This window comes from Neomonachus schauinslandi, chromosome 8 (genome assembly GCF_002201575.2).
Source record: "Neomonachus schauinslandi chromosome 8, ASM220157v2, whole genome shotgun sequence".
NCBI classification, from domain to species: domain Eukaryota; kingdom Metazoa; phylum Chordata; class Mammalia; order Carnivora; family Phocidae; genus Neomonachus; species Neomonachus schauinslandi.
This window is the reverse complement of record NC_058410.1, coordinates 18,734,739-19,023,096: the sequence shown is the minus strand read 5'-3', so window position 1 is coordinate 19,023,096 and position 288,358 is coordinate 18,734,739. Positions and strand designations below refer to the sequence as shown.

The 288,358-nt window shown below is 35.8% G+C and overlaps 1 protein-coding gene, 1 non-coding gene and 1 pseudogene across 6 annotated transcripts; all 3 read left to right on the top strand.

The window, feature by feature from the left end:
• Positions 1-84,432: 84,432 nt before the first annotated feature.
• STXBP5 (syntaxin binding protein 5) lies at positions 84,433-268,663 on the top strand. Of its 5 annotated transcripts, none has more exons than XM_021693536.2 (28): positions 84,433-85,007; positions 86,336-86,433; positions 109,890-109,971; positions 113,475-113,575; positions 138,663-138,797; positions 140,689-140,752; positions 145,454-145,537; positions 163,440-163,563; positions 174,124-174,202; positions 192,111-192,265; positions 193,433-193,505; positions 196,603-196,750; positions 196,964-197,031; positions 197,304-197,344; positions 198,205-198,425; positions 199,182-199,360; positions 205,065-205,190; positions 206,868-207,019; positions 213,508-213,570; positions 218,737-218,796; positions 218,899-218,946; positions 233,301-233,351; positions 239,591-239,830; positions 241,311-241,680; positions 242,901-243,066; positions 252,853-252,964; positions 260,081-260,301; positions 262,091-267,438. In XM_021693536.2, the coding sequence occupies exons 1-28, from the start codon at positions 84,855-84,857 to the stop codon at positions 262,130-262,132; spliced, it is 3,456 nt and encodes a 1,151-aa protein (XP_021549211.1). In that variant the 5' UTR covers positions 84,433-84,854; the 3' UTR covers positions 262,133-267,438. The 5 variants fall into 5 exon arrangements, with proteins under 5 accessions (XP_021549211.1, XP_021549210.1, XP_021549212.1 ...); XM_021693535.2 differs by having other exon boundaries at positions 84,435-85,007; positions 213,505-213,570; XM_021693537.2 differs by lacking the exon at positions 218,899-218,946 and having other exon boundaries at positions 84,435-85,007; positions 213,505-213,570; positions 262,091-268,663.
• LOC110583475 lies at positions 224,711-225,195 on the top strand (annotated as a pseudogene).
• Positions 244,936-245,071, top strand: LOC123325673. The gene has a single exon (XR_006540586.1). It is a non-coding gene; the product is annotated as a U4 spliceosomal RNA (small nuclear RNA).
• Positions 268,664-288,358: the final 19,695 nt, after the last annotated feature.

Genomic DNA, 288,358 nt, shown 5'->3' with positions numbered 1-288,358 from the left:
CAGAAAGGAAAGAAGAGAAATAACAACTGATAGCATAGAAATACAAAGGATTATAAGAGAATATCATGAAAAATTATATGCCAACAAATTGGACAACCTAGAAGAAATGGCTAAATTCTTAGAAACATATAACCTCCCAAAACCAAACAAGAAAGAAATAGAAAAATTTGAACAGACAGATAACAAGCAATGAAATTGAATCAGTAATCAAAAAACTCCCAACAAACAAAAGTCCAGGACCAAATAGCTTCACACATGAATTCTACCAAACGTTTAAAGAAGAGCTAATACCTAATCTAAAAAATAAAAGATGAAGGAAAGCTTCCAAATTCATTCTATGAGGCCACCATTACCCTGATACCAAAAGCATATAAAGACACCACTAAAAAAGAGAACTGCAGGCCAATATCTCTGATGAACATAGATGTAAAAATCGTCAACAAAATATTAGCAAACTGAATCCTAAAATAAATTTTAAAAATTCAGCAGGATCAAGTGGAATTTATTCCTGAGATGCAAGGTGGTTCAATATTCACAAATCTATCAACCTGATACACCCCATCAACAAAAGAAAGGATACAAACTGTATGATCATTTCAATAGATGCAGAAAAAGCATTTGACAAAGTACAGCATCCATTCATGATCAAAACCCTCAACAAAGTAGATTTAGAGAGAACATGCCTAAACATAATAAAGGCCATATATGAAAAAAACCATGCTAACATCATAATCAATGGTGAAAAACTGAAAGCTTTTCCCCTAAGGTCAGGAACAAGACAAGGATGTCCACGCTCACCACTTTTATTCAACATAGTATTGGAAGTCCCAGCCACAGCAGACAAGAAAAATGAATAAAAGACATCCAAATTGGAAAGAAAGAAGTAAAATTTTCACTATTTGCAGATGACATGATACTCTATATAAAAAACCCTAAAGACTCCACCAAAAAACTGCTAGAACTGATAAATGAATTCAGTAAGGATACAGGATACAAAATCAATATATAGAAATCCATTGCTTTTTTATACACTAATAATACAATAGCAGAAAGAGAAATTAATAAAACAGTCCCATTTACAACTGCACCAAAATTATTAAAATATCTAGGGATAAACTTAACCAAGGAGGTGAACGACCTATACTCCAAAAACTATAAAATATTGCTGAAAGAAATTGAAGATGACACAGCAAATGGAAATATTTCCCATGTTCATGGGTTGGAAGAACAAATACTGTCAAAATCTCCCTAATACCCAAAATAATCTATACATTTAATGCAATCCCTATCAAAATTCCAACAGCACTTTTCACAGAACTAGAACAAATATCCCTAAAATTTGTATGGAACCACAAAAAGACTCTGAATAGCCAAAGCAATCTTGATAAAGAAGAACAAAACTGGAAGTATGACAATCCCACATTTCAAGATATGCTACAAAGTTGTAGTAATTGGAACAATATGGTATTGGCACAAAAATAGACACATAGATTAACAGAACTCTGGAGAGTCTAGAAATAAACCCATGATTATATGGTCAATTAGTCTTTGACAGAGGAGGTAAGAATAATTAATGGGAAAAAGACAGTCTCTTCAACAAATTGTGTTGGGAAAACTGGACAGTTACATGCAAAAAAAAATGAAACTAGTCTACTTTCTTACTCCACACACAAAAATAAACTCAAAATGGATTAAAGACCTAAGTGTGAGACCTGAAACCATAAAAATCTAGTAGAAGAGAGCACAGGCAGTAACTTCTCTGACATCAGCAATAGCAGCATTTTTCTAGATATGTCTCCTGAGGCAAGGGAAACAAAAGCAAAAATTAACTATTGGGACTACATCAAAATAAAAAGCTTCTGCACAACAAAGGATTCAAAACAAAAAGACAACCTATGGATTGGGAAGCAACGTTTGAAAATGATATATCCGATAAAGGACTAGTATCCAAAATATATATAAAAACTTACACAACTCAACAACAACAAAAAGTTCAATTGAAAAATGGACAGAAATGGCACCTGGGTGGCTCAGTCAGTACAAATCAAATCACCATATGATCCAGTAATTCCACTACTGGATATTTACCCAAAGAACTCAAAAACACTAATTTGAAAAAATATATGTACCCCTATGTTTATTGCAGCATTATTTACAATAGCCAAATTTTGGAAGCAGCCCAGTGTCCATCAATAGATGAATGGATAAAGAATATTGCTCAGCCATAAAAAAGAATGAAATGTTGCATTTTGCAACAACATGGATGGATCTAGAAAGTGAAATGCTAAGTATAATAAGTCAGAGAATGATAAATACCATATAGTTTCACTCATATGCAGGACTTAAGAAACAAAACAAATAAACAAAGGAAAAAAAGACAACAAAAAACCAGACTCTGAAATACAGGGAACAAATTCATGGCTCCTGTGGGGGAGGGTGGTTAGGCATAGATGAAATAGGTGAAGGGGATGAAGAGAACATTTATCACGATGAGCACTGAGTAAGGAATAGAATTGTTGAATCACTATATTGTACACCTGAAACTGACAGAACACTGTAGGTTAACTATACTGGAATTAAATTTTTTTTAAAAAGACAAAGCTTGGACAGGATGCACAACCTAGTCACTGTTACAGTTAAGCTAGCCCCAGAGTCATAGCTATCCGTTTCTGTTTGTCTAGCTCTCTGTCGTTGCCTGGGTTCTGTCTGTCCCATTGACAACATCTCTTCAACTTTATTTCATTTCTTTGGGAAAAGGAAGGAGAGAGAAAAGAGAACATTTTCCTCTGACAGCCGCATCAGATTTTGATCCAGAAAACTTGAGATACCTAATCTTTTGAATCTGTCTCCAGATCTCTATTTTGTTTTCCTGCAGCTCCCATTCCTTCAGCTCTTGACCTTTTCACTCCTTCAATCTCGATGTGGAGGGAGAAGGACAATAAACATATATGGATCACATGCAATTTTTATTATTAATTCCAATCTAAGAAACTATGCAGAGATTCTGGCGTATCATTTTTAAAATAAACCCAGCTGCTTTGTGCTGAAACATGAAAAAAAAAATGACCATTCAGGGCGCCTGGGTGGCTCAGATGGTTAAGCGTCTGCCTTCGGCTCAGGTCATGATCCCAGGGTCCTGGGATCGAGTCCCATATCGGGCTCCCTGCTCCTTGGGAGCCTGCTTCTCCCTCTGCCTCTCTCTCTCTCTCTCTCTGTCTCTCATGAATAAATAAATAAAATCTTAAAAAAAAAATGACCATTCATTTCCTGAAAAAGGAGAAGTAAGTTGTTTTAAAATTCTTAATTTTTAATTTCTATTTTCTATATGAAATATCTAAAATGTAAAGATGCCATTTTAATAAAATAAAGAGGCAGAGATACAGTGGCTCTAAAGATTTGTTGTAAATATTTTGTAAGGAAATTGCTCTCACATTATTATTAAAATTTTAACTTTCATCATTAAAGCCACATTTAATCTTCTACAAAGACTCTGTTCCTCCTGCAAGCATAATCCACTGCCACCTCCTCCGTGCTCTTCTTGTGCATGTTTATCATAGGTGATGATATTAACATGTGATATCTTATATTTCAAATTTATACACATCTGCTTCCTCCATGTGATGGTAGAGCTTCTTGCTTACTTTGGGGATGTAAATTCAGTTTCTTGCAAAGAGTAGAGGCTCAATGAATATTGATTGGGCTTTATTTGAATTATTCTGTTTTGAACTTTGGAACTGATGAGATCACCTTTGCTTCCTCCACCCGTGGCCCATCCGTCACCCTCTTAATTAGCTGTTTATTGCTGTTTTCTGTATCCAACACCTCTTATACACCAATTCACAAGCTCTTGCCTCATGTGTATTTTGTTTCAACTGCTCCTGCAGTAACCAGCTCTGCATGGGTTAGGAATGATTTCATTCATGCAGAACTTGACAGTACCTTGCTTTAATGCCAAACCACGAGTTTCTTACCAACCCAGAATTTCTTTGTTGACACTGAGGTGTGAGTGGTCTTGTTTAGTGTCCACAGTTGCAGTCTGGACCCTCTGGGGAGTTAAGTCCCAGGACAGCAAACTTTTAACCAATGGTCAGCAACAACAGCAAAACAAATAAATCCTTCCTCTTCCTCAACTGTCTGTGGTCCTGAGATGCAGTTGATGTGGCCTTTCAGAGGACACCCCTACAATATGAAGCAGTCTACATCAGTGCTAATAGGTTAGCAGCACACCCCCCAGCTGGCTCTTTCTCCCACCCTACCTCAAAGTCTTTTACATTCACTCCTGCCTCTCTTAATAAAAACATTTGCATAAATTCTTACATCGGACTCTGCTTTCTGGGGTGCTTGGGCTAAAACACCTGCCCGCATCACAGCCCCCTGCCGAGGGGACATGGTCCAGTCTGCATCAAATAATCCTCTCTGCTTTTTAGGGGAGGATTTCACAGGAAGGCACACCTAACACAAAGGCTCCCTATCCACTAACTAAGCCAGCAAGCAAGCCTCGAGACCTGGTATGAAAAGAAGCTGAACAAGTTGAAATCCTCTCTAGGGAACTCAGAAATGGCAAAATAAGACATGAAGCTAGGAGCAGCAGATGATGATATAAAGACAGAAGATGGCAGGGCAGCCATGATGTTCTAACTGCTCAATTCGGTAGCAATTCTTACTGGCATGTTGCTTCCTTCTCTCTCTTTCAACTCCTTCTTAGATGCTACCAGTACTTAAGTCAGAGAATGGTGTTCATTGCCAGGCCCTAGTCCTCATCTTAATTCAGCCCTTTCGCCATCATATCTGATTAATTGAAAAAGGGCTTCTAACCTGGCTATTCTGAACTCAGGCTCTTCCTAACTCAGTTCATATTATTTATAATTGCCATCCTGTCCAATGGCTCTCATCATATCACTTTCTCTTCTAGGAGAAAAGATTGATAACTTTTACTTTTTGATAAATGTAACATTAAGTGCCTCTCCTCATTAATCCATCAACATTAAATTCAGCTTCATTTTTTCCTCTATTTTTCACTAGAATTCCACCCCTAAGCCTTATTCCTAAAATGTAGTTTAGGGACTTCTAATTAAAGAATACTACTTTAGGGCGCCTGGGTGGCTCAGTTGGTTAAGCGACTGCCTTCGGCTCAGGTCATGATCCTGGAGTCCCTGGATCGAGTCCCGCATCGGGCTCCCTGCTCGGCGGGGAGTCTGCTTCTCCCTCTCCCACTCCCCGTTTGTGTTCCCTCTCTCGCTGTGTCTTTCTCTGTCAAATAAATAATAAATAAAATCTTTAAAAAAAAAAAAAGAATACTACTTTATCTCATGTGTTCAACAACTCTGTATGCTAAAACTATTGAAATGACCAACAAACCTTAAAGCTAAAACATGTATCTATGTTAGAATATATAGAAGGTTTCCCTTAAAAGATGGAAAATTTAACAGTTTCTATAAAATATGGTGCATGACAGGTCATATTAAGGGATATACTGAGCACAATTCACAACAGCCAACAGAGGATTGAAGAAATTAGTATGTCCAGAGAGTTTGAATGACATGATACTAAGACTAAGAAAGAAAGAGGGAAAGAAGCATAGAAAAAAATGGACAAACAGAAAGCACAAATTACAATCATAGAAATAAGTAAATATACATCACTGATCACAATATTTATGTAACTGACAATATTTGTAACTGAACAAAAAGCAAAATATCAATATAGCTAAAACTTTGAAATGCAATGAAAGCAATAATTGGAAAAAAATGTTTACCCTTCAGTGCTTATAATAGAAGAAATGTTAGAACTTAATGATTTGAACATCCAACTTAAGAATTTGGTAGAGGGGGAAACGATAGACTATAAACAAAGAAAACAGAAGGAAGAAACAAAGAAAAGAATAGATTATTGAGGGTGCCTGGGTGGCTCAGTCGGTTAAGCACGGACTCTGGATTTGGGCTCCGATCATGATCTCAGGGTCATGAGATCAAACCCCATGGTGGGCTCCACACTCAGCAGGGAGTCTGCTTGAGATTCTCTCTCTTTATCTCCTTCTACCCCTCCCTCCCGCATGTGCACACTCTCTCTCTCTAAAATAAGTACGTAAATCTTTAAAAATAAAAACTAGATTGTTGAAATAGAAGACTAAAATACAACACTGGATCAATGCAATGGAATAAAGATAGCTCCAATTCTTTGACACTCATTCCTTTGATAGGAGGGATCCATTTCTCCTTCCCCTTGAATCTTTGTTCTGTGACTGCTCTAAGAGTATGGCAGAAGTGATGTTTTGCCGGTTCTAGGTCTAGACTTTAAGAAAACTTGCAATTTCTACTGCCTGTTTCTGTGTACATTTTCAGAGTTCTGAACTGCAATGTAAGAAGTCTCAATAACTCTATTGAAGAGGCCATGTGGAAAGGCCCTGTGCCACATGGACAGAGGGATAAACCTATCTGAGCTTAGGCTCCTCAGTTTCCTTGCCAAGGCATCAGGCACCTGAGTGAAGCAATCTTTTTTTTTTAAGATTTTATTTATTTATTTGACACAGAGAGAGAGAGCACAAGCAGGGAGGGCGGCAGACAGAGGGAGAGGGAGAAGCAGGCTCTCCACTGAGCAGAGAGCCCGGCATGCGGAACTGTATCCCAGGACCCTGGGATCATGATCTGAGCCAAAGGCAGACCCTTAACTGACTGAGCCACCCAGGCACCCCCTGAGTGAAGCAATATTAGACTCTCCAGACCACACCAACAACCGACAGAATACCACCACATAAACCTGGCCAAGACTGCAAGAAACAAAAGAATGACCCAGGCAAACTCTACCCGAATTCTTGACTCACAAAATCATGAGATAATGAAATGGTGGTTGTTTAAAACCAGTCTGTATTGAGGGTAGTTTGTTACATGGTAAAAGGTACATGACAGCAATAAACAAAGCCAAAGTTGGCTCTTTGAAAAGACTAATAAAATTTGTCGATAATCTCTAATGAGATTTTCTAAGGGAAAAAAATAAAACCAAGAAAACTAAGAAAAAATATATTAAGAAAAAAAGGACTGTGTATCAGACTATATAACAGGGAGATGATTGGATTCAAGCCTCCAGGCAGAATCAGGACAATTTGATGGAGCAGAACAAGTACTGGGTTGAGGTGTGTATTCTTCCACCAGCTAACTTTGGGCAAGTCATTTAAGTCTACTGGACCCCAGTTTGATTACAAAACAAAACAAAACAAAAAATGAAAGCTCCTTCCATAGGTTGATTCCTTGATGTGATCTCTCAGTGTATGTTTAGTCCCTGCTATTTAGCGGAGTTGTACTTAGAAAATGGTGGAATATAGAGCAAGGAACAAAGTAGAATTCAGAAGGGAACCAACCATCATGGCTTCCTTTCTTTGCTTAAGATGAAAAAAAAAAATAAGTGGAGAGTGACATGATTTTTTTTTTTTTTTTACAAAATTTTAGCATGCATATTCAGGACCGTCTCATGGTAATAAAGTCAATAAATATCTGTTGAATTAAATTCACACAAACACACAAAAAGTCTTTTTCCCAGTATAAAAAACAACCACATTAGCTAGTTTGATAAACATAATGCCTATAAGGAAAGAACTAATTTTTCTCTTATATGTTCTATAAAACATTGTATAGTAAACTCTAGTTTTTGAAAGATTTTGCAAGATTTTGGGACTCTTACAAATGACTTGTGATGTGATATGATGTGGAGTTCAAATGGAATTAAGTACTTATGAAAAACATGGCCCCAACTTCTACCTTGCTCTACATTTTTCAACAGTAACTTAAAATTTTCCTAAGATTTGAGCAATTATTTATGTCTTTCTGAGGGTTATTTAACATGGAATTTAGCTAATGAAGTTTTGCAGTGTGTTAAATCTTTGCTGATATTTTGGAATGATTTTGAAACATATGGATAGAGGGGGTGGGAAGGGCCATAGTCCTATCAGATTGTTCTAGCTTGTTACCTTAGATAAAATTAAAAGCTACATCATGTTATCACCTTAGTTTCTGGAGAGGAAGTTTATTAGTTTAAATGCCTTTTCAAATTCCAAAACAAACTCAATTCTGAAATTTACTGTATAATAAAAATCTAGACCAATTGACATAATGAACAGGTTATAGGCTCCAATGGAAAGATTAGGCCTGTCTAAAAAAGGGTGTCATTGAATTTTTTTAAATTTTATTTTAAATTAGCAAAGCCATTTCACTTATTCAGTTGTTTTTTTAATGAGGATAAGCATTTGCATGGTAAAATAAACATTTATGACTTAACGTACCCAGTATAAACATGAGAAGCATGCTACCCATCAATAGATACAGATTAATCTTTTTACTTCTCCACTCTGAAATATATAAAAACATCTTTAAATAGATATAGCTCTATAATATGACATATTTATATAGGAGTTCTCCACATTATTATTAAAATTAAGATTAGGACATCAATCATATCCTTTATCCATTACTATTTCAAAAAATAAAAAACCCTAGCTATATGCTTTTTTTAACTTCAAAGTGTTCTCTTCATCTTTGTGAGCTAGCTAGTTACCTACTACAAGGCATTAGTAATTCCTTTCTTTCCAAGTTATTTTTAGGGTGCTTTAGCTTTATTAAGATGTCCACCAAATGCTAAAACATTAAATACTGAGTTCCCTCTTCTATGTCTACCCCACAGAGAGGAGATTTCTTGCCTCAAACCTCAGTGCACACATGTAAACACAATTACTCAAAACAAGGCAACAAGTGAGAAGCAGGGTTAAAATAAGAACTCAGACAATCTGACTCACAATCCAGCATTCAACTCCCTATAACTTGCTGTTTTCCTTTGTCCTCTTTGCTGTGAACCAAGATACTTGTTCTTTAGCAGGGTGTTTCTGCTGCAAATCCAGTTGCTACTGCATTATGCAATGAAGTCAGAAGCCTGAGCTTGTGACATCAATATTGGTTGCTATGGTAACTCTTTCCATAAGTATTACAGGTTCATTGTAGGCTCAAAAAAGAGGACTTCAGCACAGTAGCAAAATAGCTGGCATTAGTCGGCCTAAATTACAACAATAATTGATCCAAAAAATGTTTTATACTACCTAGAATAAATACAGATTTTTATATTTATGTTTTGTGTCATTATCAAAAGTCATTTTTCAAATACATTAGTTTTTAAAAATTAAATTCTCCATAAAAATAGCATTGCTACTGACCTTCTGATGTAACAGATCCAAAGATCCAGGAAGAAGAGAGTCTCACTGCAACACAGCTTATTATTCCATGCCTTGTGTCATTCCAGAAGTCAAGTAATGTTATGCATCATCTGTTTGGAATTAATTCACAATAGCATGATTTAAGTAGTTGTCAGATTACAGAAATTATAAAAAGGTTCTAGGGAGTTGCACATATGAAAGCAATTTTAGGTGAGAAGTTTTCCCAGGTAATGTGTCCATTTTTAATATAACAATAGTAAAGATCACTTTTTATTGCATCTGTACACCCTTATTTCCCTGAAATGTTTTCTGCCAATGCCTCAGTTCAAATGATTAAATCCACCTCACTGTGTACGGGATACTCAGAAAGATTCTTTTGCCATTACATTTTTTAAATCTAAATTCGAAGCACATGGCCGAATAATTACAAAGCCTGAATTCCTTTCTTCCATAGCTCTTTTTTGTTTGCTTATCACCTACCATCAGCAGCATGAGGATCTTAGTTCAATTCTGTAATCCTGCCTAGGCTAGGCATTGCAGTTACATGTGCTGGGCTTTAGGTATAAGATGTATAAGACACAGTCCCTTCCATGAAAAGCTCACACAGATAATAGCAACATCAATAACAAATAGTATTTACTGAGCACCTGCCGTGTGCCAGACATCATGATAAGCACTTTCCGTTCATTATCTTATTTAATCCTCACACTACAACGAGGGAGGGAGGTACTGTTCTCCCCATTACCCAGATAAAAGAACTGAAACTCTGAGGGATAGTCACTGGTCTGAAGTCACACCTGTAGTTAGGGACATGGCCGGCATTTGAATTTAGGATTAACAGACTCCAAATATTTATGTTCTAACAGAAATTAACTATAATTTCTTGTTACCATGGTAAAAATTGAAAAATGGATCATAATCCCACTGAGCAAGGACTGCTTGACATAGAATTAAAAAGCAGAAAGCAGATGATAGTCTGCAGGTGGATTTCATAAACACTTTCTATGACGGACTTTTCTGTTTTTGTAACACTCAGCAGTTCAGAAAGTGTTTGCCTGCAGACATTCTTATTCCTCCAGAGTTATAAATGAAAATATCTCTCAAAAACGTTGGTTCTATCACTTTTCTTAGACAGCTGTATTGATATTCTAATATGCTCCAAGATATTGTACTTTCTTGAGATCAGGTAAATATATTAGCACTTCAATGTGTATAGTGTGTTGCATCCTACCAAACATTCATCCATTCAGCACAAATGTATTGAGCCACTATTATGAGTCAGGCACTGTGCTAAAGTTAGATATGACCCTACAGCAAAAAGTTGAAATAGTCCCCAAAGGAAAGGAGCATGTAGTCTTAAAGGAGAGAAGGTCATTGATCAAATAACAATAGAAATAAATGTAAAATTGGAACTGTGTCCAAAGAGTGGAAAATAAGAAAGACTGAAAATGGATAACCTAAGAATTCAACCCTAAATGATAAAGAGAACGGAAGAAACACAAAGAAGCAGAGGGAAGAAAACAAGAAGAAAAAAAGTAAAGCCTAAGGAAATGTAATGCAACATACAACAGGAATATCAGCAAAACCAAACTGGCTCTTTGAGAAGATGAGTAAAATTGGCAAACCTCTGGCAAGATTGCTCAAGAAAACAGACAAGACAAAGGTAAACAACATTTGAAATGACATAAAGAACACACAGAGATACAACAGAGATTAAAAAAAGAAATAAGATAAAGTGAACTTTATGCCAGTACATTGGGAAGCATAGATAAAAAGGACAAATAAAATTGATCAAGAAGAAACAGAAACTTGGGTAGGCATAGACACTGAAGAAATTGAGTTAGTGTGGGTCTTACGTCAGTTCTCATTTTATCTTCTGAGGAGCCGCCATATTGTTTTTCATAGTGGTTGCACCAGTTTCCGTTCTCACCAGCAGGGCACAGGGTTACCTTTTCTCCACGTTCCCGATGGCACGTGTTACCTCTTGTCTTTTTGATAAGAGCAGTTCTAACAGGTGTGAAGTGATAGCTCATTGTGGTTTTGATTTGTAGTTCCCTGATGATTAATGACATTGAGCACCTTTTCACGTACTTGGCAGTTTGCGTGTCCTCTTTGGAAAAAGGTCAGACCTTTTCAGGTCCTTTGTCTATTTCTTTAGATTATTTGGTTTTGTTGTTGTTGTTGCTACTGCTGCTGCTGTTGTTAGAGAGCTATGAGCTCCTTATTATATATTTTGGATGTTAACCCTTTATCAGATAATGGCTCGCAAACATCTTCTTCCATAGGTTGCCTTTGCTGTGTAGAAACTTTTTAGTTTGACATAGTCCCACTTGTTGATTTTTGCTTTTGTTACTTGCGTTTTTGGTGTCATATACAAAAAAAAACAAAAAAAACACATTACTGAAACCAGGGTCAGTATGAGCTTTTCCCCATGTTTTCTTTTAGGAATTTTACAGTTTTAGGTCTTACATTTAAGCCTTTAATCCTTTTCAAGTTAATTTTTGTGAGTAGTATAAGATAGGAGCCCAATTTCCTTATTTTGCTTTTAAATATTCAGTTCCCCCAACACCACTTATTGATGAGACTATCTGTCCCCATTGAGCATTTTTGGCTATTTTCTCAAATATTAGTTGACAATATATGGATGGATGGATTTCTGGACTCTTGATTCTGTTGCATTGGCCTATGTGTCTGCTTTTTTATGTAAGTTTCATACTGTTTTGATTACTACAGCTTTGTTACGTAGTTTGAAATCAGGAAGTGTGATGCCTCCAGCTTTGTTCTTTCTCAAGTTTGCTTTGGCTATTTGGTTTTCTATGGTTTCACTCAGATTTTAGGATTATTTTTTCTCTTTCTGTGAAAAAATTGAAGTTTTGATAGGATTTGCACTGAATCTATTGATGGCTTTGGGGAGTATGGACATTTTTAACAGTATTAGCTCTTTGGATCCATAAACAAAGGATGTCTTTTTATTTATTTGTGTATTCTTCAATTTCTTTCATCAGTGTCTTTTTTTTTTTTTAAGATTTTATTTATTTATTTGAGACAGAGAGAATGAGAGACAGAGAGCATGAGAGGGAGGAGGGTCAGAGGGAGAAGCAGACTCCCTGCCGAGCAGGGAGCCCGATGCGGGACTCGATCCCGGGACTCCAGGATCATGACCTGAGCCGAAGGCAGTCGCTTAACCAACTGAGCCACCCAGGCGCCCTCTTTCATCAGTGTCTTAAGAGTTTTCAGTGTACAGAGCTTTTACCTCCTTGGTTAAATTGATTTCTAAGTACTTTAGTCTTTTTGATGCTACAATAAATGAGATTGTTTCTTTCTTTCTTAAGTAGTTTGTTGTTAGTGTATAAAAACACAACTGATTTGTGTATGTTGATTTTGCAACTTTATTGAATTGATTTATTAGTTCTATGTGTTTTTTTGGTGGAGTCTTTAAGGTTTTCTGTATATAAGATCATGTCATCCATGAACAAAAATAATTTTACCTCTTCCTTTTCAATTTGGATGCTTTTTATTTCATTACCTTGCCTGATTTTCTGGCAAAGACTTCAAGTACTATGTTGAATAGGAATGGTGAGGGTGGGCACACTTGCCTTGTTCCTGATCTTAGACCTTAGAGGAAAAGCTTTCAACCTTTCACCATTAAGTATAATGTGAGCTATGGGCATGTCATATATTGCCTTTATTATGTTGAAGTACATTCCTTCTATACCCACTTTATTGAGACATTTTATCATGAAAGGATGTTGAACTTTCTCAAATGCTTTTTTTCTGCTTCTTTTGAGATTATACTATTTTTATCATTCATTCTATTAATGTGGTGTATCACATTTATTGAATGGCATATGTTGAAACATCCTTATATCCCAGGAGTAAATGCCACTGGATTATGGTGTATAATCCTTTTAATGTGCTGTTGAATTTGACTTCTGAGTATTTTGTTGAGAATTTCTGCATCTTTATTCATCAGGGATATTAGTCTGTAGTTCTCTTTTCTCATGGTGTCCTTATCTGGCTTTGGTATCAGGGTAATGTTGGCCTCACAAAATGAGTTTGGAAGTGTTCCCTCCTCTTTTATTTTTTGTAAAAATTTAAGCAGGATTGGCATTAACTCTGTCTCAGCAGTTTCATAGGGCTGCTGACTTGCTTCCCTACTCTGTCAGCCACAGGATGTACTCCATAGACCCCCAGCATTTCTGGCCAGGCTTCCTGGTTTGGTGGGACTGCGCTCAGCCGTTGGGCAAGGCTGGTGAATTACTTCCCTGTTTCTGTGTAGATCTACAATGGGCTCTGAGATCAGAACAGATCTATAAGTTGGGGACCTAAAGTAGGCGGAACTGCTAACCAAGGTCCCCAACCAGACGGGGCCATCCATCTTTATCCTTAAAGCTTTGTTACTTGTCACATCTGCCCCAAATCGTGGTCTCTATATTCCATTTCTGTACCAAGCTTGATTTTAGAGTTATGCTTTTTTAACTCGATTCAGAAATTCAGGCAGTATTTTTAGAAGTTTCCTTTATTTTAAGTCTTCATTTTAATTCCAGCTAGTTAACATACAGTGTTATGTTAGTTTAAGGTGTACAATATAGTGATTCAACAATTCCATACAAAAACTGGTGCTCATCACAACAAGTGCACTCCTTAATCCCCATCAACTATTTAACCCATACCACCCACCTCTCCTCTGTTAACCATCACTTTGTCCTCTATATTTAAGAGTATGTTTCTTAATTCGTCTCCCTTTTTCCCTTCGCTCCTTTGTTTTGTTTCTTAAATTCCACATATGAGTGAAATCATTTGGTATTTGCCTTTTTCTTACTGACTTATTTCACTTAGCATTTACTCTCTAATTCCATCCATGTTATTGCAAATGGCAAGATTTTGTTCTTTTTTATGGCTGATATATGTAAATATATCACTTCTTGTTTGTCCATTTAACAATCAGTGGAAGCTTGCATTGCTTCCATATCTTGGCTATTGTAAATAATGTTGCTATAAACATAGTGATGCATGTATCCCTTTGAATTAGTGTTTTCATATTCTTTGGGTAAATATCAGTAGTGTAATTGCTGGATCATAGGGTAGATTCATTTTTAACTGTATTCCACAGTGACTGCACCAGTTCGCATTCCTACCAACAGTGCATGAGGACTCCTTTTGCTCCACATCCTCATCACCACCCCCGTTTCTTATGTTGTTGATTTCAGCCATTCTGACAGGTGTGAGGTGATATCTCATTGAGGTTTAGGATGATTTGATAGTTATCTAATCATATTCGTGGGATGAAGCCAGCCTACGGTCCATCTACTCTGCCACCATCTTCTCTCTGGGAGGTTCTTGTTTAGTGCCTGTGGAACATATCCATTTGGCTTCCATCATACTTACAATGCAAAATTCTCCTGAATTTCCTACTTCTGCTCTCCCAAAACTCTACCTTTCATCTCAAAACGTTGTGTTTTTGAAAACATTGCATCTTTCAGCTCAAAATCTATTGCCTCATCTCCCTTATCCAGTCTGGTTCTGGGTTCCTACCCATTCTTGCAAAATTGCCATTTCTCTCTCATGCATTTTCTTCCTCTCTTCTCTTTGCTGCTAACCACATCTGAGCCCTCATCACTTCGTGTGACAGATGTCTCAATAGCTTCCTGCAATGACTCTCTCCTTTAGCCTCTACCCTAAGAGTTCAAAGTGCAGATAACTATAGATTTACTTCCTGAAACATCTAAAAATTTAACTTAATCACATTGCAGCTCCTATACCACCCAAATACTTTTAGTCACTCCCCTTGCCAGAAATTTGAAATTTTAACTCTTTAACTTGATATTCCAGGCTTTTAAAAATCTGACTACAGTCTAACTGTTCAGTCTTTGGAGCCATCACTAGCCTTCAAGAATTATCACCCAAACCAAATGCATGAACTACCAGACTCTAAATATGCATTTTACTTTTCCATCTTTCTGCTTTGTCCATGCCATGTCACCACTAGAATGTCCCACCTCTCTCCCCGCTTCCCTTTACCTTTTAAAATTCTAAACATTCCCCTAACTTCAGTATGAATTATTGACTGGAGAGTTGTGCTGTCCTTTTGTTTGTTTGTGTGTGTGTCTGTGTATGTTTTATCTTCTCAGCTAGACTGTAAGTTAGATGGATATAGTTTCCTTCATCTGCTACAGTATGATACAAATAATGGCACTTAGTTATTACTAAGTTGATGTCACATCCCAGAACAACAAAAACTTATGCAGGTATTTGCTCAGGCAAATATTTGTGTCACTAATTGTGTGTCCATGGCTTCTTTGGAACATTGCAGATTCAGATTCTTCTGTTTGTTTTATTTAAAAGCCCTTATAATAGTAGAACATAGAATAAGATTTCCTGCTTGACTACATGGAGCAAGTAATTTACCTGATATATATATAATATATATATATATTATATATATATATAATATGACTTTGTATTAGTCAAGATTCTTCCAGTTGAAAATAAAAGATACCTAACTTAAAATTAACTTAAGCAAAAAGGATAATGTTGGCTCATGGAATTGAGAAATTCATGGGTAAAATCTGGTTTTATTAACAGTTAGATCCAGAAGATTCACTGGTATTAGTAAGTCTTGCTCTCCTTTTTCTGAGCGCTCACATTATTCTCTGCAGCTGCAGATAAGCCAACTGTATGTGGTAAAAGCAATGTTAACTACAATTTTGATTTCACATTATGCCAAATTGGCAACCCCAATTAAAGAAGAATCTCTCTCAATCTCTCTCTCTCCCATTCCATAACCACAGAGAAAGTTCAGGGACAACTGTTGAACCCTAAATATGTCATATACCTATCTTAGCAAAGTCACTGGGCCAGAAAGAACACCTGAGAATAATTCAGCCTGAGCATGAGTTCATGCCAGTGGCCAAGATGGTAGCCAAATATATTGACTGGCTGTGTCTCCAAGACCACATGGTGTTGAAGAAAGATAAGGATCAGCTGCTTTCCTTGAAAGAAAGAAAGAAAGAAAGAAAGAAAGAAAGAAAGAAAGAAAGAAAGAAAGAAAGAAGAAAGAGAAAGAAAGAAAGAAAGAAAGAAAGAAAGAAAGAAAGGAAGGAAGGAAGGAAGGAAGGAAGGAAGGAAGGAAGAAAGAAAGAAAGAAAGAAAGAAAGAAAGAAAGAAAGAAAGAAAGAAAGAAAGAAAGAAAGAAAGAAAAGAAAGAAAAAGGAAGGAAAGAAAAAAAGAAAGAATAATGAAAAGAAAGGATAGCAAAACTAATCATTTCTCCCTTTAAGTCAGGGAGATCCTTTGGGTCCTGAATCATCTAGATTGACTTTAAATTCTGAGGTATTAGTACATCCAATTATCCTCAAATATTTATTCTGTACCTACTATGTGTCAGTCACTCTCTTAGGCACCATTGAAGATAAAAGATTATTATCTTTGATTTATAAGAATGAGAAATGTAATATACTAATTCTGATCCAAAGTAGGATTTGGTATGTGTCATAAAAGTAGGGCTAAAGATAAAGATTTAGGAATCATACATATAGAAGCAACAATGTAAGCAGTGTAAATGGATGACACTGAAATTTTGAGGGAGAGAATAAAGATACAAGAGAAATGAAGACTGAAGAGAGAAAGAACTTAGAATAAACTTTCATACCCATGTTCAAGTTGTATGTGAGCTCCTTAAGAGTAAAACTTTAATCTCGGGGCGCCTGGGTGGCTCAATCAGTGAGCGTCCCACACTTGGTTTGGGCTCAGGTCATGATCTCAGGGTCATGAGATCAAGCCCTGCATCAGACTCTGCGTTCGGCGGGAGTCTGCTTGAGATTTTCTCTCTCCCTCTGCCCCTCCCGCACCTCTCTAAAATAAATAAATCTTTAAAAAAAAAAACTTTAACCTTGCTTTGAGCACCAAAAATATTAATAATAGAGAAATACAATTACAATGTTAATACTAAATAATATTTATTGAGTGTTTACCATGACAGAAATTGTGCTAATTTTCCCATTCAATCCTCAAAACAATCTTATGAATTAGATATTAATTTTAACATCCTCATTTTATGGATGAGAACACTGAGACTCTGCTTAAGCAAATGGTAGATGTGCATTTTTATCAAGTCCAAAGTGTGACCTCTTAATCAATATATTATAGTAAACATTTTCAAAGTTTGCATCTTCTCATGTGAGTCAAGGAACAGATTCAGTATAAATTACCCAGAAATGGTGTTCTTTGAGCTTTTAGTACCCTCATGTCATCTCAGCTTCTTGCCCAAAGTAAATCCCAACATCATTCTCTCCTTAGATTCATCCAGCAGACTAAAATCATTCAGGAACTCTGTTGTTTGAGAGGAGAATGAATGGGAAGACCAGAGGAAAAAAACATGGTTATAGCATGGTTGAGCTTTGCTTTGTACTAGCAAAATAAAACTCAGTGATACTGTTACGGATTGAATTAATATCACCCCAAAATTAATATGTTGAAGTCCTCACCTCAAGTATCTCAAGATATAACCTTGTTTGGAAATAGGGTCTTTACAGAGATCATCAAGTCAAAACAAACTCATTAGGATGGGCTCTAATCCAGTATAGCTGGTGTATGTAAACCAATGGGCAATTTGGACACATGTGCACTCACAGAGGAAAGACTACACGAAGAGATACGAAGGAGAACACCATGTGAATATGAAGGCAAATATTGAAGGTGATGTATCTGCAAAGCAAGAAATATCAAAGATTGCCAGAAAACCACCAGAAGCTAGGAGAGAGGCCTGGAACAGATTCTCCCTCACAGCTCCTAGGAGGAACCAAACCTGCCAACACCTTGGTCTTGAACTTCTACCTTCCAGAACTGTAAGACAATAAATTCCCATTGTTTCAACAACCCAGTTTGTGGTGCTTTGTTACAGCAGCCCTAGGAAATTAATATAAGTATCTTCAAGAACCCTTAGGACAAATCTAAGCCTCTTGCAAATGAAAAAAGCAATTCCCAGTACTTTCTTTCATGGGGGTGCCAATGTTAAGAGAGCCAGTTCATAATTAAAATAGCTGGATCGGGCGCCTGGGTGGCTCAGTTGGTTAAGCGACTGCCTTCGGCTCAGGTCATGATCCTGAGTCCTGGGATCGAGTCCCGCATCGGGCTCTCTGCTCGGCAGGGAGTCTGCTTCTCCCTCTGACCCTCCCCCTCTCATGCTCTCTCTCTCTCATTCTCTCTCTCAAATAAATAAATAAAATCTTTAAAAAAATAATAATAAAATAGCTGGATCAAACTTCTACCTTTGATTTTATAGCCTCATGGGGAATGTTTGCAAATAATTTTACATAAATATTACATTTTGTGTCTCCTAATTTGTTGCCATCATTTGCTAAAAGAAGGTTAATATTTTTTCTGAAGAGAATGCTTTTCTTTCTTCCAGAAACCTGACACCTGATTCATAAGTGATCAATTACATTTTTTATTCTGGCTTCTAGGACATATCTAGATACTCAGAACAGATTATTTATCCATCAGTTCATAGGTCAAATTCACATTAAAATTGTTCTCAAATGTCAAGAAAAAATTATTTTAATAACAATCAGCAACTCATCTAATTGCTAATTTTAAGGGGTCTTTTTGTAAGCATGGTGGAAGATCCTTATTTGAGGTTTTGTGAAGAAGATAAAACATGGCATGAATCATAATTGGAATCTATATTCATAGCCACATTACCAAAGAGTATACAGAACTAAAAGTTTAAACATTTACTATGTTCTTGAGTAAACTGAGAATGTGAGTAAAATGTATCAGTTGTTGAACACCACAGTCCCTTGAGGGAAAAAGTCATACAAAAATGTGCCCCTGTGGGCTTACTTTTCCAGACTGGTGGAACCTGATGGACATTCTAAGCCAACAGAATGGTCACTCATGTGCACCCTCAGGAAGAAGCATGGCTTTTAGCAAAATCTAACAGAGTCACTGATCCTGTTCCTTGACCTGATATGCTTGCTTTCCTCCCTTTCTGCCTTGCTTCTTCTTTCCTTCCTTCCTTTTCGGTATAAATATGTTTTTTCTATTATAAGATAATGCATGTTTGGAGTTGTAAAGAAGCCCCATTGTTCTGTGTTCAGGTCTATCAGAATGCAGGAGCATTGTGAAGCAGACATCCTGTCTCTAATTTTCTCAATTCTGAGTATGAATGTAGCAGCATCATATATTGGTTAGACACTGATTTCGAAGTCAAATAGCCCTTGTTTTAAACTGACAGGTCCTCTTATTAGCTGTATATAATTTTAGGGGTAGTCCTTAGCTATTCTAAGCTTCCTCACCTGTAAATTAAGGGTGATCATTGTACCTCCATCACATGGTCTGAGAACAAAAACAAAACAAAACAAATAAACAAACAAACAAATGTGGTACCTGAAGAGCAAATAGCATAGGGATAACCCACCTGGTGAATACTTCATGTAATGAAGCTAATGTAAGCTAATAATTATGCTAATCAAGTAAAGTAATTATATGACATTCCGGAAAAGTCAACACTATAGCAATGGTAAAAAAAAAAAAAAAAAAAAAGAGCAATGGTTGCCAGGGATTTGGGGGAGGAAGAGAGTTAGGTGAGCATTGAATACATGAAACACGTTTTGGAAGGTGATAAAACACAGTTCTGTATGATACTGCAATGGTGGATATATGACATTATATATGTCAAAATCCCTAGAACTTCCTAGCCATAAAGAGTGAAACTTTCTGTATGCAAATTAAAAAAAAACTATTTTGGAGGTCAGGGTATCACAGGATGGAATGCAGAATTTGATAAACTACCTACATTACAAATGTGTGAAACAAATCTGCCCATACTGCAGATATATGAAGCAACTTTACATGAAGGGGGTGGGGGTAAAAGGTAACCTAATTTTGGAAATGAATGGAATCTGTGAACTAAAGGCAAAATAAACAATATATAAGTACTGTGGTCATGTTGATAAAATTGTTTCTTTTGGGGATACGGTTAATTTTGATAGTGCCTAACATATACACTGGAATTGAACAATTAAGTAACTGGGTGCTGGATGTTGGGAGCCAGGCTTCTCAGTGTTGTGGTGGATTACAGAGAGCAAGGGAGGAGGCTAGAATGAGCCATGTGATAACGCATCAGAGTTGGAGACATCAGTATGAACTCATGGCTAGCTTAGGATAGACATAGATGATTACATATAGAAATAATTATAGGTATGCATATATGAACAGGCTGATATCCACACAGAGAACACCTTGCAGTGTTCTATGCACCTCAGTGGAGAGGGCCCGGGTACAGTGACACCTCAGGACCAAGAAGCACACCTACCACCCAGATCTTGTTTTCTATACCATTTTCCAATGAGAGGAATCAGGGGTCCTTGGAGAAAGGGCCAATTCTAGGACTGGGGCAGAAAATACATAAGATGAGCTCAGAGTATCTTGTAGATACTAGCCAGAAAGTAAGGAAATGCCTTTAAAAAATGATGGTGTAGGCAAAGGATATATTAGACAATTAAAAGAGCCCCCAATGGTCAAAGCTACAAAATTTGAACGATACAATAAACAAAGTAGTATTGGCTTATAACCCAAAATAAAAAATAAATGTTTGATTCCATACTGATAAATAATTGAACAAATAATAAATAAGGGAGAATAAACAAATCTTCCATGCAGATGAATTCTTAATAATTAGTGCAGGTACTCTGTCCTCAAGGAGGTGAAGCGGAAGTCCCCACTGACTTCCTTCCACAGAGTACAATATAGAAAAGGGAAAAAAAGGTAATCTTACAGTGGATAAACCTCACAAACGCTAACTCAGTCACTTGGTCAAGGTAAACATCAACAGTGCTAAGTCATGTTGATAGTATGTACTCTTGATATGATGTGATGAAAATGGCACTTTACCTGTATGGTCTTCCTCCCCAAATCCATAACCCCAGTCTAATCATGGGAGAAAAAATCAGACAAATACCAATTGAGGAACATTGTACAAGACTGTACAAAATCAACCAGTAATTTTCTAAACTGTCGAGGTCACCAAAACCAAGGAAAGTTTGATAAACTACCACAGCCAAGGGGAGCCTAAGGACACATGAGGACTAAATGTAATGTCATATCCTGGAGGGGGCCCTCAAACAGAAAAAAGATATTAGGTAAAAACCAAAGAAATCAAAATAAATTGTAGACTTTAGTTAAAGTAACATATCAGTATTGATTTAACAATTGCAAACAAATGTAATATAAATGTACAAATATAAGACATTAGTAACAGGAAAAATAGGTATAGGGTATATGGGAACTCTGTGCTATCTTAAACTGTTTTGAGATTTCAAATTTATTTTAAAAAGAAAAAATGTAAAGGTAGAACTATTATATTAAACCTAAAAACAAAATCATTAACCAGTAATACTAAATATTATTTTTTATTTGGTAAACAATTAGTACAAGAAATACCTGGCAACTACTAGAACTTTATTAAACTTAAATGTTTTTAATCATTGTTCCAACTAACCCTGGTCTAATTCTTATACTTTATTCAACTCATGTTGAATCTCTTCTTAAAATTAGACCCTCCTTGAACTTGATCTGGTACTTTCAACAGCTTTACCGCCCACTCCAATTTGCCTACGAGGAAATCTTCTGGATGTCAGTGACTTTTATATTCAATAGTCAGTTCCTAACACTCTAAATGCTCCATTATTCAGCACTCTTTGATTTATAGATTAAATGATAAATTGCCCGTTTTAATCAGTGGAAAACCACCCAAAAGTAAGAGGTTAGTCACAAATTACATTGACCCACTAGCCACACAAATCCCTCCTGTCTATTTTTCCTAATAAAAGTAGATTTCACATCATTTGTGTCTCCTGTGTTTAGTCCTTTGCTTTGAGAGTCAGAATTCACAGATTTAGCTTTTTTTTTTTTCAAGTAAATCCTCTTCTAACAAACTTCATCATGTGTAGTAGATTTTATGTGGCACTATTTTCTTTTAAAAGGCAGGTAGGTCCCCAGGCTACAACATACTTAAACAATATGAGTGGGGCGCCTGGGTTGCTCAGTCGGTTAATTGTCTGCCTTCCGCTCCGGTCATGATCTCCGGGTCCTAGATTCAAGCCCCACGTCAGACTTTCTGCTCAGCAGGAAGTCTGCCTCTCTCTCTCTCTCTCCCTCTGCCCCTCCGCACTGCTCATTCTCTCTCTCTCTCTCAAATAAATAAAGTCTTTAAAAAGAACATAAATAAGCAATGTGAGTTTTAAAATAATCGCATAATAATTTCCTGTATACTCCCAGGAAGTTTCCCCTTCCCTCCCTACTACAACATAGAAATGTACGTCTCCGAGTCGAAGTCTTTTATAAAGCCTGTGCTCTGGGGGCTTGAAGGTGAATAATAGAGCAGAGAGATTAAAAGAAACAATAGAGACAGGTACTTGAGCTCCCCCCATCACACAATGTCCCGCATAAATCTCCCAGTCAGCATTTTTGGGACTTGCATATCAATATCTGCTATGAGAATGACATAAGCATAATCTAGAATTTTACAGTTCTTCACAAGTTCCTAAAACATACAGTGACAATGGCCTTTGATGCAGATGGGGCAGCTGGAAATACACATGAAAGAAAATTAAGAAATCTTACCACTTCCCAAAGTGCTCAAAACCGTTAAGTTCAAAGCCAACTTATTTACTCTTGAGCTCAGGGGGCTTTCGCTCCACACCAAAAATCTCCGTGTACCTACCACTCTGAGCCAATCTTATCCTACATTTGGAGGATATGGACCATTATTTTATTCGGTATGAGCATTCCCTTTGCCCTTCATAGTAAAGTATAAAGTGATGTGGTAACTTGGTGGTTGGCTCAGTGCTCCTGCCTACAGAGTGTGGATTCTGAGAGAAATGGGAAAAACAAGTGCTGCCAATTTACATACCTTATAATTCCTTAATATATCTGGTAGATCGTAAGTCTCACAAAACTTTATGCACCTGAAAGTTTGGGGTTTATGCTGAATGTGTGTGTGTGTGTGTGTGTTGGGCTGGGTTGCCTTTTCATGCATCTAAAAGTCAGTTTCAGGGGAACCTGGCACAGTCTGCTAAGCTTCTGACTCTTGGTTTCAGCTCAGGTCATGATCTCAAGGTCAGGCTCGACGTTCAGCACAGAATCTGCTTAAGTTTCTTTCTCCCTCTCCCTCTGCTCCTCCCCACCCCTCTCGCGCATGCCCTCTTCCTCCCCCTCTTTCTGTCAAATGAATGAATGAATGAATGAATGAATGAATGAATGAATTAAAAGTCCGTTTCAGAGGAAGTTAAGCTATAATGTGGTACTCAAACTCTTTCGACTACTACTTGTGACAACAGCTACTGTGTATTTTATCAAATGACACGGACTTACATTGAGATATATTTTTAAGTTGCTGGGTCTTTTTGAGTCTAAACATAAAAACAAGGTTACACACATGGGAGCTGCTGGATCCCCACGGAAGCATAAGGCAATGTGGTATAGAAGATGGCGTATCTATTTAAGCCTTGCCTCACCTCCAATTCTGGAAGCTGGCGTCTGGTCTCAGGTACCTCATTCTATTCCATAGAGACCCTGTAAATCTTACTTCATCCCTGGTCATCTTCAATCTCTATAAGGGTGAGATTATCTTACAGTCAAACCTCAGAAATGTGTCTTCCCTGGGGCAGACTGAGCAACGCAAGCAATTTAACACCTCAACTTTCCAAGCCATACCAGACCTAACCTAAAATTAACCCTTACATACAAAATGATCCAAATCTGGTGTCTGAATACAGAAAGACCTGTGGAAGTTGTACGTATACATGACCATTCCTTTATAACGCAGTTCTGAGACTGGCTTTCCCACGGGGTAAATTTGAAATGGGTATTTATGGATATAGGTCTAACCTCCATACCTCTCTCTATGTATCTTTTTTATTTTCCCCAATCTTTTTTTTCCTCTGTCTCCCTATCTAATCTTCCTCTCTTTATAACCTCTCTGTTTACAGGTCACTCTCCTTTTTCTCTCTTCCCTTCCCCTTCTCCCTATATCTTCCATTTCACTCTCTTTCTACCTCTCCTCCACAGACCTATTGCAACCTCTCTGCAACGTTTTCCTTGACTTCTTAAAAATGTGTCTGTCTGGCCCACTGGTTCCACTCGAGTCTCTGCTCTGACACTTCTCTTATTTCTCTTCCTACCATAAAGCAAACGGAAGCAAAACTCTGTATTGTTTGCGAATTAAACAAATGAAGTCTTATATTTGCTTCTCTAAAGTAGTTATGTCATTCTTCACTTACTTTGGTCCCTGAGTTCTCTTTCGGTGGGTCTTACAAGGAAAAAAATTGAGTATGCCATGTTATACCACATAAATAATATGTAAATATTTGAAAATTTTTACTTATTTTAATTCTCTTGAATGCATGTGAATTTATTTTTTATTTTAATTTTTTTTTTTAGGGGGCGCCTTGGTGTCTCAGTTGGTTAAGCGACTGCCTTCGGCTCAGGTCATGATCCCGGAGTCCTGGGATCGAGTCCCACATCTGGCTCCCGGCTCAGCAGGGAGCCTGCTTCTCCCTCTGACCCTATCCCCTCTCATGCTGTTTCTCTCTCTCTCTCTCTCTCAAATAAATAAATAAATAAAATCTTTAAAAAAAAAATTTTTTTTTTTAGGGAGAGAGAGAGTGCATGCGTGAGGGTGGGGGAAGGGGCATGTGAACTTTAAAACAAAACACTGTATTTTGTATTTGGAGGAGGCATGTGGCCCAGTTAGAGATGAATTTTGACTCTGATATTTTCAGAAGCAACATTTTAGAATTTATACAAAATAGAAATGAACTTTCTTCATTGTATGCTTTTAACTGCAATCTCATTAATGTGTTTCAATTATTTTCTCTACAATAATAGTATGCAATTATCTATACTTATTATTAAAGCCATCTTAATAGAACTTTTATTAAAACTGGGAAGGCTTAGACATAATTATAAGACACACTGAAAATATTTATTTTCAGTGATAGCTTTATAAAGAGCATACTTTTCCTCAGAAAGGAACTCTGTACAGAATTATTTTGTATTAATTTCATTCTAATAAAATCAAGGTACATTTTACATTTTACAAATTAATACGTAAAGTAACACATTCTAGTGGATTATTTCTAAATTTAGTTTCGCTTTTCTTCAATGAAACCAGAAGTTTGAAACGATCCTCAAATTCAAAAAATGACTTGGAAAGGACTGAGTAAAGATGAGAAAGACCAATATTCTTTACCTAATTGCAAAAACATTTAAGCAATGTCCAATGAGACTCCCTGTAAAGGCATTTCCTGCCATTTCACTCTCATTTCAGAAATATGGCAAATACTTGCCTCTTTATCTGGGAAAGCATACAGTGACAAGACACATCCTCAAGCTGATGAAACTCCTCCTCATTTAGATGGTATTACTGCTGACATTATTCTTGAGCCAGAGACTTCCTTTCTATGCTCCTGCAGAGTGTTCGATCTTGCTGATAGGTTTGACCTATTGGAGGTTATATTTGACCTTGTAGCCTAAACAGAATTTTTGTTTTCCTTAAAAAGAAATGACCCTTTGCCTTCCGAATTTAAGGACATGCAGGTCCATTTTTCCAGAAAACGAATTATTGCAAAGAGGAAGCTCTAGGTGTGAGGGGACCACAGGTGAGACAGGGGCATCAGTGGAGTCCTTAGGATGGGACAGAGATCTGGGGCATCAAACACCGGGTATTTATTTCATTCCACACCAGGGCTTCAAGAAGTAATTTTTGGACAAACTGAAGTGTTAAACAGAAAAGACTGTTTTACCATGTTCTCAAGAAAAAAACCTACTGAGTCCTTTCCACTTGACGCTTCTGGCGTAACTTCTTCATGCCTCCATCTCCTTGGCTCAAAAATGGAAATAATAAGACCAAATTCAAAGGGTTGTTATGGGGATTGAATTACTAATTCAATTAAAGCACTTAAAATCATACCTGAAACACGTTGCTCATTCGGTTAATGCTAATTATTGTTACCACTGATGCTGTTAGAGTAGTCAACAGCACCAAACGCAGTTAGGACACTATGTACATAGTTGTGGGGCTTAATAGAACTGGTCAATCTGAAACCTATGGGCAACCGAGGTGCTAGAAACACGCAAGTTTGCCATCTTTTTCCTCAGAGCATCGTCAGATACGTTTCATAATTAAGCACATCTTCATCCCCTTCTAATTACCCAGAAAAAAAGCTTGTAAGTCTAGTCTCATTTAAGGTGACTATGTTTGAAAATGCTTTGAAGGTCAGAGAAGATAAACTCAAGCTGTGGTCCTAGTGTTAAGGAAATAACGAACATGAAAGAATATTATCACTCATGGGAGCATCCTTTAGAAACCATGGGATTTACCATATAGAACAGATTAAGGAAAACTTTGTCCATTTTGGTAAATTGGCTGACAATATGCTTCTCTGCACCATGAGTTGTCCCCTCCTCTGATGACTCTGGGTCTGGCTATGGGACTTGCTTTGGCCAGTGGAATAATAGCAAACATGATGTAAGTAGGAGAGTGAAAGGTGCTTCTATTAGGGTTCTTCAGAAGAACCGGACCAATAGGTTTTAGTATTATATAAAATCTATTAATATATAAAATTTATATCAATATATAATGTGTCTTAATATTATATTTAAAACACAATATGTTTAATATTAGAATAATAATATAAAATAATATGTAGGTATATATTTATAACTTAACATATTATAAAATAATATTTATATATGCAAAACCTATTAGTTCTGTTTATACCTATATAGATTATATATATAATTATTTAATATGTAATCTATATATAAGATATAATCTAGAACAAGAATGAGAGAGATTTATTACATGGAATTGACCCACATGATTATGGAGGCTGAGAAGTCTCATGATGTTCAGTCAGCAAGCTGGAGTCCCAGGAGTTGATGGTGTTAAGTTCCCGCCCAAGAGCAGAAGACTGATGTCCCAGCCTGAAAACAGGCAGAGAGAACTAATTCTCTTTTATCCCTCCTCTTGTTCTATTCAGGCATCCAATAAATTGGATGAGGCCCACCCACCTTGGGGAAGGCAATCTGCTTTGCTTAGTCTATTGACCCAAGTGTTAGTCTCATCCAGAACCAAATAGCTGGAAGCCTGTAGGCACATCAAGTTGACACATAAAAGTTGACACATAAAAGTAACATCACAGTGTTCATACAGTGGCTTCCCTTCTTGCTGCTGGACCCTTCCTCCATCATGTGAAGAAGCCCATGCTAGCCTGCTGCAGGCTGAGAGACCACATGGCAGAGGTGCCAGGTATTTGAATGAACTCTACCCCAGCCCAGCCAGGTTAAACCAAAAGAACCATTCAGCCTACCCATAGGAACATGAGAAATAATAATTTTTTGATGTTTAAATCACCATGTTTTGGAATGGTTTTCATATAGCAAAAGTAAACTGATTTGACAATTGAACACAACTTTAAAAGTTGATGTCACACCTAAAAGTGAGGCCATATTATAATCTGTGCTTAATAAATTTTAGCCTAAAACAGGAAATTATACCTATTGCTTACATATAGAAATTTTAAAATATATAAATAGCTTTGATTCTTTGTTATTATCATCAAAGGAATTATACAAATGGATTTTTAAAATAACAGATCAAACTTTAAATATTGTAGTTGAGTAGACACAAATATAAAGTGAATCTCAAGATCAAGTTTCAAAAAATGGCACAAAGCAGATTAAATATTATGTGAATATTGAAAATATTGGGGATGCCATTCCAATTCTAAAATGATGATCTAAACATTAATTTCAGACATCTTCAATATCCACTAGTAAAAATCTTTTGCAAAATAATTCACACACCATAAAATTCACTATTTTTAAATCATGCCATTCAATGGACTCTAGAATATTCAGAATTGTGCAACCATCACTACTACAAAATATCAGGATATTTTCATCACCCCCAAAAGAAACCCTGTATCTCTTAATAGTCACTCCCTGTTCTCCTTCTTCCCCTTTCCCTGACAACACTAATCTATTTTCTGCCATTCTGGATTTGTACATTTTGGACATTTTACATAAACAGTATTACACCATCTGTGGCCTTTTATGTCAGGCTTCCATCACTCATCCTAGTGTTCAAGTTCATCCGTGCTGTAGCATTTATCAGGACTTTGTTTCTTTTCATTACTAGATAATGTTGTATGGATAGACCACAGTTGGCTTATCCATTCATTAGTTGATGACCATTTATGGTTTTTCCATTTTTTTATTATTACAAGTAATACTGCTATAGAAACATCTGTGTACAACCTTGTGTATAAACCTATGTCTCAATTCTTGGATATACACCTAGAAGTGAAACTGTTGGGTCACGTGGAAACTCTATGTTCAACATTTTGAGGAACTGTCAAACTATTTTCCACAGTGCCTGGACTATTTTACATTCTCATCAGGAATGTATGAGAGTTCTAATTTCTTCTTATCCTCAACAACAATTGTTATTTTCCTTTTTTATAACTTTTTTTTGATTTTTAGAGAGAGTGTATGCAAGCAACAAGAGGGGCAGGGGTAGAGAGAGAAAGAGAATCTCAAACAGGCTCCATGCTCAGCATGGAGTCCAATGTGGGCCTCAATCTCACGACCCTGAGGTCATGACCTAAGCTGAAATCAAGAGTCCACGCTTAACCGACTGAGCCAGGTGCCTCCCCCTTTTTTAAATTTTATATAGCCATCCTTTTCGTGTGAGATAACAACTCATTTTGGTTTTGATTCACATTCCACTGATAACTCATGTGTTGAACATCTTTTTATATGCTAAGTTTTCATCTTCAAGATTGAGAAGTATCTGTTCAAATCTTTTGCCCATATTTTAATTGGGATTTTTGTCTTTTTATTGTTGAGTTGTAAGTGTTCTTTATACCTTTTAGATACAAAATCTTCACCAGATATATAATGTGTAAATGTTTTATCCCATTCTGTGGGTCATTTTTTTACTTTTTTGATAATATTATTTGAGGCACAAAAATTATAATAAAAAACAGTAAAAAATATTTTTAATTTTGATGGAGTACATTTATCTATTTTTTCTTGTGTTATTTATGCTTTTTGTGTCATATTTTAAAAGCTATTGCTTAAACTAAGGTTACAAATAGTTACTCCTGTGGTTTGCATCTAAGAGTTCTGTCATTTTTAGCTGTTTGCGTAAGTTTAATACATTTTTAGCTAATATGGTAGATGGTGGAGTCAGGGTCCAGCTTCGCTCTTCTGTGTATGAATATGCAGATGTCCCAGTGTCATTTGCTAAAAACACTGTTCTTTCCCCCATTGAATTGTCTTGGCACTCTTGTCAAAACTCAGTTGACAATAGATGTGTGGCTTTGTTTCTGGACTCTCGGGTTAAATATTATGTGATCTTTATGTCTGTCCTTATGCCAGCACCACACTGACTTGATTACTTTGTCAAGTCAGGAAGTGTGAGTCATCCAACTCTTTTATTTTTCCAAAATTGTTTTGACTATCCTGGGTCCCTTGCATTTCCTTGTGAATTTTAGGATTAGTTTACATAATTGCCAAAAAAGGAGTTGGAATTTTAACAACATTAAGTCTTCTGACCCTTGAGCATGGGATGTCTTCCCATTTGTTTAGGTCTTCTTTAATTTCTTTCAATAACTTTGTGATTTGCAGTGTACCAGGCTTGTCCTTCTCTAGATAAATTTATTCCTAAATACGTTATTCTTTCCGATACTATTGTAAATGGAATTGTTTTCTTAATTTCATTTTAGGACTTTTCACTGCTAGTGTACAAAAATATAATTGAGTTTTGTGTATTGATCTTGTTATCATGCAACTTTACTGAACTCTTATTAACTCCAGTACTCTGCATGTGTGTGTATACGTGTGTGTCTTCTTGGTGTTTTTATATATATCTGAAAATATAAAGATACTTTTACTTCTTCCTTTCTAATCTGAATGCCTTGTATGTCTCTTTCTTGCCTATGTCCTGGCTCAAATCTCCAAAACAATGGTGAACAGAAGTGGTGAGAGTTGACATCCTTGTCTTATTCTTGATCTTAGAGAGAAAGCATTCAATCTTTCATACTGACTATGATTTTAACTGTAGGTTTTTTTGTAGATACCCTGAATTAGGTTCAGAAATTTCCCTTCTATTTCTAGTTTGTTGAGTATTTTATTCTGAAATGGTGTAGGATTTTGTCAAATGTTTATTCTGTTTTTTGTCTATTGAGATGATCATTTTTTTTCTTTATTCTCTTAATATAGTATATTACATTGAATGATTTTCATGTGTTGAAACACTGTTGCAGGGGTGCCTGGGTGGCTCAGTCGTTAGGCGTTTGCCTTCGGCTCAGGTCATGGTCCCGGGGTCCTGGGATCGAGCCCCGCATCGGGCTCCCTGCTCAGCGGGAAGCCTGCTTCTCCCTCACCTGCTACCCCTGCTTGTGTTCCCTCTCTCGCTGTGTCCCTCTCTGTCATATAAATAAATAAAAAAAAAAGTCTTTGAAACACACTGTGAGCTGGAGAGTGAAAGACGGGAATTGCTGTTTTTACCAGCATTTGACAGTTTTTCTTAAATAAATACTTCCTGGGTTGCTACAAGTCTTCGGTTAATTTCCAGCGATCTGAAAATGTTGATTCTGACTATTTTGCTACTTTTCTGTTGTTGTCACTTTTATGGAGAGATACATTTTTGGATGTCATTTTCACTACACAAAACTATTAGCGGTAAATTAACCATACCAAAATTGAACTGATAGAGTAGAGTCAGTTCACCAGTACTGACCAGTAATTTTGTGACAACTCAATCTTCAATACTAACAGAGGAAAAAAATAAACTAAAATAAACAAATAAAATAGTAAAGTAAAATAGATAAATAAACAAATAAATAAGTAAATAAAATATACTGAAGCAAATCAAGCATTTCAATCTCTAAACTATGAAATATGACTGCAGGTAACAACACAAAAATATCTTCTCTAAAGATAAAGAACTGTGAAGTATATGCAGACAGGTGATATGTACTTGGGTTACTACTTAGTGAAACACTATCGAATGACAGCTCCAGGATCTAAAAGAATCCATTGCAAGGTTTTACATTAGGACAAGAAATTAGAAGATGCAGCTAATGAATTAGGAGTAAAGTCTACTTGTAAAGTGAACTCATCAAAATGAAAGCAAAGGCACTTATTAGGAAGAGGCTGTGTAAGAATATGAAACTCACTTTGCACTTAAACTCTCGTCAAGGATGATTGATGATACAAGAATAAACTAAGAGGAAACATATTTTTGTGGCTGTACTTTGATTTGCTGAGACTATAAAAAGCCAAATCTCTACTACACAAAGAATGAGTTCACAATGGAAAAACACCAAAGCACCTACATGTGCATCTATACAGTACTAAGACAAAAGCCAACTCAGAAAACGCTTTCTGTGAAAACCAAGTTGCCTTACTAAGTATTGTGTTGATATCTCCTCATCTGCTTTCATCTATCAAGCAGTTTTATTTTTAAATTCAGTCTTCTCTGACTGCAATGAGGTCTTTCAAATCATATCTTTCTTGTGTGTCCTCAGAGCAATCGATGGGGTAGATGAGATAAATAGAACTATTCTGGGAGACACAGAATTCTAAATTATATTATAAAGTATGTCTTAAAATGACATGGACTAAGTGCTCTTTTAGTTGGGTCATTCGGTGTTTAAAAGACCACTTTAATTTGGTACCTGTCGGGGCACAGGCAACAAAGACAGTTAGTTAATGATTGTGCATCATTAGAGAGGGCAATTTAGCAGTGTATACAGAGCCAAACCCTCCCCCGAGAGTCGTCACAAACCCCATGATTATACTTAGAGGACTACCATTGTCCTTTAGATGACACCACATGGCTTTAAAAAGCTAATGTTCCCTCTAAGAGTTTGCCTCTCTCTCGGGCTATGGGTTAATCCTTAATCACTCATTTATCTGACTTCCTATTGCAATCACAGTAATCTCTACACAAACAAACATTCTGTTGTCCACTACTAGCTTTATGTGCTTTAACCTTCTCTTTTATTTAGATACTCTACTGCTAGATTCTTGGATTTCTGTATCCCCCTTCTCCTTTCCTCTCCTCTCTTCTTTTATTCCTGGACTCCTCTCCTCATTCCATCTCATCTCGTCTCTTCGCTGCAGATGCTACAGCACCTCCCTCTACTGTAGCAATTCATCCAAACCGTCTTGAAACCATAAAGCCTTCCCCAATTGAAAGAAACTGTTCAACTTTACACTGCTTCTGCCCTGTGTAAAGATCACTTTGAGGGTTTCTCCCTATTTCTTATTTTTAAAAACTAATTGTTCGGTCTTGCATCTCTAGAAGGTCGTCTGTTTTGCTATCGCCACTCCTCATATCTAGTCACGGAAATAGAGATTCTATCCCAACTCTTCCATGGAAACAATGCACACTTTACAAACTTTGTCTTACTGGAAGTTTCTGTAGCACTTGAAATAGTTGACCAATCTGTACCTTGCACGGCAGTCCTTTCTCCCACAGACTGCAGACTCATCTCTTGTAACTCTCCATCTTGCACTTGCTTACTCCCGCCTTCCAGAATGTCTTCTAGTCCTTCGAGATCACCGTGCCCTGGGCTCCTCTGTGCCTTCTCATATGCTCTTCTGTCCTCTCCCACCCTAGTCCCTTCCCTATTGCTTGGACTGCACCTATTCATCTCAAATTAAAGTTTCTGTTTAGATATTCCTTCCTCAAGGAATTCTTACCTGATCTCCCAGATCTGGGTTTGAGACACATCCTGTGAGCCCTCAGAACACTCTTTACTTCCCTTACAACAGCACTTCTGTTACCATGTTGTAATTATCTCTTTGGGAGATCAGAAACCATGTCTACCTCATCTATCTCATGAATCCCTCCCATAATGCTTAGGACCACATTGTCATCATCATTATCATCATCTTCATCATCTCCGCTCCTCTTCAGCTAGCAAACAGACACTGAGCTAAGAGCTTTACATATTTAAACTTCTAACTACCATATTTGTCCATCAGAAAAATGAGGTTCAGAAGAGGGGTGAGCTAATAATAAGAAAGAAGGATTTGAACCTTCTCTAATCTTCCCTCTTGGGATAGCGGTGTAACAGCACCTACTTTTCCTCTAGAAAACCACTCCTTCTCCACCCATTCCCTACCTTCCTTCTCCCAAGATTTCACTTTTTATATTATACCCCCTCCCATGTACCTGTGGCCACACATTCTGTGGCCTGTGGGAACAGGTTGGATCACGATCTGCAGAGGTGAAAAGCCTACGGCTGGTACCATTCCCAGTTCACCCAGGTATCTCCCCACCATTCTCCGGAGAGACTATCCAGGGTCTTTTCATGGCACAGGCAAGAATGGGCATACATTAGAAAGAGAAGAGCTATCCTTTCTAAGGATTTAAGTGAGTATGCCTCCCTCTAAGTTCAGAAAACACTAGGTTTCAGAGTAAAGAGAAGTGTACGTGTACTCTTTAAATTTGATAAATTAACAAAGCTAATAGGAAAACAAAAAAAACTGATCTGAAATATAAAGAGGAGACATTCTGCTGTTCATAAACTATAAAGCCCGTCTCCGGGCCACTCCTGACACTTCCACACTCCTCTGCTGCTACACTAGTTACCACCCTGTCTGTCTCCTCAGTGCTTGACAAGCTCTATAACTCTTGAGCACGAGGACCGTTTTTCATCCCTGGAAGCCCAGCATCCAGAACAGTTCCCGGCATTACAGTGGTACTCAAAAAAAAAAAAAAGAGCATTTGTAATGTAATCCAATGAAGAAAATATATATTTCCATCCAAGGTTTTTGTTCCCTCTTGGCAAGATAGTTTAAAAAGAAATTTGATTGAATAATGTTAAAACTAAACTTGAATCTGCCTGACCAGATGTTATTGTGAGTCTTTCAGAACCAAAAGGGAAAAGTTAAGTTGTCCCCTGTTCTGTCACCTTCAATTCTCTGAAGCAGAGATTTATATAAACTGTCACCCTGCCCCATATTCCATCCAATTTCTTTTTGCTGCTGTTGTGACTCCTCTGCCCTTGGGGTGGCGCTCCCTTATGCCTCCATCAACTTCCTTCACTCTGGGACAGCCTGTATTCAGCCTCTCCTTTTACACACAGGCAGGCATCTTAACACCAGTCAGTATTTCCTAGGGACCCAGGGCACAAGCCCCCTCCTGCGATGGAGCAGAGGGAAAGGGTAAGGTGAAGGACAGCCCCCAGGGCCTATGTGCCATCACTCTCTCTCCTTCTTCATCCAGGCAGTGGGTGGCCCTGGAGAACGGCACACAGATGCTCGGCCCCCTACGGGAGCAATCTATTCTTGAGACGGATGAAGTTTTTTCTAGTCAGCACTGTGATACTATAATGAGTAGACTCCGGCCTCAAAATTAAAGCTTCCTGAGAAAAGAACATCCTGAAGATTGTTTGAACTATATTACTGAAATTCTTCTTAATGCATGGTGACTCAACCCTGTTTGTTCATTGCAAACATAAGCAGGGCTGATTTTGAAGGGTGTGCCTGGTTAAACACATTGTATACACCCTCTATATTAAGACCAACACCTGGTTAGAAGCTGCAATTTATTTTGTGTAGAGTGTTTAGTTTTCACATAGAATAGAAATGGAGAAAACAGTAATTAAATAAGGTTGGCAGATGTCACATCATGAATGTCCTCCTATATCCTGCATTTTTGCTATAAAGGACATTATTAGGACAATGGACAAAACTCAAATGGAGTCTGAAGATTAGAAGGCAGTTATGTATCATTGTTAATGTCCTGATTTTGGTGGCCGCATTGTAACTATATTGGGCACCGACCATATACAGGAACTATGAAGTACAGAAGAAAAAGTACAAGAATTAACCCCGGTTGCTTACAGTATAACAGGAAAGATATCAGGGACGTGGAAAAGATGATGAAAAAATGCAAAGCACAGTGTCATAACAACCAAAGACCAGACAAGAGTTTATAGTTCTCAGTATTTTCTCCACCAGTGACATTGACTCTAATGCTCATTCTTGGAAATTCATTGAGGTCTAGACCCAAGTCACTGGGAGATGGATATAATGCCATTCCTTTCTCCTCTGCTGAATGAACATTGGAAGAGGCAGGAGTAGCATTATTCTAATATTAGTTTTGAATTTATTCTACTTAAAATGTAAGTGATTGACCATCTTGGTGACATCATCTCTACCTAATTCATCTCAAAAACATTTCATTAAATCTCTCAGTATAACTCAAATTTAAAAATGTTGAGTAAGGGATGATTTTAAATGGGGCAATAAGCACTATCACCACCCCTCCCACTCTCTCCCCATTAAGAAGTATTTCCTGCCCACTCCACCGCAAAAAGCAACACACACAAACTTTACACTGGTAAATCCTACTATCTGCCACTTTCTCAGTAGTGCTTTCCATGTGTGCCAATAACACCGTGATAATAGATTCATGGACAATTCTCAAATTTAACATTCATTCCTCCACAGTTAAGGAGTGTGCTAAATGGTGAGAGAAAGCTCATTCCTCAAGATGCTTACAGTTTAGTGGAGGGAGATTATAAACACAGGCAAACTCTGAAATACATACACGCAAAATACATGCAAATCCCCTTCCCCTCCCCCTCACTGCAAGATTCAGAATGTCCCAGCTCGCCTTCTCTCTCCTCTGACTTGTAACAGAATCCCATTTGCCCCCAGCAACCCCACTGTATGGGAAAATCAACTTACAGGGGGTCAGGGAAATGCGTTTTATAGTAATAGCAAGTGTCCTGATTTCCCTGAGTCTACTTCCACATATATAAAGCTGGGACAAGCAAACCCAATACCTCAGTAGAGACTAGATTAAATGTGATCATGAACATAAAATACTACACTCGAAGTATTCCTCCCAACTCTCTTCTCTGCTTCTCTCAGGGTGGGTAGGTCTACATCCAGAAATGCAGTGTACAAATAGGAACAAGCTGATGACGAGGAGGGCAAATGGGATGGGGGTTGCTGGGGAAGGTTGAAGACCTCTCTCCTCCACCATGGCTTTTGATACTCCTAACTCCAACTGATCTCTCCATTTTTCACTCCTGGGGAGTAGAGAAAATCTTCTCTGCTTCCTGGTCTCTGTCTGCCCTCCCAGAATCAGAAGTAGAGAGGTACCTGTCCACCTGTTCAGGTCCTTTTCAGTTCCTTGATTATTAAAGAGAGCAGGCTCACTCAAGTTGGGTTGATACTGATCTTACCAAGGACCTATGGGTTTCTGAATTGGCATGTTCTCAGAATCCTCCCTATTTCTTCCCCCAGCACCCTCCAGGGCTGGACTCCAAACTGTGGTTCAGTGCAAAGAGGAGAGCCCTCTACATTTCCTGTCAAGCCACCCAAGGATCCTGGAGCCCCCTGACACCTCGACACCTGCCTGCCCCAGCCCCAACTGCAGCTGTGCTCAGGACAAGTGGATGGGCTGGATGTTGGAACTAGGTGGGAACAAGATGGTATAACCAAGCTGCCTCTTTTCAAACTCATCTGCAAACTCCAAAATTCTTGAATCTCCTTTTCCTCTTCCATCCACTTTCACCAAATCCAAGAACTACTCCTATGACGTTCCCAAACTGCTAAACCCTTGAGCCTGTCTCACATCACAAAAGCCAAATGAACCCTCCTTAGAGAAAGGCACGAAAGGCAAGGAGGGAGGGAGGGAAAAAGCAAGAGGAGGAAACCAGAAAGAGAGTGTAAGTTGGGAACCCTCATGCGATATCAGATTTCAACTAGCCACAAGTATCACTCTCCCCCTCCTCCAAATTCTGCCAGCATCATCCTCAGACCCCCACATAAGCACACACTAGTTAGTTCTCCACTGTGGCAGAATGTCCCACTCCCAGTGGGGCAACAGCAGGAATTCTTGCATAAGTACGCTAGAGTCATTTCAATAAAACAAGTTGAGAAGAAATTGATCAAGGACTTATCTCTGCCTTCTTCGGAAGTTTCCGGATGTCACCTCAGGTACCCCTGAGAAAAACTTGTCTATAGTTTTTGGAATCGGGTAATTTCTACAGTCCACCAGAATCTCTCTTCAGCTATTTTTAAACCTTGACTCTGATATTTTGTGCTATTTTAAGGTACTTATAGAGTTTGGTTTTTTACACTGGAAAAGAAAATCTTAGGTACTATTGCGTTTTAGTGGTATATTCCTCAAAGCCTATCAATTCTTCTTTTGGTTATTTTGATCCTCTAGAAGAAATGTATGGAATTAAAACAAAATAAAGGACCAGCCTGTATAACATTATTTCAGGGACCCCAAACTTGGACCCAAGGTACATGAGCTCCAATCCTTACTCTATTAATAAGTTACTTGTTATGCAAATTTGGGGGAGCATTGACCTGTCTCCTTCTTGAGGTTATCATGAAAAGAATATTAGATGATATGTAAAAGTAGGTTGACAAAATATAATGCGCAATATAAAAATAAGGTGTTATATTTAAAGAAATTACTAAAATAGAGAAGATCAATGCAAAGCCTATGAAAAAGAACCCATGAGACCTTTTGCCTAGAATTGCCTGTTTTTTTTCCAAATCTTTTTTTTTTTTAAGATTTTATTTATTTGACAGAGAGAGACACAGTGAGAGAGGGAACACAAGCAGGGGGAGTGGGAGAGGGAGAAGCAGGCTTCCCGCCGAGCAGGGAGCCCGATGTGGGGTTTGATCCCAGGACCTTGGGATCATGACCTGAGCCAAAGGCAGACGCATAATGACTGAGCCACCCAGGCGCCCCATTTTTCCAAATCTTTGAAGGACCTCAGAATGGGAAAGAGTCTCTGAATCATAAAGTCTTCCTTTAAAAGTATAAAAGGTTCCTCTTTTACCATGTAATATTTGAATTACGTCTATAAGTAAATCTAACCCAGTAGGTGTTAGATTGCATTTCTGATTATTTGGCATAAAGGTCCATACCACAATTGGAGTTGAAGCTATTCTCTGGATAATTTGATCAATTATTTCTTAAAACGACTTAGAAACAAGATATGATATAACCCAAAGACCAACTGGCTGGCTGACTGATAGACTAACATCATTGATGGAGAGAACCTAACTGGATAACTGGGGCTCAAAGTGGATATGAGGACATAGGCTCAATTTATTTTTTCTGTGCATAAAGCTTAGTTTATATGTTTCAGCCTTTCATATCACTGAAGTAACTCACAAGAGAATAAGGCCCTTACCAAAAGATACAGTACATTGTTCATGCAGCACACCATAACCATTTTAGTCTTACATTTAATGCATTATTTCCTTCAATTTCATACCATAATCCTTAGCTCTATTTTCTGAAAAACACCATACAACACCCTGTATTTGACATTGTTATCTTTTCTTATGTGATGCTTATATTCTCAATATTACCTCTTGTACCATATTTCACAAAATTTCTAAAGATTAAAAACCTTTGGTTTTGTGGGGTTTTTTTCTTTTGGTCTAAATATTGAAGACCAGTTTATTCAAGTAGCATAGGTTAGATGAGTTTTCTGAATGATTTATTTTTTTTCATGTTCTTTCTAGTCTAGCCAGGAAAATTTATAAATAATCCACCAAGTCACATTACAAGTCATTTGATTACTGGTAGTTGGCATGCAGAGCAATGAAAATGCAATTTAAAAAAATTAAATGCTGAGATGCTACTACCAAGACACCAGGCAAATATATACAAACAAGAATCCTGTGATTTTACCATAGGGAGGCTGTTTGTCTTATTTATTTCTGACTCTGATCATAGTAGCCACTCAAAAAATATTTGTTTAACATATGCTGGTAAAATAAATGTAAACATCCAGGGGGAAAAAAAATTAACTAAATCTGAGTGTGGACTGAAGTAAGTTTTCTTTTTTGCTGTTTTTCTTTTCTTTTCTAGAGGCCAGAAATGGTTTCTATATAGCTCATTCATTACAGCAAATTTCCAAATAACTATTAAGTCTCCTTAAAATGTTACTTGGAGAAAGTCACTGCTCACAGGGGTTAGAAAGCATTTTGATAAGGCAGACCACAGCTTTTTGAAAGGGATGTGAAGTAATTTGAACCCTGCACGATAGGCTCTTACCCAAGACTGTCCTGTACAGAATTGCTTCTTACAACACTCTCTTCAGAGATGAACAATCATCAAGGAAGACTAAAATAAACACGCCACCATTTTGCAAAGTGAGTTGTTTTTATATCCTGATAGGGTTTCTCTAACAAATACTTTATAATACTCTCTAACTTCACTATCGACACTGAAAAACGAACCCTTAAATATTTCTTTTTCTAGACAATATGTAAAATTGATGTTAAGAATCTATGTTGACTGTGGTTCCGAATTCATCTAATGATATGGTAAACTCTTTAATTTTCTTCCCATTTCCCCACAAAGTGTTATCAAACAAGAATAATTTTCAACTTGAACATCATTATAAATTTAGGGGACGTGGTAGAGACAAATGACAAATCTGAATTAAAATGCAAATGCAGACACAAGGTCTGGAAAACATTGTTTGTCTGTTTTTCATTTGTTTAGGTGGATGGTTGTAGGGTGTGAGGCTAGGAAGGAAACACAGTAAAAAATGTCATGATGATCCAGTTACAGCCAGAACCTGGAGAAATCCGAAGCCTTTACCCAGACAGGTGTGGACAGGAACCACCCAGAGGAAGGCTATTCCAAGCTTTGAAAATGCTGGTGCAAGAAGGATAAACCACAGAAAACAACTGAGGTAGAAAGACAGAGGATGATGTGTCTGAGAGACAGGAATATGAGGAGGGTATGAAAGAGACTGAGATACCCCCGTGCCACCCCCCCCAAAGAAAATAGAGGAGGAAAACACATAAAAATCAAAGATAAATATGTCCATTCCAAAAAGAAACTCCTGGGACCAAACACAATGATCTCACCTAGTACATGGCCAGGAGTGGCCCAAAGCCCTCCTAATTTATCTTTGAATTCCCAAGGGCTTACCTTCTCATGACCCTTTGTCCCCAACCCCTGCATCTATGCATGATGTGTTTATTTCATCCATGTCAGCCTAAACCCAAACCTTCCTATCAAGCATCATCATCAATTTTCATAAAAATAACACTCACCCTGAACATTTTTGCATTTAGTAGAAACTGACTGATGTTCTTAATCATCAGAGATGACTGATGAAGAGAATGAAATCCACATCACATCACACTCTGCCATTTTACTGGCCTCCACCTGTCTTCCTATCATCTCTTTCTTTTCAGGAGCAAAACACAAAATCCATTCTCTGTCTCACTCGGAACAACTTACCAATGCTTCTGAAACCTTTGTATCAACAATAATTAGGTCTCTGGATGTTGCAGAAAGGAGGGGAAAGTTGTAGGTGTCTACTTTCTATCAATAATTGTCAGTGCTTTCTTCCATAAAAAGTAGAATGGTCTGAATAACACATCATTTCATTACATGTATCAAACAATTCTTAGAGATCCTTTGCAGTCACTAAGATGTTATTTTCAAAGAATATTTATGACTATAAAATGCTTATGACATGGTAAGTGAGACATAGGTTATATATGTAATACAACATTTTTTACGGAAGTCGTATATATTTATATTCTTAAAAACGACTTCAGAAAAATATACTAAAATATTAAAATATCTCTGAATAGTGGCATTATGGATGATTATACCTTTCTCCTTTATAATCTTTCTATAAACGTTTTGTCATGGAAAGGAACTGTTCTTTAAATCAGAAAGAAAACCATATTTCTTATTCTTAAAGATGTCTTAGAGTCCTACTCAGTAAAATTGTTTTTAGATTAAAGTGATACCTGGTTAGTTTGAGCTACAGAAAGCAGGTGAGGGAATTGTGAGTCTCCTTTTAAAAATAAAATACACACTTCACTTGTCCTTGAATCCCAAGCAATTTGATTCTTTGAGAACCTGAATTTGATTTCTCCGTGGGGAACTCAATCCTTTTCAAAATTTAAGTCACACTTTTATGAAATTAATACATTAGTTTAAAGGAAAGAGAAAAAGAGAAAGAGATTATAAAAATAACATATGAACTAAAGGTACGGTAGTAGCATATATATTTTAAAGGCTTTCTTTCAATAAAAAAACATTTCTTAGGAAAGATTTAACCAAGTTATTTAGTTTTGGGACTTGCCTCTGATCTTCTAAAATTAGGTGCCTGAGGGCCATCTTTTTAAAGAGTTGCTTTTTAAGTGCATGCTGTATTATGATGGTCTTATATTGATATTTCCTGTCTCTTTAAATGATTTCGTGACTACAGGTGATGCAAAGCAACTACCACAGCTTCTCTTCCTATCTCTGAAATAGAGATCCATCATACTCTGCCTAAATCCCTTGCTAATAAATAAATGCCTGAGTATCTTTAATTTTTAAAATAAACATATTTAGGGTAAACTACTGCCATTGATTCATTTACTCACATATTCACATTAAATATATACCCATGTCTAATATATACCAGGCACTGTGTGAGGCTCTAACAATAATGAAGTGAATATGAAAACTCCCTGCCCATAAGTACTTCACATTCTATGGGAGACACTCAAGATACTGGTAAGAAACCAAAGCTACACAGTTGCTTGTTTGCCCTGACAATTAATGCTTACCTTTTACCTCTGAAAAAAATATTGTTACTGCTTTGATGGAATCATGCCCAGTTTTTTTCCTCTTTTTTTCTTTATCTCTCTTTATTCCTTCCCTTCTTCCTTCACTCCTTCTGCCCTTCCATCCTGCCTGCCTTCCTATAAACTCTACCAGCACTGTGCAGTAAAATAGCAACGAGTCATATGTGGTTATTGAGCATGTGAAATGTGGCTAACCCATATTGAGATGTATGGTAAGTGTAAAATACACACTTTGTTTAAAAAGTTTGGTATTTAAAAATGCAAAATATCTCACTGATAATTTTTTCACATTAATAACGTGTTGAAACCATAATATTTTACATATAGTGAGTTGGACAAAATGTGTCATTAAAATTAAATTCACCCTTTTTTTACTCATTTTAATAAATCTAGTTAAAAAATCTTAATTTTATATGTGGCTTAAATTATATCCTAGTGCATGTGAATTGCACTAAATGCACTCAGTTTCTTACTCTGGGAGGAAAATAGAGAAGCCTACCACTTCCTAAATCATATTTGTACAAAACATAATGATATGTACTTTAGTTTTAGTAGTCAATTATGAGGGTCAGCCCATGTGAACATACAAACATTCAGGAAAACAAAATCAAAAACAAAATCAAAAACACTAGTATATGAGCACTAATAGTTTTTGTGTATATTGTAGTCATTATAAAATACAGCAACATCTAGTAACCTACCTCTAGTTTTTATCTTTGGAGTGGAAAAGACCTTCTTTTCTACCTTGGTAATTTGTTTCATATTATTGAAAATAAGTACTTTATTTACAAAACAAGTTTATATAAGTACTACATAAACAGATCCATTTTTGTGGATTTTGTAATTTACACTTAGTAATAGGATTAATAGATATTTAATCTATTAATATGTAAGAGTCTACATACATCTAGACATGTACTTATATCAGAGAAGGCTCTCTTATTATATACCCAATGGCCCTGAAAACAATAAGAAGGAAATAGTATTTCTATTTTCTCCTTAAGAGTTGAATAAATCTAATTCCCTTCTTATTTGCTGTGATTCCATGTGTTTGTAGTCTCTAGGTGAAATGTGTGGAGCTCAATGAAATGTCACTAGAATTTTTCAAAAGCCTCATTATGCATAAAAAAAGATTTTAGTAAGATGATTACTAGAATAATGTCTTTTATTTAATGTTTTCTTTAATTTTCATAAAAGGGATAGTCAAAATTTTAAATTTAAGCTTAGTTTAAAAAATTTTAAATGGCTTGTACTGTGTTTTTCTCAATAACACAACTTACAGTGTCTATTTACAATGTATATCACATTACAAAATATCCCACATAGCTTTTCAATGATCATTTTTATAATGATATATCTGAAATATAATAAAGGTGTTTCTTAAATAATTTTGAATATATAAGAAAGTTTGAGGAAAACACTCCTAAGTGTATCTCACCAGAATCCACTCATTATGTCTCACCTTAAATTACTTTGCAATGCATCATAATAGCATGCAATATAGTACATAGCCACATCTCCAGTGTATAAAAGATACATGTAAAAGGAAAAATATATGCATACTTTTCTGTCTAATGGAATCATTGCCTTTAACACTAGATCACAATAAATATATTGGGGGTTTTTTGTGGTTTTTTTTTTTTTTAACACATCCTCTCATCTTTCTCTCTTCAGAAGTTCAAAACTCCTAAAATTTCCATCTCTATGATTTGGCCATTGAAAATTTGATTAAACTATTACTCTCAGTTGCATAAACATTGAACAGAAAAGGAACACCTTATTCACTTTTCCCATGCATTCATCCACTGAATAAATTTTTACTGAGCAGCTACTATGTGCCAGACACTGTGTTAGGCCCCCTGGATATGATGATAAGCAACATATTATTTCCCTTACATTCATAGAACTTAGAAATAGAAGGAGAATTAGACATTTTGCAAATAATCTCACAAATAAAAGCACAGCTATTCACCATGAAAAATACAATGAAAGAGAAGCATAGGTTTTATAAGAAAGCTTAGGGAACTGTATGTTCTTTCTTTGTTTCCTTTTGAATTTGAAACATGGGAATGTATTACCTGTTCAAATTTCAGTAATTAAAAAATAAAAACTAGGAGAGCCTGGGTGGCTCAGTCTGTTGAGCATCCCACTCTTGGTTTCAGCTCAGGTCATGATCTCAGGGTTGTGACATCAAGTCCTTCCTCAGGCTCTGTGCTCAGGAGGGAGTCTGCTTGATATTCTCTCTCTCCCTCTCCCTCTGCCCCTCCCTGAGTGCATGCTCTCTCTCTCTCTAAAATAAATAAATCTTTTATAAACAAATAAATAAATAAATATGTACTAAATTCAGCAAAAAAAAAAAGTTAAACTCTGAAGGAAACACAAGAAAATAAAAGTGGTTATTGGCATTGAGGGTGATGGTGAACTGGGAGGCTGAAAGACAGAATCAGAAAAATTTTTCATTATATCTCATTTATTTTTCTTTTGATTTTGAACTATGTTAATATATGTATTCAGAAGTTTAAATAAAATATATTAAAAATCTAAAATAAATAAATAATTTTTTTTTTTTAAAGAAAGCTTAGGGGGATTAATTTAAGTGAGAGAAGTTAAGGAAGGCCTTTCTGAGGTAGTGAATGGTTTTGGCTGGAAGAAGATCTAGGCTGCACTGAGACCATTGGAGGAATGTTTGAGGTAGAGGAAACTGTACATGCAAATACCTCAAGCAAAAGAACTGCTCGCCTCTGAGGTAGGGAAAGACAGCTGGGGAGTAGGAACCTCCTGAGCCAGGGGGATGATGGAAGATGAGGCTGGTGAGACTGGCAGACGTCAGGTCACACCTTGCCCCATGTGTTCTTTATTGAGACAATGGGCGCCATCTAAGTGGAGTCTGATGATTACAGAGTAGTAATGTTAATTTCATGGTTTTGATGGTTGTAGTTTGATTGTGTCAAACTACAAGGAAGAATGTCCTTGTTTGTAGGAAACATACACTAAAGTATTCAGGGTTGGTGAGGCATCATATGAACAATTTACACTCAAATAGTTCAGAGAAGAAAAAAGTTCTTTGTATGATATTTGCAACTTTTCAGTAAGCTTGACATTGTTTCCAATAAAGAAAAAAGAAACAAGATTGGATAGTGAAAATTCCTTTCTCCTAATCCTCTAATAGTTTTCCATTCCATTTTTGTTTTTTTAAAACAAAACAAAATATCTGAATGGAATAATTTGGATGTATTCAAGGAAATACAATTTGGGGGACAACTTATCTTTCTTATTAGATACAGATCCATACTGTATGTTTCCCATATAACCAGGAGTACGGGATTGGGAAGCAATCATTTTCAGTTTAGCTGTGGAAAGGCTACAGCTAGACTGCACTGTGTAGACAGGTGGTTTGGAACAGAGAAAAGGTAAAACAGGTGCTGCCTGAGTGAGTTACTGGTACAGCACCTTTCTTTGGCCTGAAAACTTCAGTCTCGCCTTCCCCCAGCCCAAGCTCTAGAACAGTGCAGGCACTATCAGGCCTGCCTTGATATTTTTGGAACAAATAGGGGTCCACATACCAAATGTTGAAATACTTTAAAATTATAAATCAAGCTAATAAACTGTTAAATGAAATATATTTTGTCCTTATCTTGATAGTACACCTTCATAGCCATCTAGAGGGTGAATTTAAAATTTATAAATAAAAATTCAAAATTCCAACTTCTTAGACTTCTTCCTGGAATATGCAGTTCAGGGGAGAGTGGCCCACTCCCCTTCTCTTCCCACATCAGGCTCCCACCCACCCACAAAGGCCTTCCCTCACACATGTATGGACATCTCCACAAAGAGCTGCTCCCTCTGCCACCACCCCTTGGGTCTAGGAATCAAGTGCAGGTCTGCACTTGTCTCAGTGATTTTCTTGAACTTTCCATCATGTGATATTTTTATATTGTTCCAGAACTTCCACTAAACATACATCCACATCTAGTATTTGCTAAACAATAGGTTCACTAAATATCTAGAGTATTGTTGGCGTAAGTTTTTCTTTTTACATGATATGAATAATAACAGTTGTATCCATTACCTTGTTTTGTTGCTTTGGAGTAAGTCTTAGAGATCTACCCAACTTTATCTATGAATTTGCTTTAAGAAATCATAGCCATCATTGTGTATGTGAGACTGAATGTACAGACAATGGACAGACCATATACAAAAATGGAACTCTGACACACAGTCTGCAGCAACCAGCTCAGGAAACCAACTCATTAGTTACAATATCCAGCCCAGAAAGCCAGCCTGCCATCTGTAAGTCAGACTTGAAGAATTCAGACCATTATCTCCTACAATCAGTCCAGGAAGACAAACAATAATCCCTGTAACACTGAAACCTAAATGCCCAGGACTTGACTAATAACTGTCAGCTTCCCTACCTTTTGTCCTCCTTCCATCTTAGGACCAACCAGAGAGAGCCAAATATGCATTCCTAACCTATCACATAGGATGCCCCACTTCTAGTTAGCCTACGTACAGCTAGCTTCCCATGCCAACAGCCCCCAATCAGGGCACACCTGAAGTCTCCCTTAATTCAGTATAAAGCTTTCCAGCTCCCGTGCCTGTCTTTGAGTCTCTGCCAAACACACGTAATGGTGGCTGACTCCTTTGAGATAGCAAGCTTGGGGTAAATAACTTTTGCTTGTTCTCATTGGTTAGTCTTTGTTTATTTCCACATGTAGCAGGCAATGATAGTTTCCATGCTTCACATCACTGATTGCAATGAAGGAACTGGCAAGTTTAATTGCCATATCTGTTTGGCCAATGTGTATTTATAATTTACTAAATTAAGTAAGTAATTTAATAAATAATTATTTATTATTTTATCATTAAAATTTCAGTTGGACTTGTTTCTTTTATAGAACTAGCTGTGGCTCTAGACTGATTAAGGAAAATATTCACAAGGCTTTATTCATTTCCTGAGTTAGCAGCAAGAGCAAATGTTTCATTAGTCATTTATGCAGTAAGTGGTAGATTCTTTGAGTTTTGCATATAAGGATGAGTCATCACCAAAGGGTATTTTATATGGTGAAAAACAATGCTCATATCTATAAAGTCTTTTTACACAATTTAGTTAACAAAAGGGTGTTAAATCTGAGAATATAATTGATTTTATTACTGCAAAAGCATTTGGTAAGAGGAAGAAAAAGGCGTGATACTTAGAGCAATAGAATTCCTAATCAACAGAGATTGAAAGTGGCATAAGTTCCCAGATATCTTCAATCCTTACAGTAGGCTGTTTCTGAGGTCTGTGATGTGAGGTCTGTGACGATACTTTAAAATTCAAACCATGAACCAGAAGTCATTTTGAAGACAGATAAAGGAGCTGGTAAATTCTAATTCCAGTGTTTTCTGTTTTCTGCAGATAGCAGGAGAAACTGGAGCTCTCCGTCCCTCTCTCCTCCATTGAGTACACATCTTCCTCCCGCCTTCTGGATCTCTCCCAAATTCATTTCTCCAACTTCTTCCTTGTCCCATCATGCCAGTAATTCCTCAAGGTGTAGATGTGGGCTATCTAGAGCAGAATCATCAAATGTTTCCTATCAAAATGCAGATTCCTGGGCCCCACCCAGACCTTCTGAATCAGAATCTCAGGGAGCGGAACCAGAAGAATGTGTATTTTCACAAGCTCTCCAGACGATCCCCATATACACCTGAAGTTGAGAATTACTGTTTAAAGCATTTATCTAACTCAAAAATCTCACCAAATCTCTTGGATTCAGAGAAGGCCTAACATGCTAATGACAAGATAATCTGTATTTTTAACCTTAGCTTCTCATTTGAAATTCAACTGGTTTCTCTAACTTCTGATAAGAACAATTTATCAGATGACTTACTGTCAATCCACGGCTCCGTTAGAATAAAACCAACCTTGTATATTTGCCACAAGAGAAGATCCTCCCCTTTCTTCTATCAGTGGTCCATCAGCCTCCTACTTATTGACAATTTAAAAATTTAAAAGCAAAAGTCATCTTTGACCTTTGTTTTCACATTGCAAATCCAATTGGTCACTAATCATGTAGCTTCATTTCTCATTAAGCATCTAACTATAGCTAAATCTATCTTCAATGCTGTCATTGTTACCTGAGTACCTACTATGTGCTAGGAAATAGTGATATGAAGATAATCAGACCTGATTCTTGCTTTGAGACACTTAAAGTCTAACGATCATGAGAGTCCAATAACTAAATCATCCTCTGTGCTAAGTGCTATGGTGTAACATGGCAAAGGAGCTGAGAGGACACAGGTAAGAAACCAACGGATGATTCCTATGCGGTCTGTGAAAAGTACAGAGAGGAGGCAACATTTAAGCCGGTGTCTACTGAAGGATAAGTAGCTTCCCAGGCAGCGAGGAAAGGACATTCAAGAGCAAAAACAGGGGCCCCTGGGTGGCTCAGTCTGTTAACTGTCTGCCTTCAGCTCGGGTCATGATCCCAGGGTCCTGGGATTGAGCCCCGAGTCAGGCTCCCTGCTCAGAGAGGAGTCTGCTTCTTCCTCTCCCTCTGCTGCTCCCCCTGCTTGTGCTCTCTCTTACTCTCCCGCCCTCTCTCTCTCTCAAATAAATAAATAAAATCTTAAGAAAAAAAAGAGCAAAAACTATAGGAGCAAGAACACCAGGATGTGAAAGTGAGTTGGACAGAATAGTTCTTTGCCTGATGTGGGCTGGGGAGTGATTGTGGTAAAGCCGGAAAGGTGGGTTATGCCCAAGTTATCGAATGTCTTGTGTGACATGCCAAATAGCTTGGACTTCTTCTGTAGGCATTGAGAGTCACCAAAGGGTTGTTTTCTTCTTAATTATTATATTTATAAAAATACATGTATAGGATTTTAAAATTCAAATATTACGAGGCTTAAAATAAAACCAGTACATTCTCTCTGTTCCACCCTTCCCTCCCCAGGCCCTGTTCCTTTCAGGCATCTACTTTCCATACTTAAAACTGTTACTTTTAGTATTTACCTCCCTATTTCAAAATAATGTGGGGCGTTGAAGAAATTTCATTGTGAAATCAACAAGTATCTGTGTCACTGAGTCTTTCCTCTCAGCTGATCTCTTCTGCAAAGAGGAATTTTCTGGTCTCCTGCCTGAGGGCACAAGGTCAGGTTGAGGAGGCTTCATTACAATCACCCTATGTTCTCATTATTTGACTTTTCCCTGGACAGTAGTCTTTGATGTCTAACACGTCCAGGCAATTGTCTTTGATCTGAGGTTATGTCAATTACCTCCTATCAAATAAATCATTACATTAATTTTAGCTTTATACTTTGAAGATGCCAAGCTGCCTAAATTTTTTTGTAGCAGTTGAACCTGGTTTCTGTCAGACAGATGAAGAAACTGAACAGACTGAAGTGAGGGTAAAAGTTGGTAAATACTGAAGTCTTCTAAAGCAGAGGTCAGCAATCTATAGTCCATTAACCAAATCCAGTCTCTCACCCATTTTTGTACTGCACACAAACTACAAATGGTTTATATTTTTTAAGTGGCTTAAAAAAAAAAAAAATCCAGAGGTGAATACTATTTTGTGATGCATGAAAATTATACGAAATTCTGATTTTAGAGTTTGTAAATAAAGTTTTATTGGAACCTTATCAGGATCAGTATTTATAATTTGTCTCCGACTCCTTTCGTGCAGGAGTAACCAGGCAATTGTGTAGTTGAGACAAAACCCACGTGGCTTGCAAAGCCTAAGATGTTTACTATCTGACTCTCTGCAGAAAAACTTTACTGACCCTTGTTCTAAAGCAATTAGCTGAGGCAATGCAAAGAGCATCAGGTAAGAGGATTAAGCCCCGGTAGTCTGGCCAAGGGAAACACAGAGATCCCTATTAGAGAAAGTGGGAGGAAAGAAAGCAAACGTGTTTTCTGCCTGTAAGACTTCCTTCAGTTCTGGGTAATGGAGGCCATAGAGCATTAAGCCTCAGCAAATTTCAACTGTAAATACTTCTCCATGGAGTTTCCCATTTCGGCTTCCTATCTTACACTCCTAAATCATTATTGTCTGTTGAAGATAATGACAGTCTGCCAGGCATTATCTACACTTTTCTTTCTCCAGAAAAAGAAAATAAATTCCTACAAAAATGTATTCCCACATTCAAGGAATTTTAACAGGATAGGCTGATGCAGCTTAAGCTATTAGATGAACACAGTCTGGGAATTTGGAATTCCCATAAAACACGTGTTCTTTGGTTGAACCCATCAGTTCAAAAAGAGACCTTTAGATCACTCTCAATTTCCTTATTTTGGGGACTCCACCTTCTCCAACACACACACTTGTACACACACCTCAAACATCCCATCCTGATATATTCAGAATCAGAGGATAAACCTCTTGCAGTGAAATAAAAGTAGAGAGGAGATGTCAGGTGAGCATGTGCTGAGCCATAGAGCGGAAAGAAAACAAAATCCAAAAATACTTCTAGCCAATGCAGTTTGTATCTCTAAATTTCACCCAGGGCTCTGGGGAAAGGGTGAACTGCAGGTTTCATTTAATTCAGTGAGACACCCATTCGCAGGGTTAACGTTTTCCCGTTTGTATCTTAGTTGATACAAATTGATTTCATTACGGCATTAATGGGCTTCTGTCTGGTAGTCTCAATTGTAACCTGTTGTAGGAGTTCAGTGAACAAGTGGTTGAGATGCTGTTAACTGTGGTTTAATGTTAGAAAAGAAAAAAAAAAAAAAAAAGGAAGCAGCCCTATAAATAATTGCTTAGAAGCTGTCTGAATAGAAATTCCAGAACCTTAAGAAATCTAAACAGAATCACAGATTACACACTTTTTTAATCCCAGATGAAAGAAGTGAAGATATTCTCGAACCTTACTCAGCGACATCATCTATGTATTGTATGAAGGAACCCTTGGTGTATTTGACTTTAAAACATTTCTCTAATGTGACCAAGTAAGGGTAAATTTGGAAGAAAGGGAAAAGAAGCATGGCACATGGGCTGAAGAATTCGCCAGACAGAACGCAACAGAATGCCAAAGGCTCTGAGACAGACTCTGAGGAATGAGAGGAGGGGAAGAACAAACTGGCAAATTTTCACAAAGAATAATAATGAGTACTTTCAAATATCATCTCTTCCCCTGCAGTGCCAGCAGACTGATGATGCAGAGATGCTAAGTGACTAGGGAGACACTTCTCCTAGCCACAAGCAGTGTGGAGAACAACATATATCTAGGATACTTGCTCCTTTGCTAGTAATTGTGGAACTCAAACGTGAGGCAATATTCCTTCGGTAATATCGGCAACCCCATGCAAACCACAAAATAGAGCAGCGAGCACATTGAGCATCCTCCATCTCCGTAATAATTTTGACTCTGCCTCATTGTTCCAAGTTTGTAAAATACAATAAGGAAGCTGAAGAGCTGGCATGGGCTAGGCACTCAGTACCTATCTTCGGGATGAACCAATAGCTAAATATCCGGAGGTTTGAGCTGCACAAATCCTGACGGTGCAGATAAAACAGAGCATAAAGGAGTTTGTATATATCATGGATAAAGGCAAACATTCCAAGGACTCAGTGAAAAGCAGACTTGGTTACAGAATTCTGTGCGGGAGAGTTCTTGGTGAACACATCTTCTATTCCAGAGAAGATCAAAATGTTAGCCAAATAAGCAGAAGAAAGTTTCCAAGGCAATATTGTAAATCCCTCTCTGAGAATGAAGTCATCGATCCTCCAGTGACTACATACCATGGTATAAAAATATTTCTTTTTGTCATTTTATCATGTAAATGGGATCCAGAATTTGGAAAATATGGTATTCTACATGAACGTTGGGGAACTTGCTCGAGGGCACACAGAAAATTAGGGAAGGGCCAGAATTATATGCCCCAAGGTTTCAATCTGCTCTTTAGTTCTTTAGCTCAGAATGATGCTCTGCATTCGTCATAACCTTGTAGATATGCACCAGAAATAAATACCCGTCTCACCTAAAAAGCCATCCTTCTGAAATTCCCTTTTACAAGTTTCAGTAATTGCTTTGTTTCCATTACTCTTTGGAAACAATATTTTTTGTTCAAATGTCACAAAGTCATATGTGTACAGAAGCCCAGGCAGGTAAAATACACAAAGGAAGTGGAATGTATGAGGTGTGGCAAATGGTAAGTGACCCTCAGCCCTGGTTTCTGGGGGATGCAGATGTTGAAGACTGTGGGAAATTCGAGACAAAAACCCAATGTAGAGGCTCCAATTTTCTGAGAAAGAGGAGAAATTCAGATTGGTATATAAGGCATTTAAATTTCATTGTGTTTATTTTGGTAACTAATTAAAATGTGAAACACTGGCCAGGTCAAAACCACAGACAAAACGAAGCACGTCTGTGGGCCTGCGTCTGGTCAAAACCACAGACAAAACCAAGCATGTCTGTGGGCCTGCGTCTAGCCAGAGGGACAGCTCACTTCCTTGCTATGTTGCCAGATGGAGCTACTGGGGGTATGTCACTCTGTTTGGATTGGTTTCTAATGTATCAGCAATCAGGCGCATTAAAGAAAGTCCAAGAACATTTTTAATAATGCCAACATAGATGGAACTGTACAGCCTCCCAGGATGGCTTATCAGTAGGACAATTAATTTAAGGTTGAGAGTTATGTTGTGTCCTACTTAAGAACAGAGGCTCTGGAACCAAGTTGCCTGGGTTTGAATTTCAGCTCTTTCACTTACCAGCTCTGTAACCTTGGACAAGGGATGTGATTTCTTCACTGCTCAGTTTCAAGACTGCGAAATGAAGATAATGACAGTTACATGAATATACGCCTATTATATATATACACATACACATATATATACACACATATGTATATATACAAACACTTAAAATAATATCTAAATTAGTGCTATCTAATTATTTGCTTTTATTATTCAGAAATCATAGCATTGGTTAAGACAACAAACTTTCCCCATCTATCTCACATTAGACAGCTACTGATTCCATGAGAGGCGTTGGGAAGCTTTCTTCTTTGTACAGAACAGGTGGGGAAATCAGGCTCCTTGTGGTAAGCTCCCACTCCTTTGGCCTGATGACTGATGCCATCACCTCTCGGAAACGGCATAATTGCATATTTCAATGAGATGAATATACATAGCAAATTTTTGAAATACTGAAAATACTAGCAGTTAATGTATGTCAATCTATCTTTTCATTTTTTTTTTCTTTTTTGGAGATCATCCATTCTAAAGTCAGGGACATTCTGTTCCAGAGTTGGAAGGCAGAAAAATCAAAGGACTTTTATTTTCCTCTTTTAAGGGTTAGTGAAGCATGAAACTTATTGGCAGATGCTTGGTCTAGATATAAGTTGCCATGCTATTTCATTCAAGTTTATTTTCACGTTAAATCATTCTGGAGGTTTTTGTATTTTTAAAAAAGGTACCCCATTTTTTTGAATGCCCAGAAATAGAGAAAACAGATGGTCACATGACATCTTATCTATTTTACTGAAATAACCATATGTTTGTGAATAGTCAGCGATGACACAAAATTCATTTTCTATGGCACGAGCATATTTTCTCACCGATGAAAATCGAGATACACTCTGCCCTTTAAAGGTTGCATAACTTTTCTTTTTCACTTCCAGTATTCTGACAAATAAATAAAAGGCCCACCATACTTTCATTCCACCAAATTCTTCCTTCCTAAGGCAGGAGAAAACAATAGTGAACTCTTAGGAATAATGCAGGTGGAATTTATTAAGATTGAAAGGAACATCAGCTTGTACTCTGATCTCATCAAGGGCTTTGTGCCCCTATGAAACCCAACCCAGGAGCTAAGAAAAGCCAAAGTGCAGAAGCACGGAATCACAAAAGATGTGAAGGCATTGTAGAAAGAATGTCGTCTACACACTACCACCACCATCCATTTAACAACAAAGGGTCAAAGCTCAAAGAGAGAATATACAAAATATGCAACTGGGTACAATAGGGGCCAGAAGCCAAACCTAAAATTGTCAATGAATTAAAATATCTTTGTATTCTGAACTCCGTGTCTATTAGCTTCGAGAAGTATTAAAATTAGAGATGTATCACACAACATTAACTGTTTTTCCTCTCATAACTATTTCAAAATTCTCAGTTTTTCTTAAATATGATGAAAGGATTACCTGCCTCAAAATCACCTGAGGTCTGTGCAAATGACAGATTCCCAAGCTCACCCCAGACCTACTGGGTGGGAAGGAGATTTAGAATTTGGGTACCAGCAGTTTTAATACACAACTCAGAGGATTGTTATAAACAATAGAGTTGGAAAACCACTAACATCTAGAATCTGGTATGTACATTAATACAAGTGGAATTATTGGAGTAGGGAAAAACTTTCCTACTTCATTTATTTAAGAAGTGGATATCCTTTAAAATCTCAAACTTGCAAGACTAATTTGCTGTAAAGAATCCTTGGGTTAGGGGCGCCTGGGTGGCTCAGCCATTAAGCGTCTGCCTTCCGCTCAGGTCACGATCCCAGGGTCCTGGGATCGAGCCCCGCATTGGGCTCCCTGCTCAGCGGGAAGCCTGCTTCTCTCTCTCCCACTCCCCCTGCTTGTGCTCACTCTCTTGCTGTCTCTCTCTCTCTCTGTCAAATAAATAAATAAAATCTTAATTAAAAAAAAGAATCCTTGGGTTATAAATTCCAAATGCACTTTCACATGTGTGCACTAAGTGATTTTTCATAAAGTCACTTTCTCGCCTGGCTTTGTATCCTCGGGACTGACCCTAGAATGAGTCTTATTCAATGTCAGTGAAAGCACTTGGCTTATATTAGGTGTGACAAGTTGTATTTTGCTGCCCAAGCACAGCTAGCATTTAGCCTTGATGTGTTCCTGAACAAAGACTGCATCTACAGGGCTAGGGCATTTCAAACCCAAAGAATGACATAGAAAATAATGTTTTTGTATCATACCATTTTCCTTTTAATTTATTCTTTAATCTAAAAAGAAAAATAACAATTAAAAATTAAACGTGAATATAGCTTAGAGTTTAAATTGTGTAACAGATTTAGAAACATGACAACTTTTAAAATGCATTAAGCCGGGAAATGGCATTTCAAATATAGAAGATCCACAGATAAGCTTCTAGAATTCTATCTTAAGTTTGGTGCTCTTCCTTGTCCTGTAGCCACTCTTTCCCGCCAGCATGGTTCAGTACAAACCTGGCACCCTATGTACGATGTGGGTGAATTGAGGCTTTTTCGAGATTCTATTTTAAGACCAAAAAAAAATCTGTTTTAATTTAAAACAGTAATGATGGTAAATCCCCAAGGATTCGTGCCCGTTTCATTACAAAGGCACTATTTCTCATTTTCTGATAATATTACATTGTTGTTTTATTACTATTATGGTGCAATAACTCTACTTATCACATTTTTAGTATGCATAGTTCATTATTATTATTGCCACATTAAATTGAGTTGTGTTCTCAATGGAAGCTACTTTTAGTCAACCAAATACCCTGTACTCTACTACTCCTGATACTTACATCTTATAGGAAATTATGAATGTCCTCCCAATAGTCAAAATTAATTTAGAAATAGTCTAGAAAAATGAAGAAAGTTAAAATTATCCTTCTGAACTATTGTCACCAGTCCATTTAAGATAATGAATATCTAGGAAGTAGTGTTCACTATCCACTAAGTTTTCATTACTTTTTCTATGCACTTCTTGTCCATTGTCATGTAAAACTAGATCGATATGGTCATACATTTCATTCTTCATCATATTAGGACACAGGTTAGGTTTCAATGATAGCTTTAGGCAAATATTTGTGGAAAGACTTTAAATAGACTATGTAGGGCTGGTTAAATGTTTCCTAAATTTGTACTAGATTGGTTCTACAATGATTCATCAAAACACTGGTTAAAAATCTTGTATCTAGGGGCGCCTGGGTGGCTCAGTCATTATGCGTCTGCCTTCGGCTCAGGTCATGATCCCAGGGTCCTGGGATCGAGCCCCGCATCAGGCTCCCTGCTCAGCAGGAAGCCTGCTTCTCCCTCTCCCACTCCCCCTGCTTGTGTTCCCTCTCTCGCTGTGTCTCTCTCTGTCAAATAAATAAATAAAATCTTTAAAAAAAAAAAAATCTTGTGTCTAAAATTTTGTAGAGAAAAAACAGGCAGAGAAATGCCATCTGATTGGCTGATATTTGACAGAAATTAATGACCAACAATAACCGACCCCCATGAGACAAATGCAAGGAAGCAGATCCTTTCATACCTCAACTGTCCTAGGAATGCAGAGATGACCTGCTGTGAAATGCTACACCTGGGACCACAGTTTTACACCTGGTCAGCTTCACACTTCTTATCAGTAATCTCTTTCTCCAAAGTCCATGCTGAGCTAAAGATCAGAGCTAACATTTACTTCTACATTTCACGTTCTTTGGGTCCTTATTTGGTGCCAGGAGTCGTGCTAACTTCTTTACAATTCTGTTTGCTTGTATAATTATTAAATCCCATTTTACAGTTGAGAAACTTAGGGCCTGTGCTTTTAATAACTTTAGCATATATTTGTAAGTATCTTTTTTTTTATTTTGGTAAATATTTTGATTTACTATTCTTTTACATTTAGTTGCAATTCTTTTTCTTTTGTTAAAAATATTTCCTAGGTGCATATGCATAGAAATATGCTACCATATTGTAGACAAATAATTTCATATGTCTCTCTTAGGTTCCAAATGTAGATATTTGTATCTTTCTGGGAATGGGAAGCATCCTTTCTTATGTAAACAAAACTAGTTTTGACTGAGAAATATTTCCAGTCAATCCTAGCCAATATTCTACTGTAGAATATTAATAAGGCCTTGTTGTATATAAACCCTTAACATTTTCAAAGTGAACATTTGATTATTACAACTCCAAAGTAAGCAGGAAAGAGATTATGATCCTTGCCTTAGAGACGAGATAATTGAAGGGAGGAGAACTCCAGTCAACTGATTTACCCAAGATTATGTAGTTAAATAATGGCAGAGTTTCGTCTTAGAACTTTGGCCTTCTGATGACTCACTCAGTGTTTTTCTAGTAGAATGTCCCTCAAATAACACTTAACTTTCTGGTCATTCAAGTCTTTATAGCTCATGACTTTTATGAATATATTCATTTTTTCCAGAAATAAACAACTCTATGTGGGATACAAAACTGAACTGAAAGGAAAAAGATACGGAGATTCAAAACAAAGATGTAATAAGTTCCAAACCATGTCATAAACAATCACAAAAATATTCCCTGGACCTGTACTTCTGAAACAAATAATACATTATATGGTAAAAAAAAAAAAAAGAGAGAGAGAGAGAGAAGATAGTAGGAAGGGAAAAATGAAGGGGGGGAAATCAGAGGGGGAGATGAACCATGAGAGACTGTGGACTCTGAGAAACAAACTGAGGGTTCTAGAGAGGAGGCGGGTGGGGGGATGGGTTAGCCTGGTGATGGGTATTAAAGAGGGCATGTACTGAATGGAGCACTGGGTGTTATATGCAAACAATAAATCATGGAACACTACATCAAAAACTAATGATGTAATGTATGGTGATTAACATAACATAATAAAATAAAATTTAAAAAAAATTCCCTGGAAAATTGGGCTTCAGTCCTCAAAAAATGTGTAAGACTGACCTTCAGAAGACAAATTCTTTAATTTATAATTTGTCTAATAACAACATTTGAAACACAGAATATCTTTGCAACTACTTGCTTTTATTATTCTATGCTAGCTGTGAAAAAAAAATTATTTGTGTATGACAACTAGTTTTTGGACGTTCCCATTCTGGACTGAATAACTATAAGAAGATCTTAGCCTCAGTCAAAAATGATATCAATTTCAGCTATCTTAAATATTTCAAGATGAATATGTATAAAAGACAGACCAGCATCAGAATTGCTGTGGAGTTATTTTATTAATCAGTGCCATTTGAGTTTTTATTATTTATTCTAAATTTCTACAGTTAAAAGGCAAATCAAAGTATTATGGGAACATGGTTCTTTTTTTCTGTCATTTACAGAGATTTTCTGTAAATGTAATTTACTGAAATTTTTGAATGAGTGAATCCAAGCTCTAATTCACAAGACAGCTGCTCTCTTGCTCAGTTGGATTGAATAGTCTCCTTTCCATTTCTTTCCAATCATCAATTCTATTCTCCTCTCTGAAGACCCACTTTCTCTGCTTATTCATTATCCCCATTTTTCCAAATTCTGTCTTTGGTTTTGTATCTGAATGGTCTTCTTTTTTTTCCTTTCTGAGGTAAGGCATGGACTCTGGTCCTACGTTTTCATGCTTTGCAAGTCTAGCATCCATATTAACCAGCCATAGTTTTGTCTCTTAATTCAAATTTTCAATACATAAAACAAACTGACTCAGCCCAATTTGGAGGCATGTTTCAATCAGATATGATAAATAAGGTGAAGACTCATATATAAATGATGCCACTAAAGCCTAACAAGTCAGGATGGAAAGCCCACCAAGAAAAGAGAGTGGGCCAGGAAAACACCCTAGTTTATTATTAAACTATTATCCTAGTTGGCTTAGTCGGGTGTTATAGATACACACAGACTGTGCACTTAGACTAGACCAGAAAGCATCATGGAAAGTTCCTAGAGGAGGTAATATGAGTTGAGATTTGAAGGATAAATGAATAAGAGTTAGGGAGAGACAATGAGGTAGAGTATTTAAAGGAATGGAATCAACATGTACAAAGATAAGAGGTATAAAAGAATTTGACCTCTTGAGGGAACTGTAGGTTTTTCGATGTGAATGAAGCACAGGGTTTGAAGGAAAGAACAACAACAAATAAATCTGGAGAGTTTGATTAGGGATCAGATTATGGGGTATTAATTAGGCTCACTGAGGAATGTGCTTTTATCCTAGAGGCAATTATAATCCTTTAAGGAATTTTAAGAAGAGTTTTGATATGAAAATGCTAATAATAGTATTAGCAACATATTTTTGAGTACTGCTCTCTTTTGGGAACCATAGACAATACTTGGAACGCGTTATCTCAACTAATTCTCACAAAAATTTAGTAAAGTAGGCACTGTTAGTACCTCTATTTTTCAAATGAGATCATTGAGCTTGTAAGTAATAGAGACAAAGCCAAGGATGACTTTGAGGTGAGCAAGATTAGAAACAGAAAAACCAGTTCTTAGATGATTGCATTAATTCTGTCTGAGATGGACTGGGACTTCATCTGAAGCAGACAAGAGGAAAGACAACGGTGAGGGTGTCAGAATCAAGTTGTGGTTCAGGTTGGATATGGGCAAAAAGGGAAGGAAGTGGCCAATAACAACTCCCAATTTTCTGTATTGGTCATCTGGGAAGGCAATCATTCCTGAAAGGAGAAGCAAAGTTGAAGAGAAACAGGTTGGATTCGAGGCATCTGTGAGATACAGAAGTAGAAATATCATCTAGTGAGCAGTTCAATAAATGAGTAGGGTGCTCAAGGGAGACACACACAAAAAAAATGTAATTGCATTTCTTACTTATGTAAAATTCCAGAATAGGTATTTCAGGTTGGTGGGTAGCTCTCCCTCAGAAAAAAAGAGTGGAAGTTTGAGGCCAGACATTTCCTCTTAGGCAAGTGAGGAGGAAGTTGCATGTATCACTTCTAATGCTAGAACTACCATGTGTCCATACCCACTATGGTGGGGCTAGGAAATGCAATCCCTAGCTTAACTGACATAAAACATTTAAAATTCTATTATTAAGGAAGAAGAAAAAGTTAAGGATAGTCGTTGGAGAGTTTAGAGTCATGGAAGTGGATTAGATTACCTAGGGAGAATGTTTAAAGTGAAAAGTAAAGAAGGCCAAGAATGAAACTGACATATTTATAGATCCTTTTCAGGCTACATCAGAGCCATCAGGGAGATTTCCTTGTCTTTTTGTATATCTTGAGTTACACTTCTTATCTTGCCTCCCCTCACCCGCCGCTTTTTTTTAAGCATTTGATAATCTGACTCATGATTGTCTACTTCATAACATAAAATACTGTGGTAGGAAATGACCCCATTTCCAGTTACAATTCCAGTGTTCCCCCACCACCAACAGCACGCTCTAGTCCCGACCTTCTGCTTTATCTGTGGAGATCAGCCAAAGCACATAGAAGGCATATTATAAAACTTTTTATAACAGATAACTTGTAGAGACAATTAGTATAAATAAACCAGGGTTAAAAGAGTTTGAAGGGAATGAATAATGGTCTAGTATTAACAAGATAAAATTTTACAGGAATATACACAGTAATGCTTCAAAAAACTAAATTCATGAGAAAAGAGGTAGTTTTACTCAACAACAGTTAATATGAATACTTTAACTTTTATTTGACCACTAGATCAATGTTCAGGAACACTGTCATACAGCTGCTAAAAAAGTAACGCAATCTTAGGTTATATTAATAGGCTTGGCACACACAACAAAAAATGTTGGTACACAAAAACATTTTATACTGAACTCTTGGGAATGCTATATTAGCATTTACAACTTACGGTCACCCGTGAGTTCCTCCTCTCCCTTTCCCCCACATCCAATTCATATCAAGTCCTATCTATTCTATGTTTTAAATATTTTGTGACCCTTGTGGTATTGAGTTGGAATTGGAGATATCAGTATGAACTCATTATATTTATAATATAATATGTATATTACATATAACATTTAATTATATAGCACACATATATTACATATATAATTTTACAGAAAAATTGTTTTTGTACAACTTTACAATTGTACAAAAATTACAAAAATTTTACAGAATTACACATATATACCCATGTGCGTGTGTGTGTGTATGTATACATTTCTTAGGTCTGTCAAATAGGTGAGCCTAAAAGGAAAGACACCAAAAGAGCAATCAGCACACGTAACACCCAGATCTTTATTTCTAAAAACCATTTTTCACTGAAAAGACCAGGGATCCTTAGAGAAATAGTTGAGCCCAGAGTTGGGACAGGCAAACTATAAAATGAGGCTAGAACTGTTTTGTTGTTCCAGAAAGTAAGAAAGTGCTAAAATAGGAACATCTCAAAAAAGACAAGATCCAGCTTAATGAATACTAAAATTAGTGGATGAAATTTTGTTGAACAAAAAATTTACATGATTTCAGAGTAATCACCAGAAATCACTTATTAATTACAAAGAGGGAAAAACTATCCTGGGGATCACTTCCTAATGTTTAAAAATATCAAATCACCTTGATATATACCTGAAACTAAATTGGATACTGCATGTCAATTATACTTCAATAAAAAAGAAGAAACCCAAGTAAAAATTTAAAAATAAAATATTCTCCCTAATATGATGGAAAAAAAGGTTCATATGTAGAAAATAGATCATTTAAATCTTAGCAACTTTTGTCTTAACCCAGGAGAAGGATCAAAATATATGTGTATATATAATATTGTATACATATACATATGTATTTGTACATATATATTTTATTTTACATATTACTGTCAGAAAATATTCATATGGCTAAAATACTTAACACTATGCTATATATATATATTTACTGTGCAAATGTTAACAGAACAAAAATAATTTTTTTTCTTATTTTCAGGGGTTATATTTGAAATACAATCTAATTTGTTTGTTGCATGCATATCTCAGAGGGAAATTGTACATAATTTTTAGAAAGGTTAAAACAAAAGAAAAATGAAAGTACTTAAAAATTTTAAAGGGGGGAAAATCAGTAACTTTATAGTAGATTAACCTAACAAACACAAATTTCTTTAAGTTATCAAGGTCAACATTGGTAATAATGAGGCAAATTGACATTATGTGCTTCCTGATATGATATGCCGAGGGCACGGCATTACTTTAATGTTATTACAATCAAAAATACACAAACGAAAGCTCATTGTGAGGAAACATCAAAGAAATCCAAACTGAAAGAGATTCTGCAAAGTTCCTGGCTTTACCCCTCCAAAATGTCAAGATCATGAAAAGAAAAGAAAGTGTGAAGAACTGTTTTTAGATGAAAGGAAACTAAAGAAACATGACAATTAATACAACCTGTGATCCTGAATTGTATCCTGGACAAGAAAGCAAGCTATATAATCTATTATTGGAACAATTTGTGAAACTTGGAGAAGAACTATGAATCAGATAATAATATTGTGCCAATGTTACATTTCCTGAGTTTGATAAAAATACTTTGGTTATGTAAGAGATAGTCCTTAGGAAATACATATTGAAGTATTTGTGCATAAAAAGGAGACAGAGAGAGAGAAGAAAGAACAAATGCGACACTAAATGGGGCAAAATGTTAAGAATTGCTTGGTAGAGGATAGAATAGAGTTCTTTGCAATATTTCTTGCAACTTTTAGGGAAGTAAGGAATTGCGTCAAAATTTGAAGCTAAAAAGAAAAACTTTCAAATCCGCCCCCGGTAGTTAACAATAGATAATTTCAAGAATCTAGTAAATAGGGGCGCCTGGGTGGCTCAGTCGTTAAGCGTCTGCCTTCGGCTCAGGTCATGATCCCAGGGTCCTGGGATCGAGCCCCACATCGGGCTCCCTGCTCGGCGGGAAGCCTGCTTCTCCCTCTCCCACTCCCCCTGCTTGTGTTCCCTCTCTCGCTGTGTCTCTCTGTCAAATAAATAAATAAAATCTTTAAAAAAAAAAAAAAAGAATCTAGTAAATACTTCTAATGCAAGAGGATACATTCTTAATCCACTAACCTAAGAGCTTCCATCTGCTGTGTACAAAAAAAAAAAAAAAAGGAAAAGGAAAGTCTTTTGTTTACATTAATGCTGTGCTCTTGTTTGAGATAACTTATGTTTTAATACACACCGTGGAGATCCTCTCCTTATCCACAGTCATCTGGAAGGTCAGTTTCAATAATGGAACTTCCGAGAGTAAGGAAAGCATAACACTAGATCTAAAAGATGTTTGAGGATGCTAAGTGTGATCTCAAATAAGCTAAAAATATGCCAAAGTGTCACAACATCTTGGGCAGTTTCATCCTTAGGATAAATCTGCCATAGCTAACAGCGAGTGCTAAAAAGAGAATTCTCAGCAGATCGCTCCAGACTTAGAGTTATAATTCAACTCCACCAGTCACTAGCTTAATTTAAAAAGATACCATTTATATATTTAGTATATTTGTATCCCTAACAAGAGCATTACAAATACTATTATCCCAGTTTTACAAATAAAGACACTAAAGCAAAGAGATGTTGAATAATTCTTCAAGTTCACACAGCCTGTAAGAATTTGAGCTAGGACTCAAACCCTATAGCCACCAAAGATAGTGCCTTTTCCCCTATCCCCTTTCTACTGCTGTGTGAATGACATAGAGACCCTTAAGACTGTGAACATTCTCAAGAGAGAATTTGCTCAGGCATGGTAGATTAAAAAAAAAAAAGAATATATAGAGTCAGTGTGGCTATCCTCACACCCAGGAATGCTTTTCTAGAAATCTACCTTTAAGAAATAATGAACATTTCAAATCAAAATTTATGTTAAAGAATGTATTCATTCTGGCAAATATATATATATATAAGCTTTAAATATCCACTAATTGGTTAAATAATTCATGGTAGATACAATAGTATAACTTAGTAAAGTATACAACCGTATAAATCATTAATGACTATATGAAAATGAATACCATATAATGTTCCATAAAAAAAGAGCAGAATACAAAATTATTTAGACAGTATGGTTCAAATATATATACCTATATAATATACTTAGTATATATGTCTATATATACATACATATGTAGGAAAAAGAAGGATGTAAATCAAAATTCTAACATGTTTATCAATGAGTATTGCAGGTGACTTAGGTTTACATTTGTATATCTTATCTTTATTTTCAAAACTTTCTAATATTAGTTTTAATCACTTTTATAATTTAAATTTAAAAAGGCCAATAAGCAGCATTTAAAAGAAGATTAAATGCAGCCTTTGAAAAGATAAGAAGGAAAATAAGAAAGAAAGTAGAAAGAAATCTGGTAAACTGGGTGCTTCCTTTTGCCTATATTCATCAAAAAACCATGAAGTAAATAGAGTCCCACCAGTAGGAGGCTCTATAAAGAAGAGATACGGTGAGGCCCTGATAAAAAGAGAGTGAACAATATGGGGGAATTGCCTATCTCACAATCACAGTCACACAGGTTGCCAATGCGCTCCTGGTGCCATCTTCTAGTAAGGGATGACAAAAAAAAAAAAAAAAAAAATTTTTCAGGAAAAGTATAATGCGCTCATGGTTCATAAAAATAATCAGGGAAGGGGCTCCCAGGTGGTGCTGTTGGTTGAGTGACAGACTCGGTTTCGGTTCAGGTCGTGATCTCAACGTGCTGGGATCCATGCCTGCGACAGGCTCCCTGCTCAGCGCCAAGTCTACCTAAGACTCTTTCTCCCTCTCCCTCTGCCCCGCCCCACAACCCTCCCTCTCTTTCTCAAATAAATAAATAAATAAATAAACCTTTAAAAAATAAAAATAAAAATATTCAGGGAAAAAAAATCAAAAGTAATAAGTCTTTGAATATAGAAATTAAAAAGAAATAAAAACAGCGCATGGAAACCATTCTGTACAGTATGATAATGGCAGATACATGTCAGTATGCATTTGTCAAAACCCACACAATGAACAACACCCAGAGTGAACCCTTAATGTAAACTATGGACTCTGGGGCATAATGATGTTGTAACAAATGTACCACTCTAAAGTCAATAAAAGGGGAAGTTGTGTGTGTGTGTGTGTGTATGTGTGTGTGTGTAGAAGCTGGGTATACTGGAACTCTCTGTACTTCCCTCTCAATTTTGCTGTGAACCTAAAATTGTTCTAAAAAATAAAGTTCATTAAGTAAAAAAATAAAATAAAAAAGAAATGAAAATGGAATTTTCTTTAAAATCTAGCACAATTCTCTAATCATTCCAACTTTAAGCTATGAGACCCTTGAAGGAAATTTAATTGGATTAATTTAATTTAAATTTATTTAATCCAAGTTGATTTAATTGAGTTTAAATTTTAATACAGGAGTCTCCTCTCATCCTCACACTATCACAAGAAGGGTAAGGATAGTACCATAAGATATTTTGAGAGAGAGACCACATTCACATAACTTTTATGACAGTACATTGTTATAATTGTTCTATTGCATTATTACATAGTAGTTATTGTTACTCTCTTACTGTGCCTAATTTACAAATGAAATTTTATCATAGATATGGATGTATCAGAAAAAAGCATGTTGTGGTTTCAGGCATCCACTGGGAGTCTTGGAACATATACCCTGAGGATAAGGAGGGGACTCCTGTATGTGCCCCCACATTTTATGCTTGTATTCCCTAGGAGGTGGGAAAATTAATTTTTTTAGGAAAGTGTGTGGGTGTGTGTGTGGGTGTATGTGTGTGGAAACATAGATAAATGATAGACGATAGATAGATGATAGGTCGATAAATAGATAAGATAGATAGATAATAAATAGTATGCATTTACAAAACACCTGGTTGGGCACTGGTACTAACTACTGGAGATAAAAACAATTAAAGGCAAATCCGTGCCCTTTAAGAGACTGTAGGCTAGCGGAGAGGCAGACATGCAAACAGGTAGGGCACCTCACCTCCCTACTGACATGCATGCTGTGTACTGCCTTAACCCCAGGGGGGGCCATCCTCATAGTAAACTAGGAAATGAATGATACAACTTGGAGTTGCTTGGCAGTCCTATAAAAAATTACAAAACGAAAAGGGGTGGGTCCTGGGGGCATAAGTGACCAGGCACCCAGTTTCTCTGTGGGAGTGATGGAGCTTTCATAGGTCAGACGACACAGTACTTGAGACTAATGGGATGCAAAGAAGGAGAGCTTGTTCTAAGCATGAGCAAAAGTAAGATTACAAAAGAGAAGATAGCGTTCCATGTGTCTGGAGAGTAAAGCCCAAGGTGAGTAGTGACAAAAGATAAGCCGGATAATTAGGCAGAGATCCCATGGGGAGGATACAGAGAGTAACAGTTTTCTACTGGAGCAGGGAGTGAAGAGACCTGAAGTGCTTTGAATAAGGACATGACATGATCAGATTTCTTTATTTGAAAAAAAATAATCCTTGGGTAACAAGGACAGACTCTATATTAAAGACAGGAGAACAGTGAACTCAATATTGCAAGAATCTAAGTGAAAACAATGAGGGCCCAAACTAGGGTCAGGGGTGGGATTGGGGTGGGGGCAGTGAAGGGGGAGGAGGTAAGAGACCAAGAGCTATTGAGAAGGTGGAATCCTGGGAGCTGGTGTCTAACCGAACATGGTGGTGAGAGAGAAGAAAAATTCTCCAGTGACTGCCCAGGCACAGGGCTTGGTTGCTGGATGAAATCTTTCTGAAAGAGAAAATGTAAGAAAGGGATCACGTTCCAAGGAAGAGATGAGAAGCTTCGTGTAAGACATGTTGAATTGGGAGGTGCCTGTGTTGGGCATCCACGTGGAAACGGTAAGATGACAGCTGGATGTTCAGATCGTTTCCTTTTCACTGACACAGAAAGATCCTTTCAGGATCTATAGCTCCCCTATATTTGTTATGTGGACACACATCAAAGGACCATTCAACCTGTGGAGGGAAGTGTGCCTGTCAGCTCGGCATCAGACTTCACCCACAGGGCAGGGAAGGACTGATGCTGGCCCTGAACTTAGGTGAGCAAAGTTTTCTCTCTTTAAGGCATCATCCCTTTGCTGTCAGCCTGCTTTTCTGGAGAATCCTGGCAGGAGAGGGCGGGTGTCTTATCCGATCAGGAGGGCGCTTAGCTGGTGTCTTCATGCATGCGAAGAACACGAATGAAGTGGAATATGCATGCATTCAACTAAAAACATCCAGTTAAGAAAAATAAAGCATTAGCTATCTTTCTATACTAGTATCAAAAAAATTTATTAATAATATGACTGGATAAATCTATCTGATAGGCATTCCATAAAAGTCATTAATGTCTCTCTATCATCCAAGAGATTTTAGAGAACAGAAGTTCAAATATCAAATGGCAAACAGACATAAACAACCACGCTAAGGCTTAACATGACTCAACATGGACAAATATATAAATACCAAAGTATGTAGTTTGAGGAAGGTGAGCTCAGAGAGTTGCACAGGGAGGCAAAAATACAGAAAAACAGTCACCTCCCTTTTAAACCATCAAGGAAACCTTCACTGTACACAATATTTTAGCTGTGTGTAGAATGATGAGCTTGGATTTCTGGGGATAGCAGAAGTTTCTACATGGAAGAAATAGCCTGGAATGATTTGTAGGAAGGAGTGGGATAATTTGGTGATAGGAGAACTGCATCTGTTTTCTTGGGGAGAGATAATACACTGGATCTTGGAGGTAGGGAGTCGAGATCACAGATGAAACTTTCCCTGGGAAGCCATTTGGTTACTGCTCCTGCCATAATGTGTGCACTCAGCAACAGCAACCACTACGTTGCACCACGTTAGGAGCAGGTGCAAAACCATCCCCTATCCTGGCTTATTAGATAGAAGTGAATTTTTTTTTAAGATTTTATTTATTTATTTGAGAGAGAGAATGAGACAGAGAGAGAGCACAGGAGAGGGGTTAGGGTCAGAGGGAGAAGCAGACTCCCCGCCGAGCAGGGAGCCCGATGTGGGACTCGATCCCGGGACTCCAGGATCATGACCTGAGCCGAAGGCAGTCGCTTAACCAACTGAGCCACCCAGGCGCCCTGAAGTGAATTTTGATCATAGTTTTATTATGCATTCTTCCCAGCCTTAAGTTGAGTGTTGTTATTCCTACTGTTGTAAGTTTCCAATTTTCAAGTATCATGACAATGTGCTTAAGCAAGCATATTTTAGGAATTAAAAATAGATTTCTATTTCAGGTGAGAGAAATAAACTGCATGGGAAGAGGAACTCCTAAACAGCAAGGAAATTATTTCCATCCAAATATCCTGAGTGTTTAAAAAATAAAAAGAGACTAAAAGGAATCCAGAACATTTGCAATACTACAGTATTTCTGCCACGAAATGTTGGTGCAATGAGCACTTTTTTAACTGCAACCAAACCACCGTTACCACAGGTAACTGAATGCAGAACAGGTTTTGCAAACTACAATTTATAAACAGAAATTTCCCAGGCTAGACTTCTTTTAATACTTGTAAATTTAATTATGATGTTTATTTTAAAACAATACCCCCAAAAAGGCAGTGATTTAAATTTTTTTAAAAGATTTTATTTATTTATTTGACAGAGAGAGACACAGCGAGAGAGGGAACACAACCGGGGGAGTGGGAGAGGGAGAAGCAGGCTTCCCACCGAGAAGGGAACCTGATGCGGGGCTCGATCCCAGAACGCTGGGATCATGACCTGAGCCAAAGCAGACGCTTAACGACTGAGCCACCAGGCGCGCCTGATTAAAATTTTTTAATGTACAAATCAGAAGGACAACATCAATCCCCATTTAGAATTGAGTACATTTTTAAGTCTTCCTCAGTCTGACGTGAGAGGGATTCATTTCTCATACTCCACTGTGTGCCAAATAATAATGAAAATAATAGCAATAACAAAACAATTGTTATTGAGCACATATTATGTGTAAGGCATTGTTCTTAAGTGTTTTTCATGTGCCGGTTATCTAAACCCCACAAGTGTCTGTGAGGAGGTACCTTCCATGATGGAAAAAGTCAGCACTATCTACAGTTTCAGACCCTGAAAATTTCCAGGAAAGATTATTTAATGTGTTTTGAGTATTAACAGGAAACAGGACACAGTCTAAAGAAACCAGTTCCATAATTCAGATATTCAAAAAGATTTTAAGAGTGTACTATAGGCTAGTCATATTAACTGGATTGTAAAAATATTTTAAGGAGGAGAGGAAAACTTGGCAGATGGAGAATAAGGAAATTTTACAGCTGAGTTAGAGTTGGCCTAGAAGAAGACTCCACAGGAAAAAGGATATTGAAGGGAATGGGGAAAATCTGGTAGAGGATCAGGACCAATTTTTAAAGTAAAGCCCAGACAAAACATGTTCTCATAATTCTGTGTTTTGTCATTTTATAACTCGGGCTATTCACAAAGGCAGTGTGGTGCAGAAGAAAAGATTCTGCACAGACAGAGGATCCAAGGGGCTGAATATTCACCTTTGTTCTGCCATTTATTTGGTGTGTGACTTTACAAGTCACTCTTCTTCCTTGAGCTTTATTCCCTCAATCCTAAACTAAGGGCAATGATATGTAGGTATTGTTGTGAATATTAAACAGATAATACGTTTTCAAATATGTAAAATGCTATACAAATGAACGATATTGGCTGTATTATTTTCAGGTTCAGTCACTGAACATTACTCTTCCTTTTTTTTTATCTTTTGTCTTGTTGACATAACAAGGTATCTTGGCATCAGCTTAGAATTCAGTTATGCTAAGCTTTTGAAATTCTTAAGTAGAAAGGCAGTTAGATGACAGAAAGAGAAGGTGGTTTTGAGCCTGAAGCAAAACTGAATTCCTGAACTCTCACTTCAACTTATACACCAAGGTCATCAAGTCCTAAATCAATAGAATTTTTCAGCCAACCCTGCCCATCAACCATCATGGAAATCTACCCTTGCATAGCCTTAGGCAAAGGATGAGTGTGAATTTGGACTCAAATACAACCTAACTGGGGATAATGCCAAAGACCAGCTTAATAAATCTATATTGTGGTAAGAGAGAGTTTATTTTCTGATCCCAATACATAAACCTTGCAGGAGTTTAGGTGTACTGGTTATTCTGGTTAACTGCAGTTTACTCTATAGAGCGATCATAGGTCAATCTTCCTTCTCACCATCATGTCAAGGGGAACTCAGCTGCAACGGTGTCTCTGAGGTTTGGTATGGTACGATGGCGAGTAGGGGAAGCAGAGGTGGCAGGTCTGGGTCTCCTACTTACAGCGCTGATAGCTGGAGTTGGTAGAAAAATATGGCAAGTTGTACCAAAGGGAATGTAAGGCCAGAGCTGGGGTAACAGTAGAGAATCATGCAATGTATCCATTGGGGGCAGAACAAATGCCTGAGCCAAGATCCAGAGGGAAATAGGACAGAGGAATGGAGCCAGTGAGGGTGGGACGTGACAGCCAGGAGGAAACCAGCCTAACAGAATTTGGGTTTGCTGTGCTGGCACTTAGAGTAGATTCATTAAAAGAGGCTACAATACAAAAGGGTGTAACTAGAGTGAATATATATACGCATATATATTCCTTTTTCTAACACTTTTAATAAATACCTCTCTATATAAACATTCCAAGAAATAATTAATTATGAAATTATTGATAATGGGGACATCAGCATTAGGCACTCACAAAAACATCCCTATAACCACTACTGCCAGCCAACAGATATGATGCTTAACCTTAGGACTCTTATGGTCAGTTGAGTTTTCTAGTTGTTTGGATCGTGACCAGTCAAGAGAAAAAGGAACATTTTCAAAACTACTGACTTAGAAAAGTCAGTCATCAAACAATAAATAAAATATCAGTTCCAACAAAGGAAAATCATAAAGGCAGAGACAATAAGATATTAGGAGGAATGGTATTTATTCCAGTACTTGGGTAGAAAATCAACTAAAAACTTTGACCAGTGAAATACAATGAAAATCTGAGAAAAAGATAACTGACCCCTGGAGAATGGTTTACTAAACCTAGGAGGAAAGACAAAGTCAAGGTGAATTAACAGAATATTTGCTATTGATGCACCTTATAAATTTGATTGAGAATCTTGAAATATTCATTGATAATTTGTATCCCTAAATTCTGATCATCTCCATAAGGTTACACACTAATGGAAAAATTTGACACTGTTTTAAAACAATACTTCCAACGATAGCTTTTTAAAAATGCAATGGGAGACAGAAATTGAAAAGTGGATAAAAAGAAATAATGCTCACTTTCATAAATCCTGAGACTTATTCCTACCTACCCCTAGCCTAGGTACAATGAAAGGGGAATGATGAAGGCCTAGCGAGGTGAATAAGTTAAATTCTCCAGGGGAGCATTGTTTGAGAGTTACTATGTGGAGGAGTTGGGCTCTCAGGCAGAAGTGACCACACTGTCAATGAAGGCGGAATCTTTCATTATTTATCTCAGAGGGTCTTGGTCTGTTACGGAAAAGGAATGGATGTTACATAGCTGACAGCAGCCCTTACCTGACCTTGAATCCATGACTTTGGATAATCTGGATCTCAATATTTTTCCTCCTAAAGGGAAAAAAACAGAGTGACACTTTTCAAAGTATGCAGGAGAAAACTATGCTGAATGTGGGTAACTCTTAGGATTTTTATGATAATATTGTAAAACAAAATTGATGACTTCCTTCTTCCTGGCGTCTGTAAAAACTTACACCAAAATAGTAATAATGATATTACAAGGATGTGGAAATCATGTAATATGGCAGGATAAGAAAACTCAGATATTTATCAGGATGATTTTTTTCTGGATATGGCATCGGCGCTAGAAATCTGTTGAGTCTACTGCTATATCTTGGCTGTCTCCTGCAGGAAGTCAAATTGGCTTCCCCAAACTATCTTTTTACATTTTGATGGATTGTGATTTACTACCTGGGTGGAGGATGTGGCAAGTCACACCAAGGAAAGAGGAGTGAGAAGTCCATACACAGTTTGCCACCATGACAGCAATGTAAGACGGGGACAGAAAGCAAACATCTTGAAAGGGCTGAGTTTAAAACCTGAAATGGCTTAAAAACAACAACAACAACAACAACTTTGGCTTACCTAATGTGATAAGATCAATTTTCTACAACAGGTTAAAAAAAAATTGAAGGTGAGTTTCAAGTCAGAAAATAATTTAGTCTTTCAAGATGAAGAAAGTTTCATTTCTTGCACACTGTGAACTTTGTGCCTGCTGTAACATTAATGTCTCAAATATGCTCTTTTGAGGATCTCTGTCCCTCTCTCAAATATGCTCCTGGATAATTATTTGGCTGCCACTAAAGCAGCAATCTGAGTTGTATGGCAGCCAAGAAAACCTCAGATCCTATGTTTGCTAATTGGATATAACAATTCATGCTCAGGGGCAGCAAACAAAATGGGCTTTACTCTGCCAGAATTGTTTTGGCTTCCATTTTTTTTGGTTAGCCCCAATCCTTCATTCCAAGTTTTCTGAGCCCTAAAACTGCTTTCCTGGTGAATAGCAATTCTCTGCCCAGGTATAAGAAATGCTCATTCCACTGTATCTGGAGAGGTTAAGTCTTTCTGTGTGAGAAGATGAGGGTTGGCAGTTGGATAGAACTTTATGCTTCTCTGAAACTTGATCACTTTAGAATTAATAAGAGCAAATATTGGAATTAATTCACAAGCAAGTAGAAGTCATAAACACTAGACAATAATATTCAGGCATATGACCTTTCCATTTTAGGTATCCTATAAATGTAAGTCATAAGTTGCAAATCAAATGACTAAGAGAAAAGTCAATGATTCTAGGTTTAAGTAATTAAAATTCAATGATATTTGGTTCTTAAATTATAAAAGAGAGACCCAAATGATGGTCTCTGCCTGATCTCTGCAGTGGATGCTCAGATTACTAAGAAATGTTTGGGAAAGGGGAAATCAATTAGATTGAATCTTTGTAAGATCTCTGATGATTTCAGTTTTTTTCCCCTCTATATGTAAAGTTTGAAGCAGAGAAAATGACCATGAAGCGGAAATTATTTTGGGCATTTAGAACTTTGCATAAGTCCAAGTTCTTGACTTGAAGAGTTCTTATACTTTTCTTAAAAGGCATTAGGGTACAACAACTAACAAACTCAACTTTTATTTCTATTACTTTTTACAGTTTTTGTTTTTGTTTTTTTTAATTTACCATTCGATTTGATCTCTACAGCATGCCTTATTTTTTCCCATTTTAGAAAAGGACGTTTATAATGTGAGTGGTTAAGTGAAATGCTAAAGTGTTATACTGACTTACTAGAAGCAAGAAGGGACTCCTGCCTTCTGGCCCAGAGCCCATTGATTCATTCTATTGCAAGCAACTGTTTCATGCCCCAGGGACACAGCAGGGAAGAAAACAAAATCCCTTACAAAGAAATGTAGTGTCAGTGGCCAGTGCTATAGAGAAAATAAGGCTAAGTAAGGGACCTGGGGTGGGGATGGGAAATGCCTGACTGTGTGTGTGGGAAGTGGGGGTAGAAAGGGTAAAATTGCTCCTATTTCATGGGAAAAAGTCAAAGAAGGCCACATTGTTAAGGTGACATTTGTGACAACTGGGCAGAGATATGAAGGTGTTGGGGAGCAAGAATTTCCTACCCCCTTCAAGGTCCTTCTAGTTAGACTAAGAATCAAATTGACATGAAACAGATTAATAGAAGAAAATCAAATTTATTTTTGTACATATGGGAAGCCACACAGACATGGAAATTCTAAAGATAGTCAGGCAAAATGAGGTATATGTGTCATTCTGAACTAAGGAGAAGTGGGTAGGGATCTGGGACTTCAATGGGAAGGAAGCAATTCACAGGAAGATGAGAATGAGTAAATGTTTGGTAAATAAATGTTTGCTGGATCACAGAAACACTGGGACACAGAAGACTTTTCATCAAAGAAGCCTTGGTAGGTTCTTCCCTGTCGACCATACCTAGTTCATAGAATTATGTAGTTATCTATGGTGATAACTCTCTTCCTGGAGCAGGTCCTCTATCTAAATCTTTAGGCAGTTGTGAAGGAGCTAAAGAGCTTTTCCTAAATCTGCTGGGTTTGATTGCTTTTCAACTCAAAATAATCTTCCTACTGGGCGCCTGGGTGGCTCAGATGGTTGGGCGTCTGCCTTCGGCTCAGGTCATGATCTCAGGGTCCTGGGATCGAGTCCCGCATCGGGCTCCCTGCTCCTTGGGAGCCTGCTTCTCCCTCTGCCTTTCTCTCTCACTCTGTCTCTCATGAATAAAAAAAAAAAAAAAAATCTTCCTAACCAAAGTGGCCCATCTTGGAGTGGCCTGCCTTGGGCCCCTACAAAGGAAATTTGGGAATGTATCACATGTGAAGATCAAATGTGGGGGAAGAGAAGTATTGGCCAGGGGTGGGCCAAAATCTATCCAATGAAGTTTTATTGGAACATATCCATGCTCAGTGGTTAACATATTGTCTATGGCTGCTCCTGTACTACATTGGCAGGGTTGAATAGTTGTGACTGAGGCCATATGTGGCCCATAAAACTGAAAATATTTGCTATCTGGCCCTTAGGAAAAGTTTGCTGACCACTGGTTTATGCAGAAGGAACAGCAAATACAAAGTCCTAAGGCACAAGTGTGCTTAGTGTATTCGAAGAGTAAAGAAAGCAAGTGTGGCTATGGTGGAGTCAACAAGAGAGAGAGACGACAAGAGGACAGAAGGAGAGTAGGGAGCAGATCTTGCAGGGCTTTTCTAGGCCTTTCTAAAGGATTTTGGGCTTTACTTAGAGAGGGACAGGAAACCACTGGAGGTGACTGAGTAGAGAACTGACATAAACTGATCTACCTTTTAAATTGTTCACTCTTTTTAGAATAGATGAGAGGAGATTAGTCTGGTATATAGTCCAATGATCCAGATGAAAAATGGTGCTAGCTTGGAATAAGGCACAAGAAATGGAAGTTGTGAGAATATGTCAAATTCTGAGTATATTATAAAGATTGAGCTGATGCAATTTGCTGATGAACTTGAAATAGAGGTGTGCATTTGTGTTGGGGGCTGGTGTGTGTGTGGGGGGAGACAGTAAGAGAGAGGGTGGTACAAGGTTACTTGTGTGGGCCTCAACATCTAGAGGATAGGAATGCCATTAACATATAAAAGGCAGATTGTGGGAGATGTAAGGTATAGTTTACTATGGGAAGTGAAGAATTCAGTATGGACATTAAATTTAAGTGTCCTTTGAATATCTAAGTGGAGATGTCAAAGAGGCACATACGCAGCACATCGGGGGTTCAGGAGAAAGGTTGGAAACAGACATATACATTTTGGAGTCATCAATGTTGAGATAACATTTAAGTCCCAAGAACAGAATAAAATCACCTAAAGAGTGGCTATTGACAACACAAGAGAATGATTTGAATAGCGACCATTTAATTTCAATATACATGACAGGTTTTGAGCTAGGAACTTTATACTCTTACAACACTTTACCTCGGTAGGTATCTGTACACCTATTTTACACATGTGAAAATGAAAACTGTAGTGTTAAATGACTTGTCTGATGCCGCTTAGCTAGTGGCCTGAGCCGTCCCTTTTCTGTCATGACATAAGAAATAGAAAAACAAAAGACTGAACATTGGCCCTGCATGTTTAAATAAAGAGGCAGTCGAATTACCCAAGTGGGTTGCACATGAACTCTGCTCAAAGTTTCAACTGCAGGAAGATGCCTCTTTAAGGAAACCACTAGACTGGTGAACCATGATAATAATATCATGGAACTTCCTCCTCAATTTCCTGAATTGAACAAACTCTCTCGTCATGAATAAGCAGAACATGTCTAGTTTATGAGCAGATTAAGAGGCAGCCACTGAAGAGGAATTCATGCATCGATGTCATGCACATTTTAAGGCAAAATAAGGATATGGAGGTTAGATGCTCGTACAGGACACTGGACAGATCCTTTATTAAATGAGAAGAAACAAACCTCCTGCCTGAAAACCAGGTATGAATTATGTGAAACAACACAGAGACAGAGAATATTACTTAGCAATAGATGTGACTCCTGCCCCGCATCCCAACGTCATTACATCCTTATAGTGTGGCATTTACCCTCACAAATGTATTAGCCCTAAGTGAAGGTGTTTTGGTTGACTGGTAGTCTCAAACTACTCTGTTTCCACTGGCTTCTCAAAAGTACAGTCACTCCGGCTGCTAGAAAACAATGCGGAGCCACAAAACACCTGGTATCCTTTTCTTCATACACGCCTGGGCTGAAAGAAATCATCACTTATTTTTCACTGCAAGAATCAAAAGAGGAACATCACATCATGCTGAAAAGTAAATAGGAACTAACCTGTCAGCAAATGTGAGAACCTCCACTTACCCCAATTATAAAGCCACACCTTGAAGTTACACCCTCATCGTGGTTATAAGGAAACAAAGGAAGGGAAGCTTCATTTGGGGCCTGTTGAACAAGAAATATTTGGGTCATGTTGGTCTGGATGAAACCTAGTGGGAGTAGCCAGAAGTATGGAAAGAATCACAGGGAATTGAGTAATCCCAGTGTCTTTTCTCCTCCACCCCATGTTTCCCAAACCCCAGCTTTGCTTCTAGGGAAGCCCATTCTCTGGGACAAGGTGCCACGAAGATGGGAGAGTGTTGCTATGGATAGTTTAAAATGATATATTGTGGTAAGCCTCAGGAGAATGAAAAGATGTGTTCAGCATTGGTTCATTAACCATTCTTTCTAGGGATTTTGCACCCTTATAACTATAATGCCATCTTATCGAGTGCCACAACCAAGTTTTACCATCTTTATATTCCCTGAAACACCCAGCAAAATACCTGTCACACTGTGGGCACGGAGCAATGTTTCTGGAAGGGAATAGTAATGATCACCCTGTTGGTAGATAAGCATAAGGGCCAGGATTCAGATTCTTGATCTTCTGTTTTGGAAATCACACCAATACTGCACTCTCCTTTTGGTATTTCCTTGCTTTATAGACTGTAGTCATTTTGTGTCCTCAGCATCTCCGGATGTATTTCTGGACCAGGAACAAACTGGAACTAAACTACTGAGGTATACACAGTCACATTCCTCGTCCCTCCCTTGCGAAGAATAGTCTGTGCTTCTGGGGTATTCACACCTTTTCTTTCTGAGTAGATGAGAATACTAGCCTCAGAGAGAAGAGGGTAGACAGTGCTACATAAGAAAGTATATGGAAAAGAACCATCTGGGAGGTTTCAGGAGGGAGAATTTGGAAGGACTGAGTAAGCCATCCAACAAAGGCTGGGCTTTCTAAGGAGCCCAGGACTCTTTCTAAGAATCAGGGTATTGGAAAAACTGTCCAGGGTATTGGAAAAACTGCCATGAGGTAGGGAAGAGTGAGATGGGTTGGGGGGGGGGAGGTTATAAATAGGTGAAGAGAATTTTGAGGAAGTTGTCTTATGCTAAGTGTTATATCTTCTTTCAGAAAATATCCAAATTATTATCCAATTCTTTGGGAGCTTGGTGTGTTATTTTGCTGAGAATAAAAAGGCTCCATTTTATTTGGGGTATAGTCAATATCTTTTACACTGACTTTACTAATGTTTTGGTTTACTAACATGTTAGTAGGTTACTGAATAGAGATATTTCATTAAAAATTGCATGCCCAAAGGAACTTAGTTTGTGCCATTGGTCTTAGGACCAGATAGAGTGCAGTGGCCACTGGAGGTAGATTTGAGACTGTGGGTGTGTGAAAATACAATAATAGAGTAATGTAAAAATAAGAGATGACCATGAGGCCATAGGTTACCTAAAAGTTGAAGATGGTTGGCCCAGAGCTGGGGGAAGCAGATACAGTAGTCCCCTTTACCCACAGGGGATGTGTTCTAAGACCCCCAGTGGGCGCCTGAAACCAGGGATATTACCAAACCCTATATATATATGTATATATATATATACTATGCTTTTTCCTATACAAAAAAACCTATAATAAAGTTTAATTTATAAAAAAGTCTCTTACAGTAAGAGACTAATAATAATAACTAACAATAAACTAGAACAATGGTAACAGTACACTATAATAAAACTTATGTGAATGTGGTCTCTCTATCAAAATTTCTTACTGTACTCTACTCACCCTTCTTCTTGTGATGATGTGGGATGATAAAATACTTGGGTGACGAGGTGAAGTGAGGTGAATGATGTAGGCATTGTGATGTATCCTTAGGCTACTATTGACCTTCCTATGCTAAGTCAGGAAGATCGTCTGCTTCATACTGTGGTTGACCATGGGTGACTGAAACCACTGATAAGGGGTGACTATTGTACTACAGCTGTAGGTTTGTGGACACATTGTTGTTTAGACTAAGTGTATGGTGTTGGCTAAAAACATAGTCAAGGAATCCATTCTGAGTTTAAATCTAGATACCTGGTCCTATTTTGAGGAACTCCATCCCGGGTTGAGACTGTGCTTACCCATCTAGATAAAACCTCTGAGAGTTAGTATCCTTGCATGTTTTCGCTGTTAGTACTATTCTCTTGACTCTGATAGGTCCTTGGAGAGAGGACTGCTTCTATTATCCTTACGTTAAGGTTTTTGTTTTGATTCTTTTTGATTTCTCAGGTGGTATTCCTTTTTTTTAAGATTTTATTTTGTTTATCTGAGAGAGGGAGAGAGGGAGAGTGTGAGAAAGAGAGTGAGCGAGCGAGTGAGAGAGAGAGCATAAGTATGGGGAGGGGCAGAGGGAGAGGGAGAGGGAGAGGGAGAAGCAGACCCCTCACTGATCTGGGAGCCCAACGCGGGGCTGGATCCCAGGACCCTGAGATCATGACCTGAGCCAAAGGCAGACATCCAACCGACTGAGCCACCCAGGTGCCCCGGGTGGTATTCTTTAAGGTTGACCAGAAAGAAAGGAAAGTCAGCATCTGAAAGTTCTATAGCCAAATACCTAAGAGATGTGACATGACTCTATGTCCAGCTCAGAGCCTGAGATGGAAGGCCCTGTTACGCCAGTCAGCTGCAGATGACACTGTCTCTTTGGGCTGCCAGGTCAAGCAACACTGTCTGAGGGAAAAAGTGTTCAGTTTTCTGTTGGTATGTAGCACTTAGTTATTGACTTGGTGCTGAGTAGTGTTTAATTGAAAAAAAAAAGTGTGGCTTGGCAATTCCCTCAGAATCACACTTGGTATGTATGCTTGATCTCTGCTAAGGGAATACTTTTTAGAAGTATTATGATATACAGTTTATTCTCTTTTTTTGTGTGCGTTGCAGGTATTGGAGGGGACATGGGGAGGATTCAAGCAAGGTGGAACAGAAGGAAGCAACGGGTTGGGGGAAGGAACAAAATACTAACTTTAACTGCTTTCCAAAGCTTATTCAGTCACTACAGTGTATTAACCATGAGTAATGGCATAAAGTAAAATGAAGTACAAACTTTGATGCTAGCTCTTCAGTCCACAAACCAAATTATAAGGAGTTATTTGAGAAGAAGAGCTGGACTTCTGGTAAAAGTTTAGCAAAATTCTCAAAATGTTTACAGTAGTATTTAAATCCTAAAATACTGAAATTGAAAATACTATGAGTATTATTCCTTATCTCAAATATTGTGCCATTATAGAAATAGCATTTGAAATATATGAGAATTTATTGAGGAACTCCTGATTGCCCAGTGTCTTGGTTTTAAGAATTTGACAATATTTTTCACTCATATTATAGTAATGCCTCATATTTTACACTTAAGAGTTCATTTGGTTTAATTAGTTTTGTTTTGCACTTCTGGAATTTTCTCTTCACTTGAACTTACTGGTCTTTATCTAGACATTTTTATATATAGTTTAATGATAGTCGTACAAATAATATTAAATAGTGATGGGGTTATCTATGGAAAAATGAAAGCTCACTAAAATCTGCCTAATTTGTTTTTCTAGAAAAGCCAGAGCTTGACAAAGAGCACAATGTAGTGGATTCTGCTTGTTCTCAGACATGGCTTGTTTATTTAGCAGATGATATTTGTCCAGTCTACTCAGGTACCAATGGTAATAAAATTATCCAGGATTCATAAATGTGGAAATTAAATTGCAACACCACTCTTTGAAGTGCTCAGGACAAAACTCCGAGCCATCATCCTTGTCTCTTCCTTTCCCCCCCATACTGTCAGCAAATCCTCTTGGCTCTAGCATTAAAATACAATCCAGGGTGATGCCTGGGTGGCTCAGTTGGTTAAGCATCTGCCTTCAGCTCAGGTCATGATCAAGTCCTGCATCAGGCTCCTTGCTCAGTGGGGAGCCTACTTCTCCCTCTGCCTGTTGCTCCCCCTGCTTGTGCTCTCTTTCTCTCTCTCTCTCTGACAAACACATAAATACAAATCTTAAGAAAAATACAATCCAGGATCTGACCCATTCTCACCACAGCCACTACTTTTAACCATTCCACTGTAAACCATCAACTCCTTGCTGGATTATTGTAGCATCTTCTTAACTACAGGGAGAACTGTGAGCAGAAGGTAAAGTTATCAGTGAAAGATGGCTAGAGTATGTCTACATTCCTTTATATTGGGGGCAGGCTGTGTCTAAATTTCTGTCAGAATATTTTGACTCTAAGAACCAGAAACCCATTCAAACTCATTTATACAAAGAAGGAAAGAAAGAGTAGCTAGATTTCATAAGGAATAAGGACTAGGAAAATGGAAGATCAGGAATGGGGCCTCTGCTCTCCACTTCTCTATAGAGTCACTTCTCTGTAGGCTGTGTGTCTGCTTTGTTCTACCATGTGCCATCTAAGTATGGGCGTACTTAGCTTCAGTCCTGCTCCACATGACTTCCTAGTCAGACTGATTAGCATTGTCTGATTCAACTCCAAATTCCCAGAAGAAGATGATCCCTTGGCTTGGCTTACTTCAGATGTCTGCCTCAATCTGTTTGGACCAGAATACATGATTATCTGGTCAAAACACCTGGCCCAGCAATTTAGCAGGACTTAGGGGACCCATTCAGAAAAGGGGGTCTGAACTAGGCAAGCTAACTAATTAATATCTCTCCTGCAATTTATGAATAATTTAAATTCAATATTCTGTTAAATGGTGTAGTGAATCAATTATTGTCACACATACATCCTTTGGGATTCAATAAATTGAAATGAAGTGGATATGAATAAATGCTAGCAGGTAAGGCAGATTTGGTCTACTTCCAGAAAGTTTTTGTTGGTAACATAATTTCTCATTAAAATATTTATTTTCAGTGTTTATTTTATTCCTCTTGATCAGCATCCAGCGGCCAATCACAGAGCTTTCATTAGCCTGGTAGCCTTTGAACAAGGCAATGAGGAGTGGCAGATTCTGGAATATTATGAATCTTTGGTCTTTGGCTTCCCATGCTGAGTAATTTAACGAGGTGCCTTTCTTTTTCCATGTCGATTTTTCTTTCTTTTTTTCTTTTTCTTTTCATTGTATCAGTTGAGTATTGTTTCGAGCTGTCTTGACTCAGCTAAATGTAATATAACTCTTTATAATTTGTCAGTGGTATATACTATTGTATCATCATCTCCTGGTCCATTTTTCCAGCAGGTAAGAAAGAATTCCATTTGAGGGAATGTTGCTTGCCCGAAGGCAGAAGCCACTGAATTGTTTGGAGTCAACACACTGATTCATTCATTAAAACAAACAAACAAAAATAAATCTTTGTTGAGAGATTATTAAGGTAAAACTTTCTCTGTGCTAAACTTTAAAATGCATAATATAAATTAAAATTTTAATCATTTTATTCTTCAGTTAAAATTTAATTAATTTTAATTTGATTCTTAAATTTCATATTTTATTTTCTTCTTTTTTCTATCTTAATTTTTTTTTAAAGATTTTATTTATTTATTTGACAGAGACAGAGACAGCGAGAGCAGGAACACAAGCGGGGGAGTGGGAGAGGGAGAAGCAGGCTTCCCGCTGAGCAGGGAGCCTGATGTGGGACTCGATTCCAGGACTCTGGGATCATGACCTGAGTCAAAGGCAGCTGCTTAATGACTGAGCCACCCAGGCGCCCTCTATCTTAATTTTAAAAGTCAATTGACCAATTGAAACTGACTTACAAGAAAAACTGTGAGTTTGAGGATCCGTTATTTTATTTTTGCTATCATAAGGTAAATATTTTGGGGCATTGTTGTTTTTTACCTAACAGAATTCTGGATATGTCCTGGTCTCCTTGAGCTTGGAGAGGATGGGTTGCAAGTTCACAAAACTAACCTCCACTAGCAGGTATGCTCCACATTCATCTTAAATGTTATGTGTCCTCTATGAACTGAAGTTTTAGGAATGCCAGGATGAATTCATAATCTGATGAGAGGGATGAGGCATGAAAATCAAAACAAAAATGATAAAGTAAAAAATGGGGGACTGGCTTAAATTGGTGATCACTTGAACTCCCTTTCACCTCAAGGACCCTGATAGTAGGATGGAAAAACTGACATTTTTGAGTATCAACACAGTGCAAACTTTACATTTGTTTCTAGTTTTTCCTCACAAAACCCTAAGAAGAAGGGAGTATGAATTTCATTTTACATATGAGGAATCTGACCCTTAGAAAAGTAAGGAATTTGCTCAACATTGAACCTTATCACCAAGCCCTGGATTGAAATCCATGTCTGGCAGACAGCAGAGCCTAGGATTTTTCCACTGCACCACAAGTCCTCTCCGCAAGAAGCTGTCCCTTCTCCGAAGAGTTTTATAAATTTATCTCCAACTTAGATGAAAGGGTGGATCAAAAAATTATGTGGGGAAATGATCTCTTTTGCAGTTTTCCTCTGTGAGAGGTTTTGGTATTTTTAAAAAGCTCTCCAGGTACTTTCGATAACCTCCCCACCTACCTTCCGATGCCCTTCCTCCTCTTCACCTGGTCAACTCCTATTCATCTGGTTTGAATGGTGTGTATCACCACATCTAGGTCTTCTCTGGCTGGTTAAATTACTCTCTTTAGTCCTTGTGAAAGATTCCATCACTGAAATCATCATATTGTTGTACGATTTCTTTTTACGTGAGGTTTGGCCCCTTTAGGCTGTGGTGAGCTTGTCGAAAGCAAGTGTTGCATTTTTGTGTCTTCGTTACCTAACACAATGACTCAAACTCAAAATGTGCTTCAGAGAACTAAATTAGCAAACACAAACTTCAGAGCCGTTTGGAAATAGCTTAAGAAAAACCCCAAACTTGTTTTACTGTCCGTTGTACCCAGTGAATTAACGGTTTCAATAAATATAAGCAACAAAACAATTTTACAGGTTCCAAGTGTCAGACACCGTCCCTAGATGCGGAAGCTCCAGAGAGAACTACATTTCCCCAAATCCCTAAGCACCTCTCGTAGTTGGTTTGCTGAATATTCTTAAAGGCCTGTCACATCAACTAATAGCGTGCCGAGAATTTCCCTGAACGGGGTAGGAAACAGCCAATCACAAAAAAAGGGGGCGGGCGCTTCTGATTTCGGTTCAGGAAACCCTTTGTATCTCTTCCTTGTCTCTTCGCAGGACGGTCAGAGACGAAGTTATTAACGTTACCGAGACAGTGTCCTCCCTTCCCACCCCCACCCCACGAATTAGAATTAGTCTTTATGCACTTACATCCTTCCTTACGTTTTCCCCAGTTTCCACATCCTTTCCAATCAAATGCCTCTTGCTTCCCATCTACCTATCTTTCTTGAACATACTCTCTGGGAGGGTACCCCTAAGCATGAATCTCTGCCGTTTCAAACTTGAGCCAGACATTTGTCTTTACCTCCAAGCGAGATTGTGCCAGTGAAGAACGTAAAAGTCTGAGCAAGCACTTCATCCATCCCTCTCCTCCCCTCGCAAGAGTGGAGAAGCTATTGGGGATTTACTTACTGGATAATCAGCATAATGAGGCGGATTGTAGGTTCTGAAAATGAGTGGCAGTGCTGTGTTTACTTCCACCTTTGCTCCCGCCTCCATCCCCACCCACCTTAGCGGGCGGACTGAATCCAGGGGTGGTGTGTCACTGGCCCGGGCAGACACCCAGCCTTCGACCGACTCCCCTCTGGCAGCCGATTCCATTCCAGCAGCTACCTGCCATGGCCACGCTTTAATCTGACCAACAGTAACAGATTTAGGAAATAATCCCCCCCACCGCCTCCCCCCGGCTTATCTCCTTTCTTTTTCTAGTACCTAAGTCTGTCATCCTTTTACCACAGACATAACCGTTGTCTAGAAGCTCTTTTTCAAAAATCAGATCTAAAACAATCCAAAACAAAGCCCATCAGTAAAGCAATATTGCAGCCAGCAGCCAGAACGTGTACCTCGGTAAAGGGTGAGAGCCTAAACCCCCGCTTTAATGATCGAATTTAAAATAAAGGCTTCCTGCTGCTCGTTAGTCAACATTTTTACTATCTCAGCTGCCAAAGAAGCAGCTGCATACTCTGTCCTGGCGACTGGGGTGGGAGAAATTTAGCCACGGTCTGGGATTTTCGCAGAGGGTAATTTAAGCCCCAGCTCCACTCCCGCGGAGGGGGCACGCGGAGGGGGGGGGTGAAATGCGAGGCGCATGCGCATGCTCAGCAGCCCCGCTCCGCGAAGGCCCAGCTGCCGCCACCACCGCGGCCGGCGCTGTAACCGCGGCTGCCGCTGCTGCTCGGGGCGGGCGTTGGTGTCGTGTGCCGAGGCGCCCTGTCAGGCGAGAGGGAGCGGCGGGGCGGGAGCCTGGGCGGCGGCGGCGGCGGCGCCTGAGGAAGGCAGCGGGGGCTCTGAAGGAGCGAGGGCGGGCTGGTCCAGAGGCAGAGGAGCGAGGCTGAGAGCGCGGGGACCCGCCCCGGGCGCCCTGCGTGCGATGCCGGGCGGGCAGCGGCGCTGAGCGGCGGGGAGGCCGAGCGGCGGCCGCGGACGGAGGGCCAGCGAACCCCGGGAGGAGGAGGAGGAGGCAGCGCAGGAGCGGGGGGAAGCGCCGAGGGACTGCGGGGCCGGGGCGGGCGGGCGGGGAGCGGCGGGGCCGCGGGCCATGGACGCGGCGGCGGCGGCGGGGGCGAGCCGGGGCGGCGGCGCGGCGCAGAGTCAGCCCGCGGCCAGGTGAGGCTGGGCAGTGCGCGCTCCGGGCGCCGCCGCCACTGCTGTGCCGCCGGGCCGCGGAGCGAGGCGGCGGCGGCGGTGGCTGAAGCGGCGCCACAGCAGCCGCGGCGAGCGGCGGCGGCCTCGGAAGAAGAGGGGTCGCCGCCCGGGGTTCTGGTGGCCGCTGCTCTCTCGTCGTCGCAGTATTTCCTGTTTGGATTGTCTTGTGCTTCTCCCCAGCTGCCTCCTTCCCCTCACACTCCCACCCTGTCCCACTCCTCCGTGTCCTCGGTGGAAGCTGCCCTCGGCCCGGGCTCGTTTCCCGCGCCGGGGGACGCCCCTTGCCTCCCCCTCGCGGGTTGCGGGGGAGCCCCGCCGAGACCATGAGGAAATTCAACATCAGGAAGGTGCTGGACGGCCTGACCGCCGGCTCGTCCTCGGCCTCGCAGCAGCAGCAGCAACAGCAGCACCCGGCTGGGAACCGGGAGCCCGAGATCCAGGAAACGCTCCAGTCCGAGCACTTTCAGCTCTGCAAGGTGAAGGGAGCGCGCAGTCCCGCGAAAATTGGGGTCGTTTTAGGGGGCGACTCGGGCTTTTCATGGGAGTGCGAGGGAATAGGACGCCACTAATAATTATATCTCGCTCGAATGAAGGGCTCGCTCCTCCTCAAGCAAACATTTGCTTAGTGGGTTATTTTGGAGATTGACATCATCTTACTCCTTTTGTTTTGTTTTTTTTTTTTTCCTTTTCACATGCAGCAGTCATTTCAAGGTTGCTTCTAACGTATTTTACCGTATTCTTAATTAGTATTCTTTAATTAGTATTCTTAATAACCTTAGCGCGTTTATATTCAAACATTTTAATGTAATTCACCAACTTCGAAGTTTCCTTTGGAAACCGTGTCCAATGAATATTATTCACCAAAAAGCCAAACCTGTTCAACTGGATATTTGCTTGTCACTTTTCCCTTAAACTGTGGTAAGAAGCTTAAAATACGAAATCACAGGGTCCTTTTTATCATTATGTTTGATTAAAAAGTTGGTACTGTGATTTTTGTCCATTAATGGCACCATTCCTATAGCGGTCTGTAATTCGGAAAGAATGATGCAGCGAATTAATTCACTGGCTGCTCAGTGAGAAATACAAACTTGTCTTGATATTAATACCTGCCATAAAATACCGTGTGTTCATATGTCAGCTTCTTAAAAATGTCTAAATACACATTTTTGTCTTAATGCCCTAAAATTAAGGGTTTAACAGCAAAATGCAAAAAATGTATGTTGTATCATTCTGTTACAATTGCAAAATTTGGGGATAGATGTTTGATAATTGCCTACTGAATCTTCAACAAAACTAATTGTAGGACAGCTTTTTTTTTTTTTTTTAAGCAGTACTTGGCATTTAGCATCCAAATAAAGTAACAAAGTTATCACACTTGGAATAAAGCATGAATTGCATTTTTACATTAATTTACAGAATTTTTGACTACCGCAAACTTTAGTATTTTGGTCTCAGACATGATAGTATAGAATGTTAATAAGAAATTTTCTTCTATAGAATATCAGTATTATGGAAAGACAAATTAAAGTGTAACATTGGGAGATAGATATGTATATATATCATTGGGAGATATATATGTATCTATATACACACACACTTGATTTCAGATTCTTTGTGAATAAGTTTTGTCAATGTAGATTTCATAGGTTTGTTTTGTTTTGTTTTGTTTTAAGGCAGTAAGTGCGTCTGTATGTGTTCTGTATCACTTATAATTGGTTCTAGATTCTAATGCCTCTATTGACTTTTCTGTTTTTAAATTCCGCTTGCTGCCTTGGTTGCTGTGATGTCATTTGCCCATCCCTAGACTGTTCGCCATGGATTTCCCTATCAACCTTCAGCCTTGGCCTTTGATCCTGTACAGAAGATCCTGGCAGTTGGAACTCAGACTGGTGCTTTAAGGCTGTATCCTTTCATTTAAGTTTTTTTTTTTTTTCCACTTTTACTGTATTTTCTCCATTCTTTCTATACCACTGATTAGTTGTTTTTTCTGTTTTAATTCCAAAGAAATGGTGTGATCAGGTATATATATTGTGAAATCATGTGGTGTTGGCTTTTCTCTTGATTATGCATCTATTCATGCTAAATGTTGCTGGGGTGTTTCTCATCTTTAGGTTTATAGTAGCTAAATATGTATCCACATACAGTTCTAAAGTTTTGCTGTAGTAACTACTGTCTTTGCAAGGAGCTAGAAGTTTCTAAGGGGTAATTATCTGCTTATATGTATACCAGGGGTATTTTGAATGGAATATGCTTTGGAATGAGGTTTAAAAGCAATTAGCATAGGACACACCTTAATTGCTTTTTAAAAATATTGTGCATTGGTAGATATTGAATTTATGATCTATCATTCTAATGAATTAGAGGTTGAATTTGATTTGGTTGTTTCTGACTTGACCATTGACAAAAAACATTAGAAGACAGATCCTGTAAATTAATTACATATGAATAGTTATGAAGGGTTAATAGTTCTAGAAGTTTTAGAGCCATTTTGTTAGTATAATGCAGATGGATAAGTATATTCTCTTGATGTTTTCTCTTTTGTAGCCTACATTTGTTATGTATATGTAAAAACTGTTAAGTTAGCTGTATTCTGAAGCATTAATATAAGGAGAATTATTTTTCCTGACTGCATGAACTGTAATAGTTTTGTCATAGCATAGCATAGTTTTTCCAAATACCTATTCATTTTTCAAGATCAGTTTTTTAGTCTGAACAGTGGAGACTACTTCTCACTTTTGTACTATTGAGCTTGAAATAAAATTGTTTGCTTTTATCATGAAATTTAACCATACTTAACTAAAATACCTTTATTTTTAAACTCAAACGTAAGACTTTTAAAAGCAAATGCTTTGTTCATCTTTAGGATATTTGCTTCTACCTATTAATGTGTTTGTAAATAAAAAAAAAAAACACTAGATGATCACAATAGAATTACTATTGTCAAAAAAATAAAGAGAAGGAAGGAACTTTATCCCTCACATTTTAAATTTATCTGGCTCCTGAGAAGAGAGGAGGGGAACCTGCATTTTCGCTAAACATGTGCCTTGATTTTTCTTATAATCTTTTAAAATCTTTATTTCAAAAAGTGCTGTGTATGGTATCAGGATATGCCTCAAGTTTCACTTATGATTAGTGTGTTATCTTTCAAAATACTTATAAAACTTTTCAGATGGGCCGTTGATATGTATTGAGGGAAGTCTACATTCAGGGTAAACACCAGTAGTGCACACATTCCTTTTAAAATGGTAAAATCTGACCAGGCTAGTTCGGAATCTGTGAATTTCTAAGAGTATGTCTAAAGGGCTCTTGCCCAAATATCTACATATTTGAGACTAGAATATTTTTGGCTGCAGGTGTTCAGTTGTTTTTATTCCTAAACCCAGTGATCATTACCTTCTAGTTTAGGGTTCCTATTTTAGTCTCATGAAGATGGGACAAAAGTTTAATTTTGTCAGTGTGGGTACTAGGTATTCAACAAAACTCCATGTAGTGACAAGAACAGTGCATTGTTGGATCTCGATGGACTGTTTGGAACTAAAAGCAGATTTTTGTTGTTGTTGTTGTTCCCCACAAAAAAAAATACCACTGGATTAAAAGAAAAGAAAAAAAAGAGTTAAATCAGTTATTTTTAGATTTTGCTTTTCTTTTAAATGGGTTCAACTTTTACTATTGTCTCAGTGTAGTCTCAATTTTCCAGTGGTATATTAACTTTTTTCTTTTAACAGCAAGTCTGCCCTTTTTATTTTTAATACGAGTGAGTACCACCAGTGAGTCCAATTTTATAAAACCAAATATGTTTCTTAGACAAGACTGTTACCCTTAATGCATTTGAGTAATTATGCAAGTTGACACAAAGGAGTTACAATATAGGCCTGATTCTAATTGCCAAGTAAAAGTAAGGATTGGGTGTCCAAAGTTCTCACTTGTACATGACTTGCTTATGCGTTGCTTATACGTTTTAGTAGCTAAACACTAAATGACAGTGAACCTGTAATTACAGTTTACAGTTATACTCAATTTTTTTTTTGAATTTTAGAATCTCTCTTACTGTATTTAAAATGAAGTCAGGAAAACTGTTTACCAAACATGTTTCTACTTTTTAATGAGATTTGTGTGAACATTCCAGAGTGATAAATTGGTTTGCCTACCCAGTAATACCAGCTAGTCATTTCTTCTGTTAGGTTTAGGTATCAGATAAGCTAATGAGCTTTATTTATTGCAGCTTTGATTTCTTGAAAATGACTAAGACCTTTTTATTTTTACTTAATTTCCACGTATGTAATTTAAGATCTATGTTTTTCTGTTTTGTTACTTTCAAAGCTAAATTAAAATTAATAATTTCTAATTTCAAAGCTCTGTATTGGCTTAACATGCAGACTTATTACAGGTATATTCTGTTGCTCTTGCTCTTTTATATTTTTTGCTATTTCAGTTGGTTTCTTTCAGTCCTTTTCTTTATTTTTCTTTATTTTCTTCTCATATTAAGCTCTTATAGCCTAAAAAAGTGTCTTTGGAGCAGAAATATACTTGTAGATAAAGTGTTTTCTTTCCTTTGATCGTGGAGCAGAAAGTAGATGTTTTCAGAAGTTAGCATTGGGCTATTTAGAATTTGCATTATTACATGTCTAATCTGACTAATAGAATGTCTTCCTGAATGTGAGACTATATTAAATCTACTTTGAGGTATTAAAAAAACTAGATGAGAAAGTTACATCTGATAGCTAATGTTTGCAGACAAGAATTAGTGAAAATCTGAATTTTTAAATAATCTGCTAACCAGTAATGAGGCAAGATAAATTTAATGTTTCCTTCATTAATGTATAGCAAGTGAATGATACTATAAAAATGCTTTATGTTCAATCTTCTTGGCTTCTGGAAAGAATGCGAGGTTGGAATGTATTTACTGATGGGAAGCAGGAAAACATAATTTTATATACTAAGTCATATAGCAGTGATGTGATTTAATTATCTTAATTCTCTTCTTTTTGTCATGTAGACATAGGTATAATTTGATTCTTATGATTAATCCCGGGTTGAAAATTATTGGGATAAAATATCTAATTATCTATTTTCATATCAATATCTAGAAAGGGAAAAAAGTTTTTAGCTGAAGAATGAAGGCATTTCTAGTAATGTTATTGTTGTCCTTATCTAGACTTCTGGTTTACTAGTATAATTTTGAATTACTGTAACCATGGACTACCCTGATCTTTGTAATGTATTTTGGTCTAAATACAACGAAGTCATTTTGTGTGTGACTATTTCAAGGACTAAGCAGAAAAATGAAACTTCAAATTTATTGAATTTAAAAAAAAATTGTATGAGTGTTTGTTATAAATTATCAACATTATTTAAAAACCATTTATTGTCTTCTTGACTTGTGGAAGATAGTAAAATAGGCGATCTCTGATAAGGCTTGGATTGTCTTTTTTATTTATTTGAAGGCATGGATTGTCTTTTAAACTGCAGTGTAATGTTGCTGAATGCAGGCTCACAAGTTGATTTTTGTATGTAGGAGTTCATTTAACCAACACTTATTAAGTGCTAACATTAGATTATAAACTGTGGCCTGAATTCTGGTTCTTTTCTTGCCACTAAGGAATTAGGTGTCTTTCAGTGGTTTTTCTCTTTCAAAATGAAGATGCCATATTAGATGATTTCTTCAAGAAATAATTACGTAATGTCAAGTGGCTATATATCGTTCTAGGTGAGTATTCAAAAGAAATGGTGAATGTGATTCTTCAGAAAGTTTCCAGTCCTAACTAAAGGACTAAACCAGTTAAACAATTGAATTTAGAGTATTATTTAGGACTCTACTGACATTCTTAAATGTCACATTGCAAGTAAAGTCATTGCATTTGATGACACATTAGTAGATAGAGATCACATAGAGTAACAGAGAAGAGGGACTGGGAAAATTATTCTAGGCAAGCAGCATGGGCAACAGTAGAGAAACAAATTAGGATAGTTAAGAGGAGTACTAAAGAGATAGTTTGGAATAGCGATCCTAACTGAGTTGGAGACAGAAATAGGAGCCAGTTGGTGGAGAACTTTGAATGTTAACCTGAGTTATCTGAGTGTTATTTGGTGAGGAATCATTGTAATTATCTATTTATTCTTGATCAGTGTCTCTCAATAGTGGTAGCATTTTGGACTAGATAATTCTGTGGGTTTGTTCAGCACATTGCAGGCTATTTAATATCCCTGGCTTCTACCTGCTAAATGCCAGGATTGCCCCTGCTGTCAATATGGCAGCTTAGCCTCACACAGTTCCAGGTGTTCCTGGACTTAGCCCAAGTTGTTCACCAATTAAATAGGATAATAATCCTACTGAGGTCATGAGGTTAGCATCAGGATTAAATGCAGTAATGCATGTGTGTAGCTTTTAAGGCCATGCAGAGACCGTTTTGGTGAATATTCAATATATGATTTTATGAAAGTTTTTCTGTAGTTTTAATATTCAGGTCCTTCATTACTTTATTTTAGCAAATACTTGTTGAGAGGCAACTAGGTGCCAGGCACTATTTAAGAAGGCCTTAATTTCATTTATTTTTGTAGCTAATGCAGTCTTTTAAAAAAATCTTGAAAAAGTACTGTTCTTTTTTCTTTAAGGGTCATTGAAATGGCTCTGTTCTCAATCACAAGGTTGCAAAATTGCTATTGAGATGTAATAGGATAATATATGTAAGTTTTTATGCATAGTAGGCAATAAATGTTTAGTGATTCTGCACTTGTAAGATAGCATTAGAATGTTTGACTTGCTCCTTATTAGTTGTATTTTGTAAAACAATTACAGTATTGGAAAAATTTAGAAATCTGATTTTTATTCAGATTAGTTAAAAGTGAAACAGTTAAAAGTGAAATTTAGCCCTAGAATTAAGCCAGATTTTTATCTCCTCTTCTCTCCTGCCATCCTTTTTGTCCATGGAAGAATTCTAGTCATTTGGAATTCTAGCTCCAGAGGAGAAACAGGACTTTGAAATACTTTTACTGCTCAACTCTTAGCTCTTTATTAAAGAGGACTTTGTATAAAAGGAAGAATGAGTACTGTGTCAGCAGTAGGTTGTGATTCTCAGCATGAACTACTGCAGCAGGAGGAATAGGCACTTTTACTTTAGAAACAACCAGAAACGATTCCTGCCTGGAAGCAGTTACTTTGCAGTGAATTTCTTTTTGAGGGAAACAAGGTATGATAGAATCTGAATGGGACTGAAAATTTGTAGGGAATCAAGTCTGCTTAGTAAGCCTTTCTGCCTTAAGTAGATGGGTTTTTATTTGTTTGGTATTGTTTTCCATTTGCTTTTTAGTATCATTTACTTTTAAAATTATAACCTGACTTTGCCCTCCTGAAGGGAAAAGGTAAAGGAATTTTTGAAGGATGACTTTATCTTTAGAAGATTTGTGTTCTAGTCTTCAGACTGATTTTGGTTAAGCCGGCTAAAATTTAGTCTGGGCTTCAGTCTCCTTTCCTGTAAAATGGGGAAATTGGGATGCATGATACCTGGAGTCTTTCCAGCTCTAGGATCTTAGAGTTTCTTTTTCTGTGGAGGATTTGGGAATGCTCTGAACCATTTCTGTGTAGAGCTGTCTTCTGATTGATTGTTCTGAGTACCTCTTAAAGAGGATAAAGTATTGGACTCCATCCCATTGTGGGGCCCTTACTTTGTATCCATTGATTGCATTCAAAATCCAAGTCAGAAGATGCACAAATGTAAACCTTTGTTTACAAAAGGAGCAGGAAAGAACATATGAAAAACATGCACTTTTTTTCATTGTTGAAACACAACTCACGGTGAATACTTAAGATACTAGGTTATTGCATTTTTATTGTATAACAGATAAGGTCTCATTATGAAATAGGAAACGTGGGTATTTTAAAAATACTGTTAACCAAGTTTGCTTACTTTCCTGTCTTGGGTGTAAATAGTAAGGATATAAAATTAAAATGGAATTACATAAAATTAATACTGGGTTGTGTTAACCCTAAAAGTAAAACTGTCAGTTTTTTACCAGTAACAGATGGGTTTATTAGAAAATAAAAGAGAATTGCAATCTGGAACAAACCAGCTGCTGAAAAATTGTAGGCAAGTGCAAGGAACAAAGGACAGGAACCCTTTTTTAAGGAGAAAAGTGGTAAGTTGGGAAGGCAGTTAGGAAGTACCAGTCCATTGGAGTAAACTGGGAGTTCAAAGTGTGGTGGCTTCTCATTGGTGGAGCTGTTGCCTGGAGGGGGCGGGGGGTGATGAGGAAAGTGTCTCCTCCTCTGGCTGGAGTAAGAGAGTAATATCCACTGCCTGGTCAAGTCCATCTCTTCCTGTTAGCTCTGCAACTAACCATAAGTGGTAGGGCATGAGAACTCCCCTGCCAAAACCTCCAAACTCCTATTTTAGTGAGGTTTCCCATTACTGATTTTCACAGTTCCTAATCACATGATTTTATTTTTATATAAGAGATTTAATAGACTGTTGAATTGCTGGTATGTAATTTGAGTGCTAAATTTGGTATTGTTTAGTAACTTGGAGTAGTAGTAACTAGTAACGTATGTGTAAATAATAGGACTGTAGGGGTGAGTATCACTAAATAAAAGGTAAGCTTTGGTTGTTTTTGTTTGGCTTTAATTTCATGCATTGGAAGTGACACATTATAAAGAAAATTAATAATGAGTATCAGTATTGTTTGTTTTGTAATGTTTAAATGAGAATTTCCTGCAGTGATATGGCATATTATCATCATCAGAAGGTATATAGTATCTTGGGATTACAGATAATGAAATGTTTTTGGTTTGACTTAAACAGACCTGTTGAGAATGTAACAATGATACATGGAAAAGGGCATTTTACTATGTATCACCTTTTATGTTTGAATGCCTTTTATTAATATAGATTTTAATCATAATAAAGTACTACGAAACTTCTTGGGAAGTAAAACAAGGTGATTATTGCCTTGATTTGCATGAAATAAACCAAGATTTCATGAAGGACTACCAAAAGGTACTTGATACATCTCTCTTCCCTTAGTCACATATGACCTAAATCATTCTAAGAAACAGTACCTTCTGACTTAATTACTCAGACTTCTTCCTATAAAGATGGTTATGTTTGTAATATAATTATCTTACACTTTAATTTGAACCTATTTCTAATTTTTATTTGCAACAATAGAGAAGATAACCAACTTATCTTCCATATATTAATGTTATAACTTTTAACATTTTTGAAGAATTTAAATACTTAGTAGTTACACAATTTTGGATTTAGTAATCCTAGTTGCTTTAATCTCTTACTCTCCTGTTTCATTTTAAAGAAATTTTGGACACTAGTTTTGTTTACTGCATAACTTTTTTCTTTCTTGGCTGTAGAAGGTAAGTAGGGGAAAGAATTGTTGACACAGTTTACTTCTTACTACTTACTGTTCCACAAAGGGCCATGTGTTTAGCGATTCCTTCAATCTAGAATATTTTTTCCCTGTTAAAATAATTCTTATCTTTATAGCTTAATGCCTTTGTCTTTGTGATTATATATTTGATTTAGTTCCATCCCCAGTTCCACCCATGTAGCCATCTTTTTCTTAGTTCAGCATTTAAAATCTGAATTTCCACATTACCCTTATTTATGAGTAATATGTAGACATTTTTAAATAGCTAAAATTAGACCTTTTTGACATTATAGCTATAATATTGAGTGGTATTTTCTTTTAAGACAAACTGTCAGAAACAATACCGCATATGAGAAGATGCAGTGGAGTTTAAAGCAATGCAAAACAGAATTAACCAGTGTCCTTTGTTTTATCACGAGTCCAGAAGCGGGACAGTAGTTGGTATACAATTCTAAAATCACAACAGAAGGAACACGGAGTCTTTTTTTTTTTTTTTTAAGATTTATCTATTCTAGAGGGGGGAGGAGGGGCAGAGGGAGAGAATCCTGAAGCAGACTCCCCACTGAGCATGGAGCCCCACAGGAGGCTTGATCTCAGGACCTAAGATCACCACCAGAGATCAGCTGCTCAACAGACTGAGCCACCCAGGCGCCCCAGGAACACAGATTCTTAAATGATCAACTTAATAGGTTCTCTACTAAATATCATATAGAAGATGGGTATGTGTGTGCGCTCTAAAACTTAATGAAGATCTAGATTCTTAGTTCAGGAGTCAGCAAACTTCTGTAAAGGGCTAGATTGTAGATATATTAGCTTTTTAGTTTCTGACACAACTACTCAACTCTGCCCATGTAGCACAAAAGCATCCATAGACAATATGTGAAGAAAGGAGTATAAATGTGTTTTAATAAAACCTTATTTATAAAAACAGGCAGTGGACTGGATTTGGCCCACAAGCTAATATTTGCCAATCCCTGTTTTAATTCATCAGGCTGCCTTGCTTTTAAATCGGTAGTGGTGAGGAATGCTCGGGAAGGAACTACTACAGGCATTTCTATAGTTAATGCAAGTATAATTTGTGAAACTTAACCAGTTTAAATTTAACCTTTTAGTCATAAGTAGAAAATGGTTTAAGAAAAAATTAGTAATTCTTAATGATATATAGTACAGAATTCTGTATGCCTATGAAAGAGGCTTTTTTTGGGTGGGGATTAATATGATAATGAAGATGCTTAATTAGGCATCTTTGGGGGCAGTTCAGTAATCAGTTCTATTAATGAAGTATTCAGCTTGCTTGAGACCTTTACTACCTAATTTTACTTAAAACTGTTTGCATTTGTAGCTTTTAATATTTTCATTAATATTATATAGAAATATAGATACGGGGGCGCCTGGGTGGCTCAGTCGTTAAGCGTCTGCCTTCAGCTCAGGTCATGATTTCAGGTCCTGGGATTGAGCCCCGCATCGGGCTCCCTGCTCGGCGGGAAGCCTGCTTCTCCCTCTCCCACTCCCCCTGCTTGTATTCCCTCTCTCGCTGTGTCTCTCTCTGTCAAATAAATAAATAAAATCTTTAAAAAAAAAAAAAAGAAATGTAGATACGTTTAGATGGGTACTTTTATTTTTTTAAAGATTTTATTTATTTGAGAGAGAGAGAGCGCACAAGCCGGAGGGGAGGGGCTGAGGGAGAGGGAGACGCAGGCTCCCTGCCAACCTGGGAGCCCAACGTGGAGCTCTCGATCCTAGGACCCTGGGATCATGACCTGAGCCCAAGGCAGACGCTTAACTGAGCCACGTAGACGCACATAGATAGAGAACTTTTAAAGATAAAAGTGAATGTAAGCATTTTACTAAAATATTGCAATTTTGTAGTAGTCTGCAAATTTTGATTAAAAAAATAACCAGTTTTCATTTGTGGGAGAAAACAACCTGAAAAATAATGTATTAAAAAGAAAACTCATGAAGTTCCTAGAAGCAAATTCAGGTGCATGGTTACCTTCTTTAGAGTTGGATATATTGCATGTCCCTTGGGAAAAATGTGTGATACTGTAATTGGAAACTGAAATTAGATCTGCTTTTTGGAAACTTTTTAGTTGCTCACTGCATCATTTTCAAGTAGCAATAAGTATAGATATTTTATTCAGTAAATAAGGCTAATTTCTACTTGATTCCGTTTCTCTAACTGGTGTTAATCCTTTTGGAAGTTGTTACATAAGACAAATAAATGAAGGCATGCTGAACATATTTCTTTACTGGTGCTGTGATTTAAAAATGAATGTTGAGGGGCTGCTGGCTGGCTCAGTCCGTAGAACATATGACTCTTGATCTCAGGGTTGTGAGTTCAAGCCCCACATTGGGTGTGGAGCCTACTTTAAATAGATAAATAATATTAAAAATGAATGCTGTTCTGGAGTAACTTAGATTCCCTTAAAATGGAAAATATAAAAGGTTTTAACTAAAAATAGCTAATATTTTTGGTTTTATAATTCTTCATTTGAAAATTAAGATTTGCTTAGCACATGTTATTTGTAAAATCTATAGTCTTAGCAATCATATGGTAGTTACTGTTTAAATAATGAGATTTGTTAAATTTTAAAATAGGGATTTTATATATCCCTAGTTTTAGTTTTGTTTCCCTTTCAGTAAGCGCTATCTAGAATTTTTGAAGTTTTCTTGGTGAGATTGTCTATTGAAAAGTGATTAATCCTACCCTTTCTTGAAAGTACATAATCTTTTCTTGTAATAGCAGTACCTCTGCTTTTTCACAGCAGTACTCTGCCAGAGGTGACTGTAAATCTAGTGGCATCAGCTGTTGCAGTACTTCCTGCTAAATTGCTTTCCTTTTGTGTATTTTTTTTCTTTTTGTCTTTTGAAAAGGAGAAGTGTTGGAGCAGACTTTTCCATCTATTCAGTCTCTGTACTATATTTTTCATAATGGGTTGTATTTTTCTTTTAAAATTCACTTTGCCATACTTGAGAAAAGAACTTAGCCATTAAGCATCTGAGAATGGATGCTGGGATAAAAGATTGTTTTTACCTGATATGTCAGAATGTACATTCTTTCTTGTTTCTCTAACCCAGACCACTCTTTATGCCTGTATTTCTTGTAGACTGAGCAAGTGGTTCATTTCAAAATATATTTATATATCAAAAGCTATTCTAAATAATTGCCTGTGATAATAAATATAATTCATTTTAACCCCTTTAGAGACAGTCCTAACTCCAAAACGGGGAATAATAAGAATGAATATTTTTCAACAACTCTGATTTGTTTACCAATAATAAAAAATTCTTACTCAAAATAATAGTGGAAGAGGTAACTAGAGGTCTATTTTAACCCAGTGAATACTATAAGTCTAGATGTTGCAGTTACTTTTTTGTTTTGATATTCCTTTCATTCACATGAAAGGAAAGCAGCTGACATAATTTTTCACATACCATTGGAAATTTATTGTAAAAAGTTATGTTGCATTAAGGAAGTTTTAAATGTTGATCTATGCATCTTTCACAGTTATTTTTTAACATTTTATTAAATTTTTACTGCAGAAATAGTACACATTATAGTTTTGCTTAAATAGCAGACTAGCAAAATGTTAAAATTGTGTCAGCAGTAAAATTTATGTCCATCCTTATAATCATGAGGATGTGGCTAACTTCATTTATTAATATATTAATTTTTAAAATAGACTATTTTTTGAGCAGTGTTTGGGCTCAGCAGAAGGTACAGAGATTTCCAACATTTCCCTGTCTGCACTCAGCCTAACCCCTCCATTATCAACGTCCCCCATCAGAGTGGGACATTTGTTATAATTGATGAACCTACACAGACACATTTTTATCCAAAGTGCATAGATTAGGGTTCACTCTTGCTGTTAAATGTACTACGGGTTTTGGCAAGTATATGACATGTATCCACCATTACAGTATCGTATAATATAGTTTCATTGCGTAAAAATCCTCTGTGCTCCACCTGTTCATCTCTTCCTGTCCCCCAACCCCCAACTCCTGGTAACCAATGATCTTTTTATTGTCTCCAGAATTTCGCCTTTTCCAGAATGTCCCTGTAGTTGGAATCATACAGTTGGTAGCCCTTTCACATTCACTTCTTTCACTTATTAACTTTAACTCTGTGTCTTTTCATGGTTGATAGTACATTTCTTTTCAGTGCTGAATAATGTTCCATTGCCTGGATGTACTACAGTTTAGTTATCCATTCACCTACTGAAGGGCAAATTGGTTCCTTCCAAATTTTGGCAATTGTGAGTGAAGCAGCTATAAATAACCCTGTGTGGGCTTTTGTATGGATATAAGCTTTCAGCTCCTTTAGGTAAATACCAACAAGTGCGATTACTAGATTGTATGTATGATAAGAGTATGTTTAGTTTTATAAGAAACTACCAAACTGTCATCCAAAGTAGCTGTACCATTTTGCATTCTCACCAGCAGTGAACAGGAGTTCTATTGATCTGCATTTTTATCAGCATTTGATGTTGTCAGTTCTGAATTTTGGCTATTTTGGTAAGTTTGTAGCAGTAACTCCTTGTTTTAGTTTGCATTTGTCTGGTGACATATGATACGGAGCATCTTTTCATATGCTTGTTTGCTATCTGTATGTGTTTGGTGAGGTGTCTGTTAACGCTTTTGGCCCATCTTTTAATTGGGTTGTTCATTTCCTTCTTGTTGAGTTTTAAGAGTTCCTTGTATATTTTGGATATCAGTCTTCTATCAGGTGCGTTTTATAAATATTTTCTCCAAGTCTATGGCCTGTGTTCTCATTCTCTTGACCTTGTGTTTTACAGAGCACAAGGCTTTAATTTTGAGGAAGTCCAGCTTATCATTTTTTTTTTCATGGATGGTGCTTTTGGTGTTGTACCTAAAAAGTCATTGTCATACCCAGGTTAATCTAAGTTTTCTTCTATGTTATCTTCTAGGAGTTTTATAGTTTTGCATTTCACATTTAGGTCTATGGTGCATTTTGAGTTAATTTTTTGTGCCCAGTGCAAGGTTTATATCTAGATTGATTTTTGGTGGTAAGGTGTGAGGGGAGGAGAAGCATTCTGTTGTCCCATGATTAGGTCTAAGTCTTTTAGTGAGCCTTTGCTTCTGAACTGTGAACTTCGCAAGTTCTTAGTCACCCCTCTCCCCCCTCCCCTAGGTGAGTTAGGATGGCTAGAGTGGGTTGGAGTTGGGTATTTCCCTTCCACCACGTCAGTTCAGCTCTGATAAACCCCCAGCTGTTTAGGCTCCTGTTAGTTTCTCCTGAGGGAAGATCTTGTTAAGAACAGAATGCTCTAGTGTATTAAAAATCGTTGCTTTTCCCCACCCATTGCTGGAAGCAGGTGGGAATTTTTCTCAGATATGTGGGAGCCTGGTGGAGCTCTTGGAGGTAAAACTCACTAAAGTGTAAGGATTCCCTGCTCTTCCTTCATGACTGGGTCCCCCTGGAGTCTTCAACCTCTGAAGTGTTGCAGGTAGGTGTTGTCACACGGGTCAGCTGGAGGAGGCAGGTGAGGCATTCCCAGATGAGAAAGCTGCAGCGCACATAGGTGGTCTTATTTATCACAGATAATTTGAAATATTTCCATTTTTTGAGTAGGATAAAGGTATAATATACTGCTTTTATTTGTTGACTGTCACTTATTTCTCATAATGTGAAATAACAGAAATGAAATCTCTCAGCTGCTTAATGATTGTTGTTTATGTTTACACTAAATGGTGGAGTTGGTCTGATGCTAAAGCTCCTCCTTTTCATTTTTAGAATGCTTTCATCAATATTCTTTGACCACATTATGGTTCTGTTTAGATTTTAACTTTATTATTGAAAATAATCACATTATGGTTAAGTTTCTTCAAGACTGAAGCCATTAACAATAAAAATCATCCACTGAGCTTTTATTCAGAGTATTAAGCCGGTTGAGAGTAGCAGCACCTTGAAGGCTAACTAGAGATGTGAATTACTCTGTTTGCTAAAAGTATAAGAATGCACTAAAAGGTAACAGAAGTTAGTGCAAATCATCAGGGTTTATGATGGATAATTTTAATCAGGGAGGAACAGTTTTACCCTTCAAAGTTGTTCTTGGTTTGTTAGCAGAATATATGTTCAATGAAAGTTACTTTCACATAATATTATATAATTAAATGTATAATACTGTAGGATAATTTATTAGTCACTTAGGAGTTCATGAAAAGTTCAATTATCTGTATCCTCATCTTTAAACTTTGCAGAATATAAATGTATTTTCAGAAACTGCACAGGATATTAAAGTTCTCTGGTTGCTTTCCATTTTATATGTATTCTAGTCTTCCATTTTTGGTTTGGAAAATTGAATGTGTCACTTCTGTATAGGTTGGAATAATGTCAATACTTTCTTTGCCCTTTTTTTCATTGACAAGAATTGATGAACAGATTCTCTGAGAAGATATATAATCTTTAAAAATCTTAAAAATTTACTGAATATATACTGTCTTGATATTATCTCATTCTTCATAAAAGTAGAGGTTGCCAAAATATGCGCACAATACACAGTGGTTTTGAGAGCAGTGAAAACTTGCCTAGAAGCTGTACTCTCAGAACTTACCACGGGATAGGGTCCCATTGCCTGCTTCTTTGACTATTTTTTTAATTCTACTTTGCTGACAGTACGGTAGAAATCCCAGAAGGCAGAATAAACAGAGGAACTATTGCTGTGATTGTAACACCAGCCTAATAAATGATTGGAAGGTAAAATGAATAGGCTGAGCTTATAGATTAATTGGATTTTAAAAGCTTATAAAGGGTCTTCTCTGTTATGTCTCCTCTGTTAAATACTTCCTGTGTTTAAATCTTGAATGAAATAAAAATATTTAAAAATTGAGTGCAAGACAGAAGGAAATAAGGAGCTTAATTGCAAAAATGCTAAACTAGTGTGACTTTTTTTTTTTTACCTCTTACTATGCTGCATTTCAGTTAAGTTGCTAAATAGTTAAATTCATTCATTGCTTGTGATAGATATCTTAAATCCTAGATAAAAGGGATTTTTAAAGCTGTATTTAAGAATATGATGTTTTAGGGTGCCTGGGTGGCTCAGTCGTTAAGCGTCTGCCTTCGGCTCAGGTCATGATCCCAGGGTCCTGGGATTGAGACCCACATCGGGCTCCCTGCTCAGCGGGAAGCCTGCTTCTCCCTCTCCCACTCCCCCTGCTTGTGTTCCCTCTCTCGCTGTCTCTCTCTCTGTCAAATAAATAAAATCTTAAAAAAAAAAAAAAACCTTTAAAAAAAAGAATATAATGTTTTAATTTGTTTCATTAATAATTGCAGTCATTTTTGACCTTACATTCAGTCGTTTTTACCTATTTGCATTATCATTTATCATTCATACAAGCCGATTCTTCTTTTTTTTAAATAACAGTTTTATTGAGATACTTTTATATACTGTAAAATTTACTCTTTGAAGTGTATGGCTCAGGGCTTTTCATTATATCCATTGAGTTATGCAATCGTCAGCATTTCTTAACTTCCAAACATTTTCTTTACCCCAGTAAGAAACCCCATACCTATTTAGCAGTTACTCTGCCTTACCCTCTCCACCCAGTCTTTCACAACCATTTATTTACTTTCTATTTCTGTGGATTCGTCTACTGTGGACATTTCATTTATAAATGGAATCATATAATGTATAGTCTTTTATGATTGGCTCCTTTCACTTAGCATAATGTCCTTAAGGTTTATCCATATTATAGCATGTATTAGTGGTTCTTTTCTTTTTATGGTTGAACATTTCATTATATAAATACACCGCATATTATTTATCCAATAGTCAGTTGCTAGACATTTGGATTTTCCTCTTTTTTGGCTATTAGGAATAATGCTTTGAACATTTGTGTAGAAGTTTTGCGTGTATGTATGTTTTCATTTCTTTTGTTTTTATATTCCTGGGAGTGGAATTGCTGAGTCCTGTGGTAACTCTGTGTTTAACGTAGAGGAATTGCCAATTATTTTCCAAAGTAGTTGTACCACTTTACAGTTATACCAACTAATTGAGACTTCTCATTTCTCCACATCCTTACAAACTCTTATACTAGAGGAGGTCAAGTGGTATTTCACTGTGGCTTTGATTTGCATTTCCCTAGTGAGTAATGATTTTGAGCATCTTTTCATGTATATTTTGGCTATTGTGTATCTTCTTTTGAGAAATGTCTATTCATAGCCTTTCTCCATTTTTAAATTGGATTTTTTTTTGTTGTTGTTATTAGTTGTAAAAGCCCTTTATGTATTCTGGATATTAAATCCTTATTAGATGTGTGATTTACAAATATTTTCTCCTATTCTGTGGACTGTCTTTTTCACTTTCTTGATGATGTCCTTTGAAACACAAAATGCTTTTAATATTAATGAAGTCCAATTTATTTTTTCTTTTGTGACTTATGCTTTTGGGGTTATATCTGAGAAGCCACAACCTTATCTGAGGTCACAAAGATGTATGTTTTCTTCTAAGAGTTTTATAGTATTAGCTCTTGAATTTAGGTCTCTATTTTGAGCTCATATTTTTTATATAGCGTGAGATAGGGGTCCAAATTCGTCCTTTCTCATGTAGATATCCAGTTATCCCAAGACCATTTGTTGAAAAGACTGTTCTTTTTCTATTGATTTTTTTCTTTAAAGATTTTACTTTAAGTAAGAGTGAGAGGGAGAGAGAGAGCGTGCGCACACAGGAGTGGGGTGAGGGGCAGAGGAAGAATCAGACTCCCCACTGAGCAGGGAGCCCAAAGGGGAGCTCAATCCTGGGACTCCAGGATTATGACCTGAGCCGAAGGCAGACGCTTAACCGACTGAGCCATCCAGGCACCCCTCTCTATTGAATTTTCTTGACATCCTTGACATCCAAAGTCAATCATAAATGTTTATTTCTGGATTCTCAGTTCATTCTATTGATCGAGCTGGAAGGTAATGATGCTAATACCACACTGTCTTGATTACCGTAATATTGTATTAAGTTTTGGAATTAGGGAAATGTGACTCTTCCAACTTTGTTCTTCTTTGTAAAGATTGTTTTGGTTATTCTGGGTCCCTTGCATTTCCATATTACTTTTAAGCTCATTTTAGGCTCAGCTTGTCAATTTCTACAAACAGCTGGGATTCTGACAGGGATTGTGTTAATTTTGTAGATCAGTTTGATGAATATTGCCATCTTTACAATTTTAAGTCTTTTGTTCCATGAATATGGGATGTCTTCCCACTTACTTAGATCTTGTTTCAACAATGCTTTGTAGTTTTCAGTGTACAAGTCTTGCATTTTGTTGGATAAATTTGTTCCTAAGTATTTTATTCTTTGTGATACTGTAAATGGAATTGTTTTGACTTTTTTCAGATTGTTTATTGCCAGTATATAGAAGTACAGTTGATTTTTGTGTATTGATTTGTGTTGTGCAACCTTGCTAAACTCATTTATTTGTTCAAATAGTATTTTTTTAGTGGGTTCCTTAGAATTTTCCATATATAAGATCATGTCTTCTATGAATATAGAATAGTTTTACTTTACTTCTTCCTTTTCAATCTGGACACTTTGTATTTCTTTTCCTTGCCTGTTTTCCCCAGCCAGAATATCCTGTATATGTTGAATAGAAATCGTGAGAGTGGACATCCTGTCTCTTTCCTGAGTTTAACAGGAGAATACTAATTTCAGTCTTTTAGCATTAAGTATGATGTGAACTGTAGGTGTTTCATACGTGCCTTTGTTAGGTTGAGGAAGTTCCCTTTTTCTTGAGTGTTTTATCATGGAAGGGGGTTGGATTTTTCTGTGTCCATTGAGATGATCATGTGATTTTTGTCCTTAATTCTATTAATACAGTCTTTGATTCTGTGGGCTTTTGGGGGATAGGGTCATTTACTCATTTTAATATCTTGGCTAACTTTGCTAAGAACGGTTCCTCTCTCATAGCTGAAGTTTCTAAAATGTTTGTAGGCTGTTCATTTTACATGAAAATATTTGTAACAAGGCAGTCTCAAAATTTCAACTATAATTAGAATACAGAACTCAGCTTTTTGCTTATTCTGCTGGGCTGTAGTGCTCTATTATTAAAATTAATAGATATTTATTACCATGAACTAACATGAAAGATGAGTCTAGAAAAAAAATTTTTTTGATTGGTGTATTGCTTGTGCCCAACTGGTTTCATAATGTCTATTTGCTACTAAAAGTTGCATTTGGTGTAGTTTTAGAGTTTTAGACCGCTCTGAATTTATTTCATACTCAGATGCAAAATATTATAAGTGTTCTGTTAAGCTCATTCTCTGGTTTTAAAATGACTTAAAGCAAGTCAGGAAGTGACATTTCCATTATAACCAAGGCCTTTGGGTGCAAGAGGACCTGGCTCTGGGGGTCCCAAAAAGACTGCTGACAAAATCAAAGCAGCGAGACAAGTGGTGGTGAAACAAGAAAATAATTTATTTCAGTGAGGCCAACACCAAGAAGACAGCCGACTAACATCTCAAAGACTGTCTTCAACGTGCTGAAAATAATTCTGTGTTTATATAAGGAAAATGTGGGACAGAGACCAGTGGGTACATGCAGGTGGGCAGTAAAGGTCAGGTTGATCATTGTTTTGGGGTCAGTCATGTGAGGGCTTGCTGGTATTGGAGCAGTCCCAATTGCTTGAAGGGTAGTTGGTCCATTACAAGATGCTTTGCCCACTGGGCTCTTTTCCTGAGTTAAAAGATAAGCTGGAAAGAAGAACTTAACAGTTAGAAAGTACAAATTCGGGTCAAAATGGAGATAAAGTCCCCCCTCCCTTTTTTTTTTAAGATTTTATTTATTTATTTGCCAGAGAGAGTGAGCGACCGAGCACAAGCAGGGAGAGCAGGGGCAGAGTATGCAGACGGAGAAGCAGGCTCCCCGTTTAGCAAGAACCCCGATGCAGGACTTGATCCCAGGATCCTGGGATCATGACCTGAGCCAAAGACAGACGCTTAACCGACTGAGGCACCCAGGCGTCTGTAAAGTCCTCTTTCAACATGTGAAAATTGGCTCTTTTTTGTGCAGTAAGTCTTGATCTGGTATGTGTGTATGTACTGGAGTTAGACAGCCTGGGTTCAAACCCCAGCTTCACTAACTAGCTGAATGGTTTGGGGCAAGTTATTTAGGCTTGTTGTACCACAGTTTCCTCTTTTGTAAACAACAGAGCCTATAGAAGAGGTACTCTCGTAAGCTAATATATATATGATACTTGCTACATATTAATTGTTTAGTAAATCTTAACTACTATGATGATGTACTTAAAGGCTTTCTAATTCCTCCTTTCTTCCTCCCTTTCCAAAAACAAAACAAAAAACACCATTTAGACAATTGGATGAATGTTTTATTTTAAATTTGAATTTGATGATACAATATTATAAAAGGTTTAACTGGTTTTGGTCTTTGTTTCTGCTTATCTGTCCCGCATATCTCTTCCTGATTATTCTTCAGTAATTGCTAATTTCATCATATTATTTTTTTCCTTAAATATTTTTCTCCCTGTTGCTTACTTAGAGGATCTTACTTAGAGGATGTGTAAATTCAAAGATTTGCATTCAAAGACTTTGCTCTGAACCTGTTTTAGCCTTGTCTTCTGTAGTTCTTATTCAGGAGTTATGATGGTGCTTTTCTGGACAAAAGCCATAAGTAGTTTTGCAGGAGGTATGTGGCCTGTGTCATGGGCCATATAAATTAATTGGTTTATTCCAGAGACAAAGTTGACTAGTAAGATTAGGTAGATACCCTAGCTCTTGATGAGCAAGCAGTAAAAAAAATGGAGACTAAGAGTATCTATGATAGGAAGATAGCACCTTTTTTTTTTTTTTAAGATTTTATTTATTTATTCATGAGAGACAGAGAGAGAGAGAGGCAGAGGGAGAAGTAGGCTCCCAAGGAGCAGAGAGCCCGATGCGGGACTCGATCCCAGGACCCTGGGATCATGACCTGAGCTGAAGGCAGACGCTTAACCATCTGAGCCACCCAGGTGCCCGATAGCACCATTTTTAAAAGAGTACATTGGTGTTCAGAATTAAAGGGCAAAATGTGTTGACACCAAGAAATACTCAGTGGAGCCTTACGATTTGGCTTTGTCTTACAGTTGATTAATGCAAAGGAGTAGGCATCCTAATAATATTTCTTTAATAAATATCTTTGCAGAATTGTTCAGTATATAACATTTTCTTCTGGGTTTTCTTCATTTTGTATGTAGCCAACAATAGGAATAATTTACAAAGCAGATCTTTGTTACAGTGTTTGACTATTGTCTGATAAAACTGTTAACTCTTAGTAATAACAATATTAGGAAGAACCATATATGCAAGAAGCAAGAATCATTACACAAATATGAAAGGATATGAGTATTTGCATCTATGACATGCTGTTTAGTGATTGAATATAGTCAGTTATTTTCTTACATTATGGTATGTCCACTATAAGGTATCTTTAGTTCTTGTTAAAGTAATGAATATACTAGTTAAATAATGATAATGAATGGGTACCATTTGGGGAGTACACTCTCAATGGTTTTAATTCTCACCACAGCTCTGCAAGCTAGACTAGATAAGTATCTGTATTTTATAGACAAGAAAGTGGAGAGGTGTAATAATTCTCCTCCTCAGGTCACAGCAAGTACTGGTGGAACTGGCATATGAACTGACTTGAAAGTAGATGTCTTAATTCTCAACTGTGCCTCAGATGTTCCTGTGGCACATCAACAACAACAAAACAAAAAAGGATACCTACCTAGGCTGCTTCTCAGGCAATTTGGGATTAGTAAATTTGCAGTAGAGCTGGAATTCTGATACACTGCCAGGATTGAGAACTACTTGCTCTAGAGTTTGTATTCTTTCAAACTAATATCTTTTGATTATATATAAGTAACTTCCATTCCTTAAAATTTAATTTTAAACTTTTTGTTACTATGAAATAATGATTTAGGATTTTTCCCCCCAATTCAGAGGGCTTTTGTAGTATTAAGGATCCTTCAGGGCTGGCTGCAGCATAGTACTACCTTATCCAAAGGAAAAGGGAGAGAAATCAGTAGTAATCTTGAGAAAAATCACTTCTTTGAGCCTCAGAATTATACTTTGTAAAATATGGATAATAACTACCTTTCAGAGTTACCATGAGGATTAAGTACAATTGGCGTTTTTAAGACACAGAACCTGAAACTTAGTAGATAGTGGTTCTTCTTTATTATATTAAGAAAGTATATTTATCATCTTAGGTGTAAGTGTGACTATATTAATAATAGTGTCATAAAAAAGTATAGTTTTATCTGGAGTAGTTCCATGTGTAGATAAGAATAAACCTTTCTTGACTGACTTCCTGGATTTATAGACACTTTGCAGTTTCTGTGAATAAAATACTGATTGATGCCCACAGCATACTGAAGTTTTCAGACCAGTAGGCCCAAATTAGTAGATCTATATGCTTATGTTTTGCTTAACCAATAATCAGTTTTGTGTATTCCCATATCTGTTTGTGCCTGTCATATTTGATACTATAGTAATTAGTTTACTTTAAGAATAAGATAATGTGAATGCAAAATAGAGGGGTTTTTAAAAATACATAAAAAATGCAGGATGAATACTTTGGGAAAACTTCATGAAGTCAGTCATTTAAAATTTTTGATGTGTGGATAACAGTAAATGATCAGAAAAATAGTAAGATTGTATGTGAATGCTGCATTTAGAATGCATTGCCAATTATCTTAAGTTCCATTTAAAAAATTAAACTAGTTGAGTGCCTGGGTGGCTCAGTTGGTTAAGCATCTGCCTTCGGCTTAGGTCATGATCCCAGGGTCCTGGGATCAAGTCCCGCATCGGGGTTCCCTGGTCAGCAGGGGCCTGCTTCTCCCTCTCCCTCTGCCCCTCCCCCTGTTCATGGGCTCCTATGCTTTCTCTCAAATAAAATCTTTTAAATAAAAATAAAAATAAATTAAACTACAGATCTTATACCTGGATAGTTATGGCTATGTTTTTATTAATTAATTTATTTATTTTTAAAGATTTATTTATTTTAGAGAAAGAGCAGATGGGCACATGAACATGCATGTGGGATGGAGGGGCAAAGAGAGGGAATCCTCAAGCAGACTTCCCACTGAGTGCACCTGTTGTGGGGCTGGATCCCATGACCCATGAGATCAGGATCTGTGCCAAAACCATGAGTCGGATGCTCAACCAATTGAGCCACCCAAGCACACCATGGGTATGTTTTAAGAAAAACAATTCTGAATCTAGTTAATAGAGCCATACTTAAAGAAGATAATATCACAAGATTAGCAAAATTATGTATGATTTCTGAAAAAAAATAAGGTGAGTAGAATTTTTATGATTCTTCATAATAGCTCACATTTTTTATTAGTTTTACTGATCTGGTTAGATGAGAAGTTTTGCTCCATGTAAAATGAGAATTATAGAATTGCTAATTGGTCCCAGAAAGGATAATTTAGCTGGAAAGATTAGAATTAGACTCCCTTTACTAGCTAAAAAGGCATCCTGACAAAAGAAATGGATGTAGGTATTTCTTTGGCCAACGAGGTGTGATTTGTCACTACCAGATGCCAATAGTAACAATCTAAAATCTAGCTTCCTTTAGGTGCATTTGGGTAATTGGTGTAAAACTAGTACTACTAATACTGATGATGATGATGATAAAAGTTTGAGATGTTTACAGAGTAAGGTACTATAGGCTAAACATGCACGATTAGTCTGTGAAATAATAGAAGAATTAATTGCTGGCAATAAAATGAAAAAAATCGTGGAAGATAAATATCACCTAGAAAAACTTTTAGAAATCGGAAGGAAAAAGTGTATAGAAAATAAGAATTTAACCTGTAGTGTGATTATTTTTTCTTAAGAACCTTAGGGCATGTGTTAAAAGCATATAGAAATAGTCTATACACCTGAATATGAATTTATATAAAGAAGGCTATAATCACATTATTGATCACATTTTAGATTTAGCTTTTTATTTTCAATTAATATTTATTAACTAGTGAAAAGTAGATTAGTATAGTAACGTTAAAATAGCTAATTTAGCTAATTTCTTATTTCAAGTTTATGAAGATGTAACAGTGCCTGGCACTTAGTAAATTGTATAAGTGTCTGGGTTTTTGTTTGTTTTGTTCTTTATTTAGCATACCTTATTATTAAGAGTATAGATTCTGGAGCCAGAATGCTTATTCAAATCTCAGCTCTGCTGCTTTCTAGTTACGTGACTTACAAGTTGCTTGATTTCTCTGTGCTTCAGTTTCCTTATCTGTTTATGGGGGGGGGAAGGGAAATTATATATTCTTCATAGATTATGGGAATTAAATGAGTTAATATATATAACATGTTTAATATAATGCCTAACACAGAGAATGTTGTGTGTTTACTGTTATATGCAAATTAATATAAATTTGCGTATTTTGAATTCAGGTCTGTTGTAAAAGACTGATGCATTCATTGGTAATATAACATCATCACGCTATAATTACAAACATAGTTATATGGTTCTTCATTATATTAACTTACACTATTGAAAAATAACACTATAGGATTGAAAAATGCTAGTAAAAAGATTGGTTCCAAAAGCATTATTCCAAAATGACATGTCTCTGCTTTTCAGATTTGTTTGCTGCCTTGGTCAAAATTGGATGCTCTGCAGATCAACTACCTTTTCTCTTTTTATTTTAAGTGAAAGAAAGAAACTTGGGCCAGAGAAAAGTGTATTAAACCTAGTTTATGTTCTGTATATTGCTGTTTTGGATAGTTCTTTTATTTTCTAGAAGGAACAGTTATTTTAGACCTGTAATCTCCGAGACTTCTGATTATCAGCAGAAGCTAGCTGATCTGATTGATGTGTAATAAATGTAACTCTGAATCTTAATCTCAATAAATAGCCTTTATTGAATATCAGGTCATTGGAATATTTATTAGTCTGTTATGTAACTTAACAGTTGCTGTAAAAAGCCCACACATACCGTAGACTCCTTAATGAAATTAATGACAGCTTTGGTCGTCCAGGAGTAGAATGTTATTGCCAACATGACAGTGGAGCTGCAGTAATCCAACTTCAGTTCCTGATTAATGAGGTTAGTGAATTGCTTTAATCTGTCCTACTTAGGACACATCTGGTCTTTCAGATTTCTTGCATGCATTGATATTTAAATATTTGAACAAAAGTAAATTTCTTATAGGTCAGAACTTATAGCAGTTCACTGTAAGGCATCATCCTGGGAAGTTACATAAATAATGCAAGATGTTTCTCAAAACAGTGTTGCAAATAGAATGGTGTAAGGTAAATCTTTTTGGTACAAGGTGCTGCATTTACATTTTATTTCTTGGATACTGAAAGTTATGTAACACTGAAATCTATATTAAAATTTTTTTTAGAGATTGAGTTTATTATAAATAACAAAATACACTTCTCTGTGACTTGTTTGAAATACAACCAGGAAACAAAATTCCACTAGAAAAGAAGACTGGTTATCGTCCAAAATTCTTGTTGTGTCACTTACTGGTTGAAGTAATTGATGATGTCTTTCTTTTTGATAGAGTATAAAGTTAGGAAGGAGCTCAGGAAACAAATACTATTTTATCAGCAGGGTAGATAACATGCTTGCAGGTTTTTAAAAAGTATGAGCATTTGCAGTGACTTGGAGCAAGAGAGTATAATGCTAAGCAAAATAAATCAGTCATAGAAAGACAAATACCATATGATTTCACTCATGTGGTATTTAAGAAACAAACAAAAGGGGAAAAAAAAAGAGAGAGGCAAACCAAGAAACTGTCTTAACTATAGAGAACAATCTGATGGTTACCAGAGGGGAGGTGGGAGAATGGGTTAAACAGGTGATAGGGAGGGGCGCCTGGGTGGCTCAGTTGGTTAAGCGACTGCCTTCGGCTCAGGTCATGATCCCCCTGGAGTCCCTGGATCGAGTCCCACATCAGGCTCCCTGCTCAGCAAGGAGCCTGCTTCTGCCTCTGACCCTCCCCCCTCTCATGTGCTCTCTCTCTCTCATTCTCTCTGTCTCAAATAAATGAAATCTTTAAAAAAAAAAAAACAAACAGGTGATAGGGATTAAGGAGCACACTTGTGATGAGCACTGGGCTTTGTAAGGAATTGTTGAATCACTATATTGTACACCTGAAACTAGTATAATACTATGTTAACTAATTAGAATTTTTTAAAAAAGGAAAATAAAAAGTTAATTTAAAATATGAGCAGCTCTGAGAATAGATATTTACTATATGCAGTGATGAGCAGGAAAAGCTGGTCATTAGAAGAAAGAAATTACTCCAGAAAAGGCTCTGCTATCTTTAGTTGTGGTGGTATCTGTGGACATTCTTTTTGCCCTCAGGTCCTTAGGTTCCATTTAATAAATTCTTAAATGTATGTGAGAGGAAAAAAAAAAAAACACTCGATACCTCTGACCTTTTGTAAAATGTTTTTATCTGAAGATTAATACAATTGTGTAGGTTTTTCAGGGTCAGAAATGTTTTTAAAAACTGCAGTATTCTGTGTAGAACTGTATAATAGGCATTGTAAAATGTTAAAATTCAAAAGAAATCACAATCTAGAAAGTTGTTGAACCTATTTATGAGGACTCAAGATTATTTTTCCTATTTTTTTTTAATTTTGTTATGAAATAATTCTACTGGCAGTTAGGTTCAAAATAGAGAGGTTCTTTGTGTATTTCCCCCATCTTCCCCTAATGGTAACATTATGTATAACAATAGTATAATATTAACCAGAAAATGACATCCATATACTACTATTAGACTACAGACCTTATCTAGATTTCATCACCATGAACTCCTGTGTCAGTGTGGGTGTCTAGTTTTGTGCATTTTTATGACACATACAGATTTGTGTAATGACCAGTATGAACAAGATACAGATCAGTTTCATCATCATAAAGGACTTCGCTAAGGCTCCCCCTTTATAACTGGGCCCCCTTCTGCTCTCAGTCCCTAATCCCTGGCAGCCACTAACCTATTCTCCATCTTTATACTTGTGTTAAGATTATTTGTTAAAGCAGTACATGAACCAGTGTAAATAACATTGCAAACTGATTACCTATACACCTAAATTTTAGAAATCTTAAGTAATTTATGTTGTCATTCATACAGGTTTCTTTTCAATAGGATTCATCATAGGGTTCTTGGATATGACTTTTATTTTACATGCTTAAATGTTACATTTTGAGTACTTAAAAATGATGTTGCTGTTTTAAAAAATGCTTAGCAAAATATGAATATTTAATTGGGAATGCTACAGAAGTCTGACAATTGGGAGTAGCTATTTGCTTTTATATTTAGTGGGCCATATGTAGGTAAAGGAGCCCCACTAGGAGGTGGTGAGCTATTATTGCCATTTTGGCTCTACATCTCTTCTTCCTTAAGATTTCAAGATGGTGTGCACATCTTGAGAAAGAAGTTGGCTATGGTGGAAATAAGAATGAAGAGTACAAATCTTTGATACTCTGAATCTTTGAGTTTCTCTGCTTCAAAATGATATAGATAAGAGGATGCTTTCTAGTGAAAGCATATGGACTTTATTTCTGCTCCCTTCTAGTCATGTTGTAGCAGTAGGAATTACACCATAGAGAAGCCCTCAGAGAATTTCGAAGGTGAAAAGGACTTGGAGAGATCATTTAATGTAAATTTTCAGAGCTATTTTAATCCTCTTTGATAAATGAGAAACTTAGTTTAAAGGAAGGAGATTTTAAGATTTCTCATAATAACCTAGATGAATAGAACTGCAAATCCTTTTTTGAAATTAACATAAATTTTCCATGTTGTATTTTTTATCTTATTCTCTCAGTATAGACGAAAAGTATCTGACTCCTTTGAGGAAACACAGGCACATGTCTTAATAAATCAACCTTAGTCTAGAGATTCTTAATTCCATTCACATACCAGAATCACCTCTAAAGATTTTTAAAAATATACCTGTGTAGGTCCTTGCTCTGAAAATTCTGGTTTGTGAGTTCAGGGGTGAGATTGAGCCTCCTGTGTGATTCTCATATAGGGCCAGAGATGCTTCCCCATACTTAATAGTATTTAGTAGTATCAGATGTTCTAACTTGCTAAATTAGTTGATTGGTCAACCCTTTGGGAGTTGAAGTTATAGTGTGCTGAATGCTATCTTTATTTTCTATATCATTCTAGTAGTAGAATTATGATCTAGGCATAGTACATTCCGAAGAGTTTTTCTTAAGCCAAATGGGAAAGTTAGTTCATATTATATTTTTCTTTCGGTCAAGAAGATGTACAATAGTGATCAAGTAACTTATAGTCTGACCTCTAATTTTACATAGCTGTCAACCATAATATCCAACTAGATCTTAGTATATTTGTAGTTTATAAGATACTAAATTATACTTTAAAATGAAGAAGTGAAAACAGTTTTTACATATGACACACTGTATAACATCTGCTATTTAGAATTTGGGTGAGACATATGTTTCTCAAAACTAAATCTATTGGCTGAAAGTTTTGAAATTTGGGAAGATTTTTTTGGCAGCTCTTTAGTAGCTTTGATGTTTGTAAGATGTATTCTATATAAAATATATTACACTTTATTTTTAAGGGAGCTCTTGTGAGTGCCTTGGCTGATGACACCTTACATTTATGGAATTTACGTCAAAAGAGACCTGCCATACTACATTCACTTAAATTTTGCAGAGAAAGGTAAGAGTTTTCTGTTATCCTATGTATATATAAGGTATTTGCTATTCTTTTTTGAAATATTTTCTTTGAATTTTATTCTTTGATTTTATTTTTTTATGATAGACTTTATGCACAATCTAAAAAATAATTCAAGAACTTCAAGGGATATATAATAAAAAGCAAGATTCCTTCCTTTCCAGACCCATTTTCCTCTCCAGAGACAACCACATAAATTTCTTTTGTGTCCTTCTAGAAATACCTTGTGCATATAGGCAGAAATCTTTCTAGATAGCTCTTCTTTTTTTTTTTTTTTTGCATGAAAGGGAAAGCATTACATATTTTTCCTATAATTTGTGTTCAGTCAAAAATATATTTGATAGATTGTTTCATATTGGCACAAGCCAGTTTTCCATAGTTATTTTCATAATTGCATGATATTCTATTACGTGGAAGTACCATAATTTACTTAGTCTTCATCAATGGACATTTATATCCTTTTTGGTCTGCTGTTCATTTTGTTCAGTTGTGATAGTATGATACATATATGTCTTCATCCATTTATACAAGTATATCTCTGAGATAAATTTGTAGAAGTATAACAGTTGGTCATAGGAATCTCTTATATCACTCGTGAGTTTTGTACTTTGATTGGAAAGACCTTTTTTTCTTTTTTAATTCCAGTATAATTAACATAGTGTTACATTAGTTTTAGGTGTACAATATAGTGATTCAGCAATTCTTTGTATTAATCAGTGCTCATCACTATAAGTGTACTCTTAATCCTCCTCACCTATCTTACCCATCCCCCCATCTACTCCCCTCTGGTAACCAGGAGTTTGTTCTCTATAGTTAAGAGTCTTTTTTTTTTGTCTTTTTTTCATTTTTCATTTGTTTTGTTTCTTAAATTCCACATATAAGTGAAATCATATAGCATTTGTTTTTCTCTGACTTATTTCACTTAGCATTGTACTTTCTAGATCCATCCATGTTGTTGCAAGTGGCAAGATTTTACTCTTTTTTATGTCCGAGTAATATTCCATTGTATATTGGAAAGACATTTTTTACCCTAGTTTTATTAAACATTCTCCCATATTTTCTTACAGTGCTCTTAAAATTGCATTTTTTTATGCTTAATCTTTATTTTTTTATTTTATTTTTATGCTTAATCTTTAATTCATATGGAACTTACTTTGGCATGAAATATGAGCAAGAAATATAGGCCCCCATTGCTTATGAAATCTATTTTTTGGTGTATATGTGAACATTTATATATGTGTGTGTATGTGTACTTGTAAGCATGAGCAGATGTGAGTATATATGTATATGTGCCAAAGTTAAGAAATCTGGGTCTATATAGTATCTAAATGCAGTGGGGTTAGTGTCTTTAGGACCCATCTTTGGTTAAAGTCAGACATCAGACTGCCCAAAGCATATCCAAGGATCAGACCATTCCTCCTTTGATACATGTTGATCTGTTAAGGTTATATAAATAGGTCAGTTTGTAAGTCTGGGTTTTTGCCCACAGTGGCCCTCCAAAATAGGCAAGCTAAAAAGGCTGCTGAGAACATAGCAGTTCAGACTTCTTTAGCCAACACAAAGACCTGTCTACGTATTATGGTGGACAGAGACCAGAGTTGGCAGGGGGGCAGTAGCAAAGTTTGCTATTGGGCTACATCTTGCCTGGGAAGATAGATTTTCTAAATAAGTTGGAATCATGGTTCTGCTTCTTCTGGGAGAGGGACAGAAGTGAAGGAGGAGTTAATGGTAGGAGGGAGGGTTGACATAGGGGAGAAAAAGCAAGCAAAACGTTAAGGTTCAGTTCTTTTCTACCTGCTCAGAATAGGGCCAGCCTCAACTTGCCGTGCAGAGTTCCTTAGTCAACTTGCCATCTGGATCTCAGGGGGAGGTCTACATCAACTTCAGATGCCACCAAGCAGGTGGAGATAGCGATGGGCATCTTAGTCCCAGAACACATCTTGTCAGCCTCACACCATCTCCTGGAAATGAAAGTATGGGTCTAGCAGAGTAGTAGTCATCCTGGTGTGATTTTACTATCCAGAGGGCATTGGACAATGTCTAGAGACATTTTTTTTTGTCACAGTTGGAGGAGGGTGGAATGAGCAGTGCTACTGGCTTCTAGTTGATAAAGGCTGGGGATGCTGCCAAGTATGTTGCAATGACAAGGCAGTTAGTTCTCCATAACAAAGAATTTATCTGGTCCAAAATATCAGTAGTGTCAAAGTTAGAAACTCTGGGCTCTAGCACATCAAAATGGTATCATTTGGTCCGTGTAGCGCTGTAGAATTTCTCTTACTCTCTACCACCCACTGGAAGGATTCTGTCAGGACATAGAATTCCAGCAGAAGAATACTTCTGATACCTCATTTGCCAGTGGCCTGTCCATATTTCTCATTGGGACGCAGGAATGTAGTAGTTGTGGTCCAAATTCACAAACATACACTATAGGTTATTATCGTATATCTTCATGGAGAAAGGATTAAAGCTCAAGGAGTCCCAGAATAGTCAGGGCCCCATGATTGTCAGGTATGAGGTAAGTCTCCTCAATAGTACCTCTAAGGATGGTCTCCAAGAAATTCTGGTAAAAATGGGTAAGGAATGGTGAGTTAGTCTATAAGGTGCCTATAGTCACAATCTGACAAACAGAAGGCATCTTTGTGTGAAGTACAAAAAAACAGAGCCTTTCTTCTTGGTGAATGCAGCCTCAGAGTCCACCATTCCCCTCCTTGGTTGGGTGCTATCATGCAGGGCACATTCTGCACAATTGTATGCAAGGTCCTAAAAGTTACAACTGAAATAAGCTGATAGGGTTGCCAGTTTTCAGTTTTGTAATAGAGTTTACCCAGCTGATCAGTAGAAACTAGTTGGTCCCATTTGAAGTTCAGCTTCCCCTTGGCCATTATTAAGGTTAACAGTAAAGAAGGAACTGTAGCATGATACTTTTTCCTTGAGTATCTCCTTAGGATGAAATCCTCTAAGCTAGCTACAAACTTGTATGCCAGCCATTGGACCTAAAATGCTAAGGAATAGGCCTGGTGTCTTGTGGATGAACCTACTTATATTCTCTCAAGACTGAAGTTCAGATTTCTTCAGGTGGCAGGAAGGAGAGAGGTAGCACTTGGGAGGAGCCTTGTTTTCCTCAGCATCTGGCTACATGTGGGAAGAGGGGAGGGCACAATAGGGGCTTCCTCCAGCTCTAGGAACTGCGCATGGTGGCAAGACATACTCTGCCCCTCAGCCTGAACTCTGTGTCATTCAGGACTGTAATCTGCACCCTGATGGAGACCTTCTGTTAGAGCAACTATCCTTAGGCAGGAGAAGGGACAAAATCCTATCATTCCCTGTCACTCCTTCCATCTCCCTCATTTGTAGGAATCCATCCCTTTCTTTATATAACTGCTTTACATTCAGTTTTTATATTTGTGTCAGTCAGGATAGTTTGGGTTATGCTATAATCTTAATGACTTAATACAGCAACAGTTTATTTTTCCTTACACTATATGTCCTTTGTGGGTTTGTGTGTCCTTTTCATTATCATTATTCCAGAACCTGGCTGAGGAAACAGCCAGTCTTTACAATATTGCTTGTCACTGTAGTAGGGAGAAAGAGAATATGGTGAAGCATGTGTTGGCTCTTAAAAGTTTCTGCCTGGATATAATACATATCTCTTACACTCTCATTTCATGGGCTATGGGAACAAGTCACGTGGCCATCTGTAATTTCACTCATATAACCAAGAAGCAGAAAAGCGGGAAATCTTGTGAATATTTGTAATGACTATCATGGTGCTTATTATTGTTGACAGAATACAATAACTAATAACCTAGTAGTTTTCTCCTTATTTCACAGTGGGTTTGAGCTAACTTAATAAGTTGAATTACTCCATTTCATTTTTATGCTATTTTCATTTTTACTTCTGAAACTAGGAAAGGTAAGAAAAATACAGAAGTGTTTAAGTAGCTATTTCATTACATTTTGAACAATTGTTAAATAATATAAACTTAAGTTTTATCATAATATTGTCTTATTTTTATAAGTAAATTTTCCTAGTATAGTAGAAATTTGTAAATAGAAACTATATGTAGTGATTTAAATTGTATTTTTTCATAATGTGGATTTTTTTATAGTTTTGACTTAAAAATTGTGCTGCGATACACAGAACGTAAAATTTTCTATCACAACCATTTTTAAGTGTACAGTTCAGTAGTGTTGAGTACATTCACATCTTATACAACTATATAATATGGATATTTTGATAGAATTTCACTTTTATGGGATTTAAGAAAAAAATGTGGAAATTGGAAGTTTTACATCTTGGTTTAACTATATGAAATTGGGCATGTTACTTCACTGTTTTGTGTGTTTGGTTTTCTAATTTGTGGAAAATTTTCCTCTGTGGTACATGTAATCTTTATCATTTATTTTTTCTCATATGTTAAAACAGCTTCCTCTTACCCATTTATTTTTTATTTATTTATTTTTTATTCCCCCCCCCCTTCATTTTTCCCTTCCTGCTACCTTCTTCTTCTTTTTTTTAACATTTGTTTCAGAGGTACAGGTCTGTGATTCAACAGTCTTACACAATTCACAGCGCTCACCATAGCACATACCCTCCCAATGTCTATCACCCAGCCACCTCATCCCTCCCACTCCCCACCACTCCAGCAACCCTTAGTTTGTTTCCTGAGATTAAGAATTCCTCATATCAGTGAGATCATATGATACATGTCTTTCTCTGATTGACTTATTTCACTTAGCATAATACCCTCCAGTTCCATCCACGTCATTGCAAATGGCAAGATTTCATTCCTTTTGATGGCTGCATAATATTCCATTGTTATCCTCATTTATTCTATAGGTAATTATAGAATGCTTATTTTGTGCCAGCTTAATGCTAGCTGCTAAGCATGCATTTGTAAAGAAGACAGACTTGGGCCTTGCCATTAGGATCTTGGTCAAAGTTAAGACAAGCTTAACTTCCCAGATGCCCAATAAAATGACATTTGTTCATCCTAAATAAGTCTGTATCTCAGTTTCCGTAGAATGAATTTAAGTTGGGGAATAACATAAACATAGAAATCTCCTTCTTGGTTAGCAGCCAGCTTGTACTAATTGTCAAGTTTAGTTCTTACTATAATTGATCACTTAGCTTGAGATACGATTTTCTCTAGCTTGAAAAGCAATGTACCATAGTGGTTAAGAGTTCAGACTCTGGGCCAAATTGCCTATGTTGAATCTTAGTGCATAGCCCCATCACCTATGAACTATATCAGTTTTGTTATCTGTAAAATGGATTATTATCTCATGAAAGCCCTAAGATTCATATTATAAAGTTAATATATATAAAATAAGTAATATGTATAAAGCACTTAGAACAGTGCCTTAGAAATCACCTGTATAAAGGTACTGGATTTACTTAAAGTAATGATTGTAACTTGAAATAGCTGCATTAGGTATACCAGAAGTTTTACTTAGGCAGTCTTTATAGAAACAACTAATTGACATTAGAAAATCATTAGAACCAATGATATTGGCACTACATGGCTTTATACATGTAAAGGAGAGGTTCTTTGGCTTTGGTGGAAAATGGGAATTTGACAAGAAAATTCTGTAGGTAGTTTTTTGTTTTTGTTTTTTATCAGAGTATGTTCCTTTAGCTTTGTAGTTTTTTTTTTTCTTTAAAGAAAGTTTAATTGGGAGGAATTCATGGATTTATAAGCAACTACAACTATCTGCTAGTCTTTTTTTATCACCTGTTACCATGACTAGTATTCTCAGCCACGTTAAGTTTTTGCATAACAGTTCTTAAGTAAAAATATAAGAGCATTTTAAGACTGAGGACTAAATTGTATACCTGGGCTTTCCTATTTAGAAACTAGTATTATCTAATAATTATATCTCTAATTGTTTACTTCTTTGTTGTTCATAATACACTTTCACATAAATGTTATTTAGTTTCTTGGGTCAAGAAAAATTTCCCTAAGTGAAATTTCAAAGAATAGAATTTTTCTGTATAAATATGTTAGACACCTGAGTAGCTGAATCTTTAATATTGAAATTAATACATTCTTTTAAGATATATTTTTCTTCTATTCTAACACATTTATATCTATTCATTTGATGATAGATGCATGTATTGGTTTAGAGAATAAAATAAGCATGCATGCATTCTAAACTAATGGTTAGGAGAATACAATATCATATGGAATACACTAATAATCAGAAAGTTCCTCCTAGGGGCGCCTGGGTGGCTCAGTCGGTTAAGCGACTGCCTTCGGCTCAGGTCATGATCCTGGAGTCCCGGGATTGAGTCCCACATCGGGCTCCCCGCTCAGCGGGAAGCCTGCTTCTCCCTCTCCCCCTCCCCCTGCTTGTGTTCCCTTTCTCGCTGTGTCTCTCTCTGTCAAATAAATAAATAAAATCTTAAAAAAAAAAAAAAAAAAAGAACCTCCTAACAATTATCAATGGTGCATCAGTGTCCAAAGTCCTTAAGAAAAAACTGTTTGACAGGGCGCCTGGGTGCTCAGTTGGTTAAGCCACTGCCTTCGGCTCAGGTCATGATCCTGGAGTCCCGGGATCGAGTCCCGCATCGGGCTCCCTGCTCGGCAGGGAGTCTGCTTCGTCCTCTGACCCTCCCCCCTCTCATGTGCTCTCTCTCTCTCTCATTCTCTCTCTCAAATAAAAAATCTTTAAAAAAAAAAAAAGAAAAAAAAAAGAAAAATCTGATGTGGGGCTCCTGGGTGGCTCAGATGGTTAAGCCTCCAACTCTAGGTTTTGGCTCAGGTCCTAATTTCAGAGTCATGAGATTTAGCCCCACAGCATCTGGCTCTGTGCTCAGCGTTTGGTGGTGGTGGTGGGGGGGGTCTACTTCTCTCCTTCTCCCTCTCCCCCCCACCCCACTCCTGCACGCTGCCACGTTCTCTCTCTATAAAAAAGAAAAAGAAAAAAAAGAAAATCTGATGCTACAGCAGCAGTCACTTCCTGAAGTACCTTAACAAGCACCAACTTTTCCATTGCAATCATAGTATCTGAATGAATTACTCCATTTGTCAAACAGTTTTTTTTTTTTTTAAAGATTATTTATTTATTTATTTATTTGAGAGAGAGAGAGAGAGCACATGAGAGGGGGGAGGGTCAGAGGACGAAGCAGACTCCCTGCCGAGCAGGGAGCCCGATGCGGGACTCGATCCAGGGACTCCAGGATCATGACCTGAGCCGAAGGCAGTCGCTTAACCAACTGAGCCACCCAGGCGCCCATCAGATTTTTCTTAGTAGCAAAAGTAAATTATTGTAGAAACAAAAACTAACTTATCCCATTATACTCTTATTAAAATATTACCTAAGTATTGTGCTTTGCATATTTATGAGGCTTATAATTTGCTCGGTATGCACATGAACCAGGCATAGCTGTAAAAGAATATTTGGCTAGATACCAGCTCTCAAAAAATCTGTACAGGTCTTCCAAAGATTTTGAATTAATTCACTGCACATATTTAACAAGAAAAAAAATTAATCATAATATTGGAACAAATTAGAGACCTAAGATTACAGTTTTTGTGGTAATTGCATCATATCGGCAAAATATTTTTCTTCAAAAGCAGCTTAATGAAAGTGTACAAGCATTAGAAATGAGAGTGATTTCGTGTGATGAAATTCAGGACTAGAACACAGAAATGGAATGGAACACAGGCTGTTAGGCAGCGTGATAGAACGATATACTCTTCTGGATCTAATTCTAATCCACGAAGAGAATTGTTTTGGAACTGTATGGATGTGATGAGTCACCTTGGTAGTTTTTAGGGAACCAGGTCCTGAGATAAAATTTAAAAAGAAAGAAGAAAACTGTCAGTGTTCAGAGGGAAGATGATTGTGATTTGACGACCTGGAGACTATAAAAGGAAAGATGGTTAGGAAGTGTTGGATAACTTCCTAGAATAAAATTATCCATAATAACAAAGAAATTGGGAGAGGCATCCAAAGAGACTGATCTGGTTGCACAAGGTCCTTATAATGTATTCAGGTATAAAAAGATTATATGGAAGGAGGGGGATACATAATCAAAGGTGAATATAAGAGTAATTTGTCTCTCCTAACAGGCACAATGACCTAAGGCATGTGAAAAATAATAAAGACAAAATAATGAATGAAAACTGTTTTTTATGTTTAGGGCAAGAAAGCTAGGTAGATTAATGGTAGGTAGAGTTAGGGTATATATTATTCCTCTAACTGTATAATGTAATACTGGCTCAGACAAATTGTGTTTTAGACTGCTAAAAAAGGGTTGGCTCCTGTAACAGTATTGATTGGCCTAGGAGGAATCTATAGAGTGGGAGCAGTGCTTTAAATTTGGAAATGAAAAAAATACATTTTAGAAGGTAAATTACTTTCAGTTCATCAAACATTAAGTGCCTTCTGTGTGCCAGGGATTATACTAGGTATTTAGGATAACAAAGATGAGTAAAATGCTTGAATAGCTTACATCAGAGGCCCAGACATAAAATAACTATGACACAATATGGGTCAATGCCATTTTAGAAGTTTAAGTTAAAAACCCATGATAGAATAACTAATCCAATCTTTCGATTTTTTTTTTTTTTTTTAAGTATACTGACTTCTTTTAAAGGAAGACAAAAATCAGTCATGAGGAAAATGCAAACTGATACTACAACCAGATATCACTACACATCCGTCAGAATGGCTAAAATACTGTCTTGGATGTGACACAATTGGAACTTCCCATAGTCTGCTGGTGGGAGTGTTGTTAGTCACCTTAGAAAATTTTTTTGTAGTATTCACATATTCCATGAGCCAACGGTTCCACTCCTAAACATAGATGTATGGTAGGCTGAATTTTAAGATGGGTTCCAAGATTTCTGCTCCCTGGTGTCCACACATTACCATACAAATGCTGATCTAGGTGACGGCATTTTGTAGATGTAATTGAGGTCCCAATTAATTGACCTTAGGATAGGGTGATTATTCTCACTAAACCTAACTGAAGCAAATGAGCTTTTTGGGACTAGACTCTCCCTGGCAAAAGGTTCAGAACCTGAGAGGGATTCAGTGCAAAGGATATTGAGTCCTACAACCACATGAGACTGATTTCTACTAGCAACCTGGAAGAGCTTCTGAGCAGATTCTTCCCAGAGCCTCCAGAAAGGGACACAGGAATGCATCCTGGCTAATGTTTGTATTTCAGCCTTGTGAGACTGAGTAGAGGCTCTGATCATGCAGCGCCTGGACTTCTGACCTGTAGAAACAAAGAATAAATGTTTTTGTGTGTGTGTGGTAATTTGTTAAAACAGAAAAAAAAAAAAAATTAATACAGATTTTGGTACCTAGAAGTGAGATGCTGCCGTATCAAATACCTAAGAATGTGGAAATTGCTCTGGAACTGGGCAGTGAATAGAGGTTGAAAAAATTTGAGGAACATGAGAGAAATGTCTAAATTTCTTTGGGTAGGCTGTGGGGCTCTAGATTTGGAGACTGCTGCCAGTGAGGACTTAGAAGGAGAGAGGAACATGTTTTTGGAAATGAGGAAGTGGTTCCTTGTTATATAATGGTGGGAAGCATAACAGAAGTGTCCCTTGCATAATGTGTAAGTGATTAACTTGGATATTTAGCTGAGGAAATTTCCAAGGAAAGGGTTGAAGGTGCCACCTGATTTTTTTCTTGCTGCTTTATAATAAAATGCAAGAAGAAAGAAATGAATTGAGGGAAGAATTATTAAAGGAACCAGGACTTGATGACTTAGGAAATTCCTACCCTGATCCAGCTGGTAAAAAGATTGTTTCTCGGTATGGCTTAGAGAAAACCATGGTGTGGCTGGACAACTTTTTACTAAAAATCTCCTAAAGACCAAAGGTCAAAGTATTCAGCTACACAAAGGCCTCTTACAAGAGATCGTGGGTGTGCCTCACAGATCTTTTCAATCAAACCAAAGAACCTCTAGAGTGCTTTAAGATGCACAGTTTGAGAAAATTGTGCAGCAGAATATTGCCAGCCTGAAAGACAGTACAGAATAAAGGAGGCTGCCGCCAGGAGCAGGCTGATCAAAGTACCCGCTCCAGGAAAGTACTGTCTGGATGAAAAAGGCAGAGGGTGGAGCTGAGAGCTACAGAGGATTATTTCCAGACCTTGAAACCTAATTAAGAAAAATCCAACATTTGCCCAACTTGATTTCAAAACTGTTACGGACCATGACTCCTTTTTACCTTCCACTTTCCCCCGTTTTGAACAGGACTTTCCATAACTGTTATCCTGTGTTTGTCCCACCATTGAATGCTGGGAGTCTTGGGGGCAGATCATTTGTCTCTTTAGTTTCATAGGTCTACAGATGGAGTGGAATTGTGCCTAAGAGCTATACTTAACGGGTTACAGTCAAGATTCTCATCTACAGCAAATTTAGATGAGATTTGGGATTTTTGAGTTGATGATATTTTAATGAGATTTTGGACTTGATATTGTAATTGGTTGAGACTTTAGAGATGTTGGGGTCGGGTGAATGTATTTTGCATTTGGGAGGGATGTGAATCTTCAGATGCTTACAGGCAGACTATTAGAGGCAGGATTCTAAGATGGTCCCCAAGGTGTTTCCCCCTGGTATACACACACCTTCTAATTATTCAATCAATTCTAATCAAGGTGCTGCTGTGAAGGGGTTTTGCAAGTGTAATTGAGATCCCAAATCAGTTGACCTTCATACATGGAGCATATCTAATTGGTTTTAGGTTTGGATTACCTGACTTAAAATGGCAGCAATTGCATCGAATTGCCCAGTTTGGTTTGGCTCACCTCTGGAACTCAATTTGGTTTAAGTGTCTCCTAAAGTATATGGGTAACTTGAGGAAGATATGGGCTCTAATGAATATCTGAATAATGTTAGGAAGGAGTGGACTGAGAAATGGATGTTAGGTAGGTAAACAACCAGTGTCCACTGTATTTCACTGCTTTCAAAATGAAGTTGATACTCTTAAATACTTAACATTCTCTAAAAGGTCTTATAAGGTATATGACTCTAGTTATTACCATAATTCATTTCACTATGCTTCTCCCTCTCTTTATGCATTCTAAGCTAGCCACCCTGACTTTTCCTTTTTTTAAATGAATGATCCTCTCTCCTGCCTGTTTGTATGAGCTGATCTCCCTGCTCCGAACACACTTAAGATTCTTGTTCCATGGTTAACTTGTGTTTGTCACTTCTTTTACAGGTTTATCTGTAAATTCCCTAGTCTGGGTTTTGTGCCTGTTTTGTATTATACCATAGTATGATGCTCTTTCCCTAAAATAGCAGAAACCATGCTTACTGTAATTGCCTTGGTTCCTTGACTGTCTTCTAGATTAGAATGTAAACTGTATATGTTTTCTTTTTTTATTTCCAGCAGCAGTCTCAATGCCTGACATCAGTAAATGCTCAAAAAATTGTGGATTGATTGTTACCTCATTGCCTTTGCAGAAACAGAGGGGAATCTCTTCTTCTGTAGAAGGCATGGTGCTCCACAGACTTTGTGGGTTATCTTGGAGATAGGTTGAGAAGGAAAGTCTTCAAACAGAAAAAAATGAGAGTATTTGCTCCAGGCTAATTCTATATATAATCTTTATTCCTCCCACTAATAGATCCCAAACTAGTTAGGTTGTTTGATTATCCTTGAAGTGCTACTTGATCCTGGGCCCATAGCAAGGCTTTTAAAGTTTTTTTGTTTTTTTTGTTTTTTTTTTTTGGTAAAAGTAGTGAGATGGATCACAGACCTGTACCTCTGAAACAAATAATACATTATATATTAAAAAAAAAAAGAAGAAGAAGAAGATAGCAGGAGGGGAAGAATGAAGGGGGGGAAATCGGAGGGGGAGATGAACCATGAGAGACTAAAGACTCTGAAAAACAAACTGAGGGTTCTAGAGGGGAGGAGGGTAGGGGGATGGGTTAGCCTGGTGATGGGTATTAAGGAGAGCACATTCTGCATGGAGCACTGAGTGTTATACGGAAACAATGAATCATGGAACACTACATGAAAAACAAATGATGTAATGTATGGTGATTAACATAATAATAAAAAAAATTTTAAAAAGTGAGATCGGGGGAATAAAGAACTTTGAACAATAGATTTATTTTTACTGAACCAGCATGCCTGGGAGGTACAGCAGAATTCCATCTGCAGTAATTTTGCAGTGATTTTGAAGATGAAGGTTTTGTTTTCCTTTTCTTGCTTTACTGTATTAGCAAAAATTTACATAAGTGTTCAATGATATTTTCCATAGCAAGTATCTTTTTCTTAGTAATAATTTTAATAATATTTCTTCTAGGGTTTTACTGTTAAGCATAATATAGGATGTTGGTTTGAGATAGAACTTTTTTTTCTTCTCAGAGCCGGTTGTCAATTATGTAAGTTAAATTTTAGTTGAATGCCTTTTTAGCATCTTTTTAAAATTATTGTGTGATTTCTTACCTCCCATTTTTCCTATTGATCTGTGGCATTAATAGATTTCCTAATATTAAGGATTCTTGTATGGTTGTGAAAATTTTTGAATAACATCGACAGATTTTATTGTGCGTGTGCACTCATGTGCGTGCGATAGGGAGAGAGGGAGAGAGGGAGAACACAAGCGTGTTTGGAGGGGGGAAGGGGCGGAGGGGAAGGGAGAAGCAGACTCCCCACTGAGCAGGGAGCCTAACACTAGGCTCCATCCCAGGACCCCGGGATCATGACCTGAGCCGAAGGCAGACACTTAACTGACTAAGCCACTCAGGTGTCCCAGGACTTCTACTTTTGTTTGGGAAATTAGAATATAACTTTTTTCCTGGTATTGTCAATTTTGGTATCAGGGCATGCTTCCTTCCTATAATGAATTGAGTATATTTATGGTTAATATTACACTCAATAATATTTATGATTCAGATCAATTTCATTAAGATCAGAGGCTGTATCTTATATTCTTGTGTGCTTATATTCATTTTTATACTCTTCATATCCTCTTTCTCTCTTTTACCATATTTTGGTTAATATGATTTGTCAGAGGTTTGTGTGTTTGTCTTTTAAATGAAGTGGCTTGTGGATTTATTTTATTTTTATCTTTTATTGATATCTAACTTACTGATTTTTATCTCTATTCTTCTACTGTTTTGTTTTTAATCTCTTGATTTAAAGGTAAAACTTATTTATTTTAATTTAAGAATTAAAATACTTTAGGGCATGGCAGTGATAAGATGAAGGCAGAGGATGGAGATTTGAGCCTAAGAATTGTAGGGATTTCTGGTGGTGAAGACAGGAGAAAACAGAACAGTGGAGAAGTAGTGATTGAAGGCATAAAGAAAATTTTGTGGTGGGGCGCCTGAGTGGCTCAGTTGTTAAGCGTCTGCCTTCGCCAGGGTCCTGGGATTGAGCCCCGCGTCGGGCTCCCTGCTCCATGGGAAGCCTGCTTCTCCCTCTCCCACTCCCCCTGCTTGTGTTCCCTCTCTCGCTGTCTCTCTCTGTCAAATAAATAAATAAAATCTTTAAAAAAAAAAAAAATTTGTGGCGCTAAAATATCTTTAGGTTGAAAGGGCTAACAAATGCTCGAAGAACTCCTGACATAATGGAATTAAAAATACCTTTATAAATTACGTTCTGACAGTGTCAACTGTGAAAGAACTCAGAATATACGATAATTATCTGAGCATTCCTTCTCTTCGCCAAATAATCCTTCTTTCAGACCTTGTTAGAGAGCTGTGAAGTTAATGTGTCTTAGTGTATAAGGGTAACTTACCAGAAGGATAGAAAATATGATACTAAAACTTTGAGGAGAAAAAAGGAAATGAAGAAAATAGAGATCAGGAAAAGAGAAAATTATAGAAAAGAGCTAATCAAGATGGAAAAAATAAGTTCAACTATATTAGTAATCAAAATCATTGTAAATATGCTAAATTCACTGACTGAAATTTTGAGATTTCTGACTGGGTTAAAAAACAGCAAAACACAGAGATTAAACTACTTATAAAAGTTATACCGAAAGCATAATCACATAAAGTTTGAAAGTATATGGAAGGAAAAAAGTACATCTTACAACAAATTTACAGTGTTTCTAGAAATAACACTAGCAAAAATGTGTAAGATCTATGTGGGGAAAATATTAAAACTATTGAGGGAATCAAAGAAGACTTAAGCAAATGGAGAGCTTCATAGAAAGGAATACTCAAGTTTTAAAATGTCACTTCCTTCCAAATTAACCTTATAAACTTAGTACTATCCCACTCAGAATTTTAATAGGTTGTTCATAGGACTTAATAAGCTGATTCTAAAATCCATATGGAAAAAAGAAAGGCCCAGAGTAACCAAGATAATTTTGAAACAGAAATGTGAGCTGGTGGGACTTATTTTATTAGATATCAGATATTAGATATCAAAAATAATTATAAAGCTTTTAGAAATTAGCTCATTGGGAGGCCTGCTTCTCCCTCTCACACTCCCCTGCTTGTGTTCCTTCTCTGGCTGTGTCTGTCTCTGTCAAATAAAATCTTTAAAAAAAAAAAATCTTAAGAAAAATCATTTTAGTTAGTAAGTTTGTATAAATGTACAAATAATGTCATATTTGTGTATATCTCACTGTATATATTGTGAGATAGATATATATTTAAAGAGAGAGAGAAGCTTTAATAATTAAAAAGACATAGGCATAGATTGGAAGATATTTAGAGTATACCTGTCTGTACAATAAAGAACAATCTAATACAAAAATGCAAAAAAAGGTGTAGTTAACAGCTGCTGATAAGACCAGCAACTTTTGTTTATCATAACATTTGTTATATAAAATACTCTGGCATTTTCATTCCTCAAGGTAAGATCATTAAAAACAGAACTTTAAGAAATCCCCCAAATAACAGGGACAGTTTTTTCAGATGTTGTTATTTCTATATAGTTGATATATACTGTTTTCCTATTTGTTATTCACTGTTTACTTACCAATATTCAGTTGATACTCAGTTTTGGTTTTTTTTTTTTGATAGTCATTGATGATGTTAAGGTCTCACTTCATAAGAAAGGTTAATATGATTTATTTGGACATGTTTTCAAAAGTTCTTAAATGTTTTATAAAAACTGAGATGTAACTAATAAAACAGTAAATCAATAGAAATGTAAAATGACCTTCAAAGATCTCTGAAACTTATTTTTCAAAATATTTGTTACCTTGTACTGCTGGGTTACAGATATGACTTTTTTTTTTTAAAGTAGCTATGACAGTTTATCAGAAAAGATGTGAGACGACAAATAGAAAGGAAACCCTTTGAACAGATTTATAAATTGCTTTCAGCTGACTCTGCTGTTATTTTTAATACATTTCCATGTTCATTATTGCAAACTTAAGTTTTCTTCTAATAACAGGACAATATCAGGTACAGTTAATTTAAGAAAAATATCAAATACCTTCTTTTTTCTTGTGTATTCGTTTGGTAAACATTGATTGAGATTCTGGTGCATGCAAAGACTGTGATAAAGTCTCGAGACATAGAAGTTATAACTGGCTAAGGGAGGTGAAATGGCAAATTATAATGCAATGGAAAATGTGATATAATATGTAGTGAAATTTTCTTATGAAATTTTAAAGACTAACCAGCAAAAGGATGTATCACCATGTTTTGAGAATTTAAGGTAAAACATTACAAAAGAGCCCGTGGGATTTAGTGGGAATTTCCTACATTGACAAAGGGCAAAGGGACTTTCCATTATGTTCAGATGGATAGCCATGAAGAAATCTCTCATGCTTAGGGCACTGTATCTAGTTAAACATGGTTAGGTATGTTGTCCAGAGAGGATAATTTTAGAAGGGTAGAAAAGGTCTGCTTCATGAAAGGCCTTTTATATAATTATAAGAAAGTTATATTCTCAACCTTTTTCCAACTTTCAATCTTAAAATGAATAACATTATCTGAACAAGACATATTGCAAGTGGGTATTTTTTGGTCATTGTAGACCATCATATAGATAAGCTACAGATTGGGGCGCCTGGGTGGCTCAGTTGGTTAAGCGACTGCCTTCGGCTCAGGTCATGATCCCAGGGTCCTGGGATCGAGTCCCGCATCGGGCTCCCTGCTCTGCGGGGAGCCTGCTTCTCCTTCTCCCACTCCCCCTGCTTGTGTTCCCTCTCTCGCTTTGTCTCTCTCTGTCAAATAAATAAATAAAATCTTAAAAAAAAAAAAAAGATAAGCTACAGATTGGTGCATTTCTTGGTATGTGAGTAAGGGTTTAGTGCAGGAATAGAAACCAGTGTAGGTATTAAGCACAAGGGAATTCAATTCAGGAATGTAGCTGTTTACAAAATACTGAGAAGGGTGCTAGAACTATTGAGTTTCAAGAATTACGATTACTGCCATACAGCTGCCTCTCAGCACATGAATCTCAGGAGTAGAACTTGGAATGCTCTTTTTTTTTTATGTTGAGTTAACCAACATATAGTACATCATTAGTTTTTTATGTAGTGTTCAACGATTCATTAGTTGCATATAACACCCAGTGCTCATCACCACACATGCCCAACTTAATACCCATCATCTGGCTACCCTATTCCCCTCTCCCTCCCTTCTTTAACCCTCAGTTTGTTTCCTGGAGTCTGGAGTCTCTCATGGTTTGTCTCCCTCTCTGATTTCTTCCCCTTCAGTTTTCCCTCCCTTCCCCTATCATCCTCTGTGCTATTCGTTATTTTCCACATATGAATGAAACCATATGATAATTGTCTTTCTCTGCTTGACTTATTTCACTTAGCATAATCCCCTCCAGTTCCATTCATGTCGATGCAAATGGTAGGTATTCATCTTTTCTGATGGCTGAGTAATATTCCCTTGTATATATGGACCATATCTTCTTTATCCATTCATCTCTGCTCCTTCCACAATTTAGCTATTGTGGATATTGCTGGTATAAACATTGGGGTACATGTGCCCCTTCCTTTCACTACATCTGCATCTTTAGGGTAAATACCTAGTAGTGCAATTGCTGGGTCGTAGGGTAGCTCTATTTTTAACATCTTGAGGAATCTCCATACTGTTTTCCAGAGTGGCTGTACCACCTTGCATTCCCACCAACAGTTTAAGAGGGTTCCCTTTCTCCACATCCTTGCCAACATTTGTTGTTTCCTGCCTTATTAATTTTTGCCATTCTAACTGGTGTAAGGTGGTATCTCATTGTGGTTTTGATTTGTATTTCCCTGATGGCTAGTGAAGTTGAACATTTTTTCATGTGTCTGTTAGTCATTTGTATGTCTTCTTTGGAGAAGTGTCTGTTCATGTCTTCTGACCATTTCTTGACTGGATTATTTGTTTTTTGGGTGTTGAGTTTGATAAGTTCTTTATAGATCTTGGATACAAGCCCTTTATCTGTAATGTCTTTACAAATATCTTCTCCCATTCTGTGGGTTGCTTCTTAGTTTTGTTGACTGTTTCCTTTGCTGTGCAGAAGCTTTTATCTTGATGAGGTCCCAAAAGTTAATTTTTGCTTTTGTTTCCCTTGCCTTTGGAGACATGCCTTGAGAGAAGTTGCTGTGGCCAATGTTGAAGAGGTTATTGTTTATGTTCTCCTCTAGGATTTTGATGGATTCCTGTCTCGCATTGAGGTCTTTCATCCATTTTGAGTTTATCTTTGTGTATGGTGTAAGAGTATGGTCCAGTTTCATTCTTCTGCTTGTGGCTGTCCAATTTTCCCAGCACCATTTACTGAAGAGACTGTCTTTTTTCCACTGGATATTTTTTCCTGCTTTGTTGAAGATTAGTTGACCATAGAGTTGAGGGTCTATTTCTGGGATCTCTATTCTGTTCCATTGATCTATATGTCTGTTTTTGTGCCAATACCATGCTGTCTTGATGATCACAACTTTGTAGTATAGCTTAAAGTCAGGCATTGTGATGCCCCCAGCTTTGGTGTTCTTTTTCAACATTCCCCTGGCTATTTGGGGTCTTTTCTGGTTCCATACAAATTTTAGGATTGTTTGTTCCTGCTCTGTGAAAAATGCCAGTGCTATTTTGATAGGGATGGCACTGAAAATGTAGATTGCTCTGAGCAGCATAGACATTTTAACAATTTTTATTCTTCCAATCCATGAACATGGAATGTTTTTCCATCTCTTTGTCTCTTCCACCATTTCTTTCATAAGTATTCTGTAGTTTCTAGAGTATAGATCCTTTATCTCTTTGGTTAGGTTAATTCCTAGGTATCTTATGGTTTTGGTGCTATTGTAAATGGAATCGATTAATTAAATTTAAGTAGTTCATGTAAAAAAAAAGAACTTGGAATGTTGTGTCCGGTCCCCACTGCTGTCATAACTACCTCTTGCCACTCAGGTTTCCTTGAATGCCCTTGTCAGCAGAAACAGCACCAGAAAGATGGTCTGTGCCTCCTTTTGCCTGCAAATCTCAAGCACATCCAGTTGGTAAAAACTTAATCTCATCTGAAACTTTAGCTGTGGGACAATCTGGGAAATAGAAGTTTCAGCTTTCTAGTATCTGTAGAACAGGAAGGCATAGAGGAGAATATGGAAGAGGATACTGAGTACTAGTTGACCAAATCCAGCACACTATAACTCTGCACCCTTTTCCCAGATATACATACCACAAAGTGTCACTAAAAATTTAGGAAGCATTATGGTAGAAGATAGGAAGCCATTAGGGTCTTCCAAGTAAGATATGATTTCTCTTGGCTTTGAAAAGATAACTCTGGGGGCAGCTAGGAGTTGATTTGACAGTCAGTAATAATGGTTTAAATTAGTCCCAAGCCATGAGGATAGAGAGGGAGTAAGTCAGGAATATCTGATTGTTTTGTTAAATAACATAATAAGTTCTCACATTTTATGTAGTTTATTTGTTCATTTAATGAATTAAGTACTTATTAGGTAAAAGATGGTGTGATATTTGCTGAGAATATAAAAGTGATGGCATATTTCCTGTCATGTTGGGCTGATTTAATGGTGATAACAGGCATATAGATGAACTTATTGGTTCATATGTCCTTATGGATTAAATACACATGTGTATTTATGCCCTTGTTTATGGATGATTAATTTCAACATTACTTAGACTGTATGTGTTCTTGTGTCAAAATAGGTAATAATTAAATCTTCCAAATTCGGTGCTTGTTGACTATATAGTACTTGACAGACTGCTGCTAAAGCTAAATAGTGAATAGGAGATATATATCACTTCCTAACATGTAGTATGTTGCATTTTTTTAAGTCCCTTAAGCAAATACAGAAATTGTGTTCCTAGTAACAACTTTGTGTAGAATGAGTATATCGATTTTTAAGTCCTGTAGAGGAAACTAGAATACAACTCCATTTAGTGACAATCTGGGGGAATTCAACTTGATTATCTATGTATTTCTAATACATTTGATTCAGTCACACACTTTTTTGGGGGGGGCTCCTTATTATTCATTTTAAAGTACCTTTTCAGGCTCAATTTAATATACCATTCTTATAATATCTGATCTTACTAGTGTTTACTGAGTTTTAATGTCTTTCATGTAAATCTCAATATGTTATTTTAATTATTTTCATTATAACATTACACTTTAATATGTCAGCACATAAACTTAAATTAACTTGGTGTCCTGGTATCAGTAAAAACCAAAGTCACTATCATTTACTGTGATCTATATTACCTTAAAATAAAAATCTTTATAATAAAAGTGTATGAAGAACAAGAGTCATGAGTTTCAACCAAAGGTAATGTTTGAGCTTCATGATAAATGCACTGGTGGCATTCTTAAAATTTTCCTGGGGTCTTTTTAATTTAATTCTAAGAAATATAAGAATTTGTTTTTCCTATATGCTTTTATAATTTTCAAATAAAAAGATTTTGGTGGATGGATTATATTAAATAACAGGTCAGTTATCTATTGCTGCATATCCAAACATCCCCAAACTTGAAAGGCTACAATAACAGCCATTTTGTTTGGTCACCGTTCTGTGGGTCAGCACTTGGGTTGAGCTCAGCAGAAGTAGTCTGTCCCTGTAGTCACTTACGCAGCCGTAGTTACCTGGCTGCTCAACTGGATTGGATGATCTAGCTTGCCTTATGTGTCTGTTGGTTGGTGCTGGCTGTGGGCTGGGCCAGAGTATCCCAACAGGTTTGTCTGAGCTTCATCACATGGCACCTGGGTTCTAAAAGCATAAGAAAGAGGGCAGGCCCCAATGTGCAAGTGCTTTTCAAATCTTCGCTTGTGGCAGGGCTGCTAATGTCTCAGTGGCTAGTACAAGTCACAAGATCCTAGAATCAGTGTTGGGAGAGACTATACAAGGGGGAGGATACAGGGAGGGAGAGGAGACCTCTTGGGGGACATTTCTGTAGTAGTATAGTGATATTTACTTTGTTGAAACTTTCGGTTTTCAGTGTTTCTTTGCACATCTGTTAATCTAAACTCTTTAAATTTGAAATCTCTTTGTCCCATGGCTATTTAGTGCCATTTGTTTCATGACTGCTTTTACTGAAAAATACTAGCTTTCTATCATGGATCACTTTCTTAGAATAATTGACAACACATCTCTCTTTCTCTACACACACACACACACATGCACACATATACATATATACATGTATATATATGTATAGTTTTAAGTGCTCCATTCAGTGTGACTCCTTTTATTTTTTTTATTTTTTTTTTTAAAGATTTTATTTATTTGAGAGAGAGAATGAGAGAGAGAGAGCACATGAGAGGGGGGAGGGTCAGAGGGAGAAGCAGACTCCCCGCTGAGCAGGGAGCCCGATGCGGGACTTGATCCCGGGACTCCAGGATCATGACCTGAGCCGAAGGCAGTCGCTTAACCAACTGAGCCACCCAGGCGCCCCAATGTGTGACTCCTTTTAAATAATATAATTTCTTCATCAGTTTATTACTTCAAAGCCTGTGCAGTTATGGTTTAACTATTCTTTAAACTTTCAACAAAGAAAGCTAAGATTTTTGTTTTATTATTTTTTTAAAGATTTTATTTATTTGAGAGAGAGAGAGCATGCAAACATGAGTTAGGGAGTACAGAGGGACAAGCAGACTCCCAGCTGAGGAGGGAGCCCAACATGGGGCTCCATCCCAGGACCCTGAGATCATGACCTGAGCGAAGGCAGACGTTTAACCGACTGAGCCACCCAGGCACCCAGATTTTTATTTTATTAAACAAGGAAATATAGTCATTTTGTATAACAAATATTGAAAGAACCCATTAAATATAAGTCCAGTTTGTCTCAACAACCAGTTTTATATTTTGGTGACTGATTAAATTGCCCACAAATTTATGATCTTGCAGTTCTTAGCAGGTCATGTTGATTGAGTTGCTTTTCTAGTAGTATGTTTTGGGGGACCACATTTTCTTACTGGCCTTTTCCTAAATCACTGGCATGGTATTTTATTTGGTTGCAATATGGAATTTTAGTTTTCTCACTATTCCTATTCTCATTTGTTCAGAGCCATTAAAATTTGCTAATTAAGAAATTCTTAATTGTAATAAAAACCATGGGACTCCCCCCTCCTCAACTGAATCAAATAATGAGGATAGATATGGAGCAGACTAATTTTTAAATATGGTGCATTGTACTAATACACTCCTGTTATTTCTATACAAGACTCATTCTAGGGACCATCTTAAAGTTTTGGTGATGGATAATTTTAATTAAGTTCCTTCTTAAAATGTTAAGTAGTAGTTTGTTTTCACTTCCAAAAAAACAAAGATGCTTAAAATTTTTCAGCAATATAGGTTGGTTTTATAATTGAGAAAAAATTTATGATGGCAGCTAATATCGAAAAAGTGAATCTAGCGAAAAGTTCCAGATTTTTTGCTGAACATTGAAGAATTTATTCTTACTTTGTTTCTTTAAATATTTGAGAAACAGCTGCAGTATGCTGTTGGACTGGGAATAGAAAATATTTTATGAATATATCCAGAATCTCTGCCGTTAAGGAGATAAGTTTAAGTTTTTGAAGCATATTATGTAAATAATTTTGTTAGTATTAAAATCAAAGATGGGCTATGTAATTGTGTTAAACAAGTCAGTAACTACTGCTTTGTAGAGTGAAGAATAAAGGAGAATTGCAGAGTAGTGGAACAGATCTGGAAGTTGGATATTTCTGTTTTTTTTAATCTGGTTATTATTTTGGCTTATTTATGTTGAAATTATTTTTGAATTTTCAAGACGTTTTGCTCCATTCATGTTTTAGTTTACAACACATTTCGAATGAAATGGCTGTTTTTAGGTTTATTACATTGTTCATTTTATACCTGGCTTGTTGTTGCTACTTTTATATACTTCAGATAATTAAAATTTGCCTGGAACTTCTAGTTAGTAGACTATCACTTAATAATAATTAGCTAACATTTATTGAACACTTATCTGTTTCAGGCCCCATTTTAAGCATCTACCAGGCTTTGTCTTATTTGATCCTCTGGGGAACACTGTCAGGTAGATGTCCTTTACTGCATAGAAACTGAGGCTCTGAGAGATTGAGTGGTTTGCCTAAATTCTCATGCTAACGAGCAAACAGAGCTGGAAATTAAAAACAGGCAGTCTAATTCCAGAGCTTATGCCTGTGTATAATCAGAATCACAATCTATTTTCATAATCGCTAAGTCCACAAATCTCTGAAAACAAAAAATTTTAAAACAGCTTTATTTAGGGTATAATTAACATACAATAAGCTGCACATATTTAAGTGTCAATTTGATAAATTTTGACACATATATACACCCATGAAACTGTCATCATAATCAAGGTAACAAACATACAAATCACCCCAAAATGTTTCCTTGGGGTCATCCCTCCCCTCTTCTGTTTCTAGCCTCCATCTCCACAATCTCCAGGTAACCATTGATCTGCTTTCTGTTACAATAGATTCGTTTGCATTTCCTATTGCGTATAAGTTGTATATAAATGGAATCATACAATATGTATTTTTGTCTCGCTTCTTTCCCTCATGGTAAGGATTTTGAGATTCATCAGTGTTGTTGCACGTATTAGTAGTTTATTCCTTTTTACTACTGAATAGCATTTTGTTATAGGTACGTAACAATTTGTTCATCCATTTACCTGTTGATGGACATTTGGACATTTGGATTGTTTCCAGTTTTTGGCTATTATCAAACTGCTATGAATCATCTGTGTATAAGTCTTGTATAGACCTATGTTTTTCTTTTTCTTGGGTAAATGCCTAAGAATGGAATGGGTCCATCACAGTAGTTGTATGTTTAACTTTTTAAGAAACTGCCAGTGACTATAGGTAATAAATAATACTGTATTGTATATTTGAAAGTTGCTAGGAGAGTAGAAGATCTTAAAAGTTCTCATCACAGGAAAAAAATATTTCTAACTATATGTGTGGTGATGGTTATTTCAACTAGACTTATTGTGATCATATTGCAATATATACACATATATTGAATCATGGTGTACATTTGAAATTAATATAATATTACATGAAAATTATATCTCAATTAGAAAAAAGACTGCCAGAATTATACCTTAAAATATATAATGCATTTATGAGATACTCCCATTTTAGGTGATATACAGAATTTGCATTATGTACTTTTTAAAATTTGGAAAATTCAGAATTCTGAAACCTATATGCCCTAGAGTTTTCAGAAAGGTACTGTGGACTTACTGCTGTCTGAAGTAATAGGGTACTATAAAATGTTTTTTTGATGCAGTAGACATTTCTGTGCTTTAGTTAAGCTTATATAAATCCCTTAGAAAGATGACCTGTTATTATATAAAACCCTCAACAAAAAATACAGATGATGAACCTTAAGTAATTATCTAAATGAACATTCCCTTGAGGAAGTAGACCATGAGTTGCATGTACATTTATTTTTTCTAAGTATTTTCATCTTGAAAATTTTCTGTATATATATTGTGGTAATGGGAGTAACAATATTGTGTGTGCTATATCTTGCCTAAAACCTAGTGTCCCTATTGACAGTCTAGCACTGATTATCATTGTGTATTATTTGAAGTACTATTCTATGGAAATTTTTTTATTATTATTATGTTATGTTAATCACCATATATTACATCATTAGTTTTTGATGTAGTGTTCCATGATTCATTGTTTGCCTATAACACCCAGTGCTCCATGGAAATTTTAAATAGAATATTTTGAGAGACACGATAGGTAGTCTGAAAAAAAGACCATTATATGATTTCATAACATACTAATTTTTTTTTACCAAAAATAAGTGCTACAAAAAGGACAAGATGGACAAGATAATGTCCATTCTTGATCATGAAGTCAAATGAGCTAATAATAGAAAGTGTTTGAAATTGTTGGAATGATAATAAAGTTTAATACATGCATGTAAATTATAATTTGTTAATGAAGGCCTATCATATCATCATGACATAGGAAGAGATAGTTGTCTAAGCCTCAGTGTGGAGGATCTCTGCCCTCCATGAGGCTTACAAGTTAGTGAGGAAGGTAGACCCTACCTCTCTTAAAAGTCTAGACTAACAAAGATACGAAGTATTGGGATATCAATTTGAATAAAGGTGGTATTTGAACTGAAACTTGAAAAGAAGAAAAATATGAACCAGCGGAGCATTTTGAGGAAGGAATAGTATAGTAAGCACAGGTGATGAGATGGATTAGTGTGTTTAATAACTCCTAAGAAATATAATAGTACCTTGGGGTCATGTGGGTATTAGACTTATAGTTTGTGGCTTAATGGTTAAATTTGTGATGTGCCTTGTGATGTGATGAGCACTGGGTGTTATACGTAACTGATGAATCATTGAACACTACATATAAAACTAATGATGTACTGTATGTTGGCTAATTGAATTTACATTAAAAAAATGAAAAAAAAATTTGTGATGTGCCTAAAGTAGCACAGTGACTGACTTAGATTTGAAACACTGACTTTAAAGCTCATCTTTCTGTCAAGCCATGCTGTCTATTTACTGTAAGGTCTTATGTTTGACATATAAGTTGAATTTGCATATTAAATATTAATCACAATGAGTAGGTAAATCTGGTTGTATGTCATTTTTGCTTTCCTAAATTATATATCATGATTAACCCTCAAATGCAATTAATAAAATTTACATACATTTTTCTAATTACCTTTTTGGCTATATTTTCTCTTTCAGGGTTACATTTTGCCATCTGCCTTTCCAGAGTAAGTGGCTCTATGTGGGCACTGAGCGAGGTAATATACATATTGTCAATGTGGAGTCCTTCACACTCTCAGGATACGTCATTATGTGGAATAAAGCCATTGAACTGTGAGTTTGAGCACATATTCCATATCTGAAATTTCAGTACCATATATGATATCTTTATATAATAGCTAATCAGTAAATCTATGTGGAATTAAATATGTCAGACATTCTTGATATTAAACACAGTTTATTAGCCTTTTCTAAATATTATTAGCAGTTTGTAAGTTTAAAGCCTTTATAGATAGTGAACATATGCATATATGACATGTGTATGTATATACAGACTATGGCACAAGTTTATTTTATTTTATTTTATTTTAAAGATTTTTTATTTATTTATTTGAGAGAGAGAATGAGAGACAGCACAAGAGGGAAGAGGGTCAGAGGGAGAAGCAGACCCCCCGCTGAGCAGGGAGCCCGATGCAGGACTCGATCCCGGGACTCCAGGATCATGACCCGAGCTGAAGGCAGTTGCTTAACCAACTGAGCCACCCAGGCGCCCCCAGACTATAGCACAAGTTTAATGAAAAAATTCTTAGGTGAAAAACACTCCACCTTTTTTTTTTTTTCTGTGTACTTTTAACTTCTAGTAATTTTTCTTTCAAATGCTACTCATGCCTCACTAATGGGTTGCCACCAATGTTTAGAAAACATTGATCTAAATCACTACTTGATATGTTTTAATCAACAAATGTAATGTAAATGTTTGCAAGGTAACATTACAGAATTTGACAGTAATTTTCCCTAATTTTGATATAATGATTGTTTTCCTTTAACAACAACAAGAACAGGGTTGAGCTGTAAGGCCCTAAGGATCCTTAGCACTAACTTTGCACTCTGTGTTAGAATCTTATCTTTTATATCTTATCTCAAGTTTTTCCTTATATTATTTAGACATAAAAATCAAAATTTAAGGATATTGGCAAGATTCATTTTCAGTGTTTTTTAAACAAATAGTTCCACAGAATTTGACATTAAAGATAAATTTGTAGCATTTCTCTTAAGTAATGTCTTGGTGCACCTGTGATATAGTGTATTAAGCCTCGTTTTCCTTCCTATGGCAGGGGTGTTATCATATCTCAGTCCCTTGGTACAAGGTGTGGGTTTTTGCTGTCTGTTCTGTGAGTTGATCACAACATCTGGTGGGTAGGCCTAGTGCAGATGTCTGTACGGTTTCACAAAGGTCTCTCATGAAGTGGACTGGTGTCTCAGCCCTTGGAATTTATGAATAGGGAGGTGCTAATTCCTACTGTATGGGCATAAGTTCAGCTCCATTCTTAGCTACTGTATGACTTTTTTTTTCCTCTGACCAAGTACAGTGGCATTACTTTTGTTCACTTTTTAAAAAACAATAGAATTTTTCCTATTTTTCATGTGAACTATGAAACTGGATGAGATGCTGCAGTTGGAGGCTAGAGTTGAGTAAAATAAGATAGTAATATTTTAGATGATGCTTTATTTAAAAATATTAATTCTGAGAATTATACGATGAGAATAGGTTTTTTTTTTTTTTTGTGCTAAAATACTAAATTGAAGATTCTTTCCTATATAGAAAGTATACTTATAAATTTTGCTGACTTGTATCGGTGTCACTCTTTTTCTTCCAATTCCTATTTTTTTTTAATTTAAATTCCAGTTAGGTAACATACAGTGTAATATTAGTTTCAGGGGTACAATATGGTGTTTCAGCACTTCCATACAACACCCAGTGCTCATTACAAATGCACTCCTTAATCCTCATCATCTATTTAACCCATCCATCCCCACCCGTATTTTTCTTCTGAGTCCTATCTTGATCCATATTAAGAACTATACATCTCTTATTGATCACTTACTGAATTGTTTTCCTCCTTTATAAATGTATCTTTATTTTCCATTCATTGATTTCACTGTGATGAATATATAGTTGTATTGAAATTTTTAATTAAGAAAAAATCTTACTATTCTATTTTAGGTCATCTAAATCTCACCCAGGACCAGTTGTCCATATAAGTGATAACCCAATGGATGAAGGAAAGGTAGAATTTTTTCTAAAAATACATATTTATTAAATGCATGGATTTTGGTATTTTTTAAAAATATGCAAACTGTTCCGGTACCACATACATTTACCTTGCAAAATTGAGATTTCTAACAAAGGTTGTGCATCAAAGGCGCGTACTGGTTTATTTATATATTATGAAGAACAAGTGAAAGAATTAGAATCATTTACAGTTTTAAAGAACAAAAAACCCTAAGACAAAACTTAATAAGTACTAGTAAAAGTTATTAATTTATTTTTGGCTTATTAAGATTTTCTGGTAATCCTGGCAAAAACTGTTTTCTTTTGGTTTTCAATTATTTTTAACACTTAATTATACAATTTTTGTAGCATTTATCACATAATGCCTTATGTTAGAGTTGTCTGTATCTCATCTCCCTTAAATTTTTCTTCATAGATAACTTAGATTAATAATGTAGAGATTTTTTAAAATAGTTCTTCATTTTTTTATATTTAAACCCAGTTTCATACAGTCAGTATCTAATTGTTGTTTAGATTTGTTAATACATTTAAAAATAAATAAAATTTCTTTTTCCATGAATCTCTTTCCTAATTCAGTCTCTTAAGTAGTTCTATTTAATGATATTTTTCTACTTACAGAATTTTATGATATTAGCCTACATAAACACCAGGATGTTTATCACTATCAGAAGTCAGTGAAATGAAATTTCTAGGTTTTGTGAAGGTTTTTTCTTCCCTCAATTGGTGGAAATGGTCTAGCCTTTATGTTGAGTTAACACTGTTCTCTTATTTGCCACTAGGAAAACAAAAAAGGATAGCTATACTGTTTGGCGTTAGCTTATAATCATACAGATATATGTTTTGAGAGAAACTTTACGCTAAGCAAGTTATAGTAACCTGTACCTTCACTTTATTTTCTTTGCTACAAGGTACTTGTCTAGAAGCCAAGACTTTAGGTGGGAGGCATGGCAAGAGAATTAAAAACTTCCCTCTCTTCTACCTGGATTCAGTCTCTAAGTCATCTCAATCTTTTCTTTGCAGTGTCTCTTTTCTATTGTCTCATGACCACTAAAGTTCAAGGCATTCCAAGCCATTCATGAGCCATTTCCACATCAATCTTCCTAGAATGCTGTTTTAATATTATTGCTCTCACGTTAAAAAGCTTTCAGTGGTTCTGCAGTAGGTAACAAAATAAAGCTTCTTTAAAACATAGCCCTAGGTTTCATTGTCTTTCAGAACATCTTTACCTGAATGCTATGCTGAAGTAAATAGTTATTTCCAAATGTGAGCTGCTTATTAATGCCTCCATGCCTCCTTTATGTGAGTCCCTCCCTTTGGAATGCTTTCCCACTATTCTCTCTCTTCAGCTGAATACCTACCCACATTTTGAGGCTCAGATTAAATGTATATCTTTCATGATATCTTGCTGATAATCCTGACTAAAAATGCTTTCTGTCACTTCCAAATTCATTAGTACCTTAGTTGTGCAAGTTTTACAATATTTGTCACATATTGCCATGTATTAGAAATATGTGCATATCTCACCTCCCCGGAACTTGAAAGACCCCTTGAGCATAGAGATAATACTTATTAAGCTTTACATATAAATAGTAATGCCTCTATATATACTTGATTTATTGTATAAATAAATTGTATATTGTATATAACTGCTTATTATCATCCTCATTTTTTTGAAACCTGGCATTATGTTATTCTCCTTACTTTCCAGAGTTAATCTCACTCAAACATTTTTGAAATACTAAGGTACTAGAATAGATTATATTGTCTAACCTTTGATTTCTAATAGAAAAATCCACTTTATATCAGTGACTCTCTACAGTTTCCAAAGATCTTTGTGACATTGTGTTGCTAAAGAAAGGTATAAAGTGACAGGGCAGGTTCCTCCAAAGCTAACCTATGGTAGATGCTACCACATTAAGCAAAGGTCTTAGCTAGGGAAGGTTAGGTATTAGTGTAAAATTACTTATGATGGTAACAGAAATAATTACCACTTATTGAATTCTGCTTTGTTTTGGGCACTGTGCTTTCTACTTTATATGCACTATTTTATTTGATCATCTTAACAATTTTTAAGTTAGTTATCTTCCCTAATTTACAGATGATGAAGCAGAGACTTAGTGCGATTATGTGTTCCAGAGGTACAAAGTTAGATATTGGTGGAGCTGGGATTTTGAATACTGATTGCTCTGATTTCATCCCCAGAGTTATTGATGTTGTAGAGAGTTATATTCATATTCAGCATACCCACTAATGCTTTTTATGAAAGAAAAAAGGAAACTAGTCAACAGAATATAAATTAACGTCTCTGAGTTATGAAAGAGCCTAATAAGAATAAACGTTGAAAGAATTTCCCAAGTTTAAATACCATGTCTTTAAGTTAGCTCTTCAATTTTTTAATATTTAGGAGATTATGTGGATTAAAGCCTAACCTGTTGGCATAGATTTCTAACATTCTTAGGATGTTAGAGCTGGCTAAGGGGTTAAAGCTTACTCTAACCTTCTTATGTTATTAACATCTGGATGGGTAAAATTATTTCCTTAATGTTACATGGCTTCTGAGTAACAGATGTAAGACTAGAGCTTAAGTGACCTGTGTCCTGAGCAATCTAGTGTTGTTTACACTGTACATCAACTCTTAAATTTTATCCTTTCCCATCTCTTACTCCTGAAGTTTCTCTGTTACTTCTCCATCAAAAAATGCCATGTCACATGTCTAAGATATTTAGAAGGACTAGGAAAAGGTAAAGGAAGCAAATACCAGTTTTTCCTAGAAGGAGAATATATCTCACATTGCCTAGGCAAGAACAGATTGTGTTAGCAAAATTAACTGTATTTCCTATAAAGATGAGGAGTTTTGTTAGCTTCAGTGATTGCCCTTCCAAGTGCCCCTGTAGTCTGAAATCCACTAAATTGCTATGTCATTAAAATTAGTGGGTCTGCCCCAACTTTGTTCATATCCCCAGATTATAGGAAGAAGTATTGGCTACCTACTAATCACTTATGTATTCATTAAACAAATATTTATTGAGTGTCTCCTGTGCACTAGGCAGGATATTAGAGACCTATAGATGAAAATGCATGTGCTAACATAGGAGAAGGAGGATTTTAGTCTATCTAGAAGAATTGGGGGTTGGCTTACCCAAGGGAGCAACACTAAATTGAGAATTAAAAATGAGTAGAAGATCACTCAATGAATAAAAGGAAAGGAGGTTTCAAGCAAAGGGAATATTGAGATTTTAAAAATGTCAAGGTGGAGGGTTGTGGGCAGCAGAGATTGGATAGAGAGTGGACCATTTGTGAAGCAAGAACATGCATTCCATTCTGGAATTTATTCATTCACAAAAAAAACGTGTTAAGTACCTACAAATACCAGTCAAGCTCTGTGTCTTACCGTAGTGGTGAACAATATAAAAACAGTCCTTGCCTAAATAGACTATTGTTATAATCAGTAAGAGGATTCAGCTAAGGAAAAGGCCATTATTGTGCAGTGACCCTTCAGATTAAAAAATGTACAGAGTGCTGTTGGAGCACATAGAAATGGGATTGACTTATATTTGGTAGGTCAGGGAAGGCTTCCCAGAGGAAGTAATAGCTAAAACAACATCTGAAAAATTAGTAGGATTGGTCAGGCAAAGAAGATGACTTCAAATATGGCCCAGGAAGACAGCAAAGATAAGAGAAAGCATGAACTGAAAGATGTGCTGGAGTGTATTGAATAAGAGGGATGTGACAAGGGATAAAGCTGTAGAGGTCAGCAGAGGTCAAACGATGATAAATCTTGTAGGTCATATTACTCAGTTTGGACTTTATCCTAAAAGTAATAGTAAAGCATTAAAAAAATTTTAAAAGCATGCATTACACGATCAGGTTTGCATTTTAGAATTGTTAAACACTAGCTACGGTAGCGAATGGGTTTAAAAAAGGAGCAAGACTGGAGTCAGGGAGACCAAGAGACCAGAAAAGAGGACTTTGTGTCTTGAACTAGTAGAGAGGTATTGGAGGTAGGGGAAAATAGAGAGATAATAGAATGTAATTTTAAAATTACTTGATGATTTTTACCTGAGGAGGGAGAGACTAGAGTTAAGGATGACGCCCCCAAGGTTTTTGTCTGAGTGACTTAATGAACACTAAGATAAGAAATACTAAGAGAGACACTGCAGTAGTGAACACCAGAAAAAGAGGGTAGGGAAAAAATAATGAATTCACTTTTGGACACATACTTTGAGGTTCTTGTGGAGTAGATAAAGGGAGCCATCTTCACTGGAATTATGAGTCTGAATCTTATGAGAGGGATCTAGGCTGTATATAACTTGGAACTTTTTAATAGATGAGTAAATGACATTGCCTGATAATGTTTTGAATTAGGAAAGTTTGTAAACTCTAAAGCACATACAAATGTTAATTTTTATTAATAATTTATTATGTTATATTAATTAATGAAAATGTACACTCAGGACTTCAAAATGGTACTATTTTCTTTCTCAATAATTAGTTATATATGTTAAGTCCCTAATCATCAAAGACATATAAATATGCAGTGCAGTATTATTTGTCATTCATGTGATTAGCAATGCAGATGTTTAATTATAACTTTATACTTGAAGCATATGAATGATAATAGTTATCTTTATTGTCAGCAAATAAATGTTTCACATAGTATCATTCCTAGGTCATGTGACGTTTTCTTTTATTACAGCTTTTGATTGGCTTTGAATCAGGAACAGTAGTGTTATGGGACCTCAAATCAAAGAAAGCCGACTACAGATACACATATGATGAGGTAATATTATTTTTGCTAATCAAATATTATTTTTGTCATTTTTCTAATTAAGAGCAGCTTCTTTAAGAACTTAATTGGTGATTTTAGTTGAGGCAACCTTTGTAATTGCAATAACACACCTAATACATACATACATTTATTTATTTATTTATTTATTTATTTATTTAATCACATAGCTCAAAAGATTTAAAAATAATCTCTTTTCCATCCCTGTTATTTGGCCATCCAATCCCCTTACCTCTGGTACTAGTGTTACCAGTTTCTCATGTATTCTTCTAGAGGTATTCTATCATTTACAAGCAAATTAATAAATGTATCCTAAATAAATCCTATTTTTGTATTATAGACAAATGATAGTATACTGTAGACAGAGTTTTGCTTGCTTTAAGATCCAAATAAAGATTGACTGTGATTGATTAATGTGTTCTAAGTCTCTTTTAAACTATAGGCCTCTCCTCTTACTCTTTGCCTTCCCTTTCTTACTTCATTCCTTCTTTTTGGCCATGTATTCACTGAAGATAGTTTATCAAAGACTAGATTTTTCTGGTTCCATTCCTCTTGTGTTTAACATCTTTTTTTTGCCCTTAGATTTCCTATAAAATGGATAGTTTACTGAGGCTTGAATAAATTCAGGTTCATTTTTTATTTTTAGCCAGACTTCTTAAATGATGCTGATGCTCTTCTGTCAGTTGGAGTGTTAGTGTCTGTGAGGTTAGCAGCCAGTGCTGTTCAAAGCCTAGATTTATTAATGCAAAGAGGTTGGAAAATGAAGATGTTCTAATTCTGTAATTCCTTCTCTATTTATTAGCTCAGAGACACTTTAGTGTAAAGAGAAACTTCTTACATACTATTTGGTTAAATAGCAGTATTATAGTTCGTAAAGGAAAAGCATATATGATTCTTTCCTTTTATTTCAGTATTTACTCTAAAAGGGTTCTGTAATCCCAGTGGTGACCAATTTGTTCTTGCTTTTAGTTTCACTATGTACTTAAAGATTTAAATATATTTGATGTGCTTCAGTACATTGAAGTTATTATCCTTATTGATTTTCAAATTCTCCCATTTTGATCTGTGAACCTCCTCCTTTTGGTTCCTCAGTTCTTTGGTGATAATAATCTTGGATAGCTTCCCTGCTATCTGTTATAAAAAAGTATAACTATTAATCTGTATATTTTTGTTTCAAACTTAGAATAAGATTTTTTCCTTATGAAATGTGGCTTCTTTCAGTGTGAAATGGTATCTGGTAACTGTAATCTGGGGATTAGTACGGGTCATGATTTCTAATTCAATGAATAGAGCTAGGAAATGTATAAGTGGTTTTGTTTGTTTTTAAGATAAAATATGTCATGTCTTCATACTGATGCTTTCATTTACTTAAAACAGCAGACTATATAGAGTAACTATAATAATACTTGGAATACTTTATAAATGTTTGCATGTGGTTGTTGTAAGCATGGCTAAAAGAATTTCCTTTGTTTTCATAGCTGCATACTTTTTGTTTTTATTTTTTTTCATACTTTTTATTTTTTAAGTTTTTAGTTACTAAGCACTGTGGTTCACTAATCAAGATCTTAAAAGTATAAAAAAGAACATTTTTAATAAAGGGTTCTTCTGATTTCATCGGAAGTTTTGACCTGTAAATCTGTTTTCTACACTAAAATAAGAGCAGAATTTAAAAATTCACTTTTTTTGTTTTGCTTCTTATAAATTTAAATAGTGATCTTGGCTTTAGCTGTTATGGAGTCACAGGGACTGGATTTACCCTCTTGCCTTAAACAAATACACTGGAAAAATACGTGAAACAACAGTTTTTAGAAATTAGATAGCAGGTGGTAAGAACAGAGATTCCTCAGAGAGGAAACAAACAAGGTGAGCCATTTAGTTGCCTTAGCTTATGGCCTAGAGATTTTTCCAGGTCTCAGTACATAAAGGGGAAACCTAGGTGGAAACTCAGTAGTCTCTCTGAGTTGAGGAGACAGAATTGAGAATTTGGGGAAGCCAAAGTATTTGTAGCCTATAAGGCAAGGTACCAAAGGGTAGGGAACTACCTAGAGAAAAAGAAAGAGTTAGAAATCTACAGGGAATTCCCCACCCTGAGTCTTCAGGTAAATACTGATTATCGTGTGGGTATGAGGCTTAGAAAAGATCCATTAGAAAGGAGTAGGTAAAACAATTTCATAGCACACAGGGCCAAGAATAGTTTACATTTGCAACAGAATGGGGAAACCTTGTAATGCATGGGACATCAGGAAAAATACTCAAAAGGTACTGCCTCAGTCGTGGGTCTACACTAACCCTAAAGACACATCTGACTGGCCTAACAAAGCTTAAAAGCAAGCCTTGAGAAGTCTAAACTGTTTTCAAATAACATACTCAAAAAAGCTCAAAAATATTCCAAAGAATATAATAATAACCCACCATAAATTTCACAATAGTTAGCATCCAAACAAAAATTTGAGACATAGAAAGAAGCCAGAAAGTATGATGAAAAATGAAGAGAAAATGCAGTCAATAGAATAAGACTCAGAAATGACACAGATGGGGCGCCTGGGTGGCTCAGTTGGTTAAGCAACTGCCTTCGGCTCAGGTCATGATCCTGGAGTCCCAGGATTGAGTCCCATATCGGGCTCCCTGCTCGGCAGGGAGTCTGCTTCTCCCTCTGACCCTCCTCCCTCTCACTCCTTCTCATGCTCTCTGTCTCTCGTTCTCTCTCTCGCAAATAAATAAAATCTTAAAAAAAAATAATTTAAAAAAAGAAATGACACAAATGATAAAATTAGTAGACAAGGATATTAAAACAAATGTTACTAAATGGGTTTCATATGCTCCAGAAGGTAAATGAAAGCATAAACATGTTGGAAAGGGTTTTTCAATTCTTCCTTGTCCTAATTGGAATTTCTAGAGATGAAAAAAATAAAATGTCTGAGATAAAAAATACTCTGGGTTGGTTTACCAAAAGATTTGATCTTGCAGAAGAAAAGATAATGAACTTGAAGACATTAACAGTAAAACTACTCAATATGAAAGATGGGCAGAAAAGGAGCAGAACATCAGTGAACTGTGCTTCAACTTCAGGCAGACTAATGTATGTGTAATAGTCCTAGAAGAAGGAACATGGACAGAAAGTATATTTGAAGACAAAATGACCCAGATTTTTCCAAATTTGATGACAGATATAAACCCTATAAACTAATAGGATATATAGATATCTCAGAAGTTCTGTGAACTCAAAGCAGAAGGAAAATGAAGGAAAGCTATATAAAAGCACATGTTTCAGTTGCTTTAAACTAGACCTAGTGATACAGAACATCTTAAAGGCAACCAGAGGATGTGGGAAGGGAACACATTAAATACAGAGGAACAAAGATAAAAATGACAGCAATGGTTTCCTTACAAACAGTCCAAGCCAGAACACAGTAGAACAACACCTTTATGGTACTGAAAGAAAAAATTGTCAACCTAGCATTTTATATCCAGCAAAATATCTTTTCAAAACAAAAGAAAAATGCTTTACACACATCAAAAACTCAAAGAATTCGCCACTTGCAGACCTTCACTGCAAGACATGTTAAAAAGTTTTTCATGCAGCAGGCAAGTGATAAAAATGGAAATATGACTCTACTCAAACAAATAAAGGACACCAGAAATGGTAGATATGTAGGTAGATAGAAAAGCTTTTTAACTTTTTTATTCTCTTTAAAAGGTAATTATGGAAATAAAAAATGATAAATATGCATTGTAGGATTTCTGACATGTAGAATTAAAATATAGACAATAGTAGCACAAAGGTCAGGAGACAGAATCTTTTTGTAAGCTTATTATACTGTACCTGAAATGTTATGATATTACTTGAAGGTGGACTATGATAAGATAAAGACATATGCTATAAATTCTAAAGGAAATACCAGAGCAACAAGAGTAACCTAGATAGTTAAGCCAAAGAGGAATATAAAATGAAATTTTAAAAATATTCAATCCAAATGGAGGCAGAAGAGGAAAAGAGGAACAAAGAACAGATGGCAGAGATAGAAAAAAAATGGCAGGGCAACAGATTTAGACCCAGCTAGCTATGTCAGGAATCATATTAAATGCAGTCATTTAAACACCCCAAATAAATGGCAAAAATTGTCAAATTAGATAAGAAAGCAAGAACAAACTCTACACTATTTAAAACCCACTTTAAATATAATGACCCGGAGGTGGAGAAGCAAGATGGCGGAAGAGTAGGAGACCTAAATTTCGTCTGGTCCAGGAATTCAGCTAGATAGGGATCAAACCATTCCGAACATCTACAAACTCAACAGGAGATCGAAGAAAAGAATAGCAGCAACTCTCTGAACAGAAAAGCGACCACTTTCTGGAAGGTAGGATGTGCGGAGATGTGAATCCGAGGTGCTATTCGCGAAGATAGATGGTGGGAGAGGGGGCCTCCCTTGGCCGCTTCTGGCAAGTGATAGAGCAGCAGAGCACAAAATCGGAACTTTTAGAAGTCGGCTCTGCTGAGGGACGTTGCTCCAGTGGCTAAGCGGGGGGTGGAACCCTCGCCAGGACAGTGTGGTCTCAGGACCCTCGGGGTCACAGAAAGACCAGGGGTGCCTGAGTGTGGCAGAGCTCCCAGGTATCGGAGTGGGGAAGCCGGCTGCAGAGACGGAGCCGAGGAGTGGGCTCTCAGCTCGGGTTTGCCATAAACCGTGATCCACGGCACAGTCGGGCCACTGCTCCTCCAGCAGGGACCCAACGAGCGGCAGATCCGGGGAGACTCCCCTTCCTCCCCTGGGAGGAGCGGCGTGGGAGCGCACCGTAGGGGTCTGCTGGGTTTGGAGACTCCACACGAGGTCATGTGCCAGAGATAGAAATGCTCGGTCACAGGCCGGGTGAGCACGGAGAGCAGCCGGAGACCGGGGAAACAGGAGTGATTGACGGCTTTTCTCTGGGGGCACACTGAGGAGTGGGGCCCCGAGTTCTCGGCTCCTCCAGGGCAGAGATTGGGAGGCCACAATTTTCACTCTCATCCTCCAAAGCTGTATGGAAAGCTTGCAGGGAACAAAAGCTCCCAAGAGCAAACCCGAGCAGATTACTTAGCCCAGACCGGCAAGGGCAAGGCAATTCCACCTCTGGCAAAGACATTTGGGAACCAAGGCAACAGGCCCCTCCCCCAGAAGGTCAGCAAGAAGCGCTCGCCAAGACTAAGTTTACCGATCAATGAGAACAACAGAACTCCAGCGCTAGGGGAATACTGCACATAGAATTCATGGCTTTTTTCCCCTGATTCTTCAGTCTTTCAAAGTTAATTTTTTTAATTTTTTTTTTTTTGAATTTTACTTTTGCCCTTTTTCAACCAACATCTTATCAATCCCTTTTTTAAAAAAATCTTATTTTTCATTTTTAGAGTCATATTCTATCCCTTCATAGTAGTTAACCTTATTTTGGGGGTATATATATATATATATATATATGTAATTTGTTCTCTCTTTAAAATTTTGGGATATAGTTTCTTCTAACAGACCAAAATATACCCTAAATCTCTAGGGTGTGGCTTTGTTCTACTCTCCTGCCTGATCACATTCTCTCCCTTTTTTTTTTTTAAATCCTCTTCTTTCTTTTTTCAACTAACTTCTTATCAATTCCTTTTATAAAATCTTTTATAATTTTCATCATTACAGTCATATTCCATCCCTTCGTCGTATTTACCCTTATTTTTGTACATATAAGCTTTTCTTTCTTTAAAATTTTAGGAGGCAGTTTCTTCTAACAGACCAAAATATGCCCACAATCTAGTGTGTGGCACTGATCTATGCACCAGCCTGATCAGATTTGATCATACTATGTTTTTTGTTTTTTTTCTTTTTCTTTTTCTTTTTTCTTTCTTTCCCTTTCTTTTCCCCAATTTCAGGTTCTTTCTGATTTGTTTAGTATATATTTATCTGGGGCCGTTGTTACCGTGTTAGCATTTTGTTCTCTGATTCATCTATCCTCCTCTGGACAAAATGACAAGACGGAAAAAATCACCTCAAAAAGAACAAGAGGCAGTACCAACTGACAAGGACCTAATCAATACGGACATTAGTAAGATGTCGGAACTAGAGTTCAGAATGACGATTTTAAAGATACTAGCTGGGCTTGAAAAAACATGGAAGATATTAGAGAAGCCCTTTCTGAAGGAATAAAAGAACTAAAATCTAACCAAGTCAAAATCAAAAAGGCTATTAATCAGGTGCAATCAAAAATGGAGGCTCTAATGCGAGGTTAAATGAGGCAGAAGAGAGAATTAGTGATCTAGAAGACCAAATGATGGTCTTTTATAAAGACGCTGAGAAAAAGAGATAAACAACTACTGCATCACAACGGCAAAATTCGAGAGATAAGTGATACCATAAGACGAAACAATATTAGAAACAATATTAGAAGGATTGGGATCCCAGAAGAAGAAGAAAGAGAGGGAGGGGCAGAAGGTATATTGGAGCAAATTATAGCAGAGAACTTCCCTAATTTGGGTAAGGAAACAGGCATCAAAAATCCAGGAGGCACAGAGACCCCCCCTCAAAATCAATAAAAATAGGTCAATATCCCGACATTTAATAGTAAAACTTACGAGTCTCAGAGGCAAAGAGAAAATCCTGAAAGCAGCTCAGGAGAAGAGATCTGTGACCTACAATGGTAGAAACATCAGATTGGCAACAGACCTATCCACAGAGACCTGGCAGGCCAGAAAGGACTGGCATGATATATTCAGAGCACTAAATGAGAAAAATAGGCAGCCAAGAATACTATATCCAGCTAGGCGGTCATTGAAAATAGAAGGAGAGATAAAAAGCTTCCACGACAAACAAAAACTAAAGGAATTTGCAAACATGAAGCCAGCCCTACAAGAAATATTGAAAGGGGTCCTCTAAGCAAAGAGAGATCCTAAAAGCAACATAGACCAGAAAGGAACACAGACAATATACAGTAACAGTCACCTTACAGTCAGTACAATGGCACTAAATTCATATCTTTCAATAGTTACCCTAAATGTAAATGGGCTAAATGCCCCAATCAAAAGACCCAGGGTATCAGACTGGATAAAAAAACAAGACCCATCGATATGCTGTCTGCAAGAGACTCATTTTAGACCCAGAGACACCCCCAGATTGAAAGTGAGGGGTAGAAAACGATTTACCATGCTAATGGACACCAAAAGAAAGCTGGGGTGGCAATCCTTATATCAGACAAATTAGATTTTAAACCAAAGACTATAATAAGAGATGAGGAAGGACACTATCTCCTACTTAAAGGGTCTATCAAACAAGAAGATCTAACAATTATAAATATCTATGCCCCTAACATGGGAGCAGCCAATTATATAAGGGAATTAATAACAAAAGCAAAGAAACACATTGACAACAATACAATAATAGTGGGGGACTTTAACACCCCCCTCACTGAAATGGACAGATCATCTAAGCAAAAGATCAACAAGGAAATAAAGACTTTAAATGACACACTGGACCAAATGGACTTCACAGATATATTCAGAACATTCCATCCCAAAGCAACAGAATACACATACTTCTCTAGTGCCCATGGAACATTCTCCAAAATAGATCACATCCTAGGTCACAAATCAGGTCTCAACGGGTACCAAAAGATTGGGATCATTCCCTTCATATTCTCAGACCACAATGCTTTGAAACTAGAACTCAATCACAAGAGGAAAGTTGGAAAGAACTCAAATGGAGGCTAAAGAGCATCCTACTAAAGAATGAATGGGTCAACCAGGAAATTAAAGAAGAATTAAAAGAATTCATGGAAACCAATGAAAATGAAAAAACATCTGTTCAAAATCTTTGGGATGCAGCAAAGGCAGTCCTAAGAGGAAAGTATATGGCAATACAAGCCTTTCTCAAGAAACAAGAAAGGTCTCAAATACACAACTTAACCCTCCACCTAAAGGAGCTGGAGAAAGAAGAGCAAATAAAGCCTAAACCCAGCAGGAGAAGAGAAATAATAAAGATCAGAGCAGAAATCAATGAAATAGAAACCAAAAGAACAGTAGAACAGATCAACAAAACTAGGAGCTGGTTCTCTGAAAGAATTAACAAGATTGATAAATCCCTGGCCAGACTTATCAAAAAGAAAAGAGAAATGACCCAAATAAATAAAATCATGAATGAAAGAGGAGAGATCACAACCAACACCAGAAATACAAACAATTATAAGAACATGTTATGAGCAACTCTATGCCAGCAAATTAGATAATCTGGAAGAAATGGATGCATTCCTAGAGATGTATCAACTACCAAAACTGAACCAGGAAGAAATAGAAAACCTGAACAGACGTGTAACTACTAAGGAAATTGAAGCAGTAATCAAAAATCTCCCAACAAACATAATCCCCGAGCCAGATGGCTTCCCAGGGGAATTCTACCAAACATTTAAAGAAGAATTAGTACCTATTCTTCTGAAACTGTTCCAAAAAAATAGAAATGAAAGGAAAACTTCCAAACTCGTTTTATGAGGCCACCATTATCTTGATCCCAAAACCAGACAAAGACCCCATCAAAAAGGAGAATTACAGACCAATATCCTTGATGAACATGGATGCAAAAATTCTCACCAAAATACTAGCCAATAGGATCCAACAGTACATTAAAAGGATTATTCACCACGACCAAGGGGGATTTATTCCTTGCCTGCAAGGTTGGTTCAACATCTGCAAATCAATCAGTGTGATACAATACATTAATAAAAGAAAGAATGAGAATTCTATGATCCTCTCAATAGATGCAGAAAAAGCATTTGACAAAGTACAGCATCCTTTCTTGATCAAAACTCTTCAGAGTATAGGCATAGAGGGTACATACCTCAATATCATAAGAGCCATCTATGAAAAACCCACAGCGAATATCATTCTCAATGGGGAAAAACTGAGAGCTTTCCCCCTAAGGTCAGGAACGCGGCAGGGATGTCCACTATCACCAGTGCTATTCAACATAGTATTAGAAGTCCTAGCCACAGCAATCAGACAACAAAAAGAAATAAAAGGCATCCGAATTGGCAAAGAAGACATCAAACTCTCACTTTTTATAGATATGATACTTTATGTGGAAAACCCAAAAGACTCCACCCCAAAACTGCTAGAACTCATACAGGAATTCAGTCAAGTGGCAGGATATAAAATCAATGTACAGAAATCAGTGGCATTCCTACACACCAACAACAAGACATAAGAAAGACAAATTAAGGAGTTGATCCCATTTACAGTTGCACCCAAAACCATAAGATACCTAGGAATAAATTAACCAAAGAGGCAAAGAATCTGTACTCAGAAAACTATAAAATACTCATGAAAGAAATTGAAGAAGACACAAAGAAATGGAAAAACGTTCCATGCTCATGGATTGGAAGAACAAATATTGTGAAGGTGTCAATGCTGCCTAGAGCAATCTACACATTCAGTGCAATCCCTATCAAAATACCATCGCCTTTTTTCAAAGAACTGGAACAAATAATCCTAAAATTTGTATGGAACCAGAAAAGACCCCGAATAGCCAGAGGAATGTTGAAAAAGAAAAGCAAAGCTGGCGGCATCACAATTCCAGACGTCCAGCTCTATTACAAAGCTGTCATCATCAAGACAGTATGGTACTGGCACAAAAACAGACACATAGATCAATGGAACAGAATAGAGAGCCCAGAAAGGACCCTCAACTCTATGGTCAACTAATTCTCGACAAAGCAGGAAAGAATGTCCAATGGCAAAAAGATAGTCTCTTCAACAAATGGTGTTGGGAAAATTGGACAGCCACATACAGAAGAATGAAACTGGACCATTTCCTTACACCACACACAAAGATAGACCTAAAATGGCTGAAAGACCTAAATGTGAGACAGGAGTCCATCAAAATCCTAAAGGAGAACACAGGCAACAACCTCTTCGACCTCAGCTGCAGCAGCTTCTTCCTAGAAACATCGCCAAAGGGAAGGGAAGAAAGGGCAAAAATGAACTATTGGGACTTCATCAAGATAAGAAGCTTTTGCACAGCAAAGAAACAGTCAAACAAAGCCAAAAGACAACCGACAGAATGGGGGAAGATAGTTGCAAATGACATATCAGATAAATGGTTAGTATCCAAAATCTATAAAGAACTTATCAAACTCAACACCCAAAGAACAAATGATCCAATCAAGAAATGGGCAGAAGACATGAACAGACATTCACACATTTTTCCAAAGAAGACATCCAAATGGCCAACAGACCCATGAAAAAGTGCCTAGTATCGCTCGGCATCAGGGAAATCCAAATCAAAACCTCAATGAGATACCACCGGACACCAGTCAGATTGCCTAAAATTAAGTCAGGAAAGAACAGATGTTGGCAGGGATGCGGAGAAAGGGGAACCCTCCTACACTGTTGGTGGGAATGCAGGCTGGTGCAGCCACTCTGGAAAACAGTATGGAGGTTCCTCAAAAAGTTGAAAATAGAGTTACCATACAACCTAGCAATTGCACTACTGGGTATTTACCTCAAAGATACCAATGTAGGGATCCGAAGGGGTATGTGCACCTGGATGTTTATAGCAGCAATGTCCACAATAGCCAAACTATGGAAAGAGCCAAGATGTCCATTGACAAATGAATGGATAAAGAAGATGTGGTATATACATACAATGGAATATTATGCAGCCAACAAAAGGAATGAGATCTTGCCATTTGCAGTGACTTGGGTGGAACTGGAGGGTATTATGCTGAGCAAAATAAGTCAAGCAAAGACATGTATCATATGACCTCACTGATATGAGGAATTCTTAATCTCAGGAAACAAACTGAGGGTTGCTGGAGTGGTGGGGGTTGGGAGGGATGGGGTGGCTGGGTGATAGACATTGGGGCAGGTATGTGCTGTGGTGAGCGCTGTGAATCACAGACCTGTACCTCTGAAACATAATACATTGTATGTTAAAAAATTAAAAAAAAAGAAGATAGCAGGAAGGGAAAAATGAAGTGGGGGAAATCGGAGGGGGAGAGGAACCATGAGAGACTATGGACTCTGAGAAACAATCTGAGGGTTCTAGAGGGGAGGGGCGTGGAGGATGGATTAGCCTGGTGATGGGTATTTTTTTTTTTTTTTAAGATTTTATTTATTTGAGACAGAATGAGAGAGAGAGCACATGAGAGGTGGGAGGGTCAGAGGGAGAAGCAGGCTCCCTGCCGAGGAGGGAGCCCAATGCGGGACTCGATCCAGGGACTCCAGGATCATGACCTGAGCCAAAGGCAGTCGCTTAACCAACTGAGCCACCCAGGCGCCCCTGGTGATGGGTATTAAAGAGAGCAGGTACTGAATGGAGCAGTGGGTGTTATACGTAATGAATCATGGAACACTACATGAAAAACTGATGATGTAATGTATGGTGATTAACATAACATAATAAAAATAAATAAATATAAAGACCCAGAAGTGTTAGCAAAAAGATGGAAAAGTAATGTTAGCACCAAATTAGAAGAGTGCTGAAACGGCTGTATTAATATCAACAAAGTAGATGTACAAGTGCTTTCTTTAAGACCAGAACACCATTATTTTCAAAGATACGTGGAATATTCACCAAAATAGACCATCGTTTGTGCCATAAAATCAATCATTATAATTTTAGAAAAATTGAAATCATTAAAATCATGTTCGTTTAGTATAATAGAATTAAATAAGAAATAATAAGGTAGATGAAAAATCTACAAATATTTGAAAGTGAAACAATATATTTTAATGGGTCAAAGAAGAATCAGAAAATGAGAAAGTATTTTGAACTGAAAAAAAGATGTGAAAATAGGACATATGGAAGTCTATGAAATGCTGTTAAAGTTTTCAGTAAAGCATTATTTATGTTAGAAAACAAAGAGAGTCTCAGATCAATGCCCTCAGCTTCCACCATAAGAAACAAGAAGAGTAAATTAAATCCAGAGTAAGTGGTAGAATTGAAATAACAAATAAATGAAATAGATAACATAAAAACAATAGAGAAAATTGGTTAAATCCTGATTTAGTGGAGTTCAATAAAATTGGTAAACACACAGCCACAGTGATAACAAAAAGAGAAAAGGCACAAATTACCTATAACAGGCATGAAAGAGGAGATTATTCAATTTCTACAGAAATGCAAAGAGACTGGTAAGGAAATATGTGCAATTTCATTCCAATAAATTCAGCAAATCAAGTGGACAAATGCCTTGAAAGACACCAAATTCCTTGAAAGTACCAAATCCCTTCTAAGAGAAATATTTAACCTGAGTAGCTTTATATTTATTAAAGAAATTGAATTTTTAATGAAAATGTTTCCCATGAAGAAACCTCCAGGTTCAGAGGGCTTACTGGTAAATTTTAGCAAATAGTACTCACTGTACCCAAACTCCTTCCAAAAATGGAGGAGAGTATACTTCCCAATTCATCCTGTGAGGGCTGCATTATCTTCATACCAAAACCTGACAAAGAAATTGTAAGAAAGCTGCAGACTATTGAACAGATATGCAGTAGAGATGCAAAGTCATAAAACTTATTCTTAATAAAGAGTAACAAATATAATGACTAAATCTTACATTTAAATAATAATGCTGTAGATATAAGATCTAACTTCTAAATTGACTTGTTCTAAGGTAAACTGAGTGAAAATTTCTGGCTATATTTCTGTGAGTTCATGCTATTTTACCTCTTGTTTCATATAAAAATAGCTTTATATCTGATTCTTAATGCAGATTGTCAAATGTATAACTTTAGACATTGAAGAAATTATTATAGTTCTCACTTAGGTTAAAGTTTTAAGGTTAAAACTTTAAGACCTTCACAAAATACCACCGCACCACCCCCCTTCCTCCAATATTTACTTTCTATCAGTGGTGTTTTACTTCAGTCAAATTCATTTTTATTATACTGGGGCAAATAAATAGCATTATGATATCAATTCTGAACATTTCTAATATAGTAGAAGTTCTTGGTGCAGTTTTAATTGTTCATTTGATTTCTTGAAGATGATTTAGTTGGGTGGGAGTAATTGAAACAAATTCATCTTTACCCTTAAGCTTTTGTTGCTTTGTGTAACAATAGTATTTTTCGAATTGACAAACTTACCTGGCTTTATGTCTAAATGATAGACTTTGAGCGTACTTGGGGTAGTATTCCTAATTTTCTACAGATATTTTCTGCATAGGATATTTGAATCTATATAAAATTATATTTCTTCAATGACATTTCATTCTTTTTAGGCTATAAATAGTATTAAGATATTAGTACTCTTTCTGTAGTAACTCAATGTGTTGGCAGAAGTGAAATACGGCATTATTGATGTTTTAAGACAGTAATTTAGTACTTATCAAACTATTTTAATGGTTATTCTTTGTCATGTCTAGAATCGATCAGTGACTTGTATTCTGGTTTCATGTTGTTTTTTCCTAGTAGACTGAGAAGCCACAGATAGAAATACAGGCATAGAAAAAAATAATAGTATGTACATTGCTAGTGCTGTGAGTACATTTATCTCATGACTGTCAGTCTTTTAAAAAAGAATATTGAAATAATATGTTTGTAACTCACAGCATTGGAATCAGTAAGATTTTTAAAAATTATGTTTCACCGTATAGATATTCACTAAAGCATTTATTCCTTTAAGGTTTCTTTTCAATGTTTAGAAAGGTGCTTTTAGTTTTTAAGACAGCTTATTTTCTGTTCATTTATCTCTCTTACACACACACACACTCACACACACACACACACACTCACACACACACACACACACTCCCCAAAGATAAAACAGTGCTTAGAATGAATAATTTGTTTACATTTTCGGAATATCTAGAAGAGTTTCATTTAGGTTTTATTTTTAATGGAAATAGCAGTGTTTTCAATTTATGCCTGTTAACATCTTTAGAGAAGAGAAGCTATAAATCACTTAATATCCAATATATAATAATTTTATCAACTATTTTACAAAAATGTGTTGTTCTATGATTATCTTACTCAATTAAACAGTATTACTGTTGTCTCCCTTCTACAATGGAAATAATATTAAAATGTTCATAAGTTAAAATACTAGGGCCAAAGATGTACAGTTTAATGTATTATTCATATATACAAGAAATAATTCATCCAGTACTCTAAGCATTCACTTTATTATTTGATAACATGAGAATAAGAAAACTAGAGTGTTTTCAGTATTTCCTTTCCATGTATTTGCAAGCATTATAATTTAAAATCAAAGTCTATTACAAAATTTTTTTCTTACCATTTCAGTGACATTTTCTAAGGTTTTAGGAATAGTAATTATACTAGCAATCAATGTTGCTTTTGAATATAATTTTAAGATCTTATTTTCTAGGGGCAAAGAAATTATTTTTGGTGTAAGTCTGCTATAAATGTTAATCAGTTTATGTATAATGTAGGAATAGCTGGACTAAGATTTATATACAACTTTTATTATGAAGTGATTCTAATCATACTGCTCAGTTTGCAAAACAAGTAAATAGGGAATTTATTTAATTTCCCCAGTATTTTGAGTTAGTGAGTGTAAAATTTGATGGGTAAATAGCTAGCATGTTATCCTTCCAGAAAATTATTCTTAAAGATGCTCTCTTAATTGATAAGAATAGCACAAAGCATCATATGTACTACTTTTGCCAAAGCCAAATAGTTATCATAGTTTTAAAAAAGGTATCAGAGTAGGCAGTGCTCATGCTTTTCTTTTAATTTTCACAGATGAGAATACTATCATACTGTTAATCCATTAACTGCCTCATGAGCTTTATTACAGTTACGATTTCTTGTCAGACACTGCATCTTTTAAAGAAATATTTTTAGATTTGTATATATTGCTCCTGTGGCTTATGCCAATAGCTATATCATCTTCCCTCCTTTTCCTCTACATTTTTTCTCCATCCTGAATTCATCATGTTTCTCTACAACTTTTGTATATCTCCTTTATTATGTTAGTTTCCATTCATTTTGCCCTTGATCTCTCCTATTTCCCTTCATCTGTATCTATAGTTTCCCATTTTTTAAAAATCAAGTCACCTCTTAAGAATCTTCTGGAAATTGCATATATTGGAAAAGTAAGCCAATTTACATACAAAATTCCTCAACCCTAGTTGATGGTACCTACTTTATATCTCATATCATCTCCCATGAATTATTCAGTTTTGCTCCTAACCCACCTTCTGATTGTAAAGGTGTGCCAGGTTTGGTTAGTTAGATTTGCTATTCCCACTTTGTTTACATAAATTTCTACTTCATTTTCTCAAAAGGACTAAAGAAAAAGTAAAACTGCATGTTTTATACTTATGTAGTTTATATGTGGTATGTATTATACACATACTTTATATATATATATATATATATATACATAATGCTACTTAAGTGTATATCAGTATACTTACCAATATACTATACTTAGATAATATATACATATAATACAGACATACTTAAGTAGCATATGTGTAGTATTACATGCAGTGGTATTAAAGAGACTATTAGAAAAAAGTGATATCTTGTATGAAGTTGAATTTGTATTTAGGAAATTGCAGAAATAATTGAAAAAATCATGTATATTTATTGCATGCATAAGTTTGTATTTGGTTATTCTTTTATGGAGTATTTTCTGGCATTTGTTTCTCTCTGTTATCCAAAATAATTGTGAACCACTGGTCCCTATAATTAGTATTTACTTTTGGAATAGTTAATAATTTAATACTGTCTTTAAAGTAAATGGTACTTTTAAACAAAGGTGTATGATTTTCTTTAGCAAAGTAGAAATAGTAATTCTTTATAAATATTATATATTTATGTGTATGATATACATTTATATGTAGGATAAGATTAGAATGTTTTTATTTATATATTCAGACAACACTGAAGATCGTTCTTGTATTTCCCTTATCACCTTAAAAAAAATATTTAAAAGCTTTGTATAGCTGCTTAGCTCTACTTATATTTTACAGAAATAATTTCATCTGTTAAGGCTATTAAGGGATTATTTTAAGATTGAGTTTATGGAATGTCATATATGTATCTTGGAATAAGCTTACTACTGTTGAGTAAGCTTTTATTTAGGGGGTGTCTGAGTGGCGCAGTCAGTTAAGCTTCTGCCTCATGATTTCAGCTCAGGTCATGATCTCAGGGTTGTGAGATCAAGCCCCATGTTGGGCTCCATGCTCAGCGCAGTCTGCTTGAAATTCTCTCTCCCTCTCCCTCTGCCCCTCCCCTGTGTGCTCACGCTCTATCAAAAATAAATGAATAAATCTTTAAAATAAATGAGTAAATCTTTAAAATAAAAGATTGTAGGGGTGCCTGGGTGGCTCAGTTGATTAAGTGTCTGCCTTTGGCTCAGGTCATGATCTCAGGGTCCTGGGATCAAGTCCCACATCGGGCTCCCTGCTCAGTGGGGGAGCCTACTTCTCACTCTCCCTCTGCAGCTCCCCCTGCTTGTGCTCTCTCACTCTCTCTGTCAAATAAATAAAATCTTTAAAAATAAATAAAAGATTTTATTTAGAAATTTGTTAGAGATACTTTGAACTTGAAATATTGTGTTAAATATTGGCATTTAGAAACACAGCTAATTGTCTTTATCCATCTTCATTTAAATTTTAATACTGTTTTAAATATATAAGCATATGAGGAGCCCAAATAAATGGACATTGAGGAAGATGATAGTAAATGTTGACTTGTATGTAAGTGGAACTCTTAAGGTTCAGTTCCATGGTTTTGTGCTGTCCTCAGCAGTTCTGCCTTCCAGTAGGGCAGCTTTTAAAGTCAATTGACCATTAATAACTAGAAGTTATCAACTTGAGTTGAAAAGAAGTAATTTAAAGAACAGAAATCACCCAGGAGAATGATTTAAAAAAAATTTTTTTTTGCAGGCAAAATAAATAATATTAGAACCAAAAAATTAAAAGGTTATATACTTTGGTCATATAAAAGTATTTTTCAGATAGTTTTTAAGTGGCTCAGAGGCATAAAATAAATATCTAATCAAAAAAGTGTCCCTTCAGGGGCGCCTGGGTAGCTCAATCCTTAAGTGGCTGCCTTCGGCTCACGTCATGATCTTGAGGTCCTGGGATCAAGCCCCGCATCAGGCTCCCTGCTCAGCAGGAAGCCTGCTTCTCCCTCTCCCACTCCCCCTGCTTGTGTTCCCTCTCTTGCCGTGTCTGTCTCTGTCAAATAAATAAAATCTTTAAAAAAAAAAAAGTGTCCCTTCAGATTTTAAAAATCATCTCATTACTGTGAGAAATGGATAACATGTCTTAAAGCTCTCAATCTGAGGTATTTTTAATTGATCCTAATTCCAAATATACATTTTTGTCTCCAAATTTTAGTTAATTTAAAAAATTTGTTCTAGGGGTGCCTCGGTGGCTCAGTCGGTTAAACATTTGCTTTTGGCTCAGGTCATGATCTCAGAGTCCTGGGGTCCAGCCCCACATCAGGTGGGGCAGATTCAGTAGGGAGTCGGCTTCTCCTTCTACCCTTTACTCTCCTCTCTCTCTCTCAAATAAATAAATAAAATATTTTAAAAAATTGTTCTGTCTAATACAACCAGTTTTTCTGATGAGATATTGATTGTAATTACTTGGTAATTTATGTGTAGGTGTAGTTTATTCTAAGAATCTATAAGAATACATTCTGTTTTTCTGAACTCATTAATAATACGTATATCACTATTATATCATTCTTATGCTGGCTTAAGGAATAAAGTAAAAATAATTTAAAATAGTGTCAATACCATATTAAATCTCATTTGCATTAAAGAGGGTTATGGAAATGTAAAATTAATGTGTTGACTTCAGCTTGGAAAATAATGAAAAAGTTTAAAGTGAAAATTATAATACCAATTGTGTATAGCTTGGTTTTTAGATTTTGTTTCTAAAAATGGAATTCTTCACTCCTCTTCTATAGGCTATTCACTCTGTTGCTTGGCATCATGAGGGAAAACAATTTATTTGCAGTCATTCAGATGGCACCTTGACTATATGGAATGTTAGGTCTCCAGCTAAGCCTATACAGACAATCACTCCACATGGTAAGAACGTATTCCTTTTGAACACTACATAAATTGTGATGTACAATAAACTGTTTGGAGTTTCCATTTGGATTTATTTGTTTTTGAGGATAAGAATGAGTTTTCTTTCATTTTGAGAAAATTAAAAATATGTATACATTTAGAAATAAAATGTAACAACCAGGTAATACAATCTCAAATTAACTGTATTTACAATTGAAATTTCAAATTTGAACTTTGAGAAAGTGAATGGTACATTATATTCTGAATATTGTTTGTCCAGTAGTCCAGAAAGTAAGTAATTTTGTGAATGATACAGGACTGACTTTAAGCCTTTGTCATCTTAAAGTTATCAATTGCAAGTTGCTAATACACACATACACATACATACACATAACAGTTTGCAGAAACACTTTGAACTCTACAAAAGGTAATTTTATGCATTGAAGTATTATGTCAAAGGTGTCCAAGATCACCCCAGGTTTAATGATTTACTAGTAAGACTCACAGGACTCAGCAAAAAGATGAAGAGCAAAATCAGCAAAGGGAAAAGGTACATGGGATGAAGTCTGGGAGAAGCCAGGCTCAAGCTTCCAATGGTCCTTTCCCAGTAGAGTGACACAAGACATGCTTACTTCCTTTAGCAATGAGTTATTACCAGGTGTGTGAAATGTTGTCTATTGTGGAAGCTCATTTGAGCCCAGGAGCCCAGAGTTTTTATTGGAATCAGTCCATAGCACTTTCTACTTACAGCACGCACCAAAATTTCAGATGCCCAGAAGGAAATCAGGGATTCACAGGAATTGTTTTGTTCATACAAACAACTTAGGCACAGTGTACCACCCTTATCAGTCTGGGAATGGTGGAAACCATCTTGAAAGCCAGTTACCAGATGCCAACTAAGAGCTAACCTTTTGAGGGGATAGCAGTCTCAGGCTTACTTGTTCTTTTCTGTGCAAGAGCTATTTATAGAACCTCTAAAGTTTTATTAGGGTGTTTATGAACAGATTACGAAGGCCTTCCTTGAGTTTGGATGAAGTTTAGGAATTTGCATTTCTTTATTAATCTGCATTCTCCAACCACCCTAAGAGACTCTTAGCCAGTGGATTTAGGGAGATTAAAGGAACTGTTCTTTACATTGGTAGTCTATTGAAGAATATCCTTGTGGTATTGCTAATATTTCATTGTTTGCTTTAAAATTATCAGTGCCCGCTTTAAAAAAGTATTGGTCCATCCTGAATTATTGCAATGTAGAAATTAAAGAAATAGTAAAATTAAATATTTATCTGTGGCAGGATGGGTTTTTAGAGTTGTTTTTTAGAAAAAAATAGTAATTCATAAAGCCACACATTTTAGTATACTTTACCATTGCCTTGTGGTTGCAGTCATCTGGAAAAGCCCTAATTTTAAATTTGCTCTGGGTCTATTTATGCATGCATCCAGGGGATAGATAGCCCTTATGATTGAGGTTCCAGTTTTTCTTAATATATTTTCATTCTTTATTCTTTATTCATTCTTTCATTCTTGGTGATACACCTGAGAATTACCATAAATTTTAGGATTTCCTAAGACCTCTAGAACCTAAGAATCCTGAAAACCAAAAAAGATGATTAGTCTTAAAAACTTTCATTTCAAATTTAGAGAAAATGAACCTAGTATCAAAGGCAGTAGAAATATGTAACATTGGCTTTGCAGTTTTAAGTCTACCTAAATTTTTATCTATTTTTATAAGAATGGTACTTTTTTCTTTTGAATCACTTGAGAGTAAGTTGTTTTCATACTGCCCAGTCACCCCAAAACATTCCAGTATCTATTTTTTACAAATAAGAACATTATCCTGTATCACCAAGTTTTGCCTTTTATCAAAAGGGTCTATATGCAGATTACATTTAGTTGTTTCAAACTGAAACAGTTCTTGAGCCTTTTCTTGAGTTTCATAACTGACAAATTTTGAATATTCTAGGTCAATTATTTTATAGAATGTGTCCACATTTGGTTTTGTCAGATGGTTTTTCATGCTTAGAATCAGGTTTGGAATATCTTAAAACGATTGATGCATTCTTTTTGCTGCCTCTCAAGTGGAACTTGTGTTTGATTTGTTCAAATTGATGGTGTCTTATACCTTGATCTCTTGATTAAACTTCTGTCTGTTAGATTTCTCTATTATAATGTTCTTTTTCCTGTGAAATTGATAACTATTTTTGATTTGTATTTGTAATCAATAAATATTTGGATTTGAAGGAGGTACTTTGAGACTCTATCAACATACTGTTCCTCCTCAAACTTTTATCCTCTGGTTTTAGCACCTGTTGTTGTTTCTTGGCTGGGTTAATTTTATTGTGGTAATTGCCAAATGGTAACTTTTCTATTTAATCTTGACCTCTCTTTATATCAAAAACTTAGATCTTTGGGAGCAGACTCTGAGAAGTGGCATAAGTAAGTTTCTGTAGAGTTTATAGTATCTTAGCAAAAGAGGGCCACTAGCTAAAATTATTTTTAACCAACTGAGCCACCCAGGCGCCTGCTAAAATTATTTTTAAACAAGACAAAGAATATTTGATTTAGTATTTTTTTTTTCAAAATTAAAATCCAAACAAAATGTAAATACTTTTTTTCTGTGGCAGGTGTTAAGTACGATGGCATTTATTGCATATTATAGCAGTCTAAAAATGTAGATGATCAGATGTACTCTTTATTTATAAAATATGAATTATTTTTGATAGTAGTAATGTTTACTGCTTATTTTTAGTGGTAGGTAACTTACCAGAGTTAAATTTATGTTGATAGCTGATTTCAGTGACAAAACTAAGTGCATTTTTACACATTGAAGTACAAAAATGTGTTTTTCATGCCATGACAAGGTGTCATGTATTCCATATATATCCCTACTTTATGGTATATAATTTTGGTATACTAAATGTCTGCTTTGATGGATTGAAAATTAGGGTTATTTTCTCATTACTATCTTCTGTTGTGATCTCTTGCTTTTACTTTCTGGCAGTTATGATAAATTACTTTATACTAGACTTAAATTTTTTTCCGTTTCGGGTTTTTTCTAATTTAAACCTATTTAATGGTTGTTTGAGTATCTTCTTCTTAAAAAACATTTGTAATTATTACCTTGATAGCTAGGAACTAATTGTACTTTAAGACTCCTACCAGTACTTCATTATGTGATGTTTAGTGTTAAGAATAGTTTAAGATATCCTTGAATAATCTGTTCAGAAGACATATTACATCAGCCTAACATGGGGTTTTAAAACCAGAAGACCTGTGGTCAAGCCCTGGTTCCATAATCTCTGGGTCTATGACCTTTGGGAAGTCAGTTAACTTTTCTGAACTTCAGCCTTCTCATCTATAAATGGAGATAATTAAATTTAATCTTCTCATATGGTTGTTATGGAGATTATTTTTATTTATTCAACAAATATTGGATCTACCATGTAATAGGCACAGTTCTACATCCTGGATTAAATAAGCAAAATGTAAGTGAAAGTACCTGAAAATTGTGATGTGCTATACGTATGTGATCATAATAAATATAAATCTGCATATGCTATTAATTTGTTAGGCTACGACTGAAAGATTGTTAGTGTTCCCCAAAATATATTTCACATATGAATTTTTCTTATATTAATGAGTTTTTCGGTGAAAAGCCATGTTATAGTCAAAGATTTGGAAATGCTGAATTAAAGTTGAGCATTTTCTTCAGCGTTAAGACTTCTTAACTTTTAATGTGTACTATAAATTTCTAAGAGGGAGAATATACACACACACACACACATATAAATATTTATTATACTGGTTTATATATACATTTATTTTATGTGGCTTTTCACAAATTTATTTGACTTTAATGTCTTTCATTCGGAGAACATCTTGTGGTTCTCCAGTGCTCTCTAAAATACACTTTGAAGAATGATGGCCTTGAACTATAATTGAATCCTAAGACAGTTCTCTCCAGATTTGTTAGCTGTGTTCAGTTTATCCTTGGATGTCATCTTTCATTGCTTAAGTTGTTTGATAGCAAACTCTTATTCTGAGGGGCAGAGCAGTCTTCTAGATAGTGATGATAAAATAGCCAGCAAAGGAAAAGAATTTGATTCATTTAAGATAATTTTTTGATATAATATTGGATAATTTTCCAATGCATATAAAAATGGTTGATAGTTATATTTTTTTTGGAAAGTTTTCATTTGTGTGTCTGAAATACTTAACAGATGATTTGTTTACTAACTAAAAGAGTGATAGCTCTTTTAACCATAAAAATATGGTTTTTATGAATATCAGAGAACATTTCCTGGCAGTGAGACAACCTGGAATGTAACTCTAGCTTTGCTATGTGTGGAAATACTTTCTGGAGATAATTACTGTTCTCTGGGACTTTAGTTTCATCATCTGTAAAATGGCAGGAATGTACAAGGTGATTTTTAAGGTATAAAGTTTTGTGAATATGTGGAAATTAAGCAGGATTTGTTCCACCTATTGACTACAGAGTCATTTCATCTTGGTGGGCTGTAAATTTTGTATTTCTGTGTGGTAAGCCTAGGGGTGAGTTCTGCTTCTCTCTTTTTGACCTGTTTCCTCTGACAAACAAACTTTCATAATTTAGGAGGGAAGAGTTTGATAGTCCTGGCATAGCTCATACATTTACCCTGAAGCAATCATCATGGTTCAGTGAGTTGCTGGCTCAGCGCACCACAGGATCTCCCTTGTAACCCTGGGTATGTGTGTGTCAAAGTGTCATTTCTCTGATTGTCATCTTCACCAACATTAGATGATTCTCAAAGGAAATGGAGGTGATAGATGGTCAAAATCGATAGGTGTCCATTATAGAAAATGACAGTTTAAAATTTAGCTTCTGGAGCTTATTCATCAGTGTGATCAATGTACTTCTTAAGGAATAAACCAAGATTGGGGAACTTTATTAAGTGTCGCTGGAGAAAAAATTTTACATAAGTAAAAGTCAATGTAATAGTTTAAGGATGTGACCTACAAAAATTTCTATTAATCTACTTTTAAGATTCACCTGAGCATAAAACATTCAATAAATAATAAAACCATACTGCAGTTCTTTATATAGTTCATTACAACGTTTTCCTCAGTTTATGAATTTGAAAGGACTTACCAGACTCTACAGAACATACGCAAATAAAACTTTTATGCAAGTAAAACTTTTCTTTAAAGGCAAAGGATGTCCTGCAGCAGGAGAAACACAATGCAGGTAAGCATTCCGAGAGGCATCCCACATGCAGGCTCCCACAGACACATGTATCCAAGGATTGTGCTGAGTCTTCAGCTCCAACCACCTAGATCTAGCTTCTGAGAAACTCAGTTTACCCTTTCAGTTATCAAGCCAGTCTTGTCACACCAGTTAAGCCAGTTGCCAGCCATCAGTAAAACTGTTACACTGGGGGTCACTGGGGGAGTTTTGGGAGTTTGGGATCTTGAACAAGCATATCATAAATCCCACTGCCCTTGGCCACGAGTCAAAAATCAGGTATCCAGGTGTCTCTAGTCCAGCTATAAATCAACTCTGTCTTCATACTTACTAAAGAAAGAGCACCCTCCTCATTTTGGACTAGTATTATTAACAATGTCATTCTCCAGTTTGAATCCTTTTATTTTCTAGAACATCACTGTTCAATAAAAATATAATGCAAACTGCATGTGTAATTGTGAATTTACTAATAACTATATGAAGAGCAGTTTAAAATGTAAAATTGTTTTTAATAATAAATGTTTAACTCAAAATATCATTTAAATATGTAATCAACTTACAAACTTGAGATATTTCACATCCCTTTTTGTACTCTTTGAAATCTGTGTACTTTATGCTTGGACCAGCCACATTTTAAGTGCTTTATAGCCATGTGTGAGTGGTGGCTACCATCCTGGATAGCCAGCTCTAGGCTGAAAATATAATTGCTGTGTAACAACTGTATCAGTTAGAAAATGTGTTCTACATTCTAAATATCAAAATTAAAAACAAAGGAGACCCTTATTTTTGTCAGTGATCCTCACTCATTTTTAATGCATCTTTTCATTCAATAGACATTTATTGATCACCCCCTATGTACCAGAGATTAAATGCTGGAAGTGTATTCCCCTTGAAGAACTCAGAATCCAGTAAATGAAAATGATCTATTAATGGATTACTAAAATACATAAGTGCTGATACAGGTGTACATAATATGCTGTGGAAACAAAATTAGTATGCTTTTGGATGAAGGGTGTAGGAAGATTTCACAAATTCAAGTTATATGAGCTTGGTCTTAAAGGATGAGTGGGGAGTGATAAGATGGGAAAGAGCAGAGCAAGGTTATTTTAGTCAGAAGATACAAAGACATAATCAAAAGCCAGGGTATTCTTAGAAAACTGCTAATAGTTTAATATGGCCAGAGTTTAAAATACTTTTGGGAAAGATGCAGGAAACAATGGCAGAACTGCATATGGAGGCAAGAATATATATTGTAGTATGCTAAAGAGTTTGGACATCCTGATAGAGACCTAAATGATTTTACAGTGAGAAACATAAAATTTATCTTTTGGAAATACTACTTTGATGCATTAGGAGAGCTGGGGGCAGAAGAGGGAGACCAATTAAGAAGCTTTTGTAAATGATAAATAATGAAGATTTCAATTGTGACAGCAAATGGGAAGAAATGGACATACATGAATACAATTTTGGAATGTAATCAACAGAACTGAGGCCAATTTTTTTGTGGCTGGGTGGTTTATAGGAATGGGAAGCAGGGCATAGTAAAAGATAAGAAATCAGATGTGACTTGGAGGTTTATATGATTTATTAAGTTGTTTTATAATTAACCAGCTCTTTTAAACAACTTATCAAGGTAGTTTACAGGTGTTTGAGTAAGCACAGGTTTTTGCTGCTCAGGGACACAGCAAGTAAGAAGTAAAATGACATCTAGTGGTGAAATCAGGTGATCTTCTAAACATCCTTTAATTTACATATGCTTTATAAAAATCATAGCAAGTGCCTTATTACTTGATTTGATTTAGAAAAAGATTAGTCTAGGATTACAGATGAATAAATTGCCTTTCTGGAATGTAAGCAATAATTGGTGACATAATTTTAAAAATCTGAGTTGAAATCAGATTATGCCTATCAAAAGGACTCATTAATTTCCAAGCAAGATTCATGAAGAAAGATCACTGTAAAAACTGCAACATTTGACTTACAGAGATAATAAAACTACTCTGTTACCATCCTTGTAGGGGGTGGGAAAAAAGTTGACTTACAAAGAAATAAAAATCAGACTGACTTTAAACTTTATTACAAGTTTAAATACTGGACATAAGAGAGGAACATAGAAGACTATTGAGAAAGACAAAAGCTAAGAATTTTGTACCTAGCCAGGTTTTTTGCATGATATATAAGCTCAGACTTGTAAAGATATACCACCCAATGCCTTTCCTTAAAAATTGTTCTAGCTACTGAAAGATTGGTGGTGAATATTGGAATAAGTTAAATTGAGTTATAGCTGAATAATTGTTTACTTCATGAAGCAAAATGCATATAAAAAATAACTTCTGAAAATAAATGTAAAATGTAAATGTAATAAATGTAAAATTTGTGTCTGTAATCTCAAATTTTATCAGTCTGACACTCCCATTAGAGCTTTGGGTAGTAGAAGGAGAATAAAGGCCTGATGCTGGCCTTCAGAGCAACCATTTAAATTCTTTACTGAAAGCTCACATATTTCTGAACAGATTGAAATAGTGGTTGAAATTCTGTGTTCCTTGTACAGTGTGAGGGACTACTTTTCAGATTTAGGCCTCCTTTTTTCCTACCTTTCTTTTTTTCGTGCCTTCCCCCATGTTCAAGGAGCCCAGTGACCAGCTACACTATGTCAAAAATCTTAACACGTGTTCTTCAAAAATATATTTCTAAAATTATGTATATTAGTACACATATATTTAAATATGAGGGTTTTTGTCATTGTTTTGCATACAGTGGAATTATATTAATCTTTTTTGTATTTTTTTAATTTACTCTCCTTGAGGAAAGTCCCTTCATGTCATCTGGCATAGCTCTAATTCCTTCATTTTAATGGTCGTGTAATAGCCAGTTCTGTTCCTAGTTTTTCACAAAGTATTCAGCCATTCCAACATAAAGAGCAGTCACTTTATTTTCAGTTCTTGATCACTATAAGTTACGCTCTCTACCATCTTGTACATATTTGATAGGCCAATGCCTTTTGTTTCTACGGAATAAATGCTTAGGAGTAGAATTGCTCTTCCTAAGAATTAAAGTTTCAAATATTTCTATTTTTAATTAGTGTTTTCAGACTGCCTTCCAAAGAGACTGTACCCTTTGCACATTTCTTTCAGTTATGTATGAGTACCTCTTTGACAACAATCCCGCCAGCAGTAGGTATTAAAGCTCATTTTACTTTCTGTATTTTACTTTTTTTTTTTTAAACTTCCTTTTTTCTCAAGGTTTCAAAGTTGACCAGAGATGAATGACTGGGGCTTTCTTCTTTCTCAGGTATTTTCTGGGCATGCACATGACCTTGCATGTGTGTGCAACCTTTTAGTCCTGGAGTGTGTTCAGTTTTTCAGGATTTTCTTTTAATTCTTGCCCAGGCTCTTATTTGACTCACCTGAAACCACAGCCTTAGGCAGCTGTGATATTATTTCTGTGATGCCCTGGAAGTGGAAGGCCTTCTGTACCTCTGAGCTGATATCTGTGTCAAATGAAATTGCCACAGCACCCTGGGAATAGAGGTTTCCAGGGAGCTGCGCTGGGACAAAATATTGATTGTGGTTTAGGGAAGCTGGTTTTAACGGAATTCGCAAAAAAAAAAAATTCAGCCCTCTTTGTTGCTGATACTATTGCATATTCATGTCTACCTAGCCACCTAGCTGGGGAGTGAGGAGGATGGGAATAACCCTCATCAGAATGTTCTAGTCCTCCCTGTCTTACCAAGGTTCAGTCATTTCTATTGGGTAGACAATGTTCCACTTGTTTTGTGGCTTCAGTTTATTTCCAGAGTTCTGAAGTGATTAACTTTAGTTGTTTTGCTAGTATTTCCATTTTTGTGGGAGACAGAGGTCCTTACTTTTTTCTGGAAATCCATTTCCTTTCCTAGTTTCCTTCACTATTTATAGGTCGTGAGTCTACCATGTGAACTCCAAAGTCATTCTGTGCAAATCCGAGAAAAGCTGTTGGAATTCTAATTACATTAAATTTATGAATTAATTTTAGAAGAATTGACATTTTAGGATTTTAAGTTTTCTTGACTGGAAACATGATTAAGACCAATGAAGACTTAATTATTTAAATGTATACTTCTGTGTAGTGTTAAAATTTTTCTAAGAATTCAGTCATAAATGACACTAGGAAAGATGTTTCTAACATATGATGGATACAGTATTAATGACCTTTGAATATAAAATTTATTTTTAAATGTAGAGAAGATAACATACAAGCGTAGGTAAAGGACATAAGCTATTTTTAAAAGAAGACATACAGATGACCAGAAAGTCGAAGAATATTGTTAAGAGATTAAAACAATACAAATTAAAATTAGATACCCTTTCCACTTAAAAACAACAAAAAAATAGCACTGTTTGGGAAGAATATGGCAAACTGTGGTCTTAAACAGCTAATGGAAGTATGAATTGGTACAACCTCTTTGGAAGACAGTTTGACCCAGATATTCCTTTTCCTAAGAATTAATCCTAAGGAAAAATCATTAATTTACTCACTTATTAAATAGTTACTGAGTGCCCACTGATATGTCAAACAGTGTTTGTCACCAGGGATACATCAACAGAAAGCACATATACACTTAAAAATGAAATTTTAAACAAAAGTTTATTAGAATGAACTAGGTGTATTATGGAGGGAAAAAGCTGGGAAAGAAGTATTGGGATAGGGGCATGTGACTGGGATCTCCAAAAATAATATATTAATGTTGAGAATGATTAATCTCTAAAAATGAAGATATGTTTTATTTTCTTTATATTTTTCTGAGGTGTTTCTACAATGAACATGTAGAATAGCAGAAATCAAACTTTTTTTAAAATAATAAAATTCTTTATGAGTTTCTGACATTTTGTAGAGTTTGGTTTATTTTAGCGGTCTTTTTGGACATTACAATGAATGGATTTTACTTTAGGAGAATAATATAAATGAAGTTATTAGCATAGGGTTTAATTTTGCAACTGTAACACTTGGGTGAAAAACCTGATTTAGATTTGTTTTCCTCAAATCTAGCTATTTTAAAACTTGAATTCATTTAGAAAATTATAATTCTGCTTGCTTATCTGCAATTAAGAACATTGGGAAGGCTATAAATTTCTTTTACAAGAATTTTGTCACATAAAGGTCATTACTAAGTTACTCATTTACTTTTCAGCACTGAATTTCAAACAGTAGATTTACTTGATTATTTTAAACATTTTATATTAAATACTTCTTTCAAAATATTTTTTAAATGTTTCATGGTGTATTTCATTGTATTTTACTTTCATTTTATATATAAACTTATCAATATAAGAATTTAGAGTAACTTAGAATTTTAGAATTTAATGCAGGAAAATATATTTTAGGAAAACAATTAAAGGATGGGAAGAAGCCAGAACCGTGCAAACCTATCCTGAAGGTGGAATTCAAAACGACTAGATCTGGGTAAGATTTTACTTCATTGCCGATATTCATTGTATATAATTACTCAAATAGCACTAAAGGCTGTTTTATCATTATATTGTAAAGCCTACTTTAGAATGGTCTAGCTCAGTCTTAAATTTTATGCATTCTTTATTTAACAAAATAACTAAAATTGGTAAGTTTAGGATAAAGTATTTCTTTGTATTCTCTTTGTCTTAGTAGTTTTATAATGTGTCTTGGAAAGTTTGAATAATCTTTCTTATCAAATGTTATACATTCTGTTAGATTAGTCTTCAGTAACAGTGGTGTTTATTCACTCCTGAAAATTGTGGAATAAGCAGTGAAAAAATATTTAAAACTTAACCTATTTATGCTATATATTTTAATTATGAAAGTTAGCTGTATTCTTCAAAAATTAAATCTCCTAAGAATATTTGGCAATTACAAAAATACATACAGTTTAATATTAAAGGAAATTTGTCAGTTGTATTTTATATTTTTTATATGCACCAAATATTTAAAAATATAATAAAGGAAAAAAACTGTAAATGTTTCTTTGAAAATGCCACATTTCATTAACCCCTAAAAGAAGCCTTTTATTTGTGTTCTAGTTCCCTGGGAAAAGTGTGTGGTTTTATTTACTATAGCTGTGTAAGAGAGTGAATTTATGTAGTGTATTTAGTGCATCGGTTCCCAGATTGTGGTCTTTGGGCCAGCAGCATTAGCTGAGAACCTGTTAGAAATGCAAATTCTCGGACTCCACCCCAGACCTTCTGAATCAGACACTCTTATCTGTGGCTGGAGCCAACCCAATCTGTGTTTTAATTAGACCCACAAGAGATTCTGACGCATGGAAATTTAGAACCACTGATACATGTTTTTATATACCAGTTTATGACCACTGGTTGTTATAAATGGCCCACTTCCCTTTGTAATTTGCCCTTCTAATCATAATCCTTTCAGCCCTTTTCTCATTTGAGAAAAGACAGTAGGCTGAAGAATTGTTAAGATTGCTATTACTTGTCCTTGATCCTCATTAGCCTTCCTCTGGGTTTCAGAAGATATATTGTGTTCCGAAAAGAGGTTGAATGAACTCCAAAAGGAGTGGCATCTGTTTAATTGACTGTGGCACCCTCACTTTGTGACCTTTGGCATAGAGTTATTTGATGTCTTTGTGCTTCAGTTTCCTCACTACGACATGAATATGATATAATAGGTCAGAAGGTCATTGTTATGATTTAAGTGAGACAGTCATGTATTGAAAACATTTTACAGAGTCCCGGGTACATAATAAACTTTCTATAAGTAGCTGCTCTTATTGTTTCTAGGAAACTTCCTACTACCAATTGATTTTTTTGCCATAATTTGTCGTATGGCAAAGGAATGTAAGTAGGAAAAGCAATGACAGCAAAAAAAAAAAAAAAAGCGTGTGTGGGGAACCAGAAAAAAACCTGTTTCTAGCTTATATGAATTCAGGTGAATCATCATCAAATGAATTGTCTAAACATTTAAATTAACAGTGTTTATTGTCTTCTGAATTATCTATTCATTTTAACAAATACTCGTTGGCAACAAAGATAAAAGTCCAAGGAAGATTTTTTTTTTTTCCTCTCTGTGCTTTACCTATTCCTGTTTTCAGTTCTTATAAATGGTAATACTTATGTTTTCAGTTTCTTCAGGATGGCAGCAATATTTTTTCTTCTGTAAGATCAGACATGAAAAAAAAAAGTCTAGCTCTTTTGCATGCATTTGTAGATACCTTTAAATAGATCGATAGGATCACTCTCTGAGAACAGTCTTCACCAGCTTTCCAATTTCTTTTTCACCTGGGTTAGGACATGCAGTAAATTAAAAGGTTCTTTTTTCACCATGGCATCTTTCCTTGAGACAGTTCCCTAGAATTCCCAGTGTGTAGCCAGCATTGAGAACTACTGCACTCCCCATTGCACCTGCAGCAGAATCACCCTCTATTAAATAAGCCAGTCAACTCTCACCCTTTCCTGTTCCTAGCAAGTATCTTGGGCAGGTGCCAGCTAAAGGCATTCAGGTTAGCAGTAGGTAATGTTAGCAAATTGCCAGATTTTATTAGCAGAGCTTTTCTTCCCTCCTCAAGATCTTCTGCATTTTCTTCTTTTTACCTAGAAATCATTCTAGGCAGAAAGATTCTCTTCCATCCTTTATAGCTTAACAGTAATATCCCTGCTTTGAGGATGTTTTGGCCATGTTGTCCAGGTTGGGTCCCCAGTAATATAGTCTCAAAGTATGCTATATATTTCCCTTCTAGAATTTGTACTTGTCATTAATAATGAAATTATGTGTTTAATGCATGCCTTCCTCTTTAAATATTAGCTCAGTGAAAGCTTGGGACATACCTGTTTCACTTCTACTTGTCCTAGCATAGTTACTGAATGTAAGGAAGAAGAACATAGGATAGTAATTCCCACTTAATTTAAGTTGTTGTAAAGACCTGAAAGAGAAGTATAATGTGTTTGGCATGTGGTAGATGTTTGGTAAATTATAGTCCTTTTTTCCTCTACTTCTACATTTTTCATTTCGCTAGTAGACTGCGTAAGAAGTTACAGGTGGGGCAAAATTTTCAACAAGAATCAATTCAGGGTAGGTTCAAGTTTTCAAACAGATATTCACTTGAACTCCTTAGAGTTTTACATTATAGAGCATTGGAAGTTTGTTTTTTTTTTTTTTTTTTTTTTTTAAGATTTTACTCATTTTATTTGAGAGAGAGAACATGCCAAGCAGGGGAGGGGCAGAGGTAGAGGGAGAGAATCTTTTTTTTTTTTTTAAGATTTTATTTATTTATTTGACAGAGATAGACACAGCGAGAGAGGGAACACAAGCAAGGGGAGTGGGAGAGGGAGAAGCAGGCTCCCCGCAGAGCAGGGAGCCCTATGTGGGACTCGATCCCAGGACCCTGGGATCACGACCCAAGCCGAAGGCAGTCGCTTAACCGACTGAGCCACCCAGGCGCCCCGAGGGAGAGAATCTTAAGCAGACTCTGCACTGAGCAGAGGGCCCATGATCCTGAGATCATGGTCTGAGCCAAAACCAAGAGTCGGACACTCAACTGACTGAGCCACCCAGGCACCCCCGAAGTTAGTGTCTTTTAAGAAATGGACTACCATTCAAAGAATTACCAGTTTCGGGGGGGAACATCTCTGTTTGGGAACCTAAAAGTGAATATTATCGTAGTTAAAAATGACAGTTGAGTCACACTTGGAGAACCATGTCCAAGAGATAAATACTCCCTTTCCTTATAACACATACTATGGCAAACTATTTGTGTATAGGGCCAGAGAATAAATATTTCAGGCTTTTTGCAAGCTGTACAGGTCTCAATTGGCAGCTATCCAGCTCTGCTATTGTAGCCCAGAAGCAGCTATAGACAACTCATAAATGAAAGAATGCAGTTGTGTTCTAATAAAACCTTTTCTACAGACACTGAAATTTGAATTTCCTTTAATTTTCATGTGTCATGAAATATTCTGTTGTGTATTTTTTTCAGCTATTTAGAAATGTAAAAATCATTTTTAGTTTGCAGGCCATACTATACAAAAACAGGCAGCAGGCCCTAGTTTGCTGACCCCACCCTTGATATGCAGACATGGACATACATAATATATTTAAGTTTATCTGTAAGCAGATTTGCTCCCCCCAACTGTGGTGCCTGAATTTGTTTTCAACTAGTTTAGTAGATGATTTCTTTAATGTCATGTGTGTACTAAAAGCTGTAGGTGGATTGCCTGTATAAGAATATGAAAAAGACACAGGGGTGCCTGGGTGGCTCAGTCAGCTAAGCGTCTGACTCTTGATTTTGGCTCAGGTCATGATCTTGGGGTCGTGAGATTGAGCCCCACATTGGGCTCCACACAGGATGATTCCCTTTCTCCCCTCCCTCAGCCCCTCCCCTGCTGACATGCACACACTCTCTCTCTCTCAAAAAAAAAAAAAAAAAGACTAATAAAAACTCAGAGTATATTTGTGATATTCTGGTTCTGAAAATATCTAAGTCTATTTCAGTAACATCCACAAACTTGCTACCACTGAGTTTCCCCCACTGCTACAAGAAGTATATCCAATGAGAGAATCCTAACTCTGAAGCTCAGAAACAAACTCCCTCGTGCAAAGATTTTTTTTCCCAGAATACAGGCTTGCTCTCGTATATTTTTTCCTTCTCAACTATAGATTTTTCTTAAGTAACTGTGTCTGTGTAATAATCCATAATAACACTTACACTGTGCTATGTGCCAGACACTATTCTAAGTGCTTTATACATCTTAATTTATTTAATCTTAGCAACCAGTCTCTGAGGCAGGTATTATTACCTTTGTCTTATAGATGAGGACACTGAAATGGAGACATTTAGTAACTTGCCCAAAGTCATACAAGTCATAAGAGGAAGACCCCAGATTTAATTAAGTCTGTACTCTTAATCACTTTACTTCCTTTTTAATGAAACCTGCTCTCTATTCACATTAACCACCAATCCCCAAGATCATATTCATACCTGTAGATCTCCCAGCAGCAATTGCTCTACTAAACGATCTGATAAAACTGTGATGAAGAAACTCACCTTCAATTTAGTCACAGATATGTTGACCATTGAGAAAATGTTTTAGAATCTAGTCTTTACATTAATAAATATGTTTATATTATCATCTTCTATCATGCATGGAGCTTTCTCTTTTTATTTTCTTACCACCAGTATATTAGAGTCGACAAATGTTCCATATTTATTCTCTCTCCATCCCAATTCATGGTAAGCCATGGCAACCAGAAGAGAGACTCATTCAGATGGCATGCCCACTTTCAGAAACAAAAGTAGTTCCCTTTTGTATTGTCTTAACAATTCTTATAGCCTTGCTTGAGATGAAACTAGCTTCTTGTCTTTTGAGCTCAAGACTGTTACTTAGATGGTTTGGCTTCCAGGCACCAAGAAGAAAAAAACTAGATGAACATCCGTTATTTGCCTTTTATAAGCCAGGTATTCTGCTATGCCGTTTGAATGCATTACCTTCCATAATTCTAACAACACTGTGAAATAGGCACTTTTATCATCTCCATTTAGGGATATGAATAATAAGTCTTAGCTTAAGTTAACTTGTCTTACAAAGTAGCAGAGCTGGAATTTGAGCTCAGGTTGACTCCAGAGATGGAGTTGTTTATCAGTACACTGAACACTGTCATGATTAAGATGGGTTAGGATAGAATCGTCCTAATGATTCACAAGTCACTCAGTTTGCCAAGACCTGATTTCTTTTCTTTTTTTTTTAAGCAATCTCTACACCCAGTGTAGGGCTCAAGCTCACAAGCCTGAGATCAAGAGTCACATGTCTACCAACTGAGCCAGCCAGGTGCCCCGATTTCTCTTTTAAATTTGCTAGTTTAGGGTGCCTGGGTGGCTCAGTTGGTTGGGCGACTGCCTTCAGCTCAGGTCATGATCCCGGAGTCCCTGGATCGAGTCCCGCATCGGGCTCCCTGCTCGGTGGGGAGTCTGCTTCTCCCTCTGACCCTCCCCCCTCTCATGTGCTCTCTCTCATTCTCTCTCACACAAATAAAAAAATAAAATCTTTAAAAAAAAATAAATAAATAAATTTGCTAGTTTATCAGATCATCTTCATAAATTTAACATTAAAATCATACTCAGTAAAGTAATCATATTAATGTGAACTGAGAGGAGATTCTCTCTGTGTCTCTCTAATAGGATGGATAACTTACTGTAAGTAACCCTAGCTACTTAGAGGACTGGAGAGCTTCATATATCACTTTTAGGCTACAAATTTAATTTGTTGAAGTCCAGGTTTAGGTTTTATGGTATCCCCTTGTGGTCATGGCACTTGATCTTAACATTGTTTAGGAAAAATCCATAAGTGGATTTATAATTAATTGTATCTAATGAGAAAAGACATCTTTGAGCCCACAGACTCTCAAAATTTCATATTTCTCATTAGATAATATTTCCTGTTCTCATGTTACTTTTCCCATGTTGGTGAGAAAGTTTCGATCTTAAGTTGGCTAATTCTCATTTTATCACTGTCCTCAGAGGCATTCTTATGACCCACTCCAGATTTATCTGTATTATCTTCAGTTTCTCAAAACAAGAACACTTTCCCCTAGTCTTAATCTCCAAACCTCATACCTAACTAAAATAAATTACCATTCATTGGGGCACCTGGGTGGCTCAGTAAATTAGTTTTTTTTTTTTAGGATTTTATTTATTTATTAGAGAGAGAGAGCACAAGTGGGAGGCAGAGGGAGAGGGAGAAGCAGACTCCCTAATGAACAGAGAGCCCCACATGGGGCTCAAACCCAGGACCCTGAGATCATGACCTGAGCCAAAGCAGAGGCTTAACTGACTGAGCCACCCAGGCGCCCCCCCAAATTAGTTTTTAACTCATTATTGTTAAGTTAAAACTGATACCACTTATTAAGTCTGCTGATAAACAAATACATTTTTACATCACTGGCAAGTTTTACTTGTTAACTTTGTATGAAAGTAAACCTGTATTAAGCCCTTAAAGTACATTTAACCAGTGGTGGTTGCCAAAATGAAGGTGAAGTTCCTTAAGTATAAGAAAAAGGAGTGCATTCAGAATCGTTCCGACAGCTCAGAATCCTTTATACAGCTGAGGCTCTCAGCACTGGTATTTTATTTTGAAAAACACAAAAATGAAGGTGTAGAAAAAGGAGGACTAGCAGATTTTGAACAGAAAAAAAAAACAAAAACAACACTCCCAGGATACATCCTTGAAGTGTTTATAGGAGAGAGTAAGTAAGCCTTGTTTGCTGCTATAGAAAGATTGGTTAGAGGGGCGCCTGGGTGGCTCAGTCGGTTGAGCGACTGCCTTCGGCTCAGGTCGTGATCCTGGAGTCCCGGGATCGAGTCCCGCATCGGGCTCCCTGCTCGGCGGGGAGTCTGCTTCTCCCTCTGACCCTCCCCCCTCTCATGTGCTCTCTCTCTCTCAAATAAATAAATAAAATCTTTAAAAAAAAAAAAAAAGAGGGCGCCTGGGTGGCTCAGTTGGTTAAGCGACTGCCTTCGGCTCAGGTCACGATCCTGGAGTCCCGGGATCGAGTCCCGCATCGGGCTCCCTGCTCGGCGGGGGGGTCTGCTTCTCCCTCTGACCCTCCCCCCTTTCATGTGCTCTGTCTCCCATTCTCTCTCTCTCAAATAAATAAATAAAATCTTTAAAAAAAAAAGAAAGAAAGAAAGATTGGTTAGAATAATAACAGAAGAAAGATTAGAAGATACTCATTGTAAGGAGGATTAATTTGTAAGAGTATTTTATTAGCATTGTTTCAAACATGAGCCAGGATGTAGGGACATTAAAAGAAGTAAAAAGAAGTGGGTGGATTAACAGAAAATGCTGGTTTATTTATTTTTTTTAAATACTGGTTTAGAACATGTGTTTAGTGTATTCAGCAGTAGATGTAAGTAGCATTTACATTTCATCAGGAAGAGTAAGACACAGTTTTGTAACTTGGGGAAAATCTCCATATGACAAATGCAGAAAAGAAAGAACTGTTGGAATAGGATACACTGAAAGTGAAAAGGAAATAATTTGGGCAGAAAGTTTTAGAGTGAATTTCTCAGGATGAATTCAAAGTACAGGTGAAGAAGATAATTTTCTGTCTTAATACTAAAAGTATTATTACATGATTATATGATCTGGATTCTTCTGAAATTTTTTGGCTACAGAACTAAAGGTCTTAGGATTAAGATAAGTTTTGGGTTCTGAAATGGAACACTGAAATCAGTAAAGTAGCTGATGAGTAAAAAGTGCAGGTAGAGAGGGGTATGCTGGCCAAAGGATGGAGTGAAGCTGGAGGAATCAAATGATGGAAGATAAGACTTTTTGGCCCCTCCTGTGGGGATCAGCACAGTTAAGCACTTGGTAAAAGCTTGCTGAATGGATGAATCATAATAATATTCCAACTTAATTTGTGTAGCAATTCTTGAGTTGTCTAGGAAGCAGAAAATTCTTCAGCATAAGCTACATTTTATATTACATTGTAATACCAAAAATATTAGTGATAGATAAAGAAATGACGTTAAAAATTGGTGAACTATTTCCATGGTATTTCAGAGGACAAATGTGGTTTTTTAAAAAAGTATAATTAGTCACAATTGTTAATATTAATTTCATTTTTTTAAGATTTTATTTTTAAGTAACCTTTATGCCAAATGTGGAGCTCAAGCTCACAACCCCAAAATCAAGAGTCACATGATCTTCTGACTGAGAGATCCAGGCGCCTCTATTAATTTCATTTTTTAACCACTATTATCTTCTTCTCTAGAGTGTTTTTGGAAGTACCTAGGTTTGTATTTTGGTTTTTTTTTTTTTTTTAGTTATAACATTAAATAAAATCTTCACAAAAGAAGCATATTACCTTTCTAAAGGTAATATCACTATTCTAAAACAATTTTTTTTCTTTTGTTCATTTTCCCTCAATCTTTTTTCAGATACGTGTCCATTTTCACTTAATTATATTCTTAGAGTATATTCAGTCTGGTGAGTTTTTTTTTCCTACTTAACATGTCTAAAGGATTACTAGTTTTTACCCATTTTTGTAAATAATTTTAAAGGCTATGTACTTTACTCAGACATTCTTCCCTTTTGCTGAACATTTTGTTTTTGATATTATAATCAGGTTTCTCATATTACAGATAAAAATATAGTAGTGAACAGATTCTCTTTCTTGATGTTATAGATAATTCAACAGAAGATTTTTTACCATTGTAGTATTTCTTTACAGTAAATTTCCAATGGTGAAATTTTGAGGATAAAAGATTTTTATGAATCTTGACAAGTTCCCACATTGCTTCTTGAAAGTATCTGTGTATACTTTAAAGAACTGAGTATGAACTATAACAGTTTCATCAGTCTCATCAATGGGAGATGTTTTTGTTTTATTAATTTCCTACCTTAAAAGTAAGCATTTATGCTTTGGAATCATCTTAAATTTTGTCACCACACTGTGAACTCCTAAATGACAACTGTTATAATAGAAAAGGCAACCTGCTGTGGTAATAGGGATCTGAAGTGAAATTTGTTTCCATCTGCATATAAAGTGGTGTTTCATAAAAATTTTACAACTTAATTTTTTTTTTTTTTTTTAAGATTTTATTTATTTATTTGAGAGAGAGAGACTGAGAGAGAGAGAGCATGAGAGGGGGGAGGGTTGGGAGGGTCAGAGGGAGAAGCAGACTCCCCGCCGAGCAGGGAGCCCGATGCGGGACTCGATCCAGGGACTCCAGGATCATGACCTGAGCCGAAGGCAGTCGCCCAACCAACTGAGCCACCCAGGCGCCCACAACTTAATTTTTTGCAAGCGGTCATCCAGCTGAGCTTTTATGTTTTGGCAGGGACCAAAATTATTTACATGCTTGTCCATGCTCCTGTATCTAGAAACTGATGAATTTCACAAAGTTGGTATATTAATGGTTGAGATTTGGTAGCATCTTCCATTTCTGAAATCCTAAAATAGAATTTAAAACCTTATAGTTTTTTTTTAATCTAGTAGTTTTTGATGTGTATTATTTATAAAAAGGCACAGCTTCATTTCAAACCTAATTGTTTCCAAAATTGTCCCTTACTTGTTAAGGCTATTCAGATAACCCTTTCTGACACTGCCTCTGGTGTATTGCTCCTACTTTTTCTGCTGCTAAAGTTCATTCTGAGCTTTTCTATAGTTTCTTCTTTTAGAGCCATCCCTTCTTCATCATCTAAATTGGTTCTCTGTTGCATTCTTAAAGCTTTATGGCTTGTTCAGACTAATCTAAGGGTAGTTTTCCATCATTATTCATCCTCATCTTTTTTTTTACGTGCGTTTAAAATGCATCTACTTATGATCTGTATATGGACTGAATATCTTAGTAATGGTTCACTAATTGTTCTAGTACGGGCTGCTTATAATATATATTGATACCAGCTTATATGCTTCAGGTTATGTTTTTCTAGAGGACAGGGATCAAATCCATGTAAGACCTTGTCTGCAGTAAATGATTTTGAAAACTGCAATGTTCTTTCACAGATAAGCTTTGAAATCATACTTGTAACACTGTGAACTTCATATATAGTTCATTTAATTACAGATTCCACATGACAAAGACTGCATTGAAGATTTTAGATTTCTTTTTGAAAAAATGCCTAATTGTTACATAAATTCATTTGTATTGATACTAGAAAAAAAAAAAAGTAATGGACTAATACAAATTGCTGTGGGGCCTTATAAATCTCATGCATCCTAACCATCCTGGATTGTGAAACTGTAATACATTGAAACCCCAAAGCATAATTTTTCTGGGATTTGTATGGTTAGGTTAGGTCTACCAAATTCTGTACCTTTATCTCATTGACTTACCATGTTGATGCTTAATGTTTATTTTGCTTTCCAGTTTAATGTCAGCTCTAGAATGGATGCTTTGCCCTGGAAAGCACAGGTAGAGAAGAGCTGTGTTGCCCCAGACATGACAACTTCATTATAATAGCTTTTGTTATGACTATCAGCCTTTATTGGTTACAAGAGAGTATTATAATTCTTCTAAAGTTATTAAGATTCATGAAATGTTCAGGTTATAGGGGCACTTAACAAGTTTCTGTCTTCAAGGTTGGGAAGGTGTTCTAAGATATTTTTTTCCCTTTTCATAATTAAGTGAGGACTGTAGAATTCATGAATTCTTCTTCTTTCCTTATCTCCAGATTGAGTCTTGCCAGCCACTTATTTATATGAAGATTTCAGATATTAGAGGACATGTTATTCAGTATGTTACTGCTAAATAACCCCTAAGTTCTTATATGATTGAGGAAGACACTAAAGTTTGATGAGTAGGTCTAGTTTGGTGTCATTGCTTTGGTTCATGCTGAGATACCAGGAGTTTAATCCACCTACTATTATTTTTGTGCCATCAGTGCAAGTATCAACACAGTGAAAAGGCAAATAGTGTCTTAATACCATAATGAAATGGTTTTACGCTTGACCTTTTGAAAAGGATCCTGGAAACCCCTAGGGGTTCACAGACCACACTCTGAGTATCACTGTTGTATACTTCATGGCAATTTATGGAAATGTTTGGAGATTCCACATTTTTGATAACTAAAAGGATATGTATTAAGTCTGATTACTATAACAACTTTTCATAAAAATTGTATCAATAAAACAACAATATTGAAATCTTAACGTTTTATTCGAAGACTGCAATATACAAATCTACTAAAGCTATATCATTGTTAAATCGGTCATTAAGTGAACAAAAACTTGTCTAAATATGTTCCTTTATTTTTTCCCCAAACTTCTATCTTTTTATCTATATTAGCAAAGGAGAGTATTAAGGTTAGTCACTAGTGAAACAAAGTCTGGAGATGGCTACTCTGGTTCTCAGAGAGCCCTCTTAAAATAGGCAAAGGTACAGATCTGAACTAGAAGGACACTGGAATATCATCATCATGATGCTGGTAAAGTAATAGTCACTTCCTGAGAATGTATTTTGTACCAGGCACTCTAATAAGCAGTGTATATGTAATGTCACTTAATCTTTACAATAATTCTATGAGGTGTATATTACAGAAGAGAAAACTGAGGCTCAGATAATTAAAGTAAGTTGTTCACTTCTCATAAGTACAAAGTAATAGAGCTAGGATCTGAACATAGATGTCTTCTTCCAAAGCTTGGGTTATGACCCATTGTGCTTCTCTGTATTCAGTTCATTATCATAATGACTTATTCTTATGCTATCCTGTTATTTTCCTGTTTGCTCAAAAAGGTCCCTGGTGAAAACTTTTTGATACTAAGCAATAGTTCTCTTATCAAATAGTTGTTTTGGGAATCCGCCTCTCTACTCAAACATGCCCAGTTAAAGAATTACATGGCTTCTGATTTAACTTCAGAGTGTGAAGGAGTGTAGGGCCTTGCAGTGAGGTCTTCAACGACATCCTCACATTTCTCCCTGATGATGGTAGGGTAGGTCAAAGCAGTATCCTTAGAAGGCTCAACTTTTTGTTTTCTACTACTAGTGCTACTCAAAGTATGGTGCATGAATGGTTCCAGTCTGCTAACTCTCTGAGACAAAATACATACAGAAATCAAAAGTAAGAGTATGGAAACTTGAATATCATTTGACATTACCACAACATCTGTGCACACATTTAGTTGTTTTTCTTACAAAACACAGATTTTCAAAGAAGTGAAAAATTTTTTAAATAGTTTTTGATCACAGCTTGAGAAGCATTGTTTGAAACTATAGCATTACATGATTAGAAGAGTGCTTTTAATTCATCTCCCTATATGTTAAATTTTCTTTTTTGCTTTTCAGCCCTTAAAAAATTTGTTTTTTCAAACCCTTGATTTTGATTATTCTATTTTGTTTTGATTTGTTTTTTATTCCATTTTGATTTGATAGCTCAAAAAACTTAGCTTTTAACTTTTATGTGAAAAGTAAGCAATTTGACACCAAATATGAGATAATAGTTGCATAGATTTCTGTTAGACCATTCGAATGTAGATAATCATAATTTACATTTGGAATTTGAACTGAGAATCATAGAAATTTGATGTAGGGTCTCATAAAAAATTGTTCATTCAATAAAAAGCTAAGCACTGGAATGGGGCGTCTTGGTGGCTCAGTTGGTTAAACAGCTGACTCATGATTTCAGCTCAGGTCATGATCTCAGGGGTCATGAGACTGAGCCCCCGTGTTGGTGCTGGGCGTGGAGCCTGCTTAAGATTCCCTCTCTACGCTCCCTCTGCTCCTCACCATCCCCCAAAAAAGCTGAGCACTGGGGTTAGAGTGGTAAAGAGAAGATATTTGTTAGCTTTCAAGAGCTAAGGTATAATTCTGCTCACCAAATATATAGTTAAGTGTTTCCTTTGAAATAGAATGGCATTTCTCCATTTGTAAAAAGTTGGAGAATTTGATAAGGTTAGTAATTAAATTAATGACATATGAGAATTTGAAGCTTAAATTCCAATTTTAAAAATACATAGAAGTACTGAAAAATACAGGTGGCAGTACTAATTATTCAGAAAGAGTATCAGAATAGCACAACAGTTAAATTTCAAACTTCTTTAGACAGTGTTTATTACCAAATCTGGCCAAATATTACCAAATCCTACAGCATTTCTGATTGTAAGTCCTGGTATTAGTGACCATCTGAGCAGTAGGTTTAGTGGTATTTAAATATGTATTTGATAAACACTTTTTGGGATACCTAGCTAGGGCCTGGGAATGCAGAGATAAATTATACACTCTTGTTTCCTAAAGGAGCTAACAATACAAAGGGAAACTAGATAAACATAATGGCAATTCAGTGTGGTAAATCCTGAGAAGAAGTAGGCACAGGATGCAAGGAACACAGAAAGGGAACCAGCACAATCAGGGTGGATGGATCAGGGAAGGTTTTTCTGAGGAGATAATAATTGGACTGAGTTTTAAAATTTTAAAGTCAAACAGAAAATGAGGATTAGTATATCTCAGGCAGTAAACAATGTGTGCAAATGCTATTATAATAATATCAGCTGCAGGTTATTAGGGTCAGAACTAAAGTCATCATGGGGCTGAAATGGAGGACACAGGTTCTTGAGATCCTAACAGAGGAAACAGAATGCATTTTACAAGATTTGGAGTTGTGTCATCTCTTATCCTATATTACTTTACTCACTGTGTTGTGGCCCCACTGACCATTTAGTTCCTGAGATAAACCAAACTCATTCCTGACTTAGGGCCTTTGCACTCGTTATTCCTACTGCCTAGAATGTACATCCCTTTCTCCCCAACCCCAAGCTCTTTGAGTGGCTGGCTCCTCATCATTCTGGCCAGCTCATCCGTCATTACTTCAGGGATCTTTTCTGACCACTCTTAACAGTAACTGCTCCAGGGGCGCCTGGGTGGCTCAGATGGTTAAGCATCTGCCTTCAGCTCAGGTCATGATCCCAGGGTCCTGGGATCGAGTCCCGCATCGGGCTCCCTGCTCCTTGGGAGCCTGCTTCTCTCTCTCTCTCTCTGTCTCTCATGAATAAATAAATAAAAATCTTTAAAAAAAAAAAAAAAAACAGTAACTGCTCCATCGCCTCCCTCACAGTCAGCCTACCACTCCACGTTTTATTCTCTTTGTAACACTTGTCTCAATGTGCTTATTCATGTAGACTAGACATGAGAGCACTGTTTTATTCTCAGGAATACAGGTGCTCAAAATAAATTTGAATGAATGGGTAATGTTGCAGAACTGAGTTGAGCAAATTGGTTATAAAAATGGCTTTTTGGGTAGAAGTGCCTCCTTTAACTGAAGAGTGCTTCATATGAAACACAACTTGAGCCAAGTCATTTATCAAGGCCAGCCTGGGGAGGTTAGTCAGAAGACAAAGGAATGGGGTGCCTGGGTGGCTCAGTCGGTTAAGAGGCTGCCTTCTGCTCAGGTCATGATTCCGAAGTCCCAAGATCGAGCCCCACATTGGGCTGCCTGCTCAGCAGGGAGTCTGCTTCTCCCTCTGACCCTCACCCTGCTCATGCTTGTGCGTTCTTTCTCTCTCTCTCTCAAATAAATAAATAAAATCTTTAAAAGAAAAAAAAAGACAAAGGAATTACTTAAAAGTGGCCAGCCTCTTAAAAATTTCAATCAGATTATGAAAGGTCCAGGAGCATGTGGGTGGCTCAGGTTAAGCATCTGACTCTTGATTTCAGCTCGGGTCATGATCTCAAGGTAATGAGATCTAGCCCCATGTCAAGCTCTACGCCCAGCATGGAACCTGCTTAAGATTCTCTTTTCCTCTCCCTCTGCCTGCCCCTGCATGCACACATGCATGGTACTTGCTCAAATGAATGAATGAATAAATGAGTGAATGAATGAATGTGAATGATTAAATTATTAAATAAATTATTAAATAAAATGTCCAGACACCTTTCTAATGCAGATATCTTCACAAAATGACAGTCTTGAGGAGCACTCAATATCATTAAAAGAAATTCTACTGAAATTCTACTTTAAGTTATAGGATAAAAATTATCTTTCCTCAAGTCCTTATTATAACATCAAAAAAGCTAACCTTGTGTTTAAAAACAATAAGATTCTCCACCTCCATAATTCATATGCTATCTAGAAATAATCTAGATTTCTAGAATTTTTTATATAATTCTTAATGCCAACAAAACAATTTATATAATTTTCACTATCTAGTATTAAAATATTTGTTTTATCATTGCATTTATGACTACTTTCTTGTAAAATATTCATCTCATTAATATTTATTCTTCAAAGTTTGGTTCTTTATAAAGAAAAAAATATAACCTGTTGGGTGTTCATAAGTCAGGTGATTCCTGCCTGGCAAACTTAGATTATTTTTTAAAAAACAACACATAAGATAAAAAGGAAAAAAAAAATATGTATTTAAATATATACATATATATGCATATGTATATATATGCATTTATTGCTAGATTTGGGGAACTTATGAAAGAATATTACCTTGATATTTCTTTGAAACTGTTTCTTACTCATATTTTTTTATTCTTATATTTTTATCCTTATTTTTTTCATCATACATTTTTTCTCTCCTAAGTTTAGAAGTGTAGGCAACTTACAAGGCCACTGAATACACACTTAGTTGCCTTTTGGATACACCTACCTAGTTGACATGGTGTTATTAAATATCATATTAACAATTTATCTAATGAACTGGTGACTTACCTGGCAAACCTACCTGGTATTTCCATGGAAATTTTATTCTACAATGTAGCTCAGGATTTCCCTGTTCCTACTTCTTATATTAACAATACTTTTTTTTTTTTTTTAAGTTGGCTATATGTAAAAACATTTATCAGACTATTTTTGAAATATTATTTATAAAATACACGGCCTGGACCTCCCATCTGTAAAAGATGAAGTTGGATTCTTCATCCTTCTTTCCAGTATTTTATATTCAATCGTATGCTATATTTCAAAGTACACAAGACAGGAAATGTATCCTATTTATTCATTATATGTGGAAAAAAAAGGAAAGAAAATTAAATATGCTTTCCTAATTGCAGTCATAATAATAACACTATGCAAAGAGGTTGAAACAATGTATTGGTATAGTTCTGTTTGGGAAGTTTAACCTTGATTACTATCACTTAGGTGGAAAAATAAGATTAACCAAATCAGTTTAGTGGCGAAAAATCTAGATGATAATAAGCTAGAGAGTGGTTAGTGTAACGTACATCTCTGTTAATTCATTTACATATTAATTCTGTTAATTCACTAAGTTTTAGATACAGCAGTGAACAAAATGAACAAATCTCCTTGCCCTCAAGGAGCTTACATTTTCATGGGAAAAACAATGAGCAAAATAAATAAGTTTTAATGATAAATTCTATGAAAAAAAAATAAAACAGGGATACATGAGAGTATAGTTTTAAATAAAATACTATACACACACAAGTTATTTTATATATTAAAATAAATAAAATGTTTAAGTATTAAAAAACAATATGCAAAAGAAGGGAAACTTTCATAATGGATAATAATGGTAATTTGATGATAATAATAATAATAGGTAAATCTTACCAAAGGTGTATTGTGTGCCAGACATCGACCCCAGTGTTTTGTGTACATTAATTCAGTAATTGTCTGAGTATAGATACATACCACTTGGTCTCCATTTTATGGATGCAAAAGCTAGGCACAGAGAGGTTAAGCAGCTTTTTCAATATCACACAGAAAGGAAAACCAGAGCTGAAATTTAATTTAAACTCAGGCAGCTTAGTTCCAGAACAAGAATTTTTTTTAAGTAACAAAATATTGCTTTAATCTAATTGTCTTATTATTCACAGTCATATAACAGTAGACAAACAGGCTTCAAGTTAAATATTAGAGCTAGCATTTTTTAAAAAATAGTAAGTAAGTAAATAAGAACTAGTGTTTTTAACAATTACATATTATTACATACTACTTATACCAGATGTGAAGAGGAGGAAGGTGGATCTATTGACCTTAGAGTAAGCATTCAGAAACTACCTAAAAAATCATAAATGAAGAGATGTAAGAAAATCTTATATCAAACTTTTAAAATCATCTGTTTAATGTACCAGAAACAACTTCCCCACCAAAAAAGTGAGACACATAGCAGATCAAAAGCTAATTCCTTAGAATGCAACAAACTCTTACCAAACAATTAGAAAAGGATTACTAATCTAATGAAAACATGGGCAAAAAACATGAAAAATCAAGACAAAGATAAATACAGGCCAAAATATATGAAAAGATATTTTTTATTTTGCATATTTAAGACACGCAGTTTTAAAAAGTGGGTCTAGATAAATCATTAAGTAATGGCTAATAGGAAGACAAGAGTTGTGGAGGTAATCAGAAGTGGTAAGCTAGCAGCTGGTAGATGTACATGGGAGCTGTGGTTGGAGAGCATACCAGCCAAAATTCCAGAAGCCCTACAGAAAATGATTTTGAGTGACTGTTTTCTCAAGGGTGATTTATAGCTAGTACATTACTGATACATCAATGAGAAGTTAATTTGTTACAAACTGGATGCCTCAGGCCATTAACATTCTCTCTTAGACCTTCTGTTGAGAAGGCCTGGTTATTAGGATGGAAATACAGGCAGTACATTTAGGAGACTTGACCAGTAGAAACCCAGCGAGAATTTTTTGACAATTGTATAAAGAGGATAAAGGAAAAAATTTTAAGCACCAAGGGGAGGTATGAGAGAGTCAAATGTGGTCAATGTTCATTCTTATTGTAGGTTAATTTTCATGAATTCACTTGGGTCTTACCTATGCAATTTAAAAAAATCCACATATGAGTATTCAATTAAATCATGCATTAAAATGTTAGAATTTATTATTTCACTAAATAAAAAATGTACAGTACAGCAAGAAAATAGTCTCCACTGTGCTATTTATAATCCTGCCTATGTATTTTATTTTCAGGGAACCTTTTATTATTTTATCAGGAGGTTTGTCCTATGATACTGTAGGAAGAAGACCCTGCTTAACAGTTATGCATGGGAAAAGTACTGCTGTGCTGGAAATGGACTATTCAATTGTTGATTTTCTAACGCTGTGTGAAACACCATACCCAAATGGTAATAAGCTTTGCATTTAAAACTCATTCTCTATAGATATCTGTTATTCAAAACAAAGACCTATAGGTTTTCTAAGTAGTTTCCTTATCCTCGTATGCTATAATTCTTCTGGGGGAGAGATGCTGTCTTCCTGACTTTTGCAAGTTTTATCTCAGAAGTTAATTTTGTTTAATAAGCTTTATCTGTTTAGTATGACTTAGTAGTCTTTAGTGCCACTTAAGGATAAGCAAAACTGTGGACATTAAGAAACATTTTAGAATTCTATAGAACATAGTATATTAATCAAGGTTCTCCAGAGAAACAGAACCAATACGGTATAGAGAGCGAGAAAGAGAGAATGAATTTATTTTAAGGAATTGGTTCATACAATTGTGGAAGCTAATAAGTCAAATTCATTGAGCAAGATGGCAGACTGAAAATTCAGGGAAGAGTTGTTTTCTTGAGGCAGAATTCCTTCTTTTTTAGAACCTGTCTTTGCTCTTTACGCCTTCAGCTGTTTGAATGAAGCCCACCCACATTATATCTGATAATCTGCTTTACTCAGAGTCTACTGATTTAAATGTTAAGCACATCTAAAGAATACCTTCACAGCAACATCTGGATTGGTGTTTAGATGAACAACTGGACACCAAAGCAAAGACGAGCTGACATAAAGTTAACCATCACAACTAGCATATATTCTTTCAAGAGGAATTTAAATCTGGATCTGTTTTACTTCATTTGAAGCTAATTGAAATGTAAAGCTGTAATGCATTTTATAGTTAAAACAGGTGCATATAAAATACCTAAGAAAGAGATTTTAGTAGTATAGTAGTACTCGAGTTCCTGTGAGATCCAGTAGTAAGAATTGTTCCTATGGGTGTTCCAATTTAAATTTTGGGTTTGTTGCCCGTGCCCTGCCTTGGATTTTGCAATACCAAAGAAGTTTTGTGAACTTCTTGTCTTACTCATCTTTACAAAACTGAAATAATTGTGTCTATTATATAGATTTATCTCATTTAAAACAAAATAGTCTTAAATTACATTAAGTACAAGATCAGAATGTTACATACTTGAGAGAATGGAACAAAATAAAATTTAAAAAAAAACAAGCAAATGTTTATTATCTAATTTGCTGTCTTCTTGCATATTTAAAACTATTGTTCATGCATTGTTTTCCTATTCCAGATTTTCAGGAACCATATGCCGTGGTGGTTCTTCTGGAAAAGGATTTAGTACTTATAGACCTTGCACAAAATGGGTAAGAAATAAAATTTGGTGAGAGATTATTTTAGCATGTAGTGAAAAAGACTCTTTTTAGTATAGGGTTGGCTATTTCTTTTGTTTGAAAACGCTACATTTATATTCATAATCTTGACCTCTTTTTACAGTTCCAGACACACATTTCTTAATTACATGCCAGACTTACCAGATCTAGTATGTTGCTCATATAGAATTTCCATTTTTTAAGTCAAAATTTATGAATTTCTGAAATTTCATATGATTCAACCTAATACTTGGACACACTGGGGGCACACAAAATATGTCCAAAATTGATCCCATCACAGTTTACCTCCAGAGAAGCTCTGTGGTCTCCCCACCCCCATGCGCTCTCTGTGGCACTCTCATGAATACCATTGTCAGAGGAATTTTACATGCAGCACCAAGCTTGTCACTGTCCTCTTTTAAGAATCTCAGACTCTGCTGACGGAGCAAACCGGGCACCCTGTTATTCTCCTCTTTAAACCACTACAGTCTTTACTGTTGTTTGATTTGAGAGCACCTTCTCAGCCTGCTACTCTACACAGTAGTAACTTAGGATACCTTTCCAACCTGATTTCTCACTACCTTCCTATAGGTGCCTTATTCCCTAGAAAAACTGAATTGTGATCATACTTCAGTGCCTTTTCTTATATGGCTCCCAACAGCTGCAAACGTCACTTGCTTCACTGCTGTCAAAACTCCATATAGCTTTCAAAGTCAGCCCTCATTTCCGCTTCCCCCTCTCTCTTAACTACACACACACACACACACACACACACACACACGCACACCCTGATCTGTAAATTGCCACCATAGCTCCTTTGCAACACACACACACACACACACCGATCTGTAAATTGCCACCATAGCTCCTTTGCAACTTTTTGTGGTATTTGCCATATTCTGCTCTTTCTAACATAGATGAGAGTATGTTTACTTATAACTTCTTTGAATGAAAGGACATTGCATTATTTATTTGTATCTCCTGAGAGATAATCATTAAATATTTAATTGAGTTTACCCATTCAGTATTCAGTGTTTCTCAATTAGGGGCAATTTTACCACCCCACCCCCCCCGAAATACTTGACAATATCTGTGTAAACATCTTTTTTTCATGCTATTGGCATCTAGTCGTAGAGCACAGAGGTGCTGCTAAACATCAACAGTGCTGCACAGGAGAGTCCCTCATAATAAAGAGTTATCTGATCCAAAATGTGAATAGTACCAGGATTGGGAAACCCTGAAGTATAAGTGAACAGTATTATTTACCTTACTTTAAGGCATTCCTAGATTTACATCAACTTAGTGTGTGCTACCTATAATTATCAGGTGGGTATTTTTTTCCTTGTTAAAAATTATAAGACCATAGTGGATCAAAGGAATTTATTATTTCTAAATGACAGTCCTAGGGGCGCCTGGGTAGCTCAGTTGGTTAAACATCTGCCTTCAGCTAAGGTCATGATCTTGGGGTCCTGGGATCAAGCCCTGCATCGGGCTCCCTGCTTAGTGGGGAATCTGCTTCTCCCTCTCTCTCAAATAAATAAATCTTTTTTAAAAAAGAATAAGTTATTCTAGGACTGTCATTTATTTTTTTATTATCAATTTATTTTTTAGACTCTATTTGAGAGAGAGGGAGACAATGCAAGGGTGGGGGGTGTGCAGAAGGAGAGGGAGAGACAGCCCTAAGTCAACTCCATGCTGAGGGCAGAGCCCAGTGCAGGGCTGTCTCTCAAGACCCTGAGCTCATGATGAGCCAAAACTAGGAGTCGGATGATTAACCGACTGCATCACGTAGGTGCCCCTAGAATAACTTATTCTTAATAGATTTTATTTTTTTCCCTTAGCTAAGTTTTCAAATAGTATGTGAGATTTTTATGTGTGGCCTGTACCAAAATATATTTAAGTTAAAGAAAATACTGTGCAAATAACCTGTGACTAGGCATTTTAAATAAAAATAGCAAATGGATCAGGTAAATGTATAATAATAGTAGGATCATTGAGCTTAAGGATTATAAAGTATGTTTATAAAGAGAAAAAAAGTTACCTGCCATTTTTTTAATTCATGTTTTTGTTTGAGGTTTTTTTCTGTTTTATGTGTGGTTGAGGAATGAGTAATGACAGTTCGGTTCATTTTGAAATCTAGAAAGGACTTTTCCAAAATTATTCTTCTCTAATTTTTAAATTATTGTCAGTAGTAGACTGATAAATACATCTAATTTTTGCAGGTGAGCCACTCCGAACTTTTTAGAATTTTTAAGACATATTCTGGTTTTCCTGATATTTTTAAGTAACCATTCTCAAGGAATTCAAACCAGAAAAGAAATACCATTGTATATTTAGTTAGGATTTTACTTTAAGATTTTTGAAAACATTTTTTGCTTTATTTAATGAAATAATTTTATATATAGAAACCTTTTAAGGTAGAACTTTATTTAGGTTATCACTGAAACAAGAGAACATCTCTAGATTAAATATTGTACTAGGCATCACATTGATGGAGAAAAAAGGAGAACTGAAAATTTGTATTAGCTCTGCTGACATAAAGATGAGGCATCTGTTAATTGAGAACCTTACACCTTAATGGTTAGGAGCACAGTTTAAATTCTGCTTCTCCTTGCTAGCTGACATGTCTGTAGCACATTACTCTAAGTGTCTGTTCTTCAGTAAAATGTCCACATCATAAGTTTGGTACAAGAAGTAAATAAGGGAAATGTACATATAAAGCATTCAGTCCAGTGTGTGCCACATGGTACATAGTTCTAACTGCAGCTTTTCTGTTTACTGTTCTACCTGAGCAACTTGCATTATAAAAGATGCCATTTTTTTTTTTTTTACATATTTGCATGACGTAAATCTATTAAATCTCTATGGTAAAATGTATGTAATTTCTAAAAATATGGAGAAGAACATTGTATCTCTAAAGTTACAATATAAATTCAGATAATATGTTATATGGACCTTCAGAGGATGTTATCTTTAAATTAAAAAAAATTAAAAAAATTGTTTTCATTCCAAAACTGTAAATATTTTTTTAAAGTTTTCATTGTTGTGTTAATTTTGTTAAATTAATATTTTTCTTTTCCTGTTGTTAAAGATATCCTATATTTGAAAATCCCTATCCTTTGAGTATACATGAATCCCCTGTTACATGTTGCGAATATTTTGCTGATTGTCCTGTGGACCTTATTCCTGCACTTTATTCTGTTGGAGCTAGACAGAAACGGCAAGGTTACAGCAAAAAGGTATTGAACATGAGTTTTAGTATCTAATGTTACATTTCAGTGTTTTATATTTATCACCTTGGACTATTTGATAACATTGAAACCTTTTTTAGAGAAAATATATAGGAAGTCCTTTTTGGAAGCAAAATATGTCGTTTACTGTTGTCATAGAAATATATATGGAGATGTATGGTATGCTTGGAATTTGCTTTATACAATAATCTTTTTTTATAGGAATGGCCCATTAATGGAGGTAATTGGGGCTTGGGTGTTCAAAGTTACCCAGAAATAATTATTACAGGGTAAGTAAGATCCTGTTTTGCCACTAAATCACTAATAGCTCAATATAATTAAGACTACATGAACATTAATTAATTGGGCAAGTGGTGCTTTCCTTTATGCTATAATGTATTAAGAAATGTTATTGTCTAGAACCTGCCAACTTACCCTGAATTTTACCTTTCTTCATTTGGTTGCTATCTTTTCAAATAACAGTATACTTCAAAGAAAGAAAAAAGTGTGATGATTTTTTTCTTTTTTTTCTTCACAATTTTAACTCATTTGCTTTTCATAGGCATGCTGATGGGTCAGTTAAGTTCTGGGATGCTTCTGCAAGTAAGTATTTTGAATATTATTTGTTACATGTTATACAATCATTTCTTCTATACAACCTGTTTTATAATAATTGTGTAACCAACATTCAATTCAAAATTTGAAGGCTATAAATTTAATACATGATTTATCAAGTCCATGAGTTTGAGAATTTCTAATAGATGTAAGATATTTTTAAGGATATTAACTAGTAAATTAAGAATGATTCTCAATAGAAGTAATCAAATCCTTTGTTCAAAATTTCCTCAAACTTTCTCTTTAACTCAGAGATAAGAGAGGGAATATATTTCAAATCAACAGAAATTTGTAGAATAATTTTAATTCCTGATTCTAAGCTAACAGTAATTTGTGCTGTCTTTGTGGAATATACATATGGTGGCTACACAAGAGCAAAAAAGGAAAGATGCTTTGAATTGTCATGGCTTGCAAAACATACATAGTACGCAGTGAGAATCCAGTTAACTCAGGATATTTTGTGTTTCATCACGTAAAAGTGTGAGATAGTAGTAGTACCTTTTATAGAGAAAATAAGTAGAAAATCTTTCAGAAAGCAAATATGTTCTTTATTATTTTCATTATATTTATACTTTTTTTTACAAAATCTTTTCATCATTTTTTTCAGGTTAACCAAATTCATCATCATGATGCGTGTTTTCTTTTTTTTAATGAATACAATTTTTTTGGTCAATAGGTACAGTGATTGCATTATCTAAAAGTGTAATAGAGAAATGCAGACCTGGAAATAAAAACATGGTTCTAATAAATATAGGCTGTTTTCCTTAGATAATATGTCTGATTACATATTATTTTATATTTGTTCTATTTGTACTAAAGTATCTAACATATATTATGTTTTTTTCTAGTAACTCTACAAGTATTATATAAACTAAAGACATCTAAAGTATTTGAAAAGTCAAGAAATAAAGATGACAGGCCAAACACAGACATCGTAGATGAAGATCCGTATGCCATTCAGATCATCTCCTGGTGTCCAGAAAGTAGAATGCTGTGCATAGCTGGAGTTTCAGCTCATGTTATTATTTATAGATTCAGCAAACAAGAAGTGATTACAGAAGTTATTCCGGTAATAGTCTCTTAATTATTTTCAGTGTCAGATGTCTGACATTTTAAAATTTTTGAATTATTTAGATTATCTGGAGTCAGTTTTATCTAGAATTTTTAAGAACACAAGTGTTTACATTGCCATCTATCTTTTGTGGAAAATAGCATACTTTTCCATATCTTTTTAGTGAGCATTTAAATTTAAATCCTTATATATACTATATATTTCATTTAAGGAAAGTTAATATGAATATAAGCATACTCTAATTTGGTATTAATAGGAATGCTGTAAATTCTAAAATCATTGTATGTGTGTGTTCTCGCATACATACACACAATCATTTTTAAAAAGCTGAGTCAGAAACATGTTTTTTCTTTGCTAAATCTTTACCTTTAGAAATCTTGTTACGTTTTTACCTTTAAAAATGTTGTTCCCAGGGCGCCTGGGTGGCTCAGTCAGTTAAGCATCTGCCTTAGGCTCAGGTCATGATCCCAGGGTTCTGGGATGGAGCCCCGCATAAGGCTCCCTGTTCCGCGGGGAGCCTGCTTCTCCCTCTCTCTCTGCCCCTCTCCCTGCTTGTGCATACTTGGCTCTCTCTCTATCTCTCTCTCTCTCTGTTGAATAAGTAAATAAAAATCTTTAAAAAAAAAAAAAGAAAAGTGTTTCTTTAAAAAAATAGTAAAAATGTTCCCACTGAAGCATATGTGGGTGTATTGTATAAACTGTATAAAATGAATAATTATTAAAAGTAGGTGAACTGTCTTTCTTTTACAACAGATGCTTGAAGTTCGATTGTTATATGAGATAAATGATGTGGAATCCCCAGAGGGCGAACAGGCACCGCCTTTGCCAACACCAGTTGGGGGCGCCACTCCTCAGCCCATTCCTCCTCAGTCTCATCCTTCTACCAGTAGCAGTTCATCTGATGGGCTTCGTGATAATGTCCCTTGTTTAAAGTAAGTTATTAAAAAATACAGGTATTTTGGAAATTATTTTTTAATATAGATAAATTATAAGCTTTTTACAGTAATATTTTCCTGTGATAGAGAAAAATGACATAAGATCATTTCTTTCTCTCTTTTGCTGTGGTTAATCTAACTCATTTTTCTGTGGCATCAAGAGGAGTATTATTGAATTCGTGATTTTTATCTTTAAAGTGCTAAGATTTGATCTTTAAACATACTGGTAGAAAAGCATGGATCTTTTCTGTATATGTAGCTCAATCTTCCAAATCCATGGATATTTTCTAGTCTGGATTCAGATGTAGATCAAATGTATATGTAGACTGCTCTCTACCACTCTGAAAATTCTGGTTTTTTGGTCTCTAGAGATTCAGTCATTTTTTTAATCATTTTCTCATCTTTCTGAATCTTCTCTAGCACAGCAGTATCATTATTTAAATGCCTTTATCGTAGCATTCCAGATTTGAATACAGTTTGCTTTTATACAGGAATAAATTGGATATAGCTTTCTTTTCCTTTTTTTCTATCTAACTTATATTACTGAGTTGTTAGATTTTTTTTAATGGGTATGAGCCTTAAATATGGCAGAGAAATGAAACAGTGAGGAAAGAGCTAAGATCACTGAAAAATTTTATGAAGGCTGTGATTAATTACATTTACAGAGAAGTCAATTAGGGTAATGACTGGAAACGTGGTTATCGAAAATGTCAAAGAAATTCAATACAAGAGTTGAGCAAAAGCCAGATTAGTAGGTTCAAGGTAGGGAGGCCTGGTGAGAGAAAATTTGCATTTGTTAGAAGAACCAGGGTTTGTCCTGGTTTTGTTTTAGATCTGCTAGAGTCACTTCTCTTGGTGAATAATTAAAGGATTGCTGTGGAGAATGCCTGTGTAACTAAAATTGCATGGCAATCACCCCCAAAGATACGGCAGATTTTTTTATATCATAATCATTTAAAAAATATAGACTTTATGTTTTTGAAGATTTTTATTTATTTATTAGAGTGTGAGGAGCACCAGTTGAGGAAGGGGAGAGGCAGAGGAAGAAATAACAAAGATCAAAGAAGGGATCCTGAGCAGGGAGCCTGACACGGGGCTTGATCCCAGGACCCCAGGACCAGGACCTTAGCTGAAGGCAGCTGCTTAAACGACTGAACCACCCAGGCACCCCAAAAAGTGTAGACTTTTTAGAAAATAAACCTTTATATGTTTATATAAATTTGAGGTTGTATGTTCTATATTAGTATTTCTCAAACAGGGATGATTTTGCTCCTCCCTATTTATTTGGCAATATCTGGAGACGTTATTAGTTGTCGCAACAGTAGGAATAGGGTGCTACTGGTATCTCGTGCATAGGGGCCAGGGATGATGCTCAAGTGCACAGAACAGTGCCCCACAACAAAGAACTTCCCAGGTCAGAATGCCACTGGTACCAACAGTGAGAAATTCTGATCTGATCTAAAAAATGTAAGTATTGGGGCGCCTGGGTGGCTCAGTTGGTTAAGCGACTGCCTTCGGCTCAGGTCATGATCCTGGAGTCCCGGGATCGAGTCCCTCATCGGGCTCCCTGCTCGGCAGGGATTCTGCTTCTCCCTCTGACCCTCCTCCCTCTCATGCTCTCTGTCTCTCATTCTCTCTGTCTCAAATAAATAAATAAAATCTTAAAAAATAAAAAAATAAAAAATGTAAGTATTGAGATTAAGCAACTACATTCCTCAGAAAGGTCTCAATGTTTTATTTTGTCTCTCTCATGTACATACATACACACCCCTCTGTTTGCAACAGTTCTGGCACATGTTTAGCTAGAATTAAACTTGAAAATACAGAATTCTGCCTTCTTCCCTTCTGTTACTTATTCAGTACTACTTTGCTTTAAGCTTAAATTTGTAAAATTTCATTAATGCTCTTCTGATTTTTTTTTATTTTAATGTGTATTTTTCTCCGGCCTTTTGTTAAATTTACGTCTTATAGCCTATGAAGAACAGTTTGTGTTTGACGTTTATTTTAGTGATGTATCTTCGGTGGCAAAGTTTTGAGATTTTTTTGTCTAAAATCGATATATTCACCAGTGACTTTTTAATCACAGACAATTTGAGTTATACCTCATTTTTTTCCTTCTTAATAGTTTTCTGGTAAATACAGTTATTTATTAACTTCACATTGTTTTAGTCCACAGTCCCCAAAACCAATTTTTAAATGTCAGAAATATAACCAAATTGATATTAAAATAACTAGTACTGAGGGTTTTTTTATACAGAATGCTTTCATATGTAATTATTCCTTTGAAGAAACATTTTAAAAGCAGCTATGTGATTTATTCTTTTTACCAGTAAAGTTTTATGTTTTTAAGTATCTTAATTGGGCTTTTGCAGTTTATTTGTCCAAACAGACAAACATTTTGAAACTGTAAAGCCTCCAAACATATGTTTAAAAATGCATTTGTACAAATTACAGAGTTTTTTTGTTTGTTTTTATTAAATTATGAAGCTTTTTATAAAGGTTCAGCCCCTTTAAAAAGTAAAACCTTAATTTACATTTACTAAAAACATTAAAATAATTTGCATATAAACATTGTACACATAAAACATTACGCCCACCCATCCCCCATTTTGCATTTTTAACCTATCCTGTCATTTCTTGATCCAGTTTCTAGTTTTTTACCAATTGGGGATTATGCAGCAGGCTTGGCTGGCTTATTTTTGCTTAAGAACTTTTTTTTTGTTTCTTCTTACTAAGTAAATTAAGAATTCCATGAGTTCTTTTTTTGTTTTTAATTTTATTTATTTATTTGATAGAGAAAACAAGAGAGCACAAGCAGGGCGAGTGGCAGAGGGAAAGGGAGAAGCAGACTCCCTGCTGAGCAGGGAGCTAGATGCAGAACTGGATCCCCAGAACCCTGAGATCATGACCTGAGCCTGAAGGCAGCCGTTTAACCAAATGAGCCACCCAGGCGCCCCCCATGAGTTCTGTGTGTCTTCATCACTGAAGTTTTAAATTTGTCCATATACGCACTTCTAATATTTTCCTTGAATGCTTGTTCCTGCTCTAGTCTAATGTGCATGTTAAATATGCCAAAAGAAGGTGGACATTTCTTTGAACCTTACCTAATTCATGTAAGGAGAAAATAACACATTCAGACTCTTCTTTTCAGAAGAACACTCAGTCTTCATTTCTGTCTCTTGAGATGGACAGCTGCCATTGATTAGTGGTATTTCCCTGAGGAAAAAACAGAACTTCTGCTCAGCCAACATACAGTTCTGAGTGTGCTGCCTTTCAGACTTTGCATGAAATGACTGTAACTCAGTTTGTATTTGGAGTACCCTAATGTTTACCCTAAAATTTGGACAACACATTTGGTCAGGTGTCATGGTCTTCCTCACTAGAAGTACCAACTAAATGACTCAAAAGCATCCATACTTCTGAGTTTGGTGTCAGGAGATTTAACATTGAGTAGTCTTCCTGCTATCCTTCTTTCATGACACTATCACCCCAGAGCAGAGCCTTAAGAATTATTGAAGTAAGCGGGCTTTGCATAAGTTTTACAAGAGCGATTATTAGAGAAAGAGTCTGAGCAATCAAAAATGTTTTTACCTTAAAGTCAAAGTAAAATTTTTTTAATAGTAAAAGTAGTCACACACACAAATACACTACTCACTTTAATTTTAATTGATTTTTTTTTTAAGGATTTTATTTATTTATTTGACAGAGACACAGTGAGAGAGGGAACACAAGCAGGGGAGTGGGAGAGGGAGAAGCAGGCTTCCCGCAGAGCAGGGAGCCCAATGTGGGCTCGATCCCAGGACCCTGAGAACATGACCTGAGCTGAAGGCAGCCGCTTAACCGACTGAGCCACCCAGGTGCCCCTTAATTTTAATTGATTTAATTAATAAATTAAAAAAGGAAAATTTTATCTTCCAAATCCACTTAAAGTTTCCTGATACAAGTATTACAGGTGTTGTATCTAAGTGGCTGTATTCCAGGGTGCCTGGGTGGCTCAGTCGGTTAAGTGCCTGCCTTTGGCTCAGGTCAGGCTCGCTGCTCAGTGGGGAGCCTGCTTCTCCCTCATCCTCTGCCTCTGCCCCCGCTGTGCGCTCCCTTGCGCTGGTGCACACACTCTCTTTCTTTCTCTCTGTCAAATAAATAAAAAAATTAATAAATAAATCTTTTAAAAAAATAAGTGGTTGTATTCCTTAGAAAGTCTCACATTCTTATAAGCCCCTCCCTCACTCCCCCTAATATGTACATAACAAGTTTAACTAATAAAAAATTTGTATGAATTTACTCAATAAAGTGAGTTTGGGAATACATTTATCTTTTTGCTGAGTAGTTCACTTGAAAACCACATATTCCTGCAAAACTAGCTCTTCATCCTGACAATTTTCTTTTTTCTTTTTTTATCTTTCTCTCTTTCTCTCTCTTTATCTTTTTCTTTCTCTTTCTTTCTCTCTCTTTCTCTTCTTAACTTAGAATGACTGTCTAATTTTTCTCCCTGATCTTCCTCTAATGACCCTTCAGCTCACTCATTCATTCAAATATTGAGTACCTTCTCTGTACTGGAGTGTTAAAAGTAACTGCAAGGTTTGTGCCTTCATGAAGTTTAGAAGCATTTTTGATTCTTACTTCATAATGTGTTTCAAATCTACCTTTTTCTTATTGTTTTACATAATTACAGGCACTTCTTAATTGTTCTCCTATTCTACTTCATCTTGCAAACCTCCACCAAATTAATCTTTCCAAAGTATTTCTTATAAACCTTAATTGGCTTTTAATTCCTTAAAATAATGAAAATATATTTTGTGTAAATTGACCATTGAGAGCTCTTTCATAGGCACTCATACTGTGATTAGGTAGTAATAGTGCCACTTTTTTAGACAAGAAGACACCTGGAAAATGGCAGAGCCAGGACTTAAACTTTGCTGTAGTTTTTCAAAAGCCCTCAGTTCTTTCTACCAACATCAGACCTTTGCAGCCAGGCCTTGAAGACCCTCTAAAGTCTGACCTATGCCTATCTTGTTATATTGATTTCTCACTGTTACTACACTTGCCTCCACTGTGAGCAAACTTACACACTTGTTAATCCTTGATTATGGGTTTCCTACTTTTTGTTTGCATATGTTTGCAAAAGCAATGTATTTTGAGCACCTATTCAGCAATTATTGGGGAAAGAGTCTATAATCAAAATTACTATCAATTCAAAGAGTACATTTTTTTAATAGTGAAAGTGTCATGCACCCAAAAATAAATTTCTCATATTTTTTTTAACTCATTATGTTTTGGGCCACTTTTCATGTTCTTACACCATATATTTACGTCTACTTTTCTAACTTGCATTTTTTTTTCTAACTTGATTTTTTTCTTCCTCTTCTTAATTCTTGGGCTTCTCGTTCTCTTCATTCTTCTTTCCATTCCTCCCTCCCCTTCCTGTCCATCCTCTTTTTCTCCCTTCCCACTTCCAACCCCCCAATTTATAATGGGAACTTATATGTGATTTCTTATTTTTGTTATTTATGTACATGTTTTGTCTCCAGCTAGATTAAATGCCTGTAGAGAACAGGATTCAGTTTTCATTTTTGTATATTTAATACAATTTCATATATAAAGTTACTTTGTGCATAGTTATTTATGCATGACTTTATAATTACATAAGTTAATAAGATACATGAAGATGGGTTAAAAGGTAATATGTTTTCCTTTATTACAGAGTTAAAAATTCACCACTTAAGCAGTCTCCAGGTTATCAGACAGAACTAGTTATTCAGTTGGTATGGGTGGGTGGAGAACCACCACAACAAATAACCAGCTTGGCAGTCAATTCTTCATATGGATTGTAAGTAAAATTTATGTGTTTCTCAGTCTGTTCATAGTATTCCGCACATTTTTTTATTTTTAAAAATAGGATGATCTTTATTACAGCATGTTAAAAAGTTGTATATCTTTAACTTCAGATCAGAATTAGTGTTTATTTGGAAAATAATTCTGTTCCGAATAATTTACTCTGGATACACTTATAGTGCTTCCCAATGAATTGAGTTAAAGGTTTAAAGTCAGTATGTCCTCTCCTGGATATACTCTCAGAAATGATTTCCTTATTAATGCTCAGTATAATGGAGGTCTCACAGCATCAACTCAGAAGACTTTATTCTAAGCTAATTCTGTAAATGTTGAACCAGAGCTATATAATTTCTTCTTTCTACTTCCAAAATTCACTTGTATAAATTATAAAGGCATAGTAATAGTTTGGTAAAGTATTTATACTACAGTTGTATCATCAATTCATACCTTTAAGTATTGAGTATTATACATACTTTTTTATTATAATTTGGTAGATTTACAAAGTATTTTTGTTTGTTTTAAATATCAGCATTGTGGTATAAGAGAATCATGCACTATTTAGTCCCAGGGCTATTTATTGGTTGTGGGTCACTGTCTTCTTCTTTTATGCTAGCCCTAGGGACTCATTCATCTTTCTTCTTCCTCCTGGAGCTGTAACCACTCACTCTATCTCTTATAGTTGTATTCCCAGCTAAGACTGGCTATAGCCTGAGATCGTCATCTCTCAATGTCTTTCTTTTGCTGCCCCACAATGTAAGAACACAAACCTTCTCTCTTTTAATATTTCACTGCCCACAACCATAAGGAAAGAGGGAATAAGAAAAAGAACCAGTAGGAAATTTCAAAGGAAGTTGCAAATCAGTTGATCACAGGTTCATGGACTCACAGTTAACATTTTATTTAGCCCCTCCTTGTATGTTTTTAATATTTGAACTAGCTGCCAAGATTATTTAATGTGAAATCCATATTTAGAACTTTAACTGAAAAATCTGATTACCTGGCCCATTGTCTCCAATGCTGCTTGGCAGTGGTCAGCATGAATGGAATTGAAACTTTCCCTCTTTAGAAGGGTTATCTAAAGTCCTTATCTGGCCTGTTTGTATTACTTACAGAGTCCTTCTGTACATTTCAGTTTTCATCTTCTGGCTTAAGACATCTTAAAAGAGTCAAATCCCTTTATTCATAGTTGCTTGGTTTGTAGTTCCTGACTCATAATTGGGAAGGTATTTGGAGTACTCCAGAGGGAGACCTCCAAGATTTATGCTTTCTACTTTTTATTCTTGACTGTATAGATTACCAAAATTTTCCCAGAGATATAATCCCCCACTTCCCTAGTGGAAGAGAATGTCTTCCCCTGAGCTGCTTGAAATGCCCTTAAGTCAGAAAAATAGACGTCACATTTCCTAAGATGGAGAATTATGTCTGTGATCAAGTTTCACTTCCTATGCCAACATTTTTTTAATGATACCGATTTTTAATCATTAATGTCTGCAGAAGATCTGCGTAGTTCCATGAGAAGGCATATGTAACCTGTATTTCCATGTCTCTGACAGTCTTTAGTTGCAAAGAGGAATTTTCTGAAAACCCATCCTCCTTCTTTTCAGCCTTATAGACTACATTTCCTTATAATTACATATTTGTGCTAAAATGTGTGCTCTTTTCCTATTCCCAGGGTAGTTTTTGGCAATTGTAATGGCATTGCAATGGTAGACTACCTCCAGAAAGCAGTACTCCTCAACCTGGGCACTATTGAATTATATGGCTCCAATGATCCTTATCGGAGAGAACCCCGGTCTCCTCGTAAATCTCGACAACCTTCAGGAGGTATAAAGAAAACAATCCTGAGTTTTAGGATTTCTATAAATACTGAGTTACTTCTGTGAATATAAATACTTCAGTTAGATAAATAGCTTGTCTGACTTAGTCTATATATGTAAACTGTCAAAACTAGTAAAAGATTTGAGCCTTCTTTGTTTTGTGTTGTTATTAGATTTTGCTTTTGTTTTTAATATCCTAGGATTTTAATTAACATTGGGAAAGAACCACAGTGGCAAGTTTCTTCAGCTAAATTATAATGGGATGAAAATTTATCTCATTTTTATGGAATAAAAGTTAATTTCAAAGTTTTGCCCCTTTTATTGTTTGGTATTGTAAGACCAAAAATTCGTTGTTCCAGCTATGTTATTTAAAGGGATCATTTCCCATGTGAGAAAAAAATGTAAATGCAAAAGTGAATTTGAACTCTAAGAAAATACAGTGTTTTTAGATAGCCTTGATTCAATGCAAACCCAGATCCATTAAGAATTTTCTTTATAGCATTCTTTTATGTTTGCTAGGTAATTAGTCTTAATTTTATATTATTTTTTAATTTTTTAAAAAGATTTTATTTATTTGAGAGAGAACATGGCGGGGAGGGGCAAAGGGGGGGAGGGAGAAGCAGACTCCCCACTGAGCAGGGAGCCCAGATATTGGGCTCCATCCCAGGACACCGGGATCATGACCTGAGCCGAAGGCAGACACTTAACTGACTGAGCCACCCGGGCATCCAGTTAGTCTTAATTTTAAATGTTTTAATATGTCTAGTTGGTGGTCTACCAGTACGCCTCACCTTTTTTTTTTTAAAAAAACCTCATGGCATTGGATCTCTGGTACATAGGGGTGTATTAGTGAGGCCTGCAGCAGTTATTGGCCTGCAGGCTCCAGTCTCCTCAGGACTTGTTCAGCTGGACCAGGGATTGAGGGATTGAGGGGAACCCTATCTTGGGCAGACTCAGCCCATTTGCAGAACGCCAGTGTGCGGTGAAACACTGGGAAGCTCTGATCTATACTTATAACTCAGTCTCTCTGATCTTAAATTCTCTCTGAGATTCATTTCTCATTTGCTCTCATGGCATAATTAGCTAATATTACCTGTATCACAATTTATGAGAGAAGAAAAAAAAAAGGTGGTGGCATATAGACCTTACTGTCACTTTGGCTTGATGCTTGAATTTTCTTCTCCATTTTTGTTTTTGTGTGTGATCATTTTGTCATGTTTTATCTTCAGAAATTATCCCAACTATACCATTCTAGTACCTTTGTCTCCTTTTTTTCCCTTCGCTTTTCATTGCTTCACTAAGGCATGCTGACTGTGACTTCTTGCATGTGTGGCCTTTCTAGCTTATATTCTGAATCTGTGAAAAAACTCCGTTCTTCTTTAAGTAAGTTATTCCATGTCAGTAAAGTCATGGCATGTTTGTTGTCTGTAAAATCATTTTTTCTCATTTATTTACTTATTTTATTTATTTGACAGAGAGCCAGCGAGAGAGGGAACACAAGCAGGGGGAGTGGGAGAGGGAGAAGCAGGCTTCCTGCGGAGCAGGGAGCCCAATGCGGGGCTCGATCCCAGGACCCTGAGATCATGACCTGAGCCAAAGGCAGTCGTTTAACCAACTGAGCCACCCAGGCGCCCCTTTCTCATTTATTTTTAAAAGAGCTTATTAAAACATTATATATCTAAAATGGCATACTCATTCCTAAATTAATCATCCTGTGTATATGAAAACAGCTATTGAAATATTTGTGTCCCAATCCACTTTCTTTATAAAGCAAAGGAAACTAATATTTAGTGTTAGACAGTTAAAACATTGTCACGAAAGAGGAGACAAGTACTTTTAGCAATTTTACCACAAACCTGTGTAAAAACTTCATTGCTCCAAAAATTAATTTCTCTTTCCTTGATACATAATAGTTTCATAAAATTGCTAGAAATTAAATACCTGTGCTTAGGATAGAGACCAATTTTACCATGTGATTTCAAAAATATTTTTTTCTTAAATTTTATTGCATTCTCTATCCTGTAGTAAATCTCATAATATTATTTATATTATTATTTGCTTTATTTTGTATTGAAGAGTTAGATTTTTAGGCAGAGGAGAACTGTTTGAGTTTTCCTTTATCAGTTTAAGATATTATGCTCACTTGTAACAATATTTGATTGTGTCTTAAATAAAAATTAAAAGAAAGTTATTTTTAAATGCGCTTTAACATTTTGGGAATATTTGTGCCTTAATTCTAAAATATAATTATGTTTCAAATAAAATTAAATATAAAATAATTGGTACTAAAATTCTTTAATTGCATTGATAAAAAGGATATTCTTGCAGAAGTGTGTATTTTATAATATGTTTTGGAAATGTAGCCCAAATACCACCAAATTCTTATCTTTTTTAAAGATTAGCTTGGAGAAATGTTTTTACTACTAGTAGATTCTAATATGTTTTCATAAAGAGTGAGGTGTTACTCATGAAATTATAAACATTACTGTTTGTGTTTTACAGCTGTATTAAAATACAGTTGAACCCATAACTAAAATGTGTACAGTGTTTTCATAATAAAAATTATGAGACTGTTACTGGGACAACTAGTGATAAAGTATTTCAACTACCTGCATATCTGCTTGCTGAAAGTCTTAATTATAACAAAAGTGAAACATGATAATATGTGTCTTGTTTTGCTGACCACTTTTTCACTCCGTGAAGGACACAAAAGGGAAATTTCTATTCTGAATATAATTCTAAACCCCAAATAAGATCTTCTTAATGATGTGAGAGTGATACACCCATGAAAAGAAACTTAACTTAGTCTTGGAAGTTGATAATTATGAAGAAGGAAATTAGAGGGACAAAGCTGTGCATGACTTTAGGAAAGATATTTTCTAAAATTACAGAGAAGTGGCTCTAAAAATGAAGATTTGGGCTATACAATTGCAATTAATTTCAAGTCTTCAATATATTCAGTAGAATAGAAAAATAGAAATAGCTATTGAGCCCAGTAATACTAGTTGATATTTCTGTGTGTTTGTGTGTATTATAAGAAACAAAACACACTATATAAGAAATGAGGGATATAATCAAGGGTGCATAAGTGTGCATAAATCATTAAGTACTGTGTTGAATATAGGCTGGTCTTCAAAAAATGGGATAGCAAAATGTTTGGTTTCAGTGAAAATATAATTAAAGAAGGATTAGGACTCTAAGGATCATTTGAAATGATAGTTGAAAAACAGAATATAGACTAAATAACTTTGTTTCTCAACCCTCCATTAAGAGGAATGATTTCTCTTTCTGGAAATTATGAAAAATAATTAAGAGAAATGAAAATCTAAGCTATATTATGTATAAGGCAGACCTTGGTAATAAAAAGTGATAAAGTAATAAAACATATCAAGAGAATTTATAAACAGTACCCAAGTTGATAAAGGTCAAATCAGTAAATTTGATGTACAAATCAGTCAAAATTCTGGAATGATTTGTGTGCATATTGAAATGCCTTGTATGCATACTGAAAATAGAGCCATCAATTGAAGTCAGCAGGAGTCCACTGAAAGTAAATTGTACCAAAACTGGTGTTACTTTTTTAATCTCATAACTACATTGATGGCTCATAGCAGCCTGTTGACATGTTTCCTGAAGTTAATCAGATACTTAATAAAGAATTCCATGTATATCTTTTATGAACTAGGCAGATGGAAGTGACCTAGTCATTTTGACAATTGCAAGACTGATTAAACCAGGAGTCAGCAAACGGCTGGCCCTGAGCCAAAACTGGCCCACTGCTGGGTTTTGCCAGTACAGTTTAATTAGAACAGCATCATGGTTTATTTGCTTAGCTGGCCTCAAAACCGATCAGGTTTGCCAACCCTTGAATTAAACCATGGTATCCAGTGGGTCAATTTGTAGCCTAACATGAACTTTGATGTAATGTACCTCAGTAGTTATATTATGTTGAATAACATATGATTATGCTTTGTTGAACATTTTAAATAGTAAATTAAGCTTCCTACTTAAACATGTGAAAAAGAAGGTATGCTTTTTATCCGTAAAGGGGTAACTACTACGTTTGATGGCAAAGACCCAAAAAGATATTTGTAGCTAGAAATCATAAACCATATACCATAGCCACATAGTATAAACCATAGGATGATATACATCAATCACTCGTGTAGGGTTGGATTTGACTTTTACCCTGAGCCAAATGGAAGGCTTAAAATTTCAAAATTGATTATTTTTATTCGGTACTAGGCTCACTGTAGTACTTGCGTATACTATCACTAGTATTTATTATTGAGGTATAATTGGCATAAATAATCATTATATTAGTTTCAAATACTGAGTTGATATTTGTATGCTTTGCAAAATGATCACCACAGTAGGTCTAACAGTCCTCATCTTACATAGTTACAAAAATTTTTTTTCCTTGTAATGAGAACTTTTAAGATCTACTCTTAGCAGCTTTCACATATCTAATACACCATCTTAACTATAGTTATGCTGTACATTACATCTCTTATTTATTCTGTAACTGGAAGTTTGTACCCTTGACCCCTTTTACCTATTTTTCCCACCCTCCACACCCTGCTATGGCAATCACCAGTTTGTTCTCTGTATCTGTGAGCTTGGTTTTTTTTGTTTGTTTTGGGGTTTTTTTTCAGGGGGGGCAGGTTTAGATTCCATTATATCATACAAGTGAAATCATACAGTAATTGTCTTTCTCTGTCTGACTTATTCTATTTAACGTAATGTCCATCCATGTTGTCACAAATGGCAAAATTGAAATATTTTATGGCTGAATATATTTAATTGTGTGTTTGAATGTATATATGTATGTATATATGTTTGTGTGTGTGTATATACACATATATGTATATAAATATATATACACACACACCCACACACACACACACACATTATTATATACTCCACATTTTCTTTAGCCATGCATCCATTGATGGATACTTAGGTTGTTTCTGTATATCACTACTGTTTAAAGACCTGCTATTTTAGGGGCGCCTGGGTGGCTCAGTCGTTAAGCGTCTGCCTTCGGCTCAGGTCATGATCCCAGGGTCCTGGGATCGAGCCCCGCATCGGGCTCCCTGCTCAGCGGGAAGCCTGCTTCTCCCTCTCCCACTCCCCCTGCTTGTGTTCCCTCTCTCACTGTGTCTCTCTCTGTCAAATAAGTAAATAAAATCTTTTAAAAAAAATAAATAAATAAAGACCTGCTATTTTAGTGTTCTATCAAGAAGGAGTTCATTTATGTAAACAAGTATTTTGTCAAAGAGAAAATGCATACCTAAAATTCCACCCATCGTCTTTGAGGTATAAAAACTAGTGTTTTGGGGTTTTTTTTTCTCCAGAACCATTAGTTTAATAAGTGTTAAAAAGAAAAAAAAAATTACTGGTTGTCATTCGAAAACTTCCTAGTGAAGAAAAATAATATATAAATCAAAATGGAAAACCCTTCTTATAAATCCAATTCAGTACTCTATGTTCTCTGAAAATGTTATTGTAAAAGCTTTCTTAGTGACTGGACTGTGACATCATGTCTTTTACCAAAGGATTGGAAAAGTCGATACTGGTCATATGTGCATATATGTCAACATTATAGCTAACTTCTTCTGAGGCCTAAATAGGGAGTCCCTCTGTCTGTGGCCCAGCTATCCCAAATTCCTGCTGTGTGTTTGTTTGTAATTTTTAAGAATTTGCAGGAATTCTTTTCATTCCAGTCACCAAGCAACTTAATATCTGTGCTAATTGTTTACTCTGCATATTGCCATGTCTTTTTTTTTTTTTTTTTTGTAATTTTGCATTTAATTGTCTACAGCATAAAATACCTTGCTATGGTTTCTCCTAAGAATCTAGGTCATCCTGTAAGATAGATTAGTTTTATGTAATTCATATAAATCTGTGAAAAGGAAGTATTTCTTTAGAGCTCTTTAAAAATAAGTGGTATAGTTTTTAAGAAGTATAGTCCTCCAAGGTAAGTAATGTACAATATTTTAAATACTGTAAATGTGGAGGCAGAAAATATTAATTATTTAAAAATATTCAAGGAAGGTATTTGAGACATAGCAGAAACCACTTTGAGGTGTGAGTTGAGAGTTTCTGTGATGTAAAAATCACCAAATTTACTACCAGGTATTTATTTTCCCTCAAGAGAAATCCAGTAAGTCTGTCATATACTCTCAAATTACTGATTTTAAACAAAGTCCTACTTTCTGTCTAATGTCCTTGAAGAATAGTAAATTACCTCTTAGAAGTTTTCTTTTTGCTTAACTAATGACTATCTGTATTATTTTGAGGTATTTTAGTATCAAAGTGCTCCTATTTCCTATCTCAAGATTAATGGGCATAGTATCAGTGCCAGTACAGTCTGTTCAGCTGCTGGGTTTTTAACAATGGACAGTCATTAAATGTGTACTGTAAATAGGATATAAGACTTCACTTACATACGTTTGTGTTGTGATTTGGTTTCTGGTTTGTTTTTTTTAGCAGGTCTGTGTGATATTAGTGAAGGGACTGTAGTCCCAGAGGATCGCTGCAAATCTCCAACTTCTGGTAATTTGTTTTTTATTTCATTAATAATTATAATTCTATAAAAACCAATACAGTGTATCAGAATTCCTTTTTACAGATAACCATTTAAAATAACACAAGGAACTTTTATATTACATATTCTTAACATGATACTATTTTTTGCATTCTCACTAAGTGAAAAGAAATGCACTAGATAAAATCCCACAACTGTTAACCTGTTAAGAGTCATAGAACTGTTTACTTAGCTTTCTTATATTTATCCTTTTTTGGGGAAAATACATTTTACTCCTCACCATTGGATCAAATGGTTTGGTTATTCTACAATCTTGTCTTTGCTCTAGGCTTGCCTGGTGTCATCTGGTAGAATAGTGATCTAATTCTTGAATAGTGTCCATTTAAATATTATCAAAGATTTTGAACATTTATAATCTAGTGGTAACTTTAGACAGAATAATTGTAGACTAATTGTATGTGTTTTTGTTTTTGGTCAAAGTGATATTTGATATAATTTTATAGCTATATTAAAGCAGTTGTCCTTTTTTGTTCATGAAATATAGGTCTTTATGTGATATATGTGTATATTAATATTTTAGTGGAACATAATTTTTAGTATCTTTTCAATCTCCTTAAGATTAAGAAGATCATAATTTTATTATTATTTTAAGTGGATAGAAACTTTGCCAGTCTTTACTACAGTTGAATTCACAATTCTAACTACCATATTAAATCATTCTGGCCGGGAATATTTATCAGCTTTCGACTGAAAAGATTGTTCTTAGGATAAAGTAACACGGTTCTTAGATTTTGATCCTTCCGTAGCTGGTTCTACTACATCAGAAGTTATTATAAGCATGGGAAAATTGAGAAGTTCATTTTACTTTACTCTCTCATATTTCAGTTTAGCATTTTATTAGACATAGGACTGTAAAATTTTTGTGATGTTTTCTTTTTGAAATTGCGTTTTCCTGATATTGCACAAGTTATACCTTAAGATACATCCACCTTCTGGTTTTCTTAATCTTTAAATTTCATATTTAAATTCACTCATTAATGGAACATGTAGCTATAGGAATTATGTAATTAGCACCTAATATTAAGTCTGAACATTGGTACAGAAAAGTTTGAGTGAATAATATGGAGCAAGTAATGGTGTATCTGATCTCACAGAACTAGAGTTATTTCTGAGTTTGAAATTCAGAACTGTAGTATCTTTTCATTATTGCTGTTCTTTGTCCATCTACCTACAATACTATTCTGATCTTCTTACCTTCTCTAAAGGCCATATGAATGCAGTTGTCAATATGTTAAGGCTAAAAGCCAGACTGGATAATTTGGACATGTAATTATCTTTTAATATATTAAATGACCATCAAAAGTGTTTTAACAAGACTCAGCCCAAATAAATTGATACTCCTCATTATCCTAAGCCAAACTATGAATAGGTATATACATCTATCAATTTGGAATAGCCAACAAGAGGTAATTATAGATAAGTATTTAAGTATATTAAAATTTGAGTATATAATATAAAAAGTACATAAAAGTAGAAACCCTTTCTCTCAGACTCAAACATTGTTGAACATTTTCAAATATATTACATTTTTTGATCCACGTGAAAGGACAATGTAGTTTTAACATACAGAAATTTATATGATACTAGGTATTTTATTGTTTCAGTGAGTTTGAACTGCAGAGTAAAAATTGTGACTGCAAAAATCATTGATAAATCAGAAATTCTGATCTTAGATAAAAAACTCTTAACTTATTTAGTTTAGTCTTTAATTATGCCCCAAAAGATGTAAGAGTTTTCTGAGGAATTATATGCATTCCTGCATATCAGAAAAGACAGCTTTTACAAAGAACAAATCAAACTTTAGTAGATAGTAGTTGTGCATGAAACATATTTCACAGAGCAGGAGATAGATGTCACTCATGCATACGTACTAAAACATACACTAGAAACTAGAATAAGATTCTGGAAAGCTATATTCTTATAGCTGTGTCTTTCACTGCTTGTCCATTTTAAAATAGTAGTAATTCTTGCTACCCATCTTGGGCCAATTGTCTTACTCTTTGCACATTTGTAACTTTTTTTTTTTTTTTTTTTTTTAAAGATTTTATTTATTTATTTGAGACAGAGAGAATGAGATACAGAGAGCATGAGAGGGAGGAGGGTCAGAGGGAGAAGCAGACTCCCTGCCGAGCAGGGAGCCCGATGCGGGACTCGATCCCGGGACTCCAGGATCATGACCTGAGCCGAAGGCAGTCGCTTAACCAACTGAGCCACCCAGGCGCCCCATTTGTAACTTTTTTGCCTTCATTCTTGTTAGCATTCTAATAAGGAAATAAAGGAATAATTTAGTATCATTCCTCTCACCAATACATACAAACTCTACTAATTTAGGATGGTCAAAAAAGAAAAACGGATGGGGTAAGTTTGAGGTGAATCAGAAGAACCACAAGGTGATCAAGTTATTAAAACCATGGAAAGTAGTAATTAAATTACTAGCCTCAAGTACTTTCTGCAGTGCGGTAGGATATAAATAAATAGTTAAATGATACAATATAGATTATAAAACCAGTATAGTTAATAGAAAACAATGTATCATGAGGGAAGAAGAAATGTATAAAAGTGGGTTGGGAGTTCCACTGAGTCACTCATAAATACTAAGAGGAGGACCACTATTATAAAAATGAAAAGTAGCCGTACACCCTTTATCAAAATCAGTGTGTTTATTCAAGATAATAATACAAATGAAGAGCAACTTTTTGAAAAGCATTTAAGTCCCATAATCAAAATTGGTGATCTCAACAGTTTAGCTGATCAGTATCAAAGCTCAATTCAAAAAGCATCCTGAGAAAATCCAAGTAATGAATTTAATTTAGCTTTTCCATTTGTTTTTAAATAAACCAGCAGTCTTTCTGAAATAAAATATTAATTCTGGCATCCTGAATTAACATAAGAAAGAACTTCTGCTATCTCCATTTGATCTTTGTATTTCAAAAAACTCATTGCTTTACTGAGCACTTTAATAATATTGGAATTTTGTGTTAGTACTGCATCAGAAATGTGTGTGCCTTTGCATATGTGAAAATGATAAAAACATTTGTTAGGTTATTTTGGTTTGAAGAAAACCCAGGGCCACATAGGCCATAATATAAGTGCTGCCTTCAGGAGTTACCATTTACCCCAGAAAAAAACAAAAAGCTGTAAATATTTTCTGTGTTTATTTAATCATAATTATTTGGTAAACATATTCAAGTGGAATATGCTGAAAGCATTTTTGGAATTTGACAAAAATTCTGAAGACCAATGGCAGGCATTTTCAGTTAGGGGAAAAATAAATCTTTCCTTTACGTTTATGGCTTACTTTGGAAATTTTTTTTGGAAATACTAAAAAACATTTTTATAATTTTATATTCATATTTAGATATGTAGCTATTGCTCTAAGATGAAATACTTAGAAAAAAAATAATTTTTTTTACATTCCTGTGGCCATTTAATATCAGAGGTGACTGTGATATTATAAAATATTTATAACCTCTTATAACCGTTATCTTCTTTGAAAAACAAGTATAACCATTTCTATTCCTGAAAATATCAGAGTCCATATTACTTACGTGATTTTTTTTTTTTTAAGATTTTTTATTTATTTGACAGAGAGAGACACAACGAGAGAGGGAACAAGCAGGGGGAGTGGGAGAGGGAGAAGCAGGCTTCCCGCTGAGCAGGGAGCCCAATGCGGGGCTCGATCCCAGGACCCCGGGATCATGACCTGAGCCGAAGGCAGATGCTTAACAACTGAGCCACCCAGGCGCCCCACTTACGTGGTATTTTTTGATAAAGGATTTATGAGGATCCATAAATGCTACTTAGCAAAAACAACACGGTTTTGAAAGAGTAATCTTCTAAGACTATTATAGAAGTAATGGATGCTGCCAATGTTGCAGGTTTTACTTGGTCTATGGAGAGATTTCGAGGATATTTTCCACTTGGCCAAAGAAAGTATGATTTTTCTGGGGGAGGAGAAGGTCAACTTTGACCTTCTTTATTAAGATTCAGTACTTTCACTGGGATAAAAAAAAAAGTACAGAAAGACTTTTTATTTACTTCCAGTTATGTTTCAAGTATTTGCTTCTATCAGAAAATTTACTCATTCAGCAAAGAAGCACTCTGCTGAGTGCAAAGGAGTTGCAAAGATGAATCAAATGGGGGCCAGGTTTTTGGAAGTGCAGTGCAATGAAAAGGTCACGTGTGTAGACTTTTTAAAATATGAGGTATTAAGTGATGAATATCATAAGAGAAGAGTACAGATAAAGGGTTATTGGAATTTAGAAGAGGGGAAATGATTTATAGCGAGATTATGAAAATTTATGGGTGAGATGTCATTTGAAATGTGCTATTATGAAGAACAGAGCATTTAATAAAAGTTGTCAACTAGAATACTACTTAGGATTACATTTATAAATAAAACATTTATGTTAGAAATTAAAGAAATGAGATAAAAAGTTGAACACCTTTTTTTAAGGAAAATGGACAAATAAAATCTTAATTATAAAAATATTAGTTAAACTTATTGGAAGTCACAGCCAGAATAAAATTAAATATTTCTTACCTCATTAGACATAAGGAAATATTTGAACATACCTAAAATTATAAGTATTATCCTCAGTATTTTAAAGATCCCTGTGGTAATAATGGAATTTATATATAATTTTAAAATTTGTATCTAGAAAGTGAACCTTAAAATAAATTTTGCCAGTATACTTCTTGCACAGGATTCTTAGTTCTAGATGAACCTTATTCAGTTAACTAGTGTCAAAGAATTTTTGCATTTTCTTTCAGAAACAGTTAATTGCTGCTTATATTTTTAACTGTTCTCTAACATCTATGCCAAGATTTTTCTAAATGGTTGTAACTTAAGGAAAAATTGTTATAGATTGAAGTTAATATTTATATATACTAGGGATCTCTCTACTGTGAAAGATAATACACTACTGTTTGCTGTTCTTACTGTAATATTATAAGCGTTGTTATTAATTATATGCATGACATTTTCTTGTGGCCAATAGTATGGAAACTTACCTTAGAAGTTACCAGATTATTTTGTTTGTACTTTTCCCTGTGACAACTCTGTGTTTGTGACTGATATGTGCCTGTTCCTTCCATTGTCTTCGTTTGTGTAGGTTCTTCATCACCACACAATTCAGATGATGAACAAAAAATGAATAATTTTATAGAAAAGGGTATAGTATCTTTATTTTAAAGTATTTTCTTTTAATTATGTTTAATTCATTTAGTTTACTTTGAATAGATTTTGACATTTTATATCAAAATATTATTTTCAGTGAAGACCAAAAGCAGAAAGTTTTCCAAGATGGTAGCCAGTGATATAGGTAGGAAATAGAAATTTCTCTTTTGTTTCTAATCCTTGCTATATGCAGTGTTACTCAACACCAGAAAATGATCTAATGCATTGCATTTTGTATATATTAATTTGTTATTTCTATGCTAAACAATAATCTCTTGGGCTGTTTCTTCTAAACTCATTGGGGCAGTAATTATTAAAAATCAGTTAACTTGGGATTGCAGTTCTTCTGACTTACAATGTGAACTATTCTATTTTTATTTTTGCTTTATTTAAAATAAAGCAGGGTTCAATTTATGCTATAAATAGTACAATTTTATACTTTCAGATTTTGAGATCTTTTTTTTTATTTGCATTTTCTCCTACCTTTATTCCATCTTCCTCAAATTTTCAAAACCCCCAATTTCAAGGAAATAGTCCTCTAAAATATTGACTCTTTTGTTCTGTAATCTGCACTACCCTTGAGTTAAATGGGAATTTTCTTAAGACTCTTTCCTTCCCCCCACACACAAGTAAAAATGCTTGATGGAGAGTATTTTATATTAATCCTTTTGACTATTTTTATGAATATACTTGGAAATACATTACCCAGTCCAGGGTTTTCAGTTTAAAATAGGAAAACAAAATATAATCAAACTTTGAGGACATAATCAAACTCTTAAGACTTTTTGGTTGGTCATAAAACTTTGAATATTCTCTGAAGATTTTTAAAGGCTTGAGAAGCACTGTTTTACAAAAAGAGAATAAATTAAATTGATTTAAATCAAAATTTTTATTATACAGTTATGTTATTTCTTCCAAAATGCCTACCATATATTCCTTGATTTGTATTAAATGATATGCATTTCTAGGCAGCTGAAATAGATTTACCTTTTCTCATGATAAAGCTTAATATATAGCAAAATTAAATTTCAAAAATTTAACAGAAGTAGCATCCATATTGTCTGCATGTTGTAAATTGAACCCTGTTTAGTCATATTAACGTTGGCTGACTGTTAGCACCTCTGGTCATTTTTTAAATAAGATGGTTTATTCTTGGGCAAAGGGCTCTTCATATATGGGGAGTTGATTATCTCTTTGTGGTTTTATAGTGAATCAGTTGGTAATAGTTAAATCACTTTAATTATGTGCTAGCACTATAGCATAATACTTTTTCAACCAAATTTTTTTAATATTTTGTCGTAATAGTACTTATTGTCATGCAATGTAAAAAGTTAGAAGGGACTTTCCTACATACACTTAATCAAAGAACTTTTAGAATTTAATTATCTCGGGATTGTACCTTGCATGAAAGGAACCTTGTATATAATTACATTTTTAAAATAATTTCTCTGTCCAATTTTTGATCCTGGGGTTGTATTTGCTTTGTTAAATGTGGTGACTAGCTCTTCTCTTTTTTCTGTGTTTTGAATAGAATATGTAACATGAAATATCTGAGCTTGAATATTTGAAAGTCTTCAGTTAACAAATTTCTTAGACGAGGAACATTATTGGAAGTTCTTTGGTAATGTTCTTGCTTGCTTTTTATGTTATTGGCAAGTTTTTCTTTTTGTCATGCCAGTTTTTACATTTAGAGTTTTTGGGAAACATGTTAACTTTATTCAGTTTTTCAAACTTAGGTTAGTTACACAGTTATACATAATTATTTTGCATCTTCAGAAACTACTGCTCTGTCTCCTATTTCATATATAATTTTGTTTGGTTTTGGTGGAACCTTTCAGTATGGTTTTTAATCCCAACATAGATACAAGGAAAACTCACTTCTCAATTTTTTTCTTCATTCAAATGGAGACTGCTCCATTTTAGACTATAAAGTTTTTACAGTTAAAAAAAAATGAGTTCCTCTCTCTACATTAGTGTCTAGTTTTATAATGAGAATTATAAAATATGCTATTGAAAAACACCTAAAATGTCAGTGAAATATCAAGAAAAAAATACATAGAATCTCCTGAAGACCTCTCTGTCAAGACGTGTTTTCTGTGTAAAGTTTATTGTGTCAAAAGTGCTAGGATTCCCTTATTATGCAGCCATTAAAAGGAATGAAATCTTGCCATTTGCATCGACGTGGATGGAATTGGAGGGTATTATGCTGAGCGAAATAAGTCAATCAGAGAAAGACATGTATCATATGACCTCACTGATATGAGGAATTCTTAATCTCAGGAAACAAACTGAGGGTTGCTGGAGTGGTGGGGGGTGGGAGGGATGAGGTGGCTGGGTAATAGACATTGGGGAGGGTATGTGTTATGGTGAGCGCTGTGAATTGTGTAAGGCTGTTGAATCACAGACCTGTACCTCTGAAACAAATAATACATTATATGTTAAAAAAAAAAAAAAGGAAGAAGAAGAAGATAGTAGGGAGGGAAAAATGAAGGGGGGGGAATCGGAGGGGGAGATGAACCATGATAGACTATGGACTCTGAGAAACAAACTGAGGGTTCTAGAGGGAGTGGGGTGGGGGGATGGGTTAGCCTGGTGATGGATATTAAAGAGGGCAAGTACTGAATGGAGCACTGGGTGTTATACGCAAACAATGAATCATGGAACACTATATCAAAAACTAATGATGTAATGTATGGTAATTAACATAACGAAAAAATTTTTTTAAATCCTAAAAAAAAAAAGAAGAAGTGCTAGGATTCCTTTAGGGGCGCCTGAGTGGCTCAGTTGGTTAAGCATCCAACTCTTGGCTTCAGCTCAGGTCATGATCTCAGGGTCATGAGATCGAGCCCCACATCGGGCCCCCACTCAGTGGAGAGTTGGCTTGAGATTCTCTCGCTTCCTCTCCTTCTGCCTCTCCCACATGCTGTCTCTGTCTCTCTCTAAAATAAATAATTTTTTTTAAGAAAATGCTAGGATTCCTTGAGCATTCTGAGCTCAGTGTTTCCTACCATCCAGTCCTGTACTTGCTCTGAAGTATCCTAAGCCTCATAAAATTATCACCTCTCTCTTCCTCAGTCGACAAACATTTTTAGCTTCAACTATAATTGTAGTGATGCAGTGGCCTAATAAGGGAGGGCATAAGAATAAATCTAGACCCTCAAGATTGACACTAGTAAGAAAGCCACCTTGCTTGGAAGGCTAACTGAAATGTCTTGGCTCCAAAACTTTGTTTCTGCAGCTTCGCCTTTTCTTTGAAAGTAATTGCTGCCAATGTTGGAGGGGTGAGGTCAAAATGTCATTCCTTAACACTCTAACCCAAGCTTGGAAAATCAACCCCTCTTTTACTGCCCGACAGTACAGCTGAGATAGCTGAGATGATAACAGTTTTTTAAAAATATATATATATATACTTAACAATTACAACTTTTCTGACACCATGCCAGCCCTTTATAAGTAATATTTCTTATTTAATCCATTCAGTGTAACTACAGTGAGCTACCTACTATTACTTCCCTGTTTTACAGATGAGGAACAGAGAGGTAGAATGTAAGTAATGTATCTGTTGGTTACACAGCTAGCGAATGACAGAGCCAGGATTCCCACCCAAGTAGTCTGACTTCACTGTTTGTCCTTTCAACGCTGTACTACTATATTAGTTCTTAAGACAATTTACTAAAGTCTGTAAGGATTCAAAAACAAATCCATTGTGTGATTTGTAACTAGATATTCTGGTTATGGCCCTGTTCTATCTACATAGTAAGCTAGGAAAAAAGATGTTTCCTGTTAAGTTCTGCCCTAGCACCAGATCATGGTTGTGTTGGTACCTATTACCCAAACATAATATACAGTGCCTGGAAGTCTACCTTCCTCAAAGACCAGACTCAAGTAGCTACAGCAAACAGTAGAGCCCCTAACCCATCTACCTAAAGCCTAGCTTCCTTGTTTCCTGGCTGACAGCTAACTCAGATGAATGAGGCTGACAGTGACTTCCTTGTTCATGCCTAAGAACAGCAGCCTCAAAAGGCATAACTTTAGTCTTGTGAGTTTAACAGCAAAAATATAGCAGAATATAATGCAGTTGCAGCATCCCTAAAGAAAGGTGCATGCATGTAATACACATACGGAGATTGGTTTTGCCTGTTCATACTTGATGATTAATTTTTGTTAGTAAAATCTTAATGACCACCATTTCCAAAATCAATCTTTCCTGTATTGTTAACCATCTCTGTAAATCATTTAGAAAATAAGAGTAGCTACCAATTTTTAATTTGCTTATTATTTATATTTTATATAAAACTTTGGAAATATAAAATTCTGTAAAGCTTTTTGTTAAGTTTGTAAAAAATAGTCCTAAAATGTATGTCTTTTTTAAAGTGTTAATCAGATTTTTCATGATACCTTATGAATAAAATATGATCCAGATGCTAGCATTGTTTGGTAGAGTTTGAAACTACATGAACCTTTTCTGAAGATTGTTAATTCTATTTCATTGATTCTATTTCATTGTGAAAGTAGATTTCTAGCTGGATTCCATAGTCTACAAGCCCATATCCCATATTATTACTAATTTTCATATAGAAGAAATGATTACATGAAGCTGTGAGGGGGAAATAATAACTAGAGATTAAAATATAAACATTCAAAAATACAGTAACTTAATGAGCATTGGGTGAAAACAAGTAGAAAACTTGGCTCCATTTAATGAGCACCTCCCAAGTTCCAGTCACTATAGATATTCTTCAGGTGGTATTTGTAAACCTAGGGAGGATTGTACCTCCATGGTCCTTTTAATCTCTCAGATTCTGGGTTAGGACAAACATTTTTCTGGGTTAGCAGTTACTTGGGTAATGACTAATTTTCTTTTCTAGCAAAAACTGAAGTAATTTTTGAAGTCAATTTAAATGAAGTCCCAGTGTTTCCTTTTTTAAATTAAAGAGTTCTAATGCAACTTAAATAGGTTCTTGGTCATTATATTCTAAATCACTAATTCATTAAAACCTACAATTTTAAATCTGCTCAAGCCCCCTTATTCTTCAAGAAAAGGGATTGAGCCTCAAAGAAGTTAAGTTGCACATCCAAAGTAATGTTTCACAGTAATGACCTAGTCAGGACCAGAATCCAGGTCTCTTGACTCTTATTTTACTATAGCATGTCTCCACTCTCATGCTATAAGTTCTCTTTTTCTTGTGCTGTCTTCCCAATTCTTTTATATTTACAAGTTGAAAAAGAAATTCTCAGAGGTCCATTTGGAGCCTGCAATGTGAATAAAAAGGTATGTATCAAATTAATTAAGTAAATTTTAAGTTAGAAAATTATTCTAATTCATTATAAAACTCAGTACTGATATTTCTACTTTATATTCCTCAATACTCAATCCCAAGTGTGTGGCTGTTACGTCTATAGAAGTTCATCTTTATATTTAATCCACAATATGGCTATTGAAGAATAGAAGATCATCTTGAAAGAGATGATGAGTTCAAGTGTGTAGTAATACCATTTTTACAGGTAAAATTACTCTTAATTTGTGAAGAACTAAATTTCACAGTCAGGTACTTGACAACCGTTATACAAGTCTGAGGTTTTCTAATGAATTCTTTTTCTTTTTTCAGGATGAATAACATCTGAATGTATTCATCAGTATGGCATAATGTGTATTGGATTTTAATTTTATTTCAGAATGTATTTTCTATCAAATTTCATAATAAAATCTCAGCAAGGTCTGTTTGTCTTTTATATCACAGTACTTCCTGTGGATGCATTTCTTTTTCCATAGAACCGTCTTTTTCTTACATTGGAAGAATGTAAAAAGATCTTTCCAGAAATAACTTATTGTTTGATTCCTAATATAAAGTAAATTAATCCAAATTAAATTACTGAAATAATTTCTTTGTCAAGTATTGCTCACGAAGATGGCACTGAAGGCAAAGAAGGAAGCTGCTGACCCTCCCAAAGCTGAAGCCAAAGCAAAGACTTTGAAGGCCAAGAAAGCAGTGCTGAAAGGTGTTCACAGTCACAAAAAAGAAGAAGATCTGCACATCACGGCATTCTGATGGCCCAAGACACTGCATTCTCCAAAGGCAGCCCAAATATCTCAAAAGAGCACCCCCAGGAGAAACAAGCATGACCACTATGCAAGTCCCCCTAACTACTGAGTCAGCCATGAAGAAAATAGACAATAACACAACTTGTGTTCATTGTGGATGCCAGGGCCAACAAGCACCAGATCAAACAGGCTGTGAAGAAGGTCTTTGACGTTGTGGCCAAGGTGAACACCCTGATTAGGCCCAGTGGAGAGAAGAAGGCATATGTTCAACTGGCTCCTGACTGTGATGCTTTGGATGTTGCCAACAAAGTTGGGATCACCTAAGCTGAGTCCAGCTGGCTAAATCTAAATATACATTTTTTTAACCAAAAAAAAAAAAGGTGGCATGTTCTACCATTACTTGCTGTATTAGTTTGCAAGTAGCTGCCATAACAAAATACCAAAGATTGGGTGACTGAAAACAACAGAAATTTATTTCCTCTAGAATAGCTCTGGAGGCTAGAAGTCCAAGATCAAGGTGTTAAAAGGTTTGGTTTCTTCTTGGCTTGCAGATGGCTGCCTTTTCATTGACTCTCATATAATCTTCCTTCTCTGCAGGTGCAGCTGTGGTGTTTGTGTGTTTAAATTTCCTCTTCCCGTCAGATGAGATGAGGTGTACCACTAATGGCCTCATTTCAGCTTAATCACCTCTTTTTAAAAGCCCTGTTTCCAAATACCTCAAATTCTGAGGAATTGAAGGTTAATGCTTCAACATACAAATTTTGGAGGAACAATTCCGCATATAACACTTAGGGTTTTGTAACATCTTTTATTCTGTAGAAAATGCTGCAGAGTTTATTATGATATCCTAGACATTAAGTTTTATGAATTTATGGGGAGCAAATAGAAATGGGAAAAATATTGAAGACTAAAGCTATAAGAGTTCAAGAATTAGAAGAACGTGCTATAGCTGAATCTTTAAGAGAAACTTTAAAGATTCCCCTTCATTTCAGATAATGGATATGTGTTCCATATTTCAAAAGTGATCTATTTGATGAATAGGCCTGTGTTTAATTTGCCCTTTTTTTCTTTATTTCATTTGTGAGAAAATTCAGCTTCTTTCTGTAGAAGTAAAATTCCATTGACAGTTTGTGTTCATTTATTTATTCATTCATCACCATGCTCATTGACCACACATTGTTATACACATACACAGATGCAGTATTTTGCAAGATAAATATTATCTCCAAACTCATGGAATTTATATTCTAACATGGGAGATAAACATTGATAGGTATTGATATTATTAGTTCTAATTGGCTATTAAAATATTGTGTGATAAGTGGCAAGAAGTTCTACTTCGTCTCACTTGCCCTTGGATTCTTTGCCATATCTTATAAGCTGATTTTTAGTCTTGTTACTGTTCTGATTTTTAAAATTTAATATGCATACATTTCAACATTTTGCTTGAAAAGAGTGGCATTGGCTCTCTGCAGGTGGTGGAAAAACTGATATTGTCACCTCCTTTTAATTATTGAACCTCATAAACAAAGATTTGGTTTTTTGGCATCTTCATACTGCCATAATAATAAGTCCTTTTACCTGTTATTCTTGGTATAGTGTTTCTGGTAAAAGTCACATTCCAAAAAGCAGAAATTATACTTCTGTTTTCCTTTCTTTTAAGAAACCTTCCCTTAGAAAAATAAGATGTGGAACACAGTAGATGGAAAAATTAAAGCAAAATTATAAAACAGCTACCTAATTTCAAAGAAGCAATATGAATCTCCATAATTGAGAAACTTTACAAAGATTTGTACAGTGGCGAAGAACTGAAAAGTATCAGCCATGACAAAACTGTCATCTGTGGTACAGAGGTCCAAGCAGTGCCCTTGAGATTTGTTTCTGTCCTTGCTGTTGAAACTACCATTGCAGACATGATTTGTGATCATGCATCACTTCATTTATTCGTACCAAGCAAATGAAGCTCTTTACTGCTTACTCAGCCGGTCAGCTTGATATCTTCATTCCAGTTTATAAGAAGGGAGTAGAGACTCAGGTTTACAGCCTGCCAACACATATCTCTGATACCAGTTTTCTTCAGATTGAAGAAACTGTTGTCATTTCCGTCGTTTCTGCTGTGGACAAAGGCATAAAAAAAGAGAGCTAGTTTATAATCTCTAGTGACAAAAGATTTCAAAACTAGGAAGATATTGAGTACAGGGAGCAAGAGTTGAAGAAGAGAAAAACAGACAACTTAAGGGTCTTCCAAGAATGCATTCAAATCTTACGTCTTCAGTTTGAAAGCCTCACTGGGAGTTGAGTAACTTCAAAGCATGAGCAGAAGTTTCTTTATACATGCAATGAAATCAGCTGACAAGGTAACTGGGTTGGCAAGTGCTTCTGAGACTCCTAAGAAGTAAAAATATGATCACCGAAAATTGCTGGATAAAGTCTACAACTGCTTCATCCACAGAATTATACTAGGGTACAGAGTATATGCTAGGAGGACTGATCTGCCTCTTGTGGACCGGCCATCAAGGAGGTTGACTAAACAGACCTGAAAACAAGTATATTCCCTAGAAGTCACAAAATTAAAAGATAAAAATATATGGCCTAAATTTCAACTTTAGATCTTAGGTTTGGGGCTTAGCCTCCCACAGAAAACAGCTGTGAAACTAGTCAAAATATATCGGCTCTTTCTAGGCGTTGAGCAACAGGCAAGTCTAGGGCTGCCATCCTTGAGAGAAAGGAAGAATACAAGGTGAGCCGCATGACCTCCTCGGGTTTCTGCGGTGGAACACTTTCCTGTTGCAGGGCAGGGTGGGTGGAACTCAGGAGGAGCTGCAGTCTCCTCAAGCTAAGGAGGCAGAGAGTGGCATTCTGGGCTGCTAAAGTGACTAGAATTTGTGAGATACTGTACTTGAGAGGAAGGAACTTCACAGAGGAGATTTCCTAGAGTTCTGGGGCTGGGGGGGGGAGCTTAACTCAGGTTCAACTCCAGGCTAAAGCTATACCTGAGCTGGGCAAGACTCTCTAAGGCCTAGCAGCACCCACCTGCTATGAGTCTGAGAGCTGGCAAGGATACCGCAGTCACGCAGGGCCCGGAATTGTTGCCATTGGACGTTGCTGAACACCTTGGTCATTCTGGATATCCCAGAAAGGCCACTCCATAAGAGTAAGGATCACTTCTTAGCATAAATGCCGTATCCTAGAACTAAATTCAAACTGAAATAGGCCTACCCTAACAAAGAATAAAACCTGATAAAACCAAGGATCCACCAGTAATTTAACAGCAAGACAGAGCAAAGCTCAACACCTACTAAGATGCATGATATAATACAAACTCCATTCAACACATTATCCACTCTGCCTAGTATCCAATCAAAAGTTCCTAGGCATGTGAAATAAAGATTCAAAATCAAAAGTAGGGAAAATGTGACCCATAATTAAAAAAAAAAAAATTAGTAGAAACAGACTTAAAGATGATCTAGATGCTGTAATTAGCTAAGGATTTTTAAAGCAGCTGCTATAATATGTTTTAGTACTGAAAAGAAAAAAAAAAATGGTCACAATGAGTGAAAAGATAGAGAATTAGAGAATAGCAGCAGCAGCAAAGAGAAAATAGCAACTTTATAATGAATAAAATGAAAATTCTAGTACTGAAAGTTCAATATCTGATACAATAAAATAACCCAGGTAAGTCCCTATCACGGGATAGAAACTACAAAAGAAAGGGCTATGGAACTTGACAGCAGATAAATACAAATACAGTGTGGAATGCCGAGGATCTAAATCCTTCCCCACCCCCTCCTTTTGCTCTTCCCCTTGCCATAAGTGTTCATAAAAAATAGAGAAGTTACATTCAAAAGTAGGCAATAATCAGTCTGGCTTTAGATTTCTTAGCTACACACAATGCTATAAGAAAATGGGACAACTTGAGTTTTGAGGGGATATAGTTGTAAGCTGGGACTTGTACATGTTACCAAATTTCTCTGATCCCTGTTTGTCTTTGTTTTCAGCTAAACAAAAGTTTGTAAAATACTATGTTCATATGCCTTTCTTTTAAACTTAAAAAAAAAAAAAGCTACTTCTTAAAGACATACTTTAGAAGACCTTGGGGTTTGGGGAAAGTTGTACTAGAAATGATTGTCCCCTATGGAACGCTCTCCTAAGGAAATAATCAAAATATATGAAAATATTTTTGTACATTTTTATTGCCTTATTTATTGGAAAACTTATTGTTCAGTAAGTGTTCGTATAAATAAATATGCAGCCATTAACATATACTAACAACTGAGGAAAGAAAATGTTTCTTTTAGTAGTGGAAAAAAGTAGGATACAGATTTGTATATTACATAAAATGGATATTAAAAAGCAGGAAATATGCAAACATCTTGCCTCTTGATTATGGGCATTCATGGTGGCTATATTTTCTGTTTATATTTTCCAAATTTTCTGTAAAGAACACACAAGTCAAAAAAGCTTAAAGATAAAATGCATATGTATGAGAGGACAGTTAGAAGATGTTAATCTATTAATGCCTGTGAATCTATTGATTAAGACTGTGTTTTTCATGTAAAAATTCTAATTTTATACATTGAAGAAAAAAATGTAAGCTTTAAAATATTTGGGAAGAAGATAAAGAACATTGTCCCAAGTGAAGGATGCCTTACACAGAAGTTTATACCATGTAATTTCATGCATATGAAGTTCTAGAATAGGCAAAATTGATTGATGGTGAAAAAAAAAATCAGAACTGGATATTTCTAGAGATGAGGACAGGATTGGGAAGAATATGCATGACCTTTCTTGGATGTTGATGAATTTCTATATCATGTTAAGGGTTTGAGTTACATAGGAGTGTACATTGTCAAAACTCAATAGGTATTTAAGATTTGTTCATTTGTATGTAAATTTTACATCAAAAGAAAAAATACTGTCAACAAACGAGTGGGGAACATACAGTTTTGTGAAAATGTACGAAGTCTGAGTTACTCCTTGCTGGCTTTACCTTTTACCGTGGAACATGGGTGTTCCAGGGTAAAAAAGTTACAAGTTCAATGTACTCTAATTGGCACCTTGTGCATGCATCTGTTAGTACTTGGTACATTGCATTGGAGTTATTTCATTCCTCCAAGGGGCTGTGAACTCTTGCAGGGCAGGAAATCCCTGCCTTCCGGCACGTGGCTGGCGTGTGCCCAATAAATATTTAATAGGTTAGTAAGTATCCCTCTGCCTTTGTCTCCACCTCTACATGTAACAAAAATATTTTTCTATTCATTAAAATTATTAGTTCTGTATCTTTTTTATAATATTAATTGGTAAGTGGAATTAACACAAAATAACAAAGGTTAATCTTTTAACATTGTCATTTCAAGTTCTTTGTTCAAGGAGATTGCTCAGAATTATATCAAGGTGTTATAGCAGTGTGGCTTAAATATTTTGAACACTGTGATTGAGTTTGTGGTCAGGTTTGTGGGTCTCCAGTTGCAAAGTGTTCAGGAAAAAATATTAGACCCCATAATTAAATCATTTTGTGACATTTATAGTGAAGTCAGAAAATCTGCCTAGTCATTTTTGTGTGTGATTTTAACCTCAATAAAATGTCAAAATTAGACCAACTGAAGAATTATTTGAAAGTTGGTTATATTCAGTTTTTTTAACATGATAAATTAAGTAGTGCTAGACCAAATAAAAAAATTGTATTTTATGGGAAAGATTAACTTAAATTTTTTGAATATTTGAGAATTTATATAAAAAAATTTCTAGTAGAAAATCATGAAGGAGATTGAAAGCATACATTTAAGAAATTCAAAAGGAAATTTCATGCTAGTGAAATTTTTTGGCAGAAATATGTATATGGTTACTGAGTGAAAGCTTCAACAGATACATTTCTAATTAACAAAATATTTACTTAATGTAGTCTGAAATTAATGAGGAATAAACTTGATCTAGCTTGTAAATTATTCATGTTATTTCTCCTTTGTTATGTTTAGCTGTATGTTGAATTTAGTTTTTGAAACAAACAAGGTTGAACTTACAGTGGTGCATACCATTCTATACTTAATGTCCTAAGGGTTTTTTTTTCCCATTTTCTTGTTTTAGTTACTTGGAATATTATCATAGAATTAGAATAAAGGAACGCTGGGGCGCCTGGGTGGCTCAGTTGGTTAAGCGACTGCTTTCGGCTCAGGTCATGATCCTGGAGTCCTGGGATCGAGTCCCACATCGGGCTCCCTGCTCAGCAGGGAGTCTGCTTCTCCCTCTGACCCTCCCCCCTCTCATGCTCTCTCTATCTCAGTCTCTCTCTCAAATAAATAAAATCTTTAAAAAAATGAAAAATTTAAAAATTTAAAAAAAAAGAATAAAGGAATGCTGGGTTGTTTACAAGTGTATTAATAGCTCATTTGTATAGCATTTTGCAGTTTATTTAGAAATCATATTTCATTTATTAATAACTAACTTTTATCAAATCCATATTGTGTGTCAGGTATTACGCTCAGTGCTTTGCTTACATCATCTTGTATAATCTTCACAGCTAGGAAATTGGCATTATTATCTATCCTCATTTAACAAATGAGGAAATTTCAGGTTTAGAGAGGCAAAGTGATTGGCCTAAGGTCACACATCTGGTAGATGCTTGAAGTGGATTCCCCTTAAGGTTTGATCTGATGCCAAATCCAGTCCTAACCACTATACTTTACCCTTCCACATTTTACGAACCTAGATATTGAAGCTTGTTCAGGGAATGTTTGTTATGAACTAACTGCATATGCATACTGGGTTTGCTCAATTAGTTTTGGTTCCTATCCTGAAGTTTCTTTTAGTCTAGGGACCTGGCTGCTCAAAGTGTGGTTCATAGACCAGCAGCACTGGCATCTTCTGGGAGCTTGTTGGAAGTGTAAGATCTCAGGCCCTAGTCCAGTAGTATAGAATCAGAATCTGATTTAACAGGATCACCAGGTGATTGGTGTGTACTTTCAAGTTTTTGATAAGCACTGGTCTGAAAGAATAACTGGATCAAAGCAGAGTAGTCTAGAGAGGCATCCATACCATCTGATTAATGTCTTTAGACTCTACCAGACTGATTTTTATACTTCAGGTAACATATAATATTGTATAGATACTATTTATCAGTCTGTGTACATTGTACCCATGGTATTTGGTGAAAACCTCTTTGAATTCTCTTGAAAGTGTTTAATATTGCATTTTTAGAAGATGGTTTTGGGGGTATAATATCTTCTAATTTTAGGGAATTGTATATTAAGTATGATGGCAACCATTTATATGAAATCAGCTAACCACAGATTTCATTGGCTAGTTTTGTTTTGTAGTACATTTTATCTTTTAACTGATACTGATTATGTCTGGGTGAAAATGGGATAGGACTGATTGTATATTTGACTCATTCTTGATTTTTAGAGGATGATGATTAGATTGATGAAGCTTAGAAATAAAAACTTGAATCCCCCACCCCTTCCCAGTTTGCCTAATGCCTCTTTCCTAATACTGGATTTGTCATTTTTTTAGATGTGGAAGTTATATACTATGACTGGATTTCTCTTTGTTTACATGGCGCCCTTATGGACTAGCAGGGTCTGTGCTTTAAATATCTCTTAACAGCCCAAAATTTAACCCAATATATGCATTCATGTATTAACAAACAAGTGCTTGTTCAAAATTGTGCATAGGAAGCACTATTCTGTTACGCATGCATTGCCACTAACATGATATAGTTAAACAACTCCTAACTCTAAATCACTTCCTAGATTAAGGCAGTAACTGACTTTGAGGATGGAAAGTGAATTCCCAGTAAGTTTATACAGAGGCTTTTTTATTCTGGTGCAAAATAGAAATTGACATATAGTTTACGTTTTTGTAAATACCATAATTTTAGATTGGCATGACTTTGTTTCGTTTGTTTTTCACTGACATGTAAATAGAGGTGTTAACTTGTATCAAGAATAGGTGAATTCTGATAGTTGTATGATGTAATCAAATACTTAAATTTAATCTTAGATAGAAGTTGTCCTATATTCTAGAGATTAACTTAAAAAATAACACAGTAGCTATGAAGATGAGGAACTGGAAAGATTTTATTATATCAACTATCCAAACTCCGTCTTCTGCCTCTATTGTCCTTACCTGCAACACCTTCCTTCTGAGAAATGACTCTACTTCTCTTAGAAAAGCCTAACCCTTTCCTGTGAGCCTAAGAAATAATTAACAGTTAGAATTAAAAAGCTTTCTTGAAGTAACAGCTTCAAGCACATAAAGATATTACATCAAGTAAGTACAAACTTAAAAAGTTGAAAACAAGATTTACTTTCAACTTATAATATTATTAATCATATTTTAATTATCTTAGCATCTAGATTTAGTAATAAAAGCATTTACTTCTATCTGGAGGAGAGTTAGTATTAACAAATAAGAATCAAATATTCTTCAGAACTTTAAAAATGCGTTTTATTTTTCAGCAAAGATGTCAAGGAAGTTAAGCTTGCCTACTGACCTAAAGCCTGACTTAGGTAAGTAAAATAAATAAATGAATGGGGTGCCTGGATGGCTCAGTCGTTGGGCGTCTGCCTTCAGCTCAGGTCATGATCCCGGGGTCCTGGGATCGAGCCCCTCATCGGGCTCCTGCTTGGCGGGAGACCTGCTTCTCCCTCTCCCACTCCCCCTGCTTATGTTCCCTCTCTTGCTGTGTCTCTCTCTGTCAAATAAATAAATAAAATCTTTAAAATAAATAAATAAATGAATGAATGCATGAATAAAATCCATAATAGTTAAACTCCCTTCAAAGGGAAGACAAGGAAATCAGAAGATTTAAAATTACCATAGACTGGATTTTTATCAGAAATCAAGTTTAAAATGACTAAGATGTTTAAGGATTAACAGCCTCTAGAATGTCATCTATAAATTATAGAAGATTATAAATTCAAGCAAACCAAAATAATATATTTTCTCAGCTCTCATCTAAACAAGATTTGGTATAAGACTAAAATTTGTACAATTTCAGATTAATTTCTGTTAAAAGTTGTTATATCCCATGTAACCATCTGAAAACTTGCTTGAACTTTATAATTTATAAGCTTATAAGAATTTAACTTTTTCACAGTAAATTAGTTTTCTGTATTACAATGAATTCCTCATATCAAGAATCATTATTTTTGATGATAATAAGTTGGGAATATTTCTTTTTCTATAGCACTTTCTATGCAACTAATCCCCTAGGAAAGCAGAATGAACATATTCACACATTCCTTTTGCTTTAGATTCAGCTCAAAAACAGCTCCCTGATATCACAGAATAGAGACAAATAACATTTCAGTAAAGATAAAAAGCTTGCAGCGTTTCTTTTTAAACTCACTTTTTTTTAATTTCAGAAATTTTGATGGTCTTTAATGAAATAAAAAGTAGGCTGACTGAAGATGGTTTCACCCATCTTTGTCTTAGAAATATCTAGATTTCCTCCCTTACATTTGCTCACCCCTGTCATCTCACTATTTATTCTCTCGATTCCTTAACTGCCTTTTTATGCATAATGCAAATTTAGGTATTGTCCATTTCACCATACTAATTTTAGCATTTCCAAATCATAGTCTTATCTCAGTTATACCGATAGAAGGTATATAATTATCAGTGAGTAGGCATAATGTCTTCCATTGTCAGCAGTACAAGTTTCCATTCTTGAACATAGGAAAAACAATTTCATAGAATCCTGTAGTAGGACTGGTGTTAAGGGAACAAGAATTAATCCTAGAATATCAGATAACATATGTTTTGAGAAGGGAATAGCTCCCTTTACTATATAAATGGAAGATGTAATTTGACATTAAGTGTATCTGAGGGGCAGTTTTCATCAGACTCTCAAAGAGGCCCGTGATTTTAATAACACTAAATACTGCTAGTTAAAATGGTTTTGTACCTTCTAGTATCTTAAAAGATACTAGAGAAAACACATGGAGAAAAGTACTTTTAAAATTAGTAAAAATACTGTATATTAATTATTTTTAAAAAGAATATCACACATAAGTAATTTAATCAGTGGGTATATCCCATACTTGTATAGATCATCTTTATTCAGTTCATGTTTTAGCTTACATGCCCATGTATTTCAGTGCCCTAAGCCAATTACAACTGATTGATACATACCTTGGAACAGTCTCTGTGCTGCTTAAGTAATTTCCCTTCAAGTCATTGTACTGCTAAACTATTTTCTGGTAGAGATTCTTAGCTGGCAATTGTTTTACATTGGCTGGGGAGCCAATGGGGAAAAACAATTCTATTGATAGCTCAAACTACCAGATGTTCCTAAAGCAGCTGAGGCTGTTGGACTACCCTGCAGCTCTGGAAGCTTCTGTGACTAGAATTTACTTTGGCTTATGAGGAAATCGTGTAACGCTGCACTTTGTAGCTTCACCATCCTAGATTCCATGGCCCAGCCTCAGGAACCATGGGTGATATTGTTAGGCTTCTGATGTTACTTTTCAAGTGGCAACAATCAGAGGAATAAAAATCAGACTTTTATACTTTAATGTGAATTAGTTTTTTGTCCTAAAGTTTACCCTGACCAAATTCAACTCTTGGCATGATGTTTTGACTAGGGGAATAAAATATTGTTGCATAAGGCTCTCTATGTGGGAAGGAAAGGGTAATATATAGAGGTAGAATGTTCTAGGCATCTAGAGAGTAACATGAAAGCAATGATGTGACAAGCTTGTAACACCTACAGCTGGATAGAGGCATTAATGACAAATTTTATCTGAGTTAACAGCTTCCAGAAACCACATGTTCAAATATATTTTTGTATTTAAAGACTGAACTTTAATTCTCAATAATAACCAAGCCCTCCCCTTTATTTTGGTGGTTTGACTAATCCCATGTCTACCTGGAGTTGCTGGAGAAAGTTTTAGACTTGGACATGACACAAGTCCTGACTCTTCCACTAATTATCTTTGTCATCCTGGGCGAGTTATTGTTATTGAATTTAAGTGTCTATTTTATTATTCATTAAATTGTGATGATAATACTTTTCACTTGTTATGTGGATTCAATAGAATAATAAATAGAAAGTGTTATGAAAATGTGTCTTACATGGTAGGCCTTGCTTAGTGGTAGCCATTTTCATTTCTGCTCTTCTTACTAGAATTAAAATTGAAATTTCTAGTCCATTTGTTTAGCTTGCCCAATTTCTAAAATTTAAGCCACAAAGATCCACAACATCTGACTTAACAATAGTCAGTACAAGTTGTAATTCATGAACTGCTAAAAATTCTAACTTGTTTTCAAACCGTTCTAGGCAAATAGAATTTTGTAAGTTTAGGATTGATTCTGATTCAGTTCATTTTCACATACTGATCTATACTTAAGAGTTTCTTTGGTAGCTAATTTTTATAAAGAAGTCATAATAAAAATGCAGTTGTAGTTTATGAATTTTATATAGTTAAATTAGTCCATTAAATTAAAACACTGTTTATTTGGCCTGTGAATTAACATTTGAAGTAGATTGTTGTGAATCACCTATTATAATTTTAATAGATAAGAGTAAGAATTTTTACACAGATTAATTTATAATGAAATTTATATTATCAAATTTCCTTACCAAATTTATATTACCAAATTTTCTTTTTTAAATTTTTTTAAGATTTATTTGAGAGAGAGAGCGAGGGGGAGGGGCTGAGGAAGAGGCAGAGTGAGTCTTAAGCAGACTCTGCGCTAAGCACAGAGCCAGATGTGGGGCTCGGTCTCATGACCCTTGAGACCACGACCTGAGCTGAAACCAAGAGTTGGATGCTTAACCAACTGCGCCACCGAGGCACCCCTAAAATTTTCTTATCAAATTTTCATTGATTTCTATCTTTGTCCCTGGGTCACAACTGAAAATATATGTCCAATCACCTTGTATGTGTATGACTTATTAAAGTAACGGATATTTTTATCTTTGGAAACTACATTTAAAATTTCTATTATTTGGGGTCCCTGGCTGACTCAGTCAGTAGAGCATGAGACTCTTGATCTTGGGGTTTTAAGTTTGGACCTCATGTTGGGTGTAGAGATTACTTAAAATCTTTAAAAAATAAAGAAAATTTCTATTATTTCTAGAAATCTTTTTATAACTTTGAAAACTTTAGAGTTAGCATTTGGAATCAGTTTATATATTTAATATTACACACTCATCCAGTAATGAGCTGTTGCTTATGGAAAGTTGTTTCATTTACAGGAAATAGTTCTTTTTTGCCATGTCAAAATCTTTAAGAGGAATTACAGGCAAAAGAGAGACATTTTTAGGCACTATAGTTAGAAATTACCCATGTTATTGCCATAACTAGTAGCTTTATTATTTTCAGAGGCTAGCTATATATAATTATCATTTGGGGAAATATTTGTCAATCTATTAGTTTAAATTTTTTAAAGATTTATTTATTTAGGGAGAGAGCATGCGGGTGCAATCAGGAGGGGCAGAGAGAGAGGGAGACAAGCAGACTCCTCCCTGAGCATGGAGCCAGACATGGGGCTCTATCCCAGCACTCTGAGATCATGACCTAAGCCAAAATCAGGTCTGATGCTTAACTGACTGAGCCACCCAGGCGTCCCTGAATTTAAATTTGATTACAAAAGCTTTTAGGTAGTATAGTTAGGATTCAGTTATACCTTTTCTATTTAATAAAATGCAATTTAGAAGACTTGACTGTGTTTTTTTTATTTTTTATGACACGAAATCATTTCTTTCATGATAGCATTGAAAGCATGTGATTTGAGGACCTATTTATTAGATGTGAACAGTAGAAACGGCTGAGAATTTTAATATATCCCACAGTTGTGGCAGCAAGACATCGGTTTAGATACTTTCAACTATAGATCTGTCTTCAGCAAGTATTTATTGGATACTTTTATAAGCCAGGTACTATGCTCAAAATGACACAGCTCTTGTATTCAAGAAACTTAGAGTCACTTTAGAGTGAGTCCTAAGACAAGTCTGGAAGAACTACAGAACAAATGTACTATTAGTGCCATGGGAGAGAAAAAGCTATCAAGATTCAAAAAAAGAAAAACCATATATGGTTTTAGGAATCAAGATAAAACTTCATGAAAATGATGGTACCTGAGATGACAAATAAGCACAATCTTGACAGAGAAAAGGATGAGGCACAGGAACCAATCAGAAAGAAAATCACAAGCAGAGAACAATGATTTACTCAGTTTTTTTCCCACAAGGTCCTGAAAAGTAGGGTAGCATCGAAGATAGGGCCAGAAAGGAGAGTTGAAATATTTTGTGGAGAGTCTTAAAAACCTGAGTAAGATACTAAACATCAAATTAAGAGGAACTACTGAAGATTTTTTAAATAGAGGTGGTAGAATTATGACTGTACCTTATAAAATTCAGTTAAGTTGTGCTAGAACAGTGACAGAATGAAGGTGGGAAGACCACTTGTGAATTATCAGCAGTTTCCATGAATGATGAAGGCCTGAATGAAGGGTAATGAAAGTTGATTGGTAATGGAAAGAGGGAAACAACACTGGAGTAAAATAACGTTGGATGTGGCATTCCATCAGATATGTATAGGTAAAGTGTAAGGGAAGAACCAAAACTGAAACTCATTTTAAGTGTTGTTCCCTAGAACAGGGTTGTCATGAAAATAAACAGTGCCATTAGATGAATTTAGAACTTTGGAGAAATAATGTATTTTGATTTTGTATAGTGAGACATAATAGGAAAAAATTCTCATAAATTTGGAAATGCAGTTACAAAAGAAAAGAGGCCAAGGCTCAAGGCAAACTTGCAATTGGCCACAGTGAAGAAGGCAGCTAAAGACAAGAGAAGGTTTATTAGTATAATTTTGAAGTATCCCTGTCATTACAGAAAGAGTCAAGTAAAGGGAATACACCTGGTATGAAATTAAGTATGAGCCAGATACCAGTTATATGTTTTGATGTAAAATGCCTTGGATGAATGTTGATTACAGTTAAAATGGTTTTCAAGAAAAAGGAAGGCTAAATTTTTATGGATTAAAAGCTTTCATATGGACAGATTTGAAAAAAAAATCTTCAGATTTGAAGGTAGAATCAGTACTTCTAAATGGATTTTTTTAATGTAAATAATTGAAAGTGCAACAAAAACTTATGATGTAATATGTGCTGGCTAACCGAACATAATAAAAAAAAAAGAAAGAAAAAATGCCCACAGTTTTCTAGTTCTACCCAACCATGGAATTGCATTACCAAAGGAAGTAACAGCATCATGAGAAAAGAAGTTGGTGAGGTCTAAGATTAGAAAAGCAACCAGGATACTAACAAAGAGCCACACCAAAAACCATATAGATCACACATCCAAAAATTCACTGGAGTTACACCCAACTCACTTCTGAGAAGTGTGGATTTATCTGTTTGTATTTTATATTTAAGCAAAGGAAAAAATTATTAACATAAAAGTAAATTGTTTTGGGGACGTCTGGGTGGCTCAGTCGGTTAAGTGTCTGCCTTCGGCTCAGGTCATGATCTCTGGGTCCTGGGATCAAGCCCCACATCGGGCTCCCTGCTCGGCGGGAAGTCTGCTTGTCCCTCTACCAGCTCTGCCAGCCGCTCCCCCTGCTTGTGCTCTCTCTCTGTGACAAATAAATAAAAATCTTTAAAAAATTTTTTTAAAAAGTAAATTGTTTTTAATTAAAATATGCTATAGGTTTTGTCTTTTTGCAGATTAACTCTTTGGCCACATTTTTATGATATTTTATAACAAGCAATCTCACAACATTTTAATTCATTTCAGATATAAAAGATAATTCCTTCAGCCGGTCACGGAGTTCCAGCGTAACCAGCATTGATAAAGAATCTCGAGAAGCAATTTCTGCTCTTCATTTCTGTGAAACTTTTACTCGAAAGGCAGATTCATCTCCCTCCCCGTGTTTATGGGTTGGTACTACATTGGGAACAGTGCTTGTCATTGCACTGAATCTTCCCCCAGGAGGAGAGCAAAGACTTCTTCAGCCAGTAATTGTCTCTCCAAGTGGTATGTATGCTTTCATGCTGTACTTATGTTGAAGATCTAACTTGCTATATTTAGTGGAAGCCTTCGCTTTTCATTTTTGAATTGATCTATGAATTCTAAAATGTAAACTAAATGGAGATGTAGTCTTATGTTTTTAATGAAGGAATACATGAATAAGATTCCAGAATATCGTTTATTTATACAGCCATTCAGGTTTTGCACTTTTTTTTAACTCTAGGATCATATCTAAAATGATTACTACATTTGAAAATGAAAAAAAAAAAACTGTTCTTCTAATGCACTCTAAGGTACCTTAAAATGCTATGTTCTATAAGCAAAAGGATGGTACCATATTTAGGAGAAAAAGCAAAAAGTATTTTTTTTAAACATCATGTAGTTGGCTGTTTTTAATATCTAAATGTGAAGTCTTAAAATATGTTATCTTTCTCCTTTGAAGTATTAGGAAAAGGTGATTTAATAGCAGATCTTAAGAAAAAATTTATGACCTTCATATATTGAAAATGAGATTCAATTTCATCAAATGTATGTGGAGTCTGATAGATCTGGAAATAACTGAGAAATCTGGTTTTCATTACTAATTTATGCTGATTTAGGTAGGAAAAAAACATGATTGTGCTCATTAGTGTATCCCTTGTTTATACAGTGGACTTTAACATTACTTGGAATTTAAAATTAAAATGTAATTATGATTTTAATGGTTTGTGAACTATCTTTACATCAAAGAAACAGTTTGATTTGTTCATTCAGCTCAATAAATATTTGAATATGTTCTGTATGCCTAGTTGTTAGAAAAGGTTACATAATGATAATATTCTTACTAAGCTCCTTCATAGTAAGAATGTGTATAAGGAAAAAAAAAAAAAGCCTGGAAAGATAAGCCACATAAAGAATGTTCTTCTGGTAGCCATATTAAAAAGGTAAAAAAAAAAAAAAGAAAAACAAGATAAAATTAATTTTAATAACATTTTATTTAGCCTAGCATATCCAAAATGCTGTCATTTCAGCATGTAACCAGTGTTTTTAAATTATTAAGATATTTTACTTTTAATTTTTTTTTTTTTTGGTACTGAGTCTTCGGATCCGGCATGTATTTTACTCTCAGAATATGCCACAAGTTGGACAGGCCGTATTTCAGGGGCTCTGTAGCCACATGTGGCTAGTGGCTGCTATATTGGACAGTGCAGCTCCCAGACACCATCCACTTGCTCTCACACTTGTTGGTAGTACACTTGGCAGATAGGAGATAAGACATAGTTCCAGGCATCCCAATATTTATCAGTTTGGGGCATGTATTTCTGATTTCTTTTTCCGGACTCAGATACATGCTTGAAGGTTGAATCCCTTCAGTAAGCTGGTGTTCAATTTCAGTTTAATATACATTCTGCATGTTGTTGAATGTCTACTCTGTGTCAGAGTTGGAATAAACATATTTGCTGTGGGGGTCAAAATACTTGTTATCTACTAAACTTATGTATTTTAGGTACTATATTGAGGTTAAAAGGGGCGATCCTGAGAATGGCATTCCTGGATACCACAGGCTGCTTAGTGCCACCTGCATATGAATCCTGGAGAGAACACAATGTTCCCGAAGAAAAAGATGAAAAGGAGAAATTAAAGAAACGACGGCCTGTCTCCGTATCCCCTTCCTCTTCTCAGGAAATTAGTGAAAACCAGTATGCAGTGATATGTTCTGAAAAGCAAGCAAAAGTCATCTCACTGCCAACTCAGAACTGTGCTTACAAGCAAAACATTACAGAGACCTCATTTGTGCTTCGTGGAGATATCGTAGCATTGAGTAACAGTATCTGCCTTGCCTGTTTCTGCGCCAATGGACATATTATGACTTTTAGGTAAGAGTTACACATTTTTAAAAAACACAAAGATGGCACTTACACCCTTAAAACATAACACTACAGAATTATATTCCACTTAAATGAAATGCTTTTGTTTACAGTCTCACACACTGAGAATTTATTTTCATTCAGTTAATAGTGAACAAGTTTATGAAGAATACAAGTCAGTTTTATCTACCTCTCAAGTATACTAAATCATAAGGTTTATAAGGTACTGCCATTTTTGCCTTCTGTAATACTTTGTTCAAGACTAAAACCTACCTTATTTATTTTTTTTTAATTCCAGTTAGTTAACATACAGTGTTGTATTACTTTCAGGTGTGCACGATAGTAATTCAACACTTTCATACATCACCTGGTGCTCATCATGACGGTGCACTGCTTAATCCCCATCACCTATTTAACCCACCCCCCCCATCGCCCTCCCCTCTGGTAACCATCACTTTGTTCTCTATAATTATGAGTTTGTTTCTTAATTTGTGTCTCTCTCTCATTTTTTCCCTTTGCTTGTTTGTCTTGTTTCTTAAATTCCACTTATGAGTGAAATCATGGTATTTGTCTTTCTTGGACTTATTTTACTAAGCGTTATACTCTCTAGCTCCATCCATGTCATTGCAAATGGCAAGGCTTCATTCTTTTTTATGGATGAATAATATTCCATTGTGTGTGTACACACACACACATATATACACATGTTTATATACATAGATACATACAATATATATGGAAGAAGATGTAGGTCTTCTTTTTTTTTTTTTTTTTAAAGATTTTATTTATTTATTTGAGACAGAGAGAATGAGAGAGAGAGAGCACATGAGAGGGGGGAGGGTCAGAGGGAGAAGCAGGCTCCCTGCCGAGCAGGGAGCCCGATGTGGGACTCGATCCAGGGACTCCAGGATCATGACCTGAGCCGAAAGCAGTCGCTTAACCAACTGAGCCACCCAGGCGCCCGATGTAGGTCTTCTTTGTCCATTTATCAGTGAGTGGACACTTGGGCTGCTTCTGTATCTTGGCTATTGTAAATAATGCTGCTATAAATAAGTATAGGGGTGCATGTAGTCTTTGAATTAGTGTTCTTGTATTCTTTGGGTAAATACCCAATAGTGTGATTGCTGGATCATAAGGTGGTTCTATTTTTAACTTTTTGAGAATCCTCCATACTGTTTTCCAAAACCTACCTTGTTTCTTATTAATGACTTTTTAATATTTTTCTCAAGTTTGCCGAGTTTAAGGCCTCTACTGGATGTCTATTACTTGCCCCTCACCAACATGCGGATAGCCAGAACATTCTGCTTCACCAACAATGGACAAGCATTATATCTTGTTTCACCTACAGAAATCCAGAGACTCACTTATAGTCAAGAGACCTGTGAAAATCTTCAGGTAAATAACAAAAATATTACTATAATTTCTTCAAAAGTGAAATATTCTCTAAGATGCCTTACTTTTGTTCATCTCTTACACTCTCAGGAGTATACAATGAGCCTATATGGGAAAATCCAAAGCCTGACTTTCAGAGCATATGCTTTGAGACTTGTGATAAAGTAACTTCATCAGACTTTTGTTATAAGAGGGACTTATCTCCCTGATCCATATTTTTTCTACTCAGTGATGGCACAGAAATATGAAATATTACATACATTTTATACCCACTCTCCAAGTATAATAAATAAATATCAATTATACACACAAAGAAATCATTTTTAAGGAAGTTTGTTAATGTGGAAATAGTTATATCTGCACATTGTGTCATCCCCTCTCATATACTATGTATTGACAAGGATGTATATACATATAAGAAAAAATAAGGTTTTCTCGTTTTACTCTGAATATTTTTTGTTGATCTGTTTGCAAGAGACTACATTCTTTAAATACAAAACTGTTTCTTTCTTAATATTCAAGTGCCTTACGTGCTTGCATACAGTTGACCCTTGAACAAGATGTGTTTGAACTGCACAAGTGCACTTATACTCAGATTTTTTTCAACAAATACAGTACAGTACTGTAACTGTATTTTTCTTCATGGTTTTCTTAACATTTTCTTTTCTCTAGCTTACCTTAATGTAAGACTACAGTATGTAATAAATATAACATAAAATATGTGCTAATCCATTCTTTATGTTATCAGTAAGGCTTCTGATCAGCAGTACACTGTTAGTAAATTTTGGGGGGATTCAGAAGTTACACATGGATTTTTGACTGTGCACGGCAATTGGGCCCCTAACCTTCACACTGTTCAAGGCTCAACTGTATATTAGAAATGATCAGTTTAGTTTCACCTTTTAAAATAAAAGTGCTCTTATATTGAGCTAAAATATTAAAAATTAAAAATTAAAATATTAAAGATTAAATATATAAATATTAATTGATACTTAGAGGAAACCATTATCTAAGGGAACTTTAAGGGAACGTTTTAATGAAAGTTTTTACAATTAGCCCTATTTTATTTGTTTGTAATGAATTTGTGGCTCATTTTGAGAAGATGAGCTTTAGAGTCAAGACTGAATTTAAGTCCCATCCTTGCTAATAATTACACAATTATGTGATCTTAGACAAGTTACTTACTATCTCTGAGTTTCATTGTCTTTAAAAATAGAATTAAAAATAATATCCATGCCATAGGATATGGTGTGGATTAAAGAAGACAGCGCATGTAAAGTGTTTCGCATAGTGCTTGGTACAGAGTATGTGATCACTGTCAGATGTTAGTATTATTTCAGTAAGCTAGACTGTCCTAGAAATGTACTTCTAATGACATTATTACAAACTTTGAGAGTGAGACAGAATTACAGATCTGTTATTTTAGATATAAATTTACATTTTCATTTGGGTGGAGATGTTTTTTCAAAGATTCCTAGGTTTCTGAATTAAACCTTTGCTTTTTATGGGGAAGATAAAATTTTTCTTTAGTGTTTCCTTTCACTAGTAAAATGTTACTGTATTAAGAAATAATACAGTCAATTGAATATATTCTATATTTTCATCTGAAATATGGTCATAATTCAATTACTCAAAATTTTAAACTTCATCACTTTTTTAGAATCAAGTCTGTTCTTTGGTCAGTGTTTTATTTTAGTAAAAATCAATAGCAGCAGCAGTAAACTTTACTTATTTATTTTTAAAATGAAATGGTCATTTAGTAACTCAACTTATTTTAATGACTGTCTGCTATGTACCCTCATGATATAAATGGAAAGTAAACTCTAAGCAGTTTGTGATAGAATGTTTTCTTTGAACATTATTGACATTTTAAGCTTTGTGCAGTGGCAGTATCGTAGCCAATGAGGTTTATCCGAGGCGCGATTATTGCTAATTGAACATTATTGACATTTTATTTACCTCTGTATTTTCAGTGCCTAAAAATAATGCTTTGGTAAAAATATGTTTTTAGTACAATGAACTTTATAAACACTATTCCTTGGTTTCCAGAGTGCCCTAATAATTGTGCATTCATTTAACTTTAACCAAAAAAATAAAGAAGATGCCTACAAACATTAATGGAGTTTCCAGCCCAGATGGAATAATAGGGAACAGATTAACCCTCCTGCCTGAAGCAGCCCCAAAAAAGCAGACATAAACATGAAACGACAGTTTTCAAGATCCTGAACATTGAGCAGTGAAGGAAAGTAATCCCTGAGAGACAGGAAACAAAGGAAGTGCTCCAGCTTTAATACCTTGATAGAGTTTCCAGAGCATGCATAGAGGGAAGGTCCTGAGGCAGAGTCTGACCAGCTTCCTGTGTTGAGGAGACAGAACCAAGAGTCTAGGAAGACCAAATAAGTTAGAGTTCTTAGAAGAGAGTATCAGAGAGAAAAGAGCTATACAGAGAGAGACCCTGCAGAGGGTCTGCCAGGAGTATTCAGTAGAGTACTGTTGAGCACATGCATGTGGATACTCTCTGGCCTGGGGAAGAACCATCTGAAAGGAAGATTAGAGGGAATTGTGCCTGGTCCCAGGCCAAGAACAGTGCCTGCTCCCAAAGGCCAAGCTAAAAATATTTATAATTCCTGAGTGTGTTAGTTTCCTGAAGCTGCTGTAACAAATCACCACAAACTTGGTGACCAAAAACAACATAAATTTATTCTGTCACACTTCCGGAAGTCAGAAATCTGAAGTAAGTTTCACTGAGCCAACATCAAGGTGTTGGCAGGATCATGCTTCCTCCAGGGGCTCTAGAGGAGACCTTGCCCCTTCTATCCTCTTGTACCTGCCAGCATTCCTGGACTTGTGGTTGCATTACTCCAATCTCTGCCCTCATGGTCACCTTGCCTCCTCCTCTTGTGCTATGTCAAATCTCCATCTTATAAAAACACTTGTAATTGGATTTAGGACCCATCTAGATAATCAGGATAATTTCCCGTGGCAAAATACTTAATCACATTTGCACAGACATCCCCTTCCTTTTTTTTTTTTTTTTTAAAAAGTTGTAACTTTTATGGTTTTAAGGAATTAAAACCTGTTTTTTTTTTTTTTTTAAAGTTTTTATTTATTTGGAGGGGGGGGGGGGGGGGGGAGGGGGGAAAGGGAGAAGCAGACTCCCCGCCGAGCAGGGAACCTGATGCAGGGCTCAGTTCCAGGACCCTGGGATCATGACCTGAGCCGAAGGCAGACTTTTAACCAACTGAGCCACCCATGTGCCCCTAGAACCTGATATTTTAGACGGCCATTATTCAGCCTACTTCAGTGGGTAATTGGGTAGAGTACTCTGGAGGGTCTAGGCTCATTCGTTGGGGAATAATTAGCCTTAAAATGAGTGCTGCTTCTGACCTGCCTAACAAATTATGAAAGTGAGACCCAGAAGGATCAAAATGTTTCCTATTATCCCAGAATGAAGCTCAAGACAACTTGGCAAGATGAGAAATACCCAGTACTCAACAAGGTAAAAATCAAAAGATCTGGCATCCAGTCAGATTGTCAGGAAAATATGACCCATAATGAGAAGAATAATTAATCTTTAAGAAACCAAACCAGAACTGACAGAAATATTATAATTAGTACAGAAGGACATCAAAACAGTTACTATAAATGTATTCCATACATTCAAAAAGTTAACTGGAGACATGGAAGATACAGAAGACCAAAATCAAACTTCTAGAGATGAAAGCCTACAGTGCTTGAGATGAAAAATATACTGGATGGGATTAACCAACAGATTAGATGTTGCATAAAAAAAGATTAGGTCACTTGAAAGCATAGAAATAGAAAAAACAACTGAGTGTTTAAACTTGACAAATTCATAGCACTAAACCACCTGTATTAGAAGAGAAGTTCTTATCAAATCAGTGACCTCAGCTTCCACCATAAGAAACTGAAAAAGAAAAGCAGAAGAAAGAAAATAATATCCAAGTAGAAAACCATGAACAGAAATAGAAAACAAGGAAACAATAGAAAAACATCAATAAAACTAAAAGTTTGATCTCTGAAACCAATAAAATTGATCTCAAGCCAGTCTGATTATGAAGAGAGAAGTTATAAATTACCAGAATCAAGAATGAGAGGAGTGGCATTACTACAGATTCAACAAATATTAAAATGGGTAATAAGGAAATACTATGAACAACTTCATGCCAACAAACTCAAAAACTTAAGATGAAAATGGACAAATTCCTGGAGAGAAATTACCAAACCTCACTAAAGAAAAAATAGATAACCTGAAGAGTAGTACTGTATCTAATTGAGAAGAAAATTCTAAGCCAGATGACTTCACTAGTGAATTCTATCAACGTTTTAGGAAGAAATAATACCAATTCTACACAAAACCCAAAAAATTGAAGTGGGGAAATCCTTTCCAATTCATTCTAGAAGTTACAATTAACATGATATGAAAAATAGACAAAGACATTACAAAAATTACATACAGATCAATATATGTCACTAATACAGATGTAAATATTATGAACAAAATTTTAGCAAATTGAATCCAACAGCATATCAGAAGGATAATTCTGGTCATGATTAATTATCATAGCATTTATCTCAGGAATGCAGGGTTGACTTCATGTTTGTACATCAATCACTATAATTCACCATATTATTTAACTAATATGAAGCAGTTAACAAAACCCAACATCCATTCCTAATTTAAAAAAAGAAAAATCTCAGCAAAGAAGGAATAAAAGGACATCTGGAGAAAATCTACACCTAATACTCAGTGATTGGTTACTGAATTATTTTTCCTTAAAATCAGGAGCTTTTAGAAAGGGATGTTTATTCTCAACACTTCTGTTCAGTGTTGTACTTAAGGTTCTAGCCAGTGCATTCAGGCAAGAAAAAGAAAGAAAAAGCATCTCAACTGGAAAGGAAGAAGTAAATCAGTTGTTATTATACAGATGACATGATCATCTATCTAGGAAATCTATCCAGAAAGCTACTAGAAATAATGACTGACTTTGACAGGGATGCAGGATATGAGATCAATATTAAAAAAAAATTCTATGCGAGCAGTGGGCATTTGGAAATTGAGATTTAAAAAACACTGAGCCCCCTGAGTGGCTCAGTCAGTTAAGTGTCTGCCTTCAGCTCAGGTCATGATCTCACGGTCCTGGGATCGAGCCCTGCATCTGGCTCCCTGCTTAGTGGGGAGTCTGCTTCTCCCTCTTCCTCTGCCCCTTCCCCCACCCCCACTTGTGCTTGCTCTCTCTTCCTCAAATAAATAAATAAAACCTTTAAAATAAATAAATATACCATTTATAATAGCAACAAAAATATGAACTACTTTGGATAAATCTGACAAAAATATGAAAGACTTCTATATTGAAAGTCACAAAAACACTGAAAGAAATTTTTAATAACCTGAATAAATTGTAATATGTACCTTGTTAATGGGTCAGAAAATTCAATATTAAAATACCAGTTCTCCCAAAATTGATCTATAGATTTGAGGAAATCTCACAAAATCTCAGTGGAAATTTTTTTGGGGAAATTTATTCTAAAATTCATATGGAAATGCATGGGACCTAGAATAGGCAGAACAACTCTGAAAAAGAATAAAGTTGAAGGACTTATACCACCTGATTTTAAGGATTACTGTAATGCTACAGTGATCAAAACAACGTGCTATTGGCATCAAATTAGATAAATAGATCAATGGAACAGAGTATAGAGTTTAGAAATAAACCCACACATATATGGACAACTGATTTTTGATGAAGACAATGCAATTGAGAAGGGATTGCCTTTCCAACAAATTATGCTGGGAAAATTGGATATTAAAATGCAAAAAGTGAGCTTTGATCCATGCCTCACAGTATATACAGCAGTTGACTCAAAATGGATCATAGACCTACATGTAAATCCTGAAACTATATAACTTTTAGAGGGAACCTAAGAGAAGATCTTTGTTAACTTGGGCTGGGCAAAGATTTCTTAGCTACAACACCAAACTCACCATCCATAAAAGAATGAATTGACAGCTTCAACAAAATGTAAAAATTATGCTCTTCAAAGATACTTAAGAAGTAAAGAGATAAGCCACAAGCTAGAAGAAAACCTTGGCAAAACATGTGTCTATAAGGGACTTATGTCCAGAACGTAAAGGGCTCTTAAAAGTCAAAGAAGATAACGCAATAAAGGCATGGGCAAAATATTTGAACAGATATTTCACCATGAAAAGATGTTCAGCATTATTAGGCCTTACAGAACTGTAAATTAAAACCACAATGAGATACCATTAAACACTTACTAGAAAGGCTAAAATTAAAAAGAATACCATGCCAGGGCAATTGGGTGGCTCAGTCAGTTAAGCATCCAACTCTTGATCTCAGCTCAGGTCTTGATCTCAGGGTCGTGAGATCAAGCCCGATGTTGGGCTCCATGCTCAGAGGAGTCTACTAGAGATTCTCTTCTTCTCCCTCCCCCTCTGCTCCTCCTCCTGCTTGCACTTGCGTTCACACTCTTTCTCTCTCTTTCGGTCTCTCTCTCTGTCTCTCTCAATTAACTTAAAAAAAAAAAAAAAATACTGTGTCAGGTTCTCACAAGGATGTAAGGGTCCAGAACTCTAATACACTGCGGGGAATGTAAAAAAATAAAAACAAAAAAAACAGTACAACCACTTTGGAAAACGACTTAGCAATTTCTTTAAAAGTTAAACATTCATAAACCAAAGATCTAGCCATTTTATTCCTAGTTTTTTTAACTCAAGAGAAAAGAAAATTGATATTCGTAACTGTTTTATTTGTACTAGCCAAAAAACTGGAAACTACCCAAATGTCCATACAGATGAATGAATAATCAAATGGCAGTATATCCATAGTAGAATACAACTCATCAATACAAAGGAATGAGCAGTTGATAACATTCAGTATCATGGATGAATCTCACAGTAATTATGCTGAGTGAAATAAGCCAAGCAAAAAAAAGTTTAGAATATTGTATGATTCCACTTATATAAAGCTATAGAAAATACAAATTAACCAAGGTTGAGAGAAAGCAGGTCAGCATTTCCTTGGTGATGGGGGTTCGAGGAGCAAGAGAGGGTTTTCCAAAGAAAGCACAAGGAAGCACGAGAGATGGCTATGTTGATTATCTTCATGGTGGTGGTGATTTCACAGGTATATATACATATGCTAAAATTTTATACTTTAAGTTTGTGCAGTTTGTCATATGTCAGTTACCTCAGTAAAGCTGTTTTAAAAAGTCATGGACTCCAGAACTTTTTATTATCATTGAGAGGCAGTCAAAAGCATATGTTTATAGATTGAAATACCTAAATTTATTTCTACAGCATTATTCTAACTATATCTGGAGTGAAAACACGAACAAAATGTACAAGTTATCTTTTCGAATTGACAATTTGTTTTTATTTTTTAATTTAAATTAAAAAACATAATTTTAAAGAGGTGGAACATATGAATTATTTCAGTTTAAACAATTTATAATTGCCCTAAGCACCTTAATATTGTAATTTATAAACAAACTCCCAAGTACTCACTGTACAAAATTTTTGACAGTTGAACTGTTTAGCCTCTCTTAAATGTCATACATTCAACGTTGAAATTTATTGCTGTGCTCATCTTCTAAGATTTATTTAAACTCAGTATTTTTATAACATAGGGTTTTCTTAATCAAAATTGTTAAAATCTGATTATTTGATGTATTAAAAAGAGTTTAGTGATAAAGCACATACATTCATCCATTCATGAAATCAGTCCTAAATTTTACCCCATAAGCTTATTAACTCACATGATAAATGAGATCTAAGAATCCAACATCAGACAAGTATATTTGTTTTTGTATATTCATATTTTGGGGTAGTTTAAAAGTTCCAGGTACTATTTCAGACATAGAGTTTACTATTATTAGATGTAAAAAGATATCATAGAAAATACAAATCTATTTAGATTTATTAGTCATTAAAATTAATCATTGTAAATAGTAAATTTAATCATAGGTAAAATCCTTATTTAAATACAAGCAAAAAAATCTGTAGATACTATTTAATGTTGTTGTAATATATGCTTTTTTTAATATCACTTTTTCTCCCCAAATTTTAATACTGAGATTGCAGATTCTTAGAAACCAGTTCTCTGAGAAACTTATTTGCCTGAAGTACCTCTGGGGGTAAAAAGGCAGAGATGAGAATCAAACCCAAGTCCATGTGGTTCCAAAGTTCATACTCTGGACCAGTCATTCCTACACTATAAATGACTCTTCATTTATAAATGTAATCTGTTTTTTTTTATATTTCTTACTTTGCATTTGTAAAATTGTAAGCTCATTAAACACCAAATAAGAGCTGTAATTCTAAAATAAATTTTAAAATCATATCTTTATACCATCACTTGTTATATGTCATGTTACTCTTTTGATTTAGCATAAAAGACACTCAAATGGTAGCTGTTTGCCATTTTTGTTGTATGAATTTAAAAGATAGTTTAAATTGGAATCTATTATAGTACAGTATAAAAATGATTGGGAATATGCCTAAAATCATCTTTGTTTTGTTATATAGTGTAATATAAATTTGAATTAAGTAATAGTTATCAGTATATTCTTTAGTGAGCTTTAACAAGTTTGATTTATTGACTTCAGGAAATTTTTCATTCCAGTTTTATTCCACTTTGTAGAATTTCAGAGGAAAGAAAATTAAAATGTATAAGCTTCAATCCACTTCAACATTATAAATGAAACTCTTGTTAATATTGTGTTAACAATTATCTATTCCCATTTGTAATCTGGTTGGAGAAACAACATTAATATGAATATACTTAAAAGTAAAATCTTTGGACATCCTTTATTAACTTTCTTAGCACAGCCCTAAGGAAGAAACTCTAAAAAATACATGCTTCATCTTCAGCTATAATAATGTAAAACCAGATACAGCAGAACTCCTACCCAGAACCAATAATGTACTTGTCTTTTGTATCATAGCTACTACTCTTAAGTGGGCAGAGATGCAATCCCAAAGCCTCACTATACTTTTATTTTGATTCTAAAGCTTCCCAGAGCTGCCTTATAAATAATGTTGCTACCATTCTTCTCTTATAGAAATTCCTTCTCTCTCTCTATGTATTATTTACAAAGTCAATAACATATCAGCAACCTTTCTTGTCTCCTGAGTTAGTTTTACCGTTTTTGTTCTCTGAAGAATAGTAATTTCAGACAATACAGAAAGAAGCCTTTCCATCTCCCTGCCACATTTCTGGAATTCCAGGTGTATGTTGGCATAATTCTCTTCCTAAGCTATGTTTATGAAAAAAGAAGTTGATGTGTCTTTCTAGATTACTAATTTTCTGACTCAGCTGGAAGTGATAATTCCAAAACTGTGTCATCATCATTACACCAAACGTTTCAACTTACTAATAGCTTTTCTTCTTTCTAATGTAGGAAGACCTAATTGTTAATCCAGTTATCAATTTTTGATGTTAAGAATTATGGGAAAATTTTGTCTTAATGATTGGAATCTTCTTAAGTGAGAATATCATCTTTGCTTGAAATGTAAGGAAAATAATCTAGCCAAAGTAGCAAGCAGCAAGTTAGTCAATTTAGTCTTAACTATTCGACTAAGTCAGTAGGTACTGGATCTAGTCACTTGAAATATGCTTATTAATTGTTTGTGAATCTCAACAGGTAATGTTACAAGCTTAAGTTAGACCTTACAGTGATGGTTTTGTGAATTATAGTTTAGTTTCCCTGTAACTTTACCAATTACAATTTGTTTTGATTTTAAAGGAGATGTTGGGTGAACTCTTCACTCCTGTAGAAACACCTGAAGCACCAAACAGGGGATTCTTTAAAGGCTTATTTGGAGGTGGTGCACAATCTCTTGATAGAGAAGAACTGTGTAAGTTGATTTCTTTAATTTGGGTATTGTATCTGTAAAACTGAAACATTGAAGCCATTTAAATTCTTCCTACATGTATAAATTATGTTCACCTTTTTCCTCTTTGTCACGTTAATATATCCATGTTTTTAGCAAAAATACATAAAATTGTGTCATTCTAACCCAAATCAGGGGAGTATTTTACTCAAGGAACCAAGATCAGAATAGCTTCAGGTGGTTAAAAAGGAGTATTCACAACTATAAATGAATATTTTAGAAAGTATTTTATTTTCATTAAATGTGATCCTTATTATTCTTTCAATTCCATGATTTACCTTAATTGATGACCTTAACTTTGAAAAAGTTTTTAACCTAAACATTTATTTTACAAAATCTCCAAAACTATTATCATTGCACCAGAAGGTTATTTAAAATAGCACAATCTGGTTTATTTACTACTTTCCACATAATTGGCACAGAGTAGAAATTGGTCCTTGAAGGAGCTAATGAGTCAATGATTGTTTGACCTTTCTTTCAAATAGCTGTTATCTGTCCTTAATTTTTTTTCCTTTTATTCTCTTTCTGTTTTGCTAAAATATTACAGAATTTTCCTTTTGTGTTTCTTTGGCTAATTAGAAAAACTGTAAGATTAAATATCAGTAAGTAGCAGTGCAATGTAATTTTCAAAACTTACCCAGATTATTGATCAATCATCTTGCTACTAAGGATCAGTCAGTTTTAATTCATTTTTTAAAATGAAGACTGTTATTTAAGTTATGGGGGACTGATAATTTGGAATAATATTCTCACCAAGAATAATTGCTAAAGTTACACAAAATAAAAAATGTTTATTTTAATTCTTAAAAACATCAAAGAGCTAACAGTATAGTAAGAACATGGGGAAGGATGGGAACCCAAAGTGCTGAGTCTGGCAAACTGAGGCCAATTTTACCCTGGAGTACTTTGCTAATCTGAAGCAGGAGGCTGATATACTAAACTGTGTTCATACTAGCAAGGTGGGCTCCTAGAACGGGCAAGGGTAGGGATCTTGTTAAACAACTTCTCCTTTTTGCAAGGACCCCAAAGGCCAAGCTTAGGAGTAAAGGTGACCTGGAAATAAATCAGCCCTCACACACACAGACTGAGCTCAGCTTTAAATTATCTGAGTGTCCCAGAAAACTTTCAACCTTAGTTAAGTACTTTCACAGACTGTTTTAAGTCCCTAGCACCTGGCAGAAGCAAATGAAAATGTTCCCTAAAGGAAGATAACATATTCCAAGTCTTCAAATTATTTGTAGAAATAATTTTTCAAATATGTCATCCAAGTTAACCAGGAAAATTAGTAATCAACACCATGAACAATGAAACAGAAAAGGCAGAAGCAGAATTACAGGTACTTCAGATATTAGAATTATCAGACATAAACTATAAAACAGTCATGTATATTATAAGTTCACATTCACCATGCCTAAACATTTTGTGAGATAACTGAAACCTATAGAAATCAGTACAAATGTGTAAAATCTAAAATTAATTTCTAGAACTGAAAGATTCAAAAACAAAAAACTGAGTGGATAAATTTAACCACAAATTAGACACAACTGAAGAGAAAATTATATAGCTTGAAGACCATCAAAATAGACCATCTAGAATGTAGTACAGAGAAACAAAAAAGATGTAAAATACAAGGAAAATAAAAGAAATAGAAGTTGCAGTGAGAAGATCTAACATATGCTAGACTTCTAAAGAAATAGTAAAGCATGTAAAGAAGAATCAATATGTAAACATATATGGCTGGAAATTTTTCAGAATTGATAGAAGATACCAATTCACACATTCAAGAAGCCTAATGAATTCCAAGAATTTTTTTTTTTAATTCACAGCTAGAGGGGTGCCTCGGTGGCTTAGTCAGGTAAGCATCTGACTTTTGGTTTTGGCTCAGGTCATGATCTCAGAGTCATGGAATTGAGCCCCCCTTCGGGCTCAGTGTGGAGTTTGCTTGAGATTTTCTCTCTCTCTCTCTCCCTCTGCCCCCCCCCCCAACTCACACACACACTCTCTGTCTCTAAAATAAAAAAATCTCTAAAAAAAATTCACAGCTAAATATGTTACATGAAAATAGAGGATATCAAAGACAAAGAGAAAATCTTCAAGGTGACTAGAGGAAGCTTAACAAGCTATAGACTGACTTCTCAACAACCAAAGATAGAAAATATCCTTGAGGAATGAGACATTTTTAGACAAATGAACAAATGAATAAGACTTGCCACCACACTAAAGGGAACTCTAAATATTCCTTCATGGAATGTCAGAGATGTAGGAAACAGTGTTTTAGAAAGAAAGTAGCAAGTGCATGCATAAATATAATCTGTGTAGACTGTAAAGCAAAGTCTTGTGGTATGTATATACACATATAAATAAACAATGTGTGACCCCAAAAAATCACATAAAATCAAGGGAGTCACAAAGGGTAATGGATTTAAGGTGATCTGAGATCATGCAATTTTTGAGAGACTTTTTAAAAATATCTAGTAGCATTAATAAGTTAAGGATGCATGTTAAAATTTCTAAGGTGACTTCTACAACCTAGTATATCTTCCAGGTGAATAGCAGGAAAATCACAATCCTTCCAAAATAAGGCAAGAAAGGAAAAGAGAAAGAACACAAAACAGGCACATAAAGGACTGTAGACTTAAATAACCATAGTAATTATGTCCCATTTAAAAGGCAAAGGTTATCCAACTGAATTTAAGAAGAAAGAATGTACATTGTTTACAGAAGACATTTAAAACAGAAATATTAAAATTTTAAAAGTTGGAAAACAGGAACACAAATGAAGAATCAGCTGGTTTAGCTATATTAATATCAAAATGTAAACATTAAGGCATTATTGAATGCACCTTATATTTTCACTTCAAAATATATAAAAAACAAATATTGACTAATTGCTAGAAGAGACCATTTCCCAATCATAGCAGGGGAACTGCAAATATGCCCATTGATTGAGATATAAAAGCAGACAATAAGTCTTATAGTAAAGGATATAGAAGACATGAAGAACACAATGAACTTAAACCTACTAAACAGATATACAACATTGCAGAATACATTCTTTTCAAACACACACAGGATGTTCATAAAATATATTTGTATAGAAATTATAGATGTATACCAAATTATTTTGGGATAAAATATTATGTCTATAATGAATTTTGAATATTATATTTAAAAATTTTACATGTAAACACTCACATAGCAAAAAATGTTATCTATTACCAAAATTAGATAATGAGTGTATGGATATTTATGATACAGTTCTTTTACCTTCCTGTATGTTTGAAGCTTGCATTTTAAAAAGTTGGGGTTTAAGTTGACCATATGTTAAATGATTTTTTAAAAAATCAAATTTCAAAGGATTAAAATCAATTAAGGGTTTGTGATCTAATCACAATGCAGTTATACTTGTAATTAATAACAAAGTTAATTTTAAACCCCCATGTTCGAAAATTAAGAAATAAACTTTTGAATAACCCATGGGTCAAAGAATTCATAACCATTGGTATGCATCTAAAGTAATAGTGGTATTTATAGCCTTAAATATATATACAGTATTATTAGGGGAAAAAAAAACCCAAAACATGAAAATGAGTGAACCGAGCAGCCATCTCAAGAAGGTAGAAAACACAGCAAAATAAACCAAAGAAAATAGAAGATAATAAGATAGTAATGACTTAGTAAACAAATTCAAAATAGAAAAAAAATTAACAAAGCCAAAAGTTGATTCTTTAAAAATCTAATAAAATTGATAAATCTCTGGTGAAACTAAGTGGGGAAAAAAAAAAAAAAAAAAGAAGACACAAGTAAACACTATCAGGAATGAAGAAAGATAAGAGAATGTAATTGCCTTAGTTAAAGCATCAAAGCCAGCAACTTTGTTGAATCTATTTTTCTGAAGCCATTATCTTTCTCTGCCCATAGCTGGAAAGAGCTCTTTGCTTGTGTGATTACATTGGGTTTACCTGGATAATCTATCTCCAGCTCCTTAACTTAATCACATCTGCAGAAAAGTTCCTTTTCCTGTGTAAGCTAACATAATCACAGGTTCCAGGAATTAGAGTAAGGTCATCTTTTAGAGGAGTGGGGGACATTATTCTGTCTACCAACACTCATATCAAAACAAACAAACAAAAGAAGTCAAATACTTAGAAATAAATTTTAACAGAAGATGTTTAGGACTTTATGGGGAAAACAGATAATTATATAACTTTGTTGACAGAAGTTAAAGACCCAAATAAAAGAAATATACCATATTCATGCAGTAGAAGATTCAGTAAAAGGCATCAATTCTCCCAAAACTGATTTATGCATACACAGATATACACTTAATGAAGTCCTTATCAAAATTACCTTCCCCCCAAAATTTTATAACTGATACTGACCTTTAGATGGAAATTCAAAGGGTCTTACCTCTTCTATTTAGCCTTATATTAGAAATTTTAACTAGGACAATTAGGCAAGAAAAGGAACTAAACGTCATGCAGATTGGAATGGAAGAAGTAAAAGTCTATGTTTGCAGATGACATAATCTTGCAAATAGAGAATCTTAAGCCACACCCAAAAAAAAAATTACAGCTAACAAACAAGTTCAGCAAGATTGCAAGATATAAGATCAATATAAATAATCAATTTCATTTCTTCTATGTACTAGCAATGAACAAAACGAATATTAAGTTAAGAAAACAATTCCATTTATAATAGCATCAAAAAGACAAAATAATGGGAATAATTTAACAAAAGTGTAAAATGCACTAAAAACTTCAAAACATCATTTAAAGATATTAAGTCACAGATAAATGCATTGACATCCTATGTTCATGGATGGGAAAATTTAATATTGGGCAGAAGGCCATGCTCCCCAAGTTGATCTGTGCATTCAACACAATCCCTGTCAAAATCCCAGCTATTTTTTTGAAGAAAGAAACAAACTGCTCCTAACATTTATATGGAAATGAAAAGGATCCAAAATAGCCACACATACACAAAAATTTTTTTAAAGAAGAAAAATGATGGAGAACTCACATCTTTCAATTTCTGAAGTTACTACAAAACTATAATTATCAAGATAGTGCAGTACTGGCGTAAGGAGAGATGCACAGACCAGTGGAATAGAACTGAGAATCCAGAAATAAGTCCATACATGTATGGTTAATTGATTTTCTACAAGGATGCCAAGAAAATTCAAAGGTAAAAGAATGGTCTTTTCAACAGATGGTGTTGGGACAACTGGATATCCACATGCAAAAGAATGAAGTTGTATCCTGCCCTCCCACCATTCACAAAAATTAACTCAAAATGGATCAAAGACCTTAATGTAAGAGCTAAAACTATAAAAGTCATAGAAGAAAATATATATATATATAAACCTCTGTGACCCTAGATTAGGCAGTGGTTTCTTAGGTATGACACCTAAATCACAAGCAACCAAAGGAAAAAATAGATAAATTGGATTTCATTAAAATTAAAAATCAAAGAACACTATCAAGAAAGTGAAAAGACAAACTGCAGATTGTGATAAAATAATTATAAATCATATACCTGATATATCTGAAATCTGAATAAAGTCCAGTATTCAAAATATATGAAGAATTCTTACAACTTAACAATAAAAAGACAAATAGCCCAGTTTTTAAATGGGCAAAGGGTTTGAATAGATATTTCTCCAGACAAAATATACAAATGGCCAATAAACACATGAAAAGATACACAACATCATTTCTCATTAGGGATGCACAAATCAAATATGTTTGCAAGAATGTGGAGAAATTGAAACTTGTACCTTGCTGGTAGAAATGTAAAAATGGCGTAACCTCTTTGGAAAACTGGCAGTTCCTCAAAAAATTAAACATAAAGTCATCATGTGACTCAACAGTTCCACTCCCAGGTATATACCCAAGAGAATTGAAAACACATATTCACAGAGAAACTTGTACAAATGTTCATAGCAGCATTATTCATAACAGCCAGAAAGTAGAAACAACTCTAACGTCCATCAACTGATGAACTGATAAACAAAATGTCATATCTCCATACAATGGAATATTATTCAGTCATCAGGAAGAGTAGGTGCTGATGCATGCTACAACATGGTTGAACCTTGGCAACATTAAGTGAAAGAAGCCAGACACAAAGGTCACATATTGTCTGAATCCATTTATATGAAATGTTCCGAATAGGAAAATTTATAAAGACAGAGTAGATTATTGATTGACAAGGACTGAGAAGGAGGGGAATGGGAAGTGACTGCTAATAATTAGCATGGGGGTTTTGTTTCTGTTTTTGTTTTTGAAGAAAATGCTCAGGAATTAGATAGTGATGATAGTTGCACAAACTTCTGAATAAACTAAAAGTTACTGAAGTGTTCAGGGGCAAATTTATGGTATGTGAATTATATTTCTAATGAAAGAAATGTAGGCTGAGGGAGGAGGGAAAATCTGACCTCATTCTTTAACAGAATTTAAGAATTTTGCAGTAATCTAGGTATTAGGTAATCAAGGTCTGGATTATGTAAGGAAAGGAAGCAGTGAATTCCTGAGATCTTTTGAAGGAAAAGTTTGTTCTATTTGTAAGTGACAAGATAAATGGAAAGAAAGGGATGTCACATATCTACAACTAATGGAGACTGAAATAGAATAATGAATAAATTCTTCATTTTTCTTCTAAGCTTAGGCATAGTGTTTAAAGTATGAGAAAGCATGGAATAAATAAACTAAATCAAATCTGTATGTTTAAATTATCTTTAATTTTTTGCAGAACTAATAGCAGTTTTTACTGTTACGTAAGCTGGTGTCAGTCTGCCCGTTATTCATTGCAACAAATAATTACTAGTCCCCTTTTTACACAAATTTTGTTACATAAACTAATATAGAGTAGAAAATTAATATACATTCTGTCTTTGCATGTTTCAAAAACTATCTAAAATTATTAAAATGATATAAAAACATTAATTATGGAGTGAAATATATAAATATTTCAATTACATTGTTACTCCACCTAAAAATTGTGTTTTAATATTATATAGTAGGATTTTTATATTAAATTTTCATTTGAGTTACTCTTTCATTTATCAAATTCATTCAGTTGGAGAATCGTCCTCAGGAAAGGCCTCAAGGAGTCTTGCACAGCATATCCCTGGTCCTGGAGGCATTGAAGGTGTGAAAGGAGCAGCATCTGGAGTTGTTGGTGAATTAGCACGAGCCAGGTTGGCGCTAGATGAAAGAGGGCAGAAACTTGGTGATCTGGAAGAAAGAACTGCAGCTATGTTGTCCAGTGCAGATTCGTTTTCTAAACATGCTCATGAGGTATATCTATCAAACAAATATTTAAACAAAATAACCTAGGTTAAAGCAAGTATGAAAATTGTTGGGTTTATTTTTTTTAATAGCTATTGTATTTCTACTCAAGAACTTTCATTTATCCTCTGTACAATTGCAAATTCCTGATTTTTGCCACCAGAGGGAGCCATTATAAGAATATGTTTCAGTAGCCTTTGGTTTCTTACTGAACTTTATAAATTATGAAGGAACCTGCTCACATTCAGGCTTCTCGTAAACAAAGCCAATGATTTTGCAGCTGTTTTTAGGGAATGCAGAGGACTCAGATTTTACTACTAACTTCTAAAAAAGGAAATAATTTGTCTCTCTTGATTCTTTAGGTTGATCTAAATAACTAAAATTGGCAAACATTTTTATTCAAATAGACAATACTAAATCTATCTGTAGACCAGTTCATACAGGGGATGAATGAGATGCATTTTTGCAACGAATTCGTCTTGATGAATTCAAAAGTCATGGTGGACCTTAGAAACGGATACTGTAAAAAAGGGATCCCTAGCTGGCCTTACAAGTATGCTTTGTTGGCCAGCATTGTAACACTTTAAAAAACTGACCTTAAAGGCCCTTAGGTAGAATATATATCTTCATTTTGCCATGTAGGTCTGTCACTCCATGATGCTTTACACTGGGCTACTTCACACACTTAGTTCCTAGCCTGACCCTTGAGGACATTTTTAGTTTGTTATCTGAAGAAACCATATTAAGGTTATTTTTGTATTTGAGTACCCAATCTATCATTAATAGCTCTTTAAATTTTTCAATCAAAAGCCATCTTTTCCTTGCTCAAGAATAATGAAAGAGGTCACTTGACCTGGGAGAGATTTGTCCAGGGCTTCAAAGAGATTTGGAGATCCCTTGTGAGTCCTTGTACTAGACTAACACACACCCCAGATATAGGCTAGTGACCTTGGTCAAGAATTTTGTTGGCCTAACCCTGCATCTGACTGTGATCTCTAATGCATCTAACATTTCAGCCAATTTCAAAACATATTCACACTCTTAAGTATTTAGCAAAGAGCTCAGACTCAAACTGATAGCTTCTCCCTTTGGAGTGAAATATATAAATATTATATATCCTTTTTCATCTACCAAATGATATTTGTGAGCCGTATCTGAGAGTCTGTGGAGATAATATATTGAGGTGGTTAAGCTCATGGGTTCTTAAATCAGACAGTGTGGGCTCTAATCCCAGGTTCGCCATTGTGTTACCTTGGGTAACCCGTATAAGCCTTATTTGCTTCATTTATAAGATGAGGAGAATAATAATCTCTAACCATAGAGCTGTGAGGGTCGACCAAATGAATTCTTGTAGGGAGGGTGTTCCATGCAGCGCCTGTCTCAGAGTAACTGCTCAGTAAGTTTCGGATGGCAGCAAGAGTACTGTTTTCAACCTTTCATTCACCAGGTTCTTTAACCATTATTTTTAGTTCAAATCAGAGAACTGAAAATTACCTTATTTCTAAGGTATTAGCTTAGGTCACCAGAGAATATACTGAGCCAAAGTTCAATTATGTCACATTTCTAAAAATAAGAGGACCTTCTAGGCTATAGTTCTTAATAGTTATGGTCTTTTCTCTAAATGGAACAGTTCTTACTTATTGCTTTCAATATAAATTGATTTGAAGTAAGCAGTATGGTAACATTATAGAACGTTTCAGGATGATATAATGTTTTGGAAAAATACAGAAATCGATTATAACATAAATATTGTTGTTCTGGCACTTTTAAAACATTTTTTGTGTTTTCTCCCTTTTAGATGATGTTGAAATACAAAGATAAGAAATGGTACCAGTTCTGACAACCAGAAATCCAACTAAATCCAACTTCAGCTGGAAGGAAAAAGAATTTTCCTTTTTATTTTATTGATTTCAGTTTAGGAAAGTTAACATTAAAGGGATGTTCATCACTGGATACCGTTCTTTCCTAGCACAATCATGTACTGTTTTACCTCAGTCATGTGGCTTTAACTGAGGAGGGTCCACACGCACTCAAAGTGGAGTAGGTGGTATGTGCCGGCTAGGAGTGGACAGTGTGGGAACTAAGCAGGTCACATGTTACAGATGAAGAAACAAAGGGGGATGTTGAGGAGACCTGGCAGGGACTATTCCTGGGTCATTCCTGTATTAAACTTTCATAGGCCAAAAGATTGTATGCTATTGTATCTGCCATCAGTGTTTGACCTCTTTGAGGGAGAGGCAATAAGTCAGAAGTCCTGAAGCTGAAATAGTTACGTTTGTGTCATTGACTGAATTATAAACAGCTGTCTTGGACTTTCCCTCCCTTAAACTGAACGGTCATCAGTGTCATTAGTGAAATTCAAAGAAACAAACTGTTTGTTACCATATCTGTAGACAGATAAGCTGAATGGTGGGCTTTAAATAATAAAAACATACACATCATTGACGTGTGTATGGGCTACTCTTGGATTCTTGTTATTGTATACTTGTGTTTAGTCCATATTTTGTCAAAAGCAAAACAAGGCGATACATCACTTTTCATTGAAAAGAAAAGTGTAGAGCATGACTGAACTGCTCATCATTCTGGGAGTTTCCATGTAGTGGCTATACAGTGTGGAAAGTGAGAAAAACCTCCATTGTGGTGAGGAGAATACTTCAATGTCCCTTGTCCTTGTTCTCATTAATTCAGCTAAAGGTGGATTTGACCAAAATAGTTACTGGTTAAATTTGTAGAAATGTTGAAATTGGCTAAGTTTTTAATTTTGCTTGAATTTTTATAAAATGTTTAGCCAAATATACCTTTGCATTATTTAATTAAAATTGCTAAAAAAAAAGGTTTCATTATTTCAGTAAAACGCTCAGCTCCCTTTTTAAAATGCCCTTTATTTGCTAACAGTTCCAGTACACTCAGGTGATGAGCCAATTAAATCTTAGTGCACATGCTGTCGCATGGAAAATTAACAAGCATCTGTTGTCAATAATTATCTATATAAGAGTCTAGTCTGATGACCTACAAAATATTTTCTGTAGAAATATACTATAAATCTGTACATGTCCTTTCAAGGTTTTAAAAAGCCAAAAGGAAAGGAAAATATGTGCATTTTGGTAACTAAATTATTTCTGTATTGGAGTATAATGCAAACGAGACCATCAGTGGACAATAAATGATTGGTTCCTAGAATAGCATTGCAGACAGGGAAGAGGTAACTTGGTAGACCTGGAAGTAAGTGATCTCGTAATACAGGCTCATCTGAGATGATTATTGGTGGTTCTTAAAGCAACAAAGGAAGAGCAAAATAGAAGCATTACACTTAATAAAATTTAAATATTTTCTTCTATAAAAAATTAAATAATTTTTTTTCATTAAGAGATAATCAGAGCACAAATTGCTAGAAACTTGATGGTTGTTTTTTCTATTCCATATGATCATTAAAGGTATATATAGAACACCTTAATTTCATACAGTCTGTTATGCATCTTTTCCTCTTTATTCTTTTCACTAATAAAGCTTTTATGTTTACATTTTATAATGTGCACTATGGGATACAAAAGTTTACATTAAAATTTACTTTGAATGTCATCAGGGAGGGACTAAATATATGTGATAGAGATAATTGATTGAGCCAAAATAAATATTTTAAAAGTAATCATTTTCAAAAGGTTTTGAATTTGTAGAAAATACCTATGGATAACATGTTTCTGTTTAGTTAATGTCAGCTATATGATGAACAGTCAGCAGTTTACAGATGGCTTAATTTGTATCCTGTGTTATCTAATAAACCCATTGTTCCAAGATCTGTCACAGGAAGTATTAGGCCCTTTTTTAAGGTACAGTTTTGAGAATGTCATCAATAAAATCAACAGTTATGGATTTGAAGTTGAGAAGCATTAAGTAAAATAATATACTGGTTGATTCCCCATTATGTGGAAGGGCATATTAACTCCAGTTATTTAATTTGCTGTGTTACTTTGTGTTAATTGTACATCAACTTTATTTCTATGGTCATTTTTCCTGTTGTATATAAAATGAACTAATCTTGTAATTATTTTCAAATAGAGAGGTAGATACATTTATCTGAGATGGATTTTATAAGAAAATGTTAAATCAATATTTTGAGTTATTTTGTTTTTAAATTAATCTACAGATTATGCACAGCAAACCTAGAAACTCACTTAGAACTAGAAAGCTTGAACTATTTTTGAGAATAGAAAATAGCTTCTCCGAGTTATACTTGATTCAGTCTGTAGATAAGAGACAGTCTGCAGTAATAACTAACCCAGGGAATTTATTGTAATTTGAGAGATAACATCTCTATTTTTTTCTTTTTACGTGCAAAAAGTAACAGTCACCAGCAAGCCAGGATTTCAGGAAAACAAACCAAAAAAAAAAAAAAGTCAAAAATAGAAAATATTAGAAAAATGAAAGATTTGTGTGTGCTTCCTTCATATCCTCATTTGAGGACATTATTCTTTGTTGCATTTGTCCTTCGCTCTAAAATCATTGAAGTATTCATTAATTAGCAGCTTATCAATAGGAAGTTGTTTCCCTATATGTACCACATAGCCAGTTCACTCTTCAAACTAAAATTCATATGTATTTCCTTAGAAAGTTGTTTGAAATCTTAATACTCTGACAAATTCTATATATTACATCCATTTGAACTTTCGCATCATCTTAATCCCCTGGGTTTGCATTTCAATTGTACAAAGTGTTTCCAAAAATGGTTATAGGTATCACTGAGCTGTGATTGACTTAATTTGCTTTTCTTTATGGATGTGAAAAAAAATGCTGCTACTTGTCTATGTTATGTGTAGTATATTACAATTTAAGTACAGTTCTTTATAGTAAAGAAAGAAGCATTTCTTTTGCTTAGACCTTCTTAATTGTAGGTTTCTCTGAAGTTCTTTTGTGTAGATATGTGAGTGTTTTAAACAAGTCTGAAAGTGTTACACATTTTTAGGTTACAGGGGGTGGTGGGGAGACAGCTGAGGAAAGGGAAGACAGGGGGAGACCCCCACAGAGTGCAGAGTTTTACCCTGAGTTCCAGATTCCATATGTTTTGCTGAAGGCATTTTCTCAATGACATTAGAAAAGCTATATCCAAAGGTAAATTTTTTGTGGCAAAGATTTATTTTACATTTTAACTTGGGGATTTTGTTTATTTGTTTTTGCAAAATAAAGAGCACTGAACTTTAAACTTGAATTTTTTCTGCACTTTTTTAGGTAACAAAAACTTTTTATTATCATTTAATCCACATTTCTCAGTTAAAATCAAGTGATGCATATGTATAAAACATACCAAATCATGAATATGCTGCTAGCTGCACCTTAAACAATTAAACTGATCATAGTCTTAAAATCTTTAATAGGGCTTTATATAGTTTTCAAGGAAAAAAATAGTAAAATCATTTGCTGTATGTTTCAGTGTTCTAGGTCTTAAATTGCAACACTTTCAGATTTGTTTTAAGATCATACAGTAACATGTTATATTTATACATACTGCTAGAGAATATACTTTTAATTTTAAAATGAAATTTTTATAAATGTACTCTTTAATTTTAAAAATGGTGGACTTGTTAAGTTTAAGTCAAAGTACTTAAAAAGTATGTATATTATCCATACAAAAAGTTATGTTTTACGCTTATAATAAGAAATACTGGTATCTCATATCGAGATACAATTAATTTTAGAGAATCATACATTATTCAAAAGTCTTCATGCATTGACAGGAAAGATAATCATTACTATGGTTTAAAAAATACCCTCTATTGAGCATTTTCAAATATTAATTTTATTTTGGGGAAAATGCCCACAACAATAATTGCAAGATCTTTCTCACTAGCTGCAGCTTGCTGTCGGACGCCTACCTTAACTATTGTTTTAAAATATATATATATTTAAAATAGTTTTCCAGGTATTTTCTTCTACCTTTTTTAAAAATAAATTTCCAAAAATGAAAACAGAGTTTATGTATTTTTGTCAATGAAGGTTTTTATTTTGTAGTTTATAGAATTTGTTCCTTATCAGTTTGATACTTGATCACTATTCCTAGACTTTTTAATCTGTATTTACTTTGAAAAAGAGCACTTCTCTATCTTAAGTGTCCTCCTTTTTTTCTTTTTCTTTTTAGAGTGTTTGTTCTCTTGGATTGAAATTTATGCCCACAAATGATTTTTTTTCATTTGAAAATGAATGTGAAGATACTGTTTACAGCTTTTGTTAATCACACTTTTCATCACTGATCAATTTCTTGTAAAGTGCTATGGGGATTACTTTTCCTGTGAATATTAATGATCTTACTCCTGCCACAGAAGTTTTAAAAGTTCTGTGGACAGAAAATAATTGTAACAACAACAACAAAAATTAAAGGGAAAACTTTACCTTTCTCAGCTGAATTAGATGGTTTTAATAACTTCCCAGTTATCAGGGTTATTATAACATGGCTTTCTTCAGTTATTAATACAGTCTTAAATTACTAGGCATAATTCATTTACAAATTGAGTACAGTAGTCCAGGACTACATGTAATTGCTCTTTTTATTGCATATTGCATTCTTTACATCAGAAAAATCATGAATGTCAGTTTTGCCGGTATTTTGCAATGAGGCTCATAGTTTAAAATTTTATAGTGTATGAGATGTAAATAAGTCAGTACTAATTTATTGTAAGTTGTTTGGCTCAGGCATTTAAAATGGACATAGGCTAATGGCAATGGAATCCTATTTGATTGGGAGTTTCATTTTTTTAAATATACTTTTGCTAAGTGTTTTATGTTGTTCGAACTTTGCTTCAACTGAAGACAACGTGAGGAGTTAAAAACAGACTCAACATGTCAGTAGAAAGCAATGCAAAGAGAGTAAATCATATTTTAAATTTTTTTAGTTTTTTTTTTGTAAATAAACGGTACTGTGATACTTTAGGTGTGACCTCTGCTTAACATGATAGTTAGAACCAGAAAAACATTTCTTTCTAGTTATACTATTGGTTCATTGTAAATGCATCACCAAAATAATGTTAAAAAGAGCAAGGATAAGTTTTTCTAACGTTGTCCACTTCAGGGGCAAGCATGCTTGGTATAGAGCTCTAGCTTGTGTCTACCTTAAACCCGCAGGCAGTTTTCAGTTGCTGCACCTTTTTTTTTTTTTTTTTTTTTTTTTAATTTTGCTCAGTCCAGTAACTATCTCAAAGGTAATTGCTGGAGTATGTATTTTAAATACGGGAAAAAAAAAAAAAAAAAAAATTTTTTTTTTTTTTTTTTTTTTAAAAAAAAAAAAAAAAACTATTGAAAAAACTAAAAATGTGTTAAACTTTGTAGTTATTTTGCATTCCTGTACTTTACAAAATGTCATCACAGCAAAGGTTTAAAATTAGGTAATGAAATATTTTTGTAAATAAATACCGTTAAGCTGGTATTTTAAAAAAATGTATTATAATGTTTCTGGAAAATGTTCATATATATGTATATGAATGTCTTTATGCTGAAGGGCTCTGTTTGGGCAAAATAAAATACTCTAATCTCTCCTGAAAGTAAACAAGCCCTTTTTTCTGGAAAATCTGTTTTAATTTTTTTCTCTGAATTGTGGAATTAATCCCATTAGTTTAACCTAAGCAAATAATAGATAAAATAGATTTCTACATTTGCAAAGATAAAGTCAATTCAAGTAAGACAAACTATTTTCTTAACTAGGTGGGCTTTTTGGTAAAAGTCACCTCCCCTGCATTGGATGAGGTGAGATCCCCTTATGTAGGCATTTAACTGTAGATGAACACTTCTTGGCCTGTAGTGTGTATGGAATCTCCCTGGGCATCTTGTTAAAAGGCAGATTTGGATTCAGGGTATCTGAAGTGCGGTCTGACTGTATCTCTAACAAACTCCCAGGTAGTGCAGGTGCTGCTGGTCTGTGGAATGTACTTTGAGCAACAAGGATGTAGATAATTTACATAACTGGCATTTTGCCAGTTAATAGTAGCGTCCAACTACTTGTACCAAGAATGAATATTACATTAATGGATTTAGAATAATATAACTCAAAGAAGACCGAACAGTACTTATTGTTTTCCATTGTATTTAAAGAATATGATAATTCTTTTATTAAATTGAAGGTTTGATTTTGAAATCTATCATTTTACTGCCCACATGGTGGCAGTCATGTCTCAACTTATTGTCTGAGCCTTTAACAAGGGAAAACCAGACATTGCAAAGACTTTCATTATAATTAATTTTTATTCAGAGAATTATTAAAGTCTTGGATATGGAACAGAAAAAAATGTCTTCCTAAGCTATTTGTTATAAAGTGATGTAGAGCATTTGGTAGAATGATCTAGTTTATTATCAAAAATTATAGTCTTTTTCCAGAAAATCTAGGCATAAAATGATAATTTAAAAAACTAAAGCAAGATTGTCTTCATGTCTCTGTTCCTGGTCTTTTAAAGAACCTCAGTTAGGGTGTGTCCTGTGTAAATAGTACAGTGCCATCCACTGTTTTATAGAAACATACTTGTAACTCTTCACAGAAGTGTATAGGAAGATTCTGATTATTTTTCATTACTTTAAAGATAATATGATTGCTACATCACTGTACTTTTTTCGGTTTTTGTACAAACGTAATACTTTAAAGAAGAAAAGAGTTCTCCAAGTCATTTTATTTTTCAAATTTTATCTGTTTAAAATCAATACTCTATATTCACTTAAAACATAAAAATATTCTAACCCTTAGTTTGGTCAGATTATCTATTTTTTTTTACTATTTATAAAACAAAGCACCATAGTCTTTCATAACTTCTTTTTAAACCAACATAATAGTAAGATACACATTTCATTGATAAAAACAAAGTTTCAGATAACACAGAATATATTGTTAACTAGCAAAGGAAAGTAGAGAAATATCAAACAGGTTCTTCAATTTCTTGTCTGTTGCAATTTTCTGTCATCCATGGAAGACCTAAAGCTCTGCCAACAGCTTTATGATTTCAAAATGACATGTGTGTGTGTGTCTTCCCAAACAGAAGACCCTTTTGTGCATCTCTCCCTGATGAAGTTTATCTCTGAATCTTCTCTCCCTCTCCCTTCCTCCCTCCCTCCTTTCCTACCTCCTCCAGTTTAGTTCTGTCCCTCTATCCCTGATGCCTGTCACCCCAAATCTCTTTTTAGTGTTTATTTTAACCAAGCACATTTTGCCAATTTAGGGGGTGGGAGGGAATACTATAGTTCTCAGAAGGTTCCCTCCTAAATACTGGGTGGATTTGTAAATAGTTTTTATAAATAATAATGCTATCCCTATTCCTTACTATAACCTCCAGACACTCAAAATCTAGGCAGATAAAGCAAAAAACAAAAACAGTTTAGCACACAGAAGACGTGCACTGAAGCAGAGATTCTGGAAGCTAAGCGCAGGAGTGTGAGGTGATAGAAAGCACTGTGCTGGCAGCCCTCAGGTCCAATCCCAGCTACTTCACTAGGGTGTTTAACCAGATGATTTCCCTTTCAAGACCAAAGTGTCCAAGAATTCATTAGCATGCATTATATTATGCATGGGGATAGAAGACCACATTTTAGAAAACGTTACCCTCCATGTTCCTTTAATAATAATGTGACTACAGAAACAATTAGTCTAAGCAGGGGTTCTCAAACCTGAACATCAAAATCTCTTGGAAACCTTGTTAAAACACACATTGCCTGGCTACACCCCCAAAGTTTCTTGCTGAGTCTGGAGTAGGACCCAAGGACTTGTATTTGTAACAAGTTCCCAGGTGATGCTGATGCTGCTGGTCCACAGACCACACTTTGAAAACCCCGATCTAGAGCAATGCTGCAGAACCAGTTTTGCCTTCATAGCACAGATATTTTGGATGTTTCTTTTACAATGCTCTAATGAAACTCAGAAAATATACTTGCCTATACATGTAATCTTTTAAAATGGACATAATGTCCTAATACACCAAAGATATGAAATGAATGTGGTTTGTAATTTTTAAAATGGTTTATAGTTTTTAAAATGGATTTCAATATGTAAATCCCAAGGTTACACACTAGAACAACAACAACAAAACTTCCCACAAATGTACAAAACACTCCCAGTAGGATGATCCCTAGCACTCACCCCCGCCCTCTCCATGTGAACTGTTGGTCAAGAGAAAAAGACCAGCAGCAGGACATACGTTTTTCATATCTGTTCACATCCAGAGGGGCTGTCGAAAAAATGTTCATAGATGTTATGCCATGATATATAAGAAAGTATAGAAAAGAAGTTGACTTAAATGCTAGGGAAATTAATTTGCATTAATCCCTCTTATAAATTCATGTTCCCTTTCACTTAATCCATGCTTTTGAACTGGTCAGAGTGGGTAAGAGAATAGGACTTTCCTTTGTAAATTTGTGCCTGATACAAATTTCAATACATTAATGGTGTGGTTCTCCTAACAAAAACTCCTCTTGATAAAATCCATATATAAGATTCTATTACATAACCTTACTAATGGTTAGTCTATCAGAAACTTTACTCCTGATGACCAAAACTCAATGAGTGATTGATTATTGGTTAATTGTTAGGCAAGTAGAACTGCCTTATATTTTATTCCAAGTTCATTAAAAGGGGGCATTACCTACAGCCCCTTTCAAATGCCAAGCACCTTGGCCTGAAGGCCAGTACTCCATCCTCGAGTTTAGTACCGAGCCACTCAGCCTCTACTTACCTGTTTCTGTATGTGTAAAACTAGAGTCTGAATATTGGCCTTACCTCCCTCACAGACTTGTAGGGATATAATAGAATAACCTCTGAAACTCATTAACAAACAAAATTAGGCCACAGACACAAGGATTTATGATCTAAAGAATATTAGTTCCTTGGAAGCTCTGTGAGTCATAAATATATTTGAGTAAGAAAAAATAAGTAGCAAGTCTTATATCAGGATCAGCAAATCAGGGAGTATTAAAAGTGCTATAATGAGGATAAAACCCACAGATATATTTAATAAAGTAATTGATGGGGATCAATAAATTTAAAATGTGTTTGAATTTAATAAGCACCTTTAATTTCAACTGAACTTCTTTGTGGTATGTTACTTCATGATGATTTATTGCCAACAATCATCAAGATATAAGATCTTATTAAAATTAATATGCAGTTGCCTTTCAAATAGAATCCCAGTGCCTGGCAATTTTTTTTTTAATAAATACAAATTTATAAATGTTAATTTTTTCTCTCTGGTATAGAAAGTAAATGCTTTTTTGGCGTTTAGTCATAGCATAGTTGATATTTTTCAAAGGTCAGTGACAGACTATCTCTCTAAATAAATATAAAAGTTGTCTGCATTTAGGATATCGCTTTCCTATTCTTTAACGGAGCAGATTGCCTTTAAAAGACTTTGTTTCTATTTAGCCAGTAAAACATAGACTGGATCAAGGTCCACGCCCTTTACCTCTGTGTACCAGCAGTACGACCCTAAGTTATTTAACCTTTTTAAAACACTTCCCTCAAATATGAAATAGAAATAAAAGCAGTACTGATTTTATAAGACTGTGTTAAGGGTGCCATGAAACTCAGCAGAGGAACCTCGTTGTAAAGGGGCCACCTGCTGTCCAGCATAGCGTACAGACAAGCACGGACTCTGAGGGGGGACTGTGATGCTCCACGCTATGCGTGTCAGTCAACCTCAGCAGGTTATTAAGCTTTCCTTGCCTCAGTTTCCTTGTCTGTCAAATGGTAGTGATTAAGTCAGTGTATGTAAAATGCTCAGCGTTGTATCTGATGCATACAGTACCTCTTAAACTAAGGGACCACTGATAGTGACATAACATTATTGGTGCCACTAACAAAAATGCAGATGATTATAAGACATCCTAATTTTCAAGATGTAAACTACATGAAAATGGGTCTAAGAATTGATGAAATGTAGTAGTAAGCACTCAAATAGTTACCATTATTAGGAGAGCTAGGAAATAGCTCTTGTAATCACATGTAATTCCTAGATCAACCACCTTGGGGTGCAGGACAGAACTTCTAAAACTCCCCCTCTTCAGTATTTTCCCAGGCACAGGTCTTGTGGACCATCTTAGAAGGAAGGTGGTGTTTCGGAAGCATAATACAACATAATACAATACTACATAATACAACAATTGTATACAACAATACAGGATGAAAAATAATTTTAGAAAAATCTCATTCTTTATTCAACTCTCTCAGAAGATGCTAAAAGAAACCCAGTTCCTAGCCCCAAAACACTTTTCATGGCAATTCACTCTCTGAAGACCTTCAGATGCCAAAACCTTCAGTATGCTCTCTCCTTCTCTTCCCTTAGACTCCGACGCCCAGATATGCATGAAGAAGGGTGCCCTCCGTCCTCTCTCCCCATCCTGAGTCTCAGGTAAGATGCTCTCCTGTGTCACTCGGGGCTGCTGGACACCTGGGGAGCTCTCTCGGTCCCTCTGCCAAGCCATGCCATCTGGGCATCTCTGCGTGGGCAACTCCTCTGAATTCCAAAGGAAAATGGAACCTCAGTCCTCCCAACTCATAGACCCTCAAACTTTTCAGAGAGTTCTATTATTCCTCTACCCTCCTTGAAGCTAATCCCTGATGGGTGTCAGTTTCAGAGTCCTGTCTTCTCCACTACAGCCTGTAGGAGTATTGTCTTGTCTCGACAGACAAGAGAAAGTCATTCTGCATGCTTTCTGTTTTGACCAGTCCTCAGCTCTTAGGTTTAAGCCCAGGCCGTCATTTACTCAAATTCTTTTTTTCTTTTTTTGCCTCAACTATTATCTGTACATGAGCTCAAAAATTCCATTTTGAGGGGTTCCTGGGTGTTGCAGTCGGATAAGTGTCCGACTGTTGATTTCGGCTCTGGTCATGATCTCAGGGTAGTGAGATCGAGCCCCGTGTCAGGCTCTGTCCTCAGTGAGAAGTCTGCTTGAGATTCTCTCTCTCCCCCTCCCTCTGTCCTCCCCCCTGCTCGCTCGCTCTCTAAAATAAGTAAATAAACCTTTTAAAAATACTGCATTTTGAAATTCAAACATAGACTTAAAAAAAACTCAACAGATATTTATTAGACACCAAGATGTGTCAGATTCTGTTTTCAAATATTGGCAGTAGAAAAGCAAACAACACCGAGACCCTGCCCTGGAGTTTACACCCAGTGACAGTGACACTTTCTCTCTGTTTCCTCAGTAATCGTCCTAACTTGAGGACAAGGAGGGTGATGTGCCTTTGCCAACTGAGCAAGGGAAAAATGGGAATTTTGTATGTGGGGTGAGGTAATACATCATTTAAAACATTGCAGCATTATCCCACCAAAACATTTTTTAAGCGCCTAATCTCCCTTTCTCAATACCCACATCTAATCGGTCACCATGTGTCCTATTACCCCACAAATGATTCTCCAATGTGGCCTCTTGCTTTCCTCCCTGCTCTGTGGTGGCCTCGGCCTCAGCTTCCTGCTGTTGATTATCCTCCTAACTCATCTCCCTTTTCAGGCTACTCCCTCTCTAGTATGTTCTATCCCAGCTCCGATTAAGCTATTCTCCTTTTAAATGTTTCTAAGGCTCCTCTGATGACCTATAGCGAATTGCAATGCTTTAATGTGGCGCTATGGTTCCTTACCATTCTACCTGCTACATGCCATGATTCTGGTACCCTTTACCGTTCCAAACCCATTTCCTGCAATTACCTCCTGCCCTAACAACACGTGCTGTCAATTCTCCGGACTCTTGTTCATGCTTAGAATGCCCTTCCTTTCTTTCTTAGCCTGGAAAAATCCTACTAATCCTTTATGGCCAAGCTGCAAGGTCATTTTCTCTTGGAAGCCTTCCATGCCCCCAGGAATGGTTAATTACTCTCTTCTCTCTGCTACAATAACCATTTCCTCATACCACTAGTTGGATCCTTATCACAATGGGGTCCAGTTCCTTGTTCATGCATCCATCTCTTTAGAGCATAAGCTCCTTGAGAAGAGACAGTCTTATCCAGATACTGGAGATACCTCTGGCATACTACCTGTTAAGTAGGAGGTGTTAATTAATATTTGTTACTAACTTGACATAACCCAAGAGCTTATGTGTACATATACATATATAAATAATATTTATACATATGCATAAACTTTCATATAAACCCAAGTGCACATATATTTTTATATATTTCATATTTTATCCAAATTTTAATATCTCTGTATTTCTGCCACAAATGTTTAGTAGCTGCTATTTCCTTTGAAATTTCCTTATAAATATAAAATTGCCTTTATTTTAAGTGCACCAGTATTCTATTTGAAGGCTTTTATAGTTTTGACAGTTCTGAAAACCTGACTGGTTTCTGAAAGCTTATTATTAATTCTGTAATACTTTATATTCTGTACCGTGTACCTATATTTAATACTCTGTTTAACTTAAATAAGATTTCCTACATGGTTAATAAGACACAAATCAAATGTATGAGTCAGAGGCAGGAATCCACGCGATGTCTAGTCAAGTGATATGACGGTTTGAAGTAAGCAATCAGACACTCATTCTGTTTCATAATCACTATTTAATTCTCAGAGAAGAATATTTAAATTTAGCTTTTTAGATGAAAAAATTAGAACAGTATAATCCACAGGAGAATCATTTTAGTCTTATTTCTCTTATTGTCTTTCTTTCTCATTAGTCTGTGAAATACTTTCATATGGAAACAATCAAGATCCTCATTTGAAACCATAATCTAAAGAAAGGTAGAAATGTAATTAAGTAAACTAATAAAAATGGGTATCATGTGCTAGGTTAAAGATACCTCGCTTTTAAGAAACCACAGCTTCCCAAGTGACTAAATTCACCTCCAATTGCTAGGTTGGGAGTGGGGGTCATAATACAAGATAACTTTAGCTGACTAGAAGAATTTTCCATAACCCTGTGTATCTAAAATCTGGGTAGTTAACACAGCTTCTTAAGAAATTCATGTTTTGTCTCCATACATAAAACTGACTTATTATTATGATTATAATTAATACTAAACTGATTTTTTAAACCATAACTTAGCTAATGCGAGAGGAACAAAATTACTCTGCAGCTGTGTAAGCGGAGGATTCCAAACCTCACACTTGGAAAACCCTGATGTCAAAAGAATTCAGAGTAATATGCCCAGAGCCACAGGGCTAGTTGGTGGCAAAGCTAAGATCAGAATTTCTCAGAACAACATCCAAACTCCCCATGTCCTCCAAGGCCCTACAGACCAGCCTCTTCTTGTCCCAGCACCCCTTGCTCTTCAACCACACTAAACTTCAACCTGCAGTTCCTTCACCCAAAACATTCTTTTCCTGTCTTTTCACAGGGCTGGCCCTTTCTCATCTTTCAGGTTTCCTCCTCCAACAGGCCTTTCCTTAATCCTGTGTCTAAACTCGAGATTCTAAAATAACCTCACCCTGCGCCACCCTCTACCACCTTATCAAATCACCCTCTATCAGGGAACCTATTCAATTTCTTCAGACACTGACCACAATCAATTATCTTGTTTACTCATTTCTTAGTTTGTTTACCTGTCCCTTTTAACAGAACATAAGCCCCATGACAGCAGGAGTTTGGACCATATTGTGCCTTGCTGTGTTCCTAACCGCAGAAGGGGGCCATGTGCACAAGGCAATCTTATTTACTGATGAACTCAGATCTCTTTGGTTCTGTTTAACTGGGAGAGGGAAAGAACACTGAGCTTAGAAGAAGAAGCTTTGTGTTCTGGGCAAGTCACAAATGGTATCATCCTCGCTGTTCTCATTTTTGGAACAGGAACACCAATGGCCTCCTATTACAGGGCTGTTGAGAGAAAAAAGCAAATCATCTATGTAAAAGTGCTTTAAATAGAAGCATATCTGTATACAGATAACTCACTTCTCCCATGCCAGATTTACTCACTTCTTTAAATCTTCTGGAGCCCAAGTGCTATTGTCCTCAGTGATCTTTTCAGATCATACACACTTGTTACTTTCCCTGAGGCTTGGGCAGAGCAAGCAGGTGGATGGATCCAGCGAGATTCCAGCATCAACTTACATTTGCCTGGAACTTACTATCCTCTTCAGTTGCAGAGGGTCAATGCTTTCTTGGTGTCTAGAGATGATTATTACCTCACTTCTTTTGTCATTGCTTGAGGAAAGAAAAAAAAAAAAGGAAGCTTACTGATACCCCTTATTTCTGGTCCACATCTACATGCCTAGGGAAGCTTACCACACTGTGAGAACTGTTCATTCTGAATGTTGAGGTACAAAGATGGAATCAAGTCTCTCTATCTTTGCCCCCTCATTCCCCCATCCCCTAATTTTCTGGCCTTTAGCTTACAGATGACCCCTGAACAATGCAGCGATTTGGGACCCCAACCCCCATGCAGCTGAAAATCCACATATAACCTTTGACTTCCCCCAAAACATAACCTACTAAACGCCCACTGTTGACTAGAAGTCTTCCTGATAACATAAACAGTCCATGAACGCATGTTCTGTATATTACATGTATGACATGCTATAGTCTTACAATAAAGAAGCTACAGAAAAATGTTAAGAACACCATAAGAGAAAATACATTTACAGTACTGTAAAAAAATCTGCATTTAAGTGGACCCATGCTCTTTAAACCTGTGCTGTTCAAGGGTCAGCTGTAATTAATTCCCAGAATGACTGAAGTGGGAACATTTTTTCCTTCAGGGAAAAGCTCTACTATCATCAGGGTACACTCTAATCCCCATGGCTTCAACAATCCCCAATGATCCCCCTTTTTTTTTCAATTTATTGAGGTCTGGGCCATAAAATCTTTTCCCCAGTGACATAATTACATAAATAAGAGTAAATTACTATAGAGCTTAATACACAGAGATCTTAGAAAACAAGAAAACAAATGAGGAGATGTTAATTAGCAATGATCATAAAAATGTATATGCATTTGTTTATTCTTTACAGTATGCTAAATGGAACTTAAAATGCCTTTCCAAAATACATTTAAAATAACAACTATTTTTTTGAAGTGTAGAAATTCAAACAAGTGTCAACTTTGAATATCATTTGGAAGGATGATATGAGCTAAGAACAGCCCGAGAAGACAGTCATGGTGAGCAAGATGAAGTGGTATGTAGAGTAACTAAAGGAAAGAAAGTAGACTTGTGTGGTCTATGCTGGGAGCTTGGGAAAAGCAGACTATGAGGTGCACCACTGGGCTGGGAGCTACTGTTCTGACAGAGTTCAGGGCATTCATATGCAGAAATACCCTGGACTATCTCCTATCTCTTCTGCCTGTCCCGCTTTTCTTTGTTCTCATTTTTACCTATTTCACTATTGCCTTGAGTCTTTTTTCTTTTGCCATTTAAAGTACTGTGGATTGGGTTTGGTTTTGTTCCATTTTTAGCTATTTCTACTTATTTAAAGGCTCATAAATTTTCAGGCCAGGATCTGAAGTTATCTGAAGGAAAGATGACATAAATCTGAAGATAAAGTATAGAAAATGCCTAGGTTGTTGTAAAAAGCATGGTAAAGCAGAAAGAAGTGCATTCACAAAAGACTGGAGTTTAAATTAAAGTCCTCACTCTGGATATTCTGTATATATTGTGCAGCTTACATTCATTCAATTATTTATTTACCCAAATTATTTATTTACTCACCAATTCATTCAATAAATACCTAAGCATGTAATATGTACCAAACAATACACTCAAACATAAACATATACAAATGGTTAATTAGACAGAGCTCCTAAAGACATGGAGATCACAGTCCACTGGCAGAGATACAGAAGTGAACAAAGTACAATCAGTGTCAGCAGTGAATTGATAAGGGTAAGAACAAACACAGAGGAAAGGTACCAACCTGGCCTTAGGATGTAAGGTAGTGCTTATCCAAAGGGAACCAGGATAAAGAGAATCCAAGAGATGAACAGAACTGAACTAAGCAAAACCTGGAGTGTCATAATGTTATTCCAAACAGTTAGGGTCAATGTGGGAACTGCAAGTAGTTCAGAGAGACTAAAATGCATGGAAGGAGGGAAATGGGAAATATTGCCAAACTATGGAAAGAGCCAAGATGTCCATCGACAGAGGAATGGATAAAGAAGATGAAATCTTGCCATTTACAACAACATGGATGGAACTGGAGGGTATTATGCTGAGTGAAGTAAGTGAATCAGAGAAAGACATGTATCATATGATCTCACTGATATGAGGAATTCTTAATCTCAGGAAACAGACTGAGGGTTGCTGGAGTGGGGGGTGGGGTGGGAGGGATGGGGTGGCTAGTGATAGACACTGGGGAGGGTATGTGCTATGGTGAGCGCTGTGAATTGTGTAAGGCTGTTGAATCACAGACCTGTACCTCTGAAACAAATAATACATTATATGTTAAAAAAAAAAAGAAGAACAAGAAGAAGATAGTAGGAAGGGAGAAATGAAGGGGGTGAAATCGGAGGAGGAGAGGAACCATGAGAGACTATGGACTCTGAGAAACAAACTGAGGGTTCTAGAGGGGAAGGGTATGGGGGATGGGCTAGCCTGGTGATGGGTATTAAAGAGGACACGTTCTGCATGGAGCACTGGGTGTTCTACGCAAACAATTAATCATGGAACGCTACATCAAAAACTAATGTTGAAAGCATGGTGATTAACATAACATAATAAAATAAAAAAAAAAGGAAACATTGAACCTTTAGAAGATAGATCATGAATTTGGAATTAACCTAAGAGGGATGGGAAGCCACTGAAGGTTTTACACTGGAAAGAAAGGAGATGACATGATGGGTTAGAAAGATTGCCCAGTGAATTCAATACAGAAGAAAATAAAATCTACTTCTGGCATCAGTGTGAAATTCTAGCCTATTTTATACGCTGTGTATAAAATGTGCTGCGTGACTTTTGCCTAGGATGTAGAAAACTGGAAAGAGTATGTCTCCCACCCTAACAACAAGGAAAGATACATAATCTACAAACTCATAACTTCTCTTAAACCCACCAGAGAGCTACGGTCATAGGGCAACCCACCAGTCTGAAATCTGAGTAAACACAGTTACCTTCAAGGAGAGACAGGAGTCAGACACCAGCTTTCCTGGGCAGAATGTGGATGAAAGATAGGGCTGACATACATGTGGGCAAGATGACTTCAGCTAAAGTTTTTAAGGCATTGTTAAAGCCTAAGTGTGGCCTGCCTCCAGAGTGTAGAAGCCCTGGAAGCCCAGAAATAAAGGGAGTTCACACCCACTTACGGCCTCTTCTCCACAGACCCCATCTTCTGCTCACAACAAAGGCTGGGGGTAGAGGAAAGAGACATGAAAAAGTTTCCCTCCTAGAACAGATCTAGGAAGTGATGAGAAGTCATCACTATGAGAAAGCACAAAGCCCCACCTGGATCTTTATTCTCTTTATTCTCTATGGTGCAAAAGCCTTAAGCAAGTGTGGAAAGGTCATCAAATCCTGACCAGGAGATAGATGAAAATACTGCATCTGGGAGAAGGAAAGAGAAAAAAACTCTGTCTCTGGGAGGGGGGCAAGAAACAATTTTTGGCCCCAGATATTTGATGTTCTCTACAGATGCAGGAGGAGCAGGATTGCTAGGAAAGCTCTACCCCAGAGACTTAGAGACACAAAGTCTACCAAATACTGACATTGAACTGGTACAAGAGAGAATAGCTACCACTCCCACGATACAACCATCAGGTAAAAAATAACAGCAGTTTACTACTGGGAGAGAAGCAAGAACATGGAGAGAAACATTCATCTGATAAAGACTTGAAAGCAGCTCTTATACAAATGCTCCAAGAAACAATCATGAACACTTAAAATTAATAGAAAGTTTACAAAGTTCAACAAAAATACACAATGACAGTTAAAGAACTAAAGAATTTAATAGCAAAAAATACTCATTAAATGGAATGAATAGGAGAATTGTAATAATAAAGGAAAGAATCAGTGAAGTTGAACATAGATCAATAGAAATAATCCAAGACGGTTAAGTATACTTGTGGTGAACACAGCATAATGTGCAATCTTGTCAAATCACTAAGGTGTACACCTGAAACTAAGATAAGTTGATTGTGGGGGCGCCTGGGTGGCTCAGTCGGTTGGGCGGCTGCCTTCGGCTCAGGTCATGATCCCGGAGTCCCGGGATCGAGTCCCGCATCGGGCTCCCTGCTCGGCAGGGAGTCTGCTTCTGCCTCTGACCCTCCCCCCTCTCATGCTCTCTCTCTATCTCATTCTCTCTCAAATAAATAAATAAAAATAAAAAAAAAAAAAAAGATAAGTTGATTGTGTATCAACTCTACTCAGATTTTAAAAAATAGTAATACTTTTTTTAAAGTAGAAATAATCCAATCTGCACAATAAAGAACTCAGTCTAGATTTCAATATGTAGGAAAAATATCTTTTAGGACTGAAAGTGAAATAAAAAGACATTTCCAAATGAAGAATACTTTTCAATGAAGTATAGAATTTGTCACCAGAATTGCTGAAGATAGAAGGGAAATGATACCAGAAGAAAACCTGGAGCATCAGGAATAAAGGAAGAGTAACAGAAATGTAAATATTTGGGCAAATACAATAGACAATTCTTCTATTATGTTCTTTAAAATATGGTTGATGATTGAAAACAAATTATAACATTTTCTCAGAGTTGTGTCAATGGATGTAGATGTAATATATAAGACAATGATAGCAAAAATGGAAAGAATAAAAGTTCTATAAGTGATAACATTTCTACATTACACTTGAAATGGTACAATATTAATAATAGTATATTGATAAAAGTATTGTAATTCCTAGAGCTGTGATTAAAAGAACTATACAAAGAAACATAGGCAAAATCACAATAGATAAAACAGAATACTAAAGTTTGTTTAAAATACCTCCACAAAGGAGCGCTTGGGTGGCTCAGTCGCCAACTCTTGATTTCAGCTCAGGTCATGATCTTGGGGTCGTGAGATCAGGCTCTGCACTGGGTGTGGAGCTTGCTTAAAATTCTCTCTTTCTCTCTCTCTCCCCTACTCTCTCTCTCTCTAAAAAACAAAATAATAATAATAATAATAATAATAAATAATATAAGATAAAATACCCCCAAAAAGACAGAAAAAAACAAGGAAGGAAAAACTTGGAAAACAAATAAAAGCAATTAATAAAACAACAGTCCTAAATCCAAACATATCAATAAACAATATTAACTGTAAGTGGTCTAAAAAAATAAAATAAATGTAAATGATCTAACCACCATTTAGAGAGAATTTAGAGAGAAATTGTCAGAAAGAATAAAAACATGACTCAACTATTTGTTGTTCATAGACACTTCAAATTCAAATTAACGATATAGATAGTTTTAAAAGTAAAATGTGAGTCAAAAAAAAAAACAGGGTGGTTATATTAATATCAGACAAAATAGACTTCAAAGAAAAAAAAATCACCAAGGGTCAAGAGGAACATTCTATAATTATAAGGGTGGATTCTCCAAGATGACATTATAATCCCAAATGGACATGCACCTAACAACAGAGCTTCAAAATACATATAGAAAACTGACAAAACTGGAAGGAGAAATAGATAAATCTATAATTATCATTCATTGGACATTTCAACACCCTTGTCACTGTAATAGAACTAATAGAAAATCAGCAACAAAATAGAAGAACGAAACAATACCATTAATGACCTGGCTATGACTGACATTTATAGAGCACTCTACCCAGTAGCAGCAAAATACGTATTTTGCCTCAAGAGCCCATAGAACATTCATCAAGATAGACTATACCCTTGATTTTAAAACAAATTCAAATAAATTTGAAAGAATTGAACTTACTCAAAGTGTGTTCTCTGACCCTAATATAATTAGACTAGAAATCAATAATAGCAAGATATAAGAAAAATCTCCAAACCTTTGGAAATTAAACCACACACTGATTCCAAAACCAAATGAAAAGTACAGACAAGTATCTTTCATGAACATAGACACAAAAGTTAGGAGGGAATAAAGAACAATCTAGTCGGTGTTTCCAATGTTCCCTGAAGGACCAGGAACTCATCAAAAGAGAGGTCGTTCGTGTGGGCAATTTGCTGCTTCCACTTACAGAAGGGAGAAATCTGAACTAGATCCCCATACTTCCATACACACTATCTCCCTTAATCTCACGTAATCAGGGGAATGTCCAAGAGGACCGCAGAAGATGGCTGCTTAACCCCAAAACCAGAAAAAACGGGCAGCGAAGACATATTTCTGAGAACTGCAGTCTTGTTCAATATGGATGTTTTTACTTGAGGAAATCACCAATCTGGGAAGCAGTAAGTGAACCTACCTGTATCCCTGATCATCTGCCCTGTCAGTGCATTCTATCTCTGGACAGCTTTAAGCAAGGACAGTCGTGAAGCCTTTAGAATTATGCCGTGACTGTTAATATTTATTCAGTACTTGTTATGAGCCGAGCACTGTGCTAAGCACTTCAAATACGCAGTTTTACTTAATTGTTCACAATAACCCTACAGGGTAGGTAATATTACTATTCCCATTTTAGGGACAGAGAAACTGAGGCTCGGAATAGTTAAGGAGGAAAGGTGTTGACTCCAGATCCTCCAGTAGCTTAACTCTGAGAACCACTAATGCTTTTCTGGTAATATCCCCCACAACTGAATTATCCCCTTTACAATTTGCTTTAAGGAGATGAAATTCTGACGGTCCTTACAAATCTTAGTTAACAAAAACACAATACTTCTTTCATTCTAAGACTGTAGCTTTTGTCTGGATCAAGAGTAAAATTGAGCTTCTTTTCATGGCTCTTTTTACAAGTGTAGACATTTCTGTTCAATGGCAACAAACAAATCACTATGGACTTAGCTTAAGGACTAAAGTTGCATTCAATAAGAATTTTGATCAGTAAATAAATGTCTCAGGCATTGTGATGTCTTTGGCACGGACCGCACAGCCCAGAGTTCCAAAAGAAAATATAGCTTAAAAGCAAAACGGGACAAATTTTTAAAAATAAATAAACTTCTCACTGAAACTCGCCTCTGACCAGTGTTTTGGGACATCCAGGCCCCTGTAAAATCGACTCTTCCTCTCCCCGGTTTTCTCTTGAACTGTCCAGTGGTATCTCAAAAGCAAGTCATGAGACCTCCTTCAAGCAACCGTCATTTTCTTTCTTTCCAACTTAGTAATTTGGTAACATGTGGAACCATCCAAAAAACTGCCCCCCAGGCCCAAATGCTGGCGCTCCCTAGAGTCTGTGCAGAGGTCTGCTTCTCTTGCTGCTTTTTCTGTGCTAGATGCTGAAATGGGGGCCACATGCTGCCCGTTCCCCAAAGTCTTCCAGAATTCGTGGTAGCAACAGCTCCTTTCTTTTCTATTTGCAACCCTGGAGCACAGGTTCAGACCCAGTCCTGTGGGTCTGAGTGAAGGTCACTCCTTGAATTTGACATCTCATCAGCCTTCCTGTTCCCTTCTTCCGTGGAAATCTTACTACTCTTCTTGCCTATTATCCACCTGCTCTAGAATTTCATGATCAGCTATTTGACATGATGCTTGTGCTTCATTTTGAAGCTACCCAAATAAGTGCATAAGTCCTGATGCTTTCTTTGGGATCTGAGACCCAGAATGGAGAGGGGAATATTCTGGCTGCCCCCGCTGTGTGCACCAGAAGGGAAGTGACAGGTTTTTCAGATGGGCTAGTTATCTTTTCCTTAAAGCCATCTTTCTCTTAAAGGCACATGATTACAGCACGTGTCTTCCCACCAAGAATCTCCTGGTGGAATGCACCGTGGTGACCCCGGGCCTCTGCAGGACACGGAACCCTGGTCCTTCAGTCATTCATGTTGCTAGTTCCAACAGTTATTCCCCAACAGTGGAGGGGGGAGGGGGAACTCACCCGTGTGTCTTCTTTGGGGGGTGGAGGGTGCAGGTCATAATGCTGTGCAGACCTGCTCAACTTCAGGCTTCAGGACGGTGGACTGGGAGTACCCCTCCCCCAAGGCTGCCACTCTCTTTTCAACTCCCCAGCTATGACAAGAGCTGAACTATCCTACTGTTTTGACTGGGAAAAATCCAAGAGCAATAGTGATCAGCTTTACCTGTCAGCTTTAAAGATAAACAAGAAATAATGTTCCAATCCTACTATTCAGATCCATTACTAATACGTTTACCCAGGCTTGGACATCATAAATTCAATGCGTCATAGCAATTCCATTGGAACCACCTACAGCCCCCTTGCCTTTCCCTGGTCTGGCCGTGGAGCCATGTGTCTTCAAACACATCAGGAGTCCTGCTCCCCTAATTCACCCCCCCCCGCCGCCCCGCAGGGGTCACTCTGACTTTGAACGTAAGCATGTATCCTGATCAGACCTCCCATTCTCGCTTGGGTCACTTAATGCCTTGTATGGGTCCTGCTTCAACTGCACTTTCCCAAATGCATTGCCATGGCTTGATCTATATGTGTGTGTTTAGCTTCCTCTGCACAATTACCTCTTCAGTGCCTCTTCCTTCATGCTTCCCTGGGCCTATTACTCATCCTCCCACCTCTGTGCTGCAGGCAGGCCTGACAGCCCCACCTCCCCCTTCCAAGCTCATTTCAGAATATTCCAAGAGCTTCACTTGAGAAAAGTTACTCCTTCAGGGTGACTTGTTCTTTATTTCTTCCGTGTTTTTCCAAATCTCTCTTCCAACACCCACATTCAGAACCAAGAAAAGCCAATGCACCTTTAATATGGGCCAGGTGTTTGCCAAGGTCCTCATTTAATACTCTATTCTACCAGAAAGCAATTATTGAACAGATAAAGAGACTCAAGTTTTAAGAGAAGAGATTTCGTAGCTTGTCCAGAGTTGTATAGCTGGGCCCAGAAGGTAGATTTAAACACAGAATCTGTAGAACAAAGATGTATACTACTTCAGACTCAAAACAAAACAAAATTTCCAGATTTGAGTTCAATCTAAAATCATAAAGATAAACATAACTGTATTAGAAGAAAATTTTAAGCATGGGGACGGTTGTGAGGTGATGGATATTTTCCTAAGCAAAAGAAGAAATGAAGGTTATTAAAGAATAGACAGATATACTTATCTCTACACACGTATAAAAGTTTATTGTACAGCAAACACACCATAGAACAAAGCCAAGCTTTTAAAAGTATAGAGAGGAACATAGATGTGCAACACATATGACAAGAAAAAAAGTGGTATGTCTTTTTTTTTTTTAAGATTTTATCTATTTATTTCGGGGGGCACAAGGTGGAGGAGGGGAAGAAGGAGAGGGAGAACCATCCAGGCACCCCCAAAAGTGGTTTCTAATATATAAAACCTCCTACTAATTATTAAGGAAATGATAAGCAACTCAAAACAAGCTAATATACAAATAGGAATTTCATAGAAGAGGTGGTGATGCAAGTAACCAACAACCATACAAGATGCTCATCTTCACCTAGATTCACGGAACCATAAAAGAAACAGTGAATTGCCTGTTTTTAACTCTCAAAATTGCCAAAACTTTTAAAGAACAACAAGATCCAGGCTGGGAAAGATTGGAGAACAGGTACTCTCTCCACTGCCTATGAGATGCATGGGCCAGCAACTTCTCCCCCACCCCGCGTCTGGGCTGGCCTTCCGTGACTTGCTCAACAAACAGAAGATGAGAGAGTGACTGACTGAAATTCAGTTAGAGCAACTGCTGGGTCAGAAAAAGCCTGTGGCTTCCGCCTGAGCCCTGAGACTGCCCCGTTGGAGAGATCTCTAACTTAGAGATGATAGGGAGAGAGAGAGAGAGAGAGGGAGAGAGAGATCTACCTAGTATATATGAACAGGAATATTTATTGCAGCATTTTTGTTGCAGGATTAAAAAAAACAAAAGACAAAACCAGGAACTAGAAGCCCATCACTAGAGAAAGATTGAATATGTTCTAATACGTTTAAAAGGATGAGAGTTTTACCATTTTCCTTTGAGGGATTTCTACTAAGTAGAAGACAGAGAAGTGTGTAGAACGTGATCCTGTTTTTTATAAAGCAAACAATGAGGGGAAAGGCTCTCAAATATATAAATGCATACCATATTTCATCAAAGCTAGGACTGTAAGACATGTCGCAATTTCCAGAGATGTTAAAATGTGAAGAAAGGGTTGCCTCTCAGACCTGACTCGGTACAGCGTGCACACGCAGGAACTGAGTGAAAGCAGAAAGAGACACACCGGGTTTGCTGACGCAGCTCAGAGGCCTTGTGTGTGGAGTAAAGGATGAGGAAAGAGGTAGGGAGACCTGCAAAAAAGAAAAACAAAGGCTTAAAAGAAGAAAGTGCTCATAATATCCCATTTAAATAAAATATGTGCATTTACAAAGAAACTAACTTGTGGGAATGCCCATGAAAAATCGTCAAGTTAAAAAACCAAACTATAGAGTAATGAACATAGTCTGTTTCTATTTTGGCAAAAACAAAACACCTGCATATGCTCACGTCTCTACGGGCATGGAGAAGCTTGTGCATACTTCAGACTGGATATGATTATTCTTTACATTGTTCCACTCATGACAAGCATTATTACTTTGTGATTTTTTAAAAACCAAACAAAACTAAAAGGCACACAAATTGAGGGGGAAAGTACATCGTGTTGCCATATAGCTAAAAATGAATCTGGTGCTTTCATTCACATTTCAAGCGTCCTTGTTAACAACCATCAGCATCATCTCTGGTTCATCAGAAAGGAGAGACGACCTGCTGATTAGTCCATGATCGATTACAAAATTTAGCCAAGCCGTCACATGATTTGAACCTCTTAGTCTATTGTCAACACTCTTGTCACCATAATTACTTAGTTCAAACATTTAAAAAGCTACCATTGATCATGCAAAAATTAAAGGTTTTATTCCTATCTTAACACTGGAAAAAATTAATGTCATGTTACCATTAAGAAGAGAGAAAGTAAAATTAAATCTCTCCCCGAGTATAACTTAATTTTTTTTTCACTCTTGAGAGGTAACTGAAAGACCATCAGAACTAGAGTCAAGAGGATGGTCCGGATCCTAGCTGCATGTCTTTCTAGCTATGCGTGTCCAGAAACAAATCATTCCTCTCTTGGATGTCAGTTTGCTTATTTATAAAAGGAAGAGGAAAATCCTCACCACACCAATTTCAAGGATTGCTATGAAGACTAAGTGAGAAAATGTGTGTGAAAACATCCATTTTGTGTCTGCCCCGTGAGAGTACTTGCTAGATTCCAAGGGTCTTATTAAAGATATAGTAGAAAGAGAAAAGGAGTTTCAGAATCAGAGACCAAGGTTTTTTTGTCACTGTCTAGCTGGGCGACTCTGGCCATTCCAGGTCACCGCTCAGGGACCTAATTTTTATAAATGCATAAATACATATTTCTTTTTGGGAAAAGAGAAATTCCTAAATTCTTTAACTATCCCCATAAAGCTACATGTTATTTTAATTCAACATACTTCGTGCACATTAAGGCACCAAAACTATTTCTTTAGCACAAATGATAATGAAAAGTATTATCACTAAGTCCAGATAACAAATGAAGACAAATGTTTTCCATAATCCTCTTTCCATAGGAGTACACAATCTTCATGTATCTTCAGGGATGACATCTCTTCCTTTAAAAATATTTCCTTCAGTAGATGCCTTTTCGTGTCTGACTGAGCCTCTCCCCGATTCTTACCTCTGCTGTGAACTGCGGAGCCCTCCCATCTCTTGCTGAGACTCGCTTCTGCTGACTTCCTGCATTCCGCCTGCTAAGTGATGGGCTTCTTCCTAATGGAGCTGCCGAAGAGCAAAATGCACAAATTGTACTTTGCCCTTGTTACGACGATAGTCCCACACAATTCTTGTCAAATACTGTATTTCACTTCCACTCACTGTAATGCATGATTAATTGCATTATTAATAGTTTGTTTTTAAATGAATATAAAGTATAATTGAGTTCAAGCGAACGTTTGAGGTTTTTGTTTTTAAGAATTCAACATCTTTCTTGACACAGGATGCTATATATCACTCAGCTGCCCCAAATATCCAATGGCTCAGATCAGATGCCTCTTCAGTGGTTCATTTTCTGTGTCAAGTTCACTGGACCCTGGGGTGCCCAGATATTTGGTCAAATATTATTCTGGGTGTGTGTACGAGGGTTTTCTGGATG

Excerpts from the sequence above, each read along its gene's own strand:
- STXBP5 (XM_021693535.2), top strand. The coding sequence starts at position 84,855 with ATGAGGAAATTCAACATCAGGAAGGTGCTGGACGGCCTGACCGCCGGC. Across the intron at positions 109,972-113,474 it reads TTCAGTTCCTGATTAATGAG|GGAGCTCTTGTGAGTGCCTT; the intron begins GTTAGTGAATTG and ends TTTATTTTTAAG. Across the intron at positions 197,032-197,303 it reads CCAGAAATAATTATTACAGG|GCATGCTGATGGGTCAGTTA; the intron begins GTAAGTAAGATC and ends TGCTTTTCATAG.